Genomic DNA, 288,358 nt, shown 5'->3' with positions numbered 1-288,358 from the left:
GGTGCTCTCAGGGGCCTTTTGGGGCCACGCCAAGCTGCCAGAAATGCACTTCTGGGGCCACAGTAGTGGTGCTAATAGAAATACAGATCTCAGAGATTTGGATTTGCAGCCCTATACCATCTGGCGACAGCAGGAGTGTAGTGCTCCAACGCAACAGCCAGGGTGAAGCTGGTGTTCATGTTCTAGGCCACAAGAGCATGCCATCTTCTGTTGGTGAACTGTGAGACATGACAACGCATTATTAATGAGACTGCAAAACTACTTTCTGTTGCCCTGTTGATCAGTACAAATTACCAGCTTTTACACTGTGTTGTAGACACATGTAATTCTCCTAACATTGTGTACGGCAATGAAATACAGTTTCTTTAAATCTGATTCTATAGTAGTCAGTTCTGAATTAGAATATAATGAAATGAAAGGTTGAGAGTGATGTACGGTAGTTAAGACCCACTGTCCTCAATCACCTAATCTAATCTAAAAGAGAAATATATATGAGTGTAGTCCATATGGATCATCTGTTCCAGCTGTCTGGAGATGGGATTCACCAGCACAAGACCCAAGAAAACATGAAAATGAATTGATCTTAGAGGTCAGATCAATGAACATTCGCCTTGTGTGAGTCTTTCTCCCTGCCCTTACAATATTTACTGCAAAATGACATGATCGATTTATACTCCCCCTTAACTCACTTACTTAAACTGAAGCCCCTCTTCCTATTTCTACTGCCAGACTGTGGCTGAGGACAGGATATCTAGGATTGTGTATGTTTGTGTGCATGTGTGTGTGTGTGTGTGCGTGTGTGTGTGCCGGTGGAGAGTGGAAGTCATTTTAATGTTTTGCAGGCATTGCATCAGCGATAAGGGATAATTCAGTTTGGATTGAGTTCCCCTGACCAAGCGAGAGTTTGGAGAGAATCATAATCATTCCATGGAGAGGTGTTTAAACTAGGATCAATAAGAATATCTTGATGTAGGTCTCGGAGTGAGAAGGCTCTACACTATTCTCTCTACTCCGTCTGCCGCAAATAAAAATGAATCTGCCGTGATAAGCTTTTGAAGTTGCAAGGAAGCCATGATGATTTGGGGCCTGGCGTTTACGTGCCAGGTGGTTTCAGGAGTAGCAGCTAAGTTGAACTTTGCTGATTTCTCGCTGCTGTTCAGCAGAGCATCTTATCCATCTGCTTGGGAAGGAAACGCCAGTCCTGAATCCTCCATTTTTTTTCTCTGCACTGAGGTGCAGTGAATCTTTCCACTTGCGAGTGCAGTAAAGTGTAATTGTTCATAGGGAGGTTGTTAGTCCACAGCCTTCCAAGGAGTAATTGGGCCAAATCCCCACTGGCACCCACAATGTAACATTGATGGCATCCTAAAGGCTCCCATTCACATTGGCATTACCTTTAATGGCCTATTGAAACAGAAAGAACACACAACAGACACTGCTAAAAGCTCAAAATGTGGGTCTGTCTTAACTGTGAGCCATATCAACCCATGTCCTTAACTGTCCTCTTACTGACACCACAATATGTCAGCTTACAATGTGGAAATTGTCACCCATGTTCAATGGAAAGGGTCAAAATCAGGCTATGTGTTACTAAAATAAAACACTAGGCAAAAGACAAAAATTACTCAATTAATCAATATGCATCCATCTGTTCTGCTTGTAATTAAGGAATTATGGAATGCTCAGTGTAGATGAAGTCAATTAGAAACGTCATCCATCAACCTGCCAGTGTGTTCCCTTCTCCAGTGTTCCTGAGGTGGAAAACATGCCATCCTTTCACAAGACATATTATATGTTTCTTGTACTGGATCAACTCTCCAGTCTGCATTTTAATATCAAATGGAGGATATAAGATTCATATTTGTTTCACACAAGTTGTTTTCTTAACAATGATTTATTTCACATTTAACTGCTGTTTTGCATATAAAAATATGTGTAGCAGATATTAGGTAATGAATAGGTCTGCCTCTTATCTTTAGATTATAATGACTTTGTCATCTTTCTTGAGGATATGCCTTTTTGCATTTTAAAACAGCACCGACCAAAAACATTTAGATTCTGGATTATTCTTCATCCTTGTTCATTTACAGGAGAACTCATGAATGGATGTTTTCTTGAAAGATGACATGTTGAAGTTAATGATAAGAAAATCAGTAAATAGTGAGATCAAACAAACGTTTCAGAAAATCAATCAATTAATCTAAATATACTTGAAAGAAAACTTTGGAGAAAATTATAAACATATTTTAAAAATTGCTTTTGCTGAAGATTCTCATTCAGATCAGTTTTGACAAAATCCATTTGGGGGGAAAATGCATGACTTAAGATGGTGTTAAGACATCCAAAGCTGGAGTGTTTTAATAGCCAGGTGGATGAGCATTTATATGTAAAGTGGCTGCCTTTTCCCCTCTGCACACTGTCAGACAAGTATCCCAATCACTAAAGGTTTGTGTGATTACTAGAGGCAAGGGCAAAGGCAGCTGTGCTGTCTTAGGCAGAATTACAACAGGGCTATCAATAACAGTTAGAGCTCTGCTAACGGCTCGCAGGCAGAGGAGTCGCCAGCAAAGAGGAGTCACTTTGAGAAAGTTGCAGACGGGACACACAAACACACTCTCGCACACACTCAAACACTCACATGCAAGCATACACACGCACTTAAACTCACATACACATATTGTGAATGCACATCATACAAACACACACATATACTGTCCACAAAGCATGCATGATGATGTGAACTGACAACAATCTGACAGAACACTGTCAATGGGAAATGTTCTGGAACACATACGTTTTGTTTCACAATCTACACTAACTTAAAGTACTACAATTTAATTATTCATATGTTCAAGGTTTGTGGGAACCATTATGTGTATTCTTCTTTGTAAAAAAATCTAATGTAATGCAATACTAAAAAGATCCTCTGAATTGTGGTACATACACATGAAGCTGGCCAAAAGCCTTTTAATTAAAACCATGCCAGTATGGACTAATTGTATCCCTGAACCTTTCTTCTAACATTTTCATAGATGAAAACGAATAATAATTCAAGACTGTGCCCAGAGTGTGAAAAAGTCATTAAGATTAAAAAGCATTCTCAAACTGTAAGAAAGTCAAACATTTTCCATAGCCTAAGAAGGTATTCTAGGATGAAAAGGGCACCAAGTGTTTTTATTTTTGATTGAAAGTTTTGAAATGTTCACTGCAAATCCTTTGTTGGGTTACTCTTTGCATTCACATTCACAAAACATGTTCACAAAGACTTATCAGACCAACTAGGGTTCTATGCAATTAGGTTAACTAATACTGTCTAAAAGTATCTAGGCATTTCACCCAGACAAAGGGGATACCATGCCCTAATGATTTGACACTCATCACACCCAAAACTAGAATCAGTCATCTACATCTAATCAGAAAATGCCCAGGTGTCTCTGCCTGCTCTAAGAGATAGTAGTGTAATTCAATTCTCAACATTAATGCACATGCAGTATGTACGAGGGGAGCAGGATCAGGACGTCACCATCACAAACAAAGACAAAGTCATTATGGTAACTTAACAAACTGTCACAGGCAAGGCGACGAGAGGAGCTGAGAGCCTGCTAGCTTATCCCCCGTCAAATTACGTTCTTGCCATGTTTCTCATTACTAATCCCGGAGAATGAGCCAGGACTGAGCAGCTCCGTCCTCTCTCCTAATTGTGTAATCAGATTTCTGCCGTGGGAAGTGCCAGTCGGAGATAGAGAGGGGGACACATTATTATCGCTGGCTGCTGAATTAGACTGAGTGAAATGACAATCTGGAGAGGGAGGATAAAATGGCCAATGTTTGAGAAACTGTAATAGCACATTATGTACAGCGAACAAGGGCTTTGTAAGCATCATTTCACAGTGGTCAGGGTTTATGAATTAACTGAAACTAATGTCAAATGTATTTGTTTTCGAGCAAAGTACTTCAGAGACTTCCTACTTAGATGTTGATTAGGTTTTCAGGAGCACATTTTTTAAGTTACTGCATAGCCTCTAAAAGCAGATTTATATTGAAGGCAAGGAGTTATTAATAATTCAGAAATGTATGTTATTATTATAAATCAGTCTTTAAAGGAAAATAAGATGGCATGTTTTCGTACTTTTAAGCAAGCTCCTAAGACACAAACGCAAACACCCAGTAAAAAGTCAAAAGTCATTAATGTGATGAAAAATACATTTACATTTACATTTAGTCATTTAGCAGACGCTCTTATCCAGAGCGACTTACAGTAAGTACAGGGACATTCCCCCGAGGCAAGTAGGGTGAAGTGCCTTGCCCAAGGACACAACGTCAGTTGAGTCGGATTACTAGCCCGACTCCCTCACCGCTCAGCCAACTGACTCCCTGAAAAATAAGATTGACAATATTTGTATTCTCATTGTTCATAATTTCTAGATATTTCACTTAAATGCCAGTAATCACTGATTTTTTAAAGTATTGTTTTTGCTTTTGGATTTTTGGAAAAATTGTTAACGTTCTGTTGCTTGGTTTGAAGTTTATACATGGAACACAATTATTTTTAGATTGTAACTCTTTTTTCTAAGGTGAAGGACCCCCCACCACCACCACCATTGGCCTAGGTTAGGGCAATTGATTCTCTACCGAGGATGCCGAGTGTTACCGTCATTATAATTAGACGCACACTTCCCCCGTGACACAGCGTGCCAAAGCCATGTCCCATTAACACCCTGTTGTCAAGTGCACGCTGCCCTAATCATATCACTTTGATATCACAGACTTGTGTCAAGATCAATACGTCCCTCGAAGTGAACACAGGAGGTAGCACTTTGTCGTACTAGTGCCAAAGTGTCATTCAGATCAAATTGCATCACCGCAGTCTGAAACAATCTAGTCTTACTCCCCACCCCCCGCCACCCCCGCTCTGTCTACTTGAGTTAGATTGAATCTCCGAAAGCAGCTGTAGAATTAAAACATAATTCACAACAGTTTCAGAAGATTACTCTCCAAGTCCGACTGTCTGTCAGACCCTAATAGTCAAATGAATATATATGACAGTGCTAAGCCTTGGTCAAGGCCTTGCCTGCTGTCTCTGCCTTTTCTGCCAGTGGAGCAGATGACAAGCGGTTTAATAGAGGCATCAGTATCGTAAACAGAATCCCCTTTCAATCCAAAGTCAGCAGACTTTGGTGAAGATATGTTACACTCTTATCTTAAACTAGAACTTGCATTCAGATGGGAATCACTTCTGTGATTTCAACTTATCTCTTGTCATGTTGGATACCGGCCTACCATTTTTCATCCGAATGTATGTTCTTTGCTTATCTTTGTTGATAGTTCTGGTTCATCATGTTATAGACTTGTAACTGTTTAATCGCAAATGTGCCTGTCGCCTTGTACAGTATGAAAAGATAAACTTTCTCAGAAGCAAGCGTTTATCTACAAGAATAGTGTTTCTTATCATGAGGTTGACATTTTACATGATTTGCGCGCTTTTGCATAATGTACATATATATTTCTTTAATATCACCATTCCCTCATCACCTCACATGACAAACTAGAATCATCGATGGAGTTACAACCAGGCTTTCAGGAACATCAACCAGGAGAAAGGCTACTCAGTGTAAGTTAATGGATAGGCCTTCATGAATAGAATGGGGTCTGAATGAGTGAATCAGTGCTGGTTTAAAGATATGCTGTGATCCTGGGCTGAAAGTATATGAGCTTGTCACACTAATTTAATACCACAGTCGTTCCCTTTTAAAGACGGTTTGTTGGAGAGGAGAGAGGGCAGGTGTGGGTCTCACATTCAGTTTTGGTTCTTGAATTAATGACATCTCAGACACGGGATGTAAAGGGCAGAGCAGAGAAGGGAATCAGCGAGTGCATCAGAGTATTAGATGGCAAATAAGATCAATAAAAACACACCTTTCCATTTCTTACTAGGTTTCATGTTTTTGGCCCTTTATTTTACCTCCATATAATTTTGGCACATTGCATAAAAATATCACCTCTGATATGTGTGTGAAATTCCTTTATAGATTTAAATAAATTCACGTTGAAACAGTTTGAAATGTTAAGTTGACTTTGTGCTCATCCTCGGTATTGAAAATAGACTACATGCTTTAAAAGCAGGCTTATGTGTTTCTGACTGTGAAAAGCTCTCAGGAAACCGGTATTGAGAAAGCCTAGGCTTAGAACATCCTGTGAAGAATTTGGGTCATTAACCTGGAACAGCTTTATGTCTTTAAATGTGTTGGTTTTCGCGCACACACACACACACACACACACACACACACACACACACACACACACACACACACACACACACACACACACACACACACAGAGACAGTAATTTGAGAAGTAAATAACCCTCTGTACTGTTTTGTTATACATTGGAGATCAATGCTGACATGCATTTAGTTAGTTTCCACAATTTAAATGGCTGTCCTCTCTCCCTCTGTCTTTGTATTTAAACCACCATGCATTTGAACTTACTGCCCCCTGTTGATCCGATGTGTACTGCTTGAATTCTGACAAGGTGCTAAAACGACACAAGCTGTGTGATGTTCAGTACGTGAAATAAGCGTGATATATAGCGTCGCACATCACTGAAACACATGTGTGGTCACCTGTGGTTATGAGTCAGCACAAACAAGTGAGTAGGGTTTATACCTAGGGTTTAACACCAGGACTCCAGCTAAGCAAGTGAATATGTCAGTGTCCCTTTTTTCTTGTCATATCATTATTTGGTGTGGGATCATGAAGGAGAACTCCATTGACAGTTAGGAACTGTCACCCACAATAAACAATTACTGCTCTAGCTGGTAACTCCACCGTGGAAACATTGTTTTGCAAAAACTCTGTGAAGATTAAGAAGTTGTGTTGTAAAGTTTGTTTGCGATCTCTCAATGTTTGTCACTTAGGCATTTGAGAGAGGTAGCATCATTAGAGTTAAAACCAATTTATGAAAAACAATGTGAAATTACAAGTAGATAAATTATAGAAATCTACACCTCATTCGAGTGACTATAACCACAAAACCTGTGCAGCAATCCAGAGCAGGATCCTTGGGTCTAAGAGTAGCGGGAACATGAAAAAGCATTAAATATTGTCTGACCCTGGTCTATCTGGCTGAATGAAATCGCATTACAAAAGATTAATTGAATCCCCTTTTCTCTGATGGCCCCTTCAATACGAGCAGCAGAGAAGCAATTATTTCAGATTCTGCACAGGGTTGCATGCAAAGCCTGTCAGTCCAGAGGCATTGATCAAAGAGTCAACCACACTTGTAGTACTTTTCTGTTTAGGATGACTGTTGTGGAAATCTGATGCAATATCCAAATATTGAAAACATTGCTTCCCATCCTTGTCTCCCTATTGCCATCACTGATTGGTAAAAGGATGAGGATGTTGACAGGTCATAGAACAGGATATGGGATGAATGAAAATGTCTCTGGAGGAGGGGATCCCTCTCTGAATTGCTCCTCCCAAGGTTTCTTCCATTTTTCTCCTGTTGAGAGTTTTTTGGGAGTTTTTCCTTGTCTTCTTTGAGGGTTTAGGTTGGTTGAGGGGCAGTTCTATGGGCATATGTGAAGCCCTCTGTGACATGCTTGCGTGTAAAAAGGGATATACAAATAAATTTGATTTGATTTGATTTGATGATCTATAGCTTTTTTACTGGGTGCTTGAGAGGTTTTAAGTTGCAGTCTGGTATGAAAAGATTTGTGATATCTCACATTAAGCTTACATTCTAAATTCAAGACCCTACTTACTGTGAAATATGACGGGCTGCTTTCCTGTTCACTCATTCATTTTATACCTTTAGATTTAGGCGAAAATGTGGATTGTGCTAAACACTCTTTCAGTGGTAAAGAATTGAGAACCATGTGTATAAGTATACAGTATAAAATTATTCTTTTAACATCCAGTCAGCATAACTGCCGACACTAATTTAATTCTCTCTCCTGTGCAATAATTGGAGGTTATTGACTCCACGTGTTTTGAACAGATCTCTTTATGAAGTGTAGATAAAGTGTCAGGCTTAAACAACAGTAAAAAAAATGATTCTGGTTTTCAAGCCAGATATTTAAGGCACATAAAGATAGACTGGCTTTTCACATTCCAAACAGAAACTTCAAGAGTCTAGCAGCAGTCTTTTACTACATTCCACTGAATACCTTTCTGCTGATATTTCCCCCCTAAATTACATTTACATGTGAATTATTTAGAAGATGATTTGATCCAAAACAGCAAACAAATAGTGCATATAGAAAGTACAGCAGAAGATTGAGGATCAGATGTGCATAAGTGTGTGAAGGAGTGGTACCGCAGGTCATTCCTTCCTGCTGCTGTGAGACTATACAACCAGCACTGCTCTACACACACAAACACACACAGGACTCAACCACTGTAAATAACTCATGGACACACTTAAAGTGCAAACTACTGTGCAATATTTATATTTGTTTATTTATATTAGGTCTCAATATGCAACTGGTGTTATCTTTTTTATAATATCTTACTTTGTAAATTCTGTCCCATTAGCTGCTGCAATGCCCGAATTTCCCCTTTGTGGGACGAATAAAGGTATATCGTATCTTATCTTATAACAAACTATATTACATTTGATGAATCATACAGGACAGTCCAAACAGCCACTGAGATGTGGGGCAGGGTTAACTTGTCCCCCATGCTTAATTTTGAATTGAATCAGTATGGTCAGTAATAAAGTCCAGGCTCAATTGAAATACTCCAAAGGTGTAAAATCTGAGATTTATTCACCGCTTGGCCGTACTGCCAATGTTTAATAGCTTGTGGGTTAATTGTTAAGGTGTACCTCAGGGTACCTCGAAAAGGATCAATCATACACAGCTGTAATAATGACTTTATAATGGTTCTGTGAGCCTGCCTCCCTGCCCTGCAGAGACCAGCTTCATACACACATCATGGCCGACTGTGCTGATTGTTCCAATGTCCTCTCCACACAAATGAAGGACATTTTCATTTCTGCTGGCTAAGTCAGTATAATAAAGATTTATTTTATATATGGGGACCAGACCTGAGAAGTTAAGGTTGTGTAATCATAGTTGAACTCAGAAGTTCTTATGTTACAAACAATAGTTCCAGAGATGACTTGTTGGCTGGTTGTTACACATTTGGGGGTGTTTTTTACATACATTATTTATGGTGGAGAGAGGCAGTTTATTGTTTGTGGAAAGTGAGCCTTGAGGAGAGGAAACGTGGGAGGAGAAGAGGAAGGAGGGAGGGAGCGAAGACAGAACATTTGCAGAATCAACCACTCGGGAACGTTTGGGAAATGCATGGAGGAGGCTTTCCAAGTGAAGGGGAACACTGAAAATGTACTATTGATGAAGAGAGGGGATTGTGGAGGAGGGAGAAGAAAAGGAATGGGTCATGGGTAATCAGTCTCTTTTTCTTTGCTCAAATAAGGTAGGTAAACAGTATAGCCTGTGCCTGTCTTGGTAAAATGTGTTGGAACTTCAAAGAAGCCTGAGGCAAAATAAACAGCTGGATTAAACCTTTGGGCTTTGTGGATTATGGAAAAATGGACCTATGAAACTCATACTAAATAATAGCTGGAATGAAATACCAGAATATATGCTGCCCACTGGTGCACTCTACACATCTTACTTTAAGTTCTCTTGTCAAACTTGAAAGTCAAGGGCCTTCTGAAATGTGCCAACTTTTTGTCAACACAACTCTTTTGCATTTGTATCTGTAAATGATTGCTCTTGACAGCACTAACCTATAATTGGCACCCTATGATCTCCAAAGCTCAAAAAGTAAGCTGTGATTTGATACTTTTCATTGATTTTCAGACAAGGTCGGAAATATGTGTGGGAGAGAGTTGGAGATACTCCCTTCACAGCCTGTTCCCCTATTTCCATGAGAGCCTTCTTTCATTACACACATGAAAATAAACTCAACTTAACTTAAACAAGAATCCTAATTGCACACCAAGGGAAGAAGGGTGGCATAAATTTGGCATTGTTTCTTAGAACCCCCACAACAGCCCTTGGAACAAGTTTTCAAGGCGCTCCTCTTTTTATAAATTGGTTGGTTTTGCCATTTTATTGTTTAAATAGGCTACAATACTGTATTTGTGATAGAAATGGAGCATTGCCTTAGGACTTTGGCTGCCTTTTGCACAAACATATGCTTTTTCATCTTGATTTGTTCAATATCCCAGTCCATTTACCAAATAATGTAGTCCTGCAAATTAGATTTCACTTCAGCTGCATAATGCATCCTAATCCCACTGGTGGTACCCTAATGCAAAGATCTTCAAGGTTCACAGTTTTTTTGTGTTTTCTTCTTCTTCACCCCCTTAAGAGCAGAAAAGGAGGCCATGTTTCTACATCAGTGGCTAATTATGTTGACGGGAGGCTCCTGAGACACGCTTTGCCTAGTTAGGCTGATAATTGCTTGTAAGTTTTCTCAGGGGTCTTATCTCATCACACACACCCTGAGAAGCTCGAAAATACGCGAAAGAAATAATCTCTTCCCCACTGGCATGCAGAGGTGAGACACAGGGGAGAAATGGCTGCCTCCTGGGGGAATCCTTCATGTTTGTTCGAGTTCAGTCATGGAGTGTCCGTTTTATTTAATAGTTTTTTAAACTTTTGCCTAAATTCTACAGTTGTGTCTAAATGTATGGTTATCCTATCATTTGAATTACTTTTTCATCCCATCAAATAACATTGACCGTCTCCAGTTTTAGGTCTTCTATTCCTGGCAGCTTCTATTACCGCTGCATTGAGCTTGAGTCCAAAATTGCCATCATTTGTTATTCTCACACTTCAGTCCAAAATGTCTCCCAAGGGTTTTTTGATGCAGAAGTCTGTCCTATCCCAGGGCATCCAAACCATTATCACCCACCCTTTAAAACGTATTTACACAGAATCCTAGCACTGAAATTGCTCAAGGTGGAGTGTCAGAAGACTGCAGAATCAATTTTGGAGAAACAAGAAAAAAACAAAATGCATTAAAGTAATATATTTACAGTATACTGTATATATATATATATATATATATTCTGTATTCAAGCCTTAAACAGTGTGTGTGTGGAGAACAGTGCTTACTGTGGCAACTCCTGTCAGTAAAGTCACACAGTTTGATTAATTACAAGCAGAAAATATTGTATAATGACACCATGCTGTATTTGGGGTCTCCTCTGTCAGGTGGTTGCAGTAGTTTTGCCAGCTGACATGGTTGAGGACGCCAGGACATCCGACCCAGATGTGACAGTCACTTTGCCCCTGCAGAGGACGGGTCGCCCAACTCTCCTGAGTCATTAGTCACTTCCCACCTGCTCGCTCACTGGAGCATGCAAACACGCATGCACACACTCACACATGCACACACACACACACACACAGTTCTCCTCTCGCAAACATACATAGTATACAGACACAGTCTCTTTATATCTTCAAATACCATGCATTGCTTCCCCCCTCCAGTACACACATACAAATTGTATGTATAACTCTCAATCCTTGCTAATTATACCACACACAAAAAAAACCTGCATACTTAAGTCAACAGGGGAGAAGTCTGTGAGAGTTTGTTTGACATCTTATCATAAATCAGCCAAAGTAGGCCAGATTATGTCCCTTGGCCTGGTTTTAAATGAAGTGAACCTGTGTCTTGCTCAAAGAAAGTATTGTCTGGTAATAAGTGACACCCAAGACATTACTCTTCCTCTGTTTCCTTCACAGCCCATTGAGCCATAGGCTATGTGTGTGTGTGTCTCCCAGGGATGTTGGTGAACCGTCTGCCTCAGTGAACTATCCACCTGCCGGTCATCATTTGCCTTCTGAAATAACGTCATCTTTCTCATCACGGAAATGGCTCATAAAACTGTCCCCTTTATTTTTTACTTCATAATTATGGCGTTTGCTTTTCAGATTTGGGGAGTATAAATCTGTCCAAATGTCCCACCGGCTAACTTTGCTCAAGACTTTTATGTAAAGAATTACTCAAAGCTTACTGTGATTATGAGGGGAAATAAAATTGGGATGGAAGTCATCCTTGTGCTGACAATAAAGGAAACCATAGCCTACAGTGTACACAATGAAATACAACTGTAGTCCCAATCCTGACTTAATTTGAATGTAATTGTATACAGAAAATGGCAGAGCACACAGACATGGTCTGTAATAACAGAAGGTACTCTTAGCATATGTAAAAATAAAAATAAATGTTTTAAAGAAGTGCAGTATTATTAGCACTGTTGTCACACATGCAGAAGAGGTCGGGCTATTGCATTAAAACGCAGTGCATAAGTGCGCACCTTTCAACTGAAATGGGTTTTATCTATACTTTATTAGTAGAAAAACATTCTATTCAGACTCTGAAGCATGTTGTAAAAGCATCAGGAGTGGCAACACAAATATTTATGTAGTATTACTAATCATCAGGAGTCAGGTGGCTGAGCGGTTAGGGAAGCGGGCTAGTAATCAGAAGGTTGCCAGTTCGATTCCCGGCTGTAATAAATTATGTTGTGTCCTTGGGCAAGGCACTTCACCCTACTTGCCTCGGGGAGAATGTCCCTGTACTTACTGTAAGTCGCTCTGGATAAGAGCGTCTGCTAAATGACTAAATGTAAATATTGTATGACTCAGATGAAAAGAAGGATTCCTGCAGATGTATGTTAGCTTGTATCCTAGTCTTCAGCATCATTAGAGTAGAATATGAAGGTGACAGAAGAGCTTGTTGACTGTTTTGTGGATGGGGTTCACATCAAGAGAGACTTGAGCCCTTGACGTGTTATTTTTGGAACACTCAGTAGGTATTTTGGTCCAAAACAAGCTTCTCAAGGAGAGGGTTGATGCATGCTTGCTTGTCTTGTCATCACTCACACACACACACGCTCACACGTGCACACTCACACACACACACAAGGTGACTTCTTTCCACGTGTCTCCATGTCGTCTCATTTGCAAGATAGAAAACAGGATTCCACAGCATCGTTGGAGCGAGACAAATGACACCGCTCAGAGAATATATCAGCACAACAATAACTATTGAATCCGTCTTTTCCAGAACTAGATGCGCAGGAACATTGCTACCTTTTGATGTGCAGGAAGTAACTCTGGGTGATCAGAGCCTCATTGTACAGAATCTGTTTAACTAAGTCTTGTGCCTCGGTCTTCGTTTCTCAAGGTGAGGCTGACTGGGATAAGGGGCCTCAGAGAGGGTTCAGGCAGCACTGGGTCAACCTGGTCACCCTGGCATGGTCAACCTGACCTGGTCACACACCAAGCACTAAAGTTGAAACCACCGACAGGCTTCATTACTGCACTTCAGTACCAGAATGAAACTTTGCTAATGCAATGGGTATTTTTTTTTTTACTATGCCTTGTTTCTTTAAAAACACAAACATGGTTCCAGTATGGATTATCGCCCGGGGGAGACTGTAGTAAGATATATTAAGTGGCAGGTTGGCTTGCTATTTGACCTCTCAGTTTGGGCAATGGTGTTGGTGGCTGCTGTATGCCAATACAAGTATCCCATGTCAGAGACCACTATAAAAAATAAATAAAAATACAATTATGTGGATTTCATTCAAACTTTTACTACTCTGTCTCTATGGTTTCGATATAATCGTTGAATTTGGACAAGAAAGCATTCATTCTAATACGATTGCATTACATCCTTTTGCCCGACCTCCAAAAATCAGCTTGATAAAGCATTCATTCAAGGATTTGTACTTTGTGGTTAGAAATTAGCTGAGCAACAGGCTGTGATTATGTGGGTGGAAAAAGCAGCATGTTCTGAGGGTAGGCGAATGTGTGGAGCTTGCTTGAGAGCACCAGGTCTGGATTATGAGGCGTGTAATTGAGTCCACAGGGAAGACATCATGTTCTGATTAAAAGGAATAGAGTATGAGACATTCAAATACGTTTTTGTAGTCTATATTCTGTTACCAGTCAAAATATTTTCATTCAATATTTTGGGGTAAACAGACCTCAGCCATCTTTCATTTACATTTTGGTGATTTATCTTTTTGTTAGGCTGTTTACATGACAGAAAAATATGAGAAAATAGCTTTTCATAGAAGTCATATGGAGTGCTTGTCAGGCATTTCTAGACATAAATCCATTATGAAGGGTATTCAAATTTGAAGTGATACAAATGCCTGCAATGTACAAATGACAGCAGTCTATCACCATGCCATATTGTATTATATAAACTATTGCTGATATTGGTGATGTATCAACTATGATATAAGACAATGAATAAACAAACAAATGTTCAATTCAGGAATGGTATTTTGGAAAACTTGAAATACTGATATTAACTAACATTCAGCTAACATTCTGTATTTAACCCTTTGAGGTCATGTCTACGTTGAGTAAAAGTTAGTTTAGATACCCAGGACAGGAGGATGAGGAAGATGAGAATTACATTATCGTTGCCAGTGTGGGTCTGCTCATCTATGGATGTTGACTCAGAAGTGCTAAAATATCCCAGATTAAAAGAGTCTGAAAGCTTGATAAAGGACTTGATAAACACATTCATTATTCATGCAAGCAGGGTGCAGTCTTTAAGTCTTTATCACTGACTGTCATTGATACATACAGTAGACATTGGCCTTGGAAAGACCCAGGAAGTGATCTCGGTCAACCTTTATACATTCCAAGTTTATGATCACACACTGTTTGTGTACTTTAAATGCTAGAATGTATTCATGAATATTAATGAATGCTTGTTATTGGGACTTTTTTGCACAAATAAGGCAAGTGGAAGGGAGATCATTAAGGAAATGAGTGCGATAATTACTCAGACGCAAAAAAAACAGATATCCAGACTGTCACAGGAAAAATTATTAATCACTAAGTTTGCTAATGTGTTCAGTGTATTCGCTTAATTAGAGCCCTGCTATGGAAAATAGTTTGCCGACCTGTGAATGTAACATGAGGTCATGTTATGGTTCAAGTCCAAGTCTGTGTAAGGGGTGAGGCGTGGGCTGACATTGGCATCATCATAACAGAAGCCTCTTAAGAATATTTATTTTATAATGCAGCTTTTCCTTGATATACATTGCACTCCCATCTCCCTCCCCAGCACTTTCCTCCTCTTCCTATTATTTCCCCCTTCACTCCTCTCTCCCATCCCCTCTCCAACTCTTCATTATCACCCCTCTCCCTAACCCCCCTCCCTCCCTACCCACCCGGCCCACAGCCCCAACCATTGCCACCCACGCGCCCACATTTTGCCCCTTCTCTCTGCACTCCTTGTCCTATATCCTGGCCTCCTCATCCATGGTTGTGATGGTCCGTATCCAGCACACTGCGGCTGCCGTTGACACGGCTGCCACTGAAGGACTGGGTGGGGTCTTTGACTCGTCCTCTGCTCATGCTGTCCGAAGCTCCTCACCATGAAACACATTTCCAATTGGCACCACTGACAGGGCATATCCACAACTTTTAATGGCCCTGTCTGTCGTGATGTCTGGTAATGAGGTGGGACTCTAGCGTGTGTGTGTGTGGTGTGCGTGTGTGTGTGTGGCAAAAAAAGGAAAGGAAGACATAGAAGACTGTGTTGTCTGCAATTTTAACGTGTTGCTTTTTTCTTTGATTCAGGTGTATTTATCCAGCTATGTGTGTGTGTTTGTGGTTTAATTGAATTACAGTTTTTCTCGATTGGTTACACACATTTTCTGAATGCATACCTCATACTCTCAGAACTCTACACACAAATCAAAAAAACACACACACAATGGGCAAAACCCCTCACTTCTCCTGCAAAATTAAACTTAACATTCAAAACAATGTTATTTAATCTCAAAATGGTATTTTGTTTTCAAATGACAAACACAAACCATCATATTAATAGACATTTATAAGAACCATTTGAACACTGATGTGCTTAATGTAAAACACTATGATGAATGGAAAACACTTCTTCTTCATTCATCATAGTGAGTTAGGCCTTTTTTTGTTCAGTGTTACATTTACTACAGACAGTACATACATAAGTGTGTTCTAAAATATTTGAGAATATTGTTTTTATACTCAGAACACAGAAATACACGGTAACAAATATATTTTACATATATGTACACAGTGTACATCCCAACCAACACAAAGTTGCACATACAGCGGTTTACATACAAAACAACAGAATAATTTACTGTATAGTGTATACAGTTACATTATTACGTATTATTTTTCTTTGTATTTGCCGTAATGTTATGGCGTTATTTTCTAGGACCATGTTCATGATTTCAGTTTCCTGTTCAGGAGACAGAAGACGTTCCCGACCACCTTGTGTTGGTAATCTTTCAGTTCTGCCAAACATATAGTAAAATACTGTAAATACTGTGTAGGAATACAAAGTAGGAATACATTTTCCAAATACTTGAAACATACTTTATTTTTACAGTCCTACAGAACAGTCCACAGGCAATACTTTACTACTGTACTCATTGAGTACTGTATTGATATGCAGTAGGCCTACTGCAATTTTGTAGTGAGAGTAGATTTCTTACCTATTCTCATTTCGGAAAGTCCCGATGATGGATGCTACAGTGTACCTGCTCAAATTTGGCTGTACTCTTTGCCCAGCCTCCCTCATTGTTAGACCATGGTTGACTACATGGTCAACCAAAGCGGCTCGGATCTCATCAGAGATTATGGTCCTTGGCCTTCCTCATCCTCATCCTCCCTGTCCTCCTCCTCTTACTCTCACTCCTCTGCCTCTGTTTCCAATGTTGGCATCCATTGCTCAAAAACAGAAAAGGTCACCTGTTGCCCTTTTATTCTAAAGCTCTGATTGCTATTTGTAAAACTGTGTGACAGGTGTTTGTCCATGCGATGAGTCAGTGTGCGTATTTGAATGGCAGTGTGTTCTTTGTGAAAATTGAATTTCACAAAGAACACACAGTGAACTGTGTGTAGTGTTTTGAAAAAAGTGTGTGTTAGAACTGCAATTTGAGTGTAAAGCAGGAATTGTGCTTGTAGTTTAGCACAATTGGTTCATGGGGTTGGTGCATGTTCATTGTGTCTCAAGTACCAGTATTTGTGTGTAAACAATTGAGAAAAACTGTAAATGTGTCAACGAATCAATGGTGTGGATGCCTTTGTATGTTTCTACTGTGTGTGTGCATGTGAATGTGTCTGTGAATTTATGCATGCTTGTGTACGATACTTTTCTGGGATATTTAAATCCAGGGATGCTGTGCAGTAGGACCAACACCTGACACAGTGCTCCTCCATCTACCCTCACAGCACCACCAGGCTTTCGTTTGACTGGGTATCATCCACAACCAGCAGCTTGTCCCAAGGTTCTGTATTAGTCACTCCCCTGGCCGTCAAGGAGGGAGTGTGTAGGGTGAATGTGTAGGGTGAATGTGTGGAACATAACTGGTTCTCAAAACCTGCCACTGTTTCCATATCCTTGACTCTAGCCGACACAGTCGTGTACCAAAATACTGTGTGGGCGGAAGGAGAAAGAGTTTGGCTGAGAGGAGGAGGAAGCAGAAAGCAGAGCTGGTGGCTGAGAACGAAGGAGGGAGAGAATGAGGGAAGTGAACAAGCCGATGAAAAAAGCAAGACTTTAGGGAGAGTGATGCAGAGAGAACATGAGAGAGTGACAGAGAGAGGGGGCAGAGCTTTCCCATGTGTTCAAATTGCAGATAGAGAGAGACTGAGAGAGAGGGAGAGATAGAGAAAGAGATATATGGATGTATATAAAGTAAGAAAGAGAGAGATAGAGAGATATAGATGAATAAATGAAGAGAGAAAGGTATAAAATGTCATGCACTCCAAAGCATCGTATGGGGAGTGTGTCAGTGGCAGGGATCACATGTGGAACCTCTGTGATCCCCTCTAACTCCTCACACAGGGCCTTGTTGTAGCGCCTGATATAGTATCAGCTTCCCCTGTTGTTTCCAGAGTATACCTGGAGGTACCAGACCAGTCTATTTCTCTGTGTTTTCATTTAGATGCCTTCTGCGCTAACTGTTTTGATGTATCTCTCTTGTACGGGTATGTTGGATTTAATGAGTTAAAGCTGAGCTCATACATAACAGTGAATGTAGTTATGTATATCTTCACTCCTTTTTCCTTTATGTAAAAATAGGCTCTTTTGAAATGGAAAAATTTATATTACAAAGAAAAAGTAATTTGTTATTTTTCACTTCTCACCCCTAAATCCCAGTCTAAATGAGAGTACTGCTGATGCATAACCGCACCTCACAAAACAATAACACACCTGCGACTTGGAGGCTTGAACCAATGTTGATTGGGGTTACAACAAATTCATCGCAAATCCAGACTCACACAATCCAATCAGGTTCGATTAGTCATGATATTATGATATTTCCATACCTTTGCTTCCTGGGACAGTCTGTGTCCCATCAAGTAGCTTATGAGAATTATGAACTATAATCACAGGAACCTGCTTAGCCGCAGCTCTCACAGGTTTGGGAGTGTCCCAAGCTGCACCTGGGGTTTCGATCGGTACCTATGAAGTAGGAGCAAAAAGACTACAATAAATAACGTATTGATTTGTGTGGAACTAAAGCATAGGAGTCTCCAAGCTATAGGGTTGTAATTGGACCGGCAAGCAACATTCATCTTGATTACAGTCAATTTGAACCTATAAGGATAAGGTAAGTATTGGCCATTTATCAAAGTCAGAGTGGTAGGGTCGTGGCAAATGGGTTTTGGCCTTATATCGCCTGTATCATCAGATCTTAAAGCTAGGCCACCTTAGTTATGGGATTAAATGATACAGGTATGAGTACCAGGTCAGTTGTTGGATAGTAAAAGATCTTTTTAATTAGCCTCTATGCCTTTAAGATCAGTAGAAAATTATGAATTTGTATTTTAGATTATTTACGTAATATAGGATTGTTTGAGTTGTTGGAGTCTGTTTCTTTTTTTTGTTGCCATTTTCAGTTTTCCTTCACAGCATCTTTCAGTTCATTTTATTTTTATTTTTTGCAATCTGTCTTTATACTCGTGCCCAAATCTAGACCAAAAGGCAATCTGCTTCACTCACTATGACTTCCATACTCTCTTCCTCTCCAAGACCTTCTGGTTTCCAGAAGACCTAGAGGGTCCTTCTCCATCTTTGAATTTATTCTTTGAATTTATCTGAAACAATGTGCTGTTTTCTTCACTATGTCTTGTGATTATATATATGCAAACACAGAAGCATATTAGCCATGGAATCCAACCCTGTTTGTCTTGCTTGTATGAGAAAGCCCAAGCCTTGCTTCCCCCTAGGAACAAGGTGGGTTGGATTTGGCGTTCAGCTTGCCACCATGTCTCACTCCCTTGGCTCTGACTTTTCTGTTTGAGAACAGATCACTAAAACGGAATGTTCCCTCCAAGCCCCCGATAGCTGTGAATGATTTGCTAATGACAGGGCACACACAATGAATAATCAGTTAATAATAGGAAAACAGAATGAAGAAGTTACCATGGAGTTCTAAAGAGTCTCCGTAGATTTTGTGTTGCCGGGAGGGATTGGGGCACAACTTTCTCTGCCTCAAACTGTTAGAGGAAAGAGTAATGATAATTTGCTGAAAAAAATGCAATTAGAACAGGAAACAGCTTTCACCATGGCATGGGGTGTTACCCATGACCTGTGTCAGAAAAGAAATATGTCCCAGGTTTTAACTATGACGTGAAGAGCGGTCACACTTGGAATTAAGTAGTGCAGACAACCATATTGAGACCTACACTGATTCTGAATAGTAAGCAAATGTGGAACCAAAAGACAGGTTATGTGAAAGCACATGCTATGCCATGATAACTCTCTTACTATTTAGACATGACTGGTTGAGTACACTAAACTGAATTTCCTTTGCAACTGAATCTTGGTCTGACATTCAAAACCCTATGTTGTTTACTATAGTCCAAGTGAATCCATGTGAGTCCAATCTATCTATGTGAGTCAGGTGGCTGAGCGGTTAGGGAATTGGGCTAGTAATCTGAAGGTTGCCAGTTCGATTCCAGGCCGTGTCAAATGACGTTGTGTCCTTGGGCAAGGCACTTCACCCTACTTGCCTTCGGGGGAATATCCCTCTACTTACTGTAAATCGCTCTGGATAAGATTGTCTACTAAATGTAATGTAATCCAGTCCTGTCCAGGTCCTCCATTTCTTTGATAAGAGGCTGCCCTGTGAAGCTCTCATACAGTCCTGAGATATTGCATTCTCTATTCTGGGCATGAGTCAAGCTTGTTTTGGAAGGATAAACAGCACACTGTTTGGATTAATGTTCACTGAAACTGGAACCTGAAAAAGGATTGTGCCTCTTTGGGCCAGGTTTAAAACAATGCACAGGATTGACTTTCCGCCCCAGGGTCCTTTCAGTCGCTTGATTCTGCTTTATTACCACTTAATTAAATTCAAATAGCACCAAGTACAAAGTCAATGATTGCTTTGATGAGAGAACCTCTCTGTATGCTTCCTTTGAGCTCATGGGCCCCGCTGGGCGAAAGCAGGCAGTTGTTCCTTTTTGTGTGTGTGTTTTGTTTGTCAGTCATCTCCCTGACGAAACCGAGAGCCTCGCATCCAAAAAGATTAGCTCAAATCCCCTTTTGTCAACAGCGGCAAATTCCAGCAAGCCTCGCGGGTCCGTCGATGTCTCAACTCTGTCGACACACTTGCGTTCGAGTCCTTGTGTCACCATCTGTTCCGGAGATGCGCACAGATTTCTCCTGGTGCTGTTTGTTTCTTTCTCCGCTCCACCCTGCGCTCAAAGCAGCGTAACCCTCAGAGGAGGAGGTTACGGCATTGTTGGCGCGCTGGCGTTTCCCACTGCTTTTGTCCGTGGGTTCTTTATCCACCTCCATGCGTGTTAACATGAACACAGAGGCAATATTGAGGTGAATGTTTTCACATCTGTGTCAGGAATTGAGAGTGCGGGTGGAGGCGGGTTGAGCGTCTGATATACCGCTGTTCTACTTGTATCCTGCTTCAGGGAATACAGTGGTGTTTTGGGTTATGATTATGTAGTGTAATGCATCCATTTTCCAAAAATATACACAGAGACACAAGACCCTCTATCCATTCCAATTGACATCCAAAACATACAGATCACAGTGTAACTTCCTACTGCCCTACATTTAAGAATATTTCAATTTTAAGTTAAAAACATTTCTACATCGACTTTATTTCGCCACTCTGGGTAAATTAGGGTAAACACTGGGATATAACACAGTTATTTAAGTGCTGTGCAGATGCTACCCTTTGTTTATTCAGTGTGCCTCCTCATAACAAATCATAATGAATTAAAATCCACCAAAGTATATTTTCAATGCACCAACCTCAACAGTGATATAACTAAATAAATATGTCACATGTGGATCTCATTTTAAACCCTGAGCTTGAACGCCAATGGCTCTTACCAATCATGGCTGGGTCACCAACCCTGCCACACAAGACACAAGGAAGTTCATATTGAGTGAAATGTTATTGAGGCCTTAAAATGGATGGGATCCTTATGAGCTGTCAGTAAGCCTATCATGTCTCTCCATCGTTTCATCCACAGCCCTTTGTGCATCAGTTCTACTCTGAGCCCATTTTACACCAGCACAATGATTGATAACTCCAATATCTGAAGGGGAATCACACATACCAACCAGTCACAATGAATCATCAGTCCCAGTCTGTTGACGTTAACACTGCATCAACTATCAAACTTCGCAAAGCAGTTCATCTTTGAACAGGCTTAATTTCATCCAATGCGAAGACAAATAAATCTAAATCTAAGGGAAATGTAGAAACCTCACACATAACGTGACTGGACAGGTGACAGTTTGATATGGGTTTCACAGTTGACACTTGTCCAGATTTACGTCAGATCAACGATTGATTGGAAAGAAAATGTAGAAGAAGGTTGCAAAGGTAGAGAGAGGAAAGCTGGTTGGAAACTGATGTAATACGTAGGAGAGTGTTCTCTCACACAATTCTCTCCCCTTTATTTGAGAGCTCTCGTATAACTGGTTAGGGGTATGGAGGGATGGTGCTTGGGGAGTATGTTGCAGGGCATCTGAGAGTCCGCGGGCAAAGTGCCACCCCCCTGAGAGGGACATCGATGAATATCCTCCTGTTGAACACACTCTGGGTTCAATTAAATCATGAGAAATGTCTCCTGTGTGTGAGCACAAGTGCGTACTTTTTTTCACCAACTGTGCGTGTGTGTGTGTGTGTGCGCCCGCATGTGTATGATAAAAAGCCATATTTCTAAGACTTTTTCAGGGCTTTAGGGTTTGGCCTGGTGATAGGGTAATAATTACATCCAGGGTTAGGGTTGTTGGTTATGGATAAGTAACTAGGATTAGTAAATTCTTTATTTGTGCAAACTTACTTGGGCGAATAAAGCTGATTCTGATAACACAATTTTAAATGGGAGTAAACTGTCGGTCCTCACTTGGATAGTAAAACAAACGTCTGTGATTGTGTGTGGAGTGGATTGATAAATGCACATATTGAACTCAGTCAACTTCATCAGCATGTCAAAGACCACAGCTTTGCCAAAGGAGCACTCTGGATGTAACTCCTGCCTAAAATATGCTGATTTATTGTGTTGCCAGGTTGTCGCTCTAAGTGCTCTTCTGTTTGACAACAACTTGGCTTCCTTTTTGTGGCTTTTGTTCTTTTTTGACATACTCCACAATGTTTGACGGGGTCTTTGCCAATCTCCCTTGGTTCGATGTGACAGGAAAATATTGAAGTGAGATGACAACGGAATAGAAACTGGAAGGTTTTCAAGCCGACAAAGGAAATTGGAAGACAAGCAAGGACATCCAGGCTTGACACCATCCAAGTACTTCTCTGTTTTAATATGCATAGATGCATATGCATGGAGCTGAGGCGCTTGGTCCATCTGAAGGGCAGATATTCTCCTCTATCTCTAAGAGTTGCAGTCTTGACCAAATCCCCCCGGGGTGGCCGTGTCGGCAGTGTCACATGTCACGGTCGTCCTCTCGCTAACTCATTAGCTGTGGCGCTACTTGTTAGCACTCTGGCCTTCTCCCCTTCATTAAAGGAGACAGTCGACTGATTGAAGCAAGCCGAGCAGAAGGGGGGTTGAGGTGTGTGTGTGTGTGTAATTGTAGCTGTGTGTGCACGTTAGTGTGAACAGTGTCTGTCTAGTCCTCCTCGGTGCTGTCACTGGGCTAACCAGAAGCCATTCCAGAGTGGCCGCAGGAGATCACTCCAATTAAAACCCTATGAAAGAGGGGATTTGGTGTCTGCTGGGGGGTGAGCTGAAAAAGGGACTGGAGGGAAGGAGACAGACGTGGTGGGGGTTGAGAGAGAGAGCAGCCAAGGTTTAGGTGAGTGCTCGCAGGCAGGGAGAAGGGAGTCTTCAGTGACTCTGGAATGATTGTCCCCGTGTTTGTGAAACGTGGTTAGGCAGCTCGGTCGGTGGAAAATACACAAATTAAAGTTTTACCTGCTGCCTGCAGATCCCCTCTGGTGGTGGGCGACAAGTGAGCGAGACTGTGCAAGAGGTGAGAGTGGGAATGTGGCACCACAGTGCCACCCTGTGGTACACCTTCACACTAAATATCCTTATACGGTCTTAAGCTGGTCTTACAGTATCAGCAACAAAAAAACATCCTATTTGAAGTGGTTGGACAAAACTCCCAAGATTTTCAAACAGTAAACATAAACTATCAACAGTCACCCAACATCAGAGAGTGCCTATTGTCATTGCTGATGCACACTGAAAATGACACATGAGGATGTGAGTTATGTTGTTTCATGAGATATTTGTAGCGACACTGAATCAAATTGCTGGAACTACCGTTACCCTTTTCCCATTCTTTGTTTGCGTGCAGCTTGCAAGGCTGCTATGCTGTGTCGCTCACTCAAGACTGAGATTGATTGTCTTTGACAACACTCAACATTCAAATCAGAAGCTTTAATACCAGCGTCCCATGGGCCCTCCATCCTCGAACACATCCACAGCCATCTTGGCTGAATATGAATGTGGTGTTTATTACAAAGTTATTTTTAGGCAAATGGATTTACGTTTGTTTGCTGCCTCTTGCTTTCACTGCCTCTCTATTGACCGGCACTCTCGTCTTCCCCTGAGATTCATTTGAGGTAAATATGAGGAGTCAAACTTTTCTCACCCGTACCAATTAACTGTAGGGGGAAAATAGAAATGATCATCTTATTTAGTCAAGGCAGTGTTTGCAGATACTAAACATCAAATGGCATGTCAGAACCTAGGAATGCTGCTAGTATCTCCATAAATATTAGGCAGGTGACTCAGAAAATGAAACAACATGGTTATTGTGTTACATCTTGTACAGTGGTAAAAACCAAAAGTGTTGATTGAAAATTATTATTTTTGCTCATTTAATGTGCTGGTCTTTTAACATGTTGTAAATGCATTTTGTTACTGTTTGTGATTAGTTGCCTGTGAAGGTGGGTGTGGACATATGTTGATGTAGTGTTGGGGTAACGTGAGAGGAGGTAAGGTTTAGGTTCATTCAACTGATGAGTGAAAGAATGTTCAAAATGTATTAAGACGCCCTACTGGAACTCATTTTAAAAGGTTATTGCTTCTAAACCAACTCAAAGGGAATCTTACTCATCTGCAGGTTGAGTTTTATTGTTACACTTCATCTCCCAGCAGCCAAACATGTATCCAATCAGACTCATCCAATCAAGCCTTCATGGCCTCCACTGCTTGGTTAGTGACTGAATATAATTGTACACCCACACACACACACACACACCTACAGTAAGATGGCTCACGCACATTTCTGTATGTGACATGCACGCCAAAGAAGGCAGACACACACACCGACTGCTCTTCTAGGAAATACTCCCTTCGGGGATCCAGACTCAAGTCCAAGTGAGTTAGAGCCCTCTCTTTCACACACTCCTGACTAGGCAGGCTGTTTTAACTGCATTACTGCTAACCTCAACACTTTCCTCTTATGTGAAGATAAGACAGCCATCACGTTGACAGCTCACTCGTGCCTTTTCTTCCCCTCATCATATTGGTGGACCAGATATACATTTCAAGAAGCTTTCTAACACCGCCTGCCGGTTTCTGAGACGATTGTGTTGAGTGTGAACCTTCCACCGTGAGGTGAGGGGTTTGGTGTTTGGTGCAAATCATATCCTGGTGCTTGATATGACATCACACACACATGACTGTGACAACTGAGAGACGAGGTGAGTCATAATGTGGGTGAGCTTGGGGAGAAGTTGCCATAGGGGAAGTGATATAACAGTTGACTTTAACAGGTAACTGATTGTTTTCTCAAGGTGGGAAACTCCCATTCATCCCTCTATAAGATTGTATATGTATATATTGTATATGTATATATTTACATACACAATGTACAAATTCAATGACGGTGCGAGATCAAAATGATTAAACTGGGATACTTTCGTAAGCCAAGACCTAAAAGCAAGATATGTTGATCTGAAATAAGTTTAGCTCTGGTTTCCCTGACAAGAGAAGAAGAAAGGTTGAAAACATTTGCATCTTTATCTACATGAAATAACATTGTATTCAGAGGTACAGAATTAGCTGCAACACCGCCAGACAAACACTGTTGCTGTGACATCATCATCACCTTTGCCACATTCCAATGGTCATGATCCTTCTGCCCCCTGCTGGAAAGTATGAGAAAGCTATCTGCATATTATCAAAATCCTTTACAGATAGACCAAGATTGTGAATAGAAAGAGAAAAAGAGAGAGAGAGACAGAGAGGGGGGGGGGGGAATGAAGGGAGAGATGAGAGAGAGTGGGAGAAAGAGAAAGAGGGAGAGAAATATTAAGGGAGGGAGGAGACAGTGGGTTGGGTGGACTGGTGAAGTAAGACTAAAATTAGTATTCATAAGCAATTACTTCCCAAGAATATATGGGACAGAATGGTATCACTTCATTAAGTGGGCTTTGAACAGAAGAACAAAAAGGCAGAGTAGGAGAGATGGAAAAAGGAAGGAGGGATGTAGAGAATGTAGTGGAAATGGAATAAGAGGCACAACGATATAATGAGAACCTTATTCATTACAGGATATCTATCCATTGGTATACGCATGAAGATGAGACCCGAAGGAGATAGGAAGAAAGAAATAGAGACAGAGAAGGAAGGAAGGAAAGGGAGAACGATAGTGAGAAAGAGACACACAGAGAGAGAGAGAGAGAGAGAGAGAGAGAGAGAGAGAGAGAGAGAGAGAGAGAGAGAGAGAGAGAGAGAGAGAGAGAGACAGAGACAGAGAGAGGGACAGCGTAATTACAGTAGGGTAGGGTGAGAAGTGCATGCATTACTTCATATTCCCTCTGAGTCTATCGACAGACCTACCTTCAGGCTGCTGCTGAACTCTGAGAAACAGGCAGGTTTGATTATGACATCATTTGCATAGTGCCCTCCAGTCCTCTGAGCTTTTATTAGGTTTCATGGGAGAATCTGGCAACCCTGGGCTTGCGGAGGCCAACATTTCAACATGGCAGTGAAGTATGAAACCCGTACAGCTATTCATTACATGGAGGATCTTCCATCTGATGTTTGGTTAGGATAATACACAGGATGAAACGTTGCTTCCTAGCTGTAGTCCTCGGGCCCATACAACAGAGCTTTTCATTTGGCAGATGTCTGATTGTTGTAATGATAGGCTGGGAGACTGCAGTTGCTGGCAATGGATATTTGTAAATTATGAATGCTATGTGACATCACACAAAATGGCCACCGTTAACCAGGATTTAGTATAAATTGTTTATTCCTCCAGTATCTATGCAAAAGGTTCATTAATATGGAATATATATATATATATATATATATATATATATAAGTATTTATTTTAATACAGGGCAAGTCTGTTACTGCTTGTTCCCTTAGCTGTCATCTGCTGTATCTGTCATGAATTGAAGTCTTTACCGTGTGTTAGCATCATTGCTAACGTAAATCACTGCTAATGCTGAGGACCTCTGTGACAAGTGTTTATTTAAAAATGTCTTTATGATGACCTCGCTGCCTTGCCCCCCCACACACACACACACATCTGACCACACATGCACGCACACACACATGCACACACTTGACTTTGTGACCTGCATCTGTAAATCTATCTGCCATATTTCATATCCTGATCATTGATCTATGGGCAAGAAGGTGGGGGGGGTGACGGGTGAGGGCTGACAGGAGTGCTGACGGGTGAGGACTAGGAGGGGTTGGGGGGGGTGCAGTGACACTGCCGCTGGTTCGCATCACAGTTTATTAGAGGGCCATTTTTTCTTTCCCCCTCCCCTAACCTGGCCTAGAGGCCTGCGTTTACCCCAACTGCCAGAGTGGTGACTGGCAATGCTTAAAGGACTACTATCAGGAGAATAGTTTTTGCATATATTACAGGGTTAAGTGCAAACCAATCTACGTTATCCAAACAGGGCAATCCAAACAGGGCGAGGGGCCAGGAGACTGATGAGTAACACACACTCTCCACCTCCCCCCCCCCCCTCCTGCCCGCACTCCCAAACACCCGCCAAACACTCATATACACACACACACACACACACCTAAACGGCGTTACCTCACGTTGATTGGTTCTGATTGGCTGTATGAAACGCAGTGCTGACTTTTTGATTATATTACATACGGTCACGCATGGGTTGGCGCCCCACGCTGCACAAGACAAGAGATCTTTCTGGAACACCATCTGCTGCAAGGCAATGAGAAGGGAGGGAGACAAAGACAGAAAGAGAGAATGAAAGACAGAGACAAAGACGATGATTATAATGACTGAGTTCCCATTGAGGTCACTGATGTCAAGCCTAACTTGCTTTCGCTCCCCCTTATTGAGACCAGAAATGTTGTGCTGACAAATAAAGGCAGCCTCACGGGTCTTGACTAAAACACAGCGCTCACACAGGTTACCTCAAGTTCACTCGCATCATGTATCAGAAATGCATTGTGGGTCAAATATAACACACAAAACGTCTGCAGGTCATAGTGAAATTGTTTTGGCATCCCTAAATGGAACACCTCCGAACGTAATCTACAATGTTCTCCCTGAAGGCTCAGGAGCTCTTGGTGTGGAAGGAGAAGAGAGGCTTCTGTGGTTCAGGACCCATCCCCAGAGGGAAACAGCAGATAGAATGGAATCCACAAGGCCCGGGGCAAAATCAGATTTCCCACGTAGCCTTGTCAGGTTCAGTTACTGATTAGAAAGACAGGATCCGTATTATATCACTCACCTTTTTGGGGAGCGCTGGGGCTACGGTATTTGTACAGTGTTTCTTTTTTTCTGTTTTTAGTGTTTGTAATCCTGCACGCTATAACAATCATCTCACATTACTGTCGTCGAACGTCTTAGTCATTGGCCCTGACCGAGACAGATGGTCAGAGAGGTAGTATGGAAGGGTAGGCAGTCTTTGAGAGGTTGCCCGTCATGTAATGAGACAAGGTTTGAGTGAGTAGTTGAATTCTGTTTTCATGTCCAAGGCTCTAGAGTAAGGACTGACATTTTACAGTGCTAGAAGTCTGATCCACACACATTCACACTCACACACATACCCACACATACACACGCACACACACCATATACACACAACATGCACTGCCTGTCACTCTAATCGCCTGACTCTCTGACACACTGCGTGTGTGTGCGTGTGTGTAGGTGTGTGTGTGTATGTGTGTGCGCAGAATGAGTGTGGCTCCAGCATTATGTTGTTGTCATGGCCACTGCGGCGAGGAGCTGTCACGAGGAGAGAAACAGCGTGACCATGTTGATTAGGATAACCTTTTGGGCAGGGAGTGGAAATATGCTGTCAACTCATTACAAAAATACATAAGCTCTCACTTCCAATTACTCACTTAGCAAGGGAGATTAGGCAAGGAGGCTGCCAACACCACTGCCTCTCTGGGGTCAGCTGTAATCAGGAGGAGTCGGGGTGCCGAGGCCGTATCCGTTGTCGATCTTGTGTTGCTTCCCCTCCTCCGTCTCCCCTTATCCCTCTTCATACATCACACCCGTGGCCTCGAACTCAACTCACCTGAAAATTCAAATATTTACACACTCCCACCTTTTAAGTCTAAAGTGAATTTCATAGTTCATAAAGCATCACAGACGCTTTTTAATGAATGTTTCCCTTTCCTGCTCAGAGCAGGCACAGCTCCTGGTATGTGTGTGTGTGTGCATGTGTGTGCTTGGGTGTGTGGGTGGGTGTGTGTAAGTGTGTGCGTGCGTGCACAGGGAGTTGTAATGAGAAGTCACCTCCAAGGACACCACTCAAATGTGACCTCATGTTCACATAATCAAACAAAAACACGAACACACACACACATCAACCCCTTTAAATCAGCAGATGAATAAGCGTGAACCCTCCTTTGACCATGAAGCACAAATCAGCTAAGAGGTCTTGGCGTGAGACCACAACCACCCACATCACTCCTCTTCCCGGACCCAGGAAACCTCCCACGGTTCCCAGTGTTCCCAGACCCTCACCAACCCCATCCTGAGGTCTCCCCTTCCAATACGGATCAAATCTGTTAATGCCTGACAGGGCCTGTAAACCAGCCGTCCGTCACAGCGGCCCTGCTGATGGCTGTTATGACGGCTAGAGAGGTGATCTGGAGCTCAGAGCCAGGCAGAGTTTGGGGGGGTGCATGGTTCTGATTGCGGCCTCCGTGACGCAGGAACAAGGTTTCTCCGATGAGATAGCGGAGGGGGCACTATGTTAGATAGAGTAGAGCTGGGGGGGGGGGGTTCAGAAAGCGGGTTTAGTGAAAACTTAAGTTAGTTGACTCGCAGATGATAGAAACTCTGGGTTTACGGTTTCAAAGGGCCAGTTCAGCGTTTCTCTGAGTCAGTTACCACGGCAACATTGTATGTGAAGCTATCCTTCTCGCTATTGGGTTTTATTCTAACCCTAAGTTTGTTTTACTCTGAAACCTCCCATCTGAATGTGTCAGACATTGTATTTCATTTTCAGTTGCTGAGTTTGATGCCTGTTGGGTTGCAGAAATAACATTTTAAAAATTGCAGGGCGCACACACATATAAATGTTAAATCAGTAGAACAGTAGACAAAAACGTTTTTACATTACGTTTTTACACATATTTTACATATTATAGGCTATTCACGCATTGACCATCAATCAAATCAACCATCAATCAACAATTTTCTTTATGTAATTTAGGGTGTTGCATTATATATATTGTTGATTGATGGTAATATATATAATATAGGGGAGACCTCAGGATGGGGTTGGTTGATTATATGATAATATATATAATATTCATATTTGGCATAAGCAGTCATTAATATTGTTAATAAGTTAATTAGACTCTGAGTTGACTGAACACATTTTTTCCACCTGTTTTGAAACCGGCAACTTTGAGTTTGACATCTGAGTCAGTCAACCCAGAGTTGTGGTTTGAACTCAAGAGTATGTTAACCCTGCTTTCTGAAATACCCCCCTGGTATCCAGAAACTGCTATCCCCGTATTGGGCAATGACATGCATGTGTCTGGTCAGGTTTAATCATGTATTAAATTACACTACAAATTGAAATGTTCAAGGGCATCAATGTATACACACACATACACATATATTGCATACAGCTTGCTACTTTAATCAAACACATTGGAAATCTTAAATAATGTGTTATCCACAAAAGGCCACAAGAGGGCAGAACCAATACAAGCAATATGATTCAGATGGGAGTCAGATGGGAGTCAGATGGCTGAGCGGTGAGGGAGTCGGGCTAGTAATCTGAAGGTTGCCAGTTCGATTCCCAGCTGTGCAAAAATGACGTTGTCTCCTTGAGCAAGGCACTTCACCCTACTTGCTTCGGGGAGATGTCTGGATAAGAGCGTCTGCTAAATGACTACATGTAAATGTTATGATGTGCAAATGTGTCCCAGACAGGCCAAGCTTGAATATGTCCCTCTCACTGTGAATAGTTCAGGTTAAATACATGTACTTTGAAGGCCTGTTGGGAGACAAGCAAATCGAATGTCAATAGTCAATAAGAATCTCCCTGCATGTCTGCTTTAACTGGCCAAAGCTGCTTCTGGGTGTAGGAGCAGGGTCTGCACCTCCTGGGACGAGAGCAATACAGCTAGCTGCTGAATGATAGCACAGCTAAGTACTGCCCCTGGCATCAACAGCAGAGTACAGTAGCGTAGAGTTTAGTCGAGTCAAGAAGTCAGGCAGACAGCCAAGAGACTTCTGCCAGCATGCATTTTCAATCCTGTAATTTTCCAAGTCAGAATAGAAGAATTGCATCAATTTCTATGTATGTTTGAGAATTGTATGAATATAGCATCATTTCTGGGGTCAGACATATTTAATCCCTGAATTTGAGCACTGCTTTGCTTCTGGCTGTTTAAAATCTGCATTTCTGACATGCATACTGAAAATGATTGAAGCAGGGAGCACTAAATATAGAAAATTATATGGCTTCAATATGCTAGAATACGTATTCTTAGGTTTTACTACATGTCTGCTTGAAAAGTGAGACTTTTTCAACATATGAATGCTGTAGGAACAGTTTAGATATGTACTACATACAATCACATTTGGTTGTTTTGGGGGGGAAATATTAATGCTATCTTTAGTTTTTAGTTCTTTCAACGCTTTAAATAAACAGCACCAGATTCTTCTTCAGAGTATGAATAGTCTTAATTGTCTTAAAGGAAAACCTAGATTAATCAGATAAGGACTTGTTTATTATCTTTTACTGTGTTTGAGTCTGGGAGCGTCTGTTATCTGATGGCTAATATGCGGACAGTAGGGACTTTGTGCAAGAGAGAGGTCATTCATTTTCACCCATGATTTATCACTGATAATTTGACCCCCCTAGTCAGACCATAGTTCTCTTGTTGATACAGAGCATAAATGTGATTTATCCTTTGAGTAAATAGAGAGTGATTTGCCCCTCCCTCGCTCTTGGAAGAACACAGAACGTCAAATCACTCGATCATTAATCCCCACATTGTTTTATTTACCCGTAGCCCTCAGCAATTGTGAGGACAGAGCGGTTAGACAGGGTGTGTGTGTGTGTGTGTGTGTGTATGTGTGTGTGTGTGTGGGGGGGGAGACGGGTTGCTGTGGTCAAATAACAACCAGCCCACTGTCAAGGGGCTCAGCTAGCGCTGGCCGTCGGTTGGGGGAGGGTGGCCACTTTACATCGCAGAGTGACATAAATATGCTGTCTGTTACAAGTACTACACAGACCTAGCAGAGGGCCCTGACCAGCCAGCAGGCTCTCTGGTTAGTGTTGCAGGCCCCACACTCTGGCAAACGGAGGGATAAAACTCTAACAAATGGGGAGGGATAAGTCGCCGGGGAGTGAACCTGAGAACCTGCACGGCCTGCCTTTCAGCTCTGCTACACTCACGTTCAGGGTAGCCACAGTCCCCGCAGGGCAGGGCTGAACTCAGGGGCAAACGTTCAACTGCAGGTCAACAGGGCATGTACACCTACAACACCCTTGAAATGCCAACCTCAAATGTGTTTTCCCTTCTCCACAGCCTCTCACCCACACCCAAACACGACCTCTTGTAAATTGGAAGCCCCTCTACACACACACTACTTGCATGCACACACACACACACACACACTCACGCACACACCTCCACCCTTTTCTCTCCTTTTTTCTGCCCCCAGCTTACCCTTTTAATCAGTTTACCTGGTACAATAAAGTAATAGGGGTAGGGGTTTACAAAGTAATTTCCATCCACCCCAATCTGTCCCCCACTCTCCTCTACTCTCTTCTGCCTTCCCTTCCAACCGCTCTCACCTCTCCCCCACACTCTCTCTTTCTCTTCCCAGCCTCTCCTGAGTCTAAACTGTTAAGTCCAGACTCACCCCCTCCCCAACTCACAACCCAAACATGTTTCCATATATCACTATACACCCTCCCCCTTTACCTCAAACTACTTCCACATCTTTCCTTCCACTTTTACCCAGTCTTCCACCCTTCCTTCATTAACCTCCCACTCACCTCACACACATGCCACACACCTACACGCATAGGCATGAACTCGCGCTCTCTCACACATACACACATGACCACACGAGACCCCGCTTCAGGCTGTGGTGGCAATCAGCGGCCTCTCCCGGTGCATGCTGGTCCCTTCTCCTACGCATCCCCACCCGCCTGGCTAACCCCAACAGCAGCACGCCCCAATTACCCCGACCAGCTTCCCTAACATGAGGGCAGAGAGAAGCCAATTTTTCAATAGGTATACCTCATCCATAGTACTCTGTATGTTTAGTTTGGCATGAGCCGACCTCAGTGAAAACATTCTGCCCAATTCAACAGAGACAGGTCTTAAAGACCTCCAGAATAGAGACCCCCGATTCAGGGGGTCCGTGGAGGGTTGTCAAGGCCTTTACGATCACCTCCTCCACCTTTGAGATAAGTTAACCCTGGCAGCTATTGGGAAGGGGCTGCACTGGCTCCCAGATTTAGGGCTCCTCCATGGGTAAGCGAAGGGAGGGCCGGGCTAATTGAAGTCAGAGGATGAGTGGTGTGCTGCGATGTGTGTGGTGACAGGCAAGGTAATTACACGGCTGGTCAGAGAGAACATTACAGTAGTTAAGAGCTTTCGCGGTGCTAACTCCACCTATAAAGGGATTGCTACACATATTTGTTTGTCATTGCTAGCCAAGGTGTGTATGTGTGTGTGTGTGTGTGCGTGTGCACGTGTGGGCGCATGTGTTTCTGACAGTACTGACACACTTTGTGTCGTTCTGTGTGCATGTGTGTGTTTTTGTGTATGTGTGCGCATGAGTGGTCGTGCACTTCTGTCAAAATGTGGACTTTTGTGTGTGTTTACACATTCGGACCTAACCTAGCCTCAAAGCAAGAGGTTCTGAGAGAAGTGGGCCTCCTTGGTCTGGGAGCAAGACAGTCATGGACAAAAATGAAAACAAACACCAAACCACACGCCATCCCAGTGAAATATGGTAATAATATAGGGGTAAGTTTACATTTTATAAAAATATGCATTATTTGTCTTAACTCTCATTCCTACCCAAAAATGCCAGGGGGGGAAGCCATTTTAAAATGTAGCTGGAAGCGGACCACAGAGCCAGCCGACACCCTTTTCTATCTTTAGAAAGAGGGAATCCACCCAAGGACTGTCCGTCCAGCCAGCAATTCCCCGAGCAGTGTGATTCTCCAGACCCCGTGTACTAATAACATTATTCAGAAAGACCAGCCACCAAAGCCTGATACAGTACGATATGATGGTATTTAAGGAAGGAGGGTAAATAAATCAAGTGTCAACATCATCGGCCAGACTCTGTAAGAACTACATGCCCCGGCGAATGGCCGGAGAGTTCTGTCATTGAAAAACACGGCGACACAGATACGGTATGCATGGGGGGAGGGGAGGGGGGGGTTCTCGACGCTTGCAAAGGAGAAAAGATTTATCTACTCAGAGAGTTAACTCAATACCTAATTTTTCTTGGACTCCACCTATGTTTTTCCAAGTGCTGGGAACTATGCATAAAAAGGTCAAACACATAATGGTTTGTAAAAAAAAAAGTTGCATTAAATTTGTGAAATAGAAAATTACAGCCACTGAGAAAAAAAGGAAAGAGAGAAAAGATTAATGACTTTGGCCCTGTGCTTTGTATATCGCACTGGCGCTGTGTGCTGAAACACTTTATAAATCACAGATGGACATATAAGGGATTATTAAGAATATGTGTTGTGTTTCATGGCTTGTATTGAGGCCAAATCTTTAAGTACCTGTTCTGGCTCTCATCTAATCTGTTTTTTAAAAGTCACTTTGGAAGTTTAGTTATAGAATTTTTTTTCTGATGTTAAGTCCATCTCTGAGAAGCAAGAATAGAATACTTGGAAACGTAGCTGTACTGATAGAAAAGTATATCATTGCTGAGCCTAAATTGCACTGTGCACATATTTGAATGGCTATAATAAAGTTAATTAATAATTTTTTACAATATTCATATTCTTATTTATATGTATTCATATACCACATCATACTGTAAAAACCGATGACTGGAGTTAATGCATTTAACCCTCACATTGCCTTAAGAAAACGATAACACCTATTACCTTTAGTGTGCTATGATCAGGGGTACAATTTATTTCATAACACAACTAACCCTTTGAATACAAATGTGAAATGGCACAGTGTTACAGCTATAAGTTTAGAACAAAACCAAATAGTCATTAACAACATCATCTGTTTTGTTAAGCCTCTAGCATCCCCCAAAGGTAAAGCTATAAACGTATGAGTGCAATGAGACCATCAACAACCATATTTAAACTAAGCCAAGGTGATTGTGGTTACCATGAACTGATCTAAACTGCCTAATGGAAATATTTGAATTTTCCCCTTTTGTTTGCTTCAACCAAGTTGATAACCAAGTCAATTTATAGAGTAATTACAAACTATTTGTGTTACTGCTCTCTCCAACATCCAAATAATCTAAACACACAGTAATTAAAATGAATAATCTACAAAAAGGAGCTGGTTTTAGTCTAATCTCTCCCTTTTGGCCTTACTGACGAGGACTTCAACCTCACAGGGTCTGGTATAGCCCTATCAAAATGATCCAGACAGTAGGCCTTACCTTTTTGGAGCAGCTAAATTAACTTTTTTTCTGCTCCAAATTCCATATTTTGTGTTATATTGGGAAGCTACATTGGACGCCATGTACTAAATCACATTTTCTTAAATTTGAGTTTGAGTCATCATGACCCAAGGTTTAATCTAATACTGATTATAAGGTTGCAAGTATACCATATTCCTAAGTATAAGATGGTTTCATCTATTACCAATTTATGTAATTAGTCAATACATGTATTGTATTGTGCAATACAACAAATGAAATAGCTCCTTACGGTGCAAATTCTAATTGGGCTTTTGACGCTTTTGTACATAATACTTGCTTGTGTTATTTTCTAGAAGATCCTCCACTAAAAAGTCTATATACAGCATATTATCTTGTACTTGAGGATAACATAAAAACCTAAGCAGGATACTCCACACTGTCACGCATCACCCACCGTTGTCGTCATCTGCATACCTTTACACCAAGTCGTACTGTGTGTGTCCACTATTGCCAATGAATGGCTCCAGTACGGTCAGATGCAAAACAGATTGCAGCACACACAGTTCACCCAGCATGGGAAACTAGTTTACACTACCCACATTTACATTGAAATCTGTGTCAGCCCCCGGCGCCTCACCAACACCGGGATAAAATGGAGGTCTGTCGGTCTGTGTATACATATCAAGATTTTGTATTTTGTCGTAGCTATGAGGTAATGATGAAAATAAAACTGTTACTTTGTGTGTGGCTTGAAAGAGTATGGGGGGGGGGGGGGGTGGCAGAGCATACTGTGATCAACAAAGTCAGTACAAAGCTAAAATATGAGCTCCACACAGGCAGCTCAAAAGGCTAGGTCATTTGTAACCAGGTTTCACAAATCATATGATAACTCTTTATGAAAGAAACGCTCATAATGTAGAAATGCTTTGAATCTAAAGTAAAGTTGTTGTGAACTACACAAAGTAGGCCTATGAAGCTGCTCCTAATGGAGCTGTGTTGACAACAATATTCAAGACAGAAATATGATCTATGAGGCAATCTTTATCATATTTTACCTATTTTCTTTTTTACATGGGTTTTGAGCCAATATATCATGTCACTTAGAATACAGTTCATGGCATTGACCTGAAATCATGACATATTTACTTCATACTTTCTCATAATGGCGGCAATATTTATGTAGAAAAACACAGAGACCAAATGCATCTTAACTGATCAAGGTCAGTTTCGCAACTCTACAATATTCATATTCATAATAAAATATTTATGAAATACTGTTTAGAGAACATTGTTGCAAATCGGGGACTCTTACAATGTGACATACTTGAACACAGCCGCATTGGACCAGAGAAACCATTACAAAATCACGTCAAAAGCAAACTAGATGTAATGGTCATCTTAAATTAACAGAAGCAATAATGGTATTAGAAAAGAGAAACCCTTTTCCAAATTCCCTGTAGTTTACAAAGATGAAGACTCTGAGATTACCAAGTTCACTGGTGTAATTTATGTTGTTAGAGATAGCAGAGTTCACAACTTTTCAAATAGACTACTATGGTAGTTGTATGGTTTGCTTGTGTGGCCTGTGTTAACCCACTAGAAGTAGCCTGGCCCGATGGGGCGGGAGAGGTTGACCATGTGGTTCACTTATGGCTCTTTACATACTTGGGACAGAGCCACATGTGGCTTTATAAAGTCAGCTTGTATTAGATTGACACTTTCTCTTGTAATTCCAAAGTCAATACCTTTATCTTGTCCATAATTAATCTTGTTTGGCTACCACAACCGGTGTTGATGGAAAGTATGCTTGATCTATATATTTTTTTGAGCATATCCTTTGACTTTTTTATGTACTGTATGTTTAAAATGGAAAACTGTAGGTGGCTCTACAGGCTGTTTCCTATCAGCATGTTCGGCTTGGTTTGGTTCTCTTATTTACATTTAGTCATTTAGCAGATGCTCTTATCCAGAGCGACTTACAGTAAGTACAGGGACATTCTCCCTGAGGCAAATAGGGTGAAGTGCCTTGCCCAAGGACGCAACATAATTTATCACAGCCGGCAATCAAACCAACAACCTTCTGATGAATATCCTGACTCCCTAACCGCTCAGCCATCTGACCACCTATCTCATCAAACCTTCTCACTTTATGCACAGATAATGAAATAAAACATAGGATTTTACTGATCTAAAAGCAATACAACAGTATTTACAGATGGGAATAGCATCCAAATCGCCTCATCGATTTACCACATCAGATTTATAAAATGGGAACGGATTTTTCAGTTTAATGTTTCACCAAATTTTGCTTTATTTGCATGATACCTGCAAACCTTCCTCTTCTCAACACAGGGTCACCCTTTCATGCATTAGATTGGACAAAATTATGACTTCCACTTACAGTTCTGCAAAAAACTGCTTCTACAGCATGGTGAAAGTACTGTCAAGGTGATGGACACACCAACATACTCACAATTTATACATTTTATTTGAGTACAAATGCCATCATATTCAACATCTTTCACCCCATCAAATCCTTCTATACTTAGGTTTCTTTTTCATTTAGGTTTCTTTTTACCAAACAGGCATGTTAGACACAATGTCCAATAAGGTTCAATTAGTCTTGAAGTGCTCCACATGCACTGATTAGTATTGTGAATACAAATGTGCACCCAACTTCAAGTCATTTAAATTATGTTTTAATTTTAACAATCTATATAACTGCCATCTGAAATAATTGCATTTTGTTTCTTCTAATTTGTTTCAACCCTGCATTGCACACAATATGAAGTAGAGGTGAAATGTTCTAGTATTCGACGTACCGTAGTAGGCTGTAGTTAGCAGTCAAACTAGGGTTTTCAAACTGAAATGTTGATACAAATGCGTTGAATTGTGGAATGGGTTGAAATGCAAACGTATAAAACGCAATATTTAAACAACATGTTTCGCTAACCTGGCACACGTTTCCAATTCATAGCCTAATGATAAGTTTGTTAAATACTAAGCAGAATTTTCAGAAAAAATACATCTGAGTTCTATGGATTGTATGTACTAAAATATAAAGGCTGTTGTAGCCTATACCTATTAGTATTGGATTGTAACTGTATAAAACCGTAGCCCTATTATTGATAAAGTTCAGAGATCAGAAATTGCCTATGTGCTACTATAATGCTTTTAACCTATCGGAACCGAAAACCAAAGATAGCTAGGTATATTATCGAGGTCTAAGGTCTATGACAAGTGCAATGTATTTTAATGAGGCTTAGTTTTTTTCTTAAATACAACAGAGCCTACACGTTTTATTAAAGCTCCAATATGGCTATGATTAAAAACAATTGACAAACCATTTCGATGTTTTAGATATGATTTAATGTATATTCATTATTATTTTATCATTGGTTGTATAAAACACAAGTTTTCAATCAATTCCAAGTTGCAACCTACTGCGAGGTTTATTTATCTCAATTAGGCTCAAATTAAAACGTCGCCCATTCATATTGTTCAATTAAATGGCTTTTAAAATTACTGTTATTAATTTAAACATCTTTCAGCTTTCAACGTTTGTTAAAGAAGTTCTACCACTCAAGTATGACAACAATAGGCTATCAGATTTGTAACATGTAATATCCATATGAGATGTCAGATTATATTCAGGTACGCCATTAACTCCATTAGGTTCCATGTCATTATTACCGTGTGCGCAACATTAACACTTAAATTAATTATAAATAGTCTACACATATAGCAATAATAACAGTAATTTTTACTTTACAATTGTGCAACATAATGGCAACACATTTCATTACACATATGTCATCAATTCACATGACATTTACACTATGTACAAGTCCAAATCGTCTATAATAAAGGCATGTGCAAGATTTGCGCATCCACTTAAATGCAATGGGTTTTTTTCAGCTGTCTGAATCGACATCACTTTTGATTTCCTCAGTTTTCTCTGTGGGTGTTTTCGTTGTTTTGTTCCATTTCTGTGAATTTTCAGATTCTTCCGAAGACGACCTTTTCTGTCTCCTCCATTTAGCGCGTCTGTTTTTGAACCACACCTATATGCGAGAATAGAAAGATAATATATTTACAATTATAAGTTTGATATATTTCGTTTTGTATTAAGTTATTTCATGTTCACAAGTAGGGTTAGCCCAATCGAACACGTTTCTGCATTATAGGGAAGACGGTTGTGCGCAACGTTTGGTATAGGGTTGGAGTTTGTGTAGGCCTAATTCATCACAATGGGCAGAGGAGCAACTCTATTGAAAAAAAAAATACGATAAAGCCTACATCTATTTCTTCTAATAGCCTACAATTAGTTTCATGTGTCCTTAAACTTAAATCCAAAAATCTGAATCGCACGCAGAAGTGTAATAGGCTATCTACACAGGCCCAGACTCACCTCAACCTTCTCCTCTCGCAGGTGTACTTTCCGTGCGAGCTGCTCCCGTGTGCCAACGTCAGGGTATTTGGTCTCCTGAAAGAGGTTCTCAAGGGCTTCGAGCTGCTCATCGGTAAAGATGGTGCGGTGCCTCCTCTTGCGTCTGCAGTGAAGCTGGTTCAGTAACTGAAGCTCCGTCCGCGATAAGGTACCAACGTTCATATAAGACATCATCTGATGCGGGACGGGGGATAAGAGCACCGAGCCAGAGCTGTCGTAGCCTACACGGAGGAGGAAGTGATAAGTAGGCTTTGTCAAAATGAAACCTACAGGCTAGTAGCCATACACAGAAACTTGCAAAATTATTAAAGTGACTTTGGCCAGGGATAAGCAAGCAGGGCGATAGCTTCTTCATAAAACATAAAGTGACGTTGGTCGAACAAACGGACTGGAGAACGTTATCGTAAACTGTGTTAACACAACTAAGCAAAACGTTATGAAAGTATGTTTACTAGGGTAGCCCACTCTAAGATTACGTTTATAGAAGTAATGCTGCAAGAAAACAAAAATTGAGTTTTCAACAATAAGGAAACTTACCTGTCGGAATACAAGGGCACTGCTGCGAACCGAGGGTTGGGATGGAACCACAGCACGCAGGGCCAGCGGGGCCCTGCACATGCAGTTGTCCATAGTAATAATTATTATATCCTAATCTGGTTCCGTTTACCGACTGAATACCGGGGGGAGACGGTCCAGTTGTGTGCGAATAGAGTCCATTATACTCGGTGGCAGTGTAGAGAGAATCCGTCAAATTCGAGAACACAACCGGGGCATTCCGATGAAGCAGCACGGAGTCCTTACAGCTGGGTCTCGCAGCCAATATACTGTCGATGCTAAACATACCAGCGGGCATCACCAATACGAAGTCGATCTGAAAATACGTCGCTTAAAAGTAGTGAACTATTGTTAGAAGTCCGTAAAAAGTTGTTAAATCTGCATCATAACGAGTTTGTTGATGTGTGGTTTTTTTCTCTTCTTGGTTGCAGTTTTCCTGTGTTCGAGGTAGCTACGCTTAGTTGTTTTCTTGGTCCAGTTGAAATCCAGCTTGGTTTTATACTCGGCTGACGTCATCAGGGAGTTAGTCTGCCCTGGGAATGGGGATGACAACCCGAACTGAGATTGGCTGTTTTAGGGTTAGTGCACAATGGTGTGAAAGGCACCGATCTGTGTATTGAGAATTAATGCAATTAAGTTAATCCGTTCTATTTGCAGACTTTTTAAGCAAATCCAGTGTTGTGTCAGTCGCTAGAGTTTATTGTAGGCCTACAAGGTAATCAGATTAATTTCATTGTCAGCAAAATTAAGTGCAAACAAATTCCCCGAGAGATCATTAATGCAGATGTTAGCCTACTTCCGATCATCATCAAATGTATTATATTTTTTCATAGGCCTGCGTCGGTTTGTCATTACATTGATTACGGTTTGAGGCTTATAGTGTGTGTGTCAGAGAGAGAGAGAGAGAGAGAGAGAGAGAGAGTGAGAGAGTGAGAGAGTGAGAGAGTGAGAGAGTGAGAGAGTGAGAGAGTGAGAGAGTGAGAGAGTGAGATAGTGAGAGAATGGGAGAATGAGAGAGTGAGAGAGTGAGAGAGTGAGTGGGTAAGGGGTCTGTGTGAGTATCAATATAGTCTTAGTCTGTTTTATTCTCCCTCATCGCAGAACTGGAGGCCAAGCCATGGGGGGTTGATTAACAAGTGCCTAACCAACAACAACTTCCTAAATACGAAGGCTCTCTTTCCTCTTGTGCTTCATAATTCAAATTATTATGTCAAATATAAATATATAATATGTAATCAAACAAATCTCACTACCTATGGGATTCTGAGGGATACCGTAACATTAGCCTACAGTAGCCTAATTTATGTTCCTCATTTTATTTGCAAAACTGTCGGTCTGACACGACCGTCATAACGTTCGCCGCAGGAGATGGTTGTGAGGAGATTATCACCTTTAACCCATCAGCGAAGCTATCTCAGCGTGTAGGAAATCGTGCGTGTTAACTTTAAACACCTCCGCTAACTACTGCGTTCACTGAACATATTACTCTCGCTGTGATAAGATAACTACCATTAGTGCTGCTATTCACCAAGTAAACGAAAACGTATTACAATTACATAGTTAATCAAATGAAATGCATGCAGGGGAAATAGGAGAATGTTACCTGAGAGCATATTCAATTTATCGTGTTGTGCTTGCGAAGTGGGAACGTGTATTCTGAGTCTTGAGTTATCCATTCAGCAATTGAGCTCACGCTTTATGTGTTTGTATTCAGGGGCTTGTTGATTGCATTCAGAGTCAGTGATAGACCGACCAGAGGTGCAAACACGAACCACTAGTAGTCTATAGCTAGATAGAAAAGTTTACTGGAAAAACTTCATTTAATTGAACAGTAAAGCCTTGTAACTAGTAAAATTGTAACTAGTAAAGCCGAAATAATGACGTTGAGAATTAAAGTACCTAAGTAAGATATGCACATGTGAGCCTTCGAGTCTCCACAGAGAAACTATAATAAGCCATAGGCATAATTAATTAAATGTAAAAAGTACAAACTTATCTACAACTCTGGCTGATTTGTAGCCTAACTGTAATTTTGGTAGCATTTAATAACCTATTAGGCCTACAATAGCATACGTGTAGGCTACCCCTTATTCAGGGGTTTAAAATGTAGGCTATGCCAAAATGCAACCATAATTCCTTAACGCATGCTAAACTAGACAGTGTGATGAATAACAATAGTATTTCTGTAAGATGAACAGGTATTACAATTTAAGTAGGCTACAAAGTATTATTTGGCAAAATAATTGGGAGAATTTGTTATTGTCTAAATCACAAAACGACTGCTGACAGTCAGATGAAAAACTTTACATATCACAATTTTGACTAATACGTTTAGATTTTCGTAATTTTGACTGTTGTCTATCTATAGACAATCTGTAGGATTAATATAGCCTATCTAGCATATACATGTCTTTGTCAAAAATTACTTTACAGTTTATGTATAAAGGGCGTGTTTAGATTCATTAAAAAAATAAGGTGGGCTATTTTATATTTCAGGAGTAAATTATAAATTGCAGTCACTGTTACCGGCTCAATGTATTTATGTGAAAGAAAATACAAAAAGTTAATGTTTAGATTCATAAAAAAAATAAGCTGGGCTATTTTATATTTCAGGAGTAAATTATAAATTGCAGTCACTGTAACCGGCTCAATGTATTTATGTGAAAGAAAATACAAAAAGCTCATAGGTCTTGGATATTTCTTCAGTGACTAGTGTTTAAATGAATTGCTTGTACTGCTTAACTTCATGTATAATTTGGAAAGAAAGTGGCCCGTAGCCTTTTGATATGTAAACATTTCAGGCTTTTATGCGTTATGAAAAGGCACTTGCACTTTAGGCTCTGCTCTACAAGCACACTGTAATTCAAGTAAAAAAATAAAAAAAAAACAGGCATATTATTTTCCTCCTTTTTAACATTTCTACTTCCTAGTGGGAGTGAAAGGAGAGAGTAAAAAGGATTGCTAAAACGAAACGGCCATTTGAAATTAAAAGCGTTGTGAGAGGTGTGAAGGCGCCACTTACTAACTGAATGGATAGCGTCAATCATGGACGTAAATGGTGGCCCAGCGGACAAGCGGATACAGATATGTACAATGGCAGCTGCTCTCTGCCTTCTTTATCTATCAGGAGCCTGATCTCTAAAACCAGTTTAAATACAGCAAGTCAAACAGGATTGTATAATGCAATGGATAAATAAATTGAGGAGAAAACAAGGCTGTCAGCATCTGGGTACGAAATATGTATTTATTTGATTTAATAGCACCATTCCACCTTGTGTTTGCATGCCGTCACAGTGTCCAATGTTTGAAAGAGAAAACTATGGTATACAAATACTAGACACCTGACATGAAAAAACAGATGGATACATAGAGTCATAGGGCCTATAGATACATAGGATTATTCAACATCTCCATCCTGACAATCAAAATGGTTTACATGTCTGGAATTTGGTCAAATAAACATATTGAGCATATAGCTGTGGCATTGATAAGTCAACATTGGGTCTGATAATCAGATAATCCCTTCAGTGCTAAATGTGTACTGTGGAGGGATTGTGAGGAAATGCTTGGGGAGGGGGGGGGGGGGGTGACATAGACTAGACAGCTTTCTATTGCCCCAGATGTGGATCTAATGTGTGTGTGCATGCATGTGTTTGTTTGCATACAAATGTAGTGTAGGGTGGAGTGTGTATGTGTGTGTGTAGTTGAGTGTGTGAGACGGATACACAGCCTCGGATACCTCTGTACGGTGCCAGAGTGGTCTGTGTGTTTATTTCCTGTGTATTTCAGCTCAGACGTATTTAAAACACAGGTTGAGCACACGATTAACATGCCTGTTTCTTTCCTATCTATCATTTCAAACACGCAGTGGAGAAATTCATATTTATTGTTGATTGTCAGACCTGTCATGTGGAGGCCTGTTTTACAGTACTGCCAGTTGGAACACAGGGGCAGCGTTCAATGTCAGCAATAAAACCCATGTGTACGGGCTGAGTAACAGTTCAAGGACTCTCCAAAAGTGTGTGGGCCATGAACAAGAGCTGTAACTCAGGCACAAATGTAATATCTGCATCAAAGCACAAATGTACCATTTACCATTTGTACCATGGAGCAAAATGTAGTTGTTGTCAGTAATCACATGTGTATGAGAGTATGCTGTTAATAGTAACCTTTTCTGCCGCCCCCCCCCCCCCTCCCCCAACACACACAATTATTTTCTTCTTTTTTTTCATAAAATATCTTCAGTCGAATCTTGAAACATGGAAACATATTTCACAATTCATGTGCTGTTTAAAAAGACCATACCTATAAATTAGATACATTACTAATATTGCATGTTACTTGAATCCGTGTAATATCAAGACCCCTGGTCCCTTGGTTAACAAGTATATATTATGTACAATGCTCAGGACTAACCAAACTAAAAGAAGCACTTATATAAACTTTTTATTTTTGACACTGTAATAACACAAGGGAAAATATGTTATGTAGTATCCTGACATAGAGGGTTAGGGTTAGGGCTACCTCATGCTTCAAAATGCTGAATCCAGAGGCTATTACTGACACAATAGGCTACCTTTTGCATCGGATCAGTGACATTAAGACTTCTGCTCAAGCGACAATGTATGATTTATATGGCAGAGAACAGGCTAATGACTGCACATCTATACAAGACAATGCAAAGTTTATTTATCATACCAAATCACATACCCTAAAACAGCATATGTCTAAAAAGCATTCATTCTGTATCAACAAAATAGTGTTTGCCTCCAAAGGATGACCCTTCATGAATATGTAGTAGAATGAATATGTATTCAGAATGTAGCCATGCAAAATGTAATTTTCCTACACATTTGTTACTTATTTTCTACTTTCTACTTAAACATTTGTATTCACAAATAATAAAAAAATCCTTCTCAAAGGTGCAAGTCAGTGGATCAAAATGGCCTCTTAATTTCAAATGTTATCAATCATTCATTATAACTGAGAATCCATCAGCCAATCCTGGTAATTACTGATAAGATGCAGCTATACGGTCATCTGATGGTATCTTGGAGAGTGTCGTGTACACCGAAATTACAGAAACACATTTGCACACTTATAGGGATGAAACACACCCCTCCCCACCTCCCCTCCTTTCAAAGACCAGTGGAAAGGTACTACTTAACACGCTTTAGAAATGAAAGAAATTCCAACCAGTGCTGGTAGTCATGGCAGAATCATAATAGAACCTAGAATTATTCTATCAAAACAGTCCAGGAAGAGACATGAGGGGGATGGATTGAATGTAACATATTAAATCTTTAACCCTCACCACCTTAATTCCAGACTGAGATGCACTTTGAAATATTACATGTCTACGTGGAATTGTCATTGAAATGTAATGTATAGAGGTGCTAAAAAGCTTTCAATTACATTCAAATATGCCATTATATTTTCCACATAGTTATCCAGGTCAATCATTTCCATGACGAGGCCTCTTGGATGCAATTATGTTTTCATTTTTATTCATGGGTATTTTTAGTCTATATGTATTACAGTCTGGTTTGAGTTTTCAAAGTAAAATCCTTAGTAGTACGACGTGTCATTGTTCTATTACTGTGTGTGGCTTGCTTGAACTTGACTATTTTCACAGTGTATGTCTAACTTGTGGAAAACACTATGGACAGCAACAAGGACATCTCCAGCTTGTTTGCCATAGGAGGGCGCAAGAGGGTTCACATTCTGATAGGCAAAATGCTCCTAAAATTATGAATAATGTGTCATATACTGAAGTGAAATCACTCTCACTGCTTTCCACGTATTCCAAAATATAGTCAACAATCAAGGCACAGATGTTTGTATAGTGTTTACCCAGTAGAAACACATGAACAAACATTCCAAAACCCAAACATTTGCTGATCATGCCCAGACAACATTTGCCCTGTATTCTCATCCACTGTCTGCAAAGTACAAAAGATAAACAGAGAGGCTGAGGTCCAGGGTATATTCTCTGTACCGCACACAAAATGCACTGAGGAAAACACCAAGCCTCCAGGTGTGTGCCAAGCCTAGTTAGCATGAGAACAGACTTGGTTTGGACATACACACAGAGACAACCTCCAGTTAGCTCACCATGGCATAGAACCAACTCCGGGGCGGAAGGGGAGAGAGCGTGGAGAGAGCGAGGCCTGAAACAGAACCATATTGTTGTGATCTGGGAGGTATTACCCACACAGCACCTGGGCTGAGTTGGCCCGCCCCTCTGCCGTAACTCAATCTAAAATCTTAAATCTGTCTGTTACTGATGGTGGTCCCCCATTAATCCAGCACAGGTGCCAAGGAGCCTGCCCTGGCCGCTGCCCTGGGACTTGTAGATGGGAGCTCTGTCTGCCCTTTTGTTTTTTTCCTCTAAACCCATGGATGACCGTGTTTGCTTGCATCGAGTTTATTGTAAATATTTAGGTTTGAAAGATTACAGATCATTTTAATGTGGGTCAGTATTTAGTGTGTGTACCAGCGCAAGCATGCATTCATGAGTGCATGCTTAGTACAGATTATGAGCAACGGTCTAATGTCTATATTTGCTATTAAATCTGTGAGAAAGCGGGTGATAATATTGAAATTAATTATATCGTAGTGAAACACTATATCGTTCATTTTCTATTCAACAATGGGATACAAATCCTTAAAACCTTGAGGAGGAATAGTAATAAGACGATGCCCCACTAAACTTCAGGTCACTTCTAGCCTCTGGAAATTAAAGATAATTTCAACAGTGCCGCCATTGTGATTTACAAATAATTCTACGTGCCAGTTAATGATCTTTAATATCCACTGATGACAGAATGGAATTAGCCGCATATTTTCTTCCAAACATTCAATTTTCTTCCTCGTTGTGTAAGCCCAGGCCCTAATCCGGTCTTTATATGACTCGAGTATTAACCCCACTGAAAAACTTGCTCAGAGTTTGCCAAGTGCGCGCTCTCGGACTCCTCCGGCAAGGCGCGCTTGTTCGCGAGCCCAGTTCAACGCGCCTTGTGTTGAGCCGCGAGATGTGCATGGTGCCAGCACGAGGGGTTATTCAGGAGCCTGAGAATCAATCCAGTATTACAGTTAAACTATGTAATAATTACCATCATTTGGTGTAACTAGATCGCAGAGGGGATGGATTCGCTTTGACGTCGCTAATACTGTACATTCTTAAGGAAGTTTATCATGAATAATTCAATAATCCTGGAAATGTATATAACCATTCCACATATCTCGAAACTGTCAATGTTTCGCCCTCTGGCACGAGAAAAAAATACAGACTTTATGCTCTCCCTCAAGCTTTAAAGGGTCAAATTCCGTATTTCCCCTCCTTTATCCAAATCCTAGGAGGAAGTCTGTACAAAAAGGATATTATTTTTTTCTATTTATTTGTAAAGGTTTCAAATAATCAGTGCAATGCATTATAACCAGACAGACACATGTTGTTCTTGACTTGAAAAAAATCACCAGAAACAGTGCTTTATATATTATGTTGTTATAATTATTCACTCCTGTAAATACATGGACTATTCCAGTCAACTGTCTACTCAACTGCTAGGTTTCCTGTTTTGAATGGAAGTCACTTACCATATTTTCTTGATTAAGTCAGTTCATGGCTAAAATAAACGGAACATTCAATTACAGAAAGCATAACTGTTGTAACAAACAATGCATGGTAATGCTTTAAACCTTAAGTCAACCTCAAACTACAACCTATCATATTAAACCACTTTCAGTATGTTGTTATTGGCACTCAAGTGCTCTAGATGTTATCATGGGTTGGGTAATTCAATAAGAGCAAGGACATTTTACCCATAGCCTCATATCTATTTGCTGTTATACAGTATGCTTAAAGTACTGGAATACTACAAGGAAATAAAAACCTCCTTTGTTTTCTTGGGACTGTCTACATTATTTGTTTCTTGTATGTTCTGTTTTACCAGACAGATAAATGAATGAAAACAGGTTCAATAACGGATTGCCTTAGAACACAAAAACTGTTTGTAAAATAATCAAATAAATAATGTGAATATCTACAACATGTGGACATTAAACGGCATCAAAGTTCTAATGTTTGGATTATAGCCAACACAGTGCTGTAGTGTATGTAAAATGTGTGTGTGTGGATGATGTGGCTAAGCTGCTGACCATCTATGCACCTGCAGCAACAGGGGTCATCTTAGTGTGATAGAATACACATTCACTACAGTGAGCTAGGGGATCAGGAAGGATTTTGGATGACTAATTAGGTTTTAACTTGCCAGAGAGAGAATAGTCATTGGCAGCCTTGAGTCCAATTGTAGAGGACAGAAAAAAAGGTTTTGAACTCTCATTCGCTTTAATTTCCTCTGCACTGAAAGGAAAGGAAGATTAATGAAACATCCCCAAATCCATCCTGTTTCATTTCTATTAAATCAGCGGTGAAATTGAAGCACTCAGCCGGGCTAAGGAAGGGGGACCCTGGGATAAAGTTTCAGTATTTAGCCGAAGAAACCCGGGTCTAATTTATGTCAGCGAGTGATGATGTTTTGAAAAGTCAGCATCTCAGGATGTACTTTACTTCTTCAGCAAAGAATGACTCCACCTTATTCAATATTATAATAGTTCTTAAATCCCTGAGTAAACAGGCCTGTATAATCTAAAATAGGCTTACCTTTCCCATTTGCATGTGATTTAGACTTCTTCGCAAGTAAAATAAGTCTTTAAATAATTAACTTATGTATTGTTAATACTGATATTGACCACAGATTTCATTTTTTTCATCATTTTAAATGACAAAAAAAACACACATACAATGCCAACAGGTTTAATTGACCCTGAGCCAACAGTTAGTGGAGACAAAAGCAAAGCAATAGAGACCAATGGTAATTCCACTTCCCCAGTTCACTCCATTAAGACCCACTATGACCATCCATAGGTTTACCTCCTTGGAATTCCCAAATCCCATTCCAAGTAAAGCAGGCTGAAGAGGCTGCTGTAATTAATCCAACAATGGAATGAGACAAGGAACAAACGTCTTAAAGCGCTAAACCCATTTAGGCCTGTGGTTATTCGGATACATCTGGGGGGGGGGTGGGGGTGGGGGGGCTCAGGGGGGTTATCTGTAGGGCCTGCTGCAACAGTCAATAGGTTTGGTAGTCTATTCGCAACTGGTCCAAGTGTAATTCATCTGGTAATTCTGAAACTTTGGATTTGGGATGTGGTTAAACTGATCACCGATCTGTTGGTAAATTGTGACATTTTGACAATAGCCTTTACACCCAACTAGGTGACACAATATGTCCTCCAAAAGCCACCACCACCTTCTAGAAAGATGGACATGACAGATATTCCTTTCCCCTCATTTCTATTTTCACAGCAACAAATAAGAAAACCTGATGTTAGAATCCTAAAAGTGTTCGAACTACTCTAAAGTGGATTTATAACAGGGGGTTCTCAGAGGGTGAAGCGAGCACACCGTAGCAACGGCTGCCAAGGAGTCGGACAGATTGACGGACGAATGGACGGACGCACGGCAGCTTTAGGATATGTGGCTTTTAAAGCCACCATTAATCTCCTGAGCTGTCCTGCATCATACCTCAGGGCATTTTGTCCTTCGCAGACTGACAGTTGGCGTACTCAAGTTTGACGATGATTGTTTTCAGTGCCCTCCCCCCCCTCCTCCACTCCCAGCCACTCGCCACCATCCCTACTCCCTCCCTTTAGTCTGCACTCTGTCATTTGGAACAATAATAAACAAGCGTCGACGAGAGCAAAAAATCTGCTGAAATCTATTACTGGGAACAGTGCGGTCTATGGTGGGGCGGTCGAGGAGAGCAAATAGGGATCGTTTTTGCAGTCTTGTTCTCCCCCCTCTCCCCTACAACCCCCCATTACAAACATCAGTGTAATTTCCAGTGCTATGCTGATTCAGGCCAGGCTTGCCACACACCCTTATCTGATACTTACGGGTGGTCCTCTCAGCTCGGATCCCCTTATTTCTTTCTACCTCAGTCTTGGAGATCAGGATGTCTGTTCCATACCACATTCAGTTTGGGGATTTCAACAGTACACTGAAGAACGTTCGGAATTATTTTGAAGGGGGAAATGGAATATGTGTGGTTTGGAATGTAGGCTTTAATATATTTCAATCTCAAAAACTGTAACTGTAACTGTTTTGTATTTGCTTGATTGGTAGTCTAGTAGATTTTCTGAAAAGGATATTGGGGAAAGACTGTCCGTCCTTTTAACATGAAATATTATACTGCAAGCTAGGTTTTTTCCCTGGCCTGCAATGTCGCTTTACCGCAAAAAGATTAACAAAAAAGATATGTCCTATGATGATGACCTAAAGTGTATGTTTTTTTTTTGCTTAAACAGTCTGGTCAGCATTGTTTCAACGTGAGATAAATTGCCACACATTTCAGTTGCACTTCACAGGCCAGAATATCTAGGTTTTTAAAAAGGAAGCACATGGTAAAATCACAATTACCAGTTAATTATATAGTACCAACATGTGGGATTTGTGTTACTTTAACCTAAGTATCAATTGTCACCACACAGTTACCTAGTAAATACTAAGTACCAGCTGTAAACTGGGCTGTAAAATGTGGTATTACCCACAATTTATCATCATGACTTACCACTAGACTAAAGTGGTTTGGACACTTGTTCGACCAGATGGTGGACTATGTAGCACCTCTAAATCAAAGAGGTGAATCTGATCTCAGGGCTCAGGAAACCAGGTTACCCCCTTTGCATTGAACCCAGGTAGCCTAATGCTGGAGTCTATGTGACATGGGTGTACATGTACACGCATATGAACAACACCCCCATTTGTCTTATTGCTTCTTGACAGATGAGATGACCTGTTCAATAACCTGTTGAATGTCCATATGAAAGTAATTATAGAGTATAATATCTGTCTGTCTTTGATGAAAGAGGAAAGAAGTAGGAATAGTAATACGTTGTCAATATAACAGTTGTTGGCATTAACAGACATTTCTTTGATCATATATTTTCTGTATCTATGTTGTAGAATTCTGTTTGTAGACATATGAATCTTTTGTCTATATTTGATATATCAAGCGATATCTTTAATCTCTGGCATTTTATTTAACAATTATAATGCCATTAACGTGTGTCTAAATAGAGAAAACACTAGCACACAACTCAAATCCAAAAGGTTCATAGCTAAATAAAACTACTATGAAAAAAATCACAATCCCATTTCTGAGATACACACTATATATATAACAGAACAGTAAATAAATCTTGAGCAAAAAAATGTTATCGGACAAGGAATATAGCTTTACAATGGCAGGCCATTTTAGCACATTCATATGTCAAAACAAGCAATACTAAAGTCTTAAATCCCTCCCCGATGTTTGGTGAACCTTTTCCCTCACCAAGACATGAAAGTTAAGGTGCACTTCACACACAGCCAATCTGTTTTCGAGCGATCCCATGTATAGTAATGGTCAGGGCTGTCCACCATACTCTCACAAATGCGTTTTAGCCTTCGTCTCATGTCAGCCTCACGTTACAAACATAAGAATTTAATAACAGCTTGTCAGTGATGAATAAAAAGCCATCCAAATCGATTCATTCGTTTTCGGAACCTCATGAATACAGTTGTCTGTCCAAACATGCAATTCTACATTTTGCTAATGTTATTCTTGGCTCTGCCTAGCTCACAGATTAGATTGTATCGATAGAGAAGATGTATTGGAGATAGAAAATTAAATGGGCATATGCCTCCTGCCATAACACTTAATTAGTTTCAGACTTGTTACATGTGTTCTTAGTTAGAATGTAAGCTTTATAATAAAGTATATACACTAGAAGCATCTGTTATTTCTCTGTGCCCCATTCTATTTGGTTTCAGAGGAAATTCTTCAATTTTTCCTTCAGGCTCGAGGTCTGTATTGAGTACAAATTACGTTTTAAGAAAAAGGAAATTCTATGGTTGTTGGTGTACTTTTCAGTTGGAGCGAAATAAGACACTAAATGTTTGTCTCATATTCTGAAATAATAAGGAACCAGGGAGTCGCAATACACAGTCATATGGACTGATTCAGGTCAGCAATCACAGCTGATGACATGGTGATGATAGAGTCTGTCATTTCCATGTGTTCAATCTATTTCTCAGGTAAACATGTGAATAGATATTATAGAGGACTTGTAACAAAGAAACAAGATATTCATCTGAATACAACATTTAAAAAATAAAATAATGGGTGGTAAAAATCAAGAAATACAAGTCAGAAGGAGTTTTCCGTCTCAGGTTAATTCTTTACTTTTCAACCTCAAATTGGAGCAAGCTACTATGGCTGTGTGGGGTGACCTCATCGCAAGGACATACCTGTTGGTCTCATCAGTACAAACCCAGCCGTGTCCTAACCTGATAGAGCTAAACATAATGTCAATTGCCTTCATATATGTAACCATCTCCAGGGCTCCCTAGAAACCATGTCAGACATCACAGGAAACCAAGCTTGAAATTAGGATCTGATTGCATGGTTGAGAGCTGGATATAATTGGTCACAGTGTGAGTTGATGGTAGACTGAAGGAAAGCGCTCTGCACGCTAAACGCTGGATACAGGATTTGCCTTGTTCATCTACACTGTTAGGTACACCAGAGGTCTTGTGAGATATCCGAGCGCTAAAAAGAGAGATGTGGAAAATGAGTGAAGGGCCTGAAATGGCAGCAGATGCTGGCCCGACTCATGTGTACCCACTCCACCCCAAGGCAGTCCTTAGAGGGTTTCTAAAATTTCCAGTGACTTAACACTTGCTGGAGAGGTTGAGTGGAGGATCTGGGAAAGGCAGACAGACTAAAGAATACAGTTTCCATCCCACCTCCCATGTGGTGCCCTCTCCAGGCCCAAGCCCACTCCACAACTGTATTTATCCTATTACCACAATCTGCCAGGATCCAGTTCATACGCATACAAAACAGACGGAAAATGTGTGATACAACGGGATCGACAAGGAGCCTCGCTTGTGGTGCACATCATGTCGCTGAATCTAATTCCTGCTGATTCCAGCTGCCAAACATCCCAGACCGGCTTAATACTTCATATCAAATCCCTCTAAAAGCGTATAATTTCCAGTGATTGCTCACACTTGCGGCCTACTTACAAACACATTGACAACTGAGTCATGGCTCAGGTCCAGAGCACACATTCTCTGTCTCGCTAGTGTTTCCTGATGTTGCAAGCATATTTATTTTGCAGTTTTAAGTGGTGGCAGTGGATGAGAAAGGAAACAAAAAGTAATTATCAAACCATGTGCGAAGTTAATGTTTTTTTCACACTGTTCTGTGAAAGCAGACTTTTTGGTGTGTATTTTTATAGCTTACCCATATTTTACACAGTTGAGACAGTGCAGACCATTTTACATCATCAATTCAAAATGAACTAGCAACAAAGCCAAGGCAAACAGATGGATTTTTGCTAAATACATTGTAATGTATGAATTTAAAGCAACATTTCCCAAAGATATCCTATCTACTACACAAAACTGGCAGCAAATATACACATTTCTTCCTATGATGGCTTTATAATTCAAGGCCTTGTGCTAAAAACAATGCAAAATGTATGGCTGCTCTTTTCTCCTAACACAGTGATTACCAGTGACCTTTCTCCGACCAAACAAAAGTAACCTTATATGTTTATATTTGGACATGTTTCAGTACAATATGTAATTTAGTATGCATCAGGGAGTTAATTCTCTCGCTTCTGTGTGTGTGACCGCGTCGAACAGCTGCAAAATGTCTCATCCAGACGGACAAGGTCCCCTTCGTTTGATATCACATAATAAGTCAAAGCTCAAGTGGGGAAAGGGTCACCAGCGTTCCCCACACCCTGGCGTTGTCCCAAGTGAACCGCCCTGGAAAAGACTGCTCTCCTCTCATTGCTGTAGTGTAGCCTGAGAGAAAAAAGAGAACATAGCCAGAAAGGTTTCAGCCTCATTTAGAAAGGGATAAACCCCCGCCAGTGCCCCATCCACTCCCAGAACAGAGATTTGGCTACTGATATCTAGCAACCAGCTTCTTGTCAACAGTTGCTTTACCCGTTGACAAGTACTGAGGGTTTATTTTGGGCTACTGAAGGACAGAAGAGAGGCTGGCTAGCTAACAGCGGATTATGCAATGAGCTTCAACTCCACCCTCCATCTTTCCAGTTACTTGTGGATTAATGTCTGTTTGCTCACCATTATGCTAAGTACCAGTCCACACAGCAGCCCCTGTGACACCATCAGCCCTGTTTTCCTACGCCTAATGGCCTTAGCTAACTGCAAGTTTTCCAACCTAATGAACGCATGATTAATTAAAGAACTTCCAAAGCACTGCAACGGCCAGGGCCGAGGAGTTTCTTGGGGGCTACCTCAAGGTTAAAAAGTCACTGGCAGGCCCCCTAATTCTCCAAGTCCCATTACATCATAGCCCTGGTCATACCCACACGCTGAGCAGGGACTCAATGACGTAATTTGGTTTGCTCGGATTTGAACGAGTTTGTGTTCCTCTGACTGGTTCTTTTGTTTGTTTTCTTAATTCTGAATATGTCTTTCCACAATTTTCACATTCACTCTAAAACTCAATTATCGTAAACGTCTCTGTTTGACTGAGCCAACACCATGGCTCTAAAGGTGGTCGTTAAACTGTGGTATTGTAAGCTTTGTTTGCTTTTCGTGGCTTAATTAACAATGCAGTACCACCTTTTAAAAGACCCCTGGCTATACATTTTAAGAGCTACTGGAGGTTCAATTTGCAAACGTTCTAGCAGAAGTCTTGTTGGAGTGCTTGACACTTCCTCTGCAGTCAATACAGTGTTGCCCAGCAAACAAGAGATTATTTAAGGTCTGCAGGGATGTGATTCCACAGAAGGACAACTTTCCTTATACCCCATGGGATTATACATCGTGAAATTATACAGTTCAGATAGATTTCAAGACCAGCATATCAGAGCATAGATATTGCAGCATGTCCCTGGGAATGATCCAGTGACATATCAATTGGGCCAGCATTGAGAGGCTGTCTCTATGACTTGGCCTCACAACAGTGAACTGATAAGATACCATGACAGTGGGAGAGATATCCACATGATGTGCGATGGCAAAGAGCCGTAAAGAGTGAAGATATTTTTTTTCTCTTAATCAGTTGTTATGACCTTTTTTCTATTACCTCCTCATCCAAAGCCATTTTTAAGATTCTACTGGGACATTTTTACAGGCAAGTCATCGGCATCATGTAGTAAATTCTACCTACGAGCGCCGAGGAGAAAAAAAAAGCATATGGGTCCCTGTTTTATGAAGTCCAAGTTCAGTGAGAGTGCAGCCTAAACGTGGGGCCCACCGTCTCTGGGTTTCATCTGATTTGCGGTGGCAGTAAAAAAAAAATAAAGAAAAAAAACCTCCAGCGGCCCACATGCTGGTCGTCTCAGATGTGTTTTGGATTGAAAATAGGATTAATGTGCTAAAGTGTGATTAGAATGGTTAAACACGATTAATTGGAACGGACTCCCATCGTCAGGGGAGTTGGGGGGAGGGGAGGGCGTGGGTGTTTAGGGGCTGAGGAGCCTGTTCCTGGACACGCTCCAGCTACACACCAAGTGAACAAAGCGCACCAACTGTCCAAGATTTTCCATGTCTCAGTGTGTGTGTGTGTCTACATGTGTGTGTGTTTGTGTGTATGTGTGTCTATGTGCGTGCCTTTTCCCTTTGCATTTTCTCATAGCCAGCTTGTCTCAGAGCAGATTGAATACAGCTGAGAATGTTGGTCTAGGCCTGCAGCGGGCCATCCTCGGGGAATACGCAGGAACCGTGAGCCTGGACTTGGCCGGGCCTTGCGACGGTTGAAAACTGCCATGCACCCAGGGCAGAGGTCCAGGTGGAACGGCGGGGGAGAGGGGAGTAATTTGGGGGTTATTTAAAATGATCTATTAAACCCCTGAACTTTAATCAGGGTTGCTACTATACTGACAGCCATGATTTACTAACAAATCAGTTAGACGGGGATGGGAAGGGATGAGTAGACTCGTGGGCCACTTCATCTGATTGACTTTTTTGGAGGGTACTGCTCTTGGGTTGGGTGGATCATTTATTGGATGAAAGATTACAATGATATCAGAATCATTTGCGTGTCTCCTAAAAATATATTTTCATCAGCAACCACATTATCTGTTAGCATTACTCTTCAGCACAACCTGTGAACCATAGCTATCTGCTAACTTTAGCCCATTGGGGCTTGGGGGCTGAAGTGGCTATATGGTCTTGTCACTGGGGGCCAGAGCGCTCACTCAAGGAGGAGATCACTTGTTTGAGCTATGTGTAAACACGGGCGGGCCTGACAAACACCCCAAGTCAAACTGCTTTACGGTAGGTTGGCAGACTCACAAAGCAGGACCTAGCTCTTACAGGTCATTACCCCTGTCTGCCCTGTCACTGGGATAATTGGTGAACCACAGGCGTAGGGGTGTGATGTAATCCCTCTGCAAAACAGCCAGAGACATGGATACATAAATTCACAAGTAATCAAATTACTGATTATATGAGTCCAATGAATGAACAGGTAAAGTTTGATGTTTAAAATGTAATGGGGTGGATGAATTGATTAATACTGTACATGGGTAATTTACATATTGTATGGGATGAAAATATGGAATCATATGAAAATATATACAATTATGTATTTGGTTAAAAAAGTGTATACACCATAATGTACAGTATTTGTAACTTATTTGCATTAGTTAGTAAGAAATATTTGTACTGTAAGTGCTGTGGAACAGATATATTACCTACAAGGATTTAAAGTTACGATTTCAGAAATCATTATCACCCTAAAGTAGGTGCTACCACTATATGTGCTAAACATAGATTCTAGATAAATATTTTATATATGACCCTTCCACCAATCAGTATGTAGGCTTAAGTCTTTATTAGTCTTGTAAGTCTTTATTAGATTGTACTGTACGATTAACAGCAATCAGGAGAGGTCAGACATGATTTCACTAAATGTGCTGTCCTCAGCTGTTTCAGAACACTAAGTAGATAGAGACTAACCCAGCCTCGGCTGGAAGGGACCTGCGGAGGAAGATCCTTAGTATGTCATAAAACTATATGGAGTCTGGCAGCTGCACCCAATAAACGACTGCTGAACCCTGTAAAGCCTTTACGAGTTCCTGCACGGGTGAACAGCAGAACGGGAGTCAAAAAGGGGATGAACGCAGGGAAAAGACACCAATAAATCAGAGAGAGGATTAGTTTGGAAAAAAATGGGATTGCACGTTTACTGTCAGGGCGAATTGGCCTTGTCTACTGTCATTCCTACTGGTTGAGTGACTGGAGAGTGAGAGCACAGGCTGACCACACAGAGAAGTTGACAGCTGAGGGTACATTTTCAGAACGCCCTCTGGCCTTTATCTGAAAATAAGTGTTCCCATCAGAAAATAAGTAGATGTAATGTCAAAGAGCCGACCAGCACTTACTGTATGTGGATGGTCCAAGCCAAATACCCACCATATAACTTGGCAAACACCCTCTCCATGAAAAAGAGACATGCTTTATGAGAGTGTTAGCTGAATTAACAAATTGAAAAGCAAACGAGAAACATGCACACAAGTAAAAACAACTCCAACTTCTTGTCAGCTGTCCAACATCGACCCCCTTCCCCTCATAGTTCTGATTCGACCTCCACACTGGCAGTTTGTGACATGCCCTAGTTTCTGAAAGGTGGAGGTGTTTCTCTAGATTAGATTTATAAGGTTCTGCAGTTTCCGAAAGAGCCAAGCATTAGCAAGTTTATAGGCTTTGGCCAAAAACCTGTGGTTGCTATGCCCTGACAGGAGAGCAATATGCACTGTCAGGAGAATTCAGACAGGACCCAACTTAAAGGGAGGCTTTGCTGATGCCTGTCTGTAATTGCCTTGGGTCATGGCCGTGGCTTCACAGCAGACGACCAAGACAGGTATTATATATTATTATACAATGAGGGACTTGAAACCTGCATAAAATAAAATATTTCTCCTAACTTTCAGTTCAGGGGTCTGGATTTTGTAAAAATCAAGATCTGGTTCCACTTTCTTTTTTTTTAAATAATATTCTTTTTTTTAACCAAGGTACTTTTCATCTGAGTGAGAGCAAAGAAATCCCTCAGCTTGTGATGGAGAGTGAAGACATGGGAAGATTTTTTGGAGTGAATAAGTACCCTTTCTGAGCAGTGTCTAATGATGACCTGGCATGTGATGTCGGTATGGGGATATATAGTATCTTTACCCAAAAATACAACAGCTGCAGGGATTTTTCACTCCTCACAAGATTGAGTTATGCAAGTGTTAATTCTAAAATATCAGAGACCTGGCAGTCTAAACCTAGGCCACAGCACAGACATTAAGCCTGATTTAGACAGTGCCTCGAGTTATTTGCTTTCTGAGAGGCTGAAAGTGAATGTGCACCGTCTGTTCGTAGCGGTAGTTCATTTTCCTGAAATCTAAAAAACAAGGATGAAAGTTGTAGTCTTCTGGGAAAACAAACCTCACAAGTCGCAGGGAAGTTAATTCCAAAAACATATGTGAACGAGTCGGATTGTTCTAGAAAACATTGAGTACCATTGGGGTATTTGGAAACAGCCATCAAGAGCAAGTCAACATTCATTTGATAAATGAACGCTACTGATTATTTTTCCCCTGTCCAAAGTTTACAGTATAACAATACATTAGACTTGAAAAAAGGACCATTAGCAATTGCATTGCTTGTTGTAAAGGTTTGGGTGAGTGGATAGAAAAATCCCAGAGAAAGATGGCCCATCAAATATCTTTGGGAAAAAATGTTTTATTTATTTTCATGAAAAGCATAATCCCTGTTTTTCCATGATGGTACTATTTTACGACTCCTTCAATTAAGTTTTATTGTCACGGGAGATGATGCCAAGAGAAAGTAAAATTGCAATCACATTAAACAGTGATACTCTGAGAAGGTTTTTGGTGCATAGTGTATTTTTGGATCAAATAACTATTACTTCCACTTGGTAAATGTCCATTTTACACATACTGCAACTCCTATAGAGGTTTACTACTCTACTACTACTACTACTGCTGCTCACATTCTATCTAAACTGAATCACAAACCAATCAGATTCAGAATTAGACAAGAGGTGATAGAACTCTGGTTTTTATATACATGAGGTTTGGAAGGTGTTCTATACCTCTGTTTATATAGGTTGTAGCACATTATGTTTTACAGCACACAGAGTTAGGCCCTTATCATCCTCGCAGGTAATCATACGTGTCACCTCTCTCCACTTCCAGTTGACAGGCCAATCACCAGGCCACTCCAAACTTTAAAACATCTTTTTACAATGTCCTGTCCTATGATTTTGCTTCTCTTTTTTGTCCCTTTCTGCTGGCTTCGGTGTGAGAAGAGGCATGTGACGGGCACACAGGGAGATACTGTGACACTGATGGAGGGCTGAGGGGATCATTTCCATGAGTAAAATATCAAGCCCCCGTCAGACCTGTCATCTCACCTAGTCAATACACACACACGCGCACACACACACACAACTAGAGAGCATGCTGTGAAGGATCAGAGGAGTGCATGTCTATTTTTCTGTTTGAGTGCTGCCGACTCAGATGCTTAAATGGCGAGGACAGCGTTGGTGGAGGTCTCCAGGGAAGAAAGAAAGCATTCTAGTTTACATCTGCAACACATCAAGGAAGCAGCGGGATGCATGGTGGACATGTCTTCACTCAGTGTCAGGTGTATTACTGCTCGGCCGGCGTTGAAGGGAAGAGAGAGAAATGGCTGCACTTAGCCCCACATTGCAAGTCATTTTGTTTTCAGTTGGCACTATTTGCAGACATGCGATTGCGTGTGTTGAAGAGGTTTGGGGAGGAAAAATAATTTGTCTCCTTTATTTGTTTTTCTCCTTTCTTGTTGATTCTTTCACTTTTTCTGCAACTTTTTTGTTGTTTTTTGTCATATGGCCTTGCTCAAGACTAGTGTGCTATGTCATAAACATATGGGCAATATACATTTTATAGGGCCCTGGGGCTTTTATGAAGTTTACATCACTGTCCAAATTTAATTTGATAATTTTATACATGTGTAATTCTCAATCACAGAAACACAGAGGTATTTTGATTGAAAACAGATAATAATTGACAATTACGCAAACTCGCTCTGCCTTTCTTTCTATCCATGTCTCTTAATATCTCTCCTTTCTCTTTTTCTCTTTCTCATTCTCCCTCTAGCTCTAACTCTACCTCTCGTTTTGGCATTAAAGTGCCTGTATCTGCCTAAACAAGAGACATTGGACAAAGACAACACAGCTAATATTTTATAATTCTGCTACAATCATATTATGTCAACACAGATTGTCACCTCATGAAATCTCTTAAATTACCCCCAAAATTATAATAATACAATATATGTAATACATAGAACTACCATCAGAATCATGTGAGACAACCCATTTAGGCCATTCCACTAAACAAAAACAGTTTTGTTGCCTTTTTTCTCATTCCCCTAGCAATTTCCTAGATGTTTTGACTCTCTCAACCAGACCAAGGCAGCTCTGGATCCATAATCCTTGCTGACAGACATGATGCATACACTTCGGTTCCAGTTCCTCCAGAAAAGAGGCCAAATATATAGGGTTCAAACATACCAAAGCAGACACACATACATACACACATGCAAACATGCTCTTATCACCAAACCCTGACATTCTCAATCTAGTGACTTATTATGTTCTGCAATCGCACCGCCCTAGCGCCACATAGTCCAAAGGAGCAATTTTTTAATCAGGAATGATGGAGCATATCACTTATTGTGATTGATTCTGAGGGCTTTGCTCTCCAAACATGCTCTGTTGTTGTGACAGTAACCGCCCTGCCATGGGCCCAGACAAGCCAATGACGCCATTACCCCCAAAACGACAAGTCCTGTCTAATAAGTCAGCATGGTTTTTAAGACAGCGCCGCACACTTGAATATCAATCCAACCATTATGGGGGACATAGATCTGCATTCGGTGTTGTCCACTCCTCTCTCCTTCTCACATGCATCCCTCTGTCCTTCCCTCCCTGCTGTTTGGTTAAAGGAATTCCCCCCATAACCTGCGATGGAGGAGATTAATTCTGATTATCAGGTGCTGCAGGGGCCCTTGCCGACCGAGTTCAGTTTACTCTGCATCTGGTGACCTAATAGGGAAAGCAAACACAGATATTGTTGCTTCTTATTCAAGGACAATTGTTACAGATGAGGTAGGGAGATAAGAGAGGGAGCACTCAGGGAGGAAATTGGGCTCCAGGGCTCCTTTTCCGGGCCCAGTGGGAGGCTCCTGGGTAAAGCTTGAATAACAAATGAGTTTTGCTGCGGATTTGGCTAATCATCTGGTGCCCCCCTGAAACCCCCCGGACAATTCTCGACTTATCGCAGGGAGAGAGAGAGAGAGAGAGAGAGAGAGAGAGAGAGAGAGAGAGATAGAGAGAGAGAAAGAAAGAGGTAGAGAGGGTCCGAGGCACTTGAACTGCGGACCCCTGTCCCTAATTAAGGACGGCCGCAAATGAAAAGCAGCTGGCAATAATTACATAATTAAAGTGCCTTTGGGGGGAAGAAAAGCATAATTTCTGTAGCCATCGCCATAAATCTTGTGCTGTCCGAGCCCATACTTTTAACATGAACTTTTCCCCGTGCAGGTTAATGCATTACTCATATAAAAACACAGTATCCCTTTGTGTTTTCCTTGGACCTGCGTAATAACAAAGAGTAGGCGACGAGGCGATCTCTCCGTGAACGTTTCACAGAGTTTCTGGAGCATGGTGTGTCTGACACCTCTGTTAACTCCATGTGTGAACTTTTTTCCCCCCACTGTTTTAAGTCGGGTCCACTATTGGGTGTGCTCCACTGTAAACCTGACTGAACCATAATACTGCGTTGCTGGGATAAAGCACACCCCAGAGTTGGAAGCAAACATCTAATGCTTCTTGTAACACCTGTGGTATTAAAGCCTCAAACTGGATTACATCTTTTTTTAATCAAAATATATGTTCTAAAGGAAAAACTAAGTGTTTTATTTTTTCATCTTTAAAATTGTAAATACATTTATTGTGTTCTTAGCTACATTACTCAATTCTAAAACAAAGAAATTAGAATCATTAAGAAAACGTAGTGAACATTTGGTTTTACTTTAAAAAATGTCTATGAAACTTGATTTGGAGCTTACTTTTACCATTTGAAACACTAGACCCACCAATAGACTGGCAATTAAGCAATTACACCCATTTCACAGAATAAGCCATAAACACCTCTAAGTGTATTGTGAATCGCCCCAGCACGTTCCGCTTGGCCCTTACGCGTGATCTTTTGTCAGCCCTTTCTCTCTGGGATGATTAATAGTTTAATTTTTCAAAATTATTTAGACACACAAATAATTTGATACAAGTAGGGGCTATTACCACATCTTGTAATAGACATGTTACCGTGATGAAAGCTTTAATTTGTTTTCGGAACACTTAAAGGGTTAGAAAAGCCACCCTACTCCCTATCATCAATCATGTGTCACTTAGCAGAAGTGTTATATTATGTGAGCAATGAAAATATGCCGACTTAAATGGATGCAGTTGGACAGCTGGCTTCCCCTAGCTTTTGAATGTCTGCTTACTGTTTTCACTGTAGAGACAATTACAAGTAGTCGTCTAGTTGATGGTTTGTCCACTTGACATGAAGGATACTATTGGCAGCAAGCACATCAGCTATTAGAATGTTTTTATATGGTTGTAAATGATTGCGATAGAACTTAGTTGAATGCCTGGACATGATGTCAAGTGAAAATTTGGTGACTGTAAATAAAAAGGCAGAACATTATGTTTAGTGAAAATGTGGTGACTGTTAAAAATAAATTTCTTTTTAAGAATGACAAGGAACGTGAAATTGTTTTTGCTTTAAAGGATTGGCAACATGTTAAAAACAATTATAGTCTCAGTAATTGTAATCTATGTATCAAGATACCTTTTAAAAGATGTGTTTCAGAAGTGTGGATGATGTCATATCATACTATAACATTTTATTGGACAAGGTTTTGTAGTGCTGGGTCATATATGTGACCTCAGAAGAGGATTTTGGGATTGTTCTTAAGAACTCCCAGATTACCATGAGACTCCAATAACAGTACTAAGTGGAATGAGGTAAAATGATGAAGATTTTACGGTTGACTCAGCATACTGGAGTTGGCTGCATGTGATACCTGCTGGATTCAAGGGGAAACATATCATTGGACAAACGCAAGATAAGGGGACAGGTGGGGTACGTGAGTGAGTATAAGTGAGCACAGTACATTGATGTCAAGATATTCAAGATACAATTTAGTTTTCCCATTCAAGGTTTTAATTAGTCTTTTATCCATTGTTGAGCACCAAGTCCTAAATCCAAGTTTCTACTCAATGACGCTTTTCAAACCAAACCTTTGTTTTTCTTTTCGCTAACCATAGGTGGTGTTATTTTGATGGGAGAGCAGTTCAAAAGTTGATACGACAAGTAAAAAGCTACAATGGATTCCCACATTAAAGTAATCAGGATGACAAGGACCAAATCTGAAGCAGGTTTCCAAGTATTTATGTTACAGTTTTGTGACTTTAAACAGCGTAGACCAATTATAAACTCAATGTGTTTTTTTACTGTGAGGATCCCGCCTCCTGTGTTCTCTCCAGCAGTACTGTAAATGAGTTTTCTATGCTTGAGGAGCGCTGTTTTCCACACCACGCTTGTTGACACATCAGCGTGCTGCCACACGGAGGGAGACGTGATTGGGACCATGAGTGTTCCAACGCATTTCAAAAGCCCTGACAGACTTCAGGGTTAAGATGTTCTGAATTAGATTTGAATTACAACCACTAAATGCCCCTGTCAAAGCTAATTACGGCTGACACTGCCCATGTGCGTTTAGCTGAGTCGGGCTTATAGGAAAGCATAGAGCTTAAACAAAGACATGCTCCAAAAGCATAGCCCCTGAAATTGTCACAGTGTAAAAGGGTAATAAGAAGGTATTTCTCGGCTAGGAATGTTAATCTACATTCAGTCTTTGTGCTATAGCCAGGCAAAGGAAAGGCCTGGAATATTTCTGGAGAGGTTTTTGTACTGAAGAATGGCATTTGATACAAGATCATTCCATGTTTTTAAGTTTTGTGATAAAAAACACCTTTCTCAATAACCAATTTTTAAACATATGAATGATGAGTGCTATTTGCATAACACAAATAAATGTTGTTTTGTTCGTCAGAGAACCCAATTCTGTAGAACATGCACCCTTAAATTTAGCTAAACATTTAAACGTGACTTGATTTAATCCTCAAAAAATATTTTTTTTTTAACTACACAAACTGACCAAAATAATCAGTGAAATTACATAATTTTCCATCTATAAAACCAATCAACTAATCTAAACAGAAATCCAGCTTGAGTCATATCTCTTCTTGTTGATGATACAAGACCACTGTGGCCATAACACAGAGCCATCCATACCTCTTTAAAATGGAGGATCTTTCAATGTAAAGCTAAATCAGTCTTTTGCAGTAGGCCACAGATGTTTGAGCTCTTGCTTCCTGACACAGTAATTGCCCGGGGATAGATGGCAAGGGGGAATGGGGGGGGTCCTTAAACAACGGTCAAAGTCTCTGAGAAAAATGAAAGGATAAAGAAATACATTTGAATTTTCGCATGAAATGGTGAAAATAAACAGTATGCCTAAATTGGCATCAACAATCCACAGAGTGGCTTCTGCAGTTTGTCAGGCCCCCAGACCCCAACAGTGCTACAGTATGGGCCCTTCAGACTCGATATTGTCCTCTCTATTTCTCTTTCTGTCTGTGTCATTCTCTCCATCTCAAACACACTCTTTGTCTCCCTCTCTCTCTTTCTCTCTCCACCCAATCACAAGCGGCAGCCCAGGTGTGCCAGTTCCCCACTCCTCAAAGCTATGCTCTGTTCTTAGGAGGTCAAAACTCCAGGCATACTACAGAAAAGAACTCTTAATTTACTTCTATTGTTTAATAATGGGGCAGAATGATGTACTGAATTGACAAAATATCTGCCAGTGGGTCTTTTAGAGAGGTTAGCAAATAGAGTATTTACGTAATGCAGTACAGAAGAATGATTGTTTTCTCCAAAACACCGGATTTGAAGACCAATCTGTTTTTATTCATGTTTACAATGTCTCTGCAGGGCTCTGATGTAATTCAAATCTATAACACGCGTCCAGCAACACCTCATTACTAACTAAAGTAGCCTCCCTCTCTTGTTCGGCCCATTTCCATACCCCTGCCCTCTGAACCCGTTGAGGTGCACCTTTTGTGACATTAACATCGGACCCCTTATTTCTCAAAGCGACCCCTCAAGAGCCTGCAAAGCTACCCCCACCCCAGCTCTTTATTTCTTATAGGTGTACATTACATACAGCAAGTGCAAATTAGGTTACTCAGTAATGTCCACAGAGCCAGACCCTGTGGGGTTCTCGCCATCTCTCGTGGAGCGTGTTGAACAAAAACAGTTACTCAGCTTAACGCACGACGGCTATTATCAGGGGTGGGATTAGACGGGGGTATTGGGCCCACCGTAAATGTATCACAGCTTCATTAAATATGGACAACTTCACTGTGGTGCAACTGAACTGGATTGGTCCAAGTCGAGGGAGGGAGGTGAGGTTGGTGGGAGCATTTGGGTCAGTCCAAGTTGGGGGTGGGGGTAATATGGTGGGTTACAAGGCCCAAGGCTTTGCTAATGCTCTTATTCTGGACTTGGGGAGCAATAGGGGGTGACATGGCAAGCTACGGAGGGCAGAACGAACTGAAAAGCCTTTCCATCTGAAAGCACTTCATTAGGGGCCCTCCCTGAGCTTGAGTATGGCCCCCAACGTTCTAAAGAGGCATTAAACAGCTGAGGTCGAAAGCCGAGAAGGGCTGAGTAGATTCACCCCAAAGTGGAGGCTGATTTAGTCCTGTTTGAGCCTCATCATCAGCCAGTGCAGTCTCAGCTTACACTGTTGTCGGAGAGTCCCACAAATTACCTTTGATGCAGTTTAGGAATATTGCATAAACAACCAATTGCGAGTTTAGAGGGATTACTTTGTCTGAAACAATTCATCTTGATGGCCTCTAAAAAGAGGGGTGAGTGTAAAAAACAACAACCCAAAGGCCAAACAAGGCCAGCTGTTGAACGTTTGAAACGGTTTTAGCTGTGAGGAATGAAGAAGATATTATATTTGGCAAAGCAATTTCTCTTTGGAGGAAATATATTAAATTGGGTGTTTTTGCTTATGGTGAACTGTTCGAACCCTTTGCCTCACAAAAATTCATGTGATTGCAAACACCCAAAAGAGTGTGCAAACACAAAAGGTTTTATTCCAAATGTTACACATTACTTTTTAAACACACTGCCCCTTACTATTCTAAATACTCAAAAATAATAATACTTTTCCACACCCTGAATTAAGTTATATTCTGCATACCAACTGTCCAAGCCCTCACGCAAATACACCCAGAGCAAATCAATCCAATATTTTAGCAGTGTGAGGCCAATACAAAGCTATTTACAGCAATATAGTTATCCTTGAATAATACTGCAATTCTATACAGGGGATAGATTTTTCCCTCCAAAAATGCATGCATCGTGTTACGATCTCTTATACAAATTAAAAGAGAGGGTAGTTCTGCATGCATCTCCTGGCACTCAAACAGACACCCCAAATGGAACCCAGGTTCTGCCTCTCTGCCCCACGGTTGTTAAAAAGAAAAATACATAGAGGAGAGGCTTGGATATCAGATTATCATCAAGTAGCTGCAGATCCCCCAGTATTTTGTCGAAGATTTTGGTATTAGGTCTCCGCTTCAAAGTAGCTAATTACGCTAAGTCCTGATTTCATGGTCACAGCTGCACTGTATTACCAATCACAACATCTCTATGTAGACAGCTGTGGTTTTTGCGCTCTTTAGTGCTCTCTCTTTCTCTCTCTCTCACTCTCTTTCTCTCTGCCTTTCAATTTCTCTCCGCTTCTCTCTTCCCCGTCTCTCTCTTCCCCCTCTCTCTCTTTTACTCTCTTTCTCTCTCTCTCTCTCTCTCTCTTTCTGTTTCTCTCTCTCCCTCCCTCCCTCCCGTCTGCCTGTCAAGCCAGCTCGGGAGGAGATGTGGTTTATCTCGAACTGTATCCATGTCAATACACTTGGGCAGAGCCTATTCTAACTGATAACTTTTCCAAATTACATATTGCCATTCGCAGCCAGTCCTATAATCCAGACAGGGTTTTGCATTCCATCTCTAGGATTTCAAGAAGGCAAAAAAAAAAAAGAATTGCGTGCAATTACCTTTATATCGCTCTCTCGAGGTCCAGATCTTTGGAATTTGTTGGTATGGATCCAGTATCTGTATGAGGCCCTTACACCCCCCCCCCCCCCACACACACACACACACACACACACCCAGACACACACTTACGCACTCCACACATTCATAACACACAGAAAGCAAATCCATCCATCTATACTGTGGTGCTTCACTAAATTGCGGACATAAACATGATATGCTGACAGTGAAACTTGCAGTTATCAGCCCCTAATTCAAACAGACACTCTCAATTGCTGTGGTGTAATGCTCAAAGAACACGACAATCACTCAACTTCATCTTCAATTTAGTAGTGCACGTCTGCTGCTGCTGTACTTCTGGGATGCCGGACACAATCAGGATAATATTTGCTGCTCAAATTACTAAAGGCTAATAATCATAGTGTAATGGAATAACAGGGTCAGCTCTACTCAGAGTTCAGCCAATGGTTTAGAAAGACGAATACATTTGGCTTGAACATTTTTGAACACTAGAAAAATTGTCAAAATGGACCATATATGAACTTGATGTAATATATCTGTCTGTCTGTCTTTATATTATTATATTATAGTCAGTTCAAAGATTTTGCTGGTGTGATTACAATGGGTGGACCTGTCCATCTTATTATATAAACATCTCACTTCAAGGACTTTCTCACACTCTCAGCCTAGTTATTGAAGGCTAACACTGGACAGAGCTCTAACATGATTCACAAAATCAGAAAGGCAAGACATTTAATGTTAAGCAGGGCCTTTCACAAACACACACACACACACACAACCTTGCATACACACCTCACATACTCACCAAGGGCCTATATGAGCCCCCCCCCCACATACACACACACACACATAAACACACATTCCCCCCTGTTGGCTGGGGGTTAACATTGGGCAGGACTCCCCAGCTAAGCAGAGAGGCTGCACAGCATCACTCCTCAACAAATCCATTGTTGCTGGTTATGCTCGAGGGGTTCAACGTACAAGGCCAATTACCCTCAGATGAAAGAAGATGTGTTTGAACCGTTCTTGACCACAGGCCTGATGTTAGGCATTAGGTAGTGAGCCACTCCAGTGACAGGGACCCGGGGTGGAGGGATCAGTTACAGGAGCTGTGCTCCAAGCATCAGACACCATGAGGGGATGGGGTTGGAAGGGCACTTGTTTGATATGGATTTACTGAAGGACATTTTAGCAAAATCTTCCAGGAAAAGGTACTTTGAATATGTGGTTCTCCTTCAAAGTCCCCTAGACACTTTGATTGGCATTCTTGGTTTGAAGTGAGGTCAACAATTATATTGTTACATTTTATTTTTGTTCAGTGTAGTATCACCTCAAAAAAGGTATTAAGTAAGTGTTAAGATTGGGTACACATAGGCTACTATTTTGCATTCAGGTCTGCTTTAAGACAATATTTCAAATCCTGGTGACAAATCTGAGTGATGATCCCATATGTGGAGAACAATATGCATATGCATAATCTGAATAAAAGAGCACGAACAGAGAATTAGTTTAATTAAGGAAGGATGACAGGTCGACATGACTCACTCGCACTTCTCTTTTTGAGATGAATACACACAACACACACCTGATCATATGGATATCTCTTTCCATCATCCAACCTAATTTCATACTTTTACATGCTTGATTCACCCTCTCTATTTCAGCGAAAGCTCATATTATATTTAAAGACGGTATGATTGAGTTCTTGCTACCAATGTCATCTTTCTCATTTAAGTTGAATGAGGGAGACATGTCCACAGACCTAAACACCACTCATTACCCACATAGGGGCCAGAAGTAGGAGCAATTTACAGTGCGACTCAGGGCTCAAAACACAGTTATTGGGCCAAGCAGGGGACAAAATGATTTTTTAATTATTTCTCACCTCCTCGGCTCAATCTCCATCCCCGTACCCACGCTGTTTCCAGAGGCGCTGCATGTCCAAACCTCATTTCAATATTTCAAAGATTGCATTTGTGTCTCATCAGTGATGGGAATGAGGAAAGGGATGCTAGGGGAGCACATGGTACAAAGGAGATGGGTGGGAGGGGAGGGGACACTGGCTATCTCAGAACAAATGGTGTGATCCTAACAACTCAACAGGGGAGGTGACCGCATCACTGGCAGACGGTCAACATTTCATTTATTATCTACCCTAAACTGGGTCCATCACCTCATCTTCCTATGCCCTAAGACTCTAAGGCTTCAATCAGGTTGTTCATTCTCATCAGGGTTTTCATTTGTGCATGCGGTTGTTTTGATTATCAAGCTACCACTGGGGTTTCCAGATTTGATGCAAGAATAACGGTATGGAGAAGAATAACACAAGTAAAAACTGGGATAAAGCCTTTACTGTAAGATGGTCTTGAAACAGCTACAGTATGATTACTGCAGCTAAATCATTTATAATGTTTTCAATTCCCATTTGAAATTAATTTGATGATGTTGACAAACATACCTATCAAAGTCATATTTGTACATTTTAAGTGATCAATGTCCCAAAACACAAAATGTCATGTTTTCCCATAATTCTCAGAATACACAAAGCCTATTGTTTAACTTCACAGGGGGAACATGAACCAAAAGGTGGTGTTCATATATGACATATATTGTATGAATATCACAAATGGTATGTGTTACTCACTCAATTTCCACTGGTCTGAGGGACCCACAATATTATAGGGTTTTAAACACTTTTGTTACGGGAGTCAGGTGGCTGAGTGGTGAGGGAATCGGGCTAGTAATCCGAAGGTTGCCAGTTCGATTCCCGGTCATGCAAACTGACGTTGTGTCCTTGGGCAAGGCACTTCACCCTACTTGCCTCGGGGGAATGTCCCGGTACTTACTGTGAGTCGCTCTGGATAAGAACGTCTGCTAAATGACTAAATGTAAATGTTACCTTGGGTAAATGTGTTAGAGCATTGTAGGGGCAATATTTCTTTTTTTCACATGTTTTTTTACAAACTCTTTAATATAATCCAAGACCAATGAGTCTCAGGTTGAAAACATAAAGTGTATATTTTTTTCAAATGGGTCCCACAGATCTAAACACCACACAAGGGTTAAGTTTACAGCAACTCCAATGCTACAACGAGTTTCTGCATAAGCTTGTGTCTGTACCAAGGAAAAAATATATAATGAAGTTACACTGTTGAAAAGTGATCTAATCCAATATTCATCTCCACCATGTCAGTTAGTGCTAAGCACACTGCCAACACCTAGTGGTCATCTCAAATCTCTTCATGCATAATGAGATGAGCCTAATTTCCCCCTGGTCTTCCTCTCTGGACTGTGAAAACACACAAAGAGCCAGGCTGGTGTATTATGCAGATAACAAGTCCACTTCCTAACAAGAGAGCCAGCAGGGCTAAGTGACTGTTAGTTCTAACATCCAATATCAACTGTTAGAGCGAGGTGTTAATCCCAGACAGGCCCTCCCATTCACATGCAGTGCCCTAGTGGCACTGCATAATCCCAGGGGAAGATGGCCAGGCCAAAGAAATGACCCATCAAAAATCAAGTATGTTCCATTCACAATTTAGTGTGATCACATGGTAATGGGGTTATCTTCAAAACCTTAAGTAATGAAGACCTGTTTTTTTTATTTATGAGGTCCATTGTCTATCTAGTTGTTCTTCTGTTACCTTTGTCAACCCTTGAATGTGTACTAGCGCCCTCTCTCGCTCTCTTAATCTCTCTCTCCCAGACTCACAAACACACATACACACACAGGTCTGGATCTGGTTACCCGTGAGGAAGGCCAGACTTACTCTGTAGCTGAAGGGTCATCAGTAAGCCCCCGCATTAATAACCCATCGCTGGACCTCTCATTGTAATTGTCAGCCAGCAATTTACTGTAATCCTCCAAAGAGAGAGGAACAATGGTAGAAAAACGAACGCGGCTGTGCTGTCTGTGGGTGTGTGTGAACATAGTCGGTGTGCTTGTGTGTCAACGATCCATGTGTGGGATTGAGTGAGTCTGCATCAGAGTGGTTCTGGTTTGAGAAGTGTGTGTGCATGTGTTTTAGGTAAATGTAAGTCCTGTGAGTGTGTTTACATGTGCTGGTGTGCGTACAGAACGCTCCATTTCAGTTGTGGTGCAGCCCCAAGGGGGCTCCAAAGACCAGAAAATAACAAGATGCCTCTGGGTCACGAGGGCAAGTTGTGTAACGAGTGTGTGTTGAGTGACGGACAGTTTAGCACTATCTAGGGACCCCGCTATAGAGGTCAGCACAGCCAAAAAAATAGTTTTTTGGCAATGGAACGAGCCGAGAAACAACGCAAGGCCTGCATATTTATTTGCCATCTCTTTTGTTTTTACAGCGCACAGAATAAATGGCTCAAATGGCAAACTGCAAGCCTGCACATTGTCAACACAGGTAATAAGTCCCTATTACCCTCCCATTCCCACACTCGGGCCTTCAACAAAATCACACTGCCCTTGTAGACAAACAGGACCCAACCCTCATTTGCATTACACATTGAAACGGTACCGAAAACACACGTTCGGGACAGGCAAACAGACATTTAATCCACCGCAGTATTTCACAGGGGCTAGGAACAAAGCTTCCCTAAGTTTACTTCAGATACAACAGGCTCAGATGTCCCTTGTGACTGCCCCAGAGCAGTCAAATCTTAAGGGGCTCATTATTTATTCTCATCCCCCCCTCTAATCTCTTTTTCTCTCTCTTTCTCCTTCAAACACACTTCTCAGATGTGTGGGGAGATCAGTGACTATATACCTTGTATTCTCTCCTCTGTCCTTTGACAATTGTGGTAGTGTCGTATCATCAACAGTCACCTATGATAGGCCTCACCACATGCAGGACAATATAGAGCGTGCCACTGACAAAACTATGGTATGCTGGTTGTGTGTCACTGACAGATGACAAACCTGCAATGGGTTTTTAGTGAGAGATTAACAGAAATTGGTGTACGGTAAAAATGTGTTAAAATCAACTGTGTGTGTTTGGTGATGAAGGTGGGCTGTGGAGTCGGTAACCACTTTTAGCCAGTAGGCCACTGCACTGTATGAGTCACGTCAGTGTTCTGACAGAGAACTGAATTTCCTCAGCATGATATACTTGGATATTTTTTACAAATAAAACGAATACAGTGTCAGAAAATCATCTGACCTTAATTCACATCAACTGTTTCCTCAAGGTTAGATGGACACATAAGCTTCGTTGTGTGTGCTATCTCTGACCACTGTCTTCAGGTTTAACCACATACATATCATATTAAGAGGACATTTTCACATTTAACCTCACATTTAAATTCATATTGTCCATGTACTATACTGCGACATATTTTAATAGAAACATTTGCCAATGTATTATAAATAGGGGTGGGAATCTTTTGGTACCTCACGATTCGATTCAAATCGATTCTTGGGGTCACGATTCGATTAAAAATCAATTCAATATATACTTATATACGAATAAAACTAGAAAAACCAACAACTAGGGAGTCTGTTGGCTAGGCGGTGAGGGAATCGGGCTAGTAATCCGAAGGTTGCCAGTTCAATTCCCGGTCATGCCAACTGACGTTGTTTCCTTGGGCAAGGCACTTCACCCTACTTGCCTCGGGGGAATGTCCCTGTACTTACTGTAAGTCTCTCTAGATAAGAGCGTCTGCTAAATGACTAAATGTAAATGTAAACTAGAAAATCCACTTTTTTAAATTTGTGAATCTATGTGAATCGCTAGAAGACTGAATCGAGATTCATATGTGAATCGATTCCCCCCCCCCACTTACTAGGTAGTGTGCTAGTATAGATGTGGAGATCTTAAGGAGCCCAGCCTCTTGTTGGGGGAAGAGCACATTGCCGTCACACTGCTAGCCTGGCTGATACATATAAAGACCGTTCATGAAAGGCCTGTCTAAACATTGTCTACAGAGTTAGTTCACAAACCCCAATATTGAGTTGATATTAAGTTTACATTGAGTTGTCTGAGCAACTTATTGAAGGCTGATGGGGAGGGGGGGGAGGGTTGAAGGGGTGGTTTAGTCAGGGCACACCCCCCCCCCCCCTTTTGAAAAAAAACTAATAATGCTGTTATACTGCGATGTGTTGCGATGGTTTCTTTTCCATGGGGATGGTAGAAAGATCTCAGATGGCTGTGGTGTGGGCTGTTGCCACACACACACTGCTTGTTGTTTTGAATTCTCAGTAAGTCCAGGCCGAAACACACAGTCTGAACCACTGACCCAACGCTTAGAAAACTAATCGTCTTTTACAATACAACCCTGTTATACCATCTCTGGTAGGGTGTGGTCGTGTTTGTCACCCAAAACACACACCACACACACCCATACACGGTTCAGCAGCAGTCATCTCTCTTCATTAGGAGGTTGTGTGGGCCAGCCAATAGGACTGAAGGCTACATGAATCAAACCCCTTCTATTGGTCAGATCATTTAAAAGAGATAATTAAAAAAAACTTTAAAAGACAAGTTGTATGGTTATTTCCCTCAGTGTATTGAGTTGTGGATTGTGTTTGACATGATGTATTGGACAGTTAATTTAAGTGTGACAGGAAAAAAATGGAAAAGGGAGTCCGATGGCTGAGCGGTTAGGGAATCGGGCTAGTAATCTGAAGGTTGCCAGTTTGATTCACGGCCGTGCCAAATGACGTTGTGTCCTTGGGCAAGGCACTTCACCCTACTTGCTTCGGGGGAATGTCCCTGTACTTACTGTAAGTCGCTCTGGATAAGAGCGTCTGCTAAATGACTAAATGTAAATGTAAAAGGAAGAAAGAAAGAAAAGGGTGAAGGCTGGATTTGAACCCAGGCTGTTGCAGTACTGCCCCAGCTTTCAGAGCATGCATACTAACCCAGTGAGTTAACAGGGGAGCCCTGCTTTCTTCTGGTTTTTGAATTTTTGAAATTCGGGAATCAACGTGAATCGCTAGAAGACTGAATCGCAATTCATATGTGAATCGATTTTTTTCCCCCACCCCTAATTATAATCCAACATATTTTCCCCTTTCCCCTACCCACTCCATGCAGTCTTTTTCCATTCAACACAAACAACTACTTACATTTGTTAACATGTAAGACAACAAAGTCTGATTGAATTTAATGTAATCACTGAAGACATTTCTCAGGATGAGAACAGTACATGTTTCTCTTCATAATGGTTGAATAATACATTTAATGAAGACACTTTAAATGCAACCATGACGTAATATACCAAATATTAAGAGTAAACGTCAGATGTGTTCCTTGGACTTTGTACCATTCATTTGCAGCAATAAAATTGATCAAAATGCCTGGTTTGAAGCTGGTTCAGTAAGCATGAAGTCATTTCTCTCCTGGCAAGCGTTTATAAATCTTCTCTTCTCGGAAACTACTGCAATGCATAAGCACAAAAATGATATTACTAACCTTATAAAGAGGCCTGGGAGAGTGTAAAAGTATACTTAAGCAAACATGCACTTAAAATGTGCTTCATCTATTTCGTAGGCCTTGGTGTGAGGTAATGAGAGAGGGGGTCAGGGTTTCTGTGTGAACCCTCATGTTGCCAATAAAGTGACCAGCCTCTAGAAGAGGCTGTGTCGAGTGCTGAGCCCACACTACCACCACACTCACCTCTAATATGGTAGGTACAGACAGCTTGTAATGGTGGTGTTGTCCAAACCATGAAGTCAATGAATGTTGTGGTTCCAGCACAAGAATGTACAGACAATACTTACTCTATTGTATGTTTCATATCGAGATTAAGCCAACTAAGAGGAGGACATCAACACCAAAATGACCATACCATAACTTTATTGTAGATATACTTGGCTACAATTACAAAAAGGAAAAAACAAAAGAATATTAAAGGTATTTGTGATCCATAAGGTGCAGACTGCAAACCACTGCAGCACGGTATTACAGTATGAGTGAGAAGTATATATATTTTTTTCTCTCGTCAATGTCCCTTAAAATTCAGCTGCAGGTTGTGATGGCCCATAATTCCCCATACTGAAATCATTACATCTATCCAGTTCCATTCTATTCTGCTCCAATCTGCTGGTGTTCCGCTGTATGGAAACAAAGACAGTCATCCAAGTTCATTTGCCCTAAAGTCATCGTTGAGAGTCCTCACTGGCTTTGCTGGAGCAACTTACTGCTGTAGAGTGCATTCGATTTAGATTTCTGTAATTTCATGTCATTCGTCATCAGAAGGCATTTCTTTATGGCCTGTACACTTTCATCCTTAACCAATTTATCAGCCCTTGTTTACCAATGCAAAGAGCTGGAAAATTGTTTCATTAGACCAAAATACTAACACAAAGTGAAATACACAAGGGGGGAGGGGGGAACCTCTTTACTAGACATGCACTATTCCATATGGAACTAGTTAACTGGAATCTGGGGGGTGAAATAATAGACTAAACATAATTCAAGTCATGCCTGTCCAAAGACATGGTCGTTTCTAAGGTTACATTACAATTCAATACGAATCATATTTAAGGCAGAACATCAATGTATACACAATACATACATTGAGCCCCAAATCACAGAGATCTCTACATTTATTTACTACAGTGTATTCATCAGATAACCTGCAGGCACAATGTATCTTTCGTCAGATCATTTCTTCTCCTAAATACAATTGTAAAATACCAGCTATTGAACAGCAGCAAAGCCTGAACCAATTTTTTTTTAATTATTCATATTTTATTTTTGTATCTGTATTGTTTTTACTTCCTCAACGTAACGACATATCATATACACTTTTTAATCTCGCTCTTTCACTCTCTGACATGAGGTAACGTATGGCGCCCAAGTGCAATGCTCAATTGTGCTACATGTACAAAATAAAATAAAGCAATAAAAAAAAGAAAAGAAAACTCTGCCAGTAAGAAAAGTGTGCAGTAAACCATAGAGGACTACCTTTACAAGTTAACTGCCAAAGACAATTCAACACTGAGGTTGCAGAAATTTCATGTTGCTAGATCAATTATTTTTGTAATTATGAGAATATCCTTATTTTTATCGAACAAATGACAATGGGTGTGGCACTGTATGAGCGATTTCACATTAACTTGAGTGTAGTCCACATTTCAATAAAGTTCAGCTTGAGGCCAAGAGAATTCCATGAAAACAAAACCGAATGACATGATATTAAATTAATGTCAAACCAGTTCTTATAGTGTGTTAATTAGATAACACCCCAACATATAGCCCAAACTGTGTTAAAATTCCTAGGTCCGCCAGGATCACACTCATGCTTGACAATGAATCCCAGATTGCACTCTATTTCACAGCTTAAGCATTTCAGAGGAACTGAAAGGGAGCTCAAAGTAAGTAACTTCTAAGTTAGCACTTGTGATACTTATGTTAACTTTCAACAGTTTCTACCTTTTGGAAGTCTGACTATGTAAATGAATATTTAATGTGAAAGAGACAAATTAATTGTAATAAATTCACACATACTCAAAATGAACAAACAGCACAGCTGTAGCTACTTTCTGGCTGTAGCATGATTATAATTATACTAAGTCCAAAGGCACTGTCTCAGCTTGCACTCCTTCAGTTGACAAAAATATATAATATCAAATTGATACAAGTTTACTCTGGGAATGTTGAGTGCAAAGCATTGTCTTGTGTTTCAATAGATGTTCTATGTTCATGTATATCTTGGTTTTAAAAGGTACGTATATCACAGTAAAAAGACTACAGTATTTGCCCCTAACATAGCTATTAGTCAAATTGCAGGCATTTCCAGAAATAAGTATAGTTCATTCTTGTTTATATAATGAAATAAGACATAGTGACTGGCATTGATCAGAGTGCAGTATCTTCTGAGGTAGTAGCACCTACAGTGGGATTTGATGGCTTTACCATACATTTGTCAGCCATACTAACACATAGCTTAAAAGTATACAATAAATATATATATTGTGTTCAAATACTGTACAATCCTTAACAGGAGTCTGAAATGAACGGACCTTAAGGACTACCAATAAAAGTCTGGTTCCTCGTTTAGACAATGTGGAAGATACAAGTGATGTAGCTTCACCCGATGTTTTGGGGCAACAAGAGTATAGGATTGTTTCAGCGCTGGTAACCACACCTGGTTGGTAACCAACCGCTGGTAGGCTACACAAGGAATGCAGAGGGAAAGAAATGAGCTTCAGAGTGGTATGAGAGAATTCAAATTAAATTATCTTCCAAAGGTTATATATGCAATTTAGAGTGCAATCTGTTTCTCTACAGGCAATGAAAGGACCCTTCAAGACCATTGGTTATTATGAATGCGTTATATGTGTGTATGTATATATATAAAAAGATATGCGTTTGCTTAGGCTTATGTTTGGAGAATACCCTTGGTGTCAACCCCAAATCTTCAAGCATTCAATCCAGGGAGGATGGGTCAGGGTAGGTGGAAGGGGGGGAACACAGCTCACCTCTAAAGCTGGATGGCTGATAGAACAGGACAACCAACAACAGATTTTAAAAGGTCAAATAAAGAGGTATTATAGTTACAGTGCAAAAAGATGAGAAATTCAAGCTTAATACAAAAAACATAGCACCAAAAAAAAGCATGCAATTAACTGAGGTATTCAAGTGAAAAGGGCTGATTGATACAAAGAGGGGAAGGAGAAAAAAAAAAACATTTAAGCAAGAAGCCGTCCACAAAAGGTGTTTGAACTAAAATTTAAATAAAAACCAAGGCTGGTATCCTTATCCCTTAGAACTGACTTCACATGTGCAACCCTGTAGTGTCACATCTGCTATAGCTTTGGTAAGTGATGGATGTGAGAACAGAGTTGGTTGGATTATTACCTTGCAGCTCCTAATGACTGTATTTAAAAAGGTGCTCCGTGTCATACAGAAGTATCCAATTCATATAAAATATTCAGCATATTGCTTGGGTGATATGTTTTCCTCTTATGTGTGTACTACCAAAACCCAATGATTCAGTAAATGAAAAGAAAAAAGAAATGAAAACAACATCTAAATGCTTGAAAATGACTGTCAAAAGGAACATGCCCATTCTTGGTATCGAAATACATTTTGCTGGAACCAAGGGGATGACTTATGCCATAATAAACATTTAATATCTCTTTCTCTTTAGATATATTGATAGATTCTTTTCGTTTATATATAAGCCATTCAGTTGCCATGGTTAATACATAAGTTACACAAACATGCATCCTCGAGTGCTGTTAAAAACTTTGAAATTACAGTAACTGGGAATGTTGAATTCCTATCCATTTCTCAGGATATGAGGGAGGGCCTTAGCAAGTAAGGCAGAGAATAGAATAATAAATTGTTCTATATATATATATCGCTACGCATATGATTTTGGTGTTCATTTGACCACACAATTCTCCACATAACAGACCCTAATGGAATAAGTGCAAAAATTATTAAGAACACCATCAAGACAGATTTTTTTTTTTTCGTTCTTTTTTCCAACAGAGGTGACAACACTGGTCCTGCCCTGGTGGTGTCTATCCGTTAGTCCCGCCTGCCACAGCGAGTAAAACTGCCACTAGTGCACAGGCTGAAGGGTTTAGCGTATTGTTTTCTCTCTCTTTGTTTTACACCTTTGATTTGAACTATGTACAAACTAACACTACATGTAATACGCATTAGCCTCACATCTCACTGACACAAAGCAAAGGTTAAACAAACATTAAAAAAGAACAGTGAGAAAGACAAAACTACACCTGACCTTTTTTTTTTTTTTTTTAACACTTTGCTAAACGTTAATAAAGCACTCTTGTGATTACACAAAGCAGAAGAGAGAGGGAAAGTAAGGATTGTGTTTGCGCAAAAAAAACAAAAAAACAAAACAAAAGTCCAATGTGAAATCCGCTGCGGTGTCGGCCCGCGTGTCTAGTTGTCCCCCAGTGTTCCCTGGCTGCCTTGGTTGTGCCATTGTGGGCAGAAGATACAGGGTTTAATTATGTGATTGCTAGCAAAAGCGTTAGGTTTCTATTGTCTGTAGCTAGGACGCTAGCAACGTTGGATTAGCTAGCACGAGAAAGAAGCTCAGTTGTTCTGGACCTGAGGTTGGTTGGCTTTCAGGCTGCGCAGTGCTCGTCGAGCAGCGGCGGACTTGGCGATGCGGTAGCTGCGACCCACACCTTTGAACTTGCCCTTGCCCACGACCTCCACCGTAACCCGGACCTTGCCGTCGTACGTCCGCTCCGCAGGACTGAGAGGACATGGAAAGCAGGGTTAGAACCGAAGGTGAGCACTTACACGGACCGGCATGAATTAGCTGACAGCAGCACCCAAGTCGATTGATTAATGTATGGATTTAATCAATCGATAAACGCACAAAAATACAGCACAACTACATTTTAAAAGCCTGAAAATGAATACCTATGCTAATATGGGGATGTGAGCAGCATCAGTGTTATTTGAAAGTACATTCTGATTCAAGAGGAGAAGCTGAAGGACACAGCGGTTGACATGTTCCCACCTGAACTTTGCCGTCTCCGGCTCCATCTCCAACAGCTCTCGCACCGGAGAGCGGGGGACGTTTGCTGAGAATTTCTCTGCGAGGGGAAGGAGAACTTTAGAATATGACTCCCTCATCTCTTAAACTTCTTGCCGGGGTGCCACCAGGACATGTGATATGAATAATATGAGAACATTTGCACATTGCAAAAATATGGTGGGCCTCCCTGCATGAACCGCCGAACAATCAAAGACAAGAAAAATAAAATAGTGGTGCAGTTTGTCTCCGCGTCTAGTTTTCCTTACCTATAAGTGGCCTCATCATTGGATAATACACTTGCCACACCGTCTCAAGTGACATCCTGCTATCCATGTAAATTGCTCCGGCTAGCGACTCGAAGATATCCCCCATGGCCTTTGGGACCTCAATGTCCTCCTCTTTCTCCTCATCTTCCTCTGAGCGGCGAAGCTGAGTGAGGTAAAAAAAGGAGACAAAACACAAATTGATTTGTTAGTGGTGAAGATGCCCTCAAGGGGATGCTGTAAAACAACTTGGCTTCCAAGACAAAATGTTGTTCAAGTCAAAGAAATAATGCTAGGAATTTTAACCCAGCCTATTCATGTGTCCATTTAGTGTCAAATGAATTCTGTGAGTAAAAAGGGAAGACAACATGGATACATTTGATGATGTTACTATTGCAACCTCCTGTTCACCGTGCTTGGTAGCTGAGGTTACTTTCTGATGAAGCTAGAAAATGGGCTACAAACTGTTTCTTGACTTTGACCACCGAAATACTGTAGAACTATGCACTTCTGATCCTTGATCTTCTGCTGTACCTTCTACCATTTGTAAGTCGCTTTAGATAAAAGCGTCTTGAAAGTGAATAAAATGTCAAATATACAAATCGATTTCTCAGGAAGTCTCACATCCTTTACACATACAAGCCAATACAACATCCTATGGCTTTAATACCTCGAACGACCACACTACAATTGAGTCCAGTTAACTATAAATGTGCCCCTTTTCTGTTCAACAGTTATTAAGTCTGATACTTAGGCATAAAACAAACTAGTTGAATAAGACGATCCAAGACAGCCATGGAGACTAATTCAGCCCAACAGCATCTCTTCCTCTAATCTACGTAATCCAAAACAGCCAGCCAATGTCTTGGGACATGCCGTTTGAAAATGTGTAAAATTAATCCCAAAACCCAGAAGAACATTGTGGCAGAGATCTTAAATCAGCACTGACACTGTGTCTGCTGGGAAACAAGTGATGATCAGATGTAGGAGACTGAACAGTAAGCCGGCCACACACCTCAGAGTCCATGCCTTGCATCTCGTTCTTCTCCAGCTGGAATTGCACAAAGTCGTCAATGACGTGGAACAGCTCCGGTGAGACGGCCTTGAAGTACTTGTGGTAGTCGTACTTGACGGCCAGCGAGGCGAAGATGGTGTTGTTGACGAGCGCAGAGCGCAGGTCCGTGAGCACGCCGGGTGAGTGCTGGCGCGGGTCTTCATAAAGGTGCTTAGTTATGAGGTAGTCTAGGATTGCATCGCCAAGAAACTCAAGCCGCTGGTAACAATCTGGGAACGTGAGGAAAAACCAGAGAATGTGTTGTCAGCTATAAGAACACAGAGTTGTTGATCAGTTAGACAAAATAAAGCATACGAAAGGCACTAACAGCACCTGACCAGGTCCACAAGGTTGATGCAATGTAATATCCCCAATATTACCTCTGATTATAGGTGCTTGCCGTTCTTGGACTCACCTGTAATGGTATTGTAATGGTAGGAGGCGTGAGTGAAAGCCTGCAGCAGGTAGGCCTTGTTCTGGAAGGTGTAGTTGATCTTCCTCTCAAAGTTCTCAAACCCGGAGATGAGGTGGTTCAGGGTGCGCTCCGCGTCAGGGTGGTCAAACATGCAACGGGGTGGAATCTTCAGCCAGCCGTAGTGGAGGTCAAGGGTCGGGGTCAGGGCAGTCATGACCTCACATATACTCTTTTGGCTTTTCCTCTCTACTGGCAACACCTGTTCAAAATGAATGAAACATTTCCATTGAACACCCAAAAGTTTACAAAATGCTCTATTTTAGAATCTGAATTGACTCAACACAATCACGTGCCCTGAGTTTGGCACAGTCAGGGATTGCAGTTCTTTCATATCAGGTAAAGCAGCCGCACAACAGAGCAGAGGCCATGTTAGAATGCCTCACCTTGAGTCCGAGGGAGCAGAGGAACATCTGGGCGGCTCTCTCTCCACAGCTGGTGAGGTAGCACCCCAGCAGCGCCTCCACGCAGTCGGCTATGCTCTTGTCGGCGATGCACTGCTCCGTGTGGAGGTCGTACGAGATGGACTGCTTGCCCAGCTCCGCCCCGCAGTTCTCCTCCGAGGGGTTCCAGAATCCCACCACAAAGTCGTCCTCCTCGCCCGCCTTGCTGGGGTCCAGGTAGCACATGGCATCCCACGAGCTGTAGTCAAACTCCTCCGCCCCGCCCGAGACGCTTCCCCCGGCGGCGGCCGCGTCCGAGGCGTACTGGGCAGCGGCGGGGTGTGGGGACTTCTTAGGGGGCTTCCACTCGCTGGGCGGGTCGGCCGCAGGGGAGGGGGACGGCGACGGCGAGGAGGCGGCAGCCGGGGTGGGCGAGGGGGGGAAAGTGCTGAGGGAGATCTTCTTGCCGAAGGCCCCTGAGCCCATGAGCATGTTGTCGATGAACTTGATGTGCTCATGGTAGTACTCCAGGTCGTCCTCCATGTTCACCTCGTCCTTGGGCTCCTCCTCCTCCTTCCACATGAGCTCCTCATCCTCCTCAGGCTCCTCCGCCTCGTCTTCGAAGTCCTCGCCGGCTCCGTTGGCCAGAGGGTCCTCTTTGGCCTGACAGGAGGAAGGAGAGAGACATGGAAATTTGGAGTGAGCAAATTAAGCAAAAGAAAGGTGGAAATCGTACAGAGAGGAAAGGGCAAGAGAAAGTTTCCGATGAAAGCGAAAAGGAATGACAAATGATGATTGCCAGTGGAAAAAAACGAATGGGTGAAAAGAGGAGAGGAAGAAGACACAGAGAGGTACATAGAAAATATTACAACTTGAAATGTATGGTTTTATTATTAAGATAAACCCCTATAATCCAGGGCCCTTGACTTTTAAAGACACGGTCAAGGATTTCACTGGGTATTGGGGAGATTAGAGTCTCAGGATTTCAGTCTAACTGCAGCATTAGGTCAGTTAACAGGGCTTGAGTAAGGAGACGCTGCCTATCCAAGTCAATGACTCATTCCTCTAATGCAATACAATCTCTGATGGGTGAATGGAATGTTACATTTATAACCGTTAATGTTCCATGATCTTGACCAGGTGGGACATTAAGGCATGTTCATTAGGAATCAATGACAACGTTTCTGACATTTAATATTGTAATGAAAGAGACCTGATACTGAGGATTACGTCTCCCTTAGAAACTCGCACAATTTAAGGAAATGCAGGCTAGCCAACCTAGTTGTATCTAACTGTGGCTGACCTAAACTCTGACACACATCTCCAGCACCTTTTTTTTTTATCACATAACTCAAAATAGATATCATACAGGTTGAGGGCATAAATACTAAATTAAAAAATTCATCTCTCATGTAAAGATGCATATAAGGAGTAAACCTCCCAAAAATTCAAAAGAAATATCCATTATTAACTACATGCTCAAAGGAATGATGGCGATATGGATATTGGAAGGAGGAAGCCTGCTCTCTAGTGGCTCGGTGATGCAAATCACAAACAACTGCAGAGGAAGGAAGCTGCACCAGTGAAGAGACAAGCGTACCTCATCAGAGTCCCACTTGTCAGGGCTGCTCTTGTCCTGGTTGACAACGTAGCCAGGGGGCAGCCAGTTGACTGGGGGGTCAAATATGGAGACCACCATCCTGCTGGGGAGACCCTTCTTCTTTCCCAGACGGTATAAATTACAGTTGCTCACCTGACAGTGAAGGATTAATGGTGTAGGTTCATTGAAAAGACAAATACAACAACTAAAACTGTAAAGAGAAACCAAAAAACATTAACACCAGCGCCCAAACCGTCACGAGTAAATCCAGTAAACACAGGCCTCTTTACCTTCTTGCTCCTCATATAGGACAGGCGCCCCTCGTGCGCATCAGGATAGGTGCAGAACAGGTAGGTGGTGATGGCATGCTTGAGGAAGGAGTCGCCCAGCATCTCAAGGCGCTCCAAGTTGAAGCCATCGCTGGCATTGGACAGGGTGAGGGCCTGTAGGATGAGGCCCGGGTTGGGTCCCAGGGTCTTGGGGGAGTCTGCTGCCGAGGAGGGGTCAGGTGAAGGTTCTGAGGAAGCGGTAGGCCCCTTGGCTGCAAGGCGGCAGCCGTCTGAGGTAGGTTTATTCACACGTCTGTGGCCCTCACAGGGCTCTGAGGTCCTCCCTGGTCTACATTCGTCGCTGGCCTGGGGTTGAGGCAGGTTCCGGGGCTGGGGAGCAGGAACTGATTTCTGGTTCTCGGTGCTGGGAGAGGGCTGCACAGGAACTGAGGTAGTGGTTTGTGTCATTACATGGCTCTCCAGCGGCAAGACAGCCTGGGAGCGTTGGCAATTCTTGTCACATCCGTCAAGGTGCGCTTCATGGCCGCCGCCGTCTTCGCCAGCGAGGGCAGTGCCGTTAGTGAGGTTCCTGGTGCAAGCGGAGTTTTGGTCTTCAGGCTCCGTCTCCAACCCCTCGGCATTGTGGGATTTGTAGTCCTCAGAGGGGTCAGAGCCCTGGTTGGGTGGGGAGGCGTGGATACTACATGGTTGCTGGGCATCAGGTGAGTCGGGTGCTACAGTTGTATGGTGTTTACAGTGATCCTCGCTGTCCTCGGCACACGAACCAGAACAGGAAATGAACGACTTGCTGTCGATCGACCTTTTCCAGCCAAAGTCCAAATTTGGATACCTAGATTTTGACAAATACAATGCGAGTGATCGCAAAAAAGCCCACATTAAAAAAATAAAATAAAAGATTTAATCTCCAGGAAACAACTTACACCAAATGAGGTGCACAACTAATATAATGCTGTAACACCTGTAAATAGGACCAGCTACTAAGCACCAGAGATCCTAAGACGTGCTCCAAGCCACACTGAGCAGGTGTACCTGAAGTCAGGGGGCAAGGTCTGGGCTCCCACCCCGGCATCGCTGGCTGTCTGAGCCCGGAGCTCCTCGGCGGTCAGGAGGCAGTGGAGGCGGTACAGGATACTGGGCAGACACACAGCCTTCCTCCACAGGGAAGCAGGGATAGGGTGGATGGCACACAGCTCTGGGACCAGGATCTTTGAGACGGTCCCAAAAAACAAAGATTGAAGGTTAACGCCCCGGCATGTAATTGTGTAAACATTTATTTTTATGTACACCGTTCACTTGATTTTTCTACCTGCTTGTTTTGAAGACTTTCCCATTTGGCCTTCCTCTTCTCAGCACTGCTGAGAGGGAGGGCTTTTCCCTTTTGGTTCAAGTGACGAGGGGTTAACAGGTTCAGTCTGCAAAGACACGAGCACACACAAATCGAGTTAATACGTGAAATAAACGAAATAAAACAAAGAACAATATACTACCAAACAACAATGTAGATGAAGATTTTATGTTTTTGTCTTGTGTACAATGCAAGAACAATTCTTATCATCCATGTTGGTGTTTTTTGTTGTTGCTGTCTGACCTGGAGGAGGTGTGGTCGACATCCAGGAGGGGCTGGTTCAGGTTGGACAGGTCCAGGTTATACTTGGTTTTGTAGTACTCTGCAAACGTCTCGTACTCTGGTGAAGGGAACTTGCTGAGCGGGGTGAGGTCCGTGTACACATCAGCCACGTAGAAGCGGTGCGGCTGGTCAAAGTTGCGATACCTGGTTGAATGGAGAAGTGGTCAGGGCTAACTAAACTAACATTTATTTTTGTAGGTTTCAAAATATAGCAGTATTTTGTAGATGCACGACTTAACTAATCCCAACGTGTTAAGTACTGAAAATGTCATAGCAATACACTGTCCGTCACCATATCAAACGTGTGTCAAGTAAGTATACCTTGGAATGATGACAGCGTCCTGGTAGTCCTCCAGTTTGAAGCTGAAGGGGTTCTGCTTGGTGTACAGGGTGGTGGGAATGCCGATGCGTGCCTCAGACTTCTCAATGTCCTCCATGAACTTAAAGTCCAAATCTAGAGTATTGGAATCGTCCACTGGAAGGAGAGAAAGCATCGTTATCGGTTGAAACTTGACAGAGAGCAGTAAATTAAGCTCAGCTCCGATCGCCGGTGCGAAGAGTGAGGTTCCATACTGCCTGTTTCAAAGTGTTCCACTAACCATAGTTGAGCGGTAGGACACAGTAAGCAGAGTCCGCTTGCGTGGGCCTAAACTCCAGAGCTGGCTTCTCTAGCCGCAGGATGTGGGAAAATATGTACTGGTGCAGGCGCGTGATGAGATCCAGCTGGGCCGCACTGAGGGTGAAACCTAACTTCTGCAGCTCAATGGAGATTGTCACCTCGCCCGAGCGTGTGTACACTGGGAAGTGGGGGATCTGGGAGGAGAAGAGGTAGGTATGGTGACATGGGTATGCCTGCTATATCAGTTAACTTATAAACATAAGGGGTTAGTTTACTTACCCGAGGAATGGGTTTGGCCGTCAGGATGCCGAAGCACCTTGTAGTGTCCTCAGGGGGGTAGAGCTTCCTCCTGCGGAAGTTGAGCTCATCTGGGAGAGGGGTGGTAAGGACCATGCCTATCACGTACAGGTAGTAGGACTGCGCTGGAACAGGGTAACTGTCCCGTAGACACTCCGGTATCTGGGGAAAGAGAGAAAGTTCTCCTTTTAGTCTATTCCCCATGAGCTTCTTGGGATAATAATAATAGTATTTATAATGCACTTTATATTTATATAAAATGTCAAAGTGCTACAGGTTAAAAACAAGAAAGGGCGCAAAAAATCATGTAGAACCCTTGGCAGTCGCTTTGGATAAAAGCATCTGCTAAATGATTAAATGTAAATCTAATAGAACAACAAACAAAGAAAATATGAGGGAATAAAAGAGTCAATCAGCCAAAGGCTCTGTTAAAAAGTTGGGTTTTTAGGTGGGGATGGAGCTGTCCATCTTCTCATTAGAGGGCCTATTGACATTTCATATCAAATTGTTGGGTCGTTCTGGAACCCTCTGAAGTGGTTCAATGAATCAATAAAATGACGTACGGCTTTGGGGTAGCACTGCCTCCTTTTGGTGGAACCCGGACGGCCTGGGACACTGGTCTCTTCTTCATCATGGAGGTCCAGCTCCTCCTCGTACTTCACCGTCTCCTTCCCCACCGGCATCAGGTGGTCATCCAGCTCCCCTGGTGGAGGAGAGAGATAATGATGCTGCTGAATAACTGTCACAGAAGCCTAGAGGATGACCTCTCAAATATCTTCCGTTGATTTGTACCTATTTTGTGAAGCTTCTCGCAACATAGAAGTGCAACTGCTTTCTCTGCAAGTCTGCCACAATTCATTATTGGCCCCTGTCATGAGGAAAATGACTACATTAGCATTCAAACAACAACATCAATACTTTTTCAAATGACCGTGTCATCAGGTCTGAAAATAATCTCAACTGGATGTACATCATGGTGCTTCCCTACCTTGACAGGCACTCTCAGAGGGGAGTTTATAGGCAGGTAGAGAGTGGACTGGTAGCGTCCATCCTTGAGCTCCGCCGTCTTGCACTTGGGTGCCAGGTGGGTGAATGGGTCACTTGGTAGTCGGGCACAGTACCTGTTGGGAAAATTGAATTACACTATCAAGAGCGGAAGGCTGGTGAAATCCCTGCTGAAGTGACACACTTTTTTCCCGAACAATTACCATCTGCTTCTGAAGATTGAACATTTTAAGTTGAAGATTATTTTGAAAAGAACCCGAGGAAATCTACTTGCAAGAGCCAACATGGTCAGTGTTGGGAGCGTGCTGGGAGTTGAGGTAGCAAATACCTGTTGATGTGCCCAATGGCTGTGTTGATAGTCACTCTGGGGCCTCCATCCTCTGAACGTAGCACATAGGGTGGAAGAATGTTGTCATCGTCCAGCACTTGCTCCACCTCAAAGTCACTCGCTTCTGCAGACTTGGAGCACTTGTTCCTCAGGATCTGGACAAAGAAGACATACATGTTCATCAGGGCCATTGTGCTAATGAGGACAGTCCCCTCAACTTTGTGAACCCTTAGTGACCATAAACCTGTGACACTTTAAACTGAAGGTTGAGAGTCAATTGCAATCCAAACCTGGGACACTGGGTTTTAGTAGACATGGGGCCTAAAGAACAGTCCCTCAGATGTACCTTTTCTATGGCCTTATAGGTCTTGAGGTCCTCCTCAAAGGTTTTTGTCCTCTCGCTGTCAGCCAGCATGATGTAGTTGGAGACAGGAGCTCTGGCTCGGCCTTTAGACTGCACATAGGACCTGTACTCAGTGGGCAGGTCGAAGCGGACCACCAGGTTGCACTTGGGGATATCCACCCCTTCCTCCACAATGCTGGTGGCGATAAGCAGGTTGGTTTCGTGTGCCCGGAATTTGCGGAGGACCTGAGAAATCCCCATGAAAAAAGGGTCAGACCAAACAGACACAATTGGTCTACCATTCTGATATCTGCATCTCAACGACACATAAATAAGGGATGCCAGAAGCATAACAATACACGTTCAGGTCTTACTTCCTCCTGCTTCCTGAACTCCACCTCCATCTGCTTGTTTCGGGGCTGGTTCTTGCCGATGCTGTGGCCAGTGATGAAGTTGCTGCTGATGTAGGCCAGCTCTGGGTCCTGCTTTCCTGCCTCCTTGATCAGCCTGAGAGAGATAGCCAGTGTCATGAAGAAAAAACGTCTGAGCTTTAATGCATTTTTTGACAGTAAGGACAGTGTAACTAGTAAAATGGAACTTACTATTTGTTAATAAACAAAATAGCATTATGTAAAGACCAGTGTTAGGGGTAAAGCGAAAAAAGAAAAAGAAATCCCCTTTCTTTCCTACTTCTTGGCAGGTCGTATGCATGTATAGCTTAGCTAGCGAGATGGCAGAAAGGACAGCCTTTACGGCATGGAAGTATTATTTAGAATTTGTGGGCGAAAGGGGCAAGAACATCACAATGAAATGCAATTTGTGCCTTGGTGTGTGTCAGCTGCAAGGAGCTCTACTTCTAATTTGAAGAAGCACCTGCAAGCTTTGAACAGCAGCTCCATAACACTGGTGGCAAAGCCCATTGAGGACGATCAATCCTACAGCTCAAACAGCAACGCCTAGCTTTTAATTCCGCTAAAGCTGTCACTCCGAGGCAAAATAAGGGAACTAGATCTATGTCAATCCTCCTCACTCCTCAAACATACCGATTTAAGACAACCGCTGTGTAGCGCCTCTCCACAAAGATGATCCCGCACAGGATGTTGGTGAACGGAGAAGGAAAGTTGGCCTCGGGCTTCTCCTTCACCTCCACCTCCTCATCCTCGTCTTCATCCTCCGAGTCGCTCCAGGAGACATAGTTGTCCTGGTTGCGGTTGTTGTACCACTCCACACTCTCAAACTGCTGCCGTTCGAAAGGTTTGTACTCGTGGAGGATCTCCAGTAGACGGATCACCTTGAAGTAAGGATGTAGACGTTATTACATTACATGACAGGGTTTCCCCGCAGCACTTTTCAGTTAAGGCGGCCGCCTAAGCAACCGCCTGCCGCCTTAACTACTTTGTCAAAAAACAAATGAATAATTAATCGGAAAAGGGGCAATAAATGCCAGAACCCATACCTTGGGCGTGACAAACTTGAGGTCCAGCGAGGCAGGGGAGAAGTGCTCCTCGCAGAGGGCGTGCACCTTGCGCAGGATGGTGTCGGTGAACAGCAGGAACTTGCGGTTGAGGTCCTCTTGCTCGTGCTTGATATACTTCTGGAGCTCGCGTACCATGATGCCTGCCACCTTGTCTGCGCACCATGGTCCCAAGACCAGCAGCACAGCCCGGCAGTCGCTCAGCACCTGAGGGGACATCATCGTTAATCGACATAGTAACGAGAGGTGCCATTGTACTGCACTTACATCACTCATAGCTGCTACGTGTTCTATGCTGGATTCCTCATTCGGAAAGAACTCAAATCTTCCTTTTCGACCAATGAGGTTTCTCTCTCCTGGTAAGGCTTAGCCCTCATTCTTAAAATGGTAAGCTTCATGAACATCTGCTGTTAAATTGTCAGGGAAGTCAGATACTCAAAAGGTAGCTGTAGCTCTATTCATTTCTGCAAGTCTCACGTACCTGTTTGGAGATGAAGGTGGGGTCTCTGTCCTCCCTGGCCACAGGTATGTTGCAGTCGTTGAGGAAGTGGAGAGCCTCATCCAGCTCTTCCAGCAGACGCTCCGACAGGCCACTCTTGTCCAGGTAAGGTCCACAATCCAGCACCACCTCTCTGGGCTGGGATGCATATCTGGTACACACACACACACACACGGAATACTTTGACACACACATAAAAACACGGTACTCTCACAACGAGAAAGCATCTTGCGGCGTATATCCTGTTAGTGTCGAAGTTCATCGTGACCAACGCCTCGTTTCAATAACCGCATCGATTTGGAATATTTCCGAATGCCAAGAGAAGCAATGGTGCATTTCCGACATGAACATGTGTTGATGTTGAGGTGTACGTACCGGTCCAGGACTACGAGGTCTGTGGCAGTCTCAGCGTTGCTCCTCAGGATGCGCTCCAGGTTCTGGATTTTCTGCTCTAGTTCAGATGGGTCACACTTGCCATTTAGAATGGAAGCGGTGAGACCCAGGATCCGAGGGCTGCACGGACAGCCCTCACATAGCTGAAAGATACAGGGAGGGCGAGGTTCAGTCAATGCAAAACACCTATATGCGTAACGGTGTGGATGACATGCATCAGTGTCTGGCTGTTTAATGCTCAATCTCAAGGTCCTCCTCGTAACCTACAATAACTAGTCTGGCCTGGCCAGCCATGGTCTTTTGTAATCAAACAATAGTTGTCCGTCAAAGGCAATTGGCCTGCTATATTCATACTTTGACAAGTAGGGAAAAACATGCTTTAATATGTTTAATATTGAACAATGGATACAAGTGCATTGGCAATAGGAAAAGGACTGACACCTTATAATTTCCAACATGGCGGATATAATGACTATTCATCCATCTATGCCTTTCGTCTTTTCATATAGCAGGAGGCATATACGGACACGCTCATGCTACAAAGGTAATGCATAGGTAGACTATGTCATTTCACCTTCATTATCTCCCGATAGGGATGGTCCGTGATTGCCAGGTGACATTCGTCAAACACCACCAGGTTGATTTTTGATAGTGGCAAGATTCCATTCTTCAGGACATGCAGGAAGATATGACACGTCATTACCAACACCTAGAAGAAAAGATGACAAATTAGAATAGGAGAAAGATGAGGAGTGGAACACAACAATGTCAAGTGAAAAATAAATCTACAGTGCTGTCTGCCTTGCCACCTTCACATTTGTGAAAAGCTACACCACCACTCAGTAAATTATTGCTGGTAACTTCGCAATTATTGAAAAATATGCTTATATTTTTTTGACATAAATTTTTAATGCTGAATGCACCTGCTTTTCGACAATGTCTCGACTCCAACGTTCATCCGTCCATTCCAAGGTCCTCTCCGTGCTGGTGTACTCTCCCACTTGGAGATCAGAGTGGGTCCTAACAGTAGCTGCTTGCTGAATGACTGACGCTGCTGTACCATAGACAGGGAGGGAGAAAAGGATCAGCCACTGACTCATATGTTTCTGTAATAGCCATTGCGTTCCGACAGGTGAACTTAAGAATCAAATTCCAAGCAGCATTAAGTGACATCTTGAGCAAGCAGTCATACCACAACAGGACGCTGAAAAGCTACTTAGGCCTAACCAGCAAATGTGAGTAAATCGTTCTGTGGTATGACAATGACAAGACAAAGTAGGTAAAGCTTCGACCTACCTGCGTTAACCAAGAAAACAGTCTTCCTTCCATGTTTTTGGAAGTCTCCTCGAATTTGATGGGAGAGCTCCTTTGTTAGGAGTACTGCAATAAAGGTCTTCCCTGAGCCAGTATTTAAGCAGACAATAGTATTGTGTTCTAGAGCTGCTTCAAGAAGTTCAACCTAGGAGGGCAGAAAAGCATTAGACACACTGCTGTCATAAAAGTCACCGTTGTGGTGAAATCTACATCAAGAAAATAAGGACTACAAGGCATTATAAACCACATCGGATATTTTCTATTTCATGGTTGAAGTCCCTCCTAATTCCTTGCCTGATATTTCCTAGGCGTGTAGATGTTGTCGTGGATGGCCTCCTGTTGCCAAGGGAGACCAAAGAAAGGCCCCATGGGTGAGGAGGCGGGGGTGACCAGCTGTAGGCCTGCCATGCTTCACGGTCAGGAGGGGTGCTGGGGCAGGGGGGGCAGGGGGGAGTAGGGTTCCTCCACTTGTCCACTCTTTATCTCATTTCTACCTCCTTCAATAAAGCTTAATGTTGAAAAGAGATTGCAATAGAGAATATCTGGAATTATTATTATTATATTTTTTAAAGCCACCTTCTCTCCCTCTAGGTACCACAGAGGCAGTCACAATTTAGTTAACCTTCCGGGTGAGGGGAAAGTCACACGAATGGAAGTAACTAGTCAAGTATAGTATCATAAAATACATTAAATAAACTCACAGGTAGGGTCATAGACTCTCTGAGTGACCAGGCAGAAGTTATTCTGGGCTTCATGTTCAATTTTCCACAATCAGCTCATACAGCCCCACATCTATCACCTGGAGGAGCTGCTCGCATAAAGAGGAAAATGTGGTTAGGTCTACTTACTGAAAACATTATCGGAATCTCATTAAGAAGCAGGGGACCCCATCTTACCTCTAGGCAGCTGATAATGGGCAGTGTCTGGGCCTGAGAGACTGTTCCTATCCTGCAAACAGACTGAGAACCAAGGAATTTGAACATTAATATCTGAATGCTAAGAGTTAGAGAAGGTCAATGCTTGGAGTGGGGTATCCACATATTGAATACAGTAACATCTGCCCCAATAATTATTTTGCCACCCAGAAGTCAAGACCACACCTTTCTTCTGACCACCAATGCCTAACACAGCTGCAAACAATCCCGCAAGTCATTTCAGCTCACACGGCACAAGCCCTCAATTTCATGAAGTGCTCACATTTGCTGCTGGTTAACAAATTGTCTCACAATGACTCAATGGAGTGAAACACATATGGCCAGGATAAATCATATCAAAATAACTTTGTACTGGGCTCAGATGAAAAGCTGCTGCTGAGTCTGACACACTCTAGATTCCCCTCTTATTACTCTGCTTGTATCCTAGTAAATGAATGAAGTAAGCACTGATGCCAAATTGTGTGATCTGTGCAAACCATGTTTCATCCAAATCTTGACTTGTGTAATGAAATGGTAATGCAAAGGAGAGACACGCCGTTTCAGATATTCATTGAGGTTTCTTACATACTTAGGTAGGACTTGGGCATAGATACAGTCTAAGCTGTAAGAGTGAATCTCAATTTCATCTCAACATCGTAGACAGTATTAAGCACCTTTTTTATTCTCTGCTCTGATGTGACCCAAAAGTAATGGCCTAACAGGTTTTGATGGATGAATCTAGGACAAGCCTTTAGGCAAATATCTGCTTTTCATCTGACTATGACCCAGAAATTACATATAATAAATAAAACACTGGTGGTCTACATGATCTTACATGATTACAGCCATTTTGTTTTGCGTCTGAGCTTCACAAAGACACAGTGTCATTTATGTGGCAAATGTGTAAGATCCTACACACCAACCCGTGCCACATGACATCTGTGCAAACAATTCACTCTACCACGTGAACTCTTAGGATACATTTTTGTGTTAATGAATGAGGTTGATAGTGTGCAGTAGGTCTAAGCAGGAATAGAGATTATATTTTACTGTGACAGCTACAATAACAATAGCTAGCATAGCTAGCTAACAAAATTGCTTTTGTTGGCTGTGACTACTGTGCTAACGTTAGTTAGCTAGCATGCTTGCTAACATGCAGTATCATAAATCAAAATAGGCTACATACAACCAAATCCTGCTGGAATATGATAAGACCAATTTGACAGGCACAAGATGTACAAAGATTCTGACTGCAGTGTTAATTGCAGAAACTGATGGAAAACTACGTGCTTAAAAACCTTCCAAGTTGACTTGCAGCTTTTCAATTTAGGCCTCAACTAGACCTTTCCTTGGCCTTTTACGATGACAACACGGCTGACTTAGTGCTGCGTCTCGCCACTACTACTAGCTACCAGTACAGTACCACGCTCGTTCATATTGACTTGATGTGGTTTGAAACATTTGACACCAGCAAATATGTAGAATTGCTGACACTTTAACCTACCTAGACTTTCACAATCGACGGAAACGATAAACTGGCACAATCGATTATGTGAGACATTAAGTGATCTCCGACTAAGGAAACGCAAAATCTGAATTTCCACGCGTGCAGCTAAAGCGAGCATGCTAAATTAGCGCGAGCACCAACAGAACGTATAAAGGATTAAAGCAAGCTACGGCTGAAAATACTAGGTTTTAGGTAAACAAGCGAACTGGTGTACTGTATGGTGCGTACGATTGACAGACAAGGAAAGAGCCCGGCTACTTATCCGCGCAACGTTCTATGGGCGATGCACAACAACAACACAACAGTTAGCTAGCTACGTGCAAAGTTAGCTTATTGCGTGCTCTGCTCGCTGCTAAAGGCGAGGACACGGTTGCATTTTGTCTGTCGATACGGTGCGGATAAAAATAGTTACTTGTAAGCAACATGCAATCTGAGTACCATTTAATGTTGCTCACCTATTAAATTGTTTTTATGTGGCCGTCTTGAATTTAATTTGTCCTCATAACTCGTGAAGTACCCTATCCTCCATTCCCTCCTTCTGCTGTCAGGGACAGGGATTAATCCACGCTATTTCCAGTTCCTCTCACCTGGGCCTTCAAAACGCAACATAATTACGTAAAGTACGTAATAGTATTGTTTTCCATGCTCACACACCACGTGGTAGTGCGCGTATAGTAGTCAGGAATACAGAAACTGCTTTCGGAGCAGATTTCATGGGCAGGGGTCATAAAACGACTGATATGGATGAAATGCAAATGTGTAAATAAGCATGAAAAAGTAATGCATTTATTGGCAATTGATATATATTATTTTATACTCAGACTTTATGTCTATAATAATCATATTGTGTATAGCTAATCACAATTACTGTTAGGCTTTCTATACTGCCAACCGATGCAATTTATTAAACGTATGTGTTAAACCCTTGCTTAGTTAAATCGTCGTATTATGATGCATTTTTAAATAAAACCACAATGATTAAGCGCTGAGACTTTATATGTGCATGGTTGTTTGCTGAAACTGATTTTTAAACCCATTTACTGTAACTTTAAATACCAAATTAATGCACGCTGTTTTCTAAATTTCATGTGGTAAATAGTTCTTTTCTCACATTGTTATGGCTCATGACAAACATTGACCTCAAGATGGCAGTAAAGACTAACAACAATAAATAGTGGTAGTGTTTACAGATTATCCTTATATCCCAAAACTGAAGCAAGCGATATCAAATTGTATTGCATCAACTATAACGTATACTATTGGATACCATTAGGCATTCATGAAAGTTAAAAAATAGTTGGACACAAACTGAATTTAATAAAAACTTTTTATCACGGAAAAATAGCTGCATAATAAAATCCATTTACCAACTGTAACTCTAATAAACTTTGTTCAACATGGAATACGCAATTTAGATCGACTGTGGAATAAATCTTAACGAAGGGGTAAAATATGTCATTTATTGCACTTGACTGGTGCCTTTGACACAATTAGAACAGTCTGAGTTCAAATACAAAAGCAAGATGCCACTTCTGAAGCTTACTAGGTCAGTCCTTTCAGAAACGATAGAGGATTGTGTCCTGTAGGCATAATCATGCAGAACAGTTTGAGAATACCACAAAATCCGTCCATACACTGAAGATTAAGATGTGTAATGCTATAGAGGTGATCTATTTAACAGGGGATTCATGGCTTTCTATTAACCCTTTCAGACATAGACATGTATGGCTTTAGCACATACTTATAGACACACAGTAAACATAAAACATTGAAAGTTCATTCAATTGAAAGATAATTTGTTCAAAATGTGAATTTTGTGCTTGTGGGTGGGATATGGCGGTGGTACAGTGGACTCTAAACTTGGTTGAATAACAAAAAAAATAATCATGATACTTCATTATGGTTGTACAACAACAACAAAAAACTATTTAATTATAAAGCATTCTCATTTCATTCACATGGTCTCAAGCTCAAGCATAGCTGAATTACAAAGTTTCTGAAAACCCAAATGGCATACATTAAAGGCAAGTTAAATGGAATTAATCATCAAAGTTCATATTTTCAACAGACCATATAACATTAAAAATATTTATCTGTGTGAGCATTGTCAAACCATAAAACAAACTTAAACATATGTATTATTACTTCAGGACAACTTCATCTCTGATGAAAATATATAAAAAAAAAAAAAATCTTGTGTTTTCTTTTTGTTAGCAATCCAAACACTATCTTTGGCAGTTTACATTATGTGTTTCAAAATGCAACAAGCACACCAAAATCCTTAACCAAGTATACAGAGTGATGTTATTAATTAAGACCCTCCACTGAACTAGTAACCGGTATTCATGTTTCCTATTATAAAATGTGTTATTCAAAAGGAAATTAGCCATACCTTAAAGACCTTATTTATTAATGAATACGCCAATGAGCAAATCGGGTAGGTATATATATCCATGTTTTGTACTTTTTTCACATAACTACATAAACCATGTGTTCTGTATCATCCTGCTAAGTAATTGTACAGTTTAGAAACATGGTAAGGTGTTTTCAATTATCCTTTTGATAATTGAAAACCACTTTCTTTTAATGTGAAGCCACATTAAAAGCAAACTTCTTTTTTTTTTACTCTTAATTATTATCAAGTTTTAAAAAGCCTTCATTTGTGTATATAAAAATGTACTGAATTTAAAAGAGGACGGGGCAGTGTAATCATGATTGGAGAATATACCCAAGCTTTATGTGTACTACACACAAGTATGTGCACTGTACTGTGTGTTGCTTTAAACAAGTGCATTAAGATCAAAGTATATAAACAGTGTATTGTATATGTATTTCTTTGAGTGTGTGTGTGTTCAGTCTTCCAGGTTAAATAATAGGCTGGGCAGGGTTCGGATGTCAATCTGTGGCAGCACCAACAGGCAGTAGAGGATGAGCCACAAGATCAGCAGCATGTACAGCTCTGACTTTGTCATCAAACACTCAGCTGCTGCAGAAACCTTCGACTCCTTTCGGCTACTGAAAGAGAGAGCAAAGTTTATTACGATTAAATAGATGCAAAGCTAAAAAAAAAATCAACACAGTAATAAATGTATAATTGTGTAGTAGAATGCAGGGTCAAATGTGGAGAAGGTCTTAGTGTACTCAATGTACAAAAATGCAGTTTAGGGCATATTATTAACCATCAAAGTGAAAAAATACTTGATTATCCATTAAATAGACAATGCACACAATCACTCCTGATATCCAGTCATCTGTTTCTATCTTCAAGTTTGGTGTCAATTATATTACAGAATTACAGTCCCCACCACAGGGAAAAATACATTGAAATAGCTCCCATGATGCATCACCTCAACATACAAGGTAGTTGTCAAGGTAATCACTGATTAATTGATAGGTAAAAATGTACACACTTGCAGATATATCCACACACACACACAGAGCTGAGGAAACAAGAACCCAACTGTTGTCCTCTCAGATGTGTGTTGTAGGCACTCACACTAATTACAGTCAGACATTTTACACCCATTTTCAAAAAGCTACAGTGACTCAAACCAGCCCCTACACCTTGAGGCCGTTTGGAAAGGTATACATAGTCCTCACCGCCAGGCAGAACTGTTGACAGGTTAGGTTAGAAAACTAGTAGGGTGCAGAATGTCTCTCACATATTTAGCAGCTACTTAATATCCTCTTCTATTACCCTATCTTACAACAACACTGGATGTAGTCGGACAGTCTCACCTGGTTTTGGAGTTGGTGCTCTGAGTTTGGCTGGTGGCCACACTCTTCTGATTGTCCTGCAAAAGAGTGAGTTAGGAATTGTTAAGAATTTGTACATGTTTATTAATAATAATCGTATGCCTTGAAAAACAATTTGTACCTACCCGTAACTTATCAGATTCTGCCACCTTCCTGTGGCAAAGACTTGAAAGCTGTTTTTCTAGTTTTGCTCCATTACTCTCTTCCTCTCCCCTGTTGGGAAGAGCGTAGGCCTGTTATTATAGTAATCTTTGAACAGTCTTGGTAAATAAAATACTATTACCTAGAAATCTCTAAATGGAAAGGAAAGCATTTCCGTTGACACATAACCCAAAGATGCACAAAGCAATACTTCATTAAGTACATTTAAGTTAATCTCCCTATCAGACTGGAAGGCCCAGTTCTTAAGTCACTTTGTTTGTGTTTTCCAGTGTACCGTCACTAAGAATAAAAAGCTACCTCATAGACTTCATGTTTTCTCTGGCAGCTGCTAACTTCTCCTCATGAGTTTTGATGAGATCACTGCGTTCAGCAGCATGATGAGACTCAGCCTCCACCTCTTCCAGAACACCCAAGGATCCAGAGGCTTGGTCCTTGAGAAGGGTGCACCGTTCCTGGGGTTTAGCTTGCTCACCGGCACCCTCATGGGTCTCCTCAGCCATCTGAATATACACAGTGGGGGAATGTTAGTGAAGTGCTAGAGAAGGGAAAACTGTAGAAGACAAAAGTATTAAGACTAACAAATGAATTAGTTGTTTGTATTGAGTGAGGGTAAGGGGATGAAAACATGGGATGCATAGGGAAAAAACTGAAAGATGACAACACAAATTATGAGGTACCAGAGAAAGTGCAGGGCCAATGATAACGGGTAATTATGCACATAAAAAATGCACATACTTTCTCCTCTTCATCTGGTTCTTTGGATGATCAATCATTCATAAGCACATAGATATGGGTGGGAACATCATGTTTTAAGCAATGCATAAATTATCAGAGGCACAGACTCTTTAGAGAGGCTGGGATTGCTACTTCTAATGATGATAAATGCACTGACAGATCACTTCAAACTGCTGTTACGTTGAGAGATAGTGACCTTGTGTATGAAATGTCACATTGTTTGGGTTGTCAGGCACAGCTAGTGCCCATCCTAACACATACACACACATTAGATGTTGTCCTTGTTTCCCATAAACACCAGATTACCTTATCCCGCCCCTGTATCATCCTGTCCTCTTGGCTAGTTGAGTCATCTCCAATTTCCTCTTCACCTAGCGGGTTGGATGAGTGTGATTCTGTCAGACTGGGAGGGTGTGTCTCCGGCAGACTATGGGTGTTCAGTGGTTCTGAGGCTGGCGCAGGCTGTAGAGCAGACACACTGAAGCAGGAAGAGAACATACTCTCCTCCCGCTCAGGCTGGTCTGACAACATGGCTTCTTCTTTATCCGGGTAAAACAAATCCATTGGGTCCAAAGGCTCACTCATTAGCTCTTCTCTATCTAAATCTGCATAGAACAAGTCCGTTGATTCACTCACAGCCTTCTTTTCCATATTTGCCACTTCATTGTCATTCGCCAGTTCCACAAGCCTGGATCCATTGTGGTCTGTGTCTACCATTTTGTTTATGTTGTGTTTATCTGAATTAGCCTCATCTCCTTCTCGATCCCCATTGGAGGGGCCTGCGATATCACTCTCTGCCTCTTCCATCTTTTCAGACTGAGCGGGGTGGCTGAGAGTGTGTATGGCATTGGCTAGGGTGTGTGACTCAACCTCATCGTGGTCCACTTCTGTGACAATGTTGTCACAAGCCTGGTTGACATCTGAAACCTCTATGTTGTGTAGATGGTTCACCTGATCCAAAGGTGACCCAAGAGGATATTGCTGAGTTTCTATTGTGTTGTCTGTGGCCTGAATCACAGTAGAAACAATAGAATCAGTGGGTTCTATGGAATCATCATGTCTACTTTCTACATGTCTACAGATGGCACTCTCAGGTATTTCATCAGCCACTCCTGCAAAGTTTGGATCATGACCGCTTGCGTCAGTTGGCCTGGGGCCATCAGGGGTATCAGCATTCATGTTAATTAGGTGACCTCCAGAGGACCTACTTTCTCCTGGGTCTTCATCTCCAGCCTTCTCATCTCTCTCCACACCGCCCTCTGGTAAATCACTTGATTGAGGATAGACTGCATCTAGTACAGACGTTTGAGAGTCTGTTTGATCAGTGTGGTTCTCCTCAGCGTTCGAACCTCCTTCTTTAGATCTGGCTTGGCTGGGCTGAATCTGTTCCATGTCCTGAAATGGATGTATATCTGTTTGTTCCATGATATCATTCAACTCAGAGCAGACATTTTCTTGTGGTTCTATGTGACCATTTTGTGTTTCTGCTCCTTTAGTAACCTCATCTTGCCTTTTATCTACAACATCCTTTAACTGTTCCTCTTCTCTTTCTCGCTCTGAAACAGAGGTTGTTTTGTGTTTGGTCACACTTACACTTTCCACCTCAACTTCACCTGTCATCTCGTTTGGATCAAGGCTATCAGGGTTCACTCGATCAAAGCTGTGTGGTGACTGGCTAGTTTCCACAGGTTCAGTCTTTTGTGGAATATCTGAAAGTTCTAAAGATGGTTCTCTCTGACTGGGAGGTACATTTCTCTGACCTTTGCTCATGTCCCTTTGTTTAGAGTCCCTCTGAGTTTTGTTAGAGGATTCTTTTTGATCAGGCATATGCTCAAAAGACCCGTCCAGGATATGGCTGGATGTATCTTCCTGCTCATGCTCCTTCTCCTCAATTTCCTGTTTCTCTAAGCTGTCTTTTCCCCTTTCCAGTGTGCTATCTAATGAGCTAAGTGAGTAGATTCCCTCATCAATAAACAGCTCTGGCAGCGATTGCTCATCCTGGGGTTTCCCTGTAACCGACGGCAGCAGCTGCCCCTCAAGAGTGACTTCTTCAGGCGTTGAGGGAGGGAGGTTGGCATCCAAGGCCATGACGCTGTCAGTGGGTGATTCCTCACTACGGCTCTCTCCAAACCGATCTGGTGTCGCTGCCTCGCTCTCGGCCCAGGAGTCTGGTGAGCCGATGGCAGAATCACAGATGACAGACTCTGCCGCTGAAGAACTGGTAAAAGAGTCAACATAGGATGGCTGTGGGGAGTTTGAAGTTGAGATGGTGAAGACCTCCTTCCCTTCATCCTGGGGGTTTCCATTGGGGCTGGTAGTGGACTGCCCTGACAAGTCCTCACTGGCCCAGGAAAGGCTGGACGGGGAGGTTGGCGACATGGCCTCCTTGTCGTCGGACACAGTTGAGACGAAGATTTTGGGCGGTGGCTGGACCCAGTCCTTGCGTACCACGTATGGTCGCTCTCGCTGCCGACTCCGGTGCACACCGTTCCTCATCAGCTCATAGTCACTGCTTCGAGAGCTGAGTCTGCCCATGGACACACTTCTTTCAATAACCTCGGATACGTCCTGAGGCTGGGGAGTTAGCGTGAAAGAGAGGGAGAGAGACATTAGTTTATGGTGTGTATCTGCTTCATACTACACATCCGACACTCTATGTGTCTATGACATAACATAATCGCAATCCCATAATATACCATACATCCATACCTCCTCTATCCCAGGGAAATGCTCCAGGAACTGGGACACGTAAGTCATGATGGACTGCTCATCCGGAGGGTTGATTGTTACATCTGAGGAGATCAAACGTGTACATATTCCCAATCACCTCCATGTCATAGACTGATGTGGAGCTAATCAAAGTCCCACCATGTTAGGAGTTTGGCATCTACATATACACTACCTTCAGGTTCCAGTAGGCGTGGTATGCCCAGGCTGTAGTGGGCAGTCCTGAAGGCATCCTCCAGGTTCTCCTTGGCCGTCCTCAGGAGAGATCTTCTCATGTCCACCAGGGTGGGGTCAATGGACTTGATGACAGCCAGGAAGGCAAGGCCACTGGTCCAGCTCTTCCCAAAGTCCTGCACCGCCACTCCATACCTGGTATAAACAGTGTTGCCTTAGACTATAGAATGTATGGATACTGTATAAACGGGACTGAACTCACCAAACCTGTTGGAATTCTTGTTTGTGGTACAGTAATGCACCTGTCTTGCGGTTTATATACAAAAGGATTGAAAATACATGCAGCCTGTGTACTCCAAACATAGATAGACCATGCTTCAACTCCCATCTGACCCTTTACTGACCACAGACACCATCTCCGTGCAATCAAACACTCACTTCCTGGTCCGCCTCTGGACCCACTGCAGAAGGGTCTTGATGACTTTCCCATGATCCCGCATGGCAATGGAGGGCCGTCTCTCCTCAGAGGGCGTGCTGGAGTGGGAGGTGTCTGAGTCAGAGCTGGTGGGGATGGAGGATAGGCTGGAGGAGGAGGGGAACTGGCTCTTAATATTCCCAGTCAGCTCTTTGATCTGGAGAGAAGGGGGTTGGACACAAGAAAAAAAGTGGGGGTGCTTAATGCTGTGTAACACCGGAGGGAGCACAGAGGAGTGTGTGTGTGCATTGAGCGGTAATGATTTCCTCATGGTGATTTTCCAGGGTTGTGGGCTACACCGTAAGCAGTATAGGTCAATCTACAGACTCAGTACTGGGCTGTATGAATGGAAATTGCACAGGAAGGCAGTGGAATAGGCATGAGATATCATTTCTCAGAGGAAAGGAAGAGAGAATTAGAGAAAGAGAGAGAGAGAGAGAGAGTCATAAAACATGAATGAGATAGAATTAGAGATGGAGCTAGCAAGAAATATTAAATAAATTGTGTATAGGAGAGGGGCAGTCAAAGAGGAGTTTACCTGGAAAAAGAGAATAATATTCCAGATGAGCCCAAGAACAATGGATGCGTTGCCATCAGCGACATCCGCAGCATCGATACTGACTAGCTTCACCTGTGCAGGTAAACACAACCAGATTAAAAACTCAACCAATCATCCATTAGGATAGTAAAAAAATTAGTTTTCCAACTTGTTTATTTACTCACGTTTCTTTCTTCCAGAAAAGTGAGGACCTTCGCTATGTTGTTGAGTCTGAAAATGCGATGTGAGGACTTCTTGAAACCATGGAGCTTGAAAATGAAAAAGTTCACAAAGTTATTAATAGTCATTGACTCATCAAAACAAAAATATAATTTCTAAATGGTATCATTAATCTCACCAGCTTGCATCCGGAAAGTTCCTCTAGCAGGGCCATAAGGATCTGACCATCCTGAATGTCCCGGAACAGATCTTGGACCTCCATGGGAGGGTTACACTGGAGCAAACAAGATGACTTAACACTAACAATCTGAATTCTCTAAACAAGTTATAGGGCAGCACTTTACCTTATGGTTACATTAACTACCATGTAACTACATAGCAATACATATTATAGTAACAACATTGTAGTTATATGGAATTCTACAGCTATGTAGTTACACTTCATTGCTGTTTAGTTACAAGTGAAACATGGTATTGGAGGATGGCCTTTACAAGTGCTAGACTGTTCCCTATTGTTGTTGGTTCCTACTGACAATTTAAAAAAAATTCTAATCAACATAATGAGCAGCCAATCAAAACAGAGATGACTTCATCCTTATGAAACTAATAATTAATTCATGCATCAACCTACTCTGAATGGTTTACTGGTAGGCACAATTGACAAGCACTTTCCAAAGCAACAGAGAGGACAAATGTAGGATTGTCAATTAGCGGGACAGAGATCTGAAGCCATGCCAGGCAGTGAGTAATAGAAGAGAGAGGGGTCATTGTGAAAGAAAAACAAAAGCTTAATCACTTGGATTCCCAGTCGTTTTTTTCTCTTAGACTATAGGCTGGTATCTTCTCTCTGAGTGCCCTGAAACATTAGAGCCAGGCAACGGCCATGCCAACGCAAACAATGGTGTAAGGATAGAGTGGTTAAACTTGTTGAATAAGTGATACAAAGCTTTGTGTGTGTGAGAGGGGAGTATCAGGCAAAAATTAATTAATAAAATGGCTGTCTGGTGTATGGCACGATGTATTCCGGTTGAGAGACTGGTGTCCTGCTGACTTTTTTATTGTTCTTGAAAATGTGTCTGAGAGAAAGTGAGGCTGAGCTTTAAGTACGGAAGTTAGGACGGAGTGAAGGAAGTGAAGGAATGTATAAAGTGTTTTTAACACACCTCTACCTCTAAGCACATTCCCATAGGAATGTCACAGCAGAGTCATTCTGAACAAAGAGCTCTACCAAATCTCCCCAAAAGCCCCAGCACACGGAAGAAGGAAGATCATTCAGTCCCACTATTTACATAACCACCTGTTTAGCATTACAATGAGATTCACCACCAGGTCAGATGAATTGAATCTAAACATTCAGATTAGCATTTACAGTGAAATTAAACTTTAATGCAGTGCATTAAAACCGTTCCACAAAAAAACATCTATAATTCATAAAACAAGAGGGAGGGGATGCCACTCCTGTTTGTGCCTGGCTACATTATGTTGGTCTATAACCACCAGGAACAAAGCCTTGTAAGAGCACCGGTGAACAGACCTGAAAGTGCAGGTGAAGGTGAAACAGTAGTTTGGATAAGCACCTAAATTATATTGGTCATGCCATGTCTTGTGTAAAGAGATGTGCACGTCCAAACCCAATGCTTGAAGGTTGTGTGTTTGGGGGGTGGGGGTTGGGAGGGTTATTAGGGATTGATCATTAACCACTGCCATGCCAAGTTAAATTTGATACCCAGGCATGCATTTTTTGGGGGTGCTTTGTTTTGGACCTACTTTTTCCAAATGCAGATTCATCCATCGTGTAAAGGTCCTCTTCTGGACAACTTCTCTTTCCACTGTAAAACAAAAGAACGCATGCATGCCATGATGACTACTGTACTGTATATACAGTATATCTGTAACATTGTATATCTGGTCTTTGAATAAAACATGTGGGTCAAGAGAAATAAAGAGAGAGAAAGAGTCAACAGTAAACACCGGTATGCACTGGTTCATCATAAATCTGCCATTTTTCTATTTCCGTCTGCAGCCATGGCATGTACTCAGCACACCCCTGCGATGAGGAGGGGTAAGGTGTGAGCTACGCTGTGTTTACACAGTACTAACACATATTCATGGAGAAGGAGGAAGCAACCAATCAAACAGTGTGCATGTATATGCATGAATCCACACACTTTCTGTCTCTCCATATATAGTATATCTCTGAGGAATCAACCATGCTTAAGAGCTAAGAGTCCAATTTGTCTTTGACCATGGCTGCAGAAGTGACAGCTAGGTAGCCATGGCTGCAGTAGAGAGCAAGCACTTGGAGCAGAGGCTGAGAATGAGAGAAGACTAGGCCGGAGCCCCAATAGTAGTAACCATGGAAACCGTGACCGTTGTCATTACCACTGATCTGTTCGTAATTGCACATGACAAGCACACTGCCAACACCCAAGGTTGCAGTTCAAGATGGCTCCTGAAAGACTTAAGTTAAGGTGATGCCCTCCAATATTTGCCTTGTAAGAGAGCGAGAGAGACACAGAGAAAGAGACAGAGAGAGAGACAGATAGAGAGAGAGAGAGAGAGAGAGAGAGAGAGAGAGAGAGAGAGAGAGAGAGAGAGAGAGAGAGAGAGAAGACTGTCGCGAAACAGTGGTAGATAATGGAGAAAGGATCAGGGGGTGAATACAAAGAGAGGGGGAGGGGGAATTATTGAGATAGAAAGAGAAAAGGGTTGGGAAAAATTAAAAGTATAATCCGTTCACAAACTGATCTTTGGGACACGTTTATGACCCATTTATGAACAAAGCCTGGCAGTACAAACTAAAAAGCAACAAAGTGTGTATTGACTCTGTATTTTCCACTTATCTGTTGTGCCAAATGTTAGACATCATTTGCTGGAAACCAACCTGCTGTCCATACTCAGGGACAGAGCTACCAACGCCAACCATCCAGAATTAGGACCTCGAAGCAAGGAGCCACATATTGCCGATAAAATCACCATAGCTTACAATGGTACACATTCATAAGAACGCACACTTTAGTGGAGTGAGGTATGAGTGGGTCCGGATACGGTGACCTAATGTTTCATAAAAATGTCAAACACTTTCTAGCCACAGCAGTAAGTCTTTCTCTATTAGGTCATGGATGGAAGGTTCTATTTAGCCACATAGGGGACTGATATTTCAAACAGAAACGAGAGCTTTTGGATAATGTACCTGGAAAATTATAAAGGTTGTGAATGGTGGTGACAGGGTCCAGTGGACAGTGGCGTTTACAAATGGTTGCAGTGAGGCTTCATTCACAAACTTGACATACGTGTTTTCTTAGACTTGCTAATTAATCGCAACGGTTGCTGTGCCTGTCAGAAGGGTGGCGTAACCATATTTCTACTGTCAACAATATCACCTCGTAATTATAAATGATCTCATAATAAATTGAACAAGGAGGATGAAAAAGAAAATCCCAGTTTAGGATACGTGACAACACATTTGTTCTCTGAAGGCACAGTAGGGTGCATAACAGAATGATAGTGGGAACTCCTCATTAACAAGCAGGCCCTGCCTCTTAATCTCCAGGGCTTTAGCTCCTCACTTGCCTCTCACTAAAGTAATTTTTCAGAGCAGGGGCAGGATTTTACTGCATTGTGTGTGTGCACGCGCGTGTGTGCATGTGAGTGTGAATGAGAGGCCGATAGGGAAAGAGCAGGAGCAAGAGACAGATAACAGAGAAAAGTATTTATGCAAGGATACATCAGTGAGAAAAGTCTCAATCCAGTCACAGAACGTGCAAGAGTGTTAGCTTGTGTGTGCACACACAAGTGCATGTGGCTTTCTGGTGTGTCCGTCTGTTTGTGTAGACCCATCTCTTTAATGAGGGGCCTGTTCCTCAGTTCTGCAGCTCTCTGACCATGCCATAAAGACACAAAAAGCCAGGCTGGGGCCGGCCTGGGCGACAGCTTTGAGCACTCAGCTGTGACAGAGGGAGACAGAAAGAGATAGACGGAGAAGGAGAGAGAGAAAGAGAGAACGTGGGAAAATGAAAGAGCCAAGGGGAGACATTGGGACGAAGACAGTAAAGATAAAGGCATGGAGCAGTGAGACAGAGACACAGAGAGAGGGAAAAAGGGAGAACTAGTGAGAACATATCAAGCTGAAACAGAGGCCCACTCTGGGTCTATACTCTTCTAGAAACAGTAAAGTAGCAGCACTTCCCAAATCCCAATATATGCTCTCCAAACCTCCTCCCTATAGTAAAACTTTGTTTAGATTTCTGCCCTCCAGTCTTGGTCAGCAGTTTATGTATTACTCAACAGGGATGACGGCCTATTGCAGTTGTGAGAAAATGTGTTACATTAAAAACAAACATAGCACACAAGCTGGGAATGATGACATGCTGAGTGGTGCCTGTGGCTGGGGCAAATAAGGTGGCCACAAATGCTATCTATCAAGCGTGACATATTTCCAAGCTGTTAAGGACGAAGCTATGTGGATTTGTTTTCTCTCACTAACATGCGTGTGTGAGGACAGTCGGGTGAGAGTGTACTACATGTCTATGCACTGTAGACCAGATCAGCAGGTGCAGGGGTGGACCCAAATGCAGGGAGGCAGCCAGACGGGATCAAAACCAAAGTATTTTTGATTGTTGATAACTCTGGAACGCGGTAGGGAGACTCACACCTGCATACGATGAGGACAAGACAAGGACTGGACACATAACAGGAACCTAAATACACAGCCAAACAAGACACAGGTGTACACTAGAACACCAACGAGCTACCAGAAACAACACACAAGACACAAGTGAAGATAATAACACAGAACACAGGGAATCAGAAGGAAGAAACTCAAACTCAGGCTGGGGTACGGCCAGGGGCAAGACAGTAAACTAGATAAATGTTCACAGTGCAAGCCAAGCTCAGGTGTTACTCTGGAAATATTGCACTAATCTCCAAACTTCACTTATGAAAATGAGCCTTTTCTTTTGTTAGAACTGCCCACGGGTCAGCTTAGTGAAGCGTGCTTTTTCTTCTCTCCTGTGAAAGTTTAGTTGAAGACATGGCAGCTTCCATTACTCCTGTGCCTGGGGGAGAAGTCACCTGGCTGGAATGTCCCATTCTTTTACTGACGGAGCTTAAAATATTGATTGCCTTTTACTCTGCAATCATGTGACAATATTGTAGGTTACACTGTGACATGTGGAAGCTTGTGTGAACACACTGTTTTCAAAGAAATGTTCGCACACAGGCCTTTCAGCTTCCCAAGCGATGACGCACTGACATGCAGGTAGTGGCAGATCCATGACATCATCTCTCATCTCTGTCGCTTTTTACAAAAAGGACAGTTTTAAGTAAAAAAGACCAGGAACATGCTTCGTGCTCCCAGGCATATTAAACACAATCTTGACATTGTTTCACAGCATTACCAAAGTTGATGTTCCGGTGCAAGCCGTGTGTGACAAGAAGGCCACTTCGAAAGGGACTAGAATATAAACATTTGAAAGATCTTAGACACATTCCACATGTCACTATTATGTTCACTATAAACCATTCTTACAATTCAGACCAGGTCTGTTGATGCTGGTTCTAGACAAACACACTGCAAGCTGGTCTCTATTTGGATACCATGCAAAAACCTCCTCAGTCAAAAGAGACATCCAGGAAACCTATTCACGGTGACATAAATTATCGTTTTAAAATGACTACATTTGTATTACATTTCAGAGAGTCAAACATAGGCTGGAGTGTCATGGTGGGGCTTAGCAAACATAATTAGCATTTAATTAGCTTGGCACTGTTCCTGAACATTGATCTACAAACACTAGACATGTAACGATTGTTCATCTAGGTGCCAGTGCAGAACAAATCCCACCATATGTCTACAAGATAATCCATTGATGAAGTGATGGATTTCAGAATGCAGACAGTCAAACACACAACTAGATCTGTGGATAAAGGCATTGGCTTAGAAGATACTAAATGGTACATGGTAGTATGCAAGTCAGAACGACTGGTCACAACAGAACACTACATAAAACTTATGTAAATACTGTCTCTTAAAAAACAGTAAATTCCCAAGTTAACCCCTGATCCTAACGCACTATCCTGTGTGACACAGAATCTTACCATTAAAGTGGAAAGGGACTGAATCTATAAACAAGGTCCACCACCTACAAACAAGGTTCACCACCATAGCAAACTGTGTAATCCCCCCATGAAGGTAATTATTTTAATGAACAGGTCCCTGACTCTTACTCGAGGGTAACCCAAAGGCAAATCCAGGTGGAGGACTGCAAAGTTCTGCCTCACTGGATGCCAATTAGAGCTTTTGAGGAGGAGCGGGCGAGGGGTGCAAGGTTGGTCTTCCTCTCCGGATGGAGAAGGAGGCCTCCAGATGTCCTGGCACCTCCTACGCACCTTCGCAAAAGTCAGAACACGAAGAGCAGAAAGACTTTGAAAGTTGGTGAGAGAGATGAGACACACAGCGTAATGGTTCATCTCCCCGGAACAGGCTTCATTCCCTGAGGAGTGTGATTGCTTTTTACTTTGATTGTAGCCTTGGTATAGCTGATCATATTCTTTGTGTGTCTCACTCGTGTTTGAGTCTATCTCTGTGCGAGTGTTCTTTGACTGCAACACCACAAAAGAACAACAACAAAGAGAAGCTGTCATTTAAATATTAATACAACCTCCATGATACCGGCTTCCCTAAAGATGCTGCAGAAAGGATTACATAACTCTACAGCTAGGATAAAATGTTCTCAATCTGCTCGCCCCCTCCTCTAATTTAAAGACTTACATTGGCTCTAATTCAACACATGTTTAGGTTTAGTCAAAGAGGTGTAGGTTTCATTTCCCAGTGGGAGCATAATTGGAAACAAAGTGGGTATTCCCAGCAGGTTGCTATGGAAACAATACATTATGTAAATAAAAATACCTCACGCACCTTATAAGACAAACCGGGTTGGGTGGGGGGCTGTTTGATGAAGAATGTTTACATAAGCCGCTAAAGGAAATCATTGGCCTACATGTTGGGTACACAGGATTGCTCCATGGGGCCAGACAATTACGCAAGCAAATGACCACATAACTTCTCATTTCTGTGGAGGACATGAGAACCCTTCTAGACTGCTGATCGATAGTTTAAGCAAGAGTTGTGTAATTAATTTCAAAATTATTCCATGTAAAAACACTGGTATGCCTTTCTCTACACCAACATGTGTTCAGTTGTTTATATGGAATAAAAACAAGTTTAAATGTGTTTTGTATGAAATCTGAATCTGCATTAATCATTGTTGCTCCACATAAAAGGATTCAGTCCATAAATATCTAGCCTACATTGAACAGCAAACACCTAAATCACTTGTTTTGCCTTCACATCTAAATTAGAGGGAATTTGTACAGTTTCCCCTTGAAGCTTACTTCTGGGCACACTTGTTTTCAAACAAAGACTAATCAGGTTATTGCAAAGTACTAACCCTATTACAGAGTGAAAGTAGAAAGTGGCTAAATCTCACCAATAGTTAATGAACTAGACATGTTATCTGACTGATTAGCAGGGACTACTACTAACACATGGATCAACATTTATCAAGATGAGGTCATTCCTTCCCTTTGACCTCCATGCACTCTGATCAGCATTCAGGTACACTAGAATAGACCTAATTCATGTACAAAAAAAACTGAGAGATGAGGTCAGGACCATTTAACACAAACACACAACCATATCTGATATGGTCCATCTTGATGGCTCATACTAACTCAGCAAAGCTTACTTGGCGGCAGATACCAAAAGCAAAAATACTGTAAGCGGCTACCAACATACCAAAAGATCTTACACACCTTTCCAGATAATTGAGAAGCACTCTAAGCAGCTGAAAACAGTTTGTAGAGAATGCCCTTGTCCTCGCCAGCGGAGTCTACTTGTGTGACACCTCCTCAGGGCATCCCGTATTGATGTCATCCATCATGGCCGCTGGTCTGTCTCAGACTTAGAGAAACCCCTCAGAGGCTGGGGTAGGACTTCGGAGGAAGTGGGTCACCTCGCTTCCACTTCACCAAGGCCTGAATCAAACCATTTCACTTGACTCCTTCATTGCTTGCTTTTTTGCTATAGACCAGTAAGCATCAATCTTACGCTATTGGACAGGTGAAAGTGCGTCATTGCATCTTCAAACTGAACATGTGCCTCCACTGGGAAATATAGAGAAACTGATGGGAAGATTTTCTGGTTAGAGAGGAGGCAGTAGCATTTTATATGGCTACTGTTTTGTGAGTTGTGCCCACTGTGTATATAGAGTGAGCATCAAACCAAGCAACTGCTACATAATCATTTGATCTTAGACCTTAAGAGAATCCATTATGCTGTTGTTGATGGCATTTTCACACAGAGCTAGTTCAAGCTCGAGTCCCACCCACAATACTGCAGCTTTACATGACATTTCCCAGAAATAACATTTCCATTATACCAAACATTTCTTGTTCTAAAGTTCAGTTCAGGCAGCAAGGGGGTTTGTGCGAGGGCCAGTACTTTGTAGAGTGGTTTACAAAATGTGACCAAAGCTGAGTGTACCACAGCAAGACAATGTGAAAAAAACAAAGGACATGAACAGAATTTCCATAACCAAATCATTGAAATATATTTGCATTGCATCCTACCAAGACAGGGCAGTAGGTCTACCTGCTGTGAGTTACACAATGAAGACAGTTCAGTAAAACAGGTCTGTCTACTAGTGTCATTTTTGGAGTATAAGACCTTCACATCAGAGTGAAACTACCAGTTCCATGCACATCCACAGCATGTTGAACTGACAAGAACTGAACAATGGTTGATTTATCCTTTCTAATCTAAGAGGCAGACTGAGCAAAGCATCTTGCAAAACAACTTGGAGTTGTTCGAAGAACAAATATGAGATGCCCTTTTGTCATCCTTTTATCTTCCCTCTGCCCTCACATTCCAAACAGATGAAATATCCAAACAAGACTTATCACTAAGCAAGCTGAGACACTGATGAAACAGATAAGCTTCCAACAATATTTCCATATCACAGTAGTCCTTTTTTCTTGGCCTAAGACCGACAACAATGCTGTTGCGGTCTATTCTATTCTTCCGACTGATCTTCACACAGAACTAAATAAAAATAAGCTAAAGAACAATTATGATTCATTATGATTATGTGAATTCAAAACCTACACAATCATCATAAGTTACAATCATGTAAAACTTAAAAAGTATAAAAGGTAGAGTTCAAAAGAGAATACAGGTCAGCAAGGAAAGCAACAGCATGAGATCATGTGTAATCAAGAGTCAGGTGAATCATAAGCACTCCTCCCAACCTCAAATCATACCTGCTCACTGACTACTCTGCAGCTCAATCAGAATCAGAATCAGAATCAGAATGGGATTTATTCGCCATCAAAGTTTTTAGTAGGAGAGTAACTTTCTTCTGCTGGACAGTTCCTACAGGCAAGCAGAAGAAAGACACCTGCAACTAATAAAGTTGCTTTTTTTTTTCTTCAGTCCAGTTATAGACCTCAGACAAAGACTGACTTCATCACATGATAACGTCAGCGACTTTGTGCCGGTTTATCCAACAATATAACTGTTGACCTTTGGAAAAAAAGAACAGCGGTATTTTTAGAGAGATGGTCATTCTTTTAGGGGAAAAAATTTACGTTTCGAGCGTTTCTCATTACTCACTCCTTTTTATCCTTTTCCAAGTACTTATAAAGTGCTGCTGAGTGGGCATGGATGGCTCCTGCACGATAATGGATATACACACATTCACACACACACACACACACACATGCACGCTGTCAGATGTGATGAGTGGAGTGTGGGTGGCTAAGAGATGAGCAGCAGGGACAAACAGTACATGGGTCAGATGAGGGTGCATCGTAATGAACACCTGTTCAGTGTGGGGGTGTGATTCAAATCTCCAACCACATCATCAGGGACATTGACAGCGGACACCTTATATGGAATTTGTCTAGTTTGAGGTCTGCTGTACGTGTTTTGAATGAAGCTGTTAAGACAGATTTATTTGGTCATCCAAAAAGCTTCCACTATTATAATGATAGTGTATGTGTCTCCGTTGTCCACATCTGCCATTAGGCATTTTATATGACCTTTTTCAGTTTGGATTCAATTTCCTGCTGCTGTCATCCATATCACTGGTTGAGCATACAAGATATTCCTGGACACCTTGCTCACTATTTACTGTATCACATCCTCTTTTAGGTACATACTGGAACTGTAAGGGTAGTGGACTGTAAGGCTGTCATCCTCTATATAAGTCTAGATGTTACTGGCCCCACAGGCTACCTCTAAAAACACAAGACTGTGTGCCAATCTGGCACTGAAACAGTTACTATGGCTACTATGGCTTACATAATAATTCTGCTGCACAGTCTTCTGGATCTTCACATTTTTTCCTCTCTTCCACACGCACACGCGCACATACTTTAAGGACCACTTATGCATGGTCCTCTGAGAACATGGTCCATGGACTAAATATAGACTCTGAGGTGCCCATCTACAGGCTCTGTAAATCCTCGTTGTTCTACAACCGGGATGTCCGGGAAATCCTAACAAAACAAGAGAGGAGGAGCAGGAGTAGATCAAACATGCTTTCTGTCTTTCTCTCCTCAGCACTGAGACCTACTACATCGTAGAATGAGAAGAGTTCAGGTGACCTTAATTCTGCTTTTCAATACTGTACTCCCACATTTTGGGGGTAGATTGGGAAGAGAGTGAAGGAGAGGGAGGGAATATAGAACCAGGGAGGCTCAGCAAAGCAAATGAATACTGCATGAAGGGTTGAAAACGGTATCATCACAGTGCAGAAACAGAGTGACTAGTAGAATAACAGACCCATACAATCCTCGACACACCTCTTACAAAAAATGTTTTCCTTCTTAGCAAGTATAAGTATACAAGTTATCAATGAAGAGGTGAGAGTCTGACAATCCTCTAAGTTTGTTTACTTGAGCGTCCTGCTATTTATTATAGTAAATGATTTAGTAATAGGATCTCAAGTCTAAAATCATCTCTAGTCTCTCATCAAGTACAGTCAAGAAAACCCAGAGGGTTAATAAAAGTAATCAAATTTAACCTAGTTTTATAGAAAAACTGGTTATCAAGGGCCGTGGTAGTATTTGGAGGGGGGCTGAAATAAAAACAAAACAAAGAACAGAGTGAAAGAGAGGCATGCATTGTCCTTCTGCCCTCCACAAAACTCATACCACAGGATCCGAAAGCTCTTGTCTGGAGTCACTTTGCGGCTGGCTTGCTTCGATGTGAAGTATGGAGGGGATGATGTGTGTTGCGACTGAGTGTAAAAAGGGACTGCATGTGTGTGTGTGAAGAGCGTGTGTGTGTGTGTAAAGAAAAAACGCATGTGTGTAAAGAGGGACAGCACATTCAAAGAAGTGTGAGAGGATAAGCCACTTTCTCCGTAGACACGCAGAAATTCAGTTCTGTTACTTGGGTTAGGTGGCACTCTAACCTTGACTCCGTGTCTCTCTCTCTCTCTTTCTCCCCATTTAAAAAGTCAAGTGCACAGCAGTGATGGCTTTTACTCTGGCTTAAGGCTTGTTTGAACTTTTTCCCCATACTGTAGTGGATTTAGTGCAGCGCAGTGCTTTTTTAGAACCCTTTACCAGATGTGCACCCCTTAAGGTAGACGCTTCAGGTGTCAGCCCTAGGATTCTCTCTCTCCTAAGCAGTGATGGCCACGTAGCCTGCACAGGCTGACAGGCTGACTGGTCCGTTTTGAGCGCACTGCGCGCATGTGCAAGTGAAACTAGACCTGATCCTTCTGAGGGACCGCAAGCTACAGAATGACCTCTGGTCAGTCAAAATCCCAGATATTGATCAACTCTGTCATGAATCATTTATTTCGCTGAGATCATCCTGTATCCCCCATACGCTTTCGGCCATACCTTAACTGCAGTCATTCAACAACAACATATCTGCTAATGTGCCAAAAACAAATCTGCAAATTTCTACTTACTCAATTGTTAACTTTGAAATGAAAGGGGGTATTTGTGTTTTACAACTAGTCAAGTTTTGTGGGTAAAGAAGAGCAACACATCTAATGAGTTAGGTAAAATGCTATCTGACCGAGTTCATTGCTAGTAGCTCTGGCCATATAAAACACAGAAAAGTTAAGCTCAGCTAGCTAACGATCTTGGCAAAGCAATGAGCTGCCGACTGTTGAATAACTAAAGATGCTTCTGCTCAGGTCAGAATAGAGAACAGCACTCGCTACCCACAAGCTCAGAGAGAGCCATGCAACCCAACGAGGTTGCATAGCTCTCAGGGAGTCTCTCAGGGAGTTGGGAACGTGTGTGTGCGTGGGTTTGTGTGTGATGATGTGTTTGCGGGTGTGCGATGTGTGTGTGTGTGGGAACGTACAACTCGGAGACTCTCCAGCGCTGTGAAGCAGAGGGCCTTGCCCTCCCTTGCTTTCCTTCTCTCTGATGGGAGAGCGTTACATAAGACCCTTCAGGCCATTGTTTTAGCGTGCTGGTTTCTCCATCTCTCACCATGCAAATCACAGACTTTTTTGAGCCAGGCCTCGGATGGAAGTGTCACATCCGTGGGTGTCATGGAGACACAACTGAACTCTGAAGCTAGGGAGCTCATCTCCTTTCAATTGACTGTAAAAGAAGTGACTGAATATAAATCTATTCTACTGCAGCGTACTGTACATATCAATGTATCGCAGGGAAGTAGCATGAATGAATTTAGGTTGGAATTTGGGGTGCAGAATCTATACCCCACACACACATAATGCAGGGACACACATAAAGGTCATGTGTGTCCACAACAAAGTAACACTATTTAGCAAATATAGTCTAAAACAGTGTAAATACACACTGTACCAACCCAGGTCCTAGAGACTCTAATAAAAGGGCTATGGCACGGTTGAAGTTTCGGCTTAGCAGGTAGCCTGTTTGCCTGTACACTGATCAGTCAATGGCAATGCTGGCTTGATACTCTTAATTGATGCATGAACCTCTTGAGTCTCCCTCCTTCTCACTACTGTCAGTGAACAAATTATTGCCACTGAACTGCCCAATTATTGCTTGCTCGCTATGTAGCCTACAGACATCCACTGTTGGTGACTAGGAACTACAATTAGGGTGCAGCACAACAGGTGTTAGTTGCCATTCGAAAGAGGATGAAGTTGTGAATGACCATATACAACTGGATGGTCCCAGATCAGAGTTCTGATTTGTTCCCGTAATGAATTGCTTGCAACACAGGAGATTTCATCCGTGGGCATTGTCTTGCGGCTTTCTTGAGTTGTGTATTTTGCATTGTCCTCACAATGTGCAACGCTGTGGCATAAATGAGTAGATAAACCGAATAACCATGTCGCATAGTAGGATTAGACTACATTATGTGCAAAAATCCAGAAGTTGTAATAAACCTCGCACCGACACACTGCTTTCGACTACCACATCTAAATCTAAACCTGGTATCTTAGTTTACGGTAAGCTGCTATAGGCAGCACTTTAATATTGTTGCTAAAATACGGTAGGTTAGTGATACACAAATAATGCAGTTTAACAATAACAAAGGGGGGACACAGAAGCGTTCGGCTACGCGTCCACAGCATACCTTGAAGATTTTGCACTCGGATATCGCTGATCTGTCCGATAAATTCCTCCCGCTCGAACCAATCTTTCCACTCGTGTCCAGCCATCGGGTCGGACGGGAAAGTTCTCGTCTACCGACACAAAAACACCTTCCTTTGGAAGGCGACAGAGATGGCAGCACTGTCCCCTCTTTAGCGGTCTATTGTGCGGGGAGCCGGACGGGAGCCATGCGTCCAGTTCAGGAAAAGGTCTAATCAACGAACACCCTACCGGGAAGATGGTTTTTGCAAGAGCATTGTTGTCGTTTAGGCTACTATACCGTCATGACGTATAAGGCACAATATCAGGCGCTGAGGACGCGGAAAATGACCGAGATGAACAGATTTCAAGAAATGTAGAGAAGGCAATAGGAACACCTGGTTAATATTTCGTGGTGGGCTGTAGCAATATAGAGTACACGCCCACCATCCCGTACAGTGCGACAAGGTAGTCTGTGTAGGTTTGGAGAAAGAACATTGGTTGAAGCACAGAACACAGTTCGGTTTATGTTCCTCCAAATAATGTCCACAATAAGACATTGTTGGAGGTGCAAAGCCAAGTGTTTGAATTAATCTAATTTTACGAAACATACATTGTTACCGACAGTTCAAGAACTGCACCGGCTTTGTTGCCATTCATCCTTACAAGCGAATAATATGGTAACAACACACAGTGGTGCGTTACTCTGTTCCAAAATAGAAAATTGGCAACAGGTTTGAATTTTGCGTATTAAGTTGTTACCAAGAATGCTGACAATCAGATACTTAACAAATATCTGGATATCTAACGTTGACTCGCATGTTATTTTCGTTCAGTCTATCGTTCTTTGTCAGCAGCCTATGGCAGTTTGTCAATATGGCACTCGGATCTTGGGAACGAGAAACAGGAGAAGAGTTCAAGAAATAATGTTGTCCCCTCGGGGAAAGTCCAGTGTAAGTGGTCATTTGGATCAAAGGATCAAGACAACCTATTTTTCCATGCACTCTGCGGGTTATCCCATGTAAAATGTATTTTGTGTGCAGGACGTAATGAAAAACAGGCTGGCTACCGACCACCATTTAAGCTTTAGAGTCATTAAGATTGTGGTATAAATTATTAGCTTTAACCCAGGATCATGCAGCATTCAGCAGAATAAATTCTAAGCTAAATTATAGTTATCTGTCCATAAGAAGATAATGAGTGCAATTTAAGTAGATTTATTGGAACTTGCATGGCGTATTACCTTATAATAACCCAAATAGTTACTGAAACTCATTGACTTAAAAACTTTGACTTAAAAAATAATTGTTTAAATTAAAAAGGAAACCACATCATCTTAAAATGCTTAACTAACACATTTAGTGTCACAATATCACGTTCGCTGTTATCGCCCACAATATGGAGCATTGACACCAGTTATACTACCACCTCTCCCCCAAACAACTGGGAAACTTAATATTTAGAAATAAAGTTACATTTAAGCCTAATATCAAATAAATTAATTGGTACATGGTACTCTCTCACATACTTTGAAGCAGGTGGACATGTCACACTCTCTACCTGGCAGACAGCCCTCTGGCACAGGCAGGTAAAGGGCTTTAGGCCTACCTAGCAGGAGCTTCATCCATTTTAAATTAAATCCCCCCTACGTTGGTAGTAGCTCTGCTGGCTTCCAATTTAGCTATAACGAAAACAACTCATTTACAATCCTATATGTCGCTGATATACACACTAATACACACATAAAATGTATTAAAATTTGTATTCACAGCATAACTAGTGCACAGTGCCCGTGATGCCGATGATGAAGATATCGGTGACACACAAACACAGATATTCCTGGAATTATAAAAAGTGCAATGGTCATGATGTTCATTGTTTGTATGTTAGCAAGCATGGTGCCAGGGAACATCTGGCTTGTAGTTGGCATTGCTGAAGGGAGTAGGGGCATCAGCAGTGACGGATGGAAGAATCCAAAGATGGAAGGGTGGGGGAGAGTTTCCTGTAAGTTAATGATGGAAATAGAGAGAGAGAGCACAATCATACTTACATAAATAGTCAGATCTAATTTAAGTTTGATTCTAGCTCCTCCTCCAAGAGTGAGTGGGGAGACAGAGGTCATTGAGGAGGAACTGAAATTGTACTTAAATTAGATCAAATTATTTATGTAAGTATGGTTGTGTTCTTTCTCCTTTTACATCATTAACTCATCATTACATTTGTTGTTGATGTACATGGACACAAAGCCTGCAGAAGCCAACTCCCTAAACAAATTACACCAACTGGGATTTCCTGCATCTGAAGATAGACGAGAGACTGTATATCCGATAACGAGGATAGCACATTAATTTTTTTCTAGCCCCCCCATCTCTCTCTCTCTCTCTCTCTCTCTCTCTCTCTCTCTCTCTCTCTCTCTCTCTCTCTCTCTCTCTCTCTCTCTCTCTCTCTCTCTCTTTCACACACACACACACATTTGTGATTAAGAGGGGGTCATTGCACCCAAGCTGAGCATCTGAGCATAAGCCATGAGCAGTTGTTGTGTAACCAGGCATCAGAATGAAAGTGATCTCTCCTCCCACACACATAAATGGATGTGGAATAAACAAAAAGGTAGCTGCAGAAGCTACAGAAATATGCATCAACCAAATTCAATTGCATCTCTATCTAGCCCACGTAAAGCGGTTTCTCTAATTAGTGTTGACAGAAATACAATATTGTTCTTGGTACTACCTGGATAGGTACACACACAACACCATGTTGTGTTATAGGCTAGTAGAAATAATCACAACATATCAAATCTCTGTAGTATTCTGACATGTTAACCTCATCCTTGTCTGGATGGAAATCTAGACACATTCAAGATCACAGGATGATACGGTTTGGAACCACACATCCAATTAGGGATTGTCTGTCTGAAAATGTCATGTTATGATTATGGCCACAGTGTGGACTTTATAGCCTATGAACAGAACAGGAAAAGGGAGTTGGGGTTTGTAGAAAGGAGGGTGGGAGAGATTCTGACTGTTTATTTTAGGTGATAACTGGTGGAAGTCTGGTACAAGTTTGAATTTGTGTTTTTGTCTGTGTTTGTGTAGGCTATATTGAATCTGCTCTCTGTGCATACAAACCAAATCTAGGAGGAAAATTAGTAAACAGAAACTCTTTGCAGTTGAAAAAGTTGAAGAAATCTATGACCTACATAAGAAACTGATAGCAGTGTTATGAAGATGCGTAGGTAAAGAGCACTGCACTAATAGATAATCTGTGTTCACTTTCAGTTGCCTGAGAGCAAATAAACAACTTCACACCAGCCCTCCCCTCACACAATTCCATCCTCCCCCACATCCCTCCACACACACACAGACAGAACACAGCGTCCATCTCTCCAGTCCATCTGTCGGTGATTGGCTGGATGTTGGGCTGGAGGTCAGAAGGACAACCACCATCCAGCCAGTGCTACAGAGAACATGCACGTGCCATCTTGGTAAACAGCAGTTGGCCTACACTCAAACTAATGTGCTGTTTCACAGGGACATGTGCAACAAATGCATGACATGCTCGATGGAATGAAAGCACAGATTTAAGACAGTTCTCGTGTCAAGCAACATTAGCAAGCAATCACCGCATTGTCCTGGATATGTGTTCAGCAGTGGGCTGTTCTCCATCTCTGGAGTTTTTAAGTGATTTTTGGTAAAAACATTTAATATTTAATATGAGGATAATATGTGGATTAGCACATAACAGAAACAGATGTGTATGGATTAGTAATATACCCAAAAGAAAAAAATGAATTCATTTCATTGAAATAATGTTGTGTACTCGTTCATATTATCAAAGTTCTAATCTTTTACCTAACATTACATTATACCAGTTAGAATTTGTCTGCTCATCCCATTCTACCACCAGATGTATTATTGAGCTCTCCTGAAAGCTGTCTTACGGATCAATGAAACCACCCTGAAAAAAAAATGCAAATCTTTTTGACCGCTTTGTCACATCTTAGCTTCTTATGACAGCATGGGGCACTGGTTCATTCCCCAAAATATCAATTTAACATGTATTAATAACATTTGCAGTTTTTCAGCCTTTTGTTTAGAGAGGATTTGGTATAGGTAAGATGACTAGAGAGTGCTTGGCCACCCCAGGCCCTCGGGCAGTGACAGAAAGAGTGTAAACAAGAGAACCATAAATCTATCAGGACACATTCATGACAGGTCACATTCCACGAAAACTAGCTATGGGGGAAGGGTCTGCAGCCAGCCAAATACACTGGTGTATTGCTTCCCCTATTACACTAGCTTTTCACTTGGGTCTATGGTGTGAGATTGACATAGGACATTCACATTACATCTGTCATAAGGAAACAATTTTTTTTTACAAATCTATGCCTGAAATGTATGCCTGACAGGGAATTTTAGAGAAGGATTCAGTTTTTCCAGCCTGTGAGTACCTCTACTAAACATGGTCATGACATCAGAATTTACGAGGTCATCCCTGATGGGCAACGAACCTGTGATAGTCCAGCACCGCTGCCATGGCAACGCGGTAGCTGCTTAAATATTTACCATTGTGGGTGAGGTATCTGAGAAAGGCTAATTCAGAAGATGGAAGCTGTCAGTGCTAAAGGAAAGGACCCGGGTGTATTGTGAGTTAGGGAAGAGAGCTTTCATTAAGTGTGTGCAGGTTAAGTGGTCACAAGACCAACACAGGTGGAGTGGATGACCTTTGAACCACAGCACTGCATGACAAGCCTTGCAATGCCTGTAAAACCTGATGTTTTAGACTGGAGGATAAAGCACACTTGGTATCATGGATGATAAATATGTATTAAGTGTTAGCATCACAATTTATTTATTTATTTGTGCATCTATTGGGTTAGAGTTGTGGTGGTCATTTGAATTTCATTACTTTTGAGGCTTTCACAAACCATAACTCACCACATAAAACAATGTTTTTGTTTTTAATGAGAGTATATAAATTTGTTTTAGTTGCATACTTTTTGTGTAGACTAAATCCAAAGGTTTTCCCTTGTCAGAAAACATTTGTTCTGACACGGAATACATATATATGGCTAAAGTAGCTGAATAAAAAGGGGATGGTATAGAGGTGTCATCAAAAAGAAAACCTCAGTCTATCTACTCTCTAACGTTGTTTCCGCCATTATCTTTCCCATTAAACACAATAAAACATGCAGACTATCTCTCTCGAAAACCAATTAATTATCCCATAACATCCCCTTCCCTCTTAGTCTCCTTTCTGACCTGCCTGATAAATTAGCCAATTCATAATAAGGTAATATGATCACAGCCCGTTTGCATGCATCCCTCACTTCACTTATTGTAATAAATACCAGCTTTCACCAATGTTGACTCTTCCCACTCAAATGAGAATTGGATGAATCTGGTGACAGTAATAACATCAGTGAGGGCTCAGTTCCGGCCGGTACTAGCTGCTCCTCTACCAAAGACTGTAGCCTCCTGTGGACGTCCAGCCAGAGACTGGAGTTTTATGGGGTGTTTTATAGCATGTTATATCCTCTTTATACCTCCTCCCATCTCAGAAATCACAAGATAACATTGGGTAATTTCACAGGAATCAATGGCCAATTGTACAGAGCAGACACAATGATGTACAATGCTATTACAATCCAGCAGAGGAAGAGCGGGTTGAAATGAACTCAGACTGGTCATGCTTTTATTTGAACATTGATGACTTCTGTTGTGTAGATCGGAGATTTGAGAGACCAGCAATATACTGACAACACCACAGTGAGTCAGAGACTAAATCAGGGGCTTTAAAACATTTAAAGGGATTTAGCTATTAGTGCATTGTGTGTAAACAGTCGGGCATGTTCAGCTATTGCTTGGCAGGGGACATGCTCCATGGTCACATGGTGGATGTGTCATCTGTGCTTGTGTATGTATTGTATGTGCATATACGTTATAGCATTCTTTTCCTCTATGGCAGTTGGTGTCAAGATCTGGTGGAAGGGAAATAGAGGATTTTCTACTTCACTGGCAGAGATACGAGCCCAGATTGAGCCTCACTGCTGTTTATGAGAGAAACCATGCCTCTTGGGGAGACACTGCAGAGAGGAGAGTGGGTGGATGGGGATAGGAATCACACACACACACAGAGGGGATGAGGACTGGTGGGATATTGTGCATGTGGGCGATAGGTGAGGAGCAGTGAAGCACACTATCTCTCCCTCTCTTACACACAAACTATGAGTGTACAGTGCAGATATATGCAATAGAGGATTAGATCATCTTTCTACTTCAGTGAGGCTATCCACGTTAATTAGGCCATGCAAGTCCTCCTGCACAGAGCAAAGTGTGCCAACATTGTTATCAAATTCAGACAGGTAGGGCACAGGTAGACAGACAAGCACACTCATAAAAATCCTTTTAGTTCCACCCTGTGCATGAAAAAGGCTACACCCCACACTTAAACATTGTTAGCAAATGTAACTGGAACAGTAAGTCAACTGAGGTTCAGAGGTTCAATACTAATACGGTTCGGCCTCTGTTTTCCTATCAGGTAATGTTGTATACAGTAGATGGTTCTATATGTGTGTATCCGATTTGGCGAGCTAATCCCCATCCATTCATAACAGACAGATGTTTGGAGACAGACGTTTGGCCATTATAGTCTTACTCTGAGCTTGGTTGCACTTACTGGTGCACTGGTGGCCTACATTACAAATAGATAAATGGTACACCCAGTTGGATGTCATACAACTCCAAATCTTCTGAGGTTAACCTTTAGTGGGGACAACTTTGACGATCCATGTTATATCAGAAATTATTCTGGAAAAACAACAAGACAACTGTTTGTGATTACTGTGTTAACTACACCACATTTCCCCGCCTCAGATACTGTAAAATTGTGTAAATATGGGAGGACTTAGGAATTTGGGATTGGTACAGTCAGTCAATGATTTACTAACCAATGACTGTATGAATCAATTAACAGTACTTGTTAACCAAAGAATGGCATGTTAAACCAATAAGTATTTTTTCTTCTTAGTACATTAACGTCTAAACAGGACATGACAAAATGCATTGGTTTAAACTGACTTTTTATACATTGCATATTTATTTGTTGATGGAGTACAATACAAAAATATTGGTTAAATACAAGCTCTGTTGATATATAGTATTTGAAGCATTTCCATGGAGTTCCAAGACCATAATAAAATAGAGTGATTGTACTGTTGTACAAAAGAAAATCCTGCCTGTTTTTTTAAATAGTAATTTTAAAGCCTAACAAGGGTTTGCATAACAAGCTACTCAAGCTAAAGTGTAAAGTCCATTTGGAATATTATTCATTAGTATTTATCAGAGAAATAGTTTTCCTCCATTCACTCTGCTTTGCAGAAAAATCGAATAAAATGTTCCCACATTCATCCACTTTGCTGCGCTTATCCCAACTCCATCCAGATTCCACAGCGCCATCTTTCCAAAGTAGAACTTCTGTAGGTAATTCAAGTTATTCATATGGATTTCTTTTTTTATAGCTACACACAACATTCCAGTCAGTCTATGTATTTAAACCTGCTTTGATTGTAAAGGCATTCAAGCATGCAATATCTAATATGGACTAAGCTATGAAGTGGGTTTGGCTATTCATACATAAAATGTTTATTCTGTTGATTGTTCTGTTCTATGTGTTACATTTTGCTTTAAAAACATACATAATCATCTTCAGTACTAGGTTTGCTGAATAAATACATTTCCTACAAGCACTGCATAACTTGGATTAGATAACAGTTACATATAAATGGTGTCCATGGTAAAAATACAAGCCGGACAAGACTGTCCTCTTAGGTATGCTACACTGTTTTAAAGAAGTGGTTCACACTTATTGTATTTTCCATCAAAATGTTCAGTTCTTTGTAAAACATGGTGTTGTAGGCGTAGCCCCGATCCTCCCCCCGGCTCCAAAGTGTGCTTTCATGTAACTTCGTAAAATCCCCATCGTCCCAAGCCTCTGGGAACTTCAATCCAATTCAGAACCCCAAACTTTTTGTGGAAGTAACCTCTGCTTCATTTGTAAGAACAAAGACCTCAGCTGTATGACACATCCTGAACTGACTAACTGGATTGGGCCTCTGTTGTCATAGTAACATGTGGGGTATTTGGAAGAAAGAAAAGCTCACAGAAGAATGTATTAGAGAGGGGTGGGCAGTGAGAGAGAGACAGAGTGTTTCCAGTCTGTGCTTCGTTCATAAGTTTGCACAAAAAAGGACATTCTACCATAACAGGAGCTATTTCCATTTTTATAACTCCATGGTATAAAAAAGGGCCCAAGAGAATACTGGCCCCAGAAAATGTAGAGGGCATGGGTGACTGGGTACTTTCCAACTGCTTTTTCAACAATGAACTGTGCCTAAGAATGCTTACAATGGAGTAAAGAATAGTACTAGAATAGCACCTTGTCAAAAGCATCATTCAACACACATTCCACCAGTACAAATAAGATGTTGTACTGAAGTGAGATAAAAAAAAAAAAAATCCTTAAAGAACTGTCCAACAAGTTTCTTTTCTTTTCTTTTTTTTTTCTTGAAAAGAAAATATAATAAAAAATTGACCCCATTGAGCCTAGCTATGGCCAGGTCTTAATACTTTCATAGCAAATGAATACACTAAGCTATGCTTTTACAAATATGATTTAAACATTTGATACTTGTTGTTTGAATGTTGGAAGATGATTGTCTTTTTGGGTGCATCAGTGAACAACCCTGCAAGATATTTGATGAGAGGATATCAGCAGCATCCTCGAGCATCAATATTGTCCGTCAATATTCATTAGTTAGAGAGAAGAGGATTTGGAGTCCTTTAGACAGAAGGTGTAAGTGAGAGAAAAAGAGTGTAAGAAAAAAAATAGAAAGAATAAAGTGCAAATGTGTGTGTGTATCGGCCTAACTGTGTCAGCTCAGAGTGTGAAACAGCTTGAGTCAAAAGGAACAAGTGGAAAGAGCCAAAGACGCCCACACACCAACACTTACTGTACAGACACACACACACACTCTGGTGCTTGCATCAGAAGCCGACAGAGAGTGAGGCATGAAGTTGACCACAAGTGGTCACGCAGAATCTTTTACGCAGTCCATTGTACTCAGTTCCAGTACACTATCCCTGAAACTGAACCCACTGGAGAAATAGAAAGCTAGCATTCTGCGAGATAGAGATATCCCTCTTATATGCTGGCGGTCTGCCCTATGCTCTAAAGCAAGTGAAGAGATCCATTGCTGTTCTGCTTGAAGAGCAGTAGAGGCTGACTAAAGTATGGTTTGGGTTGTCTGGGTTGATAATCTCTCTCTGAAAAGCTTTATGTGCGTGTCTGCATGTATGTGTATGTAGGTAGATGGCATCATCATTAGCTGTCCTGGTTTATGCAAGGATATGGGATATTGCGATTGCATTTAGTCATTTAGCAGACGCTCTTATCCAGAGCGACTTACAGTAAGTACAGGGACATTCCCCCTGAGGCAAGTAGGGTGAAGTGACTTGCCCAAGGACACAACGTCATTTTGACACAGACGGGATTCAAACTGGCAACCTTCTGATTACTGGCCCGATTCCCTCACCGCTCAGCCACCTGACTCCCTTATCTTCTACTTTAAATAGTGGAAGGTGAGTATTGAGGTCAGGATTAGCGATGGATTGAAGGTTATATATACACAGCATGCCATTTCTCTTAGACACAATAAGCCATTGTTATCAAAAGATCAGGCAGACATTACCGAAGCCCAAGGTCATAGGTCATACTTCCAGGCATCCATGATGGTGGGTAAATTGTATTTGATGAATGCTGAAGCTCTAGTTCTATTGTTCCACTTCTATAAATGGACAGTGTGGTCCAGTGGTTTAAAATAGAAATTGTATCCAAACATGGATTATGGAAGTTGTAGTCCTCATATAGTTACACGAGTAAGTGGAGTAGGTCCGTAATGGCAGAGCTTGTGAGGTGTGACGGGGATTTACGGTCAAATGGGTTGGTGTTGGTAGTTGTAGGCCACGTATAGATGTTGTAGTACGTGTCTGAATGTTGCAGCCCATATATGGATGATGAGTTGTCGTCCAAGTACAGGTAAATTCATGTGTAGATGTAGGCCTGCTGTCTATGTTGGCGGAGGTCCGTCGTATCGCAGCATGATGTTAAAGGAGCGGGCAAAGTTGTTGGATAGGGAGCAGCTGGCCCCTTCGTCCATGAGGGGCAGGAGGAAGGCCAGGAGGAGAAGCGCCAGCAGCAGGATCTGGAGGGGGAGGGCCACCCTGCACACACGGTAGAGCAGACTGGGACTCTTCTGCTAGAGTGACAGAGCCCAGAGAGAGAGGTTGGCACTCACATGTAGTAAACACAAACACATATATTTTACAATAGATGCACTCTACTGCAGATACCCATCATACCCAATGCTGCACGCACACTTTCAGCAGTCACCCACGACACTAAATGCATGTAAGCGGTACAACCAAACATACCAAAGGCCAAAACAACTGTTCTTTCGTGCTTGAAATTCAGTACAGAAAATGTGGCCAATTACACAAACAGCACACAATTCTCATTTAAAAGATCAGCAAATGGTCATAACAAGCAAACAAATATATTTAACTGAAAGAAACATGAGTGAGTGTGTGTGTGCAATTTGCATGTCTCCTAATTTGAAGTACACATACTGTACAGTACTCTCTCTCTTCTCTCTCTCTCTACCATAATTACTAACTGAAATCACATAGATGATGTAATAAAGAGATAGAGGGATAACCAAGAAAAAGAGTGAAACAGCAAGAGGAGAGAGCAACAGGGTTCTTTTGAGTGAAACAAACACTCGCCCACTGCCATAACCTTTTTGCCTTCCACATCTCCATTTTACTCATTCCACCAACCGCCTCTTCATCCACCTCTTGCTTAGCTTCAGAGTGAGAGAGGAGGAGGAGGAAGATAAAATGAAGCCTCTCAACTGAGCTGTGCTCTCTCTACCTCTCCATCCAAACTCCAGAACCACCTCAAACAAAGCAGGTATGAAGCGGGGGATTTATTTGATGGACAAGCGTTAAGCGCCCCTGAATACATAAATCAATCATTTTATGGAGGTGTTAAGTCTGTCAAGCACCAATTATTCCACACTAAACCCTACCCAATGCTTTTAGGTAACACTCTATTAGTGATTGTAGCCTAAAATATTTTAAAGAGGAATGCTAAAGATTAATTGTGATGCTTGTGGTGGTGGTGATTATGATAACTGTTGTTATTTTCATGACGTAAATGGCAATTTTTTATGCCTCAATCAATAAAAAATGTATTTGTATTATGTAAATGTTGATTCCAGTGTTTGAGGATTTCAGGACTACTTTCAAATTAAGACAATGGAAGACTGCTGAATGCTACATTTTCATTTTGTTCTATGTTCTTTCTCTATACATAAGTGTGTGTATATGTTTGTGTTGCCATGAGAGTAGTGTGTCACTTACGGGAGGATGTGCTGCAGACAAGTGTGCGTATGAAATGTGTGTGTGTGTGTTTAAACTGTTAATGACTGGTCTGGCAGTAACAGAAACGGACTGCAGACACCTGAGATGAGAGTTAACCCTCTGATGGGTACTATATGTGGAGCATGGATGACTGAAATGGTGTGGCTGTATATCTGCAAGATTGTCTGGATTTATCTTGCCACTAATAGCAGTTAGAACCATGTGGTAATAACAGTCATTGTTACAGTATGAAGGCACAAGGCATGCTTTGACTCATAAACACAGTCATTACTGCACTGTAGTTTTATCTGTATGCAATCTAGACACAAGAACACAAACTAACGGGAAGACCTCTGTTAAGGAGATATGACATTGACAATAAGACAACATTGTATAATCTAGATACAAACTATCAGAAAAACATGACGATCGACAACATGTACCTAGTTTACTGTACAGCAGCAGAGAACGTCTGATTGGTGAACTTGTCACATGACTTCACTGCTGTTTGTAAGTGGCCTAGCTACTGTGTGGACTTCAGACTTTACTCTCCATGTGACCCAACTGTGGGAAGCTCTACGGTATCATCTGGAACCTTAACTGCTGTTTAAATAATGCAGAAAATGTGGGGCAGACATAAGTCATATTTTTAGCCCCTCACTGAACATCTGCTCCAGTCTCAGTCTGTCTGATCGACACAGGAGGCAGTAGAGAACAGGGTGAGAAGGTTGAATCAATACAACCAGTTTCAGGACGGTTTTGTGTATGACTCACAAAATAGTTAAGGTCAGGATTTAGTCTGACAGTTAGGGAGGGTGGACGCGATGACTCATCAACTGGTAACCCCCCCCCCCCCCCCCCCCCAAAAAAAAAAAGTTGTGCTTGGATAGTTATAGTTATCAACCTTTCCTCCTACGTCCTACATCCAACAGTGAAGAACAATAACAAAAACTGACCTTAAATCAAGACCAAGGGGTTAGTTTACTCAACTTTTAAAACAAGGTGTATCTTAAGGAATGTTGTGTGTGCTGAGTGGTTGCCCTGTGAGCATGTGTGAGAAGACAAGGGGATGAGTGGGGGTATTGTATTTCTTAATCCCCCTCCCAACAGTGCTAAGCAACCGGGTCTCATAATCATCTCAGCGTAGAGACTTGGGGCACGCTTGAGTTGGTGTCAGTCTAGGGTGGTTAAATGAGTGGTTCTCCAACTCAGGAGGCACGCGGACCCAAGCTGTTACAACCCAAAAGCTTAATTCTTTTCATTTTGAGTTTTGTACATACATTTTGACATGTTCCCTGTGTATGATGTTTGTGATGTGGAAACACATTTTTAATCATGTGTTTCATAGTTGTGAAATTGGTACAGTAGAAACAATGGCAAGTCAAAGGGGTGTTTGGTAAAGGTACCTTTCGTATTTTGGTGGTCTCATCTTGTCCTGCTCTAACACCCTGGTGAAATATCAAAACATACAAATTAAATGTAGCCATTCCTCTGTGCTAAACACAAGTGAAGACAACAGTTGTTGGGTTTTAGTGTAACATTGCCATCTTGTGGAGAAAACAAACAACCACAAGGCGAATGTGATGTAATATAAATTTCAGTGTTTCCCATAAAACAAATGTCACGCCTGGAGGTACGCACCGAAAAACCCTAGACAGATGAGGCACATGGGATGGCAGGTTGACATATTTTACAAAAGAGAATGAAGTTGGGTGAAAACTGTTTCAAGTTTTGAATGTTTTAATCCTATTTAACTATGATATGGGTTAACATATCCCAGTACTAAATGTAATGTTTAATAGTATGTTTAAATATACCCTGCCAATGCTTGAGATCATACACTCTACATCTGTGCCTCAGAATGCTCTTTAACTCTGTTGGGCATCCCAGTCAACTAAAAAACAGCTCTCACCTTGACACTGAGGTGAGTCTTAAGGTCTCCCACATCCTTCAGTTTGGACTTGTAAAGCATCCATCGATACCTAAGCTCCTCCAGACCCATATCATCAACCCCAGGCTCTGATTTGGTCCTGACCCCTGAACCAGGACGCTGGCCCACCTGCAGAAGGCTCTGGAACTGCTCCTGACCCCAGCCCACACCTGACCGCAAGGCCTTTGGAGGGAGTCAGAAAAAGAGAGATACATGGATGGAAGGGAGAAGAGGGGAGAGGGATGGAGAAAGAGTGATACAGAGGGAAGTAAAAAGGAAAGAAAAAAGATGAGGTAGAGAGGGGGAGGTCACAGTCAAACAAAAGAGGGAAAGAGAGGAGATCAGGGTGGAAGAAAGGAAGCGAGAATAGGATATGCAGTGTTAGAGGAAGAGAAACATGGAAGAAGATGAAAGAGAGAGAGAGACAAGACCACAAAGGGCTCAAAATGAACCGTTTACAATATCCTTCCATGTATTATTCCCATTGTGGCAAATCATATTTCTTTCATGCATGAATCAAGCTCAGCCAAGGCTTAGATAAATAAATCGTAGCATATGCTTCAAGGGATAAGCTAGTATCCATAACAAAACAGAACTGCATCCAACACCAAAACACTAAGCATCAGTGACTTTGTGTACTGTTTAGCTTGCAAGTACACCTGATATTAACTACAGACCACCTGTCTCTTAAATCCTCATAAAAATGTATCTCCATTGAAACAAAATGACTAAATGTAAACAGGGCTTAGTCTTCAGGGGTCATTGATAATGTCTGACTCATTCAAACAACTCAATCCCCACACAATCCCTCTCTCCATTGACTGAAGTGTCTTTTTATTACTTTATGGAGGCGGGTGTTTGCAGTTTCCCAAACCTGAGACTTGCATCCCTTTTGCAAACATCAACTGTTTGACCTTGTCTACAGAGTTTAACTTAGTCGATTGGTTACCAGCCTCAAACTTTTTTGGGGGCAGAACTTGTTTTAGAGTTGCAACAGTGGCAGCTGGAAGCTTTGGTGCAGTTTAGGCCAGCCTAAAGCTATAATTCAGACTTCTTAAGAAGTTCTTGGGTCGTTAATCTTAGTTAGTCTTGAGCGACAGATCTTTTTTTATCATCCACAATATACTGAAGATCAGTTCCAAAGCTTAAATAAATCAATGCAGAACTTGTAGTGTATTTAAAAGTATATTTTTCACTATTCTTTTTGTGGCTTCTTTGAAATGACCAAATAACTGTAGAACTTCATTTATCCATGTCACGTAGACAACACTGGAAGAGAAAACAACATACCAACCTTGAGTGTGTCCTGTCTGATCTTGAGTTCCTTGCTGCTGAGCGACCCCCTGGTGTCGAGTATTCCTGAAAGGACTTCATTCTCTCTGAGTAGCCAGGCCTCAAACTCCCCTCTGCTCTCCTCATACTCAGCTGTGCTCAAGGCCTGCCCCGGGCTCCCCTGTAGGACCCCACCAGTAACAGCATTAGCTCGGCAACAGAAAGGGAACTTTAAAGTCTCAGAGTTACTTTGGCTTCACTAGGACAGCCTAGTTTTACAAGAAAGTAAAAGACGAGAGAGAGAGGTTCCTAACGGATCAGCGTGTTTGCTGGTGTCATGAAAAACATTAAAAGAAGTAAAAGAATGAAAAACGGTAAATCAAAGAAACACTCAAGACATCCGTGGAGGGGCCTCACCTCTACATGCTGCGTGGCTCCCACGTCACGTGTCGTCGTCGCAGAGTTTCGGAGAGACAATGGGGTCAACCCCGAGGCCTTTCCAACAGAGGTGAAGGCCCCTCCCTCTCCCAAGCGCTCGCCTTCGCTTCTCCCCACCTCATCTTCTCCTTGGATCCCATGTCTGCTGCTCTTTCTGCTACCGTGACCGTAACCGGCGCGCACAGACGCCGCTTGCGTTTCGACCGTGTCTCGGGATCGCTGTTCGTCCACCCATTCCTCAGTTCTATCACTGGACATGGGAAGCCCCAAACCCCCGCTGGTCTGGGGGCTTCTACCTCTTCTGAGGGTCAGAGACCCCCCCAGTGTCTCTCTATCTTGCCCTGCGAGGTGGGTCCCTCCCCAAGAGTCAACCTCCTCTACTCCGGGGCCCTGTCTGCCCCTCTCCCCCTCCTTCCCTCTCCCAGTATGCCCACCCCCACTCCCCGCTCTTTGGCTAGCCTCATCTTGTAATCTGGATGGAGTTTGATTGAAAGTGCCCAGTTTTCTGACTTGCATCGGTGAACTGCCCATAGCTCCCATGTTACTCTCTTCAAACCCACCCTGGACCCACACGCCCTGACCTCTACCCACCCCTCTTTGACCTGCCACAAAATTATCTTCTTGCCTTTCCTCCATCCTACCCCCTAGCTCAGGCCCAGTTTTCTCGCAAGCCCACACACTGGGGCCCTGTTCTGGGGTGCCCTCTGGCTGTCCCTGTCTCTGACTGTTGGAGCTTTTGGAGGCCATGAGCTGGCTCCCTCCCTCCCTGCACAGAAGCTTGTTGTCTGTGCTGGTGTGGTCACCACTATGCCCTCTAACCCTTTCGTTATGGAGGTCTGAGTTGGAACTGTGGCTATTCAGCAGCCTAACAAATGGAACAAAGAAACAGTGGAAGATTTTTAGTCAATGACTCCCATCAAAAACCACTGAGCTGAAGTTTAGGACTTAAACCAGATCTACGGAAATTACATTTAAGATGAGGCCACTCAAAACGACAGAGATGCACTCATACATCTATCTGAAGCAGGATACCTGTGTGTGTTCTGGGCCATGGTTCTAACAGTACCTGTAGAGGTTGAGGCTGAGATCGTGGAGGGCCATCCAGGACTCTCGCAGGCGCCTCATGTCGCTGAGGATGTGCACCCTGCCCTGCTCAGAGGTTCTCTCTAGTACCCCTTGGCCCCGCGCCTCCATCTGGTGGAGCTGCAGCTCCTTCTCTGGAAACTCACCCAGCGCCCTCTGCAGGACCAAAAGGGAAATTAACAGAAGCCATAGACAACAATACATTTTTGAATGAGCGAAATGAGAATACAGAGAGGAAATTGACTGAAACACAAGCATGCCAACAGCACAAATAACATATATATATATTTAACTACTGTGTCTTCCTAGTGTAACAGGGGTAGTCGTCGCGCTATTCGTCAGTCACTTAAACCCAATCTTTACTCGCACCAGACTTCAGACATTGGCAACCCAAATACTCCCCAGTTACGCTGGCGTGGGTGGACTGTACTCATACTGAGGAGGACCGAGTTTGACCAGTTCACCTCGGCTACACGAGCATGTAGTTACTATACTATGATCACTGTGTTTTAGGAGATACAGAACAGGACAGCGGTCGTACTTGCTAATGCAGTGCGCTACCTACCTGGGCCTCCTGCTCTCTGTTGTCCACGCTCCACTCCCCAGACGGGCTCTGGTAGGACTCCAGCTTCTGCCTCATGATCATCAGCCACTTCTCCACATTCAGGAGGCTCTCGTGGAAGGTCTCGTGCTCAGCGATGCTGTCCTCGCTGTCTTTCACCCTCACCTGACGCACAGCCAATGACGACCAATGTATGTAGAACATATAGAACCATGAACATGAGCACACAAGGACGTGTACACACAAGGTGAACACATATATATATATATATATATATATATATATACACTCTAACTAAACTAAACAATCACAACCCTCACCCATCCATTCATCAACACTCCTACATACAAAAACAACATCCCACCCACCACGCACACACACACACACACACACACACACCTCCCTTCTCTCTATCTTACCCTGACAGTCTTGTACAGGAGCTTCCAGTCCCCATAGAGCCTCTCGTACTGGGCTCTGTTGGTTTGGCTGCTGGACACCAGAGTCTCCAGGGCCATGATGTGGGCTTCACAGTCCTCCAGGTCCTTTTTGACCACCTGGGAACACATCGAGAAATAGCAACATTCAGCTGCTCATATGATAAAAGTTGTTCCAACAAAAAATGTTTCATTAGCATTCAGACAGAAAGAGAGAAAGAAAGACTTCCTGCATCTGCAGACAACTTTCATCACTTCCTGTCTTGATTCAGGTGGTATGAGAGTGTGTGAGGATACCATTTCCTGGTTATTTACCACTGCAGCTTTGAACAACAGAATGAGTCCAGGGTTTGTGGGTGACCTCTATTAGCCAGAGTATGAGGCTAGCCTAAGGACATCATTAGCCAACTAGTCTGAGACAGTCATGTTCTCTGACGTGACTCACATTACAATTACTCTGGACGAAGTATCCTGCCATGTGGTGTGACAGATAACTAAACACAAGATGGATTCCCTCTGCTTTGAACCACACCTAAAGTACCCACCATCGATCGCGTGGTATGGCAACAATTTTATGAAACCTTATGCTACTACACATGACTCCTTGATAGATAGCTAGTAGGTTGATATTCAATTGACTTTTATTTGTGTGTTGGAAAGCAATTATGCTGATAGAGAGATATTACATTTCTATGTATTGTAGATTCATAATAGGAAGGCTCAGTCCCTATGGGGATACTACAGTGTCTATTAGATAGCATTTGAGCGATGGCATGGCTGCCAGGGTATGGTAAACAAACATACCCTAAGCTGGTCTGACTGGCTCTTTTTAGCCAGTATATCTGGCTGGAAGCTGTCAGCTGCTACCAGCCGGTCTCTCAGAGGAGTCAGCTTCTTGCGGATTGACTCATAGGCATCCCCAAAATCCTTGGTTCTGGATATCAAACCCTAGAGAGGGGACAAGAGGATAGTGCAGATTGAAGAAATTAAATAGTTTGCTATGCAAGTTTACTTTCATAATTTGGGAAAATAAGCAAAATGTGTCAAGATAAAGGTAAACTGATCCCAGTCAATACTCTGCGGATCCGGCAAATAAGTCTATTTGGAGTTAACCAAAGCAAACAACTGCACAAACTCGCTCCTCCCCACCTGCAGCCGGCTCTTTCTCTGCAGCAGCTGGCTGTGCAGTATCTCTCGGTTCCTCATGGCACCACCAAGCTCATCCAGCAACCCCTCTGCCCCCTCCTGGCCCAACACAGAGGTCAGAAGCTCCGTCTTCACCTGCAACAAGCTCAGACGCTCCTGCAGCTGCAGGCTCGGCTTCAGGAGCCGCTGGAGAGGGAGAGGGGAGAGATGGGGTAAGATGGTAAGATGGGGAGCGGTGGAGTGACAGAGGAGGGTGGTAAGGGAGTGAAGGGGGGGGGGGGGGGGTTAAAGTGAGAGTGCAACACAGGGAGATGTGTGTGTGTGTGGAGGGGTTGAGGAGGGTATGATAGTGATGGGGAGAGTGGAATGGGTTCTGTGGGAGAAAGGACAAGATGGAGATTTTGTGAAAGAGGGACAGAATGACAGTTGAAATGACAGAGAAAGAGAACTGGATAGGGAAGAGGAGAGGAGAGGTGGAATGAGAGAGAGAAAGGGAGAGAAGAGGGTGAAACAGGACTGTATCAGTGTGGAGGAAAATGATGGTAAACGAGTTGGAGGCCACATAAAAAAGAAGAAAAGAGGTGTAGAGGGAGACGTAGTTTGAAAAGAGGGAAGAGAAGGAAGTACAGACTGTGGTGGTGTGGGTGTGAAGGGGAACGGAGTAAGACGAGAGAGGCATTAAGTACAGGAGATGTAAAGATGAGTGTCAAAGAAGAAAATGGAAAGTACGAGAGAAGGAGTTTCAAAAGAAGAAGAGTCAGAAAGTAGAGAAACCTAGAATAGAGAGTTTAATCACAACTGTTGAGTGGCAAAGGAAAGGAGAATAAAGAGAGATAACTAAGAGGAAATCCCCCCCCCCCCCAAAAAAAAAAGAAAAGGAGGAAGCAGTTAGATGATAAAAGGCCAGATGAGGAGAAAGTAACAAAACGAGAAGGAGGAACAAAAACAGAGAGAAAGAAATAACGAGCAACCACACCACAGATGACTGTTGTGGGGAGAAAAAAGGGCCTTAAGCCTTTTAAACCATCACATATTCTTTTTGTCAACAGTGTGCCTGGGATTTCTTCAACCACCTGTATTTGCATAACAGCACACCAAACTCAGTAGGGAAAAGGGCAAATCATTTTTGTGGGATAAATTTAATTTTCTTAGCACAGTAGCCTGCTGTATGTAGGTCTGATTTGATTTCCCTAGCTTACCTAATATCCCTGTGACGCTCTGGTTAGATCGTCTGTTGCTCTACCAGTTAATGGGTTAGTTATTTCCCTTACAGTTCTAGAGAGCTGCAGAGATGTCTTTCATGTCTATAATTGGTTGCCGGATGGATGGTTGTCTTTTTCTTTTGAACAATGCTAACAAGACAGCCATTCCTTTCCTTGACTCCTATTCCTCACTGAAAGTACTTTTTTATTTTATATTTTCTTAGATAGAATGTGTCCTCAGCTGCATGCATTCAGTGCAGATGAAAGAACAAATTCAATAATGTATAATATAATTATATTAAAACAACTGAGTGCAGAACCTTGCATATTTAGAGGGTGCTCCTCACCTCAATGTCCTGCACCAGCCGTGCGATGTGTGAAAACTCTGACACTTCATTGGAAGCTTCTAGAACCTGAGACACCCTCTGGCTCCACTGTGAGAAGACATGCAGGGGGTCCTGCAGCACCTGCCTCAGCCCTGCTTCTGCCTCCGAACACAGCTTCCCCGCCCGGCACTTCACACTGGAACCCAGAGGTGAAGGACATTTGTTGGCCTTGTCTGATTAACACCAAATAACAACAATCTTGGAGAATAAAAGAAAAGAACAGTTCCATTTAATTTGTTTGCCACAGAGGGAACAGGGACATCTTTAGAGTATTAAGATGCATCCCAAGTGTGTATACTCACCTCTGATGTTCCTTGACTGCAGCCAGCACGTCATCTGAGAGGTGCCGGGAATCTTGGGAGAAGCGGAAGAGTTCTTTGAGCTGGGTCTTGAGGTGTTCCACCTGGGATTCCTCAGCCACAAGAGCATTCCGAACATTCTAAGAAGAAAAAAAAGAAAAAATTGGATTCATCAGTCAGATAAGTATGTAGAATGATTACACCAAAGGTTGGGGGTATCTGTACTAATTTATATTCATTTTATTTATTTATTTATGATATGCTTTTAAGCAACACACAAACAGTACATGTACAGCAGAAGAGCACAGTTCTAACAACACAGTTCTGTCATCTGAAGTTATATTACATTGATGTTGACAGTTGGAAAAGTAAATGAATAACTTGAAAAATGTCACAAGACAAACATTCAAACTGGTATGAAACTTAACTAATCTAACCCTTACTCACTTCAAAGTGGCCTCTCTGTGAATGCATCCATTTATCTATTTCTCTGACATGAATTCAAATCAATCAAAGTTCAATGGTGGTTCTATTATTGCATGCATTTATTGAAATCAAGCTATTATTTTTATATATATATAGTCAAGATCATGATACACCTCTATCAATTATTTTTTTAACTTATGAGTTATAAACAAAATATGCAGACCAGTGGTTAGTTGGGTGTTGATATATATTTGTGGTGAACTATGTTTTTGTCACACCCTTCCTTGTACCAGTCTAGTTATAAAACTGATATTTCTTCCTGAGAAACCTTTTCATACAAATTGTCCTCAATACACAGCTCTTAACTGCTCTACAAAAACACAGGACTGGTGATATAAGGACAACATGATATATACATACGCATTACCATTGCATACGCATTAACATACGCACAATATTTGGGACTGGAGCATAAAAGGGATAAATGATATCTGATAATTATGATGTACCTTCAGACTCTGACAACCTGCCACGCATAGTAGTCTTATCACCATCACACCCCTTTTAGGCATGTTGCCTGTGGCAAATTCCAGAAGAGTAATACTTAGACTACACTTAAAAACAGGGCTAGCACAGTCCCTATGCACTGGCGTGAAGGACACTGGGTGTGAAGGCAAGTAAGTAGAGGTAAAAAGAGTGCTCATTGTTGCACTATTATTAAATTATTGAGGGAGTGAAAGTAACAGGGAGGTTACTAGCTGCTTAGAAGACGGAGAGGGGGCTTGAGAAGAAATACTGAAAGAGGAAGAAGGAAAAGGGAGGGAGAGGGAGGTGGCAACATGTTTTATGTGGCAAACCCTTGGTAGTAAGGGACGGGGTTTGATAAGGAACGCACTTAGAGGAAAATAAACAAACAGAGTACAGAGGAAATAATTGTGAAGAAAAAGGAATGCTGAACCTGACTTGCATAGATTTTTCTAATCTTGGCAAAGACGGACAGGTTTAGGAACATAGACTTACTGTGTACTTCCTCCACTGTACCACCATCTGTTCCTCCGTCCTCTCTCCTGCCTCTCTTCCCTCTAGCTCTCTGCCAAGCCCCTGGAGCTGGGCCCTGAGCTGTGCAATGTCCTTCCCCAGCCTCTGACACCGGGCCAGGTACTGGCTCTGAGAGTCCAGGCTAAACCTCAGGCCCTCACCGGCCTCGTACAGCCCCTGCCTCAGCCTCTGCCAGCCCAGCCGCAGCTCCTCCGCCTCCTCCACTACCACCTCCGCCCCTGCTGGAGAAGTGTGGGAGTGCACGGCCTCTGCCAGGCCTTCGATGTGCTGCAGGGTCTTCTCCTCACTGGCCACACTGTCGTCCAGTGTCTGGGAATGAGAACGGAGAGCAGAAGGGGAAGGGGAGAGGACAGGGAGAGAAATTTAGAGAGGAGAGGGGAAAGAAGAAAGTATTTAGGGGGGAGAAAGCAGCAGAGGAGAGGGGGAAAGGGAGTGGATATGGGGGGGGGGGGAACAGACAGAGGTTCGATTCTTGTTATATGAGCAGATATGAGACCGTAAATTAGTTGAAGGACCACAGTCACAGGACCTTCAATAACATCTCATCTGAGACAACTTCTTGTACTTTCCATGAACTACGAACTGTTTTGTATTTTCGTAAAGACCCACTCAGAATTGATAAATACCTGTTTTGATATTTGCTTGCGTCTTTCCCCCTCACTAGTCAAGAGCTATATTGTCTGGAGGGAAAACTAATCTTAGATTGGTGAGTCCTAGCGTAAAGAGACACATTTACCTGTACTTGTATACATGCTCACCTGTAGGGCTTTCAGCCTGTTCTCTGGCGAGCCCTCCCTCTCCATGAGGACACTGAGTTCCCCTGTCTTGGACACCAGCCACGACTGGAACTTCAACACAGAGTTCTGGTACATCTGGTGCTCTTCAGCCATCTTCTGAAGCAACGCTAGACGCTCCTGCCAATGACCGGGGTTGTGAAAATCAGGATGGAGCTGGGTGAAGACAGGTCTGGTCTAACTGTTATTTCGAAACACAGTTGAGAATCAAGACAAGCTTTATATATGTGCTTTTGAGTCTGTTCTATTCTAAAACGTCTCTTTGTACCTCAATTGGAATTCATCCAACCGAATCCAATGACCAATGCTTAATAAGCAGCTCTGAAGAGTGTAATTATATTTAACAAGACTACATAAATTTTATCAAAAGTAATTTGATAAAAAAGCTACAAGGACTCTCAGCTACAGCACCGTGATCTCAATACTTGAGCCATGTCAAAAAGCTTTTTTTTTTCCATAGAGCGTGTTACACATGGACGTGCTGCTTCAGCATAAGTACAAGCCTTAGGAGGAGCTCCCCGTTGAGCACCCCTAACCCACATAAAACACGCAACATGAATCATCTGTGTACTTTCTCCCTTTGGACGAGTTGCATGGCGCAGCCGATAGCAAGGCATGTTCAAACGAGCGAACATCACAGAGACTCTTAGAAATAGTGTGGAGTCTTGCACTGCATGATGTCATGAGATGTTTCAAAAGGGTACATGGTGTTTCAAAGAGGAATATGAAAAAGACAACCAGGAACAATGTCTTGGTTGTCTGAGGAAAGAAGGAAGTACCCAAAACACGAAATGAAGAAGTAGATTTTAAAGCTTCCCTTCTGGATATAATCAAATGTTTTTCACTTTTGACACTGTGCTTTATAAACAGTGGGAGTGCATACCAAGATTTTGTTGATGCAATCTTCAAATTAGATACAGAATTACTGAGAGTAATAGAACTGTCAATCCATTCCTGAGTGCACCAACTCATCTGTATTGCATTATTTTACACACTCTTAAACATACACATACCCTCACATGCACAATCAATGAAACACACACAACCACATGCACACCTCTGACTGGTCCCTGATGTTGTTGTAGGCCTCCTGAAGACTTTCCTGGGCCTGGGGGTCCACACTGGGGTCCTGGGTGCGGTTGTGCAGGGCAGCAGCCTCATCCAGCAGCCTCTCCAGGAGCGGGGCCTGGGCCTGGACATCGCTCACTATCACCCTCAGGTGGTCCACCTGAAACAGGGATGGGACTAACTCAGTGGATCAGCATTTTACAGTGGATCCAGAAATCCCAGGTTCAAATCACCCCTCCCCCTCCGATGTTACTTTGGAGAAAAAAGCCTCTTTATAAAAAATATATTCATTATCCAAAGCAACGTACAGAGCGGGACTTGAACCTGCCACTTCTAGATCGACAGTCAAATGCTCTACCATTGAGCTACCCCATCCTTCATTCACATTCTATCCAATTTCAGCCAGCATGGAAAGTAACACACCTGCCACAGCTTCTCCTTCACGCCCAGCTGAAGCTCTGCCTCTGCATCTACAGTCCGCCGTAGCTTGGCTAGCCACAGCTCAAACTCCTCGTAGGCCTTCAAGTACTCACTCCAATGCAGCCACACCCACTCTATTCGACTGAAGAAGAGGAAGATGAGGCGAGTTCATATAAAAGCAAAGAAAATGTGACTATCATTTTGGGGTGAGTGTGTGTGTGTGTGCCTGTGTGTGCGAGGGAGGGTATGTGTAGATATGGGATTCATAGGAGTGACATGCTACCTGTGACAGTGAATGATGTAAGTGCAGGTGTCCTCCCATAATGCTTTGAGGTCCTTCAGTTTGGTGTGGGTCTGGTTCCTCGTCTCCTCATCTCCATTCTGCAACAGAACCTCAGCGGCCACTAAAACTATGTCCATCTTCACTCGACCATCATGCTCTGACTCGTGGATTTTCTGTCAGACAAAAAACATTCAATATGAGCATTAATAACATGATGTTATTTTAATGACGTAATCTTTCATAGCATACCCAGGGGTTGTTTAACAGTATTGTGAGAATATAAAATAATACGTTCATAAGCAAGAATCGGAAGTTATATTTCCATTGTACAACACACCAATTTCTCAGATTCTCAATGGACAGTCATGCACCCTTACATTGTCTAAAACTGTTCTCCAGTGCCACATGTTAGGCCCTCTTTCTCTATGTGGGAGGGTGGGTGTCAAAGGTGAGACAAAAGGCAGTTCATCGCCTGGGGTGGGTCCCTCACCTCAGTCTCTCGCAGGCGGGCCTCCAGGGCTGCCCGGGGGCCCTGAGTGTTGTCGTTGGTGCGGAGCCTCTCCTGGATGGCCTGCATCCAGCACAGGGCTGCTTCCAAGCTCTCACTAAACTCCCGCTGCTCTTGCTGAGTCATGAGGGGATACACGTCTTGGGAGGACGAGGAGGAAGAGGTATGCATTTATAGTAACATTATTACAGTGGCACAGTAAAACATCTTCTAGTAAAGTCCCTTCAAAGAAATTGTGCAAACCTTTGCATAGTAAATGTGGCATTTTCTATCCCATATTAGGAGGAATATCACAGAAAGGTCTGCATACATTCAGTATTGCACAACACAATGTTTCTTTACAGAACTGTGCATAGCTAGGCATTGTTGATGAGTATGTGAGCCGAAAGTTAAACACCCTCTCTGAAATACCTGCAGGTGCCGAGCAACTGACAATATTACAATGTACCTCTTCTAACCTTATAGTATTGGAAAAGTGGCATCAGAAGTTCTGATCAAAAGAAACTAACTTCACATTCAGATTATATTTAGACAGCAGAGTGCAGTGGACAAGGGGACATTTAGTTAACAACATTGGTAATACTCCATTCTTATTCTGAGGAGATCTTGAGAAAGGGAACAAAACTGTAGGATGAGTCATCACAAGGTCAATTAAAAATAAGGAAGATGAAGCCATAAAAGCAAGGAGAGCCATGAAGGCCAAAGCTGTAGCGTTTTCTTCACAGGAAAAAGAATAACTAGTTAGAATGAGCCCTCTTCCTGAGTGAGTCATTTCTCCCACCACAAGATCAGAACCACCCCTCCCTCAACAGTACCCACAAGTTTTCCATAAAAGCACATTGGTGTGCTTCTAAAAAACGGTATTGGTCTGATTATACAGGGAGTTGCCAGCTGAACTAAGACACAGTTGTGCTACTTACAACTACGTAGCACAACTCAAAAGTGTATTCTGAGCAACTTGTACGCCCCTCCCCTCCCCGCCATCTGTTTGAGAGCTATAAACGTAAATAGACTTACAACACGGCAAATGATGCATTTCACACACAGTCACCAAATTGTATCATTGTCGTGAGAAGTCGTTCCCAGTGCGTAATGTTGAATATTGCACATAAACATAACTGATTTTCATTTATTCAAATAACTTCAACGGGTACATTTAGACACGACCAAAAAAATAATAAGATCAAATGTATTCCAGACCCTACATAAGATAACATTATTAAATATTTTATTTTGCGATTGTACGCGTTCTATTCAATAGCAATTTTATTACTGCAAAGGAGACTGAAGTTTACCATTGCATATTTGCGGAAGAGTTAGCCATCAGTTTTATGGCTGCACACTAATACCGATCACCAAAAAGAGATAGACTGGTCTGGTAGCGCTGTAAATGATTGTACAAACAACTTACCGATAACCTCGCATGTAGTGAATGTAGAAATTGGCGTGCCGAAATAACGTCCCGATATGCCTTGTAAACTTGTAGCGCAGGAAGTAAAGACACAGGCCCGACAGTGGCATTGAATATACTAGCCGACCAGATTGAACCAGACGAGAGCAACAAATCCGCAGAGCCACTGATAATCGTGAAGGGCGTACGCGCTCTACGTCAAGAATTCAAACCGAAGGCGCGTCCCAAGAACAGTGAATAAACGTGCATTGATTGACAGCGCAATCTGCACCGAAGATTAAAATACGCTTCACATGCAAACATTGAGTGGGGGTTGTGGTTTAGCCTACTACATTTCAGACAGGCTTCTGTATGGCAAAACTGGATGTTCTTCTCCATTACAAATCAAGATTAATTTAAGAAATCAGCAGTAGCACATAAATAATGTATTATGATCAATGAGGATTTAGAGGCCAATATGAATTCATAAATAACTATATAAAAACATACGTTATTTTATTTATTTATGTGAAAGCATATGCTATGAAACTATGAAAGGATACAGATAAAAACATATTTCATCCATTATATTTTTATTGTTGATCACCTAATTTTACACAAATACATTCTTTGATGTTTCAGCATCAACTGTATGGGCGATAGCTGCATGAATTGAAGGAAACTTTTACCACAGTGACTGTGTCAAAATGGAGTGGTTTAAGTGCTATCCACACACCATGTTTATTACATTTTCTATTACTGTAAGTATAGTTGCATTTAAATTAATGAATACAGCTTTGCATGTGCACACAGAAAGTGGATTAAAAATATTATTATACATGTCGGTAAAAAATTATACAATTGAAAAATATTAAACTTAAGACATGCTTAGTATGGATCTCAAATGTTTCATAATATGTTCTCTTTCTTCGTGTGCTTAAAGTACATTCATTTGTAGAATGTCACAAACGTAATTTATCCAGCTACAAACATGCTTGAAACTGACTGGACAGTATTTTGGTAGTGGTAAGTGTACGCATACAGTTTCTTTACTATTTTGTTAAAGCAGAGAACCAAATTAAGGATTTAACAGCTTTTTACCACTGCAGGAAACAAGCAGTGATCCGCAAACACGTTATAGTACATTACTTACATTACATAATTACATCACTATTTGGTGATCTTCACCTTTTCCCACATGAAGAGAGTTAGTGCACACCCTTCTGTCAAACACTGCACTGAAATAGACTGGTGATGTGGCCAAATAGACTTGAACACAAAGCAAACAACAATGCTTTATATAAATCACCGGTTAAACGACAAACTGACAGTACTCAGAGATTAATAGCAGTATGGACAAAATAGCTTTTAAACACTACGTGATACCATTTTGCAAAGCTTACTCAGTCACGGCAAGAAATTCACAATAGCAACAGCGGTTGAACAATTTAGCTGGCAGTCTTTGTCTTTTTCACTTGGTTAAGTAGGAGATGTTGTCACTGCATTCATAAACGCCTTCACAGAATGTAGAAAACTCTAGGAGAGATCCTTAGACATCCTCTACTGGTTTTCCAAACAGAACAGTGCAAAAACTGAAAACTGAAAATTTATCTTGTCTAAAACTACAGATACTGGAGTGTGAATTTATTTTTATATTAAAAGTCTGTGCCAAACAGAAGCCTTCAACTTCCTTAAGTACGAAAGGTTTGAAACTGGGTCCTTGTCCATGCAACATTGAACTTGACTCCAAAACGTTCGTACAATCGTCTGTGTAAATTCAGATTATCCATTCAATGTGGACACTCCTAAATGACTGTGTGTGTTCTCAGCATCACCACCAAGATTAATTAATGTTTCTTCTTCAACGTACTGTTGGTCTTGCATCCCAAAATGTCCTTATAACGTTATTCTTTTTCAACTCCCCTCAGCTCTTTACAGTATTAAACATCTCTCTCAGCAGTAAACGGACCAATAGATGAGATTAAAGAAGATGTAGGATCCAGGGAATAACATTCTAGAGTACTTGTCAATTGCATGAGTGTTTTGAATGATGTTCAGGGCCCGTATGCCTTTCTTCTTGGTAGTGGTTGATTCACTGCTCACAGATAAGTGGACAACCATGTGCTCTGGTTTCTCAGAGACCTCATGCATCTCCTCCGGCTCCTCCTCAGGCACCATAGGGTCCTCAGTGTAGCCTGCCAGGCTGTTGGTATCAGCCTCGCTGTAGGTGCCATCCAGCATCATGGTGCGTGTCTGCGACATGCCACAGGTGCAGGGTATAGACTGGACAAATGAAAGAACAGGAGAAAAAAAGGAAATAGGCTATGGAGATGAAAGGCATAGAACAAAACTGAATATCCGGCAATCTGCTTGTACAATGAAAAAATGCGAGGTTCAAGCTGACATATTGTTGTGAGGTCCACAATTTTACAGAAGCCCAGAAAACTATATTTGCATAAAACGTGGACAGACAATTTTATTACACTGTACATCAAAAAGTTTACACTCGGAGAAAGAAAGACTGACATGTCGTTACATGTAATCTAGCTCTCAAGAGCATTACCTGTGACCTAGCTCGCTCTCGTAGCTTGCGTTCTCGCCGGTCTTGAACGGTGGACAGGTAGTTGACAGCAGCGTACTCCAACACAGAAAGGAAGACAAACACAAAGCTGACCCACAAGTAGATGTCCACAGCTTTAATGTAAGAGACCCTGGGCATGGAAGCGTTGACGCCAGTGATGATGGTGGACATGGTCAGCACGGTGGTTATACCTGGACCACGAGAGAGAGGGGGGAGGTAAAGAACAAAAGCAGCAAACATCACACAGTACTCTACCAAAGTCTGCTGTAGTGACGCTATAGTATGGATCCTGCTGGACAACAATGATCATACCCAGGGAGACTCTGGCAGGCACGGCCCTGCGATCGATCCAGAAGGACACCCAGGACAGCATGACCATGAGGGTGGCGGGAAAGTAGGTCTGGAGCAGGAAGAAGAAGATGTGGCGCCGCAGGGTGAAGTTGATGTACAGACGGTTGTACCAACCTGGACAGAAACATTTTGATGTCAAATGATTGACCCTTTCCTTCCATTCGACAGTTTTTAACCTCCCACCCCACCCACAAGTTTGGTGGCTGTCAAGCGGGTATACCAGTGCTGCTGTAGAAGGCTAGGCGTGAAGTGGTATGGAACTTCTGGATGAGGAACTGAGATAGAGAGATCTTATCATCCGTGCTCAGAGATTCATCCCCGCTCTTCCAGTACAACATTAGATCCTCGTCCGTATAGGCGTCTAGAGGACACCCCCCCCCCCCCAAAAAAAAAGAGACCATTACTGACTGTTATGGCTGACTCTTTGTACACACTGTTAAAAGAGAGTTACTGAAAAATGAAAATGACGTGTTAACATAAATGTACGTGATTCAGTAGGAAGGTATACAAGTGGTTTTATTTGTTAGTTTGTTCCTATAAATGAGTCTTAATGGTTGACATATCACCAACTTTGTGGGGTTCATGTATAGTACAAACAGTCAACACTCACAGCTCTCAAGCTCCAAGGAGCAGCTCTGGGAGTCCAGAGGAAAACGGCTAAAGTCCATATTACAGGCTGCCGTTACTGTCACCCTGTCCATAAGGAACAACAGAGATCCATTATACCACACAGACCATACTGTAGAAGTAATTGGTAGCGTGACACCATATAATCTACATCCTTTTGTCAACAATGGCCTAAGTAGAAAATAACATTGTTATTAATATATGAATGGGTTTTTGTATTAAACCAGTCACGTTTTCGTTTTTGGCTAAGAGCAGTTGTAGGCTGGACTTTTTGCTGAATGCAATGTTCTTTTACCGCATTGATTTTTAAAACATCAAATCAAGTTTGTGTCTATCTGGTGTCCCTGATTGGGATTTGGATAGCTTCCAATGATACAACAGTGACCCCTGCAATGCAGCCTGACAGAAAAGAATGGGGCCACTTTTACCGATAGTAACTCGTAAGATTACGTCATTTCAGATAACTTTGTCTGGGACAATTATTTTAGTTATTTGAACAGTACAATGTAAAAAGATCAGTCTTTATACTGGAAGTAGACCACACTAAGGCCCAATTTACTTATTTTTTTCATGGCATCAAAACCTTTCCAGACAGATGTTTCTAATTTTAACATGGAAGCAAAATGCAAATGAGGGGTGACAGCCTACTTCCTGTATCAAGCCTTTTATTAGTATAGGCTTACATAAAGGCTTGGGGGAACAAGTATTCACGTATTTTAAACTTGAATGGGGTTGTCATTTGAACATTGATTTGATTAGATTGTCATTCCAGTAGTGTTGCAATTGTACAGAAACTATACATGCAGTTAGCTGTGTATTGTACTGCAGACACATCAGCCCTACCTCTATTTGGCACACATACAGACACATAAACACACGCTGACCCAAACCCACCTGAGGCTGTAGAGGACATGTCCGTCAGGAAACACCCTCAACATGATGTTCTCTGTGGTGGTGTCATGGATGAAGGAACGCTTGGAGTGGACGAAGAACACATCAGGAACCCAGATCTTTTTCACCAGCCGCCCATCAAAGGTCATGCTCTTGTTGGTGGTGCTGGTGAAGGACAAGCGCTCGTCCTTCCAATAGTGTCGCAGGTACAAGGTCATGGTAAAGTCCTATTGGAGAGAAGTAGAAAGGGAGGGGTTTCAATCAGTTACCAAAACCCAACAATTTGACATTAAGTCTACATCACAGAGCAGTGTTTAGCACATGTGGAGCACTAAATCTACCAGCAAATGATTCCTCTCTTTGCACTCTATTCAAGCTTGTTTTTATTCTCCTTTATCCCTTTTTCCTGTCCTTTATCATTATGTAACACCAGACAGTGGGTGATGGACATAATTATGGCCATCTGTCTGGTAAACAAAAGCTTTCCCAACATCTTATATTAAATCACGGGGGAATAAAAAAATAAATAATAATACTTATGTATTTATTTTATACGATACATGCTATCATGTTCACATTGCTCACAAGACAAATTATGTTTCTTTTCTTACCATATCTACTTCAGAGATACTGTCCAAGCTTTCTACTTGAACGTCCACTCCAACGGGGATAGCGGGGCCTGGAAAATGACAGCACACATTTAAAAGAACTGTGACATAACTGATATATAATGAACATAACATTGATGGATAATAGATGGATACTGAGTGGGAACCATTTTGGTATTCAGCGCCCATAAAGGGCTTACATTTGCCCCACTTCGAGTGAACACTTTTTTGGCCATGTATTTGACCCACTTCTACACTTTTTGTGTAGACTCTAGGCCAATGTTCTTGCCAATTAAGCTGTCTAGGAGCAAGGGACCACTTCAAATTACACATGTGAACACAGTAAGCATTTGAGCTCAACAAAGTAGGGCAGCCAAGCACCCAAAACCTCTGGGTCATTTTGAGCTTAATAGTTTGCAGTGCTGTTGCTCAACCCAAAGGGGGTGCTGATGTAACACTTTAATCCCTAAGCAAATTCTAAATCAAAGTCCACACACAAGCCTTGGTTAAATACCATTCAAAGTATTCCTATCTCTGACACTGGTCTGGGAAGTTCATCTTGATCCATCCCTACACCACTAATCACTCTCAACCTTAGTGGAATGAGGATAACAGCACTGACCCTCTTACAAAGCGCATCTACAAGGGTGTGCATCAACACATAGATAACACAGGTCTCGGATTTGATGTTCTACACACGATTTGTACCACTTTACTTCACTTATCTCTGGAGTCTGTAATCCAAAGAGATTAATGAAGATGCTGAATGCTAGATTAGAGTTCTGAGATCAGAGTCTAGGAGTGGCGAAGGGATGTATATGTCGACAGTTTGGGATTACTCTTCAATTGCTTTGACAATGACACAAGCTATCACTATCTGAGAAAACCACTCAAATCTGTCGTCACACTGAAATTAATACTGTACATTCTTGGAGAAAATATCCACTAACATATGTTTCTAAGGGAGGTTGAAATCTCTTTGCTGTCTTTGAAGCTTAAATACTGCATGTAAAAAAATCCTCTTTTTTTTTTACTATGTCTTCACTATCAATCAAAGCATCTGTACAATAATGAAATATCAAAGTTGCTCACATTGGCAAATGGAAGATACGCCTATTAACTTTTAAGTGGAAGCAATTACAGGCTAAGTGCTTTGTGACATGATGCCATTTCCCATTTTGCACCAGTGAATAAAAAACAGCGACATTAAAGATTGAACACTTGGCAAACACATCTACTCTCTAATTTACATCTGAAGCACATATACAATTATAAGAAATGGCTATGGGAAAATGATAGACTATCAAAATGTTGGATGTTCATACACTTTATGTGGGTTGTCAATTTTCTAGTCCAGTGTATCCATGTTATGAAATGGTAAATGTATATTAATAGGAAGATGGTTCAATAACTGCGTGATAGCAATTCTTGTCAATCCCTTTAAGTAGCCTTCAGCATATGGTATGCTTTATGTATATGGTATTATTTGGTGTGTGTCATGTTGTGAAAGGAATACTGCTGCAACAAATTCCTGTTAACCCATAAATATTCAATACATGCTATGGTCAATGGCAGAGTGTGGAAGCTTCAATGAGAATTACATGTTCTATTACACAACAGAAGGTCTTACACAATGTTTTTATTGTATTCATACATCTCCCATGGATAAATCTATGATTCTCTCACATAGGCTCTATAAATGCCATTAGAATTTCCCTCTGGAATTTTTGTATTAATTGGTTGAGTAATATCCCTTATTCAATGGATTAATATCCAGTTACCCTTCTGGAATGTTAGAGAAACATGAAAGAAGTCCATGATAGGTGCATTTTCAAGTTTTACTTATGAATAAATATAAATACAGTATGTATAAATATACATACTCTCTTGCTCTCTTATAGGGATGTGAACCTCCTGTGGTGCAATAAATACTATATATTTTGAATCAGCACACCCCAGTGTCAGTAACAGTGTGTGTAATTACATTGACCTTGGTGGGAATTGCCCCAAATCTCTATACTGACCTTTACTTAAGTTAAATCAATTGTTTCTGGTGTGAAGTTGTCAATAAACTGTTCTCTTTTCAGAGTGATATTTCCATCTTGCCAGTGTAAACTACCATGCAAATAAAATGGCTTTGTAGAACGAGTAGATGGTTATTACCAGGAGTATAAAACTTCCAGCATAAGACTATCTACTGTCAATTTGAAATGAAAGGAGATGCTTAATCTTAAATAATTAATACGATTTGAGAATGAATGAATCAAGAGCTCATAATATTGACATTCCCACTTGACTTAACATGTATATTATATATATAGTAAATTATATACAAATCATGTCTATGGGACTCTTTATTGACTGAGGGGGCATGAAGACTCTGAAGTGCTATATTCATTAGGTTTTCAGTTCAATGAATAGTAGCCGTTAGTCCACCTTTTAACCATAGTTTTTGAAACCAACTGGCCTCGTGTTGAAGGACTGAATTGGATACAGAGATTCACTTCAAGCACACTTAATCCTCTGAAAGTTAACACAAACATTGCTGTAAGAAGTCTTTAATAACCCCCCAATGCCCAATGACTCTTGGGTGTTACACGCATTCATTATAATGTTATGAGTTGTGGAGGGGTCGACTAGATAGGTAGACCAATGCAAATATTTGAAGTATTAATCAATAGCAATTACAGGTTTAATGTCTTAGACCTAAAACCTAAAAACAATTGGAGTAAATCTTGTGTGTCTGCAGGTGTCACTGCTTTGGTGGAAAGTATCGCTTCCTCCTGTACTTGCAGTACCCAGGTTTCTACCTTAGATACCCTGGATGACAAGCTCAATTGACCACTTCTCATGAACACCTTTTTAGCCAGCTACAACACCAAAACGCAAGCAATCTCAGGGTGCAGGTGGGACGGATTTCTAATGAAAAACGCCTCAACTTGGTTACATAAACAATTATGAATTATATAATTCTAAATCAATGGATGAATTTATTGGTGACCCATACTTTTTCATTGATATTAATAACTGAGCGAGTATCCAGTCTGCAGTGTGTACAGAGCATAACAGCTGTTGGCAGCCCCCACCCAGACTGAGGATTGGTGCATGTGCTAATCCATGCAGTCACACAGAGAAACCTCTGGGCTCTATATCATCGTCTGCTAACAGCTAGGCTACTCTAGGCTATGCCAGGCTAACATAATTGTAGTCAAAACACTATGCTACAGTAGCAAGCTTCAACCTAACTTTGTTTGTTTTGTTGCTAAAGCTTTAATCAGTATTCACGGATGGATGGGTTAGCCAAAGCCAAAGGTGTTCATATAACATTATTGGCCAATGCCGATACCAACGTTTTGACATTTCTGTAACATCTATTACAAGTGGAAATTCTGTTGTCCTGATCCGAAACTTTAAAATATGTCCACCTGAATTGTTTTTATTGAGTTCTCGTTTTACAACAAAGGAGTCTTCCATTACATTAACTGTCATTGACACATGAAAAACGTACTATTATGGGGTTAGGGTTAGCATGAAGCCTTTTCAGACACCTCAATGGGTCGCAAGTAATTTTTAATTTTTAATACTGATTAATAAATGTTTTGCCAATAATCTGCCGATACCAATTGCTGGCCGATAATTGGTGCATCCCTGCAGAGAATTGTAATAGCCCAGGTTGTCCTCCTGACGGCACACCTTGGATGCAGCACGTCACTGTGGTGCTTGGTTGGGGCCATTGGCCTTGGCTTTGGCATTCATAATGTTTTGCATTGGCAAATGCATGTCATGAACTACAGGATCTCCTGCCAGTCAGAAATCAAATATCTCCACATACACAGTACAGCAAGCTTTTCATTTGGCCCTAAATGACTGGAGGTGAATGGGTGCATTCCTTTGAAGTAAGGAGTTTCATGATACTATCTGGTAATTGAATCTTCAGACCAAACATCAAACTGATGTTAAGGCCATTCCCAGCAGGCTGTTTTATTATTTGTATGAACCAAAATCCCGGCTAGACCCTGGTACTCTTTCAAGACTCACAATCAACATTCTCCTAACATTTCTCCAAAAGCAATTTTATTTAATGCCTACATTGCTTTGGGTAAAATCATCTCTGGCTAGTAATAATATGTTGTGTGAGTCGACCTGACATTCGAACTTTAAAGCCCAATAAATCCCTAAAATAAAACAATTCTGAAAAGTACACCACCACTTTAATGCCTAGTAAACATATCAGAATTGTGCTTGCTTATCTCTCTATATACATACTATAAATTATCCCGGGGATACTTCTTTAGGCATTGATTAACAAAAAGCTTAATGTGTTATCTTAGCCAGGATTAAGAGTAATAGTACACCCATGCATTAGCAAGAGTCAGCCCTTTCCTGCGGCTTATTCCACAGATCCACCTGTAATGTATGTGTTGGTGTGCATGTGACATTACACACACATACAGACAAGATAGTGCCCCATGACATGCATACATAAGCTTTACACTTCCCAGAAGGCTTCACTTTAAAATTCAGTCCTAGTCGGACAGAGAACACCTCATCTTGAGCGAGCGGAGCCAAGAACGTTTTCTTCACTGTAGTTTGCATGTTAAACTGGTCCACTGTAGCTGTCATGCAGTACAACAGGCACATCTGCACTCTCTCCTGTCTGTGTTCTGTGTAAGCTTTTCAAAGTAATGTGTTTGGGTCCATGTATGCATTATTTTTTGGAGAAATTGTTTATAGTTTTACTCAGGCTATTTACAGCCCGTTGCGCTGTGACCCCCTGCAGTTTATAGACCCAATGCTGTCACAGGCAGAGACACTCAAAACAATGACACACTTTCGTCAGCTGCTCCAAACAAGGAACATGCTCAGAAGAACATCAAACAAAAAAAACACACTTGTTCATTCTTTTCTTTATTTAATTTTTTTGGGTAAGCTAGCGTTGGCGTTCACTTAATAGCACCTCAAAACAGCATAAAAGAATTTGCTCTACCAAGTTGGATTATGAGTTTGCAGAGGATTTCCCAACTGGGAAGTTGAACTTTGTAAGCACAACAACACAATATGTTATCCTTGAGCTGTAGCTCATCTGAACTCATTGAGTGATATGACTTGATAGTCCTCCGATTTCAAACACTGGTTCACAGCCTTTCCAGAAGCACAGCTTGAGCCTAGAACAATGACATTTATGGCAAGCCGACTTCTGTCTGTACTCTCTACACAAAACACAATTGTGATTCCAGTCAGCCTACTGTAGTACTGCACAAACAACTACAATGGGCTGCAGTGTATAGGTCTGTCTGACGATCTGTAGGGTGGTGACAATTTAGAAAAAATAGCCCAAGAAGGTAGAGTAGAAAAATCCATCTGAATTCTGATGCTATAACATTTTGAATTGCTGAATGTTAAATTGACTCTCCCTGATAACGGAGCAGTCAAATGTTAACTGCTGTTAGTGGGGTGACAGAAATGAATTTAGAAACAGATTGAAGTAGCACTGGGGCCAAGAATGTGGTGATAGAAGATCACTAGAATCATTACAAACTTCACATTATAAACTACACCATCCTACTTCTCATTACTCACGGAAAGGAGAGTGTGTGCGTGTGCATGCACTTATGTATGCCGGCTCACGCTGGTGTTTTTTTCATTGTGTTTGTCTGTTTGACTCGAGTGACATTAAAAACCAAACATACCTCCGAATGCTGGTCTCATGGTGAAATCATGATCATCTACTTTCAGCAGCTGCTCTGTCTTCAGCTTCCGAGATTTCGTCACATCTGGAGGCTTCTTTGACAATGAACTGTTGGGAGAAGACAACACCTGTCATAATTAATGCCAATAATTGACAATTAATTCGACTTGATAGCAGCAACACTGCTGACGTTTTTGGAGGTAGTAGGCCTATCATCCAACACGCAATTTATTTGTGTAACATTAATCAGTGGCTAAAACTTCCTGTGGAGAAAGTGCCGCAAAAGTACGCGTTTTGTAAACCCCAAATAATTCGTGGCCCAAATAGATCTAGACTACTGCATGTGGCATTCATTCATAATGTGGATTCACGTCACTCTTTATGAAAGCTCCGTTGTACGCTTTCTATACCACCTGACGATTGTAGGCCTTTAACTCCGCTGACAGATGGGCTGAACGTGCCTGCGACACGTGGCTATCTAGTCGCGATAAAGACATGCCAGCCAATTGCCAAGACCAGCTATTGACAAACAAAGGCACTCTTCTCGCCGTCTGGGTCATGGTGAATCTGAACCCCCAGTAGGCGAGTCCTATTTAGTCTTCCCTGCTCATGACATCAGTCTGTTTAGTGGCCTTGCGTCATTGGGCCAATTTGTTCATATATCTTAGATAGTAACTAAAAATCATCATCACAATCATCATCGCCATCATCATGATTTTACAGTTTATCATTCAGGGTTTACTTACACAATGTAACGCCAGGGTCGTACATAATACCGCTCGTATATGGTAAATTACACATTTTCAAATACAGCTTCAGTTGTTGTGATCACTTTATTGTACAATATTTTTAGTTGTTGATTTCATAATTTCATGCACAACATTCACATAAAAACGTAGGCTATAATAAAGTGTCAAATGAAATAATTCTAAATTTTTGTCCTTAATCTTCTGGATTTTGAAAGCCAACAGTGCACGCACACTTACGTCCCATGCTTTTGGTTCTCCACGGTTCCAGTCCATCTCCTCACACGATGTCCGTGCCTACGGCATTCCCCGGTAAAGACGATACAAAGAAGCAAAGTCGAAATCAGCGGTTTAGTTAAACCCGGCATTATGCGCTCAAGCTTCGACTTCCACAAACAAGTCCGTAAGCACCTCTCTGCCCATGCTCCGTTGTCTTGAAAAACCAGCGCATATTTGTTCAAAGGAATCCGTGCGCATGGTGTGCTTCGTAATTCATTGCCATCTTCATATAGGCTACGATTTGAATACCACCGTTTGTGATCCTACACTCCTAACCGCTTCCAGTTGCCATTGGCCACTGGTTAGCAACTGCACAGTTGTTTGGAGGCGTCCAGTAGTTCCCAACCACAATGGTTGGTCATCACTGCTAAGCGCGCACTCGGAGATAAAGCTCCGAGTCTCACTGTCCATAATCACATGCTTGAACATTTTTGTGGGGATTAGACTACAAGTAGCCTAAGTAAGTACAACTCAATGTTCAGTGCAGGGCTGCAAAAAAAAACAAGAACAAAAAAAAAAACTTCCCCTTCTCTTGATAATAGCCGATTTTGTGCGTATTCGAGTGGGAAGTGTCTTGAAACACGTAACCTGTTTACCAAAATCTCATCGTATCAACTCATTTAACATTTCTTTCATTACTTAATGAACTGCAGACCAACGTAGACACTTGTAGAATAGGCTTATTATATCAAGACTCATCAACTTGTTGCTATTACATTTTTCAACATTGAGCGGAATGGTTGTCATTAGGTATTCTCTCAGAGTCGCCAATCCTCTCGACAGCCTGCAGTTGCCTGCGGGACCTCCACGGCGGGGCTACGGACTCCATGCTGGGAAGTGGGCGCTGTTGGAACTGCAGGGGGTTTCAAGCACAGACCTGCAGGAGAGCATATCCCGAGGAATCATGACCTCGTGAGCGCGCAGAAGCAGCAGATGGTGTAGTTTGATGTGTTTTGCTCCCACTCACTGCGCCCACTCTGTAGCCCCCTAGAAATGCAGGTTATCCGGGATTTCGCTGCAATTCTCGCAGTGCTCCACGCCCGCAGTCACCCTCTGTCATTGGTAGACAGCTTCTGAGCTGGACTCACGCCAATGCCGCTTAAGGAGGCGTTACGTAAAAGTTGGTCTGGCCTCCCCAAATTAAACGAGGAGAAATCCAGTCAGTTAGGCTACTTTAGCCAGCAATATTGCTGTCAGTCCTGTGAGTAAAATGAATAAACAATCCACTTTCCACAGAGAAAACAAAACTAAATTGCACATAGACTACAAATATACAGTCTATAAAACTGTGAACAGTGATTTATTTGATAACCTATTGATCCCCGCTCTTAAGGAAGATGTGCATAGACGTGCTCTTGCAAGGTATCGTGCCAATGTTTTTTTGCTGCTCATTTACAACTGAAAATACGAGTGAAGTGTAGAATGAAATAGATGTCTTCTCATTTCCCCTGCAAGAGGCAGCCTCAATACATTTGGCAGACCGGTGTAAAAATGGACCTAATCTCTATGACTTAAACGTCCTTTTAAGTTTTTCCCTTCTCGTGATATTTTCATGCATTTAGCCTACTCATTGCATTCATTCATTAATAAAGAACCCCCTTTGAAGATTATTCTACGACGTTACCGGCAGTAGAAGATGGAATCGCGATTCAAACAGTACCATCTGCTAACTGAAAATATGCCCCGAAAAACGTAAATAAGCTTGACATTTATTTAGTGTAAAATCGCTCATTCAGAAAAAGCTCGCTGGTAGCGATCATTGTCAGTAACAACGCAAAATGCGATATAGCCGTGTGGAGAAGCTGCCCCGTTAAATTGTACTACTACGGTACAGTACTAGACTACTGCTGTGTTCGTCTTGGTAGCGATTGCGTTGGTTGAATTGGATTTAACGTTCCGTTGTACGGTTTAGGCTGAAATTAATTATTTTCATGAACAGATTGACAAAGTTTAGGCTGTGGCAATGAAGTTCAGGTTAGTAGTTAGATAGACTTTTGATTTTAGTAAGGGGAGTGCCGAACATGTTCTGTCGCCGTTTGACTTCCTAAACAGCTGTGTAGCTTGTAGTGTCTCGCGTAGCTTGTAGTGTTTCGCGTAGGCTACTGCGTTGCAGTGATACACTGGATTGAAACCACAGGTAATGATAATTTCACCCACAAATCGTTTACTTGTAATCTAATGTCATAATAAATCCTACAACGAAAATGTATATGTGAGGAATGTTTATTTTAACGATTGAAAACAGATACATCATAGACCACTGTAGTATGTGTTGCCCGGGCAACACAGGCTAATGTCATGATGCTAATACTTCAGTGAAATAGTAGACTACTGTTTCCGAAAGTAGATGTACTTCCTTAATAATATCAGCTTATATTGTACATTACACATCACAATTGTGTGTCATATCACAAAGCAAAATGAGTAAATAGTTATCACCCTGGCCTCTTTGCTTGTGGCGTTTCTGCAGCTGCCTTGCAGTAAAGCTATAGTTAGCCTAGCTATCCCCCAGGTTAACAGATGCGAAACGAATGTTCTGCCAAAGATAGTCACGCGTGTTTTCGTGACGTTAGTGACGTAGTGACGTTAGTAACGTCAGTGACTGTGGCTAGCAAATTAGCTGCCTTGCAGTAAAGCTATAGTTAGCCTAGCTATCCCCCAAGTTAACAGATGCGAAACGAATGTTCTGCCAAAGGTAGTCACGCGTGTTTTCGTGACGTTAGTGACGTAGTGACGTTAGTAACGTCAGTGACTGTGGCTAGCAAATTAGCCACCGTTAGCTTCACTTTTCGCCACAAAAACTTAACTTGAGCCTAAACCATGCAACGGAACGTAAATTCCAATAGAAGCAACTCAATCGCTACCAAGACGAAACTTTTGACACCTAGGTTGTCTATGTAGGCCAAATATTGACTGAGTTTTAGGGGGGCAAAAAAAATAAATAAATAATATGTATGTGAGAGAACAAAGGTTGTGCCCTTGCCGAGTGAGTTTCACCATACACCGGCTACAGATGGGCATTTGAAACTTGTGTTGCTGGTATCCTTATCTGCAATGCTCTCTGTGCACCTAAGAATCATCATATTTAATTAATGTCTTTGTTAAAAAAGAAATAACATGGGGAATGTACAGGTATAAGAAGGTTATGTCACAGTTTCACACTTAACCCAAATGAACAGCCCCTGCCCATCAAAATGTAAGCACTACCCCAAGCTTTCCCCTCCTTTGTGTGCCGTTTGTTCTTAGAGACCCAGTATACATGGTTATAAACTAAGTGTAAATACCTCTTTTAAAACTAGAGGTGCTGTTGATATAGCTCTGTTGGCACGGACAGGGTTAGCACTACAATGACTCCATGGGTTAAAATTGGAAAATGGCACCTGTTTGAAAGTAAACCATGGAAACAGGATGCATCCCAGAGATAAGAAAACTGTAGGCCAGCCCATATGGTAGTGGGATTAAAAACATTTTATTGCATTAAATAATACAATATCCTAAAACAGGGATCAGCTCCGTATAATGCCATCCAATTTACCCCAATTTACACTAGTTGCCAAACTGTAAATTACACAACAGTGTGTCAACAGTCCATCAGGTATACACAAATAAGCAGCAGAAACGTAAGCAGCAGATAAAAAGCAGTTTTTAACATCTCAGTCATGATCAATATGTGATACTTTTTTCTGTATATTGAAAATATCGACGGGTCTAAGTGAATGCACCTCTCTTATAATATGAGATTAGATTGACAATGAAACTTTCAATGATAGCAGAACTCTCTGGCAGCATATTTCTAATACGAATGTGCTCATCTCAAACTCAGTTACAGCATGAGTCGAACCTACAGCCTTGGTGTTGTAAGCATACTCTTTCAACAGAGCTACAGACACCTATTGTTTTGTTCCTCCATATTTGGTCGACAATTCCCCTCCGAGCACAAGTAATTGCATGAACAAAGCGTTTTCGATTCATCTTTTGAGGGTAATGTGCGAAATTACACATCCGCCGTTCTAAGGGAGTTCTGATGATGAAAGGAGGAATTTTCAGTGCCGATGCAGACTTCTGGACATATCTCTTCAAATATGCACTTGATGTCTAGTTGCAATCACACCACAGTCAACAGCCACTTGAGCATTCATAAGCACGTTAGGTCTCTGAAAAAGTCATGTTTTTTTCAGGACAGTTTCATCACTATTGCATCCTTTTATTGTTGTGTTCTTATTTTCTGTGTTCATCATGTGTTTGTGTTTATAATTCTGTTATATCCTCTTAACACTGCTCTTTGTGCTCCATATGGAACTCGTAGACATTTCTTCAATCCACTGTTATTCATCAAAGCCTTAAAGCTTTTTGTAAAACATTTTCACTTGTTGCTGGATCAGCAGAAAGACTGGCTCAAAAGTGATACTTTATCTTTAGGCTACATTAGAATTTGGAAGACAACACCAAGGGCCTGGAAGAGTCGGCTGGCTTGTGTATCTGGGGAATAAACAGTCTCTGTTTGTGTGGGTTGAAATCTGGGGAATTCTCATCTGATGCATGCCCACTGGTGGGCAAAAAAAACAAACATTTACACTACTATGTATGAATTACAAGATTTTACAGTGCATCTCACAAATACATGTTGGATATGTCATGACTGATTAGTTCATAGAATATGCTGTTCTGTCTGTGATGTCTTTACTTTATATGACTTCTCAGTACTTCTGACTTGAGTGCAATACTCAATATACATGACAATATGTGCACAATCAAAGATATTATATAAATTTTTAAATGAATTTGATGATGGGTAAATTATTTGGGAGATATCCACTCCTATTGCAGAGTGGATATCTTTTTCATCGTTTTCGATTATGAGTCAAAAGTCCTCAGTGCGTATGAGATCAATAACAATAAGTCATGCTATCTGTGCAATCACACCACTGTGAAATCGACCCTTGCTGTGAAGTATACCGTGAAGTAGTTGACACAAAATGTGCTCTGATCACAAAAGACCAAACAAAAAAGATTTAGATTTAAATGATGACAACATACATTTATCGTAATCAAAATTATGTATTTAAGTTGTTGATCTGCACGTAATAATAGATCACTGTTATGGATAGACATACTAGCTTTATGTGGATTCCAGCTCCAGCTCCAGCCAAACCAAATCCACATAAAGCTAGTATGTCTATCCAAAACAATAAAAAGGGCTGTAGAAGAGCCTAATCTGATGCTAGAGACCCAACCCAAGCACCCATAGTAACACTTCTCTTGGGGTTGAGTGCCGTTACTGATTCCGTAAGAGTGTTGTTATGTGTAACTCATGTGCAGAGTAATTAGCAATCTATCAAGTACCAAACTATCTATATGATACATGTTCCTCTACTTTGGCAGTTCTGCTTTGATGCATGTAAGACACAACTGGTAATGGTTGCAGAGTAATAGTTCATCTTGACCTTTGGCACATGCAACAAACACAAACATCTGTTGATTGCAACTATTGATGACTGTAATCTGATCTTTTAATCCTGGGTAAGATGATGTGTTTACTGGTCCATAAATCCACATATATATCCAACCTAGAACAGACTGAAACACTGCAGTGTGTTACTTCAGCTCAATGGGTGTTGAAACAAGGTTTAGAGCAAAAGACACAGTGAAGTGGAAAATCTGCATGGCACATTACGTTTCAAACCAACAGATCATATATTGATGTTCAAGATAGCATCCACAATGTTCATACAATAGATGCTTCAGTCATATCCAATAGATCCATAATATACAATACATTACATTTACCTTTCATTTATGTAGCAAACACATTTAACCAATGTGATGTAATAACGCAAATAAAAAGTACAGCAGCAGATTTAGGTTTGTGCATATTCTCAATGGTATTTTGGTGATCAGATTCAAGGAGCTGTCTATTAAAAGGAAACAACATCTTACTTGCTTAAATGGTTGGGGTTGAACAGTACGTGTTGCTCAAATTGACATTTGTTTGTGTTGCTAAACCTTCCCCAGACAGCAAATGAAATGAACACCTGTTTGATTTGATCATCGTTTTCTAGTTGCATGGAAACTCTTCCATTTTGGATTGCATTTGTTTTAGCATTCTGAAAGGTGCCGAACTTTCGTTTTACATCCAGTCAAGTATCACACTGTACACATGGTGTTTGTGTGATCTAGGACTATCTTTATATTCTGACAGTTTCAGAAATAACCTGGTGAATCCTCACAACTGCACTTGTGCACACACATATGTGTAACACACACACACACACACAATAAAGCAAAAACATCTCTACCATTGCACCATCCCCCATCCTGGGTGGGTGACATTCCACTCTCTGCACTTGATCAGGGCTCCTCTGGAGCACTGAAACCTATATGGAGAAAACATCTAAACTGCTCTTCACTCTCTGCAGCTGCGTTCACTGTGACAGCACTGAGCGCCTCACACCATTCCATGGATCTGAAGCTCGTGAAGCAAAGAAAGACATGGTTTATTTGTTTACTTGTTAGGGTTTACTTGGCCTGCATCATATTTTAGTCCCGTCTCGTCCCGCCATGTTGTAACAACGAACCGTCCGCTGAACCGACAGGAAAAGCCGGGAGCTAGCAGATGGGAAGCTTTCGGCCCAGCAAGGGGGGATTATAATTCTAAACATCAAATTGTCTTACGTAACACATTGTAGAGCAGGCGACTACACACACACTGCTGTCCAGTGAGGAGCAGCTGTTACGCAATCCCATGGTGACCTAGCATGGGCACCCACACAGAAAATGCACACACATCCACCAGTGCCCCACCTGAGGAGACAATATGCTGGGGGATGACACCCAAGGTGTGTGTTACAGTGTGTGTTCAGTATGCCTCTGTATCTGACGGATATTCATGTCAGAGCTGTCAAGACATCACTGTGCCCTTAGGAAGTGAAACATGACTTATCAATGTAAGTTATTTAGGGTAAATCAATTTCAGTGAGTTGTTTGAGCCACAAACCAAAAAAGTTAAATAAGTGTGAGCAACACTACTCAAACCTGTCCACTCAACACCTTTTTACGTACAACAAGATAATACTATACTGTCACACCGCCATTTTAGTCTAATCGCCGAAAGCTGTTTTGAACCCTTTCAAAATAAACCATCAGCTTGACAAGGCACTTCAAGGTAGAACATTGCTAGAATGTTTCTTGTTCAAAAGCATCTCAAATTGCTCATCTTTGTAGTGTCCTTGGAAGTGTACACGAGTCATACAGGAGGTGTTCAGCAATGCACTGGTAGAGAAATGTTTATCTTTGCTAACATCAATGGTGTAATCAAGGCCGACACCAGACTCCTGTGTAAACAAATGCAACTTTATTGTTGAACAAAATAAACAAATAAATAAATACATTGCTTCAGTAAAATTTGTAAAGTAATAAAATGGTGTAAAAAAATCATTTTTGTGGAGGGGGGTTAATGAAGGCAGACTAAACCCCTTTAAAGGTCAACAAGGCATAGAATTGTTTTGCAACAATTAAATATACTTTATTGTGACATCTGGGTGACATCACTGTCATGAAATCATGAGTCTGACTAAAATGTATGATTCATGGCTAATTACTGTTCATTAAGCTTTGGTAACGAGGAATAACACAATTTCTGTGTATAAAGCACCATATAAACTAAATCCTTACAGATGGCACTTGATGTAATGCGTGACTACATGATAAACAACAATGGAAGAAACTATCATGAAAATCTATCAACACACCAGGAGATTTTAGTAATATTCATATGGCTTAAACATGTTGATCAATTGTAACACAACATACATGATACATGCAAAGAGCTTTCCGTTTTGGTATGATGCCATCCTTTGGCAAAGTGGTTCCTTTAAGTGCTGAATGGCTAATTTCAGTCTTTTACTTGGATAGTTTTTTATTATAAAGACCCATCCATATTACTTTTACAATGACTCAGTAACAAATACAATTGGGTAATTTTGTCCTTCAAATGTATAAAACTATAAAACACAAGCTTGCCTTAGTATGGGTTAATAAAAGTCAACTGTGACAATCAGTTTTTCAGACGTCAAACATGTGGGGGTTGAGAGTGAACCAGGTGAGCCAGTGAGAAACCCCCAGAACAGCAGGATAGAGATCATCACCTATCACAGCAGAATGCAGGTAAATAAACATGGATGAATGACATGTAGCATCACCAAGGGGAGGTTTTCAGTGAGGGTTACCGAGGACTCCATTGGGCGTGGCCTGCTTGCTCCACCTCCTCTGGCTCAGGAGCTTGCGGTTCTTCTGCACCCTCACGCGAACGTCAAACACTTCCTGGATAGCTTTCTTGAAACAGTGGAAGTTGTAGTCGATGAGTCCTAAATTTTTTTTATACAAATAGACTGAGTTACTGGTATGCAACTGGAGCCAAATACTGTAATTCTAAGTCAAATAAAGTTACACTTCCAAAACGCATTTTCATCCCATACACATAGAATAATTTATGTCACTGACACAGTGATGTTCATTTTTATCCATTACATCCTAAACAATACTTCCAAAACATGGCAGACACACGTTACTATGCAGCCTTCTTGCAAGTCTCATATCTAATGGACTCATGTTAGCTTCTATTGATAAGTCTTTTGTTCAATTCATTTGATTAAGCCCCCTATCACAGCTGAGGATCTCTATTTATGCTGGAGCACATGCAACATGGGTACTATATGGGTACTACTGATCAGATTCCAAGAGATCCCTGGCTTTTATGTGAACAGAGTTTAAAAATAACATGGTTGAATAGTAATTGTCTGAGAGCACTTTTTTCAAAGGAATAGAGTGCTAATGCGAAGAGCGTAATGGTCTTTTACTGAATATTTTTCCTTTTCTTAACTTTACAACTTTTATTTTCGGGGGTATAAATAACTATGATATCACTTGTATAACATGCTGTGTCTTGTGCCTCAGCTATTCATTAATGAGTTAAATCTATGCATGGTAATTACAGTGGCCTTTTAGCACCCCATTGGATGTTTTGACAGAATGACTTTGTGCCTAATTGGTGAATAGTTGTACATGCTGTCTTCTAACAAAGACAAAAGGTTATAAAATAAAAAGTTGTTACTTGTACTTGAAATGACTTCTATATTAGGCATATACATATGGAGTTTAAGAACAAAGAAAATGCTAAAGTATACGCATGCTTTGCTTGCATTGTCTATGTCGAGTACAATTTATTTTTTATTCCCCTTGTCGCCAGCATGTCTTGAATGAGTTCTACAAGGCAGGGCGGTGCCTCATAGGCTACTGCAATGTCTATCAATATGTGATGTGATGACCATCACAACATGAACAAGACCTATTCTTAAGGTCCCCCAAGTTAAATCGGTCTTAAGGAAAGGCCACTGTTTTTATTTTAAAAGCGGACTTCCTCATCACCTGGTTGAAAATAATGGCTAATAAACTGGATGCCCTCATGACACAACACATCACTGCGATCGAGACCAAACACAACACAACATAGTTACTTCTCCATTGTACATACAGTACATGCAAAGTATGTGTCAAGACTGCACCTGCATGTACACTATATGACATGAAAGGGGTTTCATTCAAAGCAACTTTTTCTTTTGTCACATAAGGTCTGTCATCTCTGCTCCAGTATCAGGGCTTCCTGCGCCACTGCAGAGGCTCAATCTCCACAGGGGAGGAATTGACAAGTTAACCACTTGAAAGGGAGGGGGGGGGGGGGCGCCTTTGATCACAGGTACCAAGCCTGTCAAAAGAGGGGGAGGAAACCAAACGAGAGATTGTGCCCATGGAGGAATTGGCTCTCTGACTGTGGCACACACGTGTGTCGCTACGGTAATCTTTCATTCTTTATCTCACTCTCTCAGACACGCACGCACACACGTGCACACACGTGCACACACACACACACACAAACAAATACACACATACTGAAAGCAATGAACTTCAGCTGGCTTAATTATAACCATATTCTTTCAGTCAACTACACTTGAACCCTAAACCTGTTCCTCTTAAATCTAGAGACATGTTGGAAAATTGACTTCTGAAAATAGTCTCTTCCACTGGCTTGATACTGACCTTTCCTCTCAAAGCTCTCCTCCCTGAGGAAGCAGACCAGGGCCAGGAACTTAGTGACCTCCTTCAGGTACATGACCGTGGTGTTGTTGAGGTGGATGATGGCCATGGACTCCTTATCATAGGGCTGGCCTGCCTCCTCACCTGTGAGACTGGATGGATGGATGGATGGATGGATGGAAGGAAGGAAGGAAGGAAGGAAGGAAGGAAGGAAGGAAGGAAGGAAGGAAGGAAGGAAGAGAGAGGGGAGGCTGATTATTAGAATAATTAGTTTGAATTAATATTCCGGCGCTGGAACAGGTGGACTGGATACCATGGTTCTTATAAAGGTTGTGGTTGTTGATAATAATGTATTATCTTCATTTTAATTACATCAGAAAGATGAGAACACTGAAATGGAAGGGACATCTTCCATTGGATTTTTATTCAAAAGACAAAGTTTTATTCTTCTCGTTATATAGAAGAGCACTCCATTATCCAAACTCACTCAAATTCAGAATCTTCTCAATGTTTTTTTATTTTCCCTTGAGAATATTCCTAGTTACAGTATGAACTATTGTGAGAATATCACCCTCCAAAGACAATAATTCTCTTAACTTGTGAAACTGGGTCATTCTTGTTAGGGGAGATGACTGGGAATGGATGAGACGAAATGAAGTGTTGGCCTCAATGTTCGCAACACAAAATATATAATCAATGAGGGCACAAATCCACCCACTTGCTTTTGAGAGGTAGGTACATTAAGATCTGCATATTCTTAGGCACACCTGAACAAGTCAAACTTCACAAGGTGCAACTCAAAGCTGCATATTTAATTTAAAGTTATTTTTAAAGGACAATATACATCTTATCCATGACAACTGGAAGGAAATGTCATACTTTAATGACAATAGATATTGGCATTTCAAAACGAAAATATATTCATACCTGTTACATTAATTGAAAAAAACTGTTCGTTAAAAAATAGCACACAAGAAAAAGAAACATTGTTATAGCAACAGATGACGGATCAAATGGTAATTATCAAAATGAATAAAAGCCCTGACTTAATCCCATGCTTTCATGGGCTTTGGGGCGGAATGCAATGGGCATATGCAAGCTAAGAATAGTTCCTGCATTTCACCGATTTAAAAAAAGAGAGCTACATTTCCCTGACCCATTACACAGCTTGTATTTATCATTTATGAAAAGAGCAAGATAATTCTCGAACAAGGGTGGAATTGCCATGGATAGGGAAAGGATATTAATTCTGGTGGCCATGGGACATTGCTTTGCCATTGAAGGATGCTAAGTGATTTGCATGCCAAGTTGTTCACATAAGAGGGGCCTTGTGAACCAAATGAGGTGTAAAATATTCCATTTGCTAAACCCTCTAATTAATGTTAATAACTAAACTGCATTGTCATGATAATGATGGCAACTTTCAATAAATTAGGACCACTTCTAATCAATTTGGACAAGCATATTGACAGCACATACACACAACATTACAATTCAACACACACACACATTAACATGCACACACACAATATCATATCTCACTCTTACCTTCTCTCTCTCTTGCTCACTCATACAACATAACATGAGCCCATCTAGAGTGTGTCGGTGCCCTAATATAACTTCATTAGTTGATGCCCATGGCCCTTCAACAGCTGTCGAGGTTAAAAACTCATTCACCTGAGGCTCTGTTTGGCCTACTTCCATCCCAGACCCCCACAACCCCCAGCTGTGCAGCCAGCCCGCTTGCAGAGCCAGCGGACCACAGTGCCACGACATAGAGGAAGGCTGGGTCGAGTTAAGGTCGATGGGCCCCGAGGGCGTGAAATGGACATTGGAGTGGGTGACCTCAACTTGTTTACATCCCCTAATGGCTACAAGGAAGGAAGGGTCGGTGCAGAAATTCCAACATTTGGCAGATAGTGATGTACATTTTGTTCCGACGAGAAGCGGGATGAGGACCATGAAGGCTGTGAGGAGGTGTGATTTAAGCTGCTGTTCCGGTCTGGTGTCCTGGCAACAGGACTCCAAAGCAGCAAAATATGTTTTTTGGGGGTTTAGCAACTAATTGTCTTTCTCAAAGTTGCCGTGAGTGGTTTCTTAAGTTTTAATTGCAGTCCTCTATCATCTCCTTCCCTTGTTATAAAAAGCTTTTTAGCACTCACCATTGTCAACAGCTAGCATAGTTGGGGATGATACAACAACTGGACGTTTGAGCACTGGAACTTTTTTTCTCTCAAAGAAGTGAAAGTCAACGAGAGCGGTTGAAACAGGGAGGTGCATCTATATTAGAGGCCTAATTACATTCTCAGCTGGAGAGAGATTGAAGGGAGAGAGCACACCATGGACAATGCAGTGGATTCAAGAACATCATGGGTTTTAAATGGAGCAAAAGGTTTACTTTTCATCAGCAAAGGATTTAAGGGAATAATTCCAGGGGATATTCCATATATAATCAGAGGGGTGGATATGACTTCAGGTAGAAGGAAAAGCTGGGGATTCTGACATTTCAAGATCATGTGGATGGAGTTGGGGCATTGGTGAAGTCGCCTTGCTCACCCGTAGATGCAGGAGATGTCGATGACCACATCGATCATGTCACAGCACAGCTCGTAGGTCTGCATGTCCACTGGGCTGCTATCTGTTGCTATGTAGATCTTGCTGACCACGTCAAAGAGGAAGGCCTTCTCGATGCCCGAGTTCTGAGAGAGAGAGAGAGAGAGAGAGAGAGAGAGAGAGAGAGAGAGAGGTGAGTAAAAGAAAAAGAACAAGAAAAAGTTAAAGAAGTAACAAGAGAGCAAATTAAGAAAGACACACAGATGGAGAAACAGAGAGAGAGCAAAAGAGATTAAGAGAAAGACAGCAAGAAAAGCAGTGATAAGATATGGAGAGGGTATAGAGGGAAAAAGTGAGAGATTGAGAAAGCTGAAGGAAGAAACTTTTTTTTCTTTTATAAAAGGACTCCAGCTGAGATTCCTTCACTTCCATCTTGCTATCAAGGTCATCCAGGGCCCTATCCGCCCTCATAAATTCACAACACTTGCAATTAAATTTACATAAGCTCAGCTCCTGAGAGTCGGCTTGGGAATGAAGCCCTGAGTTTCTCTTATTTTTCCATTAACTAGAATCTACTCCGAACTTGAATCCGAATTTGTCCATATGGCTATGGATATTAGCATGTGCTCCATGACACATTGCAGATGTATTGTGATGTACTTAAGTGTCTCTGACGTCTGTATGACTAACTATATGAGCAAAGCCTATATGAAATTCCACTGTATGATTAAAATGCAACGAAAAGTGCTTTCTGTTTTGTTCATTAAGAGCAGAATTTTTGCCTACTTAGATTAGCAGTATGGTCTTTGAGATTATTATAAAATGTATTTCACTCATGGATGAAAATATTTATTGATCAGAACTATACTTTCTTTGAAACTCCCATGAGAGTTAAGATTTTCAAGGTCTTTTCCACGTCATCAAACAATGTAATAAATAAGATTGTACACTGAATAAATGTAGATATAATGGACTGGGTCCATTATAACGGAGACTATGTTTCTGATACGACAGCATGTAATTATCTTTGCACTGACTTTCATTATCTCTATGGTGCTTGTATTTTGGAACTTGACCTCTCATTATAGTGTGACTCCACTGAGGTAAGACTATTTTCGCTAATACATTTGCTAAGTGTGCTAGCTGTGAATGCTAACTAGTGAAGCTGAAAGTCGAACTGCCTTCACTGAACTCAAGACACAATTACATATTTACGGTGTGAAGAACATCAAAGTACTTGAGAATAGAAAATCAGTATTTTCAATGGACTCAACTGAATAAACACATATTTACATTTACATTTAGTCATTTAGCAGACGCTCTTATCCAGAGCGACTTACAGTAAGTACAGGGACATTTTCCCCGAAGCAAGTAGGGTGAAGTGCCTTGCCCAAGGACACAACGTCAGTTGGCATGACCGGGAATCGAACTGGCAACCTTTGGATTACTAGCCCGATTCCCTCACCGCTCAGCCACCTGACTCCCCTGTGATATTCCCCACATATATTAGGTTTCCTAAGAGCTTTTCATCCCTGTTCCTGGTGAGCTAATTTCTTGTAGGTTTTCTGCTCCAACTTAACTTTTGACTAACCTGATTCAACACATTAACCAGATAGTTATTAGAATTAAATGTGCTCATGTGTTGGAGTGAAAACCCACAGGAAAATAGCTCTCCAGGAAACAGGTTGGAAACCGCTTGATTGCTGTATACAGAACCCAGAGAATAGCTTTCTTTGTTTAATGCTATATATGTATCTATATATGTATCTATAAACAGATTGCTTGTGTACTGCACTCAAACTCCACCTCAAGTCCCATCATTTATTACACCTTACTGCCACCTACTGACTGTATACCTAAGTGCAAAATGTAATTGCATTTTATGGACAAGGTCATTTACACTTAAAGTCATTAGCGATCTAGGCGTTATACTATATTTATAACTTTGTCATATAATTGAAGCAATTGGTTGGCTAAATTCTGAGGTGGTGTTTGGAAGGTGTGGTGGGGCTCATGTTGGGCATGTGTACTGTATTCACAGATATGAAGATGTTCAGCAGGTTCTCCAAGGTGGGCAACTGGGGTATGAGTTTCTGGACCACCTTACTGAAGGCCTCGAATATGGAGTGGTCGTAGATGCTGGTCAGGTAGAAGCTGGAAGGGGGTTGGGGGTAATAGGATTTTACTACAGATTATAAAGGGACAGGTTAAAGTAAAATACATTTATTTGTCATATGCACATTATAGCACATGTCATTTTGTGTACAAGGCAAGGCAACAGCCACATGGTAGGAATAAAAATACAAAAAGAAAAAATTTAAAAATACCAGAAAGTGGCACCAGCAATAAAAAGTAACAACAGCAATAGTTCACCCCAAAATCAGAAACACAGAAAGTAGAAAAAAGTATTTTAGATTTTATGGGGAACTGTCCCTAAGGTAAGAGGCTATTTGAAAGAAATATCAGTTTGCAAGCATTGAGAATTGTTTTTGTCGAACTACTTGGTCTTATTTGGTTCTAATTTGATGAATAGGCAGTATACAGTGTGAGTAGACACATACTATTCATAACTACCCCTTCAACCTTCAACCATAATGGCCAGAAACAGCCCCAGCTCACCTCAAATGTATCTTCTCCAGTCCTGCATCCGCCAAGTCATCGTTAGCCCGTTTGTGGATGTCCCTCTGCTTCTCTATCTTGTGGTCATCTGAGAGACCGTCCACTTTGTGGATGAACACCTCAAAGTTGATTTCTGGGTTGACCTTGTAAGCCCGAGTGACGGTCAGATGAAGACGACTCAAAGCCTCCACATAGTCATCCTAGCGGGGAAACAAGAAAACACAGTCTGGTTATTCTGGCAGCAGCTGGTTCTCTTCTCTTTTCAATGATGCCACATCTATGGTGGTGTTTATGATATTCTATGCACCCTTCCTGGAATTTCCTTCTGAATATGTCTGGAATTTCCCTTGAAATCAATAAAGGGAATTGAATGGAAGAAATCAGATCCTTGAAACAATTATGCTTATCAACATTGCCAGTAAAAATCCTGTCAAATAAAGTCAGTGCTTCTAAAGAGGATGGATGCATTATTAGAGCAGTGTAGCGCCCAGCACACCTGTAGATGTGACGGGGACACCAGTCTCTAACTAGCAGGTAGGATTACACAACCCATCACGTCATCTAAATCAGATCTGACCCTTACAAACACAGTTTTGAGGACAAACTTGGGTTTGAAAGTGGTAAAGTGCAAGGGAATATTTTTACGTGAATATTTAAATGAAATGATCAATTATATGTATGAGAAAAAAGTTCTTCATTTTAATACAAAATACTTATGCTGTCTCACAGGAAGCACAATGAAAAGGAATATATAAATATGTATTTATTTTTGTTGAAGCTCAAAGTGAGATGCTTGTGTTTTATCAAAGAGAAAAGCACCACAACAGAGACCAGAGCGAACTTGCATTTTAAAAGTGCAATGTCGGATGCACAGATGCAACAAGTTATCATACTATATTGTGTTTCTTTTTTATATCTTAAGGGCTTTAGATGCTTTTCATATATTTACTGAATTGGAATAGTGATACGTGGTACACACTCTTAACTGGTCAGCCACCAGGGTGCCCGATATTGTTGTGTTTTTTTAAAGATGTAACCTATTTCATGAAGAGGGAAAGGTGTGAGTTTTTGTAGGGTCAGTTTTTGTAACACATTTTCAACTGATTAGCAAAAACATCCAGTTTCAATGGTCATTGCACTTATTTTGTACCATAAATTTGCCAAAAAACATATTTACACAACTTAAACAACACTCATCCAACACCCTGCCCACCCCTTTAACATGCCCCTCACCTGCGAGTCAATTACAAAGATGAGCGCGCCTGTGCCTCGGAAAATCATCTCGTAATCAAAGGTGGGGTCAAAAAAGTCAATCTGTCCAGGGAAGTCCCAGATCTGGAAGCTAACAAAAGAGCTGTTGGAGACATCCTCGCGGCAGATCTTGTTTGTGCTCTCCAGGAACAGAGTCTCATTGGGAGACATCTTGTGGAAGACCACTTTCTGGATGGAGGACTTGCCGCTACGTCGCAGGCCCATCAGCAGGATACGCGGCTTCACCTCCCCGCTCAGGGGGTCCTCGCTGAATACTGGGGGGGAGGGGTGGGGGCGGGTTAGGCCTGACTAACTCTCGGTTGGAGATTCTGAGCAAGAAAGTATGTAGTTTAGTATCTAGGTATGAGGCAAACATACAGAGTCCACCATAATGGTTGGAACAAAGACATTTGTATTTCTTGACTTTCCTCTGTACTCCACATAATTAGATCTATAATCAAACAATTCAGAAGTTGTACAAGTGCACACATTTTTCATACATTTTGGTTTCAACTTGTAGAGATTACAACACCTTTTAAAAGAACACTATGCAGTTTGGGATAGGGAAAATATGCTAATTATAGTTGTCATATGTAGTACATTGTTGCATACAGTATATTAAATGCAACGACTGAAGTCTGCAACTCATGGAATCACCAGGTGCAACATTATTTGGCGATGGCCTATTCTACAGCCATCTTCAGCTTCTGCATAGTTTTTCACCATTGCTAGAACACTAAAAACCATTCTCTGAACCAAAATGCTGAAAATAAAAGTTCAGCTAGTAACCCTTTGCAAATCTCACCCACTCTTCCTGCGGAACTCTAAACACATTCTGATTCAATAACACATTTTGCCCTGTGATGCACTTGAGTTGTCAAATGGTAAACACGGAATAAACAAATAAACAAAACTATAACACAGTGGTCATGTGACACTGGCAGTTTGTGTCATGTTTTGTCACTGAGCACATATTCACCATGCCTCTCTTATTGCAAATGTGATATTGAAAGTCAATAATAGTTCACTTAATCAAAGGGCAACCACTTAATCCAAGGGCAACCACTAAAATATTAGTCCATATTTTCAAGTATTAAATGAAGTGTGTAACATGTACACAGACTGAGATTACTAATTGTGCAGGGCTAATAGCCCTACTCCTTGCATCACTTCACTGACCAATGGTTCCATTTATGGTAGAGCACATTACAGTCTATGAGCACAACACAACGCCCACAAACTGCATGTTACAGTGTTAACGCCATCTCGAGCCTGTAATTTAAGTAGTATGAGGGAAATACTAGCCCAACTTTTGTCACGAGGCACCCATTGGCAGTATTCAAATTATGTCTTGCAATTCTTTAAAACAGAAGGTAAAACATATAAATTACGTCAGCCTCCATTCGACTCGGTTTTAAAATATAAGGGCAATCACAACAAGCTCGCAATGGTTCGGCTACTTATCATTTGCTACATTGTATGACCTTCCTCGTGAGATTTAAAGGTTCATACCTCCATCTTCGCAGCTACAATCAAGATCTCCGTCAGTAAATGTCTCAAAATCGTCGTCATCGTCGTAGTATCCCGCTGCCAAAGCCTCAGCGTCCCCATCGTCCTCCTCGCCATACTTTGCAATCCCCTCACTTGTCATTTTGAAAAGTTTTTAAGCCGTTGACGCTGCCCAACTTTTTCACATTGTCACCTGATATGTATGAACCATTATGAACTTTCACCCCCCTTTTCCTCCACTCAAGCGGACTTGCATACCAATCCGCCCGCTAGAGAACTCGCAGAACACTTCAACAATCCACAGCTTTCAGAAATATTAGACGGACCAAATGAGTTCTCAGGTGACAGAGACTGAATTTTCGACTTGATATAATCCTCCGTCCATTGCTGAACCACTAGCCTACAGGCTACATGTTATTAAAATATATGCAATAGTTTGTAGACTACTCAGCTGGGACCAGTGCAAGCTGGGGCCAGTAGGCTATGGTGTTTTAATGCACACGCACATGCATGTGTTTTTATTTGGAAGTGACCGGGGGCCTGCTCCATATTATTTGTAGCCGGTTTAGTCACATTGGTAGAGCAGAGATGGATCTGTTTGGATCATGGCCACGGGCCAACGTTCAGGAGTGCCTAATGGTTCAGCTCTCACAGGCCAACAGTTTTATTGTAAGCCTTACCTCTCTTGACCGTCATCCTTCCCTTACTAGCTGGTGAGTGCATCCTTTATGCTTTGTGTCCCATAAGAAAAGTATTTTCCCATAAGAAAAGAAAAAAATAGGTGACAGGCACTTAAAGTTTAACTGCTGCACTTCGAATTCACCTCTTAAATGGAATAATGTGTATCCCCTCTGTAACTTTGGATAGAAAAGAGCAGACATCTCCATATTATGTCAGGTTGTTCATTGTGACCCATAAAACACAGACAATAACACACATGATGGCAGGACAGACCCTTTGCATGTTCGGGGAGGGGGTACACATTATATAAGGTGAAAAAACGGCCTGATATAATGTGTATCCCCTCTGTAACTTTTGCTAGAAAAGAGCAGACATCTCCATATTATCTCAGGCTGATGCAAATCCTGGCGGGGATATGTGCCTTGGCACTACACCGGCGCGGATAAATGCGCGTCTAGTGTGAACCATAGATGGTGTGAACAGCCTTATTGCGCCATTCGTAGCCCATCGTGGCTCTTCAGGGCGCTTCGCAGCCAGTGTCCCAGGCGTTTAAGGCTACAAGTTTAATTCATTAAGTTAAGATGCACATTGCCAAGCATATAAAACATTTTAAAACCATTTTCCCCCTCAGGAGACTAAAGCCAACAGCATGCACTGTACATTTCTCTAAACTAACGAAAGACTCCGAGTTTGGCTTGACAGGACTGTGAAATGGGAAAATAGAGGAGGCAGGACCTCCGGCGCATGCGTATTTCAATGTTTTGGCGAAGGAAAGGTTTCGACCAGCTCAGTGGTAGCAGTTTTGCCTCCTCATTTGCATACCCTCCCTATATATAGCAGATAAGAGCGCGCACTGGCACTTCTGTTTTTGAGTAGCACCGAGATCTAACAATGCCAGAGCCAGCAAAGTCCGCGCCCAAGAAGGGCTCCAAGAAAGCAGTTACGAAGACAACAGCAAAAAGCGGGAAGAAACGCAGAAAGTCCAGGAAGGAAAGTTATGCCATCTACGTTTATAAGGTTCTGAAGCAGGTTCACCCCGATACCGGTATCTCTTCGAAGGCGATGGGGATCATGAATTCCTTTGTCAACGACATCTTTGAGCGCATTGCCGGAGAGTCCTGTCGCTTGGCTCACTACAACAAGCGCTCAACCATCACCTCCAGGGAAATCCAGACCGCTGTGCGTTTGCTGCTCCCAGGTGAGCTGGCAAAGCACGCCGTGTCCGAAGGTACTAAGGCAGTGACGAAGTATACCAGCTCTAAGTAAATTCTCCTATAAACTACACCCAAAGGCTCTTTTAAGAGCCACCCACTTTTACCTTACAAGAACAGTTCCATTGTGTTCCGCAACTCAAACGGTCGCCCACGCCTTGTCTTGCTAATATGATTCAGTACGCTCAAGGGAGGTACTAATTGAACTGACGTTACACACTTAAACACTGGTGGAACCACAATTATTTTCTTATTTCGTAAATGGGGGGGTCAGGGTGGGGGTGGAAGGGCCTAAAATGGCCTCCAGTTGTCAAAGCTCTAACCTGCCTGGTTAGGTATTCTACTTTTACAATAATATTCAGAAAACGATACAAGAATATTGCCAGGGTAGCGATTATTTACCATCGGGTGGCAACGAAGACAACAGCAGAATGAGCTTCATCTACAGTTTAGCTGTGTTCAGAAATGTGCATCAACTTTAAACTGAATCAACTCAATATTAGAGATGATTTTGTAGTATACATATCACCTGGTATTTCAATTGCATTCTCAGTAAATCGGATGCAACAGTATTGTTTTTTTTTTTTTTTTTCAAATGCAACAAAAAAAGCCCATAATTATTATTTTTTTAAATCAGCATCTTGGCTCTACCCTTTGGAAATTTCTTCCTCACCGGTAGGAGCTGAACCTCATGCTTGCACAACTGCTTAGAGATCTTTTAACACTTCCGTGTCCAGGTTAATAAAACTGCTATGGCTTCAGGTGTTTAGACTTCCTAATTCGCTTCCGTCCGGGGACGACAATGTCATACTCCTCATCAAGCTCCTCTTTCCTGCGCTGCTTGGTCGTAGTGGTGTTTTGGGTGGATATCTTCCTGGAGGGCACAGACTGCCTCTCCTGCTCCCCTCTGCCAGGTTGGCTGGGCTGGGGACTGGGCCTCCTACAGTCCTCCCTGAGGCTGTGCTCAGCCTCTCTACTCCAACACAGGCTAGGGCCAGGCAGAGGACTCAAGCTGCTACGGTCCTTTTTTGAGCTTTGGTCCTCTCTCCCTTCATTCTGTGGGTGTAGAACTTTCTTCTTCCTGTAAGGAGAGCAGTACATTATGTGATCATGTCTGCCTCTTCTCTTAGAGATCCTAGGCTGTCTCTCTTCCTGTCCCCTCAGGGGCTGGCTGGTTCCTGGCTGGGTCCCGGCTCTCTGGTAGTGCTCTCCAGCTGCAGGAACTCCTGGCTGCATGGGAGGACAGATGAGCAACAGGGTTTTGTAGAGGTGGCTACACTGCCCATCCTGCTGCCAGCTCTCCAACAGATGCCCCTGGAGGGCTTCCAGGCTAGCACACTGGCTCTGGCAATGGGCACATTGGCTTGCCATGCCAACGTACAGGTCCGAGACCCACAGTAGAAAGTCGGCTTGAAAGTGCTGGGTGCCCGCCTGATGGAGTTGGACCTCCAGGTCATTGACATTGAGGCTGGCATGATCACCAATGCTGTGGAAATGTGGGATGCTTGTGAAAGAAACCTGTATCTCAGGCTCTGTTGGTGGAAGAGAACTAGGTTAGCTTCAGAAAAGGTTTTTTTCTAAACACAAGATAGCAAGTGTGTTTCTGACAGAGACATAGCCAGTGAGAGCTGCACATGACCATATTTGACAGAAAACTCTTACCTGGGGAGTTTTCCTCTGAAAAGCTTTGGTGGATCACCTCTTCAGAGAAGGGGATGAAAATGTCCAACACCACCTCAGGCTGGAAAACTGGACAGGCTACAGCTGTCAGAAAAAATGTTACCATCAGACAAAAGGCTATCACCATTCAAAAGCGACCTCTTTTTCTTTACTCTAACAAAACAGACTGGAAAACCGACTTAAAATTATACATTTCATTAGACATAGATAATATCTTACAATTGTCATCCTGGTAGTTCTCATTTATTTTTAAATAGTCCAAGGAATTCATACTTGCATGTATTAGAAGTATTTGGATAAAGTGTGCTGCAGTAAAAAAGTAATAGTGTTGAACATTGACATCATATCATCAATTTTACATCTGGACCACGTGAGGTCATAATAGAAGTATATTTGTATGAACATAATTAAACTCTAGAATTATAGTATCAAACTGTAGAATGAGAATATTCCGTTAAGATTATGATTATGTTAAATGCAATATCACAAAAAAACACCAACATACTTACTGTAATTCTTTCAAAGAGGAAGCATGTATGACAGTGACATTAAACAACTTCCATCAAAATATCACCGTAAACACAAAACTTGAACACGTGAACTATTCTAAATTATATTGAGTTCTACATTTTTATCGCTAAATGAAGCAATAGGCCCTTTTCCATTGTTGTGCCAGTTGCTGTCCACATGGTGGCAGTAGAGCTAGAACAAATAACAACAGACTGCAGCCACATCTATCTGAGCCTCCTGAACCTATTAGAAATGAACACAACATCCACAAAGTGTGTTATATCCTTATCCTCCATCCTCTAACCCCGCTCTGTCCGAGCAGCACTTAGATTATTAGCGTCATGGAGGAAGCCGGCTTCTTGCACTGCTGGTTGACAAGGAACCCCGGAGAACTGAGGTGATATCTCAGGGAGACAGGAAGTGAGTAGAGAACATGTTGCAGTGTTACTAGAAGAGCCAGGAGTGTTATCATGGCAAGTCTGTTTTAGACAGAACCTCTGTGCCACTCTGTTCTAGAGTAGTGTCTAATGAAGGACACAATGGTGTCAAAAATGTGGTGCATTTGTGTGTGTCTGCTTGCAAACCCCTGGCAGTATGTTCAACCTAATTAGCAAGGGAGGGCTGCTAAGACTGAAAATGAGGTGAAAAATCATAGTTGGCTGTGCATTGCCAAGTCGCATTGCCAATATGTATACTTCTCAGTTTCACTGATTTCCGTCTCATTTGAAAACTACTGTGTTTCATCCCTTTTGAAAACTGATGACAGATTTATCAAGGCTACATGTCTGCCATCTGCCTTCGCTTTTCCCTCCTATTATTCAAACTCTCTATTTCAGACACTGGGCTAGTGTGGGAACAGTAGGCCTTCTAGTAAAGCACAGCAACCATAGGGCCCACTGGCTGGAATAAAACTACCATCCCAAGGGTCTAAATACAGACTGCAAACATAACAGTCCTGTCCTCACTTGATTCTAACCACATGACCTCATACTGGGTGTGGGAATTATGACATTCAATCAAAATATACTAGTTCTGACCTCAGTTTGGAGAGATCGTCCTCTGTGATACCACATATGATGGGTGACGTCATTTTTTGGAAAAGAAAGGGTCTGTCAAACAATTAAGCTTTGTGTTGGGGGGTAATTCACTCTGAGTGGCAGAGGGCAACAGGGAGGCTCTGTGTCCTTGAGTTACCTGACGACTCAGGTATCAAGTGGAAGCTAGTGAAATGAGTGTGAGAAGGAGCATTAGAAACTGAAGAGCAACACAGAAGAAGTACTGCAGTGAGTGTGTGCGTGTGTGTATGTGTGTGAGTGTGTCTACGATGAGTTCCACACCCACAGTCCTGTGCTGTGTGAACAGAGCTGTTGTTAAGGCTCTGCTGTGATGCAACACAGAGGGACTCACATGGGGAGTGAGTGACTATGCCTGTGAAACTATGTGAGTGGGAGCGGATTGATTCTGCTTTTGTTTATGTGAGTCTTGTTTCCTTAGTTTCCCTGCTTTGGTGATGATGAGTCCCTCATACTGATATCTAGACCCAAGAAAAGTATTCGTTGAATTGTTTGCTGATTATGGATCTCAACTCTTATTGAGATTCTCGACTCCAGAGTTTCAATCGCATGCCAGACACTAGTTAAATATCCAGTCATCCCCATTAACACTGGAACAATGCAACTTTTAACCTTCCTGTTTATTTCATGTTAAGTAATTATCTGTTCCCGGTCCAAAATGATCGCCCCATCGTAGCTGATTATAAATCCATAGTAATATTATCACCAAATGTTGTGTTAGGTCTTTTTTATCAACTTTTATTTTGTGGGTTCAGATGCCATGTGTGGTACAAAGTCATGGAACCATATCACAATAAGATTAAATAAAATACATTTTTAAGAGAAAAAAACATAACAGGAGGATTAAATTAGCTTAATGGGCTAGTAAGGTTAAACCTGCATTTGCTGCCCAGTCAGATGTCACAACTGCCACCAAGGTCCCAGACATTCGGGCAACCTCTATCTTGATCCACACAGCAACTGGTAGTTTCTTGTACTCCCTTCATGTTTTGGTGGTCACTGCTGCTCTCTGACTTCATGACACCGAGGGTGGAATGGCATGGCTCAGCTGTCTTAAAGGTGGAATGAGAGGAGAGTTAGCCTAGCAGTCAGCCCAACCAGCTAGCTGTTCAATGGCCCAGCTGCTAAATGACTGAGGCATTGAGCACAGTGGTTAAATATAGACCCATGCTTCAGCCTTGACGATTCCACTCAAAGACGCAGGGGGACAATAGAGGAGTAGCCAGTGAATAGACCTGGCCCGATGACAAAGAACCATCACACTGCACCTCTCTCTACCCGCTGGGCAACAGCTCTTTTCAAAACTTGCAAGCATGAGTTGGAAGAGAATTGTCTGAGTCTTTGCCTCCTCCCGCCATTGCCCTCTGTCTCTGGGTCTCTCTCTCTCTCGCTGTCTCGCTCTCTCTCTCTTAGGTCAGTCTTATGTTCTTCATCACAAACACTCTGCAGGATACTGGAGAGGGCATCTTATGGACTGACTTACAGGGAGTAAGAGAGGCAAAAAGAGCGTGTGTGTGCTTTCAAGAGAAGTCAGGGAGAGGGGGAAATAGTAGAGCTAAATGGGGGAGTAGAGAGGAAGAGTCTGAATTGGAGAGGGAGAAAAACGAGAGAGAAGCAGAGAGAGTGAGGGAGAGGAGAGAGAGAAGAGAGAGTTGAAACTGTGCTGTACAGCATTTCTTTCTCGACCTATCATCCTGACAGGCGGAGGGAGAGAAAGAGCAGCACTCTTCTACCATGATGGCTCTCACTCTGTGAGTAGACAGTGGAGGTAAAGCACAGGAGACAGGAGCAAAGAGAAGTCTTAAAGGGATATTCTGCTGAAGCGCAGTCTTTCCTACAGGAGTATTCTTTCACCACAACCTAAACCTGGGGACCATACAACAACAGGTAAGATTGCCTCTTCTCTCTTGTCTGCTTCAGTGAATGCCTGCTTCTCTCAACTCTCTTGTGGGAGTCTAAAGTGCAGCAATGTGGCTTTTTACAGCATAGCAGCAGCTATAGCTACTAACTTTTCAGTCACACCAGTAAACAAATGCGGACAGGCATACAGCCGTTACTGACCTTTATCATTGGTGTAAATGCTGATAAGGGAATGTTTGAAGGAATACAACACGACCATGTGAGAATAAGCTGTCTTGCTTTGTGTTGCTTGAATGAATGAGGACCCCTTATGTTCACATGTATGAAAATGTATTGAGTTTCTGACATGCTTTAAGAGACAAGAACTTGTTGTTAGTCTCCAGAGAAAGACTAGTCATTGTAAAGAGTCAGACATTGGCACTGTTTTAGCACACACAGGAAAGTGAGGGTCTTGAATCCAACATTTCACAATAAATCACATTGAATATCACAGCCATAGTTATGTAAGACCAGTCTGAGAATTCTGTCAGGGGTTTTATATATGGGAATGAAAGCACACACGTTCTGAAGGTTTAAATCTAACAGGATAATCCAGATATATGACACACTCCTGAGATATTTAGACCATAGGATGAGGAACAGTTAATCCAGATAATTCTTCAGTTTACATTTGAAACACATTAATCTCCCAAACCCTGTCTTTTCAGAAGATTGCAGCAGATTTTGGTAGCATGGCAGGTGTATTCATGAACTTTAATGAAGTCGAATGAAAGAAGACATTGCCGGTGTACACGTTTGGTTTTGATCTTATCTAATCTCCTTTGTTACGGCACACATCACATTCCTGGCCCAAACTAAATGTGCAGAATATCTCACTTGTAGAAGGGAATGCAGTAAAGTATACTACATATCTGAGGTTGCTGTCAGCAATCTCCACTGTACCTATCTGTATCTGTCCAGCAACTAATGCACAGCAGCATTGCGGAGAGCCTTCCACTGCAGCTGATCTGGTCTCTTTGCACTTAATGATATCATGGTGGACACAGAGGAGGGGAGTGGAGGAGAGATATTCGTCATTAACATTTTTGCTCTTCTTCCAACGAAGGATAAGCTGATCCTTTCCAAATGCTGGAAGGGAGTGTTTGCCACATGAGAGCACTTTGCTTGTAGGGTCACCAGAGTTTATGACTACATACCTGGGTGGAACAGACTGAGATACATATCAGCATTTGTCTCTCTGAGCATGTGTCTGACAAGCTACTTCTGTGTTGTCAATTTCAATAGCAAAGTCAAAGGCAAACAGAAACCAAAGTGACTCATACCCATCCAGTCCTGTCAATGACAGTGGCACAGTGTAATGTTTAACAAGCTGTCTCCATAGTACACTGCATATACACTCACGTCATATTGTTCTGATCAGGCAGAGATGATGATAAGGGCATAGCAGAGTGGTGAGGCAGTGTTTCTCTGGAATGAGAGATGGAGGGAAAGATAGCAAAGTGCTGTGTCTACAGCCGCCATGCTTCATAGACAATATGGCAAAGTGTGAATTGATGTTCAGTACTTGTCAAAATGATTTTTTATAACTCACATAAACTGTGAAGTCAGTTGTGTTTATAAGCTTGAACTTATAAATATACACAAACGTAGTTGTAATCGATATGGTATACTCTCTTTAACAGTAGTATTGACAGTTTGGTTGAAGTCTCATAACGTTACTAGAAGTAGATAAAATAAAGACAAATTTCAGATATTGGTCCAGGAGATGAGTTCTGCAGTGAGGAGGACTACTCAGCATGTTTTATGTGCACTGCAATCAGGATTCTAAAGTGTAGCTGACTAAAGATATTCTTTAACTGGACAATTCATGGACCCACTTTGGGTGTGTGTGTGTGCGCGCGTGTGATTGTGATTGTGCGTGTTTGCGAGGACAACAAGGGGGATCAGTAGGAGATCAGGCTCCCGCGGTCGGGGCCAGCGGGGGAGGGGCTGGGTCAAACACCCCCAATAGGCCACTCTAGTAGCCTATAGAACTAAGACTCCAGCAACAGCTGTTAGTTGTGACAGATGCTGCTTCCCCCCATCATATGAGCATGAATGTCAAAAATGTTCTTTACACCCTCTTGGTTTTCATAGAATGGTGCTGCAACTCAACATCGGTTTATAAAAAGAATCTGTCTTCCAACACCATAGCAACACATCTTCTCAAGATTGTGTATCTATAAATGATACATTATACTGCAAGACGACTGGCATTGTTCTTTAACTTTCAACTATTGAAGTCCCTAAGTCAAATATTTTGATGGAGATCTATGTAATTTTGGAATTCTTGGCAAGGTGCTGCTCTTCATAGTGTCACAGTTTTGTCTACCGAGCTAATCAGTTGCTTAGATAGCTTAAACATGGCATTACATTTACACCAACATGACATTACAATACACCAAACTACCCATGTCTTATCATTTACTTCATGTACATGGAAAATACGACATGGTGTCTTCTGCACTACAATAACAGCAGCAGTGTTAAACATATCTGAACATATAGACCGCTTGAGCTCCACACCAAGAGCAGTGATTCCAACTTCACTCCCTCCCTCGCTTTCAGGGGGAGTGTGACCTCAGAATGTTCCAGTTGAGCAGCCTAGAGGCCCGCTGCGCTTAGAGTTCCGTCTTCGTGTGATGTCATATATTCAGACAGTTTGACTGGTGTTTACTGACAGCATGCAACTGAAGCCTGAGGAGATGATGAATCTGTGTCACTTTGTCTGGTTCTGATTCACTGACTAGTGCCTACACTGGCTGACTTGTTTCAATGGGCCTTAACTGGATGACTGGATGGGCTTGGCATTGACTGGCTTCACAAGGCAGTGAAGTACTATGTACAGACCACTAAGCCATAGTCCCTTGTCACTGTGACAAACGGTAGGCTCTCAGGCCTACAGCTGATCATTTAGCATGACTAGTTTATCTCTGCCATGCCAAACAGTTTGCCATTCCTGCAGTTCTGTATATTAACACTGGAACCACCAGTCAGTATCTGGCGCCATGGCACTCCCATCACAATAATCACCATCATTCCTATCAAAGACTTCAGAGAAATGACTGACCTTGTTACTTTGTTCTGTATCTGCTCCATGTGTTACTGGTTATGCAGCCTCTATTTCTAGACTAATCTGAACTTGACCCCTGTCTAGAACCCTTTCAGAATCTCCCATTAAAGGCCACAACCACATGTCACATAACCAGGGGAATTGAGTGTTCAAATGGTTGGTGTTCCATGACAGATACGTTGGTCTGCAATAGATGAATGGTCTTGCGATAAAAGTTTTATTTAGAAAGATTATTTACGACTGTGTTGTACAAAATTAAGATTTGATTCCAGGAGGTTCCTGTGTCTAGGAATATTGGATTGAGTTGTAAATACCAAATTTACGGTGCCTATAACGACATCAGGTGAGATGCTGGAGTAGTCTGACTGATATTCTAGCTGCAGCCAGGACATCTGTGTTAATGGACTACATTCTGGTGCTCACAGGGTATTTGTGTGACTGTATGCATGCATGCTAAGATATCAGGACACGTAGGCGACATCATGTTAATGTCATGGCTGGGAAGTCCCACAAGTTGCTAAACCTGTCGGAAAATCAAAGTTTGCTGATTGGAGAAACACTACCTGCTGAAACGATGGCAACATCCAATCAGAGGATTGGATTCATCAGGGTCATGAAGAGGACACTTAGAGGTGTAACCTGCTACCTAAGATGACATTCTGCCTCCCTAGCAGGACATGTCTGCAGCAGATCCAGAGTTATTGATGTGAGATATTAATAGAAACTTATCACTATACAGCAAGATCAACTGTTAGATATATGTGCGGTGGGAGAAAAAAACAGAGAAAAAGCTCCATAAACACACTAGTTACCTGAGTTCCAAACTAATTCACACTGTTGGTAATTTAGTTGTATTACACCAATAATTAACATGTATTGTATGTTAATGGTTTGGGTGCAATCATGGTACCTAGAGTGTAGGCTATGTAGCTCTAAGCTGGTTAGTGATACAACAGCAAAAACGTTTCATCTTCCTCAGTTTAAGTCAGTATAACTGCAACAAGGCCATTATGTTACAACACCTGACCCCAAAAGGTCACTGTATGTCTGCAGAGGAATGCACTGCCAGAGACCCCAGACAGAACCACTTGTTCCATCACACGGGAAATCGAGTCTTGCCGTTGTGAAACCCTTAATATCCGATGGATTGATGTGTGCTTCGAAACCCTCAGCCAAAATACAGTTTGATTGAAACAAACTTTTATTGAATTTTTGAAATTTGGGTGAACGTGTGTTTTCTTGCCGATGCGGAAGAGCCTTTTCAAACCCCACTGCATTTTATCAGTGTCCTCTGGCATTCCAGGTTGCCAAACTATTTTGTTCCAAGATAGATCCCCCATTCCTTATTTGGTCACATTGGATTCATAGCACAGCACAGACGTATCAAACTCTCCCCTAATCAAACCATTCATTCTCTTAAAAGTTCCAGACATCCCCTAGAACACAACTGACAGTTTTAACCATTAATAGAAATTTACCAGGGGGGGGGGGGCTATTAAGAAGATAAGCTGAGCATTGACAAGTTCTTTCTCACAAACAGCAACCAAGACAACAACAACATAAGAGGAACCTGGAAAAGTAATCATACTTATTTAAGGACTTCCTAAGACAAGTTTTTGTTTAACAGCTTGGCCACTCATGTTCCTAAGCTACTGTGCACCAACGAGTTAAATTTAGATGTGGAGTCATTCTCAAATGTAATAGGTCACTTAATTTACAGCAAGTGCTCTTTGAACATAAGACAACAGAACCTTAATATTGCAAATTTTAGCCCTAAGTGTTAAGTGCCAAGTGTTAGCCCTACTGACAAATGTTAGTTTCCCGATCAGTGCTAAAATTATAAAGCGCTTATTCTCCAACATGGACCTAAAGCATGTGTATTTAAAGCATTCAAGACCCTATAAATAATGCTGACAGACAGCTGGACTAGATGTAGATGCTCCAGGACTGGCCTTGCTCAGAAGTCTGAGGGTAGACATGGGGTCCAGTCATAAATTTTGACCCCGGGCCTTGGTGGGGCCTCACAGAGTATAAAGTCAATCTTAATTTCTGTTAGCTTGAGGGTAAACAGAAACATATTACAGGTGTTTTGTGTACCATTGATGAGTGGGTATCCTGGTTAGTGGTACATAGCATACCTCATATGAAGCCTTATAGTATGCCAGACCACTCTCCCAAAAGAAGGATAGGGTAATGTAAAATCCTAAATCGGAATTTAGTCCACGTGTCTTTTGGAATGTCCATTTGCCCCTGAGAATCCCCTTCAATCATGTCTGTGTAGAGTACTAAGAGTCATTGCCATTGAGTGTCAGGTTTCTAGGAGGTCTTATTGAATAGTTTTTTGAACTGTGTCCAGTTGGCTATTCCAAACTTTGGTCCATGAGAATGGTTATGGTTGTTTTATTAATATTAACAGTGAACACCGAAGCAAACTATATCCATGCAGATCATATTTTACAATGAGGCAACCTGGGAATTGGAGTATTTTAATTAAACTGTGAATGAAGGAATAATGTTTTCTTGGAGTTCAGAGTGTTACTTTGGAACCAAATGGGCCAGCTGCTTGAGCTGAAGTGTTTATCCAACTTTTGATGAATGATAAAGTCCAGTAAGAGTTGGAAGAAGTGATATTGTATATTAAAAAGCTGAGGTTACACATTGGAAAGAAGTTTACTTTACTGTCTGATGGAAAATATAACCTACAGTGGATATTGTTGAGGACTTTTTTTTTTACTTTGTGTGGGAAAGGGACATACTATTTTCAGGATGATGTTGGTGGAATCCAGGTATGGTTGTCCTCTTACCCATCGCAACATTGAACTAAGACCTAAACTATATGTTGACTTTCAGTACTTTCAGACTTTTGTTTCAATTCTGGTTAGTTACAAAACCAATTAACTTTCACAAACCCAGTGGGAATACCTTGTCTGAACATATCACACCATCTTTAGTCACAGAGCTTACGCCTCTAAAACCCCAAACACATCTACCTTGCAGCTCCCACATAGTAATGTGAGTGGCAGCATGAAGTGAACTCCACTTACAGTTGTATCCATCTCATATGGAGTATGGCGTCAAGCCAGATACTATTAATAAATAGAAGGGGTTGGTTTGGCGTCAAACGTTTTGCCGGCGGTAACTAATCCCTTTGCTGGATCACGTAGAGTACTGTGGCTGTTTCATCACCAACACAGCGGGCAGAGGGATCTGTGCCCCCTCAGTGCCCCCTTATCCCTCACTGCCAACGGTCTCATTCAAACTGAATGGCATAGACAGACAACCTGCTGGTTGGCATACTATCCATGAGTTACAGAGTCCACTGTGATGGAACTTGGATTTGCTATATTTATCATCATTGTGGGCAGAATAAAATGAGCCTTGTTTCAAGAAAAAGAAACATTTTCATTTAAACAGTGCTTATTTTGTTTCTAGATCTATGTCTGTTGCTTTTCAGAAAAATACTGAGATTCAAAAGTATTTTCAGACACCATTAAACTCCGTTCCCATCCTAATCCTCAGACTGCTATTAAAGAGGAAGAGAAACATTTTCTCTGAGCACTGAAGGAAATCCTCCAGAGATCCATTTTCAGAAGGGCATATGCAATCACACACATCCACACACAAACACCTATACACCAGCTCCCACAATCATATATTTTATATTGAACATCTTGTTTTCATCAGAGTTCATTGATCCAGACCATTATTGACGTTAATAGCCTCAACATTGCACAGCTATGATTCTGTCTTCCAGGGCTTTAAAGGTCTCTTGGAAATTGCTGGGAAGGAGCAGACACACAGACATTGTTGGGTCCCAAACCAAACTCCTAACTGATCCCAGGTCTGTGTAGGAGAGAGAGAAAGAGTAAAGGAATGTGTCAGATTGCTTAGTGAGCTCAGTCCAAGAGCAACGTCTCAGAGCATGAGTCAGGGGTTACAGGTCTTATGACGTCATGAGGGAGGGGACAAGGGGATTTTAGACTTTACTTTATCTGTAAGTAATTAAAAGTCCTGATGTCATATTTGAAGGCAGTCACAATGGGGAGTGCTTGGTCAATGTCAAAAGGCCTGCAGTTAGTCCATTAATCAAAGTCTCCTGTAGGAGGTGAGGAGAGGAGCTCTGAGCTGAGACCACTGTGTGATTGAACACACCAGCCGGTGACCTATCCTGGATGCTTGACCTCAAAATATAGTATATGATGCAACTGTGCATGAATGCAATATAACTTGAAACTCCTTTCTAGGACTCGTGGCATGGTAGACCATGGCAGACAGGTCATAGAATAGGACTGATTTGAAGTCTCTGGCCCATGTTTCCCCCATGCATATCCGATTCACATCACAACAAAACCAACTCCTGAGTGCAACAAATGTCCTGTCAACACCCTCCTACACACACCCACATGAACAGACACACATATACAGATACACACATGCAATAAGTGAACTGTGCCTGTTAAGCATTTTGTCCCAGAATAGGCCCAGTAGGAAACGTGACTGACGCAGGATAGAGTACTTCTGAGCGTTCTCACAGGCAACTTTATACCCAACAATTATGTTGTCAGTTTCCTCATGTAGATCTAACTCACTGTGTGTGTGTCAGGACCTAAGGGTGGGTCAGAAAGACTGAGCATGGGGGAGGGTGTTAGAATGAATTAGAATTACCTTCATGGCCAAGGTCATAAACCAGACTGTAATAATGGCTGTATGATTTAAGAGCAATGTCCAGAATTGTGTTGGCTTCACTTACCTACCAGCTCACCCACTCACTCACTAGAAAGTCCACTTGTTGTTCATTGTTATCTCCCAAGCAGCTTGAGCCAAATCAAGCACATTGACAAATAGTTTCTTGATGCTAGTTGTAGAAATCGTTTTTGAGAATGGGCTCAACAGATTCTTTAAATGACTTGCCATAAAGTACACAGATTCAGCTGACTTGCTTGACAGTGATTGTTAATGGACTGTTTAGTTTTTTACAAGAGGCATGTTGACCCACTCAAACTTATTTAACTACACACTTTTCTCTCCCTTACTTCTGTACAGGTTGAGAATGAGGTCCAAAAGCAACAGGGTAGAAAGCTCATCCAATGGGGTTATTGGGGTTCCCCAGACAACACATGACATCAACCAGGAAAAGGAAGTGAGTCTACCTATAAAGAGCCTGAAAGTTAAAATTCAACCAATGAATGACGAGGAGGAAGAAAATGTTAACTCTGAGAAAGATAGTTCACTTGAGGAATGCTCAGAGAGCAAAGACCAGGAAAGTCCAGGAATCATGGATCTGTCCAAGGAGGACCTTCTCAAACTTCTGGGGATAATGGAAGGTGAGGTTCAGGTGAGTTTAACCTATGCATTAATGGTATTTAGTAAAATTTGTATCTGATTCTTTTTTTCCGATGTCTGACTGGCTTTGTTACAGAATAGTATTCTGCACCACAGCATCATCTAGTGGCTAATACCATAATTTATTATACAATGTTGGATGGTGAAAATAGCCTCAGAGTACTGTGTTGGTTTATGTATGTGTGCGTGGCTGTGTGAGTTCTTGTCTGCATTTTTACCTGTTAACAGACGTGTGTTTATTGTGTGTAACCTGCAGGCGAGAGAGGATGTCATCAAGGTACTGAAGTCTGGGCTGGTACGTCCAGAGGTTCTGGAGGGGCACTACGGTACTGTGGGCCCCAGCTCTGCCCTGCAGGCCCTACAAAGGGACGGCCTCCTCACCAGCACATCCCCACACAACCACAGCAATGTCTTGCAAAGGCCGATGACTGAGGTCCGTCAACAGAACACACCAGAATATGTGTTTATTTGTTTCTGTTTTTCAACTAGCAGTATGATATGTTATATTCAACCCAGAAACTGAATTAGATACAATATATTTTATTTAAGTTATGCTTATGTATGCATTTACATAAGCATGTAAAACTTTTCATTTCGAATAAACTAACCAATACTCTTCATATGTGGTTTGATGTAACCCTTAGCTGGACCGTCTGCAAAAGAAACATAAGGACACGTACCGACGCATGCTGGAGCAGCTGCTGTTGGCTGAGAAGTGCCACCGGCGCACTGTGCAGGAGCTGGACAGCGAGAAACGCAAACATGCCGACTACATGAACAAGAGTGATGACTTTACCAACCTGCTGGAGCAAGAGAGAGAACGGTAAGGGAAGATGAGGAGGAGGAGGCAGACAATAGGAGGAGGTAGAGACAGAAGGAAGTTTAAAGAGAGTGGGATGGGAGGAAGAGAGATGGTTTGAAACGTTGGAAACAAGGCAGAGAAATGGGATGGAGGATGAGAAGGGAAGGAAGCAGGAGAGGGTGAAGGATTAGGAGAAAGGCAAGTAAGTGGTGAATAGACAATAACAATGTATGTCCAGTACATCTTTACCCATTTATAACTATTTCGTTAAGTTATTGGAAATACAAGATTGTGGAATGGAAGATTACTTTGTTAATAGTGGGCTTCAAAAGAGGATGACTCCCATTGCATCATAGTTCAACGGGCCTCATTAAGAGTGTGTGTGTGTGTGTGTGTGTGTGTGTGTGTGAGAGAGAAAGAGAGAGAGAGAGAAAGAGAGAGAGCGAGAGAGAGAGAGAGCGAGAGAGAAAGAGAGAGAGCGAGAGACAGAGAGAGCAAGAAAGAAAGAGGGTCCCCCTCACCACATTTGACCAATTCATCAAACTGTGAATGTTTACATTGAATGTGTGGAGATGCATGCATACAGTGAGAGGATAAGCCCAACACACAGTCACACAGAGGCCCCATCATAATGGACTGCTAATTAAACTACTCACACAGGGATGAACAAGATCAGATGAGCTTGTGTGACCTTTCCTTGGCCATCAACCCAAGTCCCAATAAACCAGTTTGACCTCTTTTGATCCAGTCTTTGATCGTGATTATACCTGAAGTCTTTTAACATGCACTTGCATGTATGGTATGCACTAGATTTTGTATCAGCAAGGACGTATTGCTTTGCCGATAATTAATATCTCAAATGTACAAATTTGAGATATGACAAATGATTCAAATAGGTGCATGTCTGTGCTTGTGTACCCCTGCGTGTGTCTGTGTATGTGTGTGTCCATCAGAGTGTGTGTTTGCCTACACATACATTTGTGTTGATTCACGAGTGTTATACCTACGTATACACTGCATCTGTGATGCAGACCTGGGTAGAGGCTCAGCTGTATTTCATAAGCTATAAAACTTCAAACAGCCTCTCTAGGTCAAACCTTAAGTCTTCTCGATGCACCAGAGCCACTCTCCCATTCCCTCTATTTGACAAGCCAGGACCCAGACTGTAAAATCACTGTCAGTGGAACTGCCATCGTATACAATGAGAGATCAGGGTGGGAAATTCAGTACAGTAAAGTACATAGATCATGTCTACATAGTACATACTGTAGGGGGTTTGAACCTAAACTATCAGCCTATGTTTTGAATGATGTCCCACAAAGGTTCAATGCGCATAACACGTTACTAACTCCAGGCAGGTTTCATGCATGGTTGACTGTGCTGGTGAAGGAGAGGAGAGACATCAAGTTCAAGTTCACCTTTGTTCCCCTACATTGTCTGAAGAATGTCTTAAAAATTAATTAGCGCCTTAGGGAAATACTGTAGAGCTGTCTTTTTGGCAGTACTAGATCTTTTTCTATATGTGTGATATGTTTCAAAACAACAGTTTTGAACTCCAAAATATTTGAGAACCATAGTTTTCAGATCCAAAACTACGTTTTTTGGGGACGTTTAAGGATGTGGTGTTGGAGCAATTGTAAGCATAGTATCTTACTTAAGCTTCTAGCAGATTTTACAGTCGGCCCCACCATTCGACAGAATGCTGTAGGCCATCTCCCATGCCAGGTTATTTCCAGTGGACTGGTTGGCTGGTGTACAGCCTGCCCTCTCCGACCCTCGTGAGAGTCAAGCAGGCGTACTGTAGCTCTGCCCTGCATTCTCAACACAGACTGAGAAACATTCCCTCTTGCTACTGTCACGGAAGGGCCCAAACTACCTTGCTTAATCCCCGGTTATTTACTGCTGTGTTCATTATGTGCATATGCACGTTTCTGGTATACCAGCCAGCAAACATAGATGCAATTTGCACAGAGCCCAATACATGAAACCCAACAGAAACATTCAGCACCAACCAACAGAAACATGACATGCACACAAAAGTCACACACACATTCTAACAGACGCACCTCTGTTTTGATGTTTCTGTCAGCCAGCAGGAGATAGGAGGAGGACAAAATTAATCAACATCTCATTCCATAACAGTTTTGTTTCAGATAGCTGACTGACTTGGAGAAGTGTGAAAGGAGGCAAGTGAAATGCTTATGGGGTCTTAAGCAAAGCTAGAGAAAGAATGTAAAGATATTGAAGGCTGAAAACCCATGAGCTACAGCCCCCAGACAATCTTTCACTCACTCCAACAGCAAAGCAATTTGTATGTCAGGAGGTGAGCATGTTTATCTGGCATGGGGAGGTACGTGATTAATGGAAAAATACTTTAGATTCCTGGGTGTTTTTTGATGAAAATGTACAGATAGAAAGGTGAAGAGTGGCAACTAAATGCATATTTACTGTTCAGCTGAATATGGAAAAGTAGAAGATAACACAATTTAACATTTTTTGATAAGTTATATGAAACTTATGTTTCAAACATACACATTTTTCATCTAATACTTTTAAGACCTGCCTACATCTTTACAATGTTGGTATTGGGCCTGTGGTCTGGCGCCAACAATACCATAGTACTGATTACTCTGAACCTTGCCTGTGGTGCCTTTCTTTTAACAGAACCTTTAACAGCCATACACCAGTCTGTCAAATCCAGCTCTGGTTTGAGCTATTAATGCCTTTCTCTGTCAAGAGCACCGATTACATTACAGCAGGTTATTATGACAATGCATTGGCACATCAGGTCAGACTCAATCCACAACTTCCTGATACAGGCAGGCTGCTGCGCCTTCAACCACATTCCTCAGGAAACAAGGGATGAGTAACATGCTGGACAGTAAAGAAAATGTGCTTTTCGAGGTGCTGCTGTTGATTGCATCAGAATGTGTTCTTCAAATAGTGTGTTTAGGTGTTTTACAAACTCAAACAAGTAGTGATAAATGAAAACAGTGGAAAAAAACATAACTTTCAATCTTCAAATCTTTCCAAAAAATGTTCATTCTTTCAATCACTTATTGAAGAGTCAATTAAGTGTCTCTATATCTGCATACTAGTAAATTATTACTCTAACATGTATTGACATCAGTAATGAGCATTGGTCACACCTGGCAAAGATACAACAGAACATGACTGATTTTAATTATTTAGAAGGTAATGCGTCTCCTTGTCTGAGACATTTGAACTTGTTCACTTGACACTTGAACAACTTGTTTTTTGAGGACCGTGCAAGTCTACTCATTGGATATTGACTAGCTGTTGGGCTGCACACCATCCTGCCTGCCTACTGTCTAAGTTTATAAGGACCCTGAGAAGAGGGTCACAGGAGTCTTCAGCCCACTAAACCTATCTTTAGACAACCCTAGACTGACATCATGCTTCTGACCTTTGCGTGAGGTTAATTTTAGAATGCTATAGGGTGTCAATGACTGGTGAGTGGTAAGTATCATGTGCCACATTCTAGAAGTTTAATGAGACAGCACCATAGTCCAATTGGCAGTAGTTCAGTATTGATCAAAATGAGTTAACAATCTCCAATTAGAATCTAGAATACATGTATCATCTGTCACAGTATGTGGTACTGGATACGGTAGTCTTAAAGATATAGTTGCTCATGTGAGATGTATCTCATACAGTTTCATGTAGCTATTTTTTTTTACTGTTTTATGTTTGTTACTTGGTTTAACTGATACTGATACAAACTTGTACAGTGCAGTACAGTACTGTTGATTTTGCGAAGCACATAATAAAGAGTTTCTGTCTGGACATCATAGCTCATACTGAGCCTCTTTCCTCACCTCAGGGGAGTACCCCACCTCATCCCTATCTGCTTTTCTCATCACCTCCCAACTTCTGCAGAGAAAAAGCTCTGCTCCATTTTCCCCAAGGTGGGACAACAGCAGACAAACTTGGTTCCCTGCCTCGCATAGCGATAGGCTTAAGGCTTCCTGTCTGAGTAAGTAATTTCCTGTCTCTGGGGAGGAGAGAGCTGGGATGAAATTTTGGCTTATTTGCAAAGTTGTCCCCAACTACAATTTAGCATAGCATCGCTGCTTTCCCTCTATGGAAAGCATTTTGATTTGTATAAGACCTACTGATCCCTTTGAAACATGCACTGTGTTGTGTCGAGTGGGCCACACAAAAAAGAAACTAATTGGGGAGGAGTGTACAGAACGCCCTCCTCTGGCCATAGACCCACCCCCTCTATCTAGATATCTCTACTTGAGCTGCACACACACACATACACATCTCTCCCATATATGGATGAGGTGACATCATCAACATATAATGAGGTGCTCTACTGTATTTATTCACCTTTCATTGTCCTGATGAAATGCTCGGAATGTGATGACAAATTCCCTGTGGAGAAAGGGGCCCCTTGCCAGATCTAATACACTTTTGGTGGGCTGTGTAAAGAGGCAACATGTACTGTACATGGCATGGATTGACTTGTAGTGCATCCAATAGAGTGGGTAAGTTTGGAATGCTGCAAAAGTTGAATTACAGTTTGTAGTGTACAATACTCTTGTCATACTATTTTTATTATTGTATTATTTCTGATATACTGTATATAGATTATTTTTCAAAGGAGCATTGATAAGAAAATGCTGTGGGTTGTGTTCCCAGGACCATGCGTTCAAATGTGTTTTGCATGTAATTTGTTTGAGGCTAGGTTCAGAATGGACATGAACAGCATAGAAAAGGGCAGAGAGAAAAGAGACTACTTGCAGGAGACTTTTCACAGTCTGGAATCGAGTAGTTAGGATGGAAAACAGTAAGACTGCTTGGCAGGTTTTATGTACATCTTTGCCAATTCTCATTTAAGGGCATGGCTAGCTTTGCAAGGCCAGTTCAGTGTCTGACTCCTGGTTGTTCCCTTTGAAATTGTCTATCATGGCTTTTCTTGGATATCCATCATCCTTTAAAAGATTGATTTGCTTACATTTTAAGTCAAAGGCTAAAAGAAAGAACTTGCTCCCTGAAACTGTGTAGCCATGGATACCTCTATTGTTGAATTGAGTTGAACAGTGTCACGTTTTGTATTTTGTCATGTGCAAGACAGTGATGTCAAAAGAAAGGTTTTTATTAATTAAGAAATAACTTATTCTATTTAACTTCCAGTGATACTGAGATAGAACAAGAAAAATACAAAAATGTCGTTCAATGTTTTAAGGCTTACGTTTTTTCCCCTCACCTCTGTAGATTAAAGAGGTTACTGGAGAACGAGAGAGCCTACCAGGTCCGGAAAGAGACGGAACACACCACACGCCTGGGAAAAGTGCGGGAAGAGCTGGTCAAGCTCAAGTCCTTTGCCCTGATGCTGGTGGACGAGCGTCAACTTCACCTGGAGCAGATGGACCATCAAAACCAGCGTGTCCAGGAGCTCAGCCAGCAGCTGCAGGAGCGTGAGCAGGCACTAAGCAATGTCAGTGGACAAGCCGTGGAAGAGAGCCAGAGGGCAGAAAGGCTGGAGGTTCAGCTCAGAGAGAAGTCGGTCGAACTCGCCCAGCAGCACGAAGAGATGGCCGCCAAGCTGGCCGGCCAGGAGTCACAGAACCGACAGCTCAATGCCAAACTTTTGGGTCTCGCCCAAAAAGTGGAGGAGTTGGAGGAGAACAACAATGCTTTGCTGAAGTCTGAGGAGGAGCTACAAAAACTGAGGGACAAAATCAGTAACGGAGATTGTGGCAACTCTAACTTTATTACAGAGTTGGAGAACCTTAGGAAGCGGGTGCTAGAGATGGAGGGCAAGGATGAGGAGATCACCAAAACCGAGACCCAGTGTAAAGAACTAAGAAAAAGACTTAAGGAGGAGGAAAGTAGTAGTAGGGAGCTCAAGATTGAGGTAGGGAAGCTGCAGAAAAGAATGATGGAGCTGGAGAGGCTTGAGAGTGTGTTCAATATTGGCAAGGCAGAGTGCACACAGTTACACGCCGCTCTGGAGAAAGAGAAAGAGCTGTCCAAAGAGCTGTCAGATGAACTGGTAGCCCTAAAGATACGCATGAAAGAGCTTGAGTCCTCTGAGCTACGATTAGAGAAATCTGAGCTGGGCCTTAAAGATGACCTGAGTAAGCTTAAATCCTTGACTGTAGTCATGGTAGATGAGAGAAAGAGCCTGATGGAGAGAATTAAATTAGATGAGAAGAAAAGAGAAGATCTCAGTAAAATTATCAAAGCTGAGCAGGGCAAGGTGATGGATGTAACTGAGAGACTGATAGAGGAGAGTAAAAGGCTCCGGAAATTGAAATCAGAGATGGAAGTCAAGGTGGGGACACTTACCAGAGAGAATGGTGATCTGAGAACCAAGCTGGGCTATGAAATGGAAAAAAATAAGGAAGTGAGCTTCAAGATGAGTCAAATGAACAAGAGGACAGATGGGCTGGAGGAAGCAGAGGACACATCAAGAAATGTTATGAAGGAACAGGGAACAGTGTCCGACTCAGGTGGGAAAGAGGATAATAGGGTCAAAGAGCTAACATTTGAAATTGAAAGGTTAAAAAACCGACTGAAACAGCTTGAGGTGGTGGAGGGAGATTTGATCAAGACTGAGGATCAGTATGACTTGTTGGAAAAGAAATTCATGACAGAGCAAGACAAAGCCAACATTCTCTCCCAGCAGGTTGAGGAGATGAGAAATCAGATTGCTTGGAATAAGGCGATAGAGAAAGGAGAAGCAGAGAGTCTGAAAGGAGATCTTCAGCAACACTGCGAGATGGAGGAGGCAAAAACCAGAGACCTTCAGGCAGACGTTATAGCCCTTAAGGAGAAGATTCATGAGCTGATGAACAAAGAGGACCAGCTTTCTCAGCTCCAAGTAGACTACACAGTTCTTCAACAGAGGTTTTTAGAGGAAGAAGAGAAGAAGAAGAACATGAGCATAGATATCCTCAACCTTACAAAAGAACTAGAGGTAACAAAGCGCCACAGTCGCTCCCTGCGACCCAGTCTAAATGGCAGGAGAATGGTAGATGTTCCCATGACATCTACTGGAGTGCAGACTGAACTACTGTCCAATGAAACAGCAGAGGAGGACACTCCAGCTGTGTTCATCAGGAAGTCAGTCCAGGAGGAGAATCATATCATGAGCAACCTTCGGCAGAAAGGCTTTAAGAAGCATACAGAGAAGGCTGGCGGTCATGAACGTTACCCACCTCCTGCCACTGACCTTAGCGTGAAGAAATCCTGGATTCCCTGGATGCGGAAGAAGGAAAACAGTCCTCAAGGGACGAATCTGGACAAGTCTTTGCAAGTAAACGGAGAGTCCCTACATTCTGAGCTGACAATGTCCCAGAAGCAAGGGCAGCCCTTACACATTCGAGTGACCCCTGACCATCAGCACAGCACAGCCACTCTGGAGATCAGCAGCACTACCTCCGAGGAGTTTTACTCTGGCTCCAGCCTCAGTCCGACCACCATGGGCCACCCCAAGTCGCGCATCACCATCATTCCCACCCACACTGTCACCAACACGAAGGGAAGAACTATCACTGGGCCAAGAGGTCCTGATAGGGCCAAGTCTCCAGTCACCATCACCACCATCTCTAGGGCCAAGTCCCCAGAGAGTAGCAAGACCTCCTCCACTTCTTCTGGAAGGCCAATGTCTCCCATCTCCATAATGACTGTCAGCACTTCTGTAGTGTCTGCCACGTCAACCTCACCAGAGCCCCATGAGATGACGATGGGCCGTGCCATGTTCAAAGTCACACCTGAAAAACAGATGGTCCCCACTCCTATCAGAAAATACAATTCTAACGCCAACATCATCACCACCACAGAAGACAATAAGATCCACATTCACCTGGGCTCTCACTTCAAGGGATCCTCGGAGACAAGCAGCACCATGATGGCCTCCAAGATGGTGGTCAGGCCTGTCAGCACAGCAATGGAGAGCAAGGAGATGACCTTATCAACAGGAACTGTACTGCGTTCTCCTCGTCAAAGTGCCACAGCTGCTGTCAAAAATGTGCAAAGTAAAGTGATGAGCAGCATCACAATCACTCCTGTCACAACCACAGTGGCGAAAACTTCACAAGCTGTGGTGAGTAGTTTTACCACATTTGAAGTTTTGCTTTGTGAGCTAAGTTGTATTGTTTTAAATTCGTTTTTATATTAAATTAATCAGGGAGTAAAACCGTTTTCAAGATTATAGACAGCTACTTGGCTCTTTCATATTCACACTGTTGCATAACAAAGAGTGGGGTGAGTGGGAAACTGAGGGTATAATGAGGTCTTTGTATGGGGCTAATGGATGGCGTGACATAAACTGCTTTATGAACAAACCTCAAGACAAGCGAACTGTGTTGATGTGCCAATCTGCCACCATGTTACAATCATTCTGTCACTTAAACCTGTTGCACACTGTTTATGTTCACGAACATTCATAGTTAACCAATGCTCTCACTGACATAAAACAGCCTTGCGCTGGCACAGCACACAGAAACATGATCCTCCCCTGAATGCTTCATCACTGCTTTTACTTGAAAGACTGACCAAATATTTACATTTTATTCAAACAGAGTTCATACGTTGTCTCGAAATTCTGCAAAAAAACATTTGCAGCATTTCAGACCTGTGCAAATGGTTTTTCACCCATTCTTTATTATTTTTCATATTTCTCTGTTCTTTTCTTTCTCCCATCCACTCATTCTATCTTCTATTTCCTCTGCCCTCAGCCAGGACATGAGGCTCATCCTACAAGGGCAGGGCTCACCCGCATTCCCATGTCCAGGAGCCTGAAGACAGGCAAGGCCATGCTTGGAGCCATGGGCATACCTAGTGGGGTACGGATGGAATCGCGAGCAGATAGTCCATCCATGAGAATAGAGCTCAAGAAATCCACAGTCAGCAGCACTGCCTTCCAAAATGGAGGAAAGGGTTGAAGGACCAAGAATAATTATTGGGAGGACACACAGCACAACAACCATGGTGTTGTGTGGGTATGAGGTGCTCACATGGAGGACCAATGAAGTACCCTGAGAGACAGTGGTAGATTAAAAGGAATGGACAGTCATTTGGCCCTACTTCTTGTCTGTATCATGTCATCTTGTTAATGTACTTGAAATCAAGAATATAATATATATGTATTTTATATGAGTGCTCCGCCTCTGTTCTCAATCTTTCTCAGTGTTCAGATTTAGTGTGGATTGAATAAATGTAACTAGTGTTAGATATTCAAAGGGATGTGTATGTGCAAGGGGAACAGAGTCAAATGTAGGCTATTCATGTCAGGCTATGCTGCTACTGCTTTCTGTATTAATCGTGAGAGAAGTCTTTAATTTCATTTTTGTTAGGAATTGTAACATAGGTCACAATATTGGCTTTATAGAAAATATGACGTGATTTTGTAATCAAATCCTTCTTTAAATAAACTAGTTTTCTGAAATTTGCCATCTGCAAAACATTTAAAGTCTAACAGATCTAAATACTATGAATTTGGTTTGTGTTTTTAGTTGTCCAGACGTCTAATTAGTCATTTTTTGGGACCAAGCAGAAAGAGATTTGACATACTGTGTGAAAATGAATCAGTACCATAGCAATATACCCCAAATCCTGTGACGTCAAGAGTGAGGTGAAGTTAGTTCCATATTCGACATTCAACATTCGTCTCGCATTCAGGAAACGCTCATTTGCAGCGTTGCGTTAGGAACCGTGTTTATACAATTTTATGAAAAGTTTCTAAAAATTATTACCTTTATAATATTTTTATGAATATAAAACCTCCACCAGAGTATTCTAGCAATGTCTGGTATACTTCCACAGCCTTTAATATTTCAAATACGTTTCAAACAAAATGCTAGAAAATTGCCAATCTCTGAAAATAGCATGAAATCCTCGCTAATCTTAATAACCTTTTCAGAATTGTATTTACAAATCTCAGATATACACCAGATTATTCTAATTTTAAGCAATTTTCTATAATTTAAAAAAAGATAATTGAAAAAGTAAAGGGTGTGGAAGTAGGCCAGACATTATTAGAATAATCTGGTGTATATGTTATTAAGATTAATGAGGATTTAGTGCTATTTTCAGAGATTAGCAATTCTGTTTGAAACTTAAATGAAAATTTAAAGAGTGTGGAAGTAGGCCAGACTTTATTAGAATATTCTGGTGTATATTTGAGAATTTGTACACAATTTTTAAAAAGTTATTAAGATCAGCGAGGATTTCTTGCTATTTTCACAGATTAGCAGTTTTCTATCATTTTTTTTGAAACTTTATTGAAAAAGTAAAGGCTGTGGAAGTATACCAGACATTGTTAGAATACTCTGGTGTTCGTTTGACGTTTTATTTTTTTTATTTTTCAAAATTGTATGGGTAGTTTTCACCCGGTCCCTACAGCGACCCTGCAAAGTAGCCTAATGTCTTCCGAAGGTGAGACGAATGTCGAATTTCGAACATGTAACTAACTTCACCTCGGTGACGTCAAGGGGAGGGAAATTCTCACGATGATCTGGCGATTGTGGTGTGTTCAAATGCCTTGCCATATCAGCAATTGTAATTACTCAGTTAACAAGCATGGGTCTACAATCACTTCACATGCCCCTTCTGAATGAAAAATAGTTTCCTGTGAGCAGATGAGAAACATTTGAATACAATAGGCCAGTGTCAAGCGAAAAGACAGAAGTACACTAAACTGTAAGTGATATTGTGTCTGCAAATCGCCACATGTCCTTTGTTATTTTGGATTAATTCTCCACACAGAACAGTAGTTTATCATTTTAGTTTAGGTGGCCTCTCTCTCTTTGGCAATTCACAATTTTAAAGCAGACCGTATGCTAAGAATGTCTCATCTGGAAATTTTAACTTAAGACAATGTAAAAAAGCATGATAGGCTACATGTCTGGGAGGGTGTAGATTAAAATCCCCTGTATCTCGCTTTGGATAGAAGCGTCTGTTAAATGAGTACACTTATTATCGACACATTTCCACCTGCATACATAAAATGTAAGCCTATTTTATGAACATCTCGCACTGATCATGAGAAAAGCTTTATATGCGTGAAATGGGCGTACTCAACAAGCGTAATGACATCACGGGTACGTTATTTTTCTACGGAGCTTGAGCTTCCTGTATTCATTTTGTCAATCGCAAATTCGTCAATGCTGGGTTCTGAATCCCTATGGGTAAAAATCAACTCCATTATCATTCAACATTGTGTATTTAGTGTTAGGTGCGTACAAATGTCCTTGTTTAAGTAATACAACGTTAGTATAAACGCGTCAGTGGTTGTTTTCAGTCGTATATTAGGTTAGGACAACCCGCTGTCAATTAGGTGGATTACAGTATTTTGCTCGGCGAGCAGCCATGATGGCGTCAAGCTACAACGCGAAGGAAGAGGATGGACACCATTCGGGTGCTCCTGGACACGGAGTCGCAGGAACTGTCAAAAGCAAAAAGCCAGATAACACTGCATTCAAACAACAGAGATTGCCAGCTTGGCAGCCCATTCTGACAGCGGGGACCGTCCTCCCAGCTTTTTTCGTTATTGGACTTATCTTCATCCCTATCGGCATTGGCCTTTTCGTCACTTCGAACAACATAAAAGAGTTCGAGGTAAATGGCTAACACTCGTTAAATTCATCCACACTTTATAACACACTTTATATTTTTGCTAGGACTTTTAAGTCGTATTAATGTTTGTTTAGCACTCTTAAATAGCATAATTTATTTGTAAATCCATACTTCCGTGATAGCTAAAAGGCAAGCTAGTAGTTAGTACTTTAATGGTGTGTGCCAATAGCTTTCCATCTCTCTTTCAGATCGATTACACAGGTCTTGATATGTCAAGTCCCTGCTACAACTGCTCCCAGAGTTTCAGCTGGAATAACACAAAACCATGCACGTGTAGTGTCCACTTCAACCTAGATCAACCATTTGAGGTATGAAAAGCATGAATAGCCTTTCTAGTAGCTTGTAACTGGTTTTTAAAAGTCAACAACAGGAGATTTAACATTGTCTACCGTAGATGTAGATATAAATAGCCCACTTTAGACATTTTAAGGCATACTGTATGCATGATAAAATAGCTGTAAATTATACATCAATGTAAACACCAGGAAACAGTTAAGTGGCTCAGTGATGTCTTATGTGCAGTCACTTCTCAGCACCGATCGACACTGTGCACTTACCTTTTCAGTGTTGCGTAAATAGAACCACTTACCCCTTGGCATTGAACAAATCTGTTTTGTTCGATCAGCCTTCGTAATTTAGTTAGGTTATTTATAATTAGTTTAAAATCCTCTTCTTGAATATTGTTACTGATTCCCCCCAAAACTAAATGCACTCCTTGTATGTTGCCTGTCATTTGTGTGTAGGATGTGTATGAAAATATCTCTTGGACTGACTTGCATGGTTTCATTGTGTTATTTCTTCATGAAAGTGATACTCACTCCGAATAAACAACCAACTCTGTTTTTCTGCCCTTCCAGAGCAATGTATTCATGTATTATGGGTTGTCGAACTTCTACCAGAATCATAGACGTTATGTCAAATCCAGGGATGACAGCCAGTTGAACGGAAACAAGAAATCTTTGCAGGTACATTATATGCTAGTCCACCCCCTCCTTGTGCTATGCGTGGATACAAAATGCACTGTTTATTCTAATGATTGATTAAATTGCCACATTTATTTTTCTGATGTTTTACTGGTATTGATTCTCACTTCTTAGGATCCCAGCAAGGAATGTGAGCCATACCGCACCAGTGATAGCAAACCTATTGCCCCCTGTGGTGCTATAGCCAACAGCCTCTTTAATGGTAAGAGTAATATATTATTATTTTCGGAAACAAAACAATGTGGTGTGTGGACACCAGACACATTCCTACATGTACTTTGTTTCAACCACAGCATGGTTGACATTTATAGTACACAACCTACTTAGGTTATGATGTGGTCTGCCAACGTGATTATATGCTTGACAAGTTTTCACTGAAGGCACACTGTTATTTAACTTTACAACCTAGCATATTTGTTTTATTCCCCTGAGATATTGATTTAAAGTTGTGATTTATTCCATTACCAGACACACTTGACTTGTTCTACATTGATCCAAACGGCACCAAAACGCCTATTCCCCTGGTAAAGAAGGGTATTGCCTGGTGGACTGATAAGCATGTGAAGTTCAGAAACCCAGGCGTAAACGACAACCTCACAGCCGTTTTCCAAGGTCTTTATTTGCATACTATCAACATTTCAATACAAACGCAAATCACTCCTTTAGAATAACCACACCACTGTGACTTGACTACGATTGACCTTTTATTTCCACAGGCACAAACAAACCTGTAAACTGGAGGAAGCCAGTGTATGAGCTGGATCCAGAAGACCATGAAAACAACGGCTTCATCAATGAGGACTTCATTGTGTGGATGCGCACTGCGGCCCTACCAACCTTCCGCAAGCTGTACCGCATCATTCAGAAGAAGAACAACATGACGCCTACTCTGCCTCGTGGTGAATATATCATGGAGGTCACCTACAGTATCCTTTCCACAGACGTCCCGGTCACGGTCACTGCTGACTATTTCAGAAATGCACTTTGGCTGCAAATCAGCAGAAACTGTATTTTATGACTGTTAATATTGATGTGAACCTACAGCAATAGGATGCATAAACACTTGAGCCAAAATGATTTTGGACAATCTAGTTTCCATATGTTAGACACATCCCAAGAGCACTCAGTTTACAGATGGTCTTTGAAATGAGCCAGATGTTACCATATTTTCCTTTAACCACTTTCTCAGATTACCCCGTCCGTAGCTTTGAGGGCAGGAAGCGCATGATCCTGAGCACCATATCCTGGATGGGAGGCAAGAACCCCTTCCTGGGTATCGCTTACATCACCGTGGGCTCTGTCTGCTTCTTCCTGGGAGTGGTCCTGCTCATCATCCACCACAAATATGGCAACCGCAACAACAGCCCAGACATCCCCAACTGAAAACGTCCCCTTTTATGGAGCTCCTCCAGCTGCATGTCTCACTGCACTGCAGACGAGTCTAGATGGACTGGTCTTTGTTAATGTCTGTTATGTGTTTAGTGTGAAGTTTGCGTGAGGGTCCACCTCTTCCACCAGATGGCAGCAGTTGGTATCTATGAAAGAGACAAACTGGGTGTTTAGATGAGGGGGTAATGCAGAAGAAGTCCTTTAAAGCTTGGAAAATGTTGTTTTAAATGCTGAAAACATCTGTAGTGTGGTCCTCAATAATGTACTGTTTTTCATTCTATTTATCCAAATGTTGTTTTTAAAGTAGAACATAAATATTATTTGACAAATGCTGGTTGTGAATGGCTTGACATGGAAAGATGTGTATACTTCTTAAAGTGAGCCACATGCATTATATGTATTTTACCGTGCCCTGCTGTTGAATGTACTAATGTATCTCACAGACATACGTCTGGCTATTTTTAATAGGCTGAAATATTGAATGGGAAAATGTGTATGGCCACATTGCTCTTGAAGATGTGTGTAGCCATGGGGAGTAATGATTTTTGGGAAGCATTTGTACCTTGAAAGTTATTGTAGAAAGCTATGAAGAAGATAATACCAAAAATATACATTAGAAACATGTTAGTGCCCTTCAGCAACATGTTTGAAATCATCATTCTTCATAATTCCTTTCAAATCAGTTCATTATTCAGTTCTTGTACATTCAGTTTATTCAGTTCTTGTACATTTACAGTTTGGGATTGATGTAAACTCCTGGCAAATATTCTGAGAACATAATTGGTTATGTATCAAACATAATTGTATGGAACATCACTCATATGTACAGTAAATCTGCTCTCTCTTTTTCCGTCTATACATTTTTCAAGCATTTTGAACAAATGGCACGAACAAATATCACTTGACAAAGTGCATTTGTTTTGGCGTTAGTTTTCATATCTCATTCCGCCCTCAAAGTATTTGGTTATTTGATTATTTTTTGATTATCTTTTAAATATGAATAAAAGTTTGAAATCTTTTTTGCTTGAAATCATCTTATCACAACAAATTATTTTATTTTGACCTCATGATCAGGTCGAATGAAAAACATTTTCTGTACCTGACAGGCTTTACGGAAGTCATTGCACAAATTAATATAATCCGCTTGTATGATACATATAAATGATATTCTTGGCAAAGTAAATTTTTTAATAATATACAAAACAGTCAAATAGTGTATCACGATTTGTTCTGAAAACGTAAGGAGTATTAAGCATAGATATTTATATATATGTATGGTATCAAGGTTTCGTAACCGGAAATATGTAATGTTCACCTAATGCATTGTGGGATTCTTGCGGAAGTAAGCTTGTCAGTGTCCTTGTGCGCTAACCTCAGAAATTTGCCAAAATGTTCAGGCAACTTATGGTAACATACTTTTTCAATTTATGTCATATCATTTGCAATGTTTTTGGATAGCTTTCCAATGGCTTTTGCGTAATTTGTTTTAGTCATCTTCAGCCATTTACGTTATCTTGTCTTACGAGCGTAAAAATACTAGTAGCTAGTCAGCTAGCTCTTGCTACATTACTGTCACTAAAAACACCAGTAAGCTAGTTTGTTACAATCATCGTGTTGCAAGTATCTTTTTTGTTGTGTATTGTAAACGTTACCTGTCGTCAGATACTTCAACTAGCTAGGCTAGGTTGCAACTATTTATGACAGTAGTCTAGCAAAAATACGATTGTTTGAGATTATTCATGCATTTGCTTTGACAGTTGGGTACTTAAAGATTGTTGGATGTGACTTGTGTATATATTTTTCTCTCTCAACATTTTTATGAGAACGTAATTTATGGAGCACTCACGGATCGGTGAAACGTTGTCCTTTGCACGTACGCTCTCGTGACTGGGCTATTTATAATGTCCTCGCCGTGTAGTTAACTCACTTGATGTACATTTATGTACATCGCCGTGTAGTTAACTCGCCGTGTAGTTAACTCACTTGATGTACATTTATGTACATCAAGTGTAGTTAACTCACTTGATGTACATAAGTGCATTTATGTAGTCATTTAGCAGACGCTCTTATCCAGAGCGACTTACAGTAAGTACAGGGACATTCCCCCGAGGCAAGTAGGGTGAAGTGCCTTGCTCAAGGACACAACGTAATTTTGCACGGCCGGGAATCGAACTGGCAACCTTCAGATTACTAGCCCGCTTCCCTAGCCGCTCAGCCGCCTGACTCCCTGATGTTGTCTAGCATACGCATAGGGAACACGGATTGGATCCTTGATCAAATTGATCCATGATGAATCTAGATGCTTATATTAGCACCACCTATTTTATATCACCTGTTTTCTCAGGGACTTCGGCATTTGTCGAATCGGACACTCACCACCAGTGCTCGTAAGCAAGTGGACAACAAGATCAAGGAAAAGCAGAAGTTGTTCCAGGTAAGCTGACCTGCATCAGCAGATAACAAAACCCAAACGACAAGGAACACCACTCTACCGCACTTTACCCCCTCCTCATACTCGCCTATTATTTTAAGCATAATGGAAAGACAAATGTACCAAACATTTAGTTTGCAGTGGCCGCATTCTCCTGAATTCTTTTTTTTTTCTTACTTAAAATATGTTAATTAGGCATAATGTGTAAGTACTCATAACGAATAAGTAAGTATACCTAAAGAGAAACACATATTATTTGGCTGACAATAATGCTAAGGTTACTGTTAATGGTTCAAGTCTGCATTTATTCCCAGGTTCTGGAGACAGAATCTTATTTTTCCACATTGTAGCCTGAAGGATAAGTATGTATGATGTTTTGCTCACATGGTCTCTTGATAGTTTGTAGTTTTGCATTCCTGCGGTGTGATAATGCAAAGACAGCCATTGCCAAATCCGACAACTGATATTCTAAGCTTTGCCAATTACTGCGTAATACCTAGATCATACCAACCAAAGGTTATTCATGTCCTGCTTTCAAATCCTACAGTTTTAAAGGGGATGACAGTTGCTATTCTGTTGCTAATAAACTTTAGAAAATTTAATTATGATTAGTTATAACAACACTCATCTTTTACGGTAATGGTTGTTGTCTCAGTGTTGTTGATAATTGCTTCAAACTTCGAAGATACCTCAGCCAGCATCACTTCAACCAATTAAGAATCTGAATGACAAATACATGATTAAGTTCAATACAGAGCTGTAGAACTGTATATAATTAAAGCTGTTCACATAGGACTACAATGCATCCGTGGGGCTCTGCAGAGGGACAGTACTGATAAATTGTTATTGGATATTTGGGTGGTATATCATTACTGAAAAAGCCAGTAGCTTACTTTAGGGCATGGCTGCTTTTCCTTGACGCTGCCTTGAAAATGTTTTGTTATCCAAAGGCTGGTGCCACTACATAAGGAGGCCTGTTGCCTTCCTACATTTTCGTGAACTTATTTGGTCATTCATTTTTGGTCACAGGAGGACAATGGCATGCCCGTCCATTTGAAGGGAGGAGTCAAAGACGCTGTTCTCTACAGAGCAACGATGGCTCTCACAGTCTTTGGTAAGTGTAAGCATGTTTGGAGATAGCTCCACAAATGTTAATGCAATTCGAATGCAATTTTAATTCAGTTGTATGCAAAGGCTTTAAATTTCATTTTTTTAAATTTGCCATTGAAATAAAGATGTGATGTTTACCCAATCCCTGACCCTTTTAAATTACAGATAGTAATATTTAGCGCACATATCAAGTCACACCAACTGGAGAAAATCTTGATTTGTAGTTAATTTTCAAATGTTCATTTGCATGTCATATTTAAAAAAGTTTAATTTTTTCTTAACAGGAAGTGCATTTGTCGTGTACGAACTGTTTGGAGCAGCAATGCCCAAGAAGCCATAAATGGAAGGTTGACCTTCCTCAATTTAAAATAATGTCTTCTCTGTTGTGCAGATCTATATATCTGGGAGATTCTTTGTCCTGTCAATAATGCCAATATATGTCATGCCTGGGATCAATATTTATTGATTGTACAATTAATGAGAAACATATAATTATAATAAAATTATACTCTGGTTTACAATCTACACACGTTCATTGTCTTCATGATATTAATGTATTATTAAGTGTATGATCATGTACAGTAGAATACTGACTTTGCATTTGTCATAGGATTTCTGTTTACCCTCAGTAGTCGCTAGAGGGCATTATTGACCTAAGAATAGCTTCAGATTTGTTTTAGTAAATTGATGGACAGAGCGGTTTTAGATGGCTTTTTCAAATCTAACCCAAACATACGAAACTCTTTTTGATTTTTCAGATCATAGAGAAATGATTGTCAAATTTTGTTCTGTTCCTCAAACACGAGAAGGAATATTGTGTATTATTACAGTGTAGCAGGCTATTAACATCTTGCATAGGAGATGTTTGCTAAACTCAGGCTCAGTGATTTTACGTGTTCATAGTGTTTTCTGGTTTAATGAGAAATTTCTCGTTATTCGCTTCGTGTGGTCTTGTTCAATTCAGAAGCGCGTTTTTAAAAAGTAATTTAACACGCATATGAGGCCATGCATATTACGTTAGCCTAGCTGCATGTTAGATAGTTTGAATTGTGTATGGAGGCGGTGGTTTTCCTTATTCGTGTCCTTCGTTACTGTCATTTTAGGCACGTGTAATCACTGTACCAAATGAATGCAGAAAAAACTTTCCAGGATTTCCACTTGGGGTATGTTTCATACCTCAAACTATGGCAAGGTTCCTGACCAGTAGAGTTTCGTAAAACGGTGATAAAATGGGAGCTGGGGACAGCCCCCTATTAAGTAGCAGATTGTGGAAAGATTCTTCCCACTTGGAAAAAGGCTTTCCTTCTAGGACATCTGCTCTTGGATCTTCCAGTAGTCTTGAGAGGAAAGGAGAGAGGGTCCACTCTGAGCTCCTGAAAGTTTTATTTCAGTTTCCAGAGGGGGAGTCTTCGAGGAGGTTGTGTTCGTTATTTACTGATTTATTCTGAGTTGGGAACAGGTGAGTAACGACATTTAATACATTTATTTTTATTTTTCGTTTTCAATGAATGAACATTTTATATTGATAAGCTAGGCTATACTATTTATTTCGCAGGGATTGATATCCTACTCGGCCATTCCATAAATTGGGCACTGACTTTCATCATAATACGCGTTTAAGAACGTGAATAGATTGATATTCAGTGTTTATGTATCAGATAGAAAGTTTGTTTTAATTTATTACTTTTTAATTCAGTTATAAACCAGTATAGGCTAAATGTCGCATTTTTGATATGGAAATGGGTAGCTGATTTTGAATTTCGTTCAGTGGTTCTGTAGCTCTTTAGTTGGGCATTTAATGTTTAAACGTTATTTAAAATAAACTAATGTTGCGCTTCCCGATTTGTAGGCCTATATTTTCAGGAAGTTGTTTTATTTTCTTAAATATCTTTCTGGACTATTTTGTGTTAATTTATTGATAATTGATTAATTAATGTGTTGTGTTATTGCTGATCATGCCTCATGGGTTCCCCACTTATGGAGGTCTAGAATTGCTAAATTAGGGGGGCCCTAGACTGCAATATGCACTTTTGTGCACCAGGCGGGGCGCACTACACACCAGACGATTTATTACCTTGAGATTATTTACAAATATTCAACATTTCACTGGATGGGGCTCAGATAGCTATACCTATAGCAATGGAAGCAAACGTTCATTTAATATTTGGATAAGATCTTCCTACATTAAAGTCAAACGCGCCAAATACCCTATCCGTTTAGACCACCTTGCTGTAGACGCTAGAAAAACGTGCTGAAATTACTCAATTGGGTTAAGCACGTAAAATGAATGCTTTTGTAGACTCCTGACTTGAAATGGCCAGTTGCCCACCTACTCACTGACACACTTACTGATTTAGCCTATAATGTAAAAGTAATAACTGAAAGCAGCTTTCTCATCAGATTCATTCATGCGTTGCTGACCTGTCAAGGCTAAGAATGAAGATGAGGTTATCATTGGCCACGGCTGCCTTCTTTGCAGTAATAATCTCTTCTGTTGAAGCTCAAGGTAAATGTGCACCACACGTTTCACTCCCCCCCCCCCCTTTCTTCTCTCTCTCTATCTCTCTATGTCTCTCTCTCCTTCTCTCACTTGCTATGTGGGTCTAATTAGTCACAGGATTTAAGGATTGAATGAGAGTCATGACACTATTCTACCAATGCCTTGTTGAATGTTTTATTTTGCATTAATAAAGTTGTACCCAGCAATGTGTGTATTTTACTTGTTAAGATTGGTCTTACAACTGCAAATTAACTTCCTATGTTTAGCATCCATGGACTGTATAGTCAAAGTCAACAATATACCCAAACATATTTTGGTATGATTTATTTAAAGTTGTATATTTCTGTACTAATCATTTGAGTAATATGCAGCAATATTCAAATCAGAAGTGTATTTTTTATGATAATAATTGGATTTTCCCCACAGCCACATCACCACAACAGTTGTGCTCCTGAGAAACCATGACTAACTGTGCCATGACCATGATGAATAGTAGGATAAATACATAGCTGCTGCATGTCCAAATAGGGCTACAAAGCACACAGTGTCATCCTTCTGGTGACTACAGCTGGCAGAACACAGAGTAGTTCAGCAGCAAACGGAAACAGAACTTACATTACATGGAAGAGCAGCCATCATATAGTATCTCTCCATACTATAGAAATGTTGAATTCTTGTCAATACTCAAAATTCCCTCTAGATTCTTTACATCACAGCCAACAGTATTTATAGAAATTCTGGTATCCACATTTTATTTTATATGCAAACATTTCCACCCCCCCCCCCCCCCCCCCCCAAAAAAAAAAAAAAAAAAAACACAAAATGGAAGTGTGGAATGGAAAGTTCTGATTCTTTCCCCTGAAAGCAATTCGGGGGGAGTCCAACAACTACTCCCATATATCTTCACTAATGGAATGGAAAGATGAAATACGAGAATGGCAAATTAATCCGCAGACAGTGCAAAGACAAAGGATCTTTTTAAGCGTCTTTGCGGGCATTCTCAAAAATGCTGAGTTGCAATCCATGTGGAAAATTAATATGCAGTAATGTTTAATGTCAGCACATGTTGCAGAATTACTTTGGCATCTGCTATGCCTCTTTGTGAGACTCACAGCTCTCTCCTTGCCTGGCCCTGATCCTGGCACTCACCCTAACCTTGGCAGTTAGTGCAGGCCAGGAGGAATTCCTGACAGACTGCAAACTGAAGTTACTGACACTAGCCATGGTCTGGCAGTTGGGAAAGACTGAGGTGAATTCTGAATGGGTTGATGTGACAGACATCCACCTGACCGAAAGGATCTCCACCCGTGATCAATATCATAACTGTAAACATACTTTCGCATATTTCAATAATTGGACAAACACGCATAGGCTATTTAATGATCCGAACACCAAATCTTGTGACCTCTTTTGACTTATTGTGGAAGTAAAAAACAAAATTCAAACAGATCGATCAAGCTGTCAAAGACAATACTCCTTATTCCCGTGTATTCCCGTTGCGTACCTACCTTCCTCGCCATGCCTCTCCCCATCTGCCTCCTCCTACCCCAACCCCAGCTGAAAGTACATTTGTCGATTCTCATTGGACAAGCTCTCGTGGGACACTTGAAGTGGGGGGGGTGCTATCCAGGCCCCTAAGTTGATGTGCCAGGTTGGTGATCCTCCAATCCAAGCTCTATCCATTTTGGGGGGCTCAGGTCATATTTGTTGTCTGCCTGTGCATTCAGTGTGTCCTGAGCTGTGCCTTCCTGAGTGTGTATTTTAGAATGATATTCTTGCATCCCACTGCCTACTTCTCTTTAACAACTTGCATGCACTTTTAAATGGCAAGACACAAAATCTGCTGACGTGGTCTTGAACAATTCCAGACTTATGCATGACCATTTGCATTCCATCATCATCATCATCATCATTATCATAATAATTATGGACTGGTGCCCATGATGCATAGCTAGGCTATTGGATTTATTATGTAATTATAATTTAACTCCACTGAGTTCATTAGAAGAAATGTGTCTCATTAGCATACATTGGAATACACAACAACACACAAGATAGTTACAGATTTAGTGGAAATTATTGTATTTAAAACTATTGATAACACTCTTATATTATATTTGACAATATATAGATTGAAATTAACTTTTTAATAAAACGCTTTCAGAGGAAAGGTATGCAGTGTCTAATTAACTCCTGCATTGTATTCCAAAACAGGCAGTACACTTTGTCTTTATATGTATCTCTTTGTCTTTAATAACACACAGTAGTACTTAACATTACGTGTGGCCAACAGCAGAACATTAACCCCTTTTTCTTTAGGTCAAAGGTCAATCAGATGTAGGTTGCATGCAAGTCAAGTGAGGAAGAATATCATTTTAAAATATGTTTATCTTTGTGTGGTCCCAATTGTACATGGAAACTTCCGTCCAATCCATCAAGTTGTTATTCTAAACAACTTTATCATGTACGTTATGCATGACGCTGTGACAACCAGCTCAATGTGGACACGCGTGTTGTTGCCAGTCTGCATCCGTCGTTGTTTTTGTTTATTTTACGGGATATGTACAATATTTTCCGCTGTATCTCAACTGTCTCTTTATTTGGTTGTTTAAGCAGTGTCCTGTCCCCTTCACTCCATCTTGTGCATTATCTACCAATGAAAAGAACGTACACAAAAGTCCCTTGTGACAAATTGTGTAGTCTTTTTGAAAGGTTTGCAATGGATATGTGCCAATGACTTGTGAAAAAGTCTAAAAAAAGAAAACATCACTTTATTTCTTTGTTTAAATATGTATATATACTTTGTGTATATATATCATATGATGTTCAATTCTGTCAGTGCTACCTAAACGTTATCTGGCAACCTTTATTCCATTGTATAATCAATAACTTGGGAATGACAATTGTAGTACCTATTTGCTGAAATTATTATGTGAAAGTTGGGGCTGGTAGGGGCATGCATTGTAATGATTGCACTCAGCATGTGTTGGATGTTTCACTCAGTGTTTGGAGAGTGTGTTTGTGAATTTGGTCTGTGTTTATGTTGTGTATCTTCAACTTCCAGTGCTTGAGTCTGCTGACCAGGATCACCTTGGTTGCGCAACTCAAACAAATGCCATTTTTATCCAAAATGGCTTCTCACACACTTTGTCGATGTTGTTTTGTGTTCTGTTTGTTCACCATGGATGTGGGCTATTCTTATCCACCCAACAATAAACCCCCTCAGCTTCAGTCATGAAGTGTTTGTTGTTGGGATAAATGCTTCACAATGAATGTATTTAAAACATATTTCATCAATATTTTATATTATTACCTATCATTTGTGTTATATGAGTTAATATGAGTTCCTTTATTGTTTGCAGTGGAGCCCCCCTCAGACTTGAAATTTACTATTCTAAATGAGAACACAGTGCAAATGTCATGGATAAAACCCTCATCAAGAATAGAGGGCTACAGATTACAAGTTATATCAGATACAGGTTAGTGTTTGAATTCCAATGAATAACCAATTAGATTTCGAAGTTTGCCAAATAGCCTCACATATAATACAACTGTTGCAACCGAAGTACATTTTCTCAAATTCAGCTTCAATTTTATTTATTATTTTGCTTAAAATTATATTCTGTCATCTCTTAGATGAACCAGCTAAAGAGTTAAGCCTCCCCTCCACTGCCACTAAGACTTCGATCACTGACCTCACTCCTGATCTGGACTACTCTGTGTCCATCCTCTCTTACGACGGCACGGAGGAGAGTATACCCATCTTTGGACAGCTGACTAGTAAGTACCAAGGCTAGGATATTTATAGTTTCATGAGTTGGCTTCTCAGAGTTATCGTGTTTAGATTTTGGTCAAATTGTTTAGTGATTTTTCCCTCTCAACTCCCTATGTTGTGAAAACACTTTCAAAAATAGAAAAATAGGACATTTAAAAGACTGGCTGAGAGTTTATAACGCCAGCTAGCCACATTAAATGAAAGTCAGTTGGGATAAATCACTGTTTATTAAAACTTGAATCACACTCTGTTTATAGCTAATGTACCAGTTGAAATGTGTTTGTACGTACAAAGGTTGTATCCCTTTGGTGAGGTTTTATTATGTGTGGATTTCCTTGCAGTTTTCCTCCATTAAAAGAACAGACACACACACGCACACACAGACACAGACACAGAGGGTGCAATGATAACTCTCCAAGTTTGACTTATGTTTCAGTCCAGTCCAGTAACACCAGTGGGACAGCCAAGAGGCCACAGACCTCAGACGCAATCAGTAAGTATGTTTACCATAAATGTCAACCACATGGCTACACAGCCTCTCCTTCACATAGTTTTCCAGTTTAGAGGTTTCAATTCTTTTCCATCCACAGACTTCCATCATAATATTTTTTCCCTAGGAATAATTTGCACAGAACTCAATTTCCCCTCCTTCCTTTCCTTTCAGCTGAGCTGTCAGTGTGTGAACAGACACATGGTTCTGACAGTGTTTGGGAATGGACACATTAGTCCCCTAATTGAAACCAGTCTTCACATAAAAAATTATAGCGAGACTCAGACAGTCATAAGGCCCTGTTTTGCGTCACTGGAGGGAGGGGGTGGTGGAGGGTGGGTAGGAAGGTAGGCACCTATAATCCATGTAGAGCAATGTCGTCACTGTTATGCCAGCTCTGTGCATGTCCATTCCTTTGAACTTTGAAAGAAGTGGAAAGGATAACAGATCATGACCAGAAATCTGTTTTCACTAGCATTCTGTGGCTGTCCGTCAGTCCTCTCTGAGCAGTGACAACGATACATTATTTAAAAAAGATAGAAGGTGAAATCTTCGTGAGAAACATGTATTCTAATTTCCCATTACTCTGAATGACTCTACCTCTCACTCATTCTTTTTTTTGCTCTTCCCATCATTCCTTCCAGAGTGTTCCGTCAGCGCAATAGCAGACCTGGTCTTCTTGGTTGATGGCTCGTGGAGTGTTGGCCGAGAGAACTTCAAACACATCCGCAGTTTCATCGGTGCCATGGCGGGGGCCTTTGATATCGGTGAAGAGAAGACCAGGGTGGGAGTAGTCCAGTATAGCACAGACACACGCACTGAGTTTCCTCTCAACCGCTTCACAAAGCGAGGAGAGCTGCTCCGAGCCATTAACAACCTGCCTTACAAAGGGGGCAACACCATGACAGGTAAGAATGCTCTCCCTTGTACATTATAGGTAAACATGCATACACACGTTGACATGTTGTATTTAATAGCAGTTGATAGATACTCTAGGCCTACACAATCGCTCGATCTGCTTTTATTTCAGCACTGGGCTCAGCCTACTATAGTAAACTGAATTATCACAAGCGCAAACGTTTGTGGAACATTTTTCACGATATCTCCACATGAAATATTGGAAGAGATTCTAACATTTGAGTAGCGCTTGTTTTTTTACGTTTGGATCAAGTCCCTGAGACAATACATGTTCAATCCTGTAGGATATGATGGGATGTTGTAGGAGGATGGCAATAAACATTACACTCTGTCTCCAGGGGATGCAATGGATTACCTGGTGAAAAACATCTTTACTGAGGCGGCGGGAGCCAGGAAAGGCTTTCCAAAGGTAGCCATGATCATCACAGATGGAAAATCCCAAGATCCAGTTGAAGAGTATGCTAAAAGACTCCGGAACATTGGAGTGGAAATATTTGTACTAGGTGTGTTTTACCTCCCATGCAATAATTCTGTGATACATAGTTTAGGTTTATTCTTTGTACATATTCAACCCCTGTTAACAACCAGATTGGATTGTGAAATATCCTTCTTGAGTTGTTTTGGAAGGGGATTCCATTAGTGTTTTGTTTCTGTAACATTATCTGATATTATGCCACTTCCCAGGCATCAAAGGAGCGGATGAGGATGAACTCAGGGAGATCGCCTCCCCCCCTCACAACAAACATGTGTACAACGTGCCCAACTTCGACATGATCCAGAAGGTGCAGTCGCAGCTTATCACTGAGGTCTGCTCCGGAGTGGACGACCAGCTCAGCTCTCTGGTGAGCGGAGAGGAAGGTAAGAAGCTCCACAGACAATGTTGATGAGGTTTTTAGGCAATTACAAAAAGAATGTTGCTCATTACAACGTGGCTGTTATAATTCTACAGATTCTAGTTTGTCATTAAGCAACTAAGCAGGTTTATCACTTCCTCTGTTAGTGTAAATATAATGGTTTTGACTATAGCTATCTATACAGTATGTGTGATATAACCAGGCCAAAGCCAAACTACATCATAAAATAGTTGGAAAATCAAATAATGCTACCACTTATTCCTGCTCCACCACTAACAGCAACACAACAAAAAAAACAAAATACTGTAGTTTGTGTTTGTTCTGTCTTCCTCAGTGGTGGAACCAGCCTCCAATCTGCAAGTGACAGAGATGTCCTCCAAGTCAATGAGGGTCACCTGGGATGCTTCTCGGGGTGAGGTCACAGGCTACAAGCTGACCCTCATGCCCATGATGGCAGGCCTGAAGCGTCAAGTGTTGTACACAGGTCCCACCCAGACCTCAGTGAACGTGCGAGACCTCTCCCCAGAGACAGAGTATGAGATCACTCTGTTTGCTCTAAAGGGGCTAACCCCCAGTGATCCTGTCATGGCAATGGAGAAGACCCAACCGGTCAAGGTGTCACTGGGTGAGACGATAGAATATTTCCTCTCTATCATCCACATCTATCCATCCATCTGACCAACCAGTAAAATTAAATAACAATCAAATTGAACCATTGGAACCCCAAAATATTTTATATGAAAAGAGACAAGAAAAAGAACATCATTATTTCTCTTTTCACAGAATGCTCTTTGGGAGTGGATGTCCAAGCAGATGTTGTCTTATTGGTCGACGGCTCATACAGTATCGGATTACAAAACTTTGCCAAGGTCCGGGCGTTCCTCGAAGTCCTGGTCAACTCCTTCACCATTGGGCCCAACAACGTCCAACTCAGCTTGGTCCAATACAGTAGAGACCCCCACACTGAGTTTGCCTTGAACACCCATCATGACATCAACGCAGTGGTCAAGGCAGTCAGGACATTCCCTTACCGTGGAGGCTCCACCAACACTGGAAAGGCCATGGCATATGTTAAGGATAAGATCTTCCTCTCTGCTCGTGGCGCTCGCGATAATGTACCCAGAATCACGGTGCTCATCACCGATGGGAAGTCTTCGGACTCCTTTAAAGACTCTGCCACCAACCTGAGGAATGCTGATGTGGAGATATTCGCTGTGGGCGTGAAAGATGCTGTGAGGTCGGAGCTGGAGGCCATCGCCAACACACCAGCGTCAACTCATGTTTACACCGTGGAGGACTTTGATGCCTTCCAACGTATCTCCAAGGAGCTCACCCAGTCCATCTGCCTGAGGATCGAGCAGGAGCTGCTCAACATCAAGAAGAAGAGTGAGTATAACTTTGAAAGAACTTGTTCATATATTTTATTTTGCTATGCCTCCAGTGTTTTTCCTGAACTGGGGAATTGGCCAGAAAGACCTTTGGCCTTTGTCATGATATATAAAAAACACCTGGACTAGTCTGAGGTCAGGTTACATATAGTATCTACTGTACAGCAAGTTTAGCAAGAAACATTCATTTTGTGAAGGGACTGCATCATATAAGACATTAGACTCACTACCATATTATGAAGAATATTGTTCAAATAGAATAAACTAACATTGGGAATGAAAGAGACTCAAGTTCACAAGATAATATGTATGGGAGTCAGGTGGCTGAGTGGTTGAGTGGTTAGGGAATATTCCCGGCCGTGCCAAATGACGTCCTTGGGCAAGGCACTTCACCCTACTTGCCTCGGGGGAATGTCCCTGTACTTACTGTAAGTCGCTCTGGATAAGAGTGTCTGCTAAATGACTAAATGTAAATACTAATAATTATGTGTGATCCTAGTCTACAGAATTTCTTAATTATTCTTACTCTAGCCTTGCTTTTAATTGGCTGTTGGTTAAATACACCCAAGCGAACCATTCATTGTTTTACAATGAGCAAACTGAGCATGTCTTCAAATCATTCAGAGGCCACTATTCTCTGAAAGACAGCAGTTTTATGGCTACTTTTCACCACCACCGGTAGCATGAGATCATGTTCTGTGCTGTATTAATGAAATCATTGTTTTTGTTGTTTTTTGGCTTTGTCGCTTTAAATAGGCTTTACTGATGACAGATTGATACATGTAAGCAGAAAACCTTATTGCATGTCAGGTTAGTAATGATTTATTCTCTATCCTCAGGTTTGATTGCACCCAGAAATCTCCAGTTTTCTGAGGTGACCTCCAGAAGCTTCCGTGCCACCTGGGAGACCGATGCCATCAACGTCTTGTCCTACCTGGTACGTTTCCGCAAGGCAGAGGATTTGACCGGTGAATATGTCTCACTGGCGGTTCCAGTTGAAACCACAACTACTGTCCTGCCGCATCTCAGCCCTCTCACCACCTATGAGGTCAACGTGTTTGCCCAGTATGACAAAGGAGACAGCTTCCCCCTGACAGGGGAAGAAACTACTCTAGAAGGTAAGAGGTGAATGGCAAAAATATATATGTTTCTGAGTGTAAGAGGTGAATAGATAGTTGTTTTATTTTGTTCAGCATGACTTCCTGGTATACTAATACTACTATTCTACTCTTTTAATTACCATAGTCAGTCAAATATATAGAAATGTATACAACATTACATGAATACAATCAACACTGAACAATCAAACCAACCAAAATATCACAACTAAACATCGACAGTGTATCTTCAAAAAGAAAGTGTATCTGGCCGCCACTTGAGGGTACATTTCTATTTTCCAGAACGAGGAACTGTACGAAACCTACGGGTCTCCGGGGAAACCACGGACAGTTTCCGTGTGTCGTGGGATGCAGCACCAGGGACGGTGATTCGTTATCGTCTGTTCTACCTTCCTGCTGCGGGAGGAGAGAGACTGGAGGCCCAGACCATTGGTCCTGAGACCACCATCGTTCTCCAGGAGCTGTTCCCAGTCACCACCTACCGAGTGATGGTGTCTGCAGAGTACTCCACCAGCCTGGGGGATGAGAAGCAGGTGGAGGGAACCACCAAGGAAGGTCAGTGAATGTTCAGTCTATAGTCTGTATTGGAGTGCTTTGATGCAGGAAACGGTTCAGAGTACATTTTGGTTATTGGTTTTGTATCATTTAGAAAATATTTCTTAATTTAGACAACATAGAAGTATGTATTATCATATTACCCCGAATGAATAATCTCACCCATGGCTATTCTCTTTCTTCTCAGTACGCGGCTCTCCAAAGGATCTCCGTGTCTTCAACGAGACCGTGTCCACCATGAGAGTATCTTGGCGGGCTGCTCCTGGGAATGTGCTCCAGTACCGAATTGCCTTTAAACCGTCTGAAGGTGGAGAGAGGAAGGAGATATCCGTGAAGGGAGATACCACTGTCGCCATGCTCAAGAACCTCCAGCCTGCTACTGAATACGAGCTGTTTGTCAGCGCCCGTTATTCCTCAGGAGTCGGTGAACCCCTGCTGGGAACAGGAACCACTCTGGAAGGTAGGGGAGAAAGTCTTCTATGTAATGTCTGCTTTGAAGTTTGTGTAGTTGTTATAGTGTGTTTGATTGCTAATGTGAAAGGGAGTGAGAAACAGGGCCTAAAGCCCTGGGGGTAGCCTTGGGGGTAGGCTAACTGCTGTGTTGACAGCAGCATTGTGTTTAGCTTCCTGTTGGAAACTGGCCATATTAGCCACTTCTGGAATGTTTAGGTGAAAACACTTTTCTGAGATTTCATACATTAGACGATACTATGGTTGCTATGTCACAATAAAAGTTCTAGATTGTTGTATGTTATGCTTCATGCGGGACAGTTTCATATTTTGTAACATTGGCTCAGTAAGAAGTCTTTGGTGGGAAACCCCTGGAATGTGGATCTATATGTAATGCCTCACACACACACCAGCTCAGAGACAGACCACAGATTAGGTGAGCTAACCTACCTACCGCCCATGAAGCAGAGAGAGATGGAAATGGGTGGGGAGACTCATAAACTTCATAAAATCTCATGGAACGGATGGAACTGGCCCACATGTCAGGCTTGCTCCTATGCTTCATACACTCCATCTTGCCTAGCCTGGGACACATGGTTTATTTGAGATAGTTTTATATGACATGTGGGGGAGTTTTGTAATGATTCACAGCCATTGGTTTGACGGTTGAAATATCGGAAATTGTTTAGTGTCAGTGACGCTACATAAAGAGAAGAAAGGGTTAGGTAACGTTCTCAAGCTTATCTGACTGGTTTTCAACCAATAAGTTGAAAATGAGGTTTAGATACAGGATTGTATATATTCAAGATGCCACATCAAATTAAATGCCTACCTCTCATATGTTCTTCATTACTTTCTTGGGGACAATGTTAGAGGTTTGACCCATTGGTAGAACTCACATTTCCAGTGGAAAGTGGAACCCTATGGAGGACATCTGCTTCTGCATCTGCTCCAGGCGATATGGTTTTGACCCCTCCCCAGAGGTCACACCCAGAGCAGGGCAGCAGAAGGTTTTGGTCAGGGTTGAAGTGTTTGTTGAAGGTATGGGGCTCTGGCCCTGGGAGACCCAACAACAAGGCCTTATTCCACATGGACCCTGGCATTGATGACTGTGCATTTACAAATAGGCCATTGGCTCCCACTGTTCTGCACTCTGTACTTCATGACAAAGCACTTTGTGTGGCTATCTACATTAGCATAGCATGACGTCAAGCGGGCTAAACACTGTATTCATTGTTTTTGGTGAGAACAGCGACTGGTGCCTCTGGCAGTTAGCGAACCTCTTTGTTCACTGGACTGTTTGGATGTGAACTGAGTCCATTTGAAAAAAAGCTGAAAAAACACAGTTAAACAAGTTTATTCCCCACTAACATGGTCTGCCAACCAACTTTGTATACTCTTTCATTTGAAATTGAACTCCACTATATCTATCAGAAAAGGGTCCTGAATGTGAACAGGAAAAAAAAACAATATGGTGAGAATACGTATTTAAACGGGGGGATTCTTTCCAACATGTGGAAGGTCTTACCTTGGAACTTCAAAAGACGGCAAGCTGGCTGCCTTCTTCAGAGAACTGGCTGTTCACCTTATTTAGGGAGGAGCAAGGAGAGAAAGAGAGAGCAGAGAAAAACATTACTTAATAAACGAGGACACTCGTCTGAATATACCACAATTGAATGCTTTGGTAGCATTTGTGTTTAACTAACAGGTTGAAACGTACTGGGAATTCAAATCCACATCCTACTGTACTTGCAGCCACTGCAGTCAGACTGTGGCACAATAACAAGTGGATTCCAATCAAAATTTGTATAGCCCTTTTTACAAGTAATGCCACAGAGTGCTTAACAGAGTGCTTAGACTAACACCTGTAACCAACCTAAACATATATTCATTCATGTTTGGTTTGGGTTTTGCCTTCATTTCATCTTGGATGCTGGATCTGTAATCTGGGCTTCAGACTGGCAGGGATGGGATAAGACAGGTTTAGTGGCCTTGCCAGGGTAAACGGTAGGTCCTTTACGATAAAAGAGTAAAGTGGGCCACACTTGGCATGCAGGTAAGCCCTGTGTCTCCACTCTGTCTCAAGAGGTTTAGGAGAGCAGACTTTGGAACTGTCTAGCAAGGGAAGTGTAAACGGCAGTGCCAGTGCTGAAATGGCAATTGTAAGGAATTGTGGGATTGATACGGTCATTCTGGACCATCAGATGGAAAGAATTGTTCTGGAAATAGGCAGTAGATGTTGACCACTACTTTTTGCTGAATTGCTTGGCACAGCAATGCACATTCAACGGAACCTAAATCTTATCTCTTCATAGTTTATGATGTCTTTTAGGTGTTGGAAAGTTGGCCGTGTTTTCGCTGACAGTTCATGTCTTTAAATATTTTAAATCTTCTTTTAAGTTGAATGGATTTGGGAAATGTGTGAAATTCTGTGTTCATTCGACACCTGATGTGCCCTGTCTGGCCCTGTCTGGTGTTGGGTTGGGAAGTTATAGTCTGAGCTCAGTCTAAGTCCACTCAAAATGGTGTCTGTGCTCCATGTGTTTCCTTTGTGTTGCTCTGCTTGAACTCTTTGACCAGGCCTTGATGCTCCTAGTCATTATGAAATGTCCATTGACCATTGTCTGCAGAAGTCATTATAATGTGATTCCCTTATGCCTTGCACACAGTCAACAAAGTCAGTTTGTCAATCAGTCAGTTGTCTTTGCCTGTGCTAGCCGCCTTGGATGCAGAGGACTTGGCATGTGAAAGGAGCTCAACACACAATCCTTGACCGTCTGGAATGTAGAGTTCTCCAGTGACTCCTTGTTGAATTCATTATTCTGTATACCTGGAAATGCTCTCTCTTACACATAATGACCCATAGCTTGAGGTAATAGTTTCATTGAGTTGCAGGACTGAGTTACATATAGATGTAACTGGTTTATACATGACGCCAAATTCTGGAACATGGATGTGTAGGTTTAGCTCCATTGCAAAAGTTGGGAAATGTTATTGAATGCGTCGGATTCTAGCTCTAATAATTTAATTAGAGCTAGAATAATAATAAGATTTTATGACATTTAATTCTAGTTTTGTGGCATATTTAAGCTTTTTGAATAAAATAGATTAGTCTTCTATTACCATCTAAGACCATGCTATGCCTATGATTGTACCCCCATAGCTGTCTTGTCCTATTTTAGATCTAGACTAGAGATTGAGGGAGTGAGGAGGTGGTCTCTCCCCTGTGTTGTGTGAGGTCATTTGAACGGCCTGACAGAGGTTTGAGAAAGTACATTTCAGTGGGGGTGTACTGGACCACTAAAGATCTACTGGCTGGTTGTCACAAACCGTCACTGTTAATTTCATGTGTGCTGTTTTCCACCCCCAATGGCCCCTTAGGAGTTTAAGAGAGAAAGAGACAAGACAGAGAGAGAGAGTGCTTGGTTTCTCATGGGAGAGAAATAGACAGGTAGGGATAGAGAAAGAAAAAAAGAATGAAGAAGAGTAAGATCTGCAATTGTAGCTCACAAACTCCCACAAAGGAAGTTTCTTCTCTTTCAAATGTAAACTACAAGAAGCTCTGAGAGGCACGGGGACTTGTGATTGTATTCACAGGGCTGTGCTTGGGGTCTTTGATTATGACTAGAATAAATCACCCTCTTCAAAAGAACCCCTCAAGGTTGTATAGAATGCGGGCAGATAGATAATATTTCCTGGTTTCTCAACTCACCACTTCATCACACCTATTTGGATACACACAGTTGTAACAATTGTCCTCCTTTTTCCTTATTCTGTATGTGACTAAGGCATGCACCACCTAGGCAAACGACCATACCTTTCAATGAAACAAAGAGAACAGCTGTTAATGTCTTCAAGACTTATGATTGGTTTGGTTCCAAAATCTAACCCTTGCACTCTGCGTACTCCACAGTTCTGGGGTCCCCCAAAAATTTGGCAACCAAGGATGTTACTGACACCAGCTTCGGCGTGTCCTGGACGGCAGCGCCAGGGAACGTCCGCCGGTACCAGCTGAGGTGGAAGTCCTTGTTCACTGAAGAGGCAGGGGAGAAGACGGTGGCCGGGGACGTAACAGCCACAGTCCTGGAGGGTCTTACCCCAGAGACACGCTACCAGGTTTCCGTCTTCGCAGGCTACGGCAGGGGAGAGGGAGAGCCTTTGGTGGGAGAGGAGACCACAGATGGTAAGTTACTTTAGTCCCTAATGCTTACACCATACTTTTACTCCTTGTCCCCTCTCTATCTTTCTCTGTCTTGCAGCCGTTCTCTCTTTATCTGTCTCTCTCTGTGTCTCTCATATTCTCTTCCTCCCTCCTTCTCTCTTCCTCTATCTCCCTCTCTTTTTCTATACTCTCTCTCTATAACTTTGTCTCTTTTACACTTTTCTCTTCTGCTATCAATTTCCACACACCCTGTCCTTCTGCTCATTCTCCTTACTATATCACTCTTCCAGGTTACTTCCATCTTTCCCTCTCCGACCCCATCTCTGTCCACTTGAAAAGATGTGTTTCATGGTTTCATAGTCCCTTTGTTGCCTCACATGTCCTTACCTGGAAAACAAGGAGAGCATATAAAAAGACACCATGAACTCATTGAGGCCTTTATTTAACCCCTTGGGTACCACCTGAGACTACAGAAACTAGAAAAAATTGGGTGAAATTTTTATCTTTATCTGATTACATTAATGTTGATTGGACTCATACAGTAATCAAACGGAATTTTAGGGATTGCTTTAATCCACCCAAATACCCAAAAGCAAAGCTTTTTATATCTCTGTAAAGCCACAAATAGTACCCAGGCACATTAAAAGGGAACATGAAATGACTTCAAGCCGATCGGTGACCCTGTGAGGAGTGACGCAGGTTTTGGAGTTATGCAAGGAACAAGCGTTTTAAAGGCCTCAAACTCCAGCTCCACTTTTGGGCGTGATATGGAAAAAGTGATCTGTGGTGACAGTTACGGCTCATTCTCTGAGCTCTGAGATAAAGTCCCAGCTGCTGGTATTCACCTGGCCCTATATGAAAAAGCAATGCTTTTGTAATCAGTATGTGTGTGCTTGTGAGTGTGTGTCCAGGGGTTTCTGTATTAAATGGCCACAGCATAGGTTTTTGTAATCAGTATGATACAACACATCTGAACAAACGTGTGTGTAATGAACTGTAAACATGACCTAATCCACACCACACCCGTACCCGTTTACCAGAGGAGATGCAGGACTAAGATATAGACTTGTATTTCCCCTCTAAGCCCTCACATTTTCTCTCCGATCAAATGATGCTTGGAAAAAATGATGCCTGATCATAGAATGTAGGCCTTAACTGTAGGTAATCTGCAGGTAGTCAGCCAATTAGTGAGACCTAAAGTGCAAATGGAAAAATGTGTCTGTGTCAATTTATTTGGCTTTTTTTGGTTATTGATTTTGGCAATCAAGACAGTTTGAGCCAAGACCTGCCTTGAAGAACCCCTAAGGACTCTTTGCTTTCGTACCCATGGTGGTCACCACGCCCGGTGTTCTTTCTTGCGGCTGGCAGTTCCCCAAATCTTAGAAAACTGGGCCGCTTGGGCCGAGCCACACACTGCAAAAAACTTTGGACGCGCTAATTTTTTCCATCTATTAAAAAGCCCTCCTTCCTCTGAAGTTGAGCTGTCTGAATATTTTTCCCCCTGCTCGTTTAGCGGTGTTCTGACAATTTACACTTGTCCTTCCTGCGCACACCAGGCTGACGCTGTGGAAAAGAGAGGAATGTGGTGCAAGGTTCAAAATCAACCAAAAGTGTAACGCGTTTCGTATCGACATCTCCATGACATACCTGATTGTATAGTTGAGTCTGTTCAGTGTATGAGTTATGATAGAAAACCTGACAAGGGTGAGTTTCTGATCTGAAGTGTTACACATACCTTTAATGAAAGCCTCTTTTAGTGTGTTTTTTTTGACATTGGACGACCAGAATTAGGTGCATAATGGCCAGCAAATTCAGATCCAATTTAAACTGAACTCCACCCAAAACTAACCCAGTACCTATCCATCAAGCTCGAGAACTTCCAAAACATTGACACGTTTCTTCCTTTTTCTCTTTCCCTCCCCAGTCTCAGCCTCCGCCAGAGTCCTGACGGTGTCCGACGAGACGGATAGGAGTATGAAGGTTGCGTGGCAGGCGGCCCCCGGAAATGTGGTCAACTATCGGGTGACCTACAAGCCAACGGGGGCTGGACGCCAGCTGGCCACCAAGGTGCCCGGTGACACCACCGTCACCGTGCTGAGGCGGCTGCAGCCTCTCACCACCTATGACATCACTGTGCTGCCCGTTTACCGGAAGGGAGAAGGAAAAGCAAGGCAAGGAGTAGGAACCACACGTACGTTGGTCTATACTTAACCACAACTGATCCATGCTCGACAGGACACTGTGTGGGCTGGTTAGTCAGTTAGTGTCTGGGTAAAGGGTCATTAGAAGTCATTTTTGGGGAGTAATCAAAATGACTAAAGCTGATACTAAACAAATAATATATGAAGGTTTGCCACTTTATGCTACTCTATTTATATGGTATTTTCCACTTTCTCCTTCTCCAGTGTCACCTTACAAAGCCCCTAGGAACTTGCAGACCTCAGAGCCGACCAAAACCAGTTTCAGGGTGACATGGGACCATGCTCCTGGTGATGTGAAGGGCTACAAGGTCACCTTCCACCCCCTAGGCGATGACATAGACCTAGGAGAACTTCAGGTTGGACCTTACGATAACACTGTGGTGCTTGAAGAATTAAGGTAAGGACTACCCTGGTTCTTTCCATAGTAAGACCAACTCTATTTTTATTTATTAATGTCTGTCTGTTAGTATGGTACTGATCTGAGCTAAATTTGCTTCCATTTGTGGACAGTAAAGAAGCATTTTTGTCTGTCTGTGTCTGTCTGTCTGTCTAATCAATTGAATCTTTCAAAAATGTTTGGCAAGGCAATTCTTATTTGTTTGTTTTTTATCTCTAAAACACGCATTTTTTATTTTATTTTTTATTTTAATTATTATTCTTTCACATAGTAATGAATGCTATTTAGCCAAAATTACATTCGGTGTGCTTCACAGGGCTGGGACAAAGTACACAGTGAGTGTATTTGGAGTGTTCGATGGAGGAGAGAGTATGCCATTGGCTGGAGAGGAGAAGACTACCCTCTCCGATGCCCCTGAACCACCACCTTATGAGGCCACAGGTAATGCCTTCTCTCAAGCCCCGCCCACCTACAACATCACCACCACGAGCAAGACTGGCATCTGTTGTTACACGGGAAAAGCAAAGCCACGTCTATGGGAATAACAGTGTATTGGATCACAAATGAGCTACAATTTAGCTTGACAGAACCTGATGCAGATTGACACCTTAGGAGGCTTCAGCACTAATGACCAATAGAACTGTAACTCATTGTCATAAACCTTCTCATCACACTTAAAGCCTTATATGTGTTGTGTCTTGGGCAGCACTAGTCAAGTAAGAGGAGCTATATCAGACTGTTAAGTTTAATTTAGGAAAATACGTCCTAATCCTTACACTCATAAAAACAGATGAGTTGCCCTAAATGCCTTTCCTCAAAGCCAATTGTCTCACGAAATAACAGATGTAACGACTATCCCATCTGTCGACTTTCTCTCTCTCCCTCGCTTCTTTCACTCTGTCGCCTTGGCCTACCTCTTTTTTGGGTCCAGCAGCGAGAGCAGAACTGACCCAAACCAAGAAGAAGAAGTATTATCTGTTTGCAATTATGACTGTTTTACAGCCTTGGGACTGTGCTGGGTAGTACATGTGAAGAGAGGAAGAAGCCTTTGATGGAAGGCACTGGAAGAGACGCCAGGCCCTTCTAAGAGACAGATACACAGGACAACAAAGAGCAAGCTCTTAAGATTTCACACTGATGCTATGCTTGATTGAGCTGGTGGGGAGCCATGGAAACCAAAAGAATGATAATTAGAATTGCCCCATTCCACCCAAAATGAACTCAAGCAGAAGTGTTTGAAGAAATGTCAAATAATACTTACTGCAGTTGGTGAAAAGGCTTGAGTGCAGCGCTCTGTGAGCCATGCTTCTCCACCAGTACCCAGTTCCATCTACACCCTGATCTACACCCCTCGAAGGTGTGTAAGAAAAGGCAGAAGGAAAGGGCGTACTACCACTTTAATAATAATAATAACCTTTCCGTCCTCTTTGTATGATATTTCACACTTATAATACTATTATTTATCTCACTTATTCACATTTAACTAAATACTTCCTTTAAATAAAAGGTAGCTCTCCGCTGAAGGACAGGTGGCTGCAATAGCTGTAAATTTCAGCTGTAAAATAAAACCTGAATTGACTGCACCGTCAACACCATTTTATTTATTTGTTGGAATGTGCATTGCAGCTGAGGACAAACATCTGGCGTGGTGGATAAATCTTTTCCACCATCCCAGTCTCCAACGATAGGCCTGCAATATTCCTTATTACTGCAGTGCAACTAGAACAGAGTGGACAGGAGAATTAAGGGATGCTAGCAATCATGTCTCAGACTTAAATCTCTTAAGATACTTTTTTTGTTTGTTTCAGACTTAAATCTCCTTCCTTCAGCTCAACATCTGTATGTGTGTGTGTGTATGTGTGTGTGTATGTGGGTGGGGGGTGAGCAGGGGCTTAAAAAGTCTGTAAATCAAACATCATGTAACCTGTTTCCAATTGCAGAGAGTGGCAGCAGGTTGCGCAAGGGGTCTGCAGCCTGCCATTGCTGCAGCCTCGCAGCATCTGCGGGCCCGCATAGCCCGACGTCCTAGCGGCTGAGGCCGACAGGGCTCATGCTTTCATCACGCAGGTGTCACAGGAAGCGCGCGAGAGAGAGAGCCCGGAGCATCTTTGGAATGCACTGCTCCTGTCACTCAGGGGAACACTCGTATAGCAGGTGTCAGAAGGGCCGGCGTCTGTTGTCGAACTTCTGCGATGAGACCATGAGTGGCTCATGAATAACGGGAACCAGTGAAGAGCGCGATAGATACGGTCCGAGGAAGACACGACGACGAGCATGATCACACCTGAAAATGAAATGTTCAAAGATGAAAATGTTTTGCTTGCTTGTAAAATGTATGGGAAATGCATTGGGTTTTTTTTGTTTTGAAAGAAAGTTGTTTGAGGGAATATCACTGAGGGCATACATTTTTATGTATCTTTCTTTATCTTTCTCCATCACATACCTGACTTCCCTTCTTCCCAATACCTCTAAATGACTTTCATTATACATCTTACTGCAACTTCAACAACAGAATAGGCTGCTCTATATTTGAGCTGTGGTCAAAACCTAACCTGCTAATCTTTGACCCCTTAGATGTGGCGTGTAAAACAAAAGCGCAGGCCGACATTGTCCTCTTGGTGGACGGCTCCTGGAGTATCGGACGGCTGAACTTCAAAACCATCCGTGCCTTCATTTCCCGTATGGTCGGAGTCTTTGACATCGGCCCAGAGAGGGTCCAGATTGGTGGGTTTCCGCCATAGACACAGTCCTGCCAGTCCTATCAGTAGATATACATACGTGTTCATATTCTGCAGCTCTGTGGATACTTGGTATTTCTTCAGACTTCTAGTGAATATCTGAGTGTCTCAAGGAAAATGATTGGGTCATACTGTGTCATGTCAAATGTTCAGAATTGGCAAATGTGTTTTTTTGTGTAGGTCTGGCCCAGTACAGCGGGGACCCCAGAACAGAGTGGCACCTGAACACCCACAGAACCAGGGATTCTCTGTTGGAGGCTGTGGCTAACCTTCCATACAAGGGCGGCAACACTCTGACAGGTATTATTATTCCCATAAACAACTCAATTGTACACAGCACTTTAAAGCGAAGATAATGCTTTCGCAATCGGAAGTATCAATTTAATATCAACATTTTATCATCTTCATAAAAAAAACAACATTTTTTTTTTTTTCAGGTCTGGCTCTCAATTACCTACTCCAGAACAATTTCAAAGAGAATGTGGGGATGCGCCCCAAAGCCCGCAAGATCGGTGTGCTTGTGACTGACGGAAAGTCCCAGGACGACATCATCGCCAACTCTCAAAACCTGCGTGACCAGGGCATTGAGCTCTACGCAATCGGTACTTTTAAAACTCTATTTCCTTCTCTTTTGCCCTTCCTCCTGTCTAAAAAGTCACTGGATCCTATTCCCTTAATGGCAAATTGCCTTTGATAGATCTCAGCTGGCGTTATTAGTTATTACTCCCAAGAAATATGGTTTATGACATAAATGCCTAATATTAGTCTGACTTGGTCTCACAAAACGTATTTCTGACGATCACAATGTCCATCCCGGTATGAGTACCTGCTCTGTTTGGTTGACGCATACAGGTGTCAAGAACGCAGATGAGAACGAGCTGAGGTCTATCGCTTCCGACCCAGAAGAGATCCACATGTACAACGTGGCTGACTTCTCCTTCCTGCTGGATATAGTGGATGACCTGACCAACAACCTGTGTAACAGCGTGAAGGGACCAGGTACTGGACCTCCCTGTGGTCACTGCACACACATCACATTTTCAGTTTATTCATTTAAAAACAGTGCATCTGAAATGCCCAGCAGATGCATAGTTCTAACAGTATTGCTGTGGTCAGAGTCAATGAATAGTCTGTACTAGCCACATTGCAAAGTAACCACATCTAAGCTACCAGACATGGTGAACTGTACTCTATAAGACTACAAGAAGACACACACGCACCCTATTGAGAGTCAAACAGGGAACTAGTGGAGAGGTAGCAAAATAAAATAACAGACACTTTGTAATGGATACATTATATTACTTTAAAGATCATAATGTAATATACTAACTGTGTGGCTCTCCCTATTGACCCAAGAGAGTAATGACATACAGGCTATAGCAACAGTAATCCAGATATCCTGAGGGAGCTGGGCTGATGTGAGGCCATGGTTATGTAAACAGGGTTTTCCTGCAGGGGCTCCAGACACCCTCAGAGGAGTAACCTCACAGGGCTCCCTTAACAGGGGAAGCAACACAAGACACTGTATGGGAGCCAACCCATAAAAAATGGTATCCCGTCCCTTTTATTCCTAATGTTGCCTCTCATTCCTCCCTGAAATGAGAAACAGTCTGCCTCTTAATCAAATTAAAGAGCTGGAACTGGAGTGTGTTCAGGGACCTTTCTTGTAGAAGGCTTGGTCGGCCAGAATAATACTGAGACAAGAAGTGCAAGGCAGTATTTAGGATTGTATTTTTGAATCTCACGAAATGAAATCACAGCGGGTTCAAGTGTCGATGATCTGCTACTTGTCCTTGTCTAGTTTCCTTTCGGTTACAGACCATTGCCAAAGTGCTTGCGATGGAATGGTACGGTAGCTATGGAACTTACCTGTAGATATGAGAACCATCCTTTCAAGAAGGAAGGATGGGAGCCAGGAAAATGAGGTGTGAATGGAAGGAAGGACAGCATTAAATAAGGAAAGACGAAAGCAATTAAGAAGGGTAAATCAAGGACAGTCGGTGTGAAGTGTATAATCAGGAACAGAGGCTGTAACTGTCTCGCCCTGTCTCTACCTGTACAGGAGGTGGCCCAGAGGCCCCCACTGACCTGGTGACATCAGAGGTCACCCACTACTCATTCCGCGCCACCTGGACGGCCCCTGACGGCCCCGCGGAGAAGTACCGCGTGGAGTACATGACCCTGTCTGGACGCCCTCAACAGGTACACACATACACTAACACGCTCACATACAATTACACACATGCACACACACACAAACACATGCAGTCACAAAACATGATTATTTGGTGGCTGTTTGATTTGGAGATGAACAGCAGGCTCGATAGTTAGAGACTGTAAAAAACTGTAATCAGTGAGGTGCTTTTGGGTGTTGTGATGCAAGTCTGTTAGTCCACGCAAATCCAGACATGTGATCCATCGGCTTTGCCTTGCATTAGCCACATGGAAGTTTGTCTTGGCAGATGTGTGGTTGTTTTATCACAGCGGAGACTGACAGAAGCTCTGACTGCAAAAACTTTTATACATAGAGAATAAGAGAGCAAATGTGAGATGCTTTTGTTCTATAATAGAATATTATGTCAAACAGAAACATCTTGGGTCCAAATCACTGGTGTGTATAGTATTTCAATTCAAAGTTCACTTTCAGCAGGTAAATGTGACATTTATTCTCATGGTTTGTACTGTGAGCCAGTGTTTTGTGAGGTTTAACTTTTGTTAGTGTATCAAAATAGAGCCACACGCTGGGCTGAAACCAGCACAGTTGTTGTGGCCTGAATTACGATGCAATAGAAACCAGTTACATCATCATGAAAAGTTAGTGTTAGTACTAAATTTCACGGTTATATAAACAAGCCTATAACAGTTTTGTTCATGTGGCAACTTAGAATAAATACAAGAATTGCCCACATTTAGAAGCACATACAAGTGCAACATCCATGTCATCTTTTTTCTCTCACACAGACACACATACACACACATCACACAAACACACACGCACACAAATCATATGACATTTCTTATCCTTTTCCCTAATTCTGATGTAGGTCATGGTGGACGGGACTGTGACCACAGTGGTTCTGCAGAACCTCAACCCTCTGACAGAATACCTGGTCAGTGTCTACTCCGTGATTGGAGAGGACAGCAGCGAACCACTGAAGGGAAGCGAGACCACCCGTGAGTCCCCGCCCACTTGACCTGTTAATTACCTTCAGCTCGCAAAATGCACCTTTCTACCTCATCCCCTAACCTTAGATGACAGAAGGATAAAATGTTCTGTTTTGGGGTGATAGTTTTTCACTGTCCACAATGACCCTCACAATGTTTAGTGTTTTGAGGGATTTACATTTCCCTTAATGGTTGTTCTTCACTGCCCTCCCTTGAATAGCATCATAAAATCTCACATAAAACATTTCTCACAGTTTGGTTCTCTTTATTAGCTTTATGAGATCTGCATGGTTGGCTCTCACTTCAGCTTCAACACATCTGTGTGTGTGTGTGTGTGTGTGTGTGTGTGTGTGTGTAAATGTGTACCCCTCTATTCATGTTTATTTGTGCATGTTCGTGTTTGAATGTGTTTGCCTTCAAGTGTGTGCGTGGGTCTGCGTGCGCAGGTGTGTAACAGCTTTCTGTGTCCCTCCTTCCTCCAGTGCCTCTCAGCGCGGTGAGGAAGATGACCGTCTACGAGGAACGCGCCACCACCATGAGGGTGCAGTGGGAAGCGGCGGTGGGGGCCACTGGCTACATGCTGCTCTACAGCGCCATCAATGCCACTGAGGCCTCCGTGGAAAAGGAGGTGAGACCCCTACTGAGCACGCTCAGAGAGAGGAATGCCGGGCTAGCCAGCTGGGGTGTTGATGAGGTCTAATATACACATGCACGCACACACACACACAAAGTGGTTCAGTTGCACAAAAGCATAAACATTGGAGACCCCCACCCCACACTCACACACACACACACAAAGCCAATATTCAAATAGTGAGCCCCTGCCAATTATTCTTGACAACATGCAGATGTCACATAGCTAGTCACAAAGAGAGTTTGTGTTTCACTTTACGGATACAGAAACATCACACCACTTTTGGACACAGAGGGGTGTGAAAAACATGATCTCAGCCTACCATGGGAGCACCATCATTTTCTTTTGCGTGGTGTGAAACCCAATGGGTTCGAATTCGTTTCGGCAACACACAAGTACAACACAAAGCTCTTCCGCCTTTACATGTGCTTCGAGTTTTCAAAACGGGCCAGAACTTTTGAAAAACTTGAGGAACGAAACCCCATCCCCCCCTTGAGTATCGTGTTTTTGGTTTGGCCCGCCAGATAAGAGTGGGAGGAGAGGTGACTGACCTGCAGCTGGTGCAGCTGATCCCCAACACGGCATACACGCTGTCCATCTTCGCCCTACACGGAGAGTCCGCCAGCGACCCCCTCACTGAACAGGGAGTCACACGTATGTCCCCTTTGGTTATGGAACGGATGAAAAAAAACATGTGTTGTTCAATTGTTCTGTTATGGAGCAATGGAGTCACTCGAAACTATTCTTCACAGATAGGTGGAAGTCATTGTCTACACTGTCTGGTTTTAGATTGATTTGTAAGGTTTCACCCCCCGGGGGTGCTTTACCTGTCCCTGTGTGTGTCCTTCCCAGTGCCCCTCCCCCCTGCCGGAGAGCTGAAGGTCAGGGAGGTCACCCACAGCACCATGAGGCTTATCTGGGACGCCGCGCCCGCGCCTGTCCGCAAATACCTCATCACCTACAAGCCTGATGAAGGGGAGGCTAAGGAGGTAAGCTGGGGTTCTCGTCCACGTGACTATTTTCTTTTCTACTTGGGGGTGCATGTGTGCAAAAGGGCAGCCAGTGCCTACAGGCACCAGGATCCCTGTTCAGGAACAACCTTTTGATCCAGATTCCAGAGTTAAGTGACACAGACAGGTTTAAACAAGAGGAAACAGATTCTGCCCAGCCTAACAGTGACCGAAGTACAGCTCCGACCATGATTCATTTACCTACTCTGTATTCTTTCGGATCTACACCAACTCCTGTGCTAAACTGGGCCTAGTCTGTTTATCCCATTGTGTGTAATACAGATCCGGAATGGATTGATATTGATACTTTTTACTATGGTAGCTTAGACAGCGTAATGGAAGTCCCAGCTGGTGACAGGGACATGGGCTACCAAGCATGTGAGAGGGAACCCTGGGGCTCCACATTTGGACAGAGAACCTGGAAGATGGATCATACCACTATCAGAGGATGGGCCGAGCAGATATCACCTGGGAAGGGCTTGTTAGTTGAGCAGGAGATTGCTAGGACTAGTCATTTGAGTGACAGGTGCGAAGCGTGTCCTCCCCAACTTGCCTGGTGGTGTAAAACATATAGTTTACAGCCCTGTGGCCTTCTGGGAGTTCTCCCACTGTTGCAGGTTTTGGCGAGTGCCGTTGGCCACATCCGGAGAAATAATTCATGTTGCGGTCTGCCTCGTCCTCTGTGGGATTCAGGAGATTAAAAATACATGTATGGGTCCTCAGGCAGAGGTGCTGGATTCTGTGTGTGCGTGTTTCTTTGTGTGTGCGTATGTGGGTGGAAAGTGGGGTCATTCACTGCCCAGAAAATGGCAGTGTCTTGGTTTACCTGATTGACTGCACAACACTGGAGTAGCAGCTTTACCAAAAGCTGTAACACGAAAAACAGAAAGAGCACTTTTCTAAATCTTTAGCAGTGGGATTTCAAGTCCAGACGCTGTCACAAATAAATATCCACCAGATGGACTGCTCGAAAGTCAAAAACAAACTACAGAGACTACACAAACAGATATTTTAATACAAACATTTTGATTGACCCCTTGAACCAAATCAGTGTCTGATTCCAGTCTTACATTTTCATCATTGTAAGTACTTATGTTTTGCATTCTTGTTTATTTGTGCTTATTTACATTTACGTCGTTGAACTTTCCGGGTTGACCCTTGTTAAGCACGCTGTGTCATCAGATATCCACAGCTTCCTTCAGTTTACGTCTCAGATTCTTTGGAACTTGAGTCACTGAGAGCAGAATACTCTGCCCGTAGCTTTCATCCATTATAGTTCATCTGAATGTCTCTCAGAAACTCATTTGCAGTATTCATACAACTGTATGTTGTATTCCTGTTTTTCGGATATCATCAGCTGGAGGTGTCCGGAGACCTGACCACCAGGGTTCTGGACAACCTTATCTCCCAGACAGAGTACGGTCTTGCTGTCACGCCCATCTACGATGAGGGACCTGGCAACCCCATGCTGGGGGATGCCATCACGGGTAAGAGAAGCTAGCAGATGCTAACATGCATGGTAGAACCTTCCACTTGATAATATTTCCAGGGCATGCACTTCTGATGTACTAGGCCACTGGCAACACACTCCAACATTTAAGATAAATAATTGAATGTCCCAAAAATGTGTGAGGGGCAGACTTGAACAAAAACTAGCTACGTTTTTGCTTGAACCTTGATAAAAAATACCCAAAATACACCTCTCCCAGGTCTTCCTCTCCCTAAACACATAATGGCAATACACTTGAAATGCTCCTTTTCTACTGTCTCAACAAGTGACGATTATCCTTGATCCTGGTCAAACCTCATCTCCACTTCCTTCACCCCCCTCATCCCACGTCCCCACATCTCTCCCCAGACGTTGTACCTGCTCCTAAGGACCTGCGGTTCTCCGAAGTTACCCAGACCAGCTTCAGGGCCCACTGGGAACACGGAGCTCCCGACGTAGCGCTCTACCGCATCGGCTGGACCAAGAAGGGAGACACCAACTTCCAATACGTAAGAGAGAGAGCCATTGTCAGGGGCTGACAGGGCTAGAGTATGAACCATGAGTGTGTGAGGGGGCTGACAGGGCTGGAGTATGAACCATGAGTGTGTGAGGGGGCTGACAGGGCTGGAGTATGAACCATGAGTGTGTGAGGGGGCTGACAGGGCTGGAGTATGAACCATGAGTGTGTGAGGGGGCTGACAGGGCTGGAGTATGAACCATGAGTGTGTGAGGAGGCTGAGAGGAGAGAAGAGGATCCATTGGCATTGTGTTTACTACTGTAGGATTGATGAGAGCTCATCTTAGTAGTCACGCATTCAGCGTCAGAGAAATCAAGTTGCCGACTGGGATTTGAAGAGGACATGTAGCACTCTAACCTGGGGTTCCCCTCCGTCAGGCCATCCTGAGCAGCGAGGAGATCTCCCATGTTTTGGAGGATCTCGACCCCGACACTATGTACGATGTTTCCGTCACTGCCATTTACCCTGACGAATCAGAGAGCGAGGACCTGCTGGGGAGCCAGAAAACACGTAAGATGCTTCAATGTACCGATTTACAGAGGAGGACTGTACAATAAATATTAATTGCTCTATTTTATGTACTTAACTGACTAATTTTGCATCACTTTGAGTAAATGGTTTTTCCTTTCTCTGTTTCCTTTCCTCTAGTGTCTAAGATCATCACTCCTGGTAAGAATATTTTTTTAAATAAATGAAACCGATTGTATTACTTAACCTGCACATAGAAGAGCTTTGTAGATTTCTTCATGTCTTGACTTACCATGTGAATTAAAGGGCTTGTGGTCGTTATTGTGTTTGTCCCCAGCACCCACCGGTGCCCCCACCAACCTCCTGGTGTTCAACGAGACCACCACAACACTCAACGTGAGATGGGACCATGCACCTGGGCGCGTCCAGCAGTACAAGATAACCTACGTCCCCACCGCCGGTGGCAGAACCCAGTCGGTACGACCGAAACGCACACACAGTTCATCCCAACACACCTGTAAAGCTAAGAATCATGTAAACTCATTTTAACAAGCTGTTAGATGATCTAAGTGTTAAGAACACTTAGTGGATTCAAGTTTTTTTTTTCTCTTTCATTGTACACTGGCTTTCCCTAGTTTATGAGATGGGTATAGGTACTCAAATGAAATACAAAAAGTTTAAATGAGACCTCCGACCCCCCCACCCCTTGTAAAAAGTGTAGATGACATAGTTTAATAGCTGATGATACATTTTAGCAGAACTGTGTGGTTGAGGGACATTGTCCAGAGTGTGTGCGTGTGTGTCTGGAGGAGTCGGCTGCAGATGGAATGTAGAACTCCAGTGAACTGGTGTGTTTATGTAATGAGACTTGGGTACCTTGGGGGTCGTATAGTGTAGACAGTGTTTACAGGGTTACACTGAACTGTCTGGCCTGCCTTCTGCTGCTTTATCAAGAAAGTTTGATGTTTTTCATAAGGCCCAGATGTTTAGGCATTTAACATCTAGCTTTTCTATCATGTGGCGTACATAAGAAGTCTAGTGAAAGGAATCTGTTTCATTTTTTTCCCTCATCATATCTGGGTCAGGGTAATGTGAAATTGCACTGCCATATTTAACTCAAGGTTATCTCACAGAATGTATTAATGTGTGGTATTTGTCAAGTTTAGAATTTCCATTTCATAAAAAGTTTGAAAAGAAAAACTTTGGAAGGAAACAAGTCTTGATAATTTCATACAAAATCATTGAGACAATGTTGGAAAGCTGTTAGCTAATGAGAACGTGTCTGCCAAGTCTTTCATGGCCTTGAACAAGAGGAGGGATTGCATCCAGCCTTATTTAGTTCAGCTCTGTGTATGAAACGAGATACACAAGCTGTTGCACTTGTTTGCAAGGAAACTTGTTCTGGTGCCCAACTTCTTTCTTCAATGGTGTCCTGAACATATCCCCACCATGCAAACAAATACAAACATTTTTGTGGATATAATGTACACATTTTATATATTGTTGGTGAAAATCATTAACATTAAGAAAATAGATGACATGGGCCTTACATTTGATAATTAATTGCCTTTGAGTGAGAAAGGACAAAACATATCCACATACTGTATCAATAAACAGGAAGCCAGGTTAGGTACACTTTACTGTTTGGCCGACGATAGTCATGGGTCTCTCCTGAAAACAGACTGTGATTGGAGGGAAGAAGAACACTGTCTTACTGCCCAAGCTGATCCCAGACACGCCCTACACCATCACCGTGGCAGCCATCTATGCCAGTGGGGAGAGCATGGACATCTCAGGCACCGGCAAGACCAGTGAGTCTTCCTCTCTCCCTCTCTCAGAGTTTTTCTTTTTGAGTCAGTAATGTTTTGGTTTTGTGAAAGGTATTATCTTTAACAATGTTATGATGATTGGTGTTGCTGTCTTGAAAACAAAACGACTATTTGAATCTGGGGACTGTGAACATAAGACAGTGAGACAATGCAAAAAACAAAGCCATCTTTTGATGTGAAGAAGTCTTTAATTGTATGCCAGTCCAGTTTGGTTTTCAGACTCAAACATCCTCCATCTTGTGTTCTCCAGAGCCCCTGGGTGGAGTCAGGAACCTCCAGGTCACTGATCCCACCACCAGCACTCTCAACGTCCAATGGGAGCCCGCCGAGGGCGTTGTGCGCAAGTACAAGATCTACTACGTCCCTGCTGCTGGGGGAGTGGAGGAGATGGTACGCTGCATCTCATCTGGCTTAGCCAATTATCAAATTCAATTTCATTTGTACAGCCACTAAAAAGAAAATCGACAAGGAAACAACTCCCCCCAAAAACTCAGAGATGAGAACAGAATAAACCTTGGGAAAAGCAGATCCCTGACTTGGTGTCTGGTTGTGTGTGTAGGTGGAGGTCTCTGGCAGCACCACGGCCACCGTCCTGAAGAGGCTGCAGTCTGGGACCCTGTACACAGTGAGCGTGGCCCCGCTGTATGCTGCCGGAGAGGGCAGTCGAATGTCGGAGGACGGCAAGACATGTAAGTCCATGGACACAGTTAGGCTCTATGTGCCAGAGGGATTCTGGGGTAATCTGCACAGTGCACACTGTAAAAGACAGTATCTAAACTATACATAAACAGTAGCTGACTCTTTCAAATAAATACAAGATTTGAATCTCGTCAATGACATATTTGGGCTTCTTGGTTTCTTGTAAATGTTTACCGTTTTGTTTGTTAATGGGAATATTCGCTTGGTCATTATGCGAGCGCTTGCATCTGTTCATATCACTACAGAGAAGCCCCCTGGGCCTCGTTTGTTAGCCTACACTGCAGCTTACCCAAAACGGCTGAATCCCATCCAAGTCATGTCTCAGTGTCACATGTTGATTTGCCTCATAAAACAAGTCGACCTTTTCAATATCTGGAAACAAAACCACAATGATTTACAGTAACTCCACTTGCTTCTCATTTACGACTACAATGCACTGTGCGTTTTAATTTCTATTTTTCCAACGCTATGAAGCCCCTAAGTCTCTGTATTTAGTTAAGTCATCTTTGGCTTAAATTCAGCATTTAAAAGAACGTGTTTCCATTCCGCCCTCGCACCCCAGATCAAACCAGTATGCAACCTTTCTCCAACATGAGTCAGCTTTTTCATGGGTGTGATACAGTAGCATAGGAAGGAATTCCTTTTGGCTGGCATAGTTATAACGGTCTCCCGTACGTTTTACCGTAACAAGGTCTGTTTATAGCACTCTGTGACGGGTAAGGGAGAGGGTGGGGAAGGGAGTATGAGAAATCTGCTGCTGCAAGGAACAGATAGAAAGAAAAGGAAAAAAATGAATAGGAAACCATCATTTCTTTATTTTATGACTTTCAACCACTGGGTGAGGTCACTTTGCTAATCCGGTAATCCCTATTCTATCTCCATTAGTTATGGCCTGTTTTCTCCCATGAGTGGCCTTGGTTTTTCGTAAATGTTACAAATCAAAATGGTGATCTATGAATCTCTTACATTCTTGGTTTAGCAGTAATATCTCTGAGGACGTATTTCAGACAGATTTATATTACTTTCAATCCTGGAATTCCACATCTCATTTGACCAATAGGGTTAATCTAATTAAACTGCAACATTTCCATTTTGACCTTGACTTGTTTCATTCAATTTATGAATATACTGTTTTTGGATGCTCTAAATGAGCCTATAAACTTCCATGGGCAGCACATTGATACAGTATTTGCATGTTAATGTCAAGTACTTGTCTTTTGCACCAGTTCAGAGTTCTACAAAAACGCCAAACATCTACTTTCATTTTTTACTGCAATTTTCTCCAACGGTTATAGATGTCTCTCGTCTTACGGAAAGCCTTCAGCATTCTGCCTTCTAGGTATAGGTCTTTAAGTATATCATGTGTGGAGTCAGTGTTAAAGGTCAAAAGCTGGACTACTCATATCTGTCAACTCATAAAATATAAATCAGCCAGCACTGTCGGTGATGTGTTGTGTAAATTACAACTGCAGCAGGTAGAATGCTCCCCAGTGTGTTATTTAGACAAGAAAACATCTTTCACACCACTCTCTAAATTGTGTTTTGTGTTATTCACAATTTATTCTACTTCTTCGTTTGTCTGTTTTCTCTCTCCATCCATATCCATCTCACCCTTTCTTTGTTTGTTCTTTGTACCTGTCTCTTTCTCTCTCTCTCTCTCTCTCTCTCTCTCTCTCTCTCTCTCTCTCTCTCTCTCTCTCTCTCTCTCTCTCTGTCTCTCTGTCTCTGTCTCTCTCTCTCTCTGTGTCTCTGTTTGTCTGTCTCTCTTCACAGTGGAGCGTAGTGCTGTCAAGAACATTCAGGTGTTCAACCCCAGCACCAACACCCTGAACGTGCGCTGGGAGGCAGCTTCAGGCCCAGTCCTGCAGTACCGTGTAGCCTACGCCCCCCTGACCAGCACCAGACCCCAGGAGTCGGTGAGACACGCACACACAAATACACACACACAAACCACCCTTAGATAAACCTTAGGTGACACACACCCAACCTCAAATGAACCATTCCTAATGTCAAAGTGCATGTCAAGGTTCAAAGGTTAGGAGGGGTGGTGCAAGTGGGTGGCCCCCCGAGCAACAGTTCACTAACCTTAAAGGATTTCAGAAGAACTTTCGGGAACAACCCACACTTGACTTTTAGAGTGGAAATGTTGAGGAACGTTCAGCTTGATCTCCACATTAATGGTGTCCCTAGGCAGTTTTGGTTTGAAATGACTCTTTTCACAACTTATTTTTTTATTTCTACTGTAGGTTGATTAAAATGGAAATCCCTTCATTTGACCCCTTCTTTCTATAAACTGTATATTGGTCCAATGTGGCCACATCTCTTCAGTGAAAGGGTGCAGTGCGGATCTCCTTGTCCCCACAAACAACTTGTAAAGCATTACTCAATGTCACTCAAACATTCCACATCTGCCAGAAACATTGACACAACAAGACCTCTTCCTTTGTGAAACTACAGACACTGCTAGTACTTTGAAGAGTGATGCAGTGTTGTTTTATTGATAGAAAGAGAGGTATTATTTTATATTCTCCTTCCTGCTCTTGGTTTTATTTCTTTGGGAATAGTAGCATGTCAGACTTCGAGCCATGCTTTTCCAGCGCCAGAGCCAACTCATCACGTCAGGAGCAATATGGCCAGTGTCACACAGCGCCATCAAATTTAACATGAGGGAATTTGGTTCACATATTACTGGCTTTAGTGGACAGCTTGTAATAATTGTTTTTGTCCAGGAAAACAATGCTGCTTACACTTAAACTAAACTTCCCTGGCAACATATCTCAACTTTTAAATAAAGTTGCAGTCAACAATGTGAAGAGAAAACACATAAGAAGGTAACAGTGATTTAATATGGTGGAGGTAAAGCATGGGATAGGTGTGTATGGGTATGTGACACACTGACGCAGCAGGTAGAGGATGAAGGCATTTTTGTTTGTTTTGTCACACAGATATCTGAACATTTCCTCCTCGGCTCTCTCTCTTCCTCTCCCCCCCCTCTCTCTCTCTCTCTGTCTCTCTCTCTCTCTGTCTCTTGCTTTTCTCTCATGCAAACACTCAAACACAGCAGTTGTCCTCCTATGAAGATGAATGTGAGGCTGGAAGAGGCGGGTTGCTGTAAGCACCTGTCATCACATTAGCCTGTGTTATTATACACTCTCTCCAGAGGGGCCCCTCCAGATCAAAGAAATACTTGTCTTTCTCTGTCTCTCAGTGCTGACAACTCAAATAGTTTCTGAGTAAGGCAGGGTTGTTAGAGGTGTTCGACACAAACAGCTGTGTGTGTGCGTGTGCCTGTACCTTTGTTTGTGATGACACATATGTTCTTTCCGCCAGTTACGCTCAGTTTTAACTGGTGTGTTGTGTGCTTGTGTTCGCATGTGTGTGCGTCTTTGTCTCTATAGGTCCTGGTCCAGGCACCGTCCACCACAACCCTGCTGGAGCAGTTGGTCCCTGACACCCCCTACAACGTTGAGGTGGTGGCCATCTATGCCGATGGCGAGGGTCCTTCAGTCAGCGACCAGGGCACAACACGTAAGACACACCCGCAGTACAAATGGTTTGAGTCACATTTCGGCATATATTCATGGAGGAGACTACCTGCAGAGTAAATAACCTGTTACCAATCCCCAGTTCCCCGCAGTGGGCCCAGGAACCTGAGGGTGTATGACCCCACCACCAGCACTCTGACGGTGGCCTGGGAGCATGCAGAGGGTCCTGTACAGCAGTATCGCATCACCTACGCTCCCACCACCGGGGACCCCATTGAGGAGCATGTAAGTACCCCCTCCATCCCTCTAACCCCCCCCCCCCTCCCCTCCCCCCAACACACACACAGTCATACTTTTCATTCTAGCACTGAAACAATGAGTCAATGGTTCTGCCAGTAGGACCTTGTAAAAATAAAAATAAATATATATATATATATATATTCTCTAAACATCCTGTGGATTTTGCAGTTATTAATGTTGTACTTTCCTTATGTGTCCTGCAGACTACTGTTCCTGGCAACAGAAACACTGTGATCTTGCAGAACCTTACTCCAGACACTCCCTACAACATCAAAGTGATGGCTGTCTACCCTGATGGGCCTGGGGGAGACCTTGCAGGAGATGGACGCACCGGTACACACACACACACACACACATGCATGCACACACACACACACACACACCACACACAACCACCATAAACAAGCACAGACACACATATTATATTATATTTCACACACTTACATACACTAATAGTAGCACGGCACACAGTAGTTGTAGGTTTTTACATAATAATAGTGGATCATAACAATAGTAACTTTCTTTCTGGGCCTCGAATGTTCAGCCAGGACAGCCTATTGTGAATGCCAGAGAATTGCAAAATGGCTGGTTTCCAGTGGGGATCTTGCCTCAAATTTGGCCCCCTCTCATTTCCTCGTACACATTATTTTGTTTAATTTCATTAAACAAAAGGAAATTGAAGCTGCTTCCTTGTTCACTTGAAATCAAGCATTGGTCCTTCACATGGCCATGCTTTAGCCAGTCCAAAACAATATATTACAGTACCTACCCCTCAGCTACTGTCAAATAGTATCATGTTTTTGTGTTTGCTGAGGGGGTTCAGAATGCCTAATTTCTATTGAAACTGATTTAACAGACAAAATTGACCTTGTTTTGACTGTCTCGATGTGTTGGTCAACAGTGGGTCTGTTGGAGCCCAGAAACCTCCGTGTGACAGATGAGTGGTACACCCGCTTCAGGGTGTCCTGGGATGCGGCCCCCTCCAGAGTCCTGGGCTACAAGCTGGTCTACCAGCCTGAAGGTAACACACAGTGGGAGGTTAGACAGTCCCGGTGTCTTAGTCTTAGGTGTCTTGATCTTCATTTTCCCTTTTTTACTCTAAGGGTCAATAATCAAAGCTAAAATGAGAAACACATTTTGAAACTTTTCAAGCGTAAAGTCGTTATTTATTTATGTAGCTATTGTATACAACAATTCTGGCTGTGCCTCTTTGCCTGGTGTTGACTGTGCGTCATTGACACTCCAGGTACGGATCAGTCCATGGAGGTATTTGTCGGGGACGTGACTACACACCACCTGCACAACCTGCAGCCTGGAACCACTTACGACCTGAAGGTGTTTGCCCAGTATGACGCTGGCCTCAGTGGGGCTCTGCAAGGAAAAGGAACCACATGTATGCCCTACTGGTTTATATCACATTGTCCATTTGTTGAAGATGAATACGATTGTTGTTTGATTATTCTGTTAGTATATTAGCATGATGACCAGTTTACTGCTGCAACCGGTCCCTTAGAGAGTTTTGATAAGATACCAAAGGGATTTAAGATGAGAGCAAATGAGGCGTTGACAAGTTCTTCTTGTCTCGTGCAGTGTACCTAAATGTGGATAACCTGGAGACCTACAACATTGGATACGACAGCTTCTGCATCAGGTGGACCCCCCACAGAGCAGCCACCTCCTACAGGCTTAAAGTCAACCCTTTTGTCTGTGAGTACAATACCCACAATACCCCCAGCATCCCACAGAAGCTTGGTCTTGACCAGTTATTCCTAAATGTTCTTGTTGCTGGTAGGTCACAGCTCTCTCTGATGATGTCAAATGAGTGTCGAGAGTAATTCAGCATGCCATCACAAAAGCGTTATTGTCTGAAGCGCCTAAAAATAAATCTGTATATCATTCGATCGCTCCATGCCCACTTATCCATCTGTTCTGGATTAGCTAGCTCCCTGAGGGCTGAGAACTGTTAGAAATAGGAAGAAAAGAAAATGAACACTGGGAATGGTAAGTCTTAGAAGAATGTTTTGTGTGTGTTGGTCCAGATTGTAGCAGTACATTTAGTTCCATTGTGTAAATTCCTTGTTTGTTTCTGAAAATAAATAGCTGAATAACATACGCTCAAGGCCCATGGCTACTGTATGTCTCATAGTAATTGAGACCAAAACAGCTCATATATCCAACTTGCTAGCATCACTAACCAAATGTTTGTCATTGAAGTATGAGCTGGATAGATCATCAGTTTGAGTTAATCTCTTCTACTATTGTTTATGCACCCTCTTCTTCTCTCTGTACCCCAGCATATAACAGTGGAGCGCAGGAGATCACCGTTACTGGATCTGAAAGCCAGTATTGCTTCAATGGCCTTACCCCCGATGCACTGTACAATGCCACCGTCTACACACAGACCCCCAACCTGGAGGGACCAGGGGTCAGTGTCAAGGAAAGGACATGTAAGAGATCACTCCTCATGATACTTCACTTTTGACTAGTAAATGGGTCTGATAAATAATGTTAAGAAACCGATTATGGTCGTATGTCTGTACTCAGATTGTTTGAAGGTGAACTGGTGTGTGTTAACTTGTGTGGTGCAACACAGGTGTGTTGCGCTAGAGAAACACCTACGCTACATGATCACTGAAAGTGCTGATATTGGAAAGATTGATTGGGTGTGTTGGTATGTTTTTTTCTTTTGCAGTGGTTAAACCCACCGTGGCCCCGACTATGCCCCCAACCATACCTCCACCCCCCCCCATCCCCGCTGCACTGGACGGTAAGCAGGAGGCTGAGGTCATTAGCATGCTTTTGGCAACAACCAGATCAGCATCATGCTTGAGGTGCTGTCCATTCATACTAAATAAAGATGGACAAAATCTGTACATGCTAGTGATGAGACTTTCAGTAAAATTGGGAAATGTTGCATGTCATAAATTTGTCAACTCTACCTTAATACCTGTACCTTAAAACTGTATCCATTAATTCAATGTATATTCTGTAGAATAGCTCTATTGCTATGGTTGTGCCCCTAATAGTGCTTTACTGACCCATTAAGGAAGGTGCAAAGTCAGTGTGTCTGTGCTAGAGCTATTACAATAGAAAGAGCACTGACATGGTGTTGCACTGTCGACGTGTTGTTGCATCTCTCACAGTGTGCAAAGGTGCCAAGGCTGATCTGGTCTTCCTCATTGACGGCTCGTGGAGTATCGGTGATGAGAGCTTCAGTAAGGTGATCCAGTTTGTCTTCGACATGATTGGAGCCTTCGACATTGTCAACTCTAACGGCATGCAGGTTCGTAGCTCTGGGGGGCATGTTTTGAGAAACGTGTAGATATGCTTGTGCATTTATTACTGTTTGTAGTTTTTCCTAGATGATTGGCAAAATATAGTTTTCTTTCACCAGCCTTTTAATGATACTTTGTGATTGATGGACTTTTTTCTACATATATATCTCTCTCACTGTCTATCTCTTTTATCTGGGTACAGGTGTCTTTCGTGCAGTTTAGCGATGATGCCAAGACAGAGTTCAAGCTGAACACGTACCACGATAAGGGGATGGTCCTGTCTGCTCTGCAGATGGTCCGCTACAAGGGAGGCAACACCAAGACAGGTACAGACCTCCCCCCAATTTCATCTGTCTGTAAGATCAGCCAGAGGACCATTTATACCTGAAGTTGATGAGCAGGTTGAGACTGTTGTTACAGGGATGATATTAATAACCATCTGGGATTTTAAATAAGTCGAAAGGATTTGAATTACATGTCAGTTGTAAACTGGAAACCGCTCTGTTTAAAGATAGAAGGCAGATCACATCCGATGTGATTTAATCCAGATTCTTACAATCAGATTCAAATGTCTTACAGTTGTCTCAGCTGATAGATGCCTTCTCTTCCTCCTTACTTGTTCAGGCGCTGCTCTGAAACACATTGGTGAGAAAGTGTTCACCTCGGACAACGGCATGAGGAGAAGCGTTCCCAAGGTCTTGGTGGTGGTCACTGACGGACGCTCTCAGGACGAGGTCAAAAAGAGTGCCTCTTCACTGCAGCACGCTGGTAAGGATGTTTACAGTGAGACTGGGTGTGTTTGTATGTCTCTAACTTGAAGAGATTGGAGCCATGAGTCACAGTACCCTAACATTTGCCCGTATTCTCCCATCTTGCCCCAGGCTACAGCGTGTTTGTCGTGGGCGTGGCAGACGTGGACCAGAGCGAGCTGAGGAACATCGGCAGCAAACCCAGTGACAGACATGTCTTCGTGGTGGATGACTTTGACGCCTTCGCCAAGATCCAGGACAACCTCATCACCTTTATCTGCGAAACCGCCACCTCCAGTAGGATTGAGATTGGAATTACATTGTGATTTAGATAAGGATTATAATTGAGACAGAGATAGGAATAGGGAATGACAATCAGAGTGCAATCATATTATCAACACATCTAAATCTCTCTCCTTTTACTGACTGAATGATTCCCATCTCTCTTCAGCTTGTCCTTTGATTTACATCAATGGCTTTACCTCACCTGGTAAGTATATGACTTACCAATATCTTCGAGTCAGGAAATGTATATATTTATAGCATATTTATTTTGCATTCTCTAAGATCTGTTTTGAATGATTATTATTTTTCTCCCATCAGGCTTCAGAATGCTGGAGGCCTTCAACATCACAGACAGGACCTTTGCTGGTATGAACGGTGTGTCTATGGAACCAGGTTCCTTCAACAGCTACATCGCCTATAGGCTTCACAAAGACTCCTTCATCTCCCAACCCACCAAGTAAGTGTGGTTTGTTTGTGTGGGTTTTTGCCTGCCTGTCTGTATCTGTGCAATTTAGTATGAGTAGGTCATGCTTGTGTGTGTGTTTGTGTATGGAAACATGCTCTTTTGCGTGCATTCGCCCTCACATCTGAAATGCATGTACAGCGCCCCCCCTGTCTCCTGTGTCCCCTAATACCGCTCAGCAGAGTGCAATTATTCAGAATGTTCTTCAAAGTCCTCTGCAGCCTTAAGTCACCCCCACTGCCCAGCACTCACAGCAAGCCATCCCTGTTTGTTTTTGCAGCTTGCAGATTACAAGGTGTTAGTAGAGGAAAATGATTTGGTTCAAAGTATAAAGCTCCCTGGGCAGGGCCCTCTCCCACATGATGTCATAGTGGGAACTAGCAAAGCAGTCAGAGGTCAGGAACTAAACCTCTTTGTGAAAGCCCATTAAAATGTCTTTAGGCAATTGCTGAAACTCTCACAGATTGAGTCTCCTCTTTCTTAGCTAGGAGCAAGCATGCTTTGCTCATTGTCCATAACGATTTGTATTTTGCGTTTTGCGTGTGTCTGCGAGGGCATGCTTAATGTGCACAAATGGAAACACTTGGAGGCAGCAGTGGAGAGGAACAGAAAATTCTTTCAATATGAGGGTAATTTATTCGAGGACTCTGTAGAACTGGTAACCATTTTCAGGGTTTTGTGGCCTACGTGACAGTGGATATTCTAGGTCTTTGTTAAGGTTTTACGGTGCGGTTCATAGCTTGTCACAAGCATAGTCATTGTCTCTTTGTAGCACTGGTTCCTCTATCCCTGCAATGACAAAAGATCTTGTGTTGTAGCCTCGCAGACCGCTTTGTGGATCGTGATTGTCCTTATTATCCCAAACTCTACATTGACCTCATAGTTCCTCAAAGATTATCTATTGAACTCTCCAAAAACCTACACGATAGACTTTTGGGACATCAAAACTAAGTCTAGATCTAAGAGTATCTCTCCCTCTCAAAACCGAGGACAAGTTGACCATCTTGATCTTGCCTTACACAACCTCCATTGTGTCTTCAGAGTTTAAGTAAGTGATTGATGTGTTTGAACCCCTACTAGGGAAATCCACCCCGATGGTCTTCCTCCATCCTATACCATCATCATTCTCTTCCGCTTGCTCCCTGACTCCCCCAACGAGCCTTTTGATATCTGGCAGATCGCTGACGGCAACAACAACCCGGAGGTTGGGCTCACCGTCAACCGTGAGTACCCATCGTGCTTTGTCTCTCAGCTGGAGGGGCATGAAGTAGGTGTGGCTGGCCAACAGCTGTGCTCTCCCATTGCCTCCTGTCCTTTTGTCAAACTCCTCACTTCCCCCTTCTGCTTTATTTGCCTAGTATAGGTGTTTAGAAACGTAGACTACCATAATGATCTGCAAGCCACTCTAAGGTGCTTTCTCCATGTTCAACTCTTTAAAGGTTTGCTATGAAAGTCTGGATTTTCCATGCTAGTTATAAGATAAAGAATATGGAAGTGTTGTCCATAACACATGTTCACTCTATATGTTTTTTTTATTTAATTTTGTTATCACTTCTGAGGTATTTTCCCTTCCTCTGTAGTGTCTTCTCAATTTATATCCCTCTCTCCATCCTTGCTCTCTTCACCCATCTTTCTCTCCCCCCTCTCTTCCCTTTCTCACCTTTCCCAAGTGTGCCCTATTTTCTTTATTCATTAAATGCACTAAATGCTAATTATCCCCATAACAATCGAAAGACACTGTTGCATCTTTGTAGCTTCCAGCAAGACAATCACCTTCTACAACAAGGATACCCGAGGGGAGCAACAGAGAGCCACATTTAATGAGGACCAAGTGAAGAAAGTTTTCCATGGGAGCTTCCACAAGGTAAACACCACATCAAGTCAAATAAGAACAGTTTGAAGTACCACATGAAGACATGATCAAGGTTTGGCAAAGGGGCTAGCAGATATTTGCGTTTTAAATTAGTTGAATACAAATTAGGCATAATAATTGATCATTGTGATTGCTTGCTTTCATTAGATGCAATTAGATGCATGTATATTATTTCTGTGTGGAGGATGTTTTTTTGTAGTAACCCTTTTGAATAGCTTGTTATCGTCACTGTCAATGATCAGTGAGTTTTGCTTTTTGAGAGAGCAATAATCTTCTCTCAGGTCTGTTAACAGCTGATGTTTTTCATGGATTATTTCTACATCCCCTTGACTTTTGGTGATGGCTTTTGGACATCCAATTCTAGTTAAATGACTGTTTCTCTCAGCTCTCACAAAATTGAACGCTATCTATCTTACAGTACAGCCGGATGCCTTCTGAGCCAAGGCTGTACTGGCTCTTCAGGGCTTTTTATGATTTGCCATTTAGATTTGTTTTTCTTAGACCACAGGTAGTTATTTTGATAAATGGGTTGAATACACTATAAATATCCCCAACTCAGTTTGGAGGGGAAACTGGTGACCGAGGTAACTTAGCCCATTGTGCAAATGGTTACAGTTAGCAATTGGAGGTTTGATGTGGTTGGGTTGCTCTTGTCCTGGCAGTGATCAAATAGGAGCCCCAGATTGTCAGTGTTAGAATGGGACTTGATTGTATTGGTGTTGATGTTGGTTTCCCTCATGCAATTAAATCTAATTTGTGGGAGAATCTGTCATGGTTCTCTTTGACAAATGAGAACCTGGGTTGTTGCTGTGTCTAGTATGTGGTCGATCTATTGATAAGTTTACTTGTAGAATCCAAATTTCTTGTCAATAAGCAGGATATTACCTTCCTGACCAGAGGGTTTTGAAATTCTGACACATTCCTCGCAAATGTACAATCCAAACATCTGTGGGGACAGTGTAGAAATCCACCCCCAGACCAGTGGGAATTAGAAAATATCCTTGTACATATTGAGACATCATTCTTGTTTCCTCCAAACATAATTGTCTCTCAACAGGCAGTCCCAGTTGGTCCACTCCCCCTTGAATTTGCCAACTGAGATTTTAAATCACTTGATGGCCTCTACAGTGGATAGAGCTATTAGATAAGAAGTTGGTTCATCCATCACAGTCAAAGATTTCATTCCAAAACTGTTGAATTCCTCTGTTTTTGTTTGGAAAAGCTATTGTTCTTCTAGAAAGATTGAGTTATGGTACAATATGTGCCAAGTATTACAGCTGCAATATACGTCATAGGAGATGAGTTTAAGTATACTACTTTGTAGTCTCCCTGTGGAAGAGCAGGGGTAGCATTTGAAGGGGAAATCAAATATCTTCAACCCAACTACAAACATAAACCATAACTGTAGGTAATATGGTTTCAACAATAAATTACAGTATATTTCTGTACTGCTAGATACTTGATGCATCTCAAAGGGGAGGATGACTGTTTCCAATGTACCATGACACGTCTCATATGTGTTCAATTATTTTTGGAATAGAAAAAATCTGCCTCCCATTCAGCTCTAAAATCAGCGTGTTCTTTTGTACAGAGATACTATTTGAAATACCTCCCCTGGTGGAGTTGGATGTGAGATCTGAAGTCTTCCACCCCCCAAATACAAAAGAAGTGTGCCCTTCTCCATCTTCTCAGAAAAATGCTAGCCATCAGATCAAAGCCATAGCTAAAGCCTTTTCAATACAACTTTAAAGCAGCGAGACAAGTAATTGAGGTCTGCTGGAGGCAATGGAACCCTGGCCTTGCCAATTACATCATCAGGGCATTGTGATTTGGTGCCAGCCTGTTTATATGTGTGTGTGTGTGTGTGTTTGCTGTCTTGGTGTCTGTCTTAGTGCCTGGTCTCTGGATATGCACTTGGAAAGTAGTTTGTGGTTCAGTACTCTCTACTTATGGACATGGTGCTGCAGTGGTCTACCAACTTGTCTTTTTGCTAGTTTGGACTGTGGCTACCCACTGGTGTGGTTAGTTGTCTCTGTGTGTGTATTCAATGGTTTGGTCCTGCTTGCTGCTGGATGACCTCTAAATGTTTGCAAAAGAACCTCTTTGACCAATTGGGAGGCACCAATCACCAGTGAATTCCCAAATGACAGCTGGACTTAACGACTCAAAAACCATTTGTCACTCAGAAAACACTCAAAGGTTTACCTTAAGGTATTGGGTTACTTCATCTCAGTCCATATATCTGTATCTACTCCTTCAAAGACACATCAAGTGTACTAGTCTGTGACAGACAAATACAATTAGTTATATACTAACATATATCTACCTGCATATATCTACCTAAGCATCTACCTGATGCTTTTATCTCTTTACTTTACTATCACAGTGAAAAGGCAATTCTACGATTGGACGTCTCCTTGAGAAAGTACCAAAAAAAAAAACACCCCCACAGTCTGACCTGTGCTCTCATTTGAACTACAGTGATTCCATTTGCCAAGTGTTGTAAAATATGTAGGGTGCACTTCATATACTTTAATAGCAGAGCGCATGTTAGAGAGTGCAGACGGATTTAGGCTTGCCTCTCCCTGGGCCAGTGGACATAGAATAATACAGGTTAGCCGGGTTGAGATGACTTGCTGTGACTGGGAGCATGTGGGAAACCTCTCAGTGATGGCTTTAGCAGACGCTAACCCTTTCTAACCCACCAGGGATATCCTCACACCAGGTGTGGGGGTCTTAAGAAAAGTACTTCAGTTAAGGGGTAGAGGGGTTGGGGTGGACTTTCCTTACTGGTAAGGAGAAAGATGTGTTTCGCTACACAGAGAGGGGATATTATGTTTCCTCAACTCATAAAGGGTTTTATATGCTGTGGTGGCTTTTGTGTTTAGTGGTCAGGTGTTTTTGTGCTGTTGTTGTCGTCCTATGTTGCAGGTACCTTAGCGGTACTGAGAGCTACACAAATGTAGCTTTATTCCTTAAAGAAAATTCCTGCGCTTGCTCAAGTTTTTCTTTAAACGATTGAATGGGTAGTGAGTGCCAGTGTACATAGAGTCGTTGGAAATGAACACAGCAGAGGAGAAAAGGCATATGAAACTCAAATGAGGAAATAATCCTGGTTCTCGATCAATCTAGTCCTATTTGATGCTTTGCCACAAGCGTTGACTGTGTCTTTGTACGCTGTTTATGACAGAGTATTCCTTCTGAAGCCCTCTGTTAAACCCCTCCACCCTGACATGGCCAACCAGATTTAATGACCCATGCAACCATTTCAGCAATACAGGAAGTCCCACAGAAATGAATTGGTGACGAACCAGACTTAGAAAACCAGTACGCCCACTCTTTTGTCAGAAGCCAGGGTCAGAATATTGCATTTTCATCCCAGATTGGACATGGGAGCCAGCAATCTGGATCACACGGGGGAAGTGGGATTTGTTTTTGGCAACATTATAATTGGAGCTTTATCTTACAGCTTACAACTTTGTGCAATTGGATTTGGTTGTGTTTTAAGATATATGGCCCAAGATTAGCCTGTATAATCTTGCATAGATCACAGATGAGGTGATCTATGCAATCGTGCATAGACCTGAGAAGAAGGTGAAATATATAGTCATTTAGCAGACGCTCTTATCCAGAGCGTCTCATTTACTTTCAATCAATAAGACTTAAACCTCAGTCGCATTTGCCGTTACAGGTACCATTGTATGTGTGTGTATGTGTGCGTGTGTGTACATGCGTGAGAAGAGAGGTTATTTGGGTATTGAGAATTCAAAGCGAGAGCAGGACTAAGGGACATGTAATTTTAGTCATTTTGATTTGGCAAGTCATTGTGTAAGTCAAGACCTCCCTTGACTCTTGTGATTTTCGCAAGAGAAATGTACTTACAGCTCAGTGGGAAATGTTTCTATTGTGCACTATAGTTCAAAACATGTTTTATGTTCATGCATTCTTATATTTGTAACACGTGTACATTTAAATATTTAACAACATAACTACAATGGATGTTGGAAAGTTACCTTAAAATTATGAAAGTGTATTGGTGGAACTCCAGTTACATTAGTTTTTCAGAATATCTTTTTTATTCAGTGTACATATTGCTCAGTGAGGTAATACAGTGAATGTTATTTTAAGTTTTCCAAAATCTAAGTTATTTTGGTAAGACCTCAAGTGCAGTAAGAAATCTATGTCCAGGCCAGAATCCCTGGGGCATTAGACCTCCCCCTGTGGTCAACCAGATATTTTCTGTTGCCAAGGAAGTCAACTGTGATTTTGTGATTGGTTGCTAAGAACTATGTCCCAGTCCGTGGTTGGCTCTATGGAGAGTCATGTTAGCTAGTCAGCTCTAAAGCTTGTCAGACTGCTTGGCAGAAATTTGCAACTGTGCAGAAAAGTACGGAAAGTCATAGCACTTTTGATGGCGTACCACAAATGATAGAATTCCAAGATGTTGGGGAGGCCTTCACAGACAGGAAATCTCAAATACTGACCTGTTCTTACTTAGTCAGTGTATGTTGTTGTACATGCCGCCTTTTGCTGATACATGGAAATGCTGAGCATTAGTTGTTGGGATTTTTTCAGTTCATCCGGAAAAACCTCTGACGTATAGTTCCATTCAAAGGACCAACCACCAAAATGGTCTGACGTGGTGTAATCTGTAATTATCACAATGCCACAGAGCCTGGCAACTGCGTTCACCCTAATAGGGTTATTAAGTGAAACTAAGTTTCAGCATCTTTATAAATATCAGTTTGGTGATGTCAGGAGGTTCTTTCTTCATCAGAAAACGATTCAACAGGGTCGTTGTCTCCCTTACTATGCAGTTCCCGGGTTCTAATGAACTCAGCTTTCAATCGAAGGACGATTACAAGTTTGTCCTTACAGCAGTAGACAAGGCTTCTCTCCCAATTTCAAAATACTTGTCAAAGACATTGAACTCTCTAAGTACTTTTTGCCAAGCCTTGATATCCAAGCGTTGTTAGGTTGTGGGGCAGATAACAGTGTTCAGTTGAATAATACTCTCTCTCCATCCAGCTGCACATCAGCATATCCCCTGAGAGAGTCAAGCTGAATGTCGACTGCCAAGAGGTAGCTGAGAAACCCATCAAGGAGGCAAACAACATCACAGTGGATGGCTACGAAGTGTTGGGAAAGATGTCCAAGTCAGGGGGTTCCAAGAGGGAGTCGGCAACTGTAAGTAAAAAATAACTTGGTGTGTGTTGCTGAATCGTAAAGTGATTTGTTAAAGATGTTTGTACCAAGCACACTGTTTTTTCATGCTGTCTCAAACCTTGATGAATTAAGTTGCGTATAAACCACTTCTAGAAGGGATTAAAAGAAGGAGGGGATGAAAGAAAGAATGCCTATTTGCTGTGTGCTTCATCTCTCTGTGGGTGCTAGCCTGTTTGTGGAGTAATGTGTGCCTCCCAGGCCTGAATGGAAGCCATGTGTAACAGACATCTATGTCCGACTCCATTCCCTCTGTTGTGTAGTTCCAGCTCCAGATGTTCGATATTGTCTGCAGCTTGAGCTGGACCAGCAGAGACAAATGCTGCGACCTGCCTGCAACGGTAAGAAGCGCTGTTCTGATGCAGACCCTTTGAAACAGCTATACTTGAGAAACCAAGTGTCTACTTAAAATATTTTACCTGGTAGTTGTGATGCTATATTGTGACGAGTTGTCATGCTTTTTCCTGATGCTAAACCATTCTTCGTCTGCGATTGGACATTTGAAAAAAGCAGCAATATTGCTTGAGAATCACTGTTCAGTAGAGACTGTTTGGAAACCACAATGTAGATTTTATTCAATGCCAGCATCTGAACCGTCAACAGTTATTGTATAGCTGTATCAGAAGCATTGTTGTATTTCTGCATGCACTCGTGCAGGACATTTTACTTTTTCATTTTTTAAATATACACTCAAACTGTATTTATGGCAATCATGTCTGAGGCCTTGTTGAGAAATTGCCTGTTTATAGAAATTAAATGATTGCCTTGGCACAAATGAATATAATATTACATATCAGTATAACTAGTCTAATATCTCAATTGCAGTTTCCAAAACAAGTACTCCCCTTTGATCATGCTGCACAGAGATAAATCATCATGTTCTTCTATATGTTTGGACATGGACGCATAATATGCAATTAAATGAATGTACTGTGGAGACTTACACATGCTCACTCTCAACATCCAATGTGCTTGGTATTCATTTACCACGCCAACACAAACTACATGGTGTAGCTTGGGTTGTCATTTACTGATTTTCACAAAAATATCTGGGTTCTTAGTTGCCATGAAGTATATGCACCCCCATGTCATAATGGATCTTGCAGTTTTTCCAGTGTGTCCCCTCCTCTTCAAGGAGTGTTAAAAGCAACATTAAGATCAGTTGCCAACATCATGTCACTCATTTTCTTCCACCATTTCTTTTCACTTCCTTGTTAGCTTCCAAGACATGCCCACAATTATCAAGAGATGTCTGGTGGAAAAATGGAAATTGTGGTCTCCAAACATTTTTGAGAATTTAATTTTTTGTCTTACTCTCTCTCACACCTGCTCTCTTTATGTCCCTCACTCTCTTTTCTCCTTTGCAGAGAGACGAGGCCAAGTGTCCAGCCCTTCCTCACTCCTGCACATGTGCACAAGACAGCATCGGCCCACAGGGACCCCCTGGACCCACGGTAAGTACATTACACATGATCCCTTTTCCATCTCCCCTCAGCTCACTGACAACTCCACCCCCACTCTTTCTTTCGCCCTCTCCACCTCTGTCTGCCCCGACATGATTGCAAGTCTTACCCCAGCAACTTGCAAGTCTTTCCCCAGCAACTAAGAGCTTCTCATGATAATCCTTTTGATGATGATACCAATTAGCTATGAGATGTACTTAACAAGTTAACTTGCGTGCGTAGCTGTTTATTTTTTCCCATGGAAAGTGGCAGGGTTGGATAGGATGCAATGAGGAGTGTGAGCCACTGGCTTAGAGGAATGTGTCAAAAGATGAATTACCATTGGAAAAAATGGGAGAGAAAACCTTGAAGAGGAGTCTGGAATATGTATGCTCCGCCAACCTAAGCCCCTGTGTACAACCCTGACGGCTTGGGGTTTAGTGCTGGAATCCTGCTGCTGATGTGTGGTTGGTGCTGACTCTCTCCTGTCTGTGTCTGTGTACTATCCCAGGGTGGCCCAGGTATAAAAGGAACGCGAGGAGAGAGAGGAGAGGCCGGCCCTGTTGTAAGTTGAGATTGAAAGTATTTTCTTAAAACGTTTCAAGCTGTTTATCCATGGCAAATTAGATTTTGATTTTTTGAGTCAAGTGTTTTATGTAGTAGAGTGTATTATATGCTTCTTAATCCAACATCCGGCTTTCTACCATCTTGTTTGAGGCCAAGCAAAAGTAATGATTCTGTAGTTGTAGTTAAAACAACATTAATGCTACTACAGGTTCAGGACAGTAAGCATCGTCAGACAAAACATATTGCACATCTGAATTCACTTATCAAGCACACCATTTATTATTTCTAAACTTGATTTAAGGGGACCTGCGTCGAAGCAGTTAAGCTGCAACACATTTCTCAACAGCCATGTCCGGCTGCTCTGGCACATTCTCTTGACACCACAAGAACTGTATTGAAGAAGTCTTTAGGGAGATACAGTATGGAGAGAACTAAAGTCTGACTACGGGACAATGTAACTGATGGTGTGATGTGACTGGGCTTGACTATAGGGTTCAATGGGACCACGTGGTGAACAAGGCCTTCCTGGCCCGTTAGGACCCCCAGGTCCACAAGGACCCAATGGATTGTCGCTGCCCGGAGAACCAGTAAGTCATATCTACAGTCCAAACACCCACACACTCTGCTCCAAGATAAGGACAACAGATATCCAGCGGTGAGAAACAACCAAGCGTCCGTGAAAGTTACATTCAGCAACGGTTGCATTCACTGCAGTGGCATTCATCGCAGCTCATACTTCATTAGCGGTTATGTGGATGGGGATTTACTGTGCGTGGGGGTTCGCCAAGCCTCATCTCCGACATTCACTCCTATGAGTATGATTTACTCCCTCAGTCAATGCGAGTTAGGGGAACCCTATTTATTCAAGCCAGGCAGCGGAGGCTTGTTCTTCCTCCTAGACATCCTCTCAGAAAATGGGTGTAAATTCAATCTTAGTGACAGGGTGAGCAAGCTTGAGAAAAACCAGTGCAGCTGTAGTTTTACAACTTTTCTTTTTTTGTTCAGCTTCCAAATCAATCCTGTCTTGCCTCGTTCTTCCTTTGCTCCTTCTCAGGGCCGGCCCGGACCAAAGGGAGAACCCGGAGACCCAGGCCTGACTGGGCTACAAGTGAGTACGACTCTCTTTTTCATTAGCTGTGGTTTAGCTCGAGGAAACCAGAGATCGTCAGAGACCATGGCGAGGAACCTTGCTACTGCATCTTGGAGTGGCTCCACGAGGCAATGATGAAAACCTCAACCTCAAAGTGGGAGGTAGACCATAGCCCCCCACCCCCCCCTTCTCCCCCCCAAGGGAAGCCCGAACATTCAAACCAACTGGTGACTGACAGACACCAGAGGGTCGGCGGTGTAGACTTCAACTCATGAACCGAGGATTCGATTCATGTTCTGCAGCTGTGAGGAAGTTGTTGTCATGGCCTTAAATTAAGATTCTGTTGCCTGGTTAATGATTGACTTGGATGCCACTAACTGGATTGAAAGTGGATGTTTAAAAAGAGGATTTTAAAGAGAAATTTCTCATGTTGATATTGGTCTTCAAGGTATGTGGATTTGGGACATTGTTCAATTGTTCTCAAGCATATGACCCTCAGTGATTGTTGGATTGCAGTGCCAGGACTGCAAGAACAATGTACAATGTTGGAAGACAATGGGTTAAACATTCAAAGCTAGATGTATCTCAAATGTCTTCCCTATCTGCAACTTGTGTGTCTTTTGTGAATGGATTAAAAGCACCTACTATCCACATCCCTTGGCTGTGAACACATCTGCACAGCATCTACCATGAAAATTGAGGGGATTTCATCAATTGTTTCTGTGAAGCAGATGTTGTTCCTGAATCAATCTGTGGAAGGAATGATCATTTTTGACTACTAATCAGCATAATCTAATTGAGTGTGTTCAACCAGTCAATTTTATTACAGTAAACCTTGGCCTGTCAAATGTTCCTGTAAGCAACATGCTTTCCAACGGTCAAGAAGAGACCCATCTCTGTTTTCTAGTACAAAACCATCTGGTATACCTATCATGTTCTCTAAATCACTGTGAAACTAGAGATGGGGTATTACTTGGAAAAAATGATATTGCTCTCCGGCAATGTACACATTTCTGGTAATTGGAGGGATTTGGGGAAAGTGTTATTGCTGATTATCGGAGATTGATTGAGTGTATCTGTTTCTCTCAGGGTCCTACTGGACCTGCCGGCCCTGTTGGTCCTATAGGACCAGCTGGAGCGAGGGTAAGATCTGCTTTCTGGTCTGCTCATGCATGTGTTGACATGCCATAAAATCCGGCAAACACCTCCTTAACCACTTGGTTGCATGTGATCACCTACTCAAAAACATGTGTGCTGCTTGACTTTTGGGTGGTCTTCATGTAATGCATGTCATCACTTACATCATTCAATTTCAATGGACTCCGACTGGAATTCGTCGACTTATTGGCCTTTCTCTAGTTAACTTTTCAGCACCACTGAATGAAAATACAGTCACTAATTTAAACAGCCATAAGATGATAGGGTTAACACAATAATATTACAAGGTTAACAGTCTTGCGTCAAAATGGTAACTTATTAAGACCATCACAAATCCCAGGTGTATTGTCACTCATTAATGTCTGCCTGCTCTTCCCCATACAGGGCCTGCCAGGGAAGGAGGGTTCAACTGGACCTAGAGGCCCATCAGGACCAATGGTTTGTGTTATTTGTGTGTCTGTGTGTGCGTGTGAATGTACGTGTTTTCACATGTCCTTTGAGTATGAGCAAGCACGCTCTCATTTCTGATTAATGTAAAACAATCACCCCTCTGGCTCCAGAACATTCTCTGAATACACGTGAAGCAGAAGTCTGATTTTGTCGTGCAGCCAGTCTTTTTAATGAGAATGAAGCCTGCATCTATTGTTCTCTACTGTGGTTAAGGGACTGTGTCTACTTGATCCGCCATGCATCCAGTAGGCAGTGTCAATTCTACATTCACATGTATGTTAGCAATAGGACTAGAAGGTTCATTAGAACAGACAGCATGTGTCCCAGACTACATGTTTCCCATGCCCATATGCTTTCCACCCCACTTAAGTGTTCTTGGCACTTGATAACCAACGTGAAGTTTCTTCTGCAGACTTAACTGTGTCTTAGTTTAAGATGGGGTTGTGTTACACAACAGGTGGATTAAGAGAGATTTCAAGAGGGTATTGGGTGTACTGCTCGCTGAGTAGCTTTAACAATAACTTCATGCATCCTGTCTTCCAGGGAAACCCAGGAAATCCTGGAGTGCAAGGAATCACTGGGAAGCCTGGAAAACCTGGAGATACAGGAAACCCAGTACGTATAACCAAAAAACAAATCCACGTTAGCGTGGATAACTTTATACTATCACGGTCATGAAGGGAGTCTGTCTGTAGGACCTTTTGAAACTGGGTTAAAATAAAAAAATGTTTTCTTTTTTGGAGGATGAAATACAAAATTAGGGACATTTCCTCATTAATAGGTCCAATTATATTGAAAGTTAAGCCAATTAGAATGGATATTCTGTACTGTTGAAAGCCTGAAATTGCTCTGCGCCTCAGTCCAAAACAAATATTCTCTTTCACAGGGACCACTTGGCCAGAAAGGAGAAAAAGGAGAGAAGGTATCATTAATAAAATATTACGATTTTGTTGTTTTCCAGCGAGAAAAATGCACACCTTTTCTGACCCGAATATTTTTGCTATCTTCATTTCAGGGAGACTTTGCCTCCCAAAACATGATGCGTTCCATTGCCAGACAAGTTTGTGAACAGTTGGTGAACAGTGAGTATAAACCTTCTGAATCCAATAATGCATTGTAGGTTTGTCCCCTTCTATTTGGACATACTCAGCACTCACTACATCGTTACTTGTTGTGTATCCCTGCAGGCCAGATGAGCAGGATTGATATGATGCTCAACCAAATCCCCACGGGTTACCGTAGCAACAACCCAGGCCCTACTGGACCCCCTGGGCCTCCTGGTAACCAGGGATCTCGTGGAGAGTCCGGCCAGCCCGGTCGCAGCGGTTTCCCTGGAAACCCCGGTTTACCAGGAAACCCAGGAGAGAGAGGTGCATTTCTGCCATCCTTGTTTGTTGGATTGCTGTTATTGTTTTCTTTACTTACTTTCCATAGAAATTGTTGTGTTTTAAACCTAGTAAAAAGAAAATTAATTATGCACTGACTTATATGACACTCTTGTTTTCTTCAGTGGGTTGAGTTTCTTTGGGGTCAGCTCAGCTGGGTGAAATTTGAATTGAAATGATATAATTGAATAATGACATGATTGGAGGAAATGACATTTCCCCACTCAATATGCAAATATGGCCTTGAAGTGCTAGCGGGTTATTCACTATCATGCTTTTTATGGTCCATACCCCCCGAAAAACTATTTCAAACAAGGTTATTTGTGGTTTCAAAAGAAGCTCAATTGGACTGGTCCTGCCTCTCTCCAGATGGCCTTCAGTACAGAACACTTACTGTCTCTCATTTTGGGTCATGACATAGGTTTGCAAGGAGAGAAAGGTGAGAGAGGCAGTCCTGGTACTTCAACCCGAGGACAAAGAGGACTCAGTGGCCCACCTGGTAAGACATTGGCTGTCCTCCACTGTTTCATGTTCAGTCACACATTTCACTCTTCCTGTTGCCCGTCTGTGAGGACCCGTCTGGATTGTACCTTTACAATGGGGTGTAGAACATAAGATTCGTCCTGACAGCTTCCTGTAAAGCAGCGTCTATCAACAAAGACAGCTGGAAACAGTATGTTGGTTTAGCTGAGTTCACTTCCAGCACGTTCTAAGCAGTTTCATAACAGCAGCCATTTTATAAAGCTTCTTCGACTTGTGACTGGATCAACTACAACCAGTCCTCTTAAAATGACCAATACCAAAAAGGAGGCTTTGTCACCAGGACCAGTTGGGCAGCAGCGCTTCATAAATTCTGAGTGAATGGTCAAAAAGTATTTTCCCAGGAAAACATTCTCCTTTCTAAAAACATTTACATGAAACAGACCTCCACAGTTGTGTTAAAACTTTTGCGATGTTGATGATGAACACAAACACAATCAAACAACACATGATTGACAATTGTATGTTGAATTACATGTATTTAACATAACAAAATGATAATGGAACATCAAGATGGCTGAACTTGGTTCTCACGGAAGCTGCTGTCAGACTCTGTAATTGACATTCAGCATGTTGTCTCAAAAAGCTCACTGCAAAAGCATTTCCCTCACAAAGGGGTAGATGGGGGCTTATGGAAAATATCAGACACCCAATTGATCTCTAACGCTCCCCACCTTACTTGCACACCACCAAGACTGTTTCTGTGAATGAAGTGAGACGCAACTGAACCCCAGTAGGAGGAAGCAAGAAATGATGAGTCATTTTAGAGTGGGTGAATCAGATTGTTGGACAATGAGCTTTCTTTTCTGGACTCATTGACAACACATGGGCTCGCTTAAGGAACCCAGAGTGTGTGAGAGAGGGAGAATGTGTGTGGGGGAAAATTCCATAGTCGGTTTGTACCGTCTAGACAGACTGGGGCAGGGGGTAACTCCACAGCGCTCATGACTTTTTTTTGACTAACTTTTAATTGAGATGTCTAAATATTTAAATTACAGTTGTGGAAACCGATGTTCTCCCTTTCCACTTCCAGTTTAGATCTGAGGGTGATGTCAGCGGCTTTAGGTTCCGAAGTTGCGGATATTTAACTCCCCGTATCTCTCCCTCCACTCCCAGGGCCACCAGGCGAGTCAAGGACAGGTCCCCCAGGTCCCACAGGCTCTACTGGGCCTCGTGGCTCTCCGGGTCGCCAGGGCGCTTCCGGAGTGAGGGGACCCCCTGGGCCCCCTGGGTACTGTGACTCATCCCAGTGTGTTGGCATTCCTTACAATGGACAAGGCTACCCAGGTAGGATGGCCACTGTGTAAATGTACAAATCGCAGACCTTTGTGCACAACATCTACTGAGTTTGATTCATTGAGATCTCAGAATGTAAACATATAAACTTACCGTGAGTTATTCCTGATTCCTCATCCAATTGGTTTGTGCTGTGCATTTCTATGATCACCTTGACACTGCCTCAGTTATTTGGAAAGTAATGAACAAATTTCTTCTGGACACATCATAAATTCCAAGGTCTCAATATTTCTGATGTTGCAAGCAATCTTAACTTGCATGGAAAGCACTCATGTATCAAAGATGCAAATAACATTTCTCCACAGATATAAAAAAACAAAACAACTAACATCCTCTTTGAACTGTTTTCAGGTTCGGCATAGTAAACTTTTAAGCCAGCTGCGCTGCTTACATTGAGGTCCTGTTTCTGAGATATTAGCTCAGTTACTAAAGAGCGTGTAAGGATAAACACCATGGACGTAACTAAAACAAAAAAAAAGCAAGGAGAGGACTGGCACTAACAACACCTTACAGCTACTATCAGAAAAGCTGCAGTGATGGCAACCCAACTGGCCTGTTTGCATCTTTACCAAAAACCTGGAGAATACAGAGAAAGAGAAAACTTCTCTACAAGCCAAGGAGCATGTAAAAAAACACCAACAAACTACTAACAAAGGGGATTTTATAACAGAGAACAACAGTGTTAACATGTTAATGTAGATGTGTTATCTGTAAATAAACTAATTGTGCCTTGTAAATGATGTTTGTACCACAACAATTCACTAAAAATTGGTTAACATCTGTATTGAGCTTGTGCCTTAACCCTCTGCTTACTGACTGCCAGCATAACCTCTGTTTTTACAATGCCTTAAGTGATTCACACAGCTCCTCTGCAAACTGAAGCATGTGCCATTTGTACATTTAATCATGTCGTTTGTATGATTGCCACATCTATGCTGTGTTCTTTTTACTACAATTTCTTTTTTATATATGATGTTATTTCATTTGTCAACTGTGCGTTTATTGTCTAACACCTCAGATGATTTTAGGACTACCAAAAGGACCAGTCCAATATATGTATGTTCGGAAATGGCATTGTCACATACTACATTTTCAGAAATTGTATATTTTTAAACAAATGTTTACATACAGTACGATTACAAATGTATGTATATACCAATACCAAATCACCTATGGAAGTTAACACCATTGCACAGTTTAACTGATTGAAAATAGTTTCTGTGCATGCAAGTGTGTAGACTGGAGTCCTTTTTGATTAGCCAAATCAATATTTTCTAGCCGGCCGCTACCAGCCTGACCCTGATACCATGGTAGTCTCTATACCCGAGGAGCCATCTGAAGAGTTTGAGGCAATTCAATCACCCGGTTACACACAAAACCAGCGAGGAAAGAGATCACTATCAAGAGACAAAACCAAGAGGATGATATCATAAACAAAGAAAGAGCAACAAAGAGTTGAAATTATTTTGATTATTACACATGTGCAAGTATTAAGTGACATTCTGAAGGAAATATATGGGTTTGATACCCTTGGCTTGAACATACAGTACATTTATGCCAAAGTGATTTAAATTTAGATGATTACAGAAGTCTAGATATCATTTCATTACAAACCTGTGTGCTTGCTGTCTGTTCTCTTTAGTGTCTGCTTGTAATATAACTGCAGCAATCATGTGAAAACCATCAAATTTGTTTGTAGGAAGTACATATATCTCTTTGTACCCATCCAGAATATTCATGTTCGTCATGCCATTGTTTTATTGAAAATACATAGTCTGACACATTCCTTATTAGTAAATCGCCCATTGATTTAATCTTCAATCAGACCTCCTAAACATGTGGCTTCAATTTAATCAGATTTATCAAACATATTTTTTTTCTTTTATTTGTTATTACCAAAGGTTAAATTGCATGTCTGTGTTGTATATTTAGTGATTTAAAAACAAACAAACAAAAAAATTACATCTGAATATAGTTGTTGTTTTGTATCAATACCAAATGTAGTTGGAATGTGTTTGCAAGACTATGGAGATAGAATTGCTTTTCTCATGTTTTAACTGCACATTGTGAATTCCACAGCCTTATTTTCTTATTTATTTCTGAAACAGAAGAGGCATTTTTCAATAAAACTACTGAAAATGTATTCTAAGTTTCAATCTCAAGTCTTTTCAGTGTGATCTTTCCATCTATGATTACCAAGGATGTGGTTTGTCCCGTGATCACTCACATATCGTAGCCATGGTATTTGGACTCATAAAATAAAATACATATCTGTAACAGTAGCACATGCATTCATGGATGGGAAATGTGGGATATGGAATACTCTGGATGTTTCAACATCACACTGTAATGTAAACTCAGACACAGTCTTGCTGTTAATCACTCATACGGACGTTTTCGAGTCCAAACCTTTGCATCCCTTCTGAGCAAACTTTTCCTTCAAACATTCAGCCTTGGAGAGCATGGTCTTGTCAATCAAGGACATACAGTATTAGTCAATACAGTGTTAATCAAAGGCTGAGTTTGGGGTGGCTAAAAGTCCATGGTTTACTGGATAAATTGTAATGTGCTGTGTTTTAATCAATACTTTCATACAGAGTTACATACTCTGTGGGAAATTGAACTTGGGACCTCTTGAACTGCAGGCACTAAGCCTAAGCACTAAGCACTAAGCTATAGCCACTCCCAATGTCTGTTTCTAAGCAACTAAAGTCAATTTGAGGTCAAAGGGAACCTGGTAAAGGTTTTGTAGATTCCAATTTATAAACATTTTCATATGTACAAAAGAAAGTACATATTAAAAGGAAAATAATCTCTATGTGTTTCTCTTGGATGCAATCTCTAAGGTAGGGAACAATTCAAACAATTTCCGTTGATCATGATAAGGAAAAAGCTAGGGGAATTCCTCAATGAGTGCCAGAGATAACAACTGGAGCATGATGTTTGAAAGTCTTAATCAAGAATACTTTCAGACACCGGAAAGTCTTACGTAACACAAGTCTAGATGGAAATACTGAATGTGTTTACATGTTTACTGTCACTTTACAGTACTTACTGAAAGAAAAGGCTTAAATACAAGGGTGGTTGTGAAGTGTAGCCTGTTAAAAGCATATGAAAGATACATTTGAGTACTTTTTTTCTCAAAGAGATGAATGCAAGCAGTTTTCCTGATTTCCAGAGTGGCAAAGCAACAAAGCACCAATATATATTTCTGAGTTGATTTCATATCAATTATATTTTCCCACCGATCAGAAAACTCAGTCGTATACATGGCCAGATCTAAGTCGTCTCTGGCACCATCTTTGCAACCACCATGTCTGGAAGTCTGGTTACCGTCTGCTGGTTTGTCAGACTCATCCTAGCTCCACATGCATCTGTAATCACTTTGTGGCAAGTGTTTAAAGTGGGCTAAGTTCCAGAGACTGTGGTTATGATAAATCTCCAATGGCTCCCTATTTCAGCTTTAGTTGTCCTCTCCTCTCCATGTCAGGCTGAGTTCTTTCTCGATGTCACTTGATTCAGACCTGCTATTACGTCTAATTTCTACAGCACAACTTGGGTCATTATACTGATAACATACAAGAATGTGGCAGTGGAACATCATCATTGTCTGGCTTTGTTCTTTAGATAGACGTTGTCACTGTACATGGACATATTTGCATTTGTTGTCACTTTGCTGCAATTTTGTTTGTGTAAAACTTATGGAAGTTGGTTGTCAATAATCATATTACAGTTTTGAATTAGTATATTATTTTGTTGTTAACATCTACGGAAGTGATCAGAATGCAAAAAAGCTTAAAAAGCTGTGTTAACTGTTAAGACATGATGGTACCAAATTCATATCAGTCCTTGTGACTTATTATCAGTATCACACACTTTTGCAAGTTAAAACACTTGGAGAATGGATGTTCAAAGGGAAAGAAACATCACGACAGTGGTTACCACAAGTTTTGGATTTATTGTAGAATGGCGGTGCAGAGTAAAAGTTCAGACAGTTGGAGAATTTTTTCTTTGTGTCTTTGTTAAACATTTACAACTCAGTGCCATTCATCAACTAGCCTGATTTATAACAAGTAAGTGCTTAATGTGTCGCTTGAGTTAATGCTATTATGACAAAAGAATTGGACCATGTATGGGTATTGGACAGCCCATGACTGAAACTTAGACTGGATTGAAAAGGCATTAAATGAGATTGAGAAGTAAACCTTTATAGGATTTATGATTTTTAAGAGGGCTATGAAAACGTTAGTATGACAAGCTGTTGGAATCAAGGCCCATGAGGGAAATCACACATAAAAATGAACATGAAAACATGCATGTGGAAAATCCGTATATTTTCATAAAACTGTGTAATGGCTGCACTTTTGGAAGGGTCAGATCTTTGAAGATTGCATTCTTTGTAAACACATATGCTGCTTCCTCACAAAAACAAAAAAATATAATATAACTACCCATCCAAATACAAAACCTGAGCTGAAAACGGGAGAGAAACTCAGGAACTCATTTCACACGTATATAATGTAATGAGAAGCAAATCAAGGAATTTGCTTTACAGCATCTTTAACGCTTACCTACACTACATTTACATTTACATTTAGTCATTTAGCAGACGCTCTTATCCAGAGCGACTTACAGTAAGTACAGGGACATTCCCCCCGAGGCAAGTAGGGTGAAGTGCCTTGCCCAAGGACACAATGTCAGTTGGCATGACCGGGAATCGAACTAGCAACCTTCGGATTACTAGCCCGATTCCCTCACCGCTCAGCCACCTGACTCCCACACTACCATGGTTATTGTAAACCAGAGATAGAAAGCAAGATGTGAGCAACGAGAATGAGTAGTAGGACAATCCAGAGATGAGGAGAATGTCTCAGGAGATCAAGAATCCACAGAACAATGCTTCACATTTCCTTTTATACACAAGATCAACCAATCAGACCAAATCTTTACACAATGGGGTGTGAGCGCCATCAAGTAGAGAGTCCGTGCAGAAACTCTATACTTTAGCATATGAGAGGTGGGGGCAGGTTGACACCCACCCTTACAGTATTGTAACATGCCAGGCCTAAATTATTTTGAAAAGTGCATCATTGTTTATCATGGTATAATACGATCAAACTTGGTGCCAAACTTACTTTTATTAATTCTTACTATGTAACACTTGATGAAGAAATTAGGTTTGTCCTTTTGATCTTCAAAATAGAGCACCCAAAAAGGCAAGCCTTCCACACAGATAGTTACCATGGAGATTCCAATAGCAAAAGCCAAGCAGAACTGCTTTTAGAATAGTCTAAACCATGGGTGTCAAACTCATTTTCACCGAGGGCCACAACAGCATTATGGTTGCCCTCAAAGGGCCAGTTGTAACTACGATGTAACATTGTATACAATGTAAAAACATTGTTTTTAGATGTAGCTTTTGTGAACATCTTCTGCGATTGCAGTCCCCCTTTTAATTCTTGGACAATCTGCTGTTTTTCTTGGAGACAAAATTTTGCATATTTATCTCTGTGTTTGGTGTCAAAATGCCGATGGAGATTGTACTCTTTAACGACCGACATCGCCTCATAACACAAAATACATACCGTTTTTCTCCTTGAAGCACAAAAGTATTCGCTTTCCCATCTGTCTTGAAACTGCCTTCCATGATGATCAGTTTTCTATATAATATTGGTGTTTCTGTGTGTTTACATATTTGTATTATGTGTTTATTAGGTTCCCCTTGGGGACATAAAGTTGTTAAAGTTATAAAAATATAATAAAGTTGGAGCTTAATTAATGTGAGTGCAGGGATAACTGAAAGCAACCTAGAGGAGCTGTTAACATGGGGGGTGCAAAGACGGCAGTTGCTGAGATGGGATATGATATCTTGACTGAGGGTAACAGGTCAGTTTTAGTAATAAGATTTATGCGAGTACAGATGTGCAGCACTTTGATCTGCCTGAATTTACAGTTGGCCTTTCTTTTCAACCTTTATTTAAACACAACAGGTAGTGTGTTTGGCTGCAGATTCTCTCCAAACTTTATTCCACTAGAACTTTCAGCAACAGACCATAAACTCTTGTTATGTTTCTATCTTTACTTCTCATGCTGCAGATATTTATGTAAATATCTTAATCTATACTATAAAAGGCTTATAATTCTCCTCACAAAGTGCATGTAAGTATAAATATGTTACTGTTTCCCTCACAGTGACCTTTAGTGGTCTTCAGAGTTATGACTGTTGTGGGTCAGGAGCAAAGGAGGAAACAATGTGATGTTCTTATAGAGCCAGAAAACCTCTGAGGTCAGACTAAGTGTCTGAGTTTAACACCAAAGGTGTTCAAAGCTGTTCACTTCCTGTTTCTTACCAACAGTCTGGGTGATCAGTCTGCTGGACAGAAATTTGACAAAGAGTATCTGAAGACTCAGTATGCCTGCACTGTTGACAACATTGTGATGACATCTTCAGCAGACACGTTCACTGTAACAGTGACAGATGTTTTTAAAGGTTCGTTTGGTTAAACATCTTCCACATGTTTGAAGAACTTCAGTGTCAAAACTGAGAGAGAAAGCATCAAACTGTAAATTCAGTTAAGAAGCTTTTTTACTTTTATTTTGGTAAGTACCTCATATTTCAGTTTGCTCAGTTGTCATGGAGAGATGGATTAGTTGCACCAAATACTTCAGTGTCTACAAAGTGTCCTCTGACTTTCCTCTTTCAGACTTGATCACACTGCAGCAATTTTCTGCTCTCCATCATGAGTTCCTTGGGGAAGGATGCAAGTTCCTTGGGGAAGGATGCAAGTTTCTTCGGGAAGGAGGCGAGTTCCTTGGGGAAGGACACAAGTTCCTTGGGGAAAGAGGCAAGTTCCTTGGGGAAGGAGGCAAGTTCCTTGGGGAAGGAGGCAAGTTCATTGGGGAAGGAGGCAAGTTCCTTCGCAGACCCAGATGAACTGGACCGACACGTCATGACTGAAATTCTGGGAGCTGTGGCCTGACAAAGTGGACTGAAGTGAGTTATTTCAGCACACCTAATAAAGTAAAATGGAGTTAGGCATGAAAGGGTTAACTAAAGTTCGGGAGGAAGGTGGCACATCAAGACTCCTCCTTCTCCAATCAAACTAATATGCATCAGCCCAGTAAAGCACGGAAGAATGTGACCAAACTCCCCTTTGTCAATTAAGAGTTCCGTATAAAGTATCTTCCGTTCCTTTGGTCCTTGTGCTAGCATGTTGTTGTCACCCTCCCCTTTCTTCTCTGCTTCTCCCTGTCATCTATCCAGGCTTCCCAGGGGATCTGCTAGAGCTGCTGCTCGGCTGTGACCAATTAGGACTCTCTGCCACATGCCGAGTCCATGCCCGGACACCAGGCCCGGCTCTGCTACTGGCCTCCACCAACCGCTCCAGGCTCGGCTCTGCTACCAGCCTCCTCCACCATCGGGCTCGGCTCTGCTACCAGCCCTGCTTCAATAAAAGCTATCTATTCAATCTATGGTGTGATTACTGAACAACATCAAGTAAGAAGTTACACCAAATAATGAGTGATGATGAAACGGCATTTTGCCATAACAAAATATCCAAGATCTTAGAGCTCATAATACGAATAGCAACATAGACTTATTTCAATACACCATTGAAGCTCCCGCGGGCCTTGAGTTTGACGCATGTGGTCTAAAGAGTGAAGAGGCAGGCCGGCAGCCATCCTGCTGATCCAAATACTATGGAGCACTTCTCTTTTCCTTAATATATTAAACCATTACAGAAGATATGTCCTCATTTCACTGCTATCATCACCTATCCTCCCAATATCCTGACTAATGGAAACCAAAAGAAGGAACAACTCTATTACAGAGATCACTTTTGAGATTTCTTCCAAGAACTTCTGCGATCATTATTTCCATTTTCCATGCAGTTGCACAACTTCCAGAGTGATTAGCAACTGGTTTAATTGTCGCATTGAATTACGGTCATGGTATGAAATGATTTAAGTGTCTAATATCTATATTAGATTCATATTAGTTTTGTTTGGCAAGCTTCAGTTAGAGACCCAGCAAAGTACTGTACATCCCTAATATGAATGTCTAATGTTATCTTTTTTTTACTTGATGACTTTGGTTCTGGATTCATTCAAATGTTTTACACTCTTGTTTGTTCTACCCATGCTGCTAGCAGGAGATTCTCTGACCACATGTCCATCTTGGCTGAGAAGATACATCTTCTTTGCGGAAGGACTTCACAGAGAGCACAGCTGTGGACATCACTGGTACAAACACACAAGCTGTTTGGATTCCTCTACCAGAGGAGAAAAAACAGTCTTGTTTACATCTGTGAACCATCTGATGGCTTCCAAATGTGAGCACTGATCACATTTGTTTACTCTGATGTGAGACTTGTCTCAGATGTTTTGCTATCTTGTCCATTGTTACGTCTATGATGGAGGGCTTGTGGGATAGGGTGTCTCCGACATCTCTGAATCAAGGAGTACAAGGGGCTGGCCTAATCAACAGCAAAGATTTATTTTCATTTGGTGTGAACCATAATAATAGGGCAGTGTGTTGTCCTTCAATTATGAATTAATGTCCTTCAACTTTAAAAGTCAGGCCTCATTTGTAGAATATTCTCAGAGGCCTTGTTATCCAACATCTTAACAATTGTGTTTATTATCCCTTTGTTGAAGCCTTCAAATGCTGCCAGGCAGCTGTGAAATATTTGAATGGAATGTCATCTCCAACTTTTGGCATGGCCCTTTTGCCTCCATTAAACCCTATAGGTTTTATTATGCATTTTAGGCTCTCTCCTATTACACTGGGTTTAACAAGCCAAATAATGCACCATCTCTGAGCATCATTCCTCAAAACTACAGAAAGCCAGTCCCGCTTAGGAACTCACTTCCTCTGATCCAGGGAAGAAGTGAACTGGTGAGATCTCTGAGAAGCACCACACAGGATACACCTCATTATAGAACTCACAGAGAGTTCTGGTCCAGACCATTCTTATTGTAATGTGAAAGCCAGTGAACATATACAGGGAACAGAGCATGATTTTATGTTATGTTTCAATGTCTTGGACCCAATGTGGGTCATTTCCATGAACATGGTTCTGTGATATTCAAATAGCGCTTGAATTAAAGACAAGATTATAGGCTTGTCATTATTAAAAGGGAGCTACTTGAAGAAAGGTAAGTCATTATTATTATCTTCTGATATATGTTCAGTCAGTCCTATTCAAAGTCTGCAGTAAGTGGAAGATCATGTGAGAAATGTGAATGCCCTCACAGAGAGAAAGGTCAGCTTGAATGACATGAAGCCAGCAACATGCACCGCTAGCATTATTGGACAAAAGCAAGGCATTTTAGGCAATCATTTCCAACTGGGCTCATTCAGATGTCAGAGTGGGTGGTGGTGAGTGGGTTTGGAAGTTTAATGTCCGGCCAAATGAGCTCAAATTCCTTTCCCAAGAGGGCAATGGGGAGAAACACTTACTGAGGAATACTATTGTGCTATGTCATTATTTCCTGGCAGTGTCCTTTGAGAAAGTCCTCTCTCCCTTCTTTCCTTTCTCCTCCAGGCCTTTGCAGCTGGTAGACTAGTGGTCATAATGACCCTGGGCCTGAGGGGGTGTGCTGGCCAGGAGGGAACCCCCAACCGAGGAAGAGACTCTGAGACTAAGCTCCCGTGAGGGTCTGGGCGTCAGAGAGGGGCTACTGGCTGATGAGAAAAGCCAGCTGTTGGTGGTGGTGGTGTGTGCGGGAAGAGGGTCGTCACTGTGAATGAATTGTGTTTTCCTTTATTCTCTAGTCAAAATGATCTGTTATTTTGTGTAGAAATGGGGTTCATAGAGGTAAATGCTTATGGGTGTACAGAATAAATGAAAGTTTTTGAGGTTTAAAATAGTTTGAACATAATACGTCTATGTTTTTAGCACAAACCTGTATTGTCAGAATTATTTTTTATTACTAATGAATGAGACTCACATCGTTTTTCTAAGAGTAAGAAAAGTCTGTTTTAGTCATGGTACAAAACGACCAGAAACATGTGAACATAGGGTTAGTGACGTTTCCCTTGCCAGTGATTTAAAGACCTTTTCATGCTTAATATCTACTAGTCCCTCAATGTAATGTGAGACAGTTAGAATGTTATGATTAGAGCTTTGACTTAGGACACAGAGCCACCCCATAACCCCTTGTGTTGAAGTCGTGATCAAATGTTCCAGTGGAACTTATAGGTTTCAGATTTTGCATTATACATCAGACTTTCATTCCATCACTTGCTTTTTCCTTTTCTGACATAACGTAATCAGCAATATGGAGGAACATCTGAGTCACCAAAGAGTATCATCTGAACATCGTCTGGCTGCTGGAACATCTCAGCCAGGGGTTAAACATGTATGGTTTTCTCAATGTACTTTGCTCATAAACTGGAAAAAAAACTAAAAACTAAACTTTTTCACTTAATATTTGTTATAATGGTTACATACCTGTGATTATAAAGTGTAGTGTATATTTTTTTATTTGTCTGATAATTTTATTGCTTTCTCCAGTCTTTGCTTTTTTTCAGCCTCTCAGAAACCATACATCTAGGCGGGTAATGCGAGTAATCTGTGTGGACAGCGTATAAAGCACTGCAGAAGTGAATGCTTCTGTTTTGCATTTGAGGGTTATTGAGAAGATCTCAGCACACAGGATTAATGGAAATCAGACAGACTTACATGTGAAAGGCAGTGTACAGAACCCAGGATAAAATATTGTCTCATGCTGAGATCAAAGGCCAAGAAGTATACAACATATGTATTTATTTAGGGTTAGCTGTGTATTTATTGATGTATATTGTGGTTTATGTCTGTGCTCACAAATAGGTGAAAGATGTGTTGCAAAATGCAATCAGGAAGACCAACTCAAACAGATACATGCACGATACATTCTGTTGAGCTGGACTGGGCTCTGAATGCACTTGCTTGCTTTCTCATGGATTACAATCAAACAAAATTATGCCAAAAACATTACATTTACAATTAATCATTTAGCAGATGCTCTTATCCAGAGTGACTTACAGTTAGTACAGGGGACATTCCCCCAAGGCAAGTAATGCCTTGCCCAAGGACACAACATAATTGGCACGGCCAGGAATTGAACCAGCAACCTTCTGATGAATAGCCCGATTCCCTAACCACTCAGCCATCTAATTCCCACATAACATTAACATTAACCCAGTCACTTGTACTACTGTACTTTGTTATGAAATACCTTCATTGCATACATATATGATGTACCACCCAATGAGAGTCAAATATGATGTCCTTATCAGTACATAAATATTATAAATGTTGTTCATTATGTCTCTAACCTCTGACAGGTATGAAATCACCTCTCTTCCCATCTCTGGTTTCAGGCTTGGTTGGAGGTATGGTCTCCTTAAAGTTTCAGTCCATATATGCAGTGTTTTTTTGGATGTTGATTTTGTAACATTGTTTAGATTTACTGTACACAAATTGTGTGATTCTCAAAATAACTTTCAACCTGAACCATTCAGACTTTATAATCAAGCAACTCTTAGTTGGTTGTAATAAAAGTATTGAGGTATTTCATCCTGAAACAATTGCATCCAATGTAGCTTGTTAGCAGAGGCTATTCCCTGCCCTGGCTTTAGGAAATAGACACTGGAGAGTGCAAGCATCTGCAATAATACCATCTGAGCACATTTTCCTCTCATCTGCAGAAATCGGTAATGTTATATTTGTCGTATTCGTGTTAACCGATAGGTGAGGACTTTATGAGGCATCAGAGACTCCCAGAGGTGGAGGTGGTTTTCTTGTCTGCAGACCTGGTCTGCTCCTTTGTTTGGAAGGGATTTAAGCCTTCCTCTGGGAGGTCTCGGTTGCATGTCAGTAGCGTCCATTTTAGAGACATGCTGCACAGCTTACAAGAAAAACCTGGTGCATATTGAACATCTCTCAGGGATTACGGCAATGGTTGTGGACGTATTGACTGCTAGAGGCTTGTTTGGAGATAGTGTTGTCATGCTGAATGAGCAGAAAGCTAGTGGATATGTCCTTTCTCAATAGGTCATGTGGCTTGAGTAGTTTCATAAGTCTGACCTGCTTCCTCTGTGGAGTTTATTTTGTGGTTTTATTGGCCCGTTTTACTCCTGCTTTCAGACACTATGATATGAGCTTTGACTGCTGCCTCCTACCGTACTGTTCTCATCGACCGGTAGAGCCAAAGGCATGAAAAAGTAATCATGGGGGGCTAAGAAGCCTCCCATATAGGTTGCTGTCCAGTCAAATTACCCTCTGTTAAAGCATTGTGTATTTACTGGTCATCCAGGTATTATAGGGGTATTTCAATGTCCTCATTTGTCGTTGCACTGTGAGGTTTGTTGACTGTGTGTGTGTGTGGGTTGTGGGGAGGGTGTGTGGGGAACAGGAGGGGGGAGGGGGAGGTTTGGAGCTATAGGTGCTGCCAACTTGTCTGTGGAACATCATAAATACAATGAACAAGGGTGCCTCTTGGGTGCCATTTTGAATTACTCTCCCAGGGCCAACTTCAGTAAGAACTGTGCCACAGATGATGACAGCCAGATGATTAAAGAACACAACCTCTAATGTGTCCACGCTAACACAGCTCAGGTTACTGTACATACTAGAAGCACAGAATGATGAAGATGGATGTCAGGCACTTACTGCTCATCACCAGACCAGTGTTTCACATTTATTAAAAAAGCATCTATACAATCACCTTTGCTTCATCTTATAATACAGTGTTTCACCAAACAAATGAGAATCTGGACAGGTTCCAACATGTCTTCAGTAGTTCCATCCACTCCCCTGCTGGCTTTCCATGCAAAACCATTTAGATTAAGGACTGAGAAAGTAGAGACATCTCCTTCTGTTTTCACTCAGGGCCCTGACAGATAATTATCACTTTCCTCCTAGACTTGCTCAACAATGCGGGAAGTGCAGAATCATGAAGGGCTCCAGTATGCTTCAGAGGTGGGTCAGGACTAATTCCGGGTTTCCTCTGAAAGTAACTCTTTCACTCTCCGGAGAGACCTTAAATAGACCCCAACCCTTTTCACAGACAACCCTGACCCCCTCCATCCCTGCCCCTCATCTCCCCACATGCACTCAGATGAGGTCATATATTTTCCTGTCTGCAGATTAAAAACCCATCATGACCAAGCGGTTTCCTTTTTCACATCTCCCTTTTCGGATTTTCTTCTCTACCAAACCAAAGCATCTCTCTGTGTTTAGGGATTTCAGTAGTCTGACCTCCAATGAGTTGTCCAGTGTGGCATGCATATTACAGTATAATGGACTTATTTCATATATTATACGTGGATCTCTCATGCTGTTTTAACTCTGAGTGGGACAAGCCTTTGGCAGACCCTTTAGAAAGGTCCAACTAGAGTAATTATTCTAGACAGTTACATCATCCAGCAAAGACACCACCATGAAATAAGGCCTTGATATACCTAATATACTGGGAGAAGGTCAATCTAAATTAACTTACTGTAGGTGATTTGTTGGTGTAATACTGGATTTTTGGCAACCATCATCAATCCACAAATCACAATAACTGCTTCTTTTGTTCATTTTTTTTCTATTTTGTCATTTTTCTCTGTTTTTCTCTCAGTCTCACAGACACAAACTCAACCTCTCAAACAAGGCCAGAAATTAAAGACGGCCTGTAAAGATAAGAACTGGAGTAGTTCTGTACATCTGATCCGGCCCTGTGAAACATTAGGAGTCAGAAGTACTTTCACATGAAAACGTGTTGGTTGAAAACCTATGCTTTACATCCTAAACACTGTCCAGATGGGAGGCTTGGAAAAAGTTTGATAATGATTGGAATGTATTGTAATAATTTCTTAGATGATATTGCAGTCATTAAATCAATTTTGAGGTAATCATATGATTTATATAGGCTTAATTGCACAATGTTACAGTACATTTGGATAATGAGAACAAGTGACTCACTTGAGACTTGAGAAAGTTTTTCTGGATTTGACTTTTAGTTTGCACAATGTAAATCTTGGAAGGGCTAATGACAGGACACAGAGTACTATTCAGAGAGCTTTGACCTTTGAAATGAATAGTTTGATTTACAATAATAATATGGAATTGCTTGCTTTGGATGTTGTCACAGACACAGAGAGACTCACATTTGCTTGAATCAATTGTTAGGATAGACGTCCTCCTTCAGTGAGTAAGCAGACAGGCCTCCATAAGAGCCTGGGATCCTCTGGCCAGAGGCCACACTGTGTGGACCACAAGGCCAAGTTTATGATTGGACCCGGCGCTCAGTCTTACTGTTAGAGAAGCAGCACTGCCTCCCAGCGACAGCAAGGCCAACAGTACTGTACATGTACATTCAGCCAGCCAACCTGGCACACCAGCCAGGGCTGATTCCATTTTGTGATGATGTTCCCTCTCATGTACCCTTGCTCACTTCCTTTCCTGATTCGGACGCAACATTAGAATGTATGGAAGCGAAATAGTTACTTCAGTTCCCAATCTAGCAGTTACATTATCCCTATTCTGTCTAATATGTGAACACAAGTGAATAAGGAGACATGGAAGGAAGCAACCTTTAGGGCAGGAACACATCCCAAAGCTTCTTTCCTTCGGACCCATCCTCCCCAGGCCTGGTGACCATCAACACTGTTTTCAAAGCTAGGAGGACTAATAAAACATTCAGCTGTGCTCAAGAGCAAATAAAGGCCTGTCCAGGGCAATGAAATGAAAGGGAGCGGTAACCAATGCAAACAGGGACAGTAAAAATGCAAAGAGTTGAAAAACATCATTTGAAGCCACCATTTGTTGCTCATGTAGAGGGAAGTGATGACATCATCTGAATGTCTGAAATGTCCGTTTTTTACAAGTTTGATACACAAGACATGTACAGTTACTGTAATCCTTTTTAATGCATTACCAGAGAGTCAATGTTCTTTAGAATCTTTGGAACCCATTATTTCATTCCTTTGAAATGTGAGCAAATACTCAGGAACAATTCAGTAACATTGAGAATAGAAAGCATGTTGGTTGGATGTAACGAAGGATTCCCCTGTCCTTGTCTTAACAGTAAAGAGGTTTATGTTGCAGGATCTAAAGTGTCAGTTAAGCTTTTTGCCTGTGTGTTGCAGAGGGATGGAAACTATGGCAGAAGAGAAACAGGAGGCTGCCTGAAATGATGGAAAGCACAGAGTAGCTCAGTCGTTTTGGCCACTTTGATGGCTGCACTGCTGGATGGGAAACCCTTTGATCTCTGTGTGTTGAACTGGTCACCTGTAGACTACCTCTTCATGTCCTCTCAACACCTACAGCCCGGTGTATTTTTGCCTTGAAGGAGCTAAATTATGAACTGCCAATGTATGTTAAAACAAGGACTCTGAAGCAGAGGGCAGCTATGATGACTGATTTTCTTTCAAAAAAGGCGTCAGTGAAAGTCCTGCTTTGACCTCAGGCTGGGTTTTGCATCTTTAAAGGGTAAAACATTTATTTATCTATGGTTTGAGACACTGCCATGCTTGCTGTGAAGTATTCACAGAAAATAAAATCCTTGTCTCCTGAAGTCAAGCACTGTCAAGTTCAATTATTCATGTTCAAATGTCGCTGTTTCCAATGTTTGCTCTTCTGCTCAAATTTTCCATCTGCTTTGAAAGCCCCAGTTCAATCTGGAGCAATGACTACTCACAATGGTCTACTCTCTAACTCTCCAGACAGATGACTTGAAAACCTGGATCACCTGGACACTACCAAAACCTTTTAAACACTCATAAAGTTCCATATGCTCTTAGTTTTTCCATATAAACCAAGCAATTTACAAAACAAATGTCATGTAAAATTAGAACTGACAATGGGTAACTAACATCGATATGTTACTCATTATGTAATGAAATGACAGCTATTTCTATAGGGTACTGTAACATAAAATGTATCCTCACCAATTGTTTATGTGATATTTACCTCATTGTTCAATGGCCCCTAGTTCTGTTAGTTTGCTTCTCAAAAACCTCTTTCTTTAAAATGTATAAATACTGTAGTATTTTTTATATTTACGTATTTATATTTATACCTAATCGCTCCTATCACATAATGATAGGAGAAAGTGGGTATCATTGGAAATTACTCAGATGCTCTATTGTGTCATTTTCCACAATCATTCCATAAACCCACATTGGGAAACCAAAAATAGCAGAGGGGTGAGTGTTCCTTTTGGCAGCCATCTTTTATCATGGTGTCAAGCCAGACAGAGGATACAGATGCTGTTATCATTATGGTTTTGGCCCACGAGCAGGGAAACGGTGGGGGGCCTCCTTGATCCTGCCCCCCTTTTTACTGTTGGGAAAACAAAGCCATTATAATCATTGATTCACACCCCAAGGAGCTGCCAAACTCATCCTTCTTGTAAGAGTTGTAGTCAGACAGTGTGAAATTGAATATATTTCAATACACCTTTATTTTGACTCTGCTGGTGTCAAAACTGTCTCTCTGCCGTGACAAAAAGGGAATGCTAACTTTTAGCGCCGTAAAGGGCAAAAAAATATATTTTCTAGAAAGGCCGTCCAAACTCTGTGTGTCAGTTGGTGAATCAGTATTGTAGGGAGTGTGTGAGTGAGGTATTAGAGTTTAGGGGTGTTGGAAGCTGTAACAAACAAAACCACAAAGTCCCAAAATAACCATCATGCCAGCAGCACCACGTAATAGTTCTGGTGCAAGGAAAGTCAAATGACCTAGTAAAGATAGCACCTTTTTTTCTCTGAAATTGTATTTGATAGAAAACAGTCATCCTAAGACACTTATTAAGACACTTAAGTCAAGGATCTCAGAGAATTATTTTTATAATAATAGAGGAAGACAATTGCCTTTTAAAAAAACCCAGAGGGCATCTGAAGGTCATTAAAAACAATAGAAAAGAAATACAAAAGAAAATATGAAATACAGTGCTACCTTTTGATAGCCAACACTAGGCGCTATCTTTAAATGCCAAACAGTCTGGAATACTGCTCTCATATTTTTTTTTTCTTCCTGTACTTCAAATGTCAACCTCCAATTGATAAAGGAAGCCTGGTCTGTCTACATTTACAGTACAGTCGTTTTTGTTATTTGGGCTGACCTGATAACTGGGTCAGTGAGACAAACACACAGTTGTCATTGAATGACCCTGTGGCCTCAAAGCCATACAGCAGCATTGTGTAAAACTCTCGGCGTATAGCTCATGGTCAACCATTTTGAAATGGAATGGCATTTGTGGGGCGTCATGGAGTTTTGTGAGGCTTGCATGCTGTTATTATAATTTTTATGGGTTTGAGGAGGTCTGCCATGTTCTGTTTAAAGAGAGCTTCAACTTAACATATAGATGATTAATAATGCAATTAGAGGTCTTGGAACATGGACTTGATGCCAGAGTAGAGAGCCTGTGAACTTTCCAAATGGGTAATTACATTGAAACCAATTCCTGTTTCATGCAGTGGCTCTGGACATTGAGGCTTTTCTCTGGTGGAAAAAGAAAGAGCTTTCCCTTTCTCAACATCTCAAACTATTGGGGTACAAACCCAAACCCAGTTTCAGAACCATGGCCAGAACTGTGTTGGAAAAACCACAGTGCTCTACCACCCTTTTCTCCTCCCCAAAACGGGTTAGGGGGGAAAGTTAAACTTAAGAAGACGCAACATGTTTGGGATTTGTGAGAGTTGACTGTAATCTTCCTAATTGTATGTTACTCTCATTAAAGAAGACTGAGATTCAGGGCCATCTCCAGACAGTCTGGATCCTCATTGGATGTGAAAATAAGAACAGGAAAAGGGGATCACCTTCAGTTGGGATAGGTAATCAAGGTAATCTAGCTGGAGTGAATCCAGATGGATTTACAGTATGATTTTTTGCAAAGGTTCAGATTTTAGGAAGACTCTCCAATTCAGTTTTTGTACCTAACAGGAAGCACCTGCATAGCTGGTCATACTATCTCACAACTGCAGTCTCACTCACTAATTCATTCACTCACTCTTTACAGATAACCAATTACTCTCTAGGCTCATATGGTGATGTGTTTGAGTTGCTGTGCTGAACCCTGTAAGCAAATCTAAAACCAGTTAAATTGTCATATTACTAAAAAGCCTTGCAAACAAGCTCTAAATATACTTGTGATCCAATAACAGAGTTGTTCTTGATGCAAGAGTTGATCAAAGAGTTGGGGAAAGTAGTAAATTGCTGACTTCTTCCATCACAGACAATTCTATATTCAAGTTTAAAGGACTTGAATTGGAATGAAAACAAGCCTTAAGAAAATGTTGACATGTTACTGTAAATTCAAGAGCAATGTATACTCCATTCATAAGTGGAGTAAAAACTATATCTGTTGCTTTCACATCAGACAATTGCATACATCAGACACATACTGAGTGTGTAATTCATATGTTTTGTAATTTCTTTGTCATTTTCACTGACCCTATCTGAAATATACTGTGTCTTATGCATAACAGTAAATCAGCTCATTTTAAAGCAGAAGCAGATTCTGAACATGTTTCATACTATTTGTGGTAAAGCTTAAGCTTTCACCTTGGTCAATTACCAAGGTGAAAGGTGACAACTGGAAGTTAGTCTGGTAAGGGTAGTTTGAGAGGACATCATTAATCATTTACTAGGGGACTCCGCCATTCAATTTTTTAGCTTCCATGTGTAGCTGATGGCGCCAGGCATACCCCTTCACTCATCAAAGTGACTTAATAAAGGCAGTAATGATGGCTGTACCATATCAGCTTCCCTTTGACCGTCAACCCCTGAGATATTTGCCTCTTGCTCGTGTTCGGTTTTGGAAAGTTCTAAGTGAACCCACAGAATAGTGAATTTATACACATTAACACAAGGCCTTCATTCTGTGAGATGAGCATATAGTACAGTTAGTAGGATTTTCTTAGCAGGTCATTCCTTTATATAAATACTTTTTAGAAATTTTCGGTCAAATGCTAATGTTGCTAATACTACTACTAAATAATATCTTAGAATTACATCAGGAGTCAGGTGGCTGAGCGGTTAGAGAATCGGGCTAGTAATCAGAAGGTTGCCAGTTCGATTCCCGGCCGTGCAAAAATGACGTATCCTTGGGCAAGGCACTTCACCCTGGATAAGAGCGTCTTCTAAATGACTAAATGTGAATATTGTATAAATATTCACATATATATATATATATATATGAGGCAGAATAGATGTGTGATAGGACTTCTGATTATGGTTTTAGTGTGTAAGAATATCCAACTCTAAACCTTCCCCAGGGACTTGGTATCTTTGAGTTATTTAGATGTTCTTCTAGAGGTGCATCAGTAATCATAAACTTCAGGAACCGTTTTTTATGGCCTGGCTAACTGAAAATACAGAGGGTCATACTGTGGGAGACGACTAATTATTAGCCACTGTAAATAGTCCACTGACTAACATAACATTTAGTGAGGAACTCGTAAGGCTAAAAATAGATATCGGCTCTTAGTGTAACAATGTAACAAGCTGCCAGTTTCCTTGCCCTGGGTAGTGGTTTGAGGAATGTCTAGATGGGATTTTTTAATTGGCCTTTACACACTTTTGAAGGTTATCTTGCCGTTTGCTTTTCATGGTGCAGTTGAAACCCATGGCAGATAAAGTAGCTGAAGAATAGGGTCAGAGGAATTCTTGGATGCTAACCATGTATATCACGTTAAAGTGACATGGAGGGCTGGTTTCTCATTTTGAACCCAAGGCAAAAGGAGTATCTTTTCATTCACTACAGAATTATACATCATCAAACAATGGAACGGAGCCCTGTTTAATGCAGGGCAGTAAACCGCCAGTCTGTTTGTTAAATAACCTAGGAGGGTTACGGAAGCTTGCTGAAGTGTCTCAGGAGTATAGGGCATAATGAGAAGGATATGGCCTCTGTAACTCAGACTTTAAATGAAACAAGCAAAATGAGTGCGGTGGTTGAGTGTAGTAGATGATTAATGTGGGCTGCCACATAAGGTTTCACTGCTGTGAACTCAACTGGTGTCCAAAAGACATCTTTCTCCAGTGACCTAAGGCTTCAAGAGTCAGGGGGCTATCAGGTTTCATATGCCCTACACAGTATGAAACCTGCTAGCTGAGACATTTGAGATGCTATTCCTGTGCACCTATGTGGAAAACTATTTTATGGCTAGATGAGCAATATGTAATTTGTAATAAACCAATATGACATAGAGGTTTAGTTCATTACTGAAAAATGTAGAAACAATAATAACATATAGCCAATAAGTGCTTGTTATTATATGCAGTTAGATGCTACATCATACTGTATAGCCGTGACTGTCATCAGAACACAGTAGGTACAGTAGAAACACAGATTTGTGAATGGGTAATAAGACAGAATATATGATGCTGTAATAGCTGATCTACTGATTGTGATTAACATAAGCACACAGGAAATCCCATTCTTTCCACACTATGTAACTACAATGGTCTTGCTAAATGTATTGCTATGTAGTTATGTGGTAGTTATTGTAACCTTAACAATTCTCAGTACCTTTTTGTAAAATACCGTCTTTTTAACCAATGTTTCACTAGGTAACTGACGAACGAACACCTGAGGTCAATAGAACAGAGCTAAACAACACAAAACAAAACATTTCACATCAAACACTGACATACGGGTCACATTTTTAAGGATACATCCAAAGTTTGAAAACTCCAGATTCCTTCCTTGCCTGGTATCTCTTTGATTGTAACTTTGTATATCCTCTTTGTCAATCAAAGACAGACATGGTTTTATTTCTGAATCTGGTCAAGGCTTGAAGTCTGCCTGGACATATGACAACATTTACCGACATTTGGGACTGTTTTCCATTATTTTGGAGCCTGCTTGAGTGTTTGAATTCTAACTTATCTTGTTCACTTCATATGTCTATGCCTGTGATTATTTAAAACTTTACTTATAACATTGCAGGGTAAAAGTTTGACAGATATAGTCTGTAAAGTAATCTATTTCAAATCAAACTGCAACACTTCACATTAAAGGTTAACAAGTGGGCTATTTACGGTAAAGGTATTTGGGGCCCCCTCTGGAAAAAGGATGTTGGTGCATGTGCTATCACCTATTTTCTTCAGTGATGATGTCCTACCTAGACCAACAATGCCTGTTCTGATGTGTCACAGTGGCCACTCTGCTACCAACCAGTTTTTCTCCAATCGACTGCGTCGAGGTTTAAACCTGAGTATTTTTACAGCATAACTGGACACAGATTTTCCACTAAGATCTGTCAGCGGTGGATGAGTAAAAGTCTGCCTGGGCCACATCCAGGAAGGAAGATTCCAGATTATTGCTGCTGCCAGCAGCCTAATTCAGACCACATGTGCTGGAGAGCAGAGAGGAGGAAGCTCCTGAGCTGGAAGGACAACAGCAGCAACCAAGACAGCTACTGCTTTTAATCTACCCCTTTCAGAGAAGATCTGGGGTTTGACTTTGCTTTCGCCAGTTATCCACTGAATGTGTTTTACATTTGAGTTCCACACACTTAACCCAATGGCCCGTAACTTATTTTGTCCACCACTGCAAGAATCGGGAGTTTATTGATGGGAATGACATCACAAGCCAGACATTACCCGCTGTGTGAAGCCACAGTGGCCACCAATAAGCAACGCTCATCACAGTCCTAACAAAGGAACATGAGTTACGGGAGCAGTAAACACAGTCAGGATTTTCTACATAAATTTGTGAGTCACTGATAATCCTACAGAAGAAAATTGTCTTGCCCAGAGTTGGCATGGATCTCAGTCTGTGCAATCTGGCTTACTGCTCTGGCTAGCTAGGCCCCACAACACTTTGCTGATCTTTCCATCAGGGTGATCACGTCGATGAGACACATCCATTCAATCTTTCTATAGCCCATCCCATCCAGATGCTCTGTAGCTACCCACAGAAATGAAGGGTTATGGGTTGTAAAGTGATGAGAAACATATTGATACAAATGACAAATGTTACAAGTCTAGATAGCCATTGCATTCCCAAATGCTGCCTGCTGTAGTTGAGACTACTTGTCATGATAAGAAGAGATCTTATTATGGAAAACAATGAGTTGAAGCAGGAACAAGACTATCTATGGCACAGCCATTGAATCATATAGTACAAGCCAGAATTGTTGTTACATTATTTTCAGCTTGGTATAAGACAGTGGATCCAAAACAGTATTAGAGAAACACATTTAAAACGGTTATTTACATTTACATTTAGTCATTTAGCAGACGCTCTTATCCAGAGCGACTTACAGTAAGTACAGGGACATTCTCCCTGAGGCAAGTAGGGTGAAGTGCCTTGCCCAAGGACACAACGTCAGTTGGCATGACCGGGAATTGAACTGGCAACCTTCGGATTACTAGTCCGACTCCCTCACCGCTCAGCCACCTGACTCCCTTATACTGCACACGTTATACTGCAGTGAGCCCATTACTCAATCATTCCCAGGCAATAAAGCATGTCAATTGTGATGCAGCATGTCAGGCATCGGCAGCAATGTGCCGCATGTGTGTCTTCAACACATTCATGTATATGCAGCTATTTCTTCAACCAGGTTTGCTGCATGGATCCAGGCACCCAGTATGATATTTTAGCTTCTTCAAATGGTTGTAGTTGCATTCAATTGTGTGGACAGACAGCAAAGAATCTTCATTTAAACTGTCATATGAGGTGTCTCATACTGATCTGTCTTTACTCCACTTACATGTACGTACATGTTGTTGATAAGTATAATAGTTCCTAGAGGTTAGTATTTACTATTACATGCAGAGATTATTAGTTTATTAGTTTATTCAGATAGGCCGCTAGGGATTGTCAGGAAGAAAATTGATTCCAATGTACATACCTGTACTTGCTACAAACGGTTTTAAACTTGAAAATAAAATATTATATTAAACAACTGAAACATTTGGAAAAAAATACTAAATAAATATATCCATTCTTTACAAGCAATGTTAGCAACACATGCCTTTACAGTTGGCTACAAATCAACTCTGAGATCCAATCTAAACTGAAAACTGAACTGGGAAATACAAAACAATAATCGAAATCTTAAGAATATGTACTGACCCAATACCTAACATCCAAACATGCATGCCATAGTTCAATTTCGGTTTGTTGGAGCTGATAAATAACTGGTTTTCAAATGGAGAGAACTGACTCTAAACTAGGGAGTTACTTTGGTGTTAAGATGTGTCTGAAGAGAAGGATTCCCCCCACTGGGTTTCAGTATTTACTGTAAGTATCGCCATGGGCCTTCCCGTACCTGGGGGTTCCATGGCTTAGTACTCCCCCTTTCCCTGCCCCCATCCTTCAGAGAAAATCCTGCAGTGCAAAGTAGACTCATTCATAAACAATTCTGCAATGTCCGGGCAAAGTACATGTGCCAGACATAAAATATTGATCTCACATTCCTTTAACTGCCAAGCCCTTAAGAGGGTCATTTACTTCATCTTTACGTACCTTCCAATATCAACAGATATGTTGGCTATTACATGCTGTACCAGGAAGTTCAAGCGGGTTTTTGAGGCAGCTAAGTATTGTAACATAAAAAGGATACCATGGTAGCAAATCCAACTTCATGACTGCTGTATATCAGTTGTTCATGCAGACTGTGGGGCCATGTCAAGTGAAAACTGTGTGTAGGAAACAGACTGCCCCACAATAGATGTAAGTAACCAGTTGCAAACAAAACCACACACCATGGACTTGTAAATTATGCGCAGAATCAGCAAAGCTAGTCAGTTCTTTCTAGACAGTGTATAGTCTTGTGAAGAAGTCTTGTAAAACTCAGGTAACTTTACAAGATTTGGTTTTAATTGATTTTCCATAACAAAGAAATGTATTGTGTGGGATGAGGACTATAGAACTACTGTTCTTTTGTATGAGTACGAACTAAGGTAACTTTTTTATGAAGCTAGCATGGTGTGTTTAAAGGAAACGGATAGTAAAAATGTAATTAGCTGTACATTTTAATGGCTGAAGCTGAACTCTTACTTAAATATACTGTTATTCATAAACAGTGCCCAACAACAAACACAGTGAAGTAATCTTCAAGGGCCTCTCTTCTGATAGATGTCACTCACAAACAGTGCACACGTGTGGGTTTACTTGGGTCAGATGGCTGAGCGGTTAGGGAGTTGGGCTATTAATCAGAAGGTTGTTGGTTTCATGATGTTGTGACCTTGGGCAAGGCACTTAACCCTACTTGCCTCGGGGAGAATGTCCCTGTACTTACTGTAAGTCGCTCTGGATAAGAGCGTTTGCTAAATGTAAATGTACTTAATTCTCTATGGGTAGATTTTTCAGAAATAATGCCTTAGCATTTGTAATGATCTCGGAACAGACATGTTGTAGAAATGTTGATTAAACAAACCAAGATGAACACAAGCTCAGCCACATTCAAACATGCAGTAGAGTTAATCTATTGTGGGGAGTAGGCCAGATGTTTTCCAACCCAGAATGAACAGGGAAAGAAAAGAGAGAAACTGTGTGATCAGACAAATACACACCCCTCCTTTCCGGTCAAGTGACCAAAAACCTTCCTCATTCAAACCTCACATCTGGGATCGACATTACACTTTGTACAACAAATTGATATTAATGATTGTAATCGGGACAAATAGAGTTACCTTATGTTTGCACTGATGTTGTAATTGCAAACATTACATAGCTATGGTAATTAGGGAAACAGTCAGATCACATGGAAAATGTTGGCGTCTTTGCAAAGTGATTCTTTTGGACTCATTCCAAAGTTCTAACATGATGTCTCAATAAACCAAAAAGTTATCACAGTCTTGTCACATACTTTTAAGCACGTCAGATCAGTATTGTATTTCCAGGAGATGTATTTGAGTTTTCAACCAAATTCTGGAAAGACATTGGCCAGGTTTCCCAGATGTTCCCAGGAACGTTCTAAGAGCGCTCTAGAACGCTCTTAGAACGCTCCTAAGAAGCCCTTAGCGTTAAGAGCTTCTTAACGAATCTGCGAAACCCGGCCATTGACTGGATTCGAAATTAAGATTAAGCTCATCTTGAATTCAATGATTCAGCGAGAAGTTCCAACAACAAAAAAACATTTTTCTTTCATTGTCCCAAAATAGTTTTGTCATTCCACTTTGAATTGACCCAGAAGGAATGCATATAATTACAAAACTGAATCTTCATCATCTACAATTTTTGTCTAATGTACTTGCATAGTGAACAACATTAAAGTCTGTAAAGAAATAAATGTGTTAGCCCTAACCCTATCCCTAAAAGAAATGAAATCATAGGGTTTAAACTTTTTATCTGTAGTACAGACCAGTCTAACTTCATGTCTACTCATGTTGTTCACAGTGCATCCAAGTTTTCCAGAAAGAGAGTGGTTTGACGTTAAGCTGTAATGTGAAATCATTAACTTGACTCATGTCAAGTTACCACAATAATCGGTTCTCCAAAAAGGAAATGTTATTGCTTGTGTTGGCTTTTATTTTTGTTTACATCCTCCATCAATTTATTGACATATCTTTGTCTTAAAGTCCCAACGCCATTGTAAACATATCAAATGATATATGATCATATTATTTCATGGATTGTCTGCGGTGGCAAGCCCTTCTTATGCCTCTCGCCAGAGGAGTAGGAAAGATTTGGGAGTTCCAAAGACATGTCCAAGACAAACAAAGTAATATAATGATCTTCCCAGGTGATTCTGTGTGCGGTGTAAACGGTTGAAGCACAGAAGCCTTCAGGTCTCAGTACTGACTGCATCTAATATAAAATAATTATATGAATTGAGGACACATGTCTTTGACATAATACCTGGACTATTCAAAATGAAAAGAGAAATATTGTATATTAACTAGGTACACCATGTACACCAACAAACACAATGTACACCAAACAAAGCATAGTTTGAGTTTGCATACAATCTAAGCATTCCATTAAAAGATCTCAAAGTTGACAACGTGATTATAGCATGATTTTAAAAAGAAATCTTAAAAAAGCTATGTGAGGCAATGACAGTGACATGTCTCTTTGACTGTTTGAATGGTTCATCCAGCTTCGTATGATGAACATATCTGGGTTGCTGAGGGCTTTATTTTGCTTTGTCCTCACACAGTTTGGCGTCAGTCATGTTTTCCAGTTATTTTCCACCAGTTTTAGATCATACAGTACACCTAATTGTAATGAATGGCAATATCTTTATTTTTGACAGGGCGTATTAAGGAAAAATTAAATTGATTTAGGAGAAATACTTTCCACATTACAGCTCCTTTACAGAATTATTTTTTATAGCTGGCTAATCATTATATGTTGATATTTATATAATTGTATCATTATTTAAGTAACTTTGTTAGGTTAGTCAGGTGCATTTCTTTGTTTCAGTGTGAATACATGTGTGCCCTGCCCAAGATATCAAGGACATCTCAAGGGCATGCAAATCTATATACTGTAGCGAGGACCAAAAGGATCCTTACCAATCCTTTATTTATTTACATCTCAGCTTACACTACAACTATGTTCTTATTCCCCCTTTGAGCCCCCCCAAAAAACTAAACAAACTCTATGACAGAGTA

At 41.7% G+C, this 288,358-nt stretch overlaps 11 protein-coding genes across 13 annotated transcripts; 5 read left to right on the top strand and 6 right to left on the bottom strand.

The window, feature by feature from the left end:
• Nucleotides 1–38,957: 38,957 nt before the first annotated feature.
• gsc (goosecoid) lies at nt 38,958–40,961 on the bottom strand. Its single transcript, XM_067243765.1, has 3 exons — nt 40,538–40,961; nt 39,962–40,221; nt 38,958–39,614 (listed from the first exon to the last, which is right to left on the bottom strand). The coding sequence occupies exons 1-3, from the start codon at nt 40,851–40,853 to the stop codon at nt 39,465–39,467; spliced, it is 726 nt and encodes a 241-aa protein (XP_067099866.1). The 5' UTR covers nt 40,854–40,961; the 3' UTR covers nt 38,958–39,464.
• Nucleotides 40,962–75,676: 34,715 nt separating this feature from the next.
• dicer1 (dicer 1, ribonuclease type III) lies at nt 75,677–95,297 on the bottom strand. The gene is made up of 31 exons (XM_067242908.1): nt 95,209–95,297; nt 93,229–93,291; nt 93,034–93,140; nt 92,627–92,840; nt 92,315–92,477; nt 91,942–92,072; nt 91,593–91,727; nt 91,001–91,161; nt 90,608–90,776; nt 90,109–90,333; nt 89,696–89,943; nt 89,027–89,159; nt 88,656–88,898; nt 88,310–88,464; nt 87,965–88,097; nt 87,769–87,844; nt 87,540–87,679; nt 86,959–87,138; nt 86,660–86,873; nt 86,382–86,535; nt 86,022–86,204; nt 85,740–85,845; nt 85,463–85,638; nt 84,434–85,262; nt 84,144–84,296; nt 82,547–83,206; nt 82,104–82,362; nt 81,650–81,918; nt 80,638–80,800; nt 80,354–80,429; nt 75,677–80,083 (listed from the first exon to the last, which is right to left on the bottom strand). Exons 4-31 carry the CDS (start codon nt 92,738–92,740, stop codon nt 79,918–79,920), a joined length of 5,814 nt encoding a protein of 1,937 aa, XP_067099009.1. The 5' UTR covers nt 92,741–92,840; nt 93,034–93,140; nt 93,229–93,291; nt 95,209–95,297; the 3' UTR covers nt 75,677–79,917.
• A 796-nt stretch (nt 95,298–96,093) lies between these two features.
• Nucleotides 96,094–117,414, bottom strand: clmna (calmin a). Its single transcript, XM_067243969.1, has 13 exons — nt 117,104–117,414; nt 105,268–105,329; nt 103,679–103,774; nt 103,506–103,589; nt 103,321–103,413; nt 102,746–102,939; nt 102,309–102,502; nt 102,116–102,198; nt 99,713–101,980; nt 98,969–99,171; nt 98,635–98,722; nt 98,492–98,547; nt 96,094–97,765 (listed from the first exon to the last, which is right to left on the bottom strand). The coding sequence occupies exons 1-13, from the start codon at nt 117,186–117,188 to the stop codon at nt 97,606–97,608; spliced, it is 3,666 nt and encodes a 1,221-aa protein (XP_067100070.1). The 5' UTR covers nt 117,189–117,414; the 3' UTR covers nt 96,094–97,605.
• Nucleotides 117,415–124,173: 6,759 nt separating this feature from the next.
• Nucleotides 124,174–143,409, bottom strand: syne3 (spectrin repeat containing, nuclear envelope family member 3). Its single transcript, XM_067243699.1, has 19 exons — nt 143,301–143,409; nt 141,872–142,029; nt 141,382–141,554; nt 141,102–141,240; nt 140,668–140,838; nt 139,575–139,730; nt 138,778–139,125; nt 137,335–137,471; nt 136,994–137,168; nt 135,448–135,630; nt 135,103–135,246; nt 134,284–134,418; nt 133,868–134,029; nt 133,286–133,458; nt 132,199–133,084; nt 131,804–131,962; nt 130,492–130,692; nt 129,986–130,027; nt 124,174–127,414 (listed from the first exon to the last, which is right to left on the bottom strand). The coding sequence occupies exons 2-19, from the start codon at nt 142,013–142,015 to the stop codon at nt 127,226–127,228; spliced, it is 3,717 nt and encodes a 1,238-aa protein (XP_067099800.1). The 5' UTR covers nt 142,016–142,029; nt 143,301–143,409; the 3' UTR covers nt 124,174–127,225.
• A 1,823-nt stretch (nt 143,410–145,232) lies between these two features.
• Nucleotides 145,233–155,311, bottom strand: gabrr2a (gamma-aminobutyric acid type A receptor subunit rho2a). The gene is made up of 9 exons (XM_067242905.1): nt 155,013–155,311; nt 154,028–154,134; nt 148,341–148,408; nt 147,733–147,956; nt 146,822–146,904; nt 146,432–146,572; nt 146,173–146,325; nt 145,843–146,051; nt 145,233–145,562 (listed from the first exon to the last, which is right to left on the bottom strand). The coding sequence occupies exons 1-9, from the start codon at nt 155,138–155,140 to the stop codon at nt 145,233–145,235; spliced, it is 1,443 nt and encodes a 480-aa protein (XP_067099006.1). The 5' UTR covers nt 155,141–155,311.
• A 7,069-nt stretch (nt 155,312–162,380) lies between these two features.
• On the bottom strand, nt 162,381–173,249 carry rragd (ras-related GTP binding D). Of its 2 annotated transcripts, none has more exons than XM_067243020.1 (8): nt 173,076–173,249; nt 171,546–171,838; nt 170,313–170,512; nt 169,733–169,847; nt 167,697–167,839; nt 165,144–165,292; nt 163,277–163,414; nt 162,381–163,195 (listed from the first exon to the last, which is right to left on the bottom strand). In XM_067243020.1, exons 1-8 carry the CDS (start codon nt 173,212–173,214, stop codon nt 163,113–163,115), a joined length of 1,260 nt encoding a protein of 419 aa, XP_067099121.1. In that variant the 5' UTR covers nt 173,215–173,249; the 3' UTR covers nt 162,381–163,112. The 2 variants fall into 2 exon arrangements, with proteins under 2 accessions (XP_067099121.1, XP_067099122.1); XM_067243021.1 differs by having other exon boundaries at nt 171,546–171,892; nt 173,076–173,196.
• Nucleotides 173,250–174,644: 1,395 nt separating this feature from the next.
• LOC136948897 (histone H2B-like) lies at nt 174,645–175,463 on the top strand. The gene has a single exon (XM_067243022.1). The coding sequence runs from the start codon at nt 174,645–174,647 to the stop codon at nt 175,017–175,019; it is 375 nt and encodes a 124-aa protein (XP_067099123.1). The 3' UTR covers nt 175,020–175,463.
• Nucleotides 175,464–179,852: 4,389 nt separating this feature from the next.
• Nucleotides 179,853–198,743, top strand: LOC136949547 (filamin-A-interacting protein 1-like). The gene is made up of 6 exons (XM_067243874.1): nt 179,853–180,114; nt 188,243–188,534; nt 188,799–188,975; nt 189,187–189,365; nt 194,589–197,424; nt 198,059–198,743. The coding sequence occupies exons 2-6, from the start codon at nt 188,250–188,252 to the stop codon at nt 198,263–198,265; spliced, it is 3,684 nt and encodes a 1,227-aa protein (XP_067099975.1). The 5' UTR covers nt 179,853–180,114; nt 188,243–188,249; the 3' UTR covers nt 198,266–198,743.
• Nucleotides 198,744–200,469: 1,726 nt separating this feature from the next.
• LOC136949312 (cell cycle control protein 50A-like) lies at nt 200,470–204,347 on the top strand. Its single transcript, XM_067243566.1, has 7 exons — nt 200,470–200,939; nt 201,146–201,265; nt 201,815–201,922; nt 202,055–202,142; nt 202,409–202,552; nt 202,657–202,866; nt 203,130–204,347. The coding sequence occupies exons 1-7, from the start codon at nt 200,691–200,693 to the stop codon at nt 203,321–203,323; spliced, it is 1,113 nt and encodes a 370-aa protein (XP_067099667.1). The 5' UTR covers nt 200,470–200,690; the 3' UTR covers nt 203,324–204,347.
• A 307-nt stretch (nt 204,348–204,654) lies between these two features.
• LOC136948969 (cytochrome c oxidase subunit 7A2, mitochondrial-like) lies at nt 204,655–207,395 on the top strand. Its single transcript, XM_067243134.1, has 4 exons — nt 204,655–204,736; nt 205,674–205,763; nt 206,790–206,874; nt 207,155–207,395. The coding sequence occupies exons 1-4, from the start codon at nt 204,719–204,721 to the stop codon at nt 207,208–207,210; spliced, it is 249 nt and encodes an 82-aa protein (XP_067099235.1). The 5' UTR covers nt 204,655–204,718; the 3' UTR covers nt 207,211–207,395.
• Nucleotides 207,396–208,233: 838 nt separating this feature from the next.
• LOC136949635 (collagen alpha-1(XII) chain-like) lies at nt 208,234–263,952 on the top strand. Of its 2 annotated transcripts, XM_067244023.1 has the most exons (66): nt 208,256–208,329; nt 209,271–209,376; nt 212,733–212,849; nt 213,007–213,150; nt 213,582–213,638; nt 214,280–214,543; nt 214,892–215,056; nt 215,238–215,411; nt 215,742–216,032; nt 216,191–216,793; nt 217,635–217,913; nt 218,196–218,468; nt 218,656–218,928; nt 222,832–223,101; nt 225,005–225,271; nt 225,486–225,678; nt 225,995–226,119; nt 228,253–228,402; nt 228,597–228,716; nt 228,854–229,018; nt 229,269–229,415; nt 230,479–230,618; nt 231,461–231,590; nt 232,064–232,209; nt 232,740–232,869; nt 233,068–233,204; nt 234,583–234,712; nt 235,084–235,223; nt 235,610–235,742; nt 235,881–235,901; nt 236,038–236,177; nt 237,382–237,511; nt 237,780–237,919; nt 238,089–238,218; nt 240,002–240,144; nt 241,627–241,756; nt 241,856–241,998; nt 242,217–242,346; nt 242,915–243,034; nt 243,260–243,406; nt 243,604–243,720; nt 244,308–244,460; nt 244,706–244,780; nt 245,157–245,296; nt 245,491–245,614; nt 245,913–246,056; nt 246,170–246,334; nt 246,489–246,527; nt 246,641–246,779; nt 247,866–248,008; nt 248,540–248,649; nt 253,687–253,845; nt 254,145–254,222; nt 255,249–255,335; nt 255,835–255,888; nt 256,382–256,477; nt 256,945–256,998; nt 258,070–258,123; nt 258,523–258,576; nt 259,132–259,203; nt 259,475–259,510; nt 259,604–259,670; nt 259,776–259,958; nt 260,395–260,472; nt 261,630–261,800; nt 263,088–263,952. In XM_067244023.1, the coding sequence occupies exons 2-66, from the start codon at nt 209,307–209,309 to the stop codon at nt 263,240–263,242; spliced, it is 9,354 nt and encodes a 3,117-aa protein (XP_067100124.1). In that variant the 5' UTR covers nt 208,256–208,329; nt 209,271–209,306; the 3' UTR covers nt 263,243–263,952. The 2 variants fall into 2 exon arrangements, with proteins under 2 accessions (XP_067100125.1, XP_067100124.1); XM_067244024.1 differs by lacking the exons at nt 212,733–212,849; nt 213,007–213,150; nt 213,582–213,638; ... (10 more) ...; nt 225,486–225,678; nt 225,995–226,119 and having other exon boundaries at nt 208,234–208,329; nt 209,259–209,376.
• The last annotated feature ends 24,406 nt before the right edge of the window (nt 263,953–288,358 follow it).

Source organism: Osmerus mordax, chromosome 9, assembly GCF_038355195.1.
Source record: "Osmerus mordax isolate fOsmMor3 chromosome 9, fOsmMor3.pri, whole genome shotgun sequence".
Taxonomy (NCBI): Eukaryota; Metazoa; Chordata; class Actinopteri; order Osmeriformes; family Osmeridae; genus Osmerus; species Osmerus mordax.
The sequence above is the reverse complement of the archived record's forward strand: the minus strand, read 5'-3'. Positions and strand labels throughout refer to the sequence as shown.

Excerpts from the sequence above, each read along its gene's own strand:
- gsc (XM_067243765.1), bottom strand. The coding sequence starts at position 40,853 with ATGCCCGCTGGTATGTTTAGCATCGACAGTATATTGGCTGCGAGACCC. Across the intron at positions 40,222-40,537 it reads GTGCCCTTGTATTCCGACAG|GCTACGACAGCTCTGGCTCG; the intron begins GTAAGTTTCCTT and ends TCCTCCGTGTAG. Across the intron at positions 39,615-39,961 it reads TGCGAGAGGAGAAGGTTGAG|GTGTGGTTCAAAAACAGACG; the intron begins GTGAGTCTGGGC and ends TCTCGCATATAG.
- dicer1 (XM_067242908.1), bottom strand. The coding sequence starts at position 92,740 with ATGGCAGGCCTACAGCTGGTCACCCCCGCCTCCTCACCCATGGGGCCT. Across the intron at positions 87,845-87,964 it reads CTCTGAGAGTGCCTGTCAAG|GGGCCAATAATGAATTGTGG; the intron begins GTAGGGAAGCAC and ends TCCTCATGACAG. Across the intron at positions 82,363-82,546 it reads TCTGCTCCCTCGGACTCAAG|GTGTTGCCAGTAGAGAGGAA; the intron begins GTGAGGCATTCT and ends CATTTTGAACAG.
- clmna (XM_067243969.1), bottom strand. The coding sequence starts at position 117,188 with ATGGCTGGACACGAGTGGAAAGATTGGTTCGAGCGGGAGGAATTTATC. Across the intron at positions 103,414-103,505 it reads CTTTTCTGGAAGAAAGAAAC|GTGAAGCTAGTCAGTATCGA; the intron begins GTGAGTAAATAA and ends TTACCTGCACAG. Across the intron at positions 98,723-98,968 it reads GAAAACATGAAGTCTATGAG|GGGAGAGGAAGAGAGTAATG; the intron begins GTAGCTTTTTAT and ends TCTTCCCAACAG.
- syne3 (XM_067243699.1), bottom strand. The coding sequence starts at position 142,015 with ATGACTCAGCAAGAGCAGCGGGAGTTTAGTGAGAGCTTGGAAGCAGCC. Across the intron at positions 134,030-134,283 it reads TCCTGTACAAGACTGTCAGG|GTGAGGGTGAAAGACAGCGA; the intron begins GTAAGATAGAGA and ends GCTGTGCGTCAG. Across the intron at positions 133,459-133,867 it reads ACAGAGAGCAGGAGGCCCAG|AGGGCGCTGGGTGAGTTTCC; the intron begins GTAGGTAGCGCA and ends TTGGTCCTGCAG.
- gabrr2a (XM_067242905.1), bottom strand. The coding sequence starts at position 155,140 with ATGCCGGGTTTAACTAAACCGCTGATTTCGACTTTGCTTCTTTGTATC. Across the intron at positions 147,957-148,340 it reads GTATCTCTGAAGTAGATATG|GACTTTACCATGACCTTGTA; the intron begins GTAAGAAAAGAA and ends TCTCTCCAATAG. Across the intron at positions 146,326-146,431 it reads AGCCTTCTACAGCAGCACTG|GTTGGTACAACCGTCTGTAC; the intron begins GTATACCCGCTT and ends GTTTCTGTCCAG.
- rragd (XM_067243020.1), bottom strand. The coding sequence starts at position 173,214 with ATGACAAGTGAGGGGATTGCAAAGTATGGCGAGGAGGACGATGGGGAC. Across the intron at positions 171,839-173,075 it reads TTGTAGCTGCGAAGATGGAG|TATTCAGCGAGGACCCCCTG; the intron begins GTATGAACCTTT and ends CCTCCCCCCCAG. Across the intron at positions 167,840-169,732 it reads TGCTGAACATCTTCATATCT|AACTCGGGCATCGAGAAGGC; the intron begins GTGAATACAGTA and ends TCTCTCTCTCAG.
- LOC136948897 (XM_067243022.1), top strand. The coding sequence starts at position 174,645 with ATGCCAGAGCCAGCAAAGTCCGCGCCCAAGAAGGGCTCCAAGAAAGCA.
- LOC136949547 (XM_067243874.1), top strand. The coding sequence starts at position 188,250 with ATGAGGTCCAAAAGCAACAGGGTAGAAAGCTCATCCAATGGGGTTATT. Across the intron at positions 188,976-189,186 it reads TGCAAAGGCCGATGACTGAG|CTGGACCGTCTGCAAAAGAA; the intron begins GTCCGTCAACAG and ends TGTAACCCTTAG. Across the intron at positions 197,425-198,058 it reads CGAAAACTTCACAAGCTGTG|CCAGGACATGAGGCTCATCC; the intron begins GTGAGTAGTTTT and ends CTCTGCCCTCAG.
- LOC136949312 (XM_067243566.1), top strand. The coding sequence starts at position 200,691 with ATGATGGCGTCAAGCTACAACGCGAAGGAAGAGGATGGACACCATTCG. Across the intron at positions 201,266-201,814 it reads ACCTAGATCAACCATTTGAG|AGCAATGTATTCATGTATTA; the intron begins GTATGAAAAGCA and ends CTGCCCTTCCAG. Across the intron at positions 202,553-202,656 it reads CCTCACAGCCGTTTTCCAAG|GCACAAACAAACCTGTAAAC; the intron begins GTCTTTATTTGC and ends TTATTTCCACAG.
- LOC136948969 (XM_067243134.1), top strand. Across the intron at positions 205,764-206,789 it reads AAAAGCAGAAGTTGTTCCAG|GAGGACAATGGCATGCCCGT; the intron begins GTAAGCTGACCT and ends TTTTGGTCACAG. Across the intron at positions 206,875-207,154 it reads GATGGCTCTCACAGTCTTTG|GAAGTGCATTTGTCGTGTAC; the intron begins GTAAGTGTAAGC and ends TTTTCTTAACAG.
- LOC136949635 (XM_067244023.1), top strand. The coding sequence starts at position 209,307 with ATGAAGATGAGGTTATCATTGGCCACGGCTGCCTTCTTTGCAGTAATA. Across the intron at positions 245,615-245,912 it reads GGGAGGCAACACCAAGACAG|GCGCTGCTCTGAAACACATT; the intron begins GTACAGACCTCC and ends TTACTTGTTCAG. Across the intron at positions 246,335-246,488 it reads CTGCGAAACCGCCACCTCCA|CTTGTCCTTTGATTTACATC; the intron begins GTAGGATTGAGA and ends ATCTCTCTTCAG.